Below are 288,358 nucleotides of genomic sequence, written 5' to 3'. Positions count from 1 at the left end.
GCCTAGATCAATACTTGGGGTTGTCTACTACACTACACTAAAGCTAAAACTACCCCAAAAAGCTCCCTACATGCTCCCTAATTAACCCCTTCACTGCTGGGCATAATACACCTGTGGTGCGCAGTGGCATTTAGCGGCCTTCTAATTACCAAAAAGCAACACCAAAGTCATATATGTCTGCTATTTCTGAACAAAGGGGATCCCAGAGAAGAATTTACAACCATTTATGCCATAATTGCACAAGCTGTTTGTAAATAATTTAAGTTAGAAACCAAAAGTTTGTGAAAAAATTTGTGAAAAGTGAACGATTTTTTGTATTTGATTGCATTTGGCGGTGAAATGGTGGCATGAAATATACCAAAATGGTCCTAGATCAATACTTTGGGTTGTCTACTAAAAAAAAATATATTCATGTCAATGGATATTCAGAGATTCCTGAAAGATATCAGTGCTCTAATGTAACTATCGCTAATTTTGAAAAGAAATGGTTTGGAAATAGCAAAGTGCTACTTGTATTTATGGCCCTATAACTTACAAAAAAAGCAAAGAACATGTAAACATTGGGTATTTCTAAACTCAGGACAAAATTTAGAAACTATTTAGCATGGGTGTTTTTTGGTGGTTGTAGATGTGTAACAGATTTTGGGGGTCAAAGTTAGAAAAAGTGTGTTTTTTTCCATTTTTTCCTCATATTTTATAAAAATTTTTATAGTAAATTATAAGATATGATGAAAATAATGGTATCTTTAGAAAGTCCATTTAATGGCGAGAAAAACGATATATAATATGTGTGGGTACAGTAAATGAGTAAGAGGAAAATTACAGCTAAACACGAACACCTCAAAAATGTAAAAATAGCCTTGGTCCCAAACGGACAGAAAATGGAAAAGTGCTGTGGTCATTAAGGGGTTAAAGTCAGTAGTTAAGAGTTTTACACTACAACGCCATAGCATAAAACTCTTAACTAAAGTGCTAAAAAGTACACTAACACCCATCAACTACCTATTAACCCCTAAACCGAGGCCCTTCCACATCGCAAACACTAAAAGAAAATTTTTAACCCCTAATCTGCCGAACCGGACATTGCCGCCACAATAATAAATATATTAAGCCCTAAACTCCCGCCTCGTAAACACTAGTTAAATATTATTTATTTTAACATTAACCCCTAATCTGCCATCCCTAACATCGCCGCCACCTACCTACATTTATTAACTCCTAATCTGCCGCCCCCAACGTCGCCACCACTATATTAAAGTTATAAACCCCTAAATCTAAGTCTAACTCTAACCCTAACACCCCCTAACTTAAATATAATTAAAAGAAATCTAACTAAATTTCCTATCATTAACCAAATTATTCCTATTTAAAACTAAATACTTACCTGTAAAATAAACCCTAAGATAGCTACAATATAACGAATAGTTACATTGTAGCTAGCTTATGATTTTTTTTTTATTTTACAGGCAAGTTTGTATTTATTTTAACTAGGTAGAATAGTTACTAAATAGTTATTAACTATTTAATAACTACCTAGCTAAAATAAATACAAAAGTACCTGTAAAAAAATAATAACCTAAGTTACAATTACACCTAACACTACATTTTAATGAAATAAATTAACTAAATCAAATACAATTAAATAAATTACATACAATTATCTAAAGTACAAAAGAACAAACACTAAATTACAGAAAATAACAAACAAATTACAGAAATTTAAACTAATTACACATAATCTAATAGTCTTATTAAAATAAAAAAGCCCTCCCAAAATAAACCCCCCTAGCCTAAACTAAACTACTAATAGCCCATAAAAGGGCCTTTTGCGGGGCATTGCCCCAAAGTAATCAGCTCCTTTACCTGTAAACAAAATACAAACAAACCCCCCAACAGTAAGACCCAACACCCACACAACCAACCCCCAAATAAAATACTATCTAAAAAAGCCTAAGCTCCCCATTGCCCTGAAAAGGGCATTTGGATGGGCATTGCCCTTAAAAGGGCAGTTAGCTCTTTTGCAAGCCCAAACCCCTAATCTAAAAAATAAACCCACCCAATACACCCTTAAAAAACCTAACACAACCCCCGGAAGATCAACTTACCGGGAGACATCTTCATCCAAGCCGGGTAAAGTGGTACTCCAGACAGGCAGAAGTCTTCATAAAAGCCGGGCAGAAGTTGTCCTCCAGATGGGCAGAAGTCTTCATCCAGATGGCATCTTCTATCTTCATCCATCCGGCGTGGAGCGGCTCCATCTTCAAGATATCCGACAAGGAGCATCCTCTTCTTCCGACGACTAAAACAGAATGAAGGTACCTTTAAGTGATGTCATCCAAGATGGCGTCCCTTAGTTTCTAATTGGCTGATAGAATTCTATCAGACAATCGGAATTAAGGTTGAAAAAATATTGGCTGATGCAATCCTATTGGCCAATAGGATTGAGCTCGCATTCTATTGGCTGATTGGAACAGCCAATAGGATTTAACTTCAATCCTATTGGCTGATTGCACCAGCCAAGAGGATTTTTTCAACCTTAATTCCGATTGGCTGATAGAATTCTATAAGCCAATCGGAATCTAAGGGACGCCATCTTGGATGACGTCACTTAAAGGTCCCTTCATTCTGTCTTAGTCATCGGAAGAAGAGGATGCTCCGCGTCGGATGTCTTTAAGATGGAGCTGCTCCGCGTCGGATGGATGACGATAGAAGATGCAGTCTGGATGAAGACTTCTGCCTGTCTGGAGGACCACTTCTGCCCAGCTTGGATGAAGACTTCTGCCTGTCTGGAGGACTACTTCGCCCGGCTTGGATGAAGACGTCTCCCGGTAAGTCGATCTTCAGGGGGTTAGTGTTAGGTTTTTTTAAGGGTGTATTGGGTGGGTTTATTTTTTAGATTAGGGGTTTGGGCTTGCAAAAGAGCTAACTGCCTTTTTAAGGGCAATGCCCATCCAAATGCCATTTTCAGGGCAATGGGGAGCTTAGGTTTTTTTAGCTAGTATTTTATTTGGGGGGTTGGTTGTGTGGGTGGTGGGTTTTACTGTTGGGGGGTTTGTATTTTTTTTACAGGTAAAAAAGCTGATTACTTTGGGGCAATGCCCTGCAAAAGGCCCTTTTAAGGGCTATTAGTAGTTTAGTTTAAGCTAGGGTTTTTTTTATTTTGCGGGGGCTTTTTTTATTTTAATAGGGCTATTAGATTAGGTGTAATTAGTTTAAATTTCTGTAATTTGCTTATTATTTTCTGTAATTTAGTGTTTTTTTTGTACTTTAGATAATTTAATTTAGGTAATTGTATTTAATTTAGTTAATTTATTTAATTATAGTGTAGTGTTAGATGTTAGTGTAACTTAGGTTAGGTTTTATTGTACAGGTAAATTTGTCTTTATTTTAACTAGGTAGTTATTAAATAGTTAATAACTATTTAATAACTATTCTACCTAGTTAAAATAAATACAAACTTGCCTGTAAAATAAAAAAAAAATTATAAGCTAGCTACAATGTAACTATTAGTTATATTGTAGCTATCTTAGGGTTTATTTTACAGGTAAGTATTTAGTTTTAAATAGGAATAATTTAGTTAATGATAGGAATATTTATTTTGATTTATTTAAATTATATTTAAGTTAGGGGGTGTTAGGTTTAGGGTTAGACTTAGGTTTAGGGATTAATAACTTTAATATAGTGGCGGCGATGTTCGGGCAGCAGATTATGGGTTAATAAATGTAGGTAGTTGGTGGCGATATTAGGGACGGCAGATTAGGGGTTAATAATATTTAACTAATGTTTGCGAGGCGGGAGTGCGGCGGTTTAGGGGTTAATATGCTTATTAAAGTGTCGGCGACGTTGCGGGTGGCAAATTAGGGATTAATAAGTGTAGGTAGGTGGCGGCAACATTGGGGGCGGCAGAGTAGGGGTTAATAAATATAATGTAGGGTTCGGCGATGTTGGGTGCAGCAGATTAGGGGTTAATAATTATCATTTAGGTGTCAGCGATGTCGGGGGCGGCAGATTAGGGGTTAATAAGTGTAAGATTAGGGGTGTTTAGACTCGGGGTTCATGTTAGGGTGTTAGGTGTAGACATAAATTTTATTTCCCCATAGGAATCAATGGGGCAGCGTTAAGGAGTTTTACGCTGCTTTTTTGCAGGTGTTAGACTTTTTTTCAGCCGGCTCTCCCCGTTGATTCCTATGGTGAAATCGTGCACAAGCACGTTACACCAGCTCATCGCTGACTTAAGCAGCGCTGGTATTGGAGTGCGGTAATTATCAAAATTTTGCTCAACGCTCACTTCTTGTCTTTTAACGATGGGTTTGTAAAAACTCGTAATACCAGCGTTGCATGTAAGTGAGCATTGAGTGAAATCTGCTTGTTAGCACCGCACAGCTTCTAATGCAAAACTCGTAATCTGGGCCATGGTTTACTGTCTTGATTAGTGTCATGTCTTGTAGTTTGCTTTTAAAGTGATTGTAAAGTTTAAGGAATTAATAAAAAAAAATTTATTTTTTATTTTTTTATTGAGGTTCAGTGCAAAACATACAGACAAATGCCTTTCCATACAATCAATATACAAAAAGTTATACAGTAACAAGTCATGAAACCATAGTACACGGAACATAGCTATATGGCATTGTTTAAAATAAAACAATAAGCATCATGTTTGCTCTATTTAATGGTGCGTCTTCTAAATGATATCAGAGGCCACTTTTGGACCTCACAGAAGGGCATGAAGCTACAGAAGACAGCTATGAACAGTAAGGGACCACTTTTGGGACCCAATTGGTAAACCTCTATTTTTTTAAAATTTTATAGAATATATTTATACAGCAAGTTTTCATATGCAAGTTGTATGGGCTCTGACTATGAAAAACACTATAATCTTTTATAAAGAGTGTCTAGAGACCCTTATAAACAATGATACATGACAAATTAAACATCACTTGAAACGTTTGTAAGGATTATATAAAATTGAAGTAGCAAAAAATTTAAGGAACTGTGGGCATTAGGGATAGAAAGCATAAACTGAAATTAACTAAAGTCTGGTGGCGCAACAAATACAGATTCCCAGGCAATGGATCTGCGTGGTGTTTGTTTTGTTTTTTTCCTTTTTTTTTTCTTCCTCTTTTGTCATTCCCACTTAACCGGTATATATTAAACACCTCAATATTGTTTGTGGTCCACTTTTGGACATCTAGACATGGGATTTCACTAGCAAGGCAGGATTGGAAATCTAAATGTTCCTTTGTCTTTAGGGGCAAAGTAAAGCAAATGCCTAAAATAAGTATGTAAATTAACCCTCTAACTCATATGAGTGTATTACATATGGAAGATAAAGTTGGCATCTGTTTAACCTAACTGTTTAGAGTTAAGTATAAGGGGCCCCTATGCCTCGGCCGCAGGCACTAGAACCATCAATAACAGAGCTTAACATGAATAATAATAGATGCAGCAATACAACTGAGGGCAACCATATCATAAATAACATTTAAGGGGATAGGCACTATCTTCAGGAATTGATAGATAAGATATTGAGGAAACATTAAGAAAACAGGAAGTCTCCTTATAACTCACGGTGTTAGTAAGTTCTTCAGGAAAGATCTTAGAAAAGCAAAACACTTAAACTAGTTGGAGGGGGTTAAAATAAGGGTATATGCTTACTATAAATATAGTTACTGATGCAGGCATATCATAACAGAGGGCTAGACATAGGTTAACACAGTATGAAAGATTTAACGCTCAACATTCCCAAAAAACTTAAACCCACATCCATTCTCAGATTTTTTAGGGAAGCTATGAGCAAGGCTAGAGGTAAAATAAAATATGCAGCTTCCATTATAGCCAAAAAAGAGCAGAAAAATAAAATAAAAAATTCTCAATGTCCCCACAGGCACTAGCCCACTCCCACCTTCAGGCCTTTGGAGAGAAGATGGCTGCCACTAGAGGTGAAATATAGGGGGTGTAGATAGGTGCAATAGGACAACTGGCTCCCTGCAATTAAGTCAAGAGTCCGGGACAAAACTACCTGCATGCATCTCATTTCTATCTTCACTGTTTGTGTGTCGGGAGCAGTAAAGGCCATGTAAAAGGAGTTGTCAGCGTAAACTCCCTGCAGGGGCCTATCTCCAGGAGACGGTATCAGCAAGGTCGAGTCTGCCGCTGATTGGAACTGGGAGCTGTATCTTTTAATGGCTTCCACAGCTGGGTTGGTGAGTACCTTAGCCGTTAGATTCTCTGGGATGTTAGTGCTGATCTGGAGAGACCGTTTCTCACCATCTAAAATACTGATGGTGCCTTCTCCCACAGCGGCCGGTTGGTCAGCTGAGTTGCGCCCAATCTCAAGCTCCTTATTCAGAGTGTGCTTGTCAATGCCAGGGACGATTACATCCATTATGTGCTGGTGAGGGTCAGCAATGACGGTCTGATCCGAGAGTTTTTCCATCACAAGCCCTCGTTCAGGAGACAGGTCATAGTTAGTTGGTGTTATAACTGGTGATTGAGACCTCCGGGTAAGGAAGCCACATTCCACTCTCAGAGCGTTCCATTCTTCTTGGAATATTGCACTAAGACTCTCAAAGTGTGCAACAAGCAGCCTTTCCACTTCCTGTAGCTGCAGCCCAGCAGACTCCATTGTAGTAAATTCAGTGTGTAATTGCTATATGAAGTTTTTCTCCGTTCTGTGCCTCCAGCAACTAGTGAGTCCATGTAGCGATCTCAGCTTATCCAGATAGTAATCTCAGTTTTCTGTCCCCACAGTTCCAATTGTTGCAGTTTCCAGAACTGCTCTACCCGGATCTACCCGGATAACCGGGGGGGGGGGTGTAAGAGAGAGTATAGTATGGCCGTCCAGACTTGGGCTTCTGATGAGGCAAATCCGTCTAAAGTGGCATCAATCAATAGAGCAATAAACCATAGATCTTAATTTGCAGACTAATTATGCAGATGGATCAATTAGCCTCCGATAATCGGCGGATTATACTGGTGGTATGCAGAGCTCCAAGTATTGCAGCCGTTCATGGCTGCCGCCCAGACACACCCCCAGGAATGAATAATTTAATTAATTTTTTAAACTACTCTTTAGACTACACAATTCTATGTATGTGCATGCTCATTTAACCACTCCTTGGACTACACAATTCTATGTGTGCATGCTCTTTTAACCACTCCTTAGTCTACACAATTCTGTGTGTTTGCATACTCATTTAACCACTCCTTTGACTACACAATTTTGTGTGTGCATGCTCATTTAACCACTCCTTAGACTACACAATTCTGTGTGTGCATGCTCATTTAACCACTCTTTAGACTACACAATTCGGTGTGTGCATGCTCATTTAACCACTCCTTAGTCTACACAATTCTGTGTGTGTGCTTGCTCATTTAACCACCCATTAGACTACACAAATCTGTGTGTGCATGCTAATTTAACCACTCCTTAGTCTACACAATTCTGTATGTGCATGCTCACTTAACCACTCCCTAGACTACACAATTCTGTGTGTGCATGCTAATTTAACCACTCCTTAGTCTACACAATTCTGTGTGTGCATGCTCATTTAACCACTCCTTAGACTACACAATTCTGTGTGTGTGCATGCCCATTTAACCACTCCTTAGACTACACAATTCTGTGTGTGTGCATGCCCATTTAACCACTCCTTAGACTACAAAATTCTGTGTGTGTGCATGCTCATTTAACTACTCATTAGACTACACAATTCTGTGTGTGAATGCTCATTTAACAACTCCTTAAACTACACAATTCTGTGTGTGCATGTTAATTTAACCACTCCTTAGACTACAGAATTCTGTATGTGCATGCTCATTTAACCACTCCTTCGACTACACAATTCTGTGTGTGCATGCTCATTCAACCACTCCTTAGACTACATAATTATGTGTGCATGCTCATTTAACCACTCAGACTACACAATTCTGTGTGTGTGCATGCTCACTTAACCACTCCCTAGACTACACAATTCTGTGTGTGTGCATGATCATTTAACCACCCCTTAGACTACACAATTTTGTGTATGCATGCTCATTTACCAACTCCTTAGTCTACACAATTCTGTGTGTGCATGCTCATTTAACTACTCATTAGACTACACAATTCTGTGTGCATGCTCATTTAACTACTCTTTAGACTACACAATTCTGTGTGCATGCTCATTTAACTACTCTTTAGACTACAAAATTCTGTGAATGAATGCTCATTCCACCACTCAGACTACACAATTTTGTGTGTGCATGCTCATTTAACCACTCCTTAGACTACACAATTCTGTGTGTGCATGCTCATTTAACCACTCCTTAGACTATACAATTCTGTGTGTGCATGCTCATTTAACTACTCATTAGACTACACAATTCTGTGTGTGTGCATACTCATTTAATCACTCCTTAGACTACACAATTCTGTGTGTGCATGCTCATTTAAACACTCTTTAGACTACACAAATCTGTGTGTGCATGTTCATTTAAAAACTCCTTCGACTACACAATTCTGTATGTGCATGCTCATTCAACCACTCCTTAGACTACATAATTATGTGTGCATGCTCATTTAACCACTCAGACTACACAATTCTGTGTGTGTGCATGCTCATTTAACCACTCCCTAGACTACACAATTCTGTGTGTGTGCATGATCATTTAACCACCCCTTAGACTACACAATTTTGTGTGTGCATGCTCATTTACCAACTCCTTAGTCTACACAATTCTGTGTGTGCATGCTCATTTAACTACTCATTAGACTACACAATTCTGTGTGCATGCTCATTTAACTACTCTTTAGACTACACAATTCTGTGTGCATGCTCATTTAACTACTCTTTAGACTACAAAATTCTGTGAATGAATGCTCATTCCACCACTCAGACTACACAATTTTGTGTGTGCATGCTCATTTAACCACTCCTTAGACTACACAATTCTGTGTGTGCATGCTCATTTAACCACTCCTTAGACTATACAATTCTATGTGTGCATGCTCATTTAACTACTCATTAGACTACACAATTCTGTGTGTGTGCATACTCATTTAATCACTCCTTAGACTACACAATTCTGTGTGTGCATGCTCATTTAAACACTCTTTAGACTACACAATTCTGTGTGTGCATGTTCATTTAAACACTCATTAGACTACAAAATTCTGTGTGTGCATGCTCATTCAACCAGTCCTTAGACTACACAATTCTGTGTGTGCATGCTCATTTAACTACTCATTAGACTACACAATTCTGTGTGTGCATGCTCATTTAACCACTCCTTAGACTGAACAATTCTGTGTGTGCATGCTTATTTAAACACTCCTTAGACTACACAATTCTGTGTGTGTGCACGCTCATTTAATCACTCCTTAGACTACACAAATCTGTGGGTGCATGTTCATTTAACCACTCCTTAGACTACACAATTCTTTGTGTGCATGCTCATTCAAACACTCCTTAGACTACATAATTCTGGTTGTGCATGTTCATTTAACCACTCAGACTACACAATTCTGTGTGTGTGCATGCTCATTTAACTACTCCTTAGACTACACAAATCTGTGTGTGCATGCTCATTCAAACACTCCTTAGACTACAGAATTCTGTGTGTGCATGCTCATTTAACCACTCCTTAGACTACACAATTCTGTGTGTGCATTCTCATTTAACCACTCCTTAGTCTACATAATTCTTTGTGTGCATGCTAATTTAATTGCTCATTAGACTAAACAATTCTGTGTGCATTGTCATTTAAGTACTCTTTAGACTACACAATTCTGTGTGCATGCTCATTTAACTACTCTTTTGACTACACAATTCTGTGTGTGCATGCTCATTTAACTACTCGTTAGACTACACAATTCTGTGTGCATGCTCATTTAACCACTCCTTAGACTACACAATTCTGTGTGTGCATGCTCATTTAACCACTCCTTAGTCTACACAATTCTGTGTCTGCATGCTCATTTAACTACTCATTAGACTACACAATTGGGTGTGTGCATGCTCATTTAACCACTCCTTAATCTACACAATTCTGTGTGTGCATGCTCATTTAACTACTCATTAGACTACACAATTCTGTGTGTGCATGCCAATTTAACTTTTCTTTAGACTACACAATCCTGTGTGCATGCTCATTTAACTACTCCTTAGACTACACAATTCTGTGTGTGCATGCTCATTTAACCACTCCTTAAACTACACAATTCTGCGTGTGTGCATGCTCATTTAATCACTCCTTAGACTACACAATTCTGTGTATGCATGGTCATTTAACCACTCCTTAGTCTACATAATTATTTGTGTGCATGCTCATTTAACTACTCATTAGACTACACAATACTGTGTGTGCATGCTCTATAACCACTCCTTAGGCTACACAATTCTGTGTGTGCATGCTCATTTAACCACTCCTCAGTCTACATAATTCTTTGTGTGCATGCTCATTTAACTACTCATTACACTACACAATTCTCTGTGTGCATGCTCATTTAACTACTCATTAGACTACACAATTCTGTGTGCATGCTCATTTAACTACTCTTTTGACTACACAATTCTGTGTGTGCATGCTCATTTAACCACTCCTTAGACTACACAATTCTTTGTGTGCATGCTCATTTAACTACTCATTAGACTACACAATTCTGTGTGTGTGCAAACTCATTTAACCACTCCTTAGACTACACAATTCTGTGTATGCATGCTCATTTAACCACTCTTTAGACTACACAATTCTGTGTGTGCATGCTCATTTAACAGCTCCTTAGTCTACACAATTATATGTGTGCATGCTCATTTAACTAATCCTTAGACTACACAATTCTGTGTGCATGCTCATTCAATCACCCTTAGACTACACAATTGTGTGTGTGCATGCTCATTTAACTACTCATTAGACTACACAATTCTGTGTGTGCATGCTCATTTAACTACTCCTTAGACTACACAATTCTGTGTGTGTGCATGCTCATTTAAACACTCCTTAAACTACACAATTCTGTGTGTGTGCATGCTCATTTAATCACTCCTTATACTACAAAAATCTGTGTTTGCATGCTCATTTAATCACTCCTTATACTACACAATTCTGTGTGTGCATTCTCATTTAACCACTCCTTAGTCTACATAATTCTTTGTGTGCATGCTAATTTAACTACTCATTAGACTACACAATTCTGTGTGCATTGTCATTTAAGTACTCTTTAGACTACACAATTCTGTGTGCATGCTCATTTAACTACTCTTTTGACTACACAATTCTGTGTGTGCATGCTCATTTAACCACTCCTTAGACTATACAATTCTGTGTGTGCATGCTCATTTAACTACTCATTAGACTACACAATTCTGTGTGTGCATGCTCATTTAACCACTCCTTAGACTGAACAATTCTGTGTGTGCATGCTTATTTAAACACTCCTTAGACTACACAATTCTGTGTGTGTGCACGCTCATTTAATCACTCCTTAGACTACACAAATCTGTGAGTGCATGCTCATTTAACCACTCCTTAGACTACACAATTCTGTGTGTGCATGCTCATTCAAACACTCCTTAGACTACATAATTCTGGTTGTGCATGCTCATTTAACCACTCAGACTAAACAATTCTGTGTGTGTGCATGCTCATTTAACCACTCCTTAGTCTACACAATTCTGTGTGTGCATGCTCATTTAACCACTCTTTAGACTACACAATTCGGTGTGTGCATGCTCATTTAACCACTCCTTAGTCTACACAATTCTGTGTGTGTGCTTGCTCATTTAACCACCCATTAGACTACACAAATCTGTGTGTGCATGCTAATTTAACCACTCCTTAGTCTACACAATTCTGTATGTGCATGCTCACTTAACCACTCCCTAGACTACACAATTCTGTGTGTGCATGCTAATTTAACCACTCCTTAGTCTACACAATTCTGTGTGTGCATGCTCATTTAACCACTCCTTAGACTACACAATTCTGTGTGTGTGCATGCCCATTTAACCACTCCTTAGACTACACAATTCTGTGTGTGTGCATGCCCATTTAACCACTCCTTAGACTACAAAATTCTGTGTGTGTGCATGCTCATTTAACTACTCATTAGACTACACAATTCTGTGTGTGAATGCTCATTTAACAACTCCTTAAACTACACAATTCTGTGTGTGCATGTTAATTTAACCACTCCTTAGACTACAGAATTCTGTATGTGCATGCTCATTTAACCACTCCTTCGACTACACAATTCTGTGTGTGCATGCTCATTCAACCACTCCTTAGACTACATAATTATGTGTGCATGCTCATTTAACCACTCAGACTACACAATTCTGTGTGTGTGCATGCTCACTTAACCACTCCCTAGACTACACAATTCTGTGTGTGTGCATGATCATTTAACCACCCCTTAGACTACACAATTTTGTGTATGCATGCTCATTTACCAACTCCTTAGTCTACACAATTCTGTGTGTGCATGCTCATTTAACTACTCATTAGACTACACAATTCTGTGTGCATGCTCATTTAACTACTCTTTAGACTACACAATTCTGTGTGCATGCTCATTTAACTACTCTTTAGACTACAAAATTCTGTGAATGAATGCTCATTCCACCACTCAGACTACACAATTTTGTGTGTGCATGCTCATTTAACCACTCCTTAGACTACACAATTCTGTGTGTGCATGCTCATTTAACCACTCCTTAGACCAGTGCTTTCCAAACTGTGTGTCGGGACACACTAGTGTGTCGGCAGCAGTGTGTAGGTGTGTCCCTGCTTCAGCACAAATTTAATTTTTTTTTTTTATTTGTTTTTTGTTTTTTTTAATTGTTTTTTGGTTTCTGACTTTCCACCTGCCTGCTACGCATATCACATGGTTGACATGTGATTGATACCTAGTGGGTCACAGATCATCTTAACCAATTGGCACAGCTCAGTGGGAACTGAAACTATTACCATTGGCGGATTTGGCAGCACATTGGCTCCTGACTGCACGTGTAGTCTCCTTAATTGGCTCGTGACTGCAAGTGTAGCCAGTGAGTGGGATAGTAGTGTGTTTGCAGCCGGGCAGTAGTCAGTCGGACTCACAGAGCTCTGAGGGTGTCAGCTTTAAACGCTGAGCTGAAGTCAAAAGTCAGTGGGATTTTGTTGCAACTAGCTCCCAGTAGTGCATTGCTGCTCCTGCTCTTGATATATGGATAGGAAGTGGAAGCTTAAAAATGCTTGATGATGAAATGTGAGTGTCTTTATCTAATATTACACCAAATATTCAGAAACTGTGTTCATCCAATCAACCTCATACAACCCATTAAAATAGTAAGTAGCTATTGGTGTTATTAAAAAAAAATGAATTCTTGCACATACTTACTGTTACTAACTTTAGATTTGTTATTATATCATTTATGTTTGTGTCCGTATCTCTTAAAACAAGTTAGTTTAACCTCCTTTTTGCTAGTACAACTGAATTATTGTGTCGCGAAATGATGTAGGTCTAAAAAGTGTGTCACCAACATGAAAAGTTTGGAAAGCTCTGCCTTAGACTATACAATTCTGTGTGTGCATGCTCATTTAACTACTCATTAGACTACACAATTCTGTGTGTGTGCATACTCATTTAATCACTCCTTAGACTACACAATTCTGTGTGTGCATGCTCATTTAAACACTCTTTAGACTACACAAATCTGTGTGTGCATGTTCATTTAAAAACTCCTTCGACTACACAATTCTGTATGTGCATGCTCATTCAACCACTCCTTAGACTACATAATTATGTGTGCATGCTCATTTAACCACTCAGACTACACAATTCTGTGTGTGTGCATGCTCACTTAACCACTCCCTAGACTACACAATTCTGTGTGTGTGCATGATCATTTAACCACCCCTTAGACTACACAATTTTGTGTGTGCATGCTCATTTACCAACTCCTTAGTCTACACAATTCTGTGTGTGCATGCTCATTTAACTACTCATTAGACTACACAATTCTGTGTGCATGCTCATTTAACTACTCTTTAGACTACACAATTCTGTGTGCATGCTCATTTAACTACTCTTTAGACTACAAAATTCTGTGAATGAATGCTCATTCCACCACTCAGACTACACAATTTTGTGTGTGCATGCTCATTTAACCACTCCTTAGACTACACAATTCTGTGTGTGCATGCTCATTTAACCACTCCTTAGACTATACAATTCTATGTGTGCATGCTCATTTAACTACTCATTAGACTACACAATTCTGTGTGTGTGCATACTCATTTAATCACTCCTTAGACTACACAATTCTGTGTGTGCATGCTCATTTAAACACTCTTTAGACTACACAATTCTGTGTGTGCATGTTCATTTAAACACTCATTAGACTACAAAATTCTGTGTGTGCATGCTCATTCAACCAGTCCTTAGACTACACAATTCTGTGTGTGCATGCTCATTTAACTACTCATTAGACTACACAATTCTGTGTGTGCATGCTCATTTAACCACTCCTTAGACTGAACAATTCTGTGTGTGCATGCTTATTTAAACACTCCTTAGACTACACAATTCTGTGTGTGTGCACGCTCATTTAATCACTCCTTAGACTACACAAATCTGTGGGTGCATGTTCATTTAACCACTCCTTAGACTACACAATTCTGTGTGTGCATGCTCATTCAAACACTCCTTAGACTACATAATTCTGGTTGTGCATGCTCATTTAACCACTCAGACTACACAATTCTGTGTGTGTGCATGCTCATTTAACTACTCCTTAGACTACACAAATCTGTGTGTGCATGCTCATTCAAACACTCCTTAGACTACAGAATTCTGTGTGTGCATGCTCATTTAACCACTCCTTAGAGTACACAATTCTGTGTGTGCATGCTCATTTAACCACCCCTTAGACTACACAATTCTGTGTGTGCATTCTCATTTAACCACTCCTTAGTCTACATAATTCTTTGTGTGCATGCTAATTTAACTACTCATTAGACTAAACAATTCTGTGTGCATTGTCATTTAAGTACTCTTTAGACTACACAATTCTGTGTGCATGCTCATTTAACTACTCTTTTGACTACACAATTCTGTGTGTGCATGCTCATTTAACTACTCGTTAGACTACACAATTCTGTGTGCATGCTCATTCAACCACTCCTTAGACTACACAATTCTGTGTGTGCATGCTCATTTAACCACTCCTTAGTCTACACAATTCTGTGTCTGCATGCTCATTTAACTACTCATTAGACTACACAATTGGGTGTGTGCATGCTCATTTAACCACTCCTTAATCTACACAATTCTGTGTGTGCATGCTCATTTAACTACTCATTAGACTACACAATTCTGTGTGTGCGTGCCAATTTAACTTTTCTTTAGACTACACAATCCTGTGTGCATGCTCATTTAACTACTCCTTAGACTACACAATTCTGTGTGTGCATGCTCATTTAACCACTCCTTAAACTACACAATTCTGCGTGTGTGCATGCTCATTTAATCACTCCTTAGACTACACAATTCTGTGTATGCATGGTCATTTAACCACTCCTTAGTCTACATAATTATTTGTGTGCATGCTCATTTAACTACTCATTAGACTACACAATACTGTGTGTGCATGCTCTATAACCACTCCTTAGGCTACACAATTCTGTGTGTGCATGCTCATTTAACCACTCCTCAGTCTACATAATTCTTTGTGTGCATGCTCATTTAACTACTCATTACACTACACAATTCTCTGTGTGCATGCTCATTTAACTACTCATTAGACTACACAATTCTGTGTGCATGCTCATTTAACTACTCTTTTGACTACACAATTCTGTGTGTGCATGCTCATTTAACCACTCCTTAGACTACACAATTCTTTGTGTGCATGCTCATTTAACTACTCATTAGACTACACAATTCTGTGTGTGTGCAAACTCATTTAACCACTCCTTAGACTACACAATTCTGTGTATGCATGCTCATTTAACCACTCTTTAGACTACACAATTCTGTGTGTGCATGCTCATTTAACAGCTCCTTAGTCTACACAATTATATGTGTGCATGCTCATTTAACTAATCCTTAGACTACACAATTCTGTGTGCATGCTCATTCAATCACCCTTAGACTACACAATTGTGTGTGTGCATGCTCATTTAACTACTCATTAGACTACACAATTCTGTGTGTGCATGCTCATTTAACTACTCCTTAGACTACACAATTCTGTGTGTGTGCATGCTCATTTAAACACTCCTTAAACTACACAATTCTGTGTGTGTGCATGCTCATTTAATCACTCCTTATACTACAAAAATCTGTGTTTGCATGCTCATTTAATCACTCCTTATACTACACAATTCTGTGTGTGCATTCTCATTTAACCACTCCTTAGTCTACATAATTCTTTGTGTGCATGCTAATTTAACTACTCATTAGACTACACAATTCTGTGTGCATTGTCATTTAAGTACTCTTTAGACTACACAATTCTGTGTGCATGCTCATTTAACTACTCTTTTGACTACACAATTCTGTGTGTGCATGCTCATTTAACCACTCCTTAGACTATACAATTCTGTGTGTGCATGCTCATTTAACTACTCATTAGACTACACAATTCTGTGTGTGCATGCTCATTTAACCACTCCTTAGACTGAACAATTCTGTGTGTGCATGCTTATTTAAACACTCCTTAGACTACACAATTCTGTGTGTGTGCACGCTCATTTAATCACTCCTTAGACTACACAAATCTGTGAGTGCATGCTCATTTAACCACTCCTTAGACTACACAATTCTGTGTGTGCATGCTCATTCAAACACTCCTTAGACTACATAATTCTGGTTGTGCATGCTCATTTAACCACTCAGACTAAACAATTCTGTGTGTGTGCATGCTCATTTAACTACTCCTTAGACTACACAAATCTGTGTGTGCATGCTCATTCAAACACTCCTTAGACTACAGAATTCTGTGTGTGCATGCTCATTTAACCACTCCTTAGAGTACACAATTCTGTGTGTGCATGCTCATTTAACCACCCCTTAGACTACACAATTCTGTGTGTGCATTCTCATTTAACCACTCCTTAGTCTACATAATTCTTTGTGTGCATGCTAATTTAACTACTCATTAGACTACACAATTCTGTGTGCATTGTCATTTAAGTACTCTTTAGACTACACAATTCTGTGTGCATGCTCATTTAACTACTCTTTTGACTACACAATTCTGTGTGTGCATGCTCATTTAACTACTCTTTAGACTACACAATTCTGTGTGCATGCTCATTCAACCACTCCTTAGACTACACAATTCTGTGTGTGCATGCTCATTTAACCACTCCTTAGTCTACACAATTCTGTGTGTGCATGCTCATTTAACTACTCATTAGACTACACAATTCTGTGTGTGCTTGCTCATTTAACCACTCCTTAATCTACACAATTCTGTATGTGCATGCTCATTTAACTACTCATTAGACTACACAATTCTGTGTGTGCATGCCAATTTAACTACTCTTTAGACTACACAATCCTGTGTGCATGCTCATTTAACTACTCCTTAGACTACACAATTCTGTGTGTGCATGCTCATTTAACCACTCCTTAAACTACACAATTCTGCGTGTGTGCATGCTCATTTAATCACTCCTTAGACTACACAATTCTGTGTATGCATGGTCATTTAACCACTCATTAGTCTACATAATTATTTGTGTGCATGCTCATTTAACTACTCATTAGACTACACAATTCTGTGTGTGCATGCTCTATAACCACTCCTTAGGCTACACAATTGTGTGTGTGCATGCTCATTTAACCACTCCTCAGTCTACATAATTCTTTGTGTGCATGCTCATTTAACTACTCATTAGACTACACAATTCTCTGTGTGCATGCTCATTTAACTACTCATTAGACTACACAATTCTGTGTGCATGCTCATTTAACTACTCTTTTGACTACACAATTCTGTGTGTGCATGCTCATTTAACCACTCCTTAGACTACACAATTCTTTGTGTGCATGCTCATTTAACTACTCATTAGACTACACAATTCTGTGTGTGTGCAAACTCATTTAACCACTCCTTAGACTACACAATTCTGTGTATGCATGCTCATTTAACCACTCTTTAGACTACACAATTCTGTGTGTGCATGCTCATTTAACCGCTCCTCAGTCTACACAATTATATGTGTGCATGCTCATTTAACTAATCCTTAGACTACACAATTCTGTGTGCATGCTCATTCAACCACCCTTAGACTACACAATTTTGTGTGTGCATGCTCATTTAACTACTCAGACTACACAATTCTGTGTGTGCATGCTCATTTAACTACTCCTTAGACTACACAATTCTGTGTGTGTGCATGCTCATTTAAACACTCCTTAAACTACACAATTCTGTGTGTGTGCATGCTCATTTAATCACTCCTTATACTACACAAATCTGTGTGTGCATTCTCATTTAACCACTCCTTAGTCTACATAATTCTTTGTGTGCATGCTAATTTAACTACTCATTAGACTACACTATTCTGTGTGCATTGTCATTTAAGTACTCTTTAGACTACACAATTCTGTGTGCATGCTCATTTAACTACTCTTTTGACTACACAATTCTGTGTGTGCATGCTCATTTAACCACTCCTTAGACTATACAATTCTGTGTGTGCATGCTCATTTAACTACTCATTAGACTACACAATTCTGTGTGTGTGCATACTCATTTAATCACTCAGACTACACAATTCTGTGTGTGCATGCTCATTTAAACACTCTTTAGACTACACAAATCTGTGTGTGCATGTTCATTTAAAAACTCATTAGACTACAAAATTATGTGTGTGCATGTTCATTTAACCACTCCTTAGACTACACAATTCTGTGTATGCATGCTCATTTAACTACTCATTAGACTACATAATTCTGTGTGTGCATGCTCATTTAACCACTCCTTAGACTGAACAATTCTGTGTGTGCATGCTTATTTAAACACTCCTTAGACTACACAATTCTGTGTGTGTGCACGCTCATTTAATCACTCCTTAGACTACACAAATCTGTGGGTGCATGCTCATTTAACCACTCCTTAGACTACACAATTCTGTGTGTGCATGCTCATTCAAATACTCCTTAGACTACATAATTCTGGTTGTGCATGCTCATTTAACCACTCAGACTACACAATTCTGTGTGTGTGCATGCTCAGTTAAAGGGACCTATAACACCTTCAAAAAATCCTTTAAACTAACTTATACTGATAAATAATAACACACTACGCATGAATCTCTATTCTTGAGGGTCCGTTTACCTCAAACAGTTCAATTAGAGTTTCTTCAATCAAACTGCTGATCCAGCACTTGGTAAAACTATGCATGCCGCCATATTGCCACACAGGCACAGAAGTCATGTGATGAACATGGCATATACTTTTATTAATCAAGTCAGAGGATTATCAGAACACTCACTCACTGTGGAGCTGTGCGAGTGCTACATTAGCTGTATATATTATTATATTTATCTTATGTGCCTCATAAAAAAAACATTCAGTTTGTGAAGGCATTATAATAAAAGCACTGCCACTTTTTTTTGCATTATAAATACATCTGCACTATTGTCTGCAGCACAGCTCCAGGAATGCACAGTCACACCTCCGTGAACGGTTGTAAATTATCTTACAGTACTACAGAGGGGAAGAAGGTGAGGGGGCATGTTCGTTGGAAGATAGCTCTGAAGTGAATAACTAATGTATGCACTGTTAGTTTTTCAGCTGCTAGTTACAACAGAACATGCCTCCTCCCCCTCCAGGAATGCATATCTCCGTGAACAGTTTGATTTCTCATAGCAAACTACGAGAGGGAGAGAGGGAGGGGGAGGAGGCATGTTCCGTTGTAACTAGCAGCTGAAAAACTAACAGTGCATACATTAGTTATTCACTTCAGAGCTATCTTCCAACGAACATGCCCCCTCACCTTCTTCCCTTCTGTAGTATGCTAAGATAATTTACAACCGTTCACGGAGGTGTGACTGTGCATTCCTGGAGCTCGGCTGCAGACAATAGTGCAGATGTATTTATAATGCAAAAAAATGGCAGTACTTTTATTTTAATGCCTTCACAAACTGAATGTTTTTTTATGAGGCACATAAGATAAATATAATAATATATACAGCTAAGGTAGCACTCGCACAGCTCCACAGTGAACGAGTGTTCTGATAATTCCCCTCTAAACTGGATAAATAAGAATATGTGCATCACATGACTGCTGTGCCTGTGAGTAAAACGTGCGTTACACCATGGCTGCAAACATAGTAGCATTGAGAGAAGTACCAGCATTCTATTTGACAACATTATTTTGAACAATACTGGGTGTAAACTGTCCAGAGTGCAAACACATCCTTGATTACTAGATATGAATTATATTTATGTTTGACAGCAAAAGTTAGTTTGGAGAATTTGCAGCAGGTGTTTAGTGTCCCTTTAACTACTCCTTAGACTACACAAATCTGTGTGCGCATGCTCATTCAAACACTCCTTAGACTACAGAATTCTGTGTGTGCATGCTCATTTAACCACTCCTTAGAGTACACAATTCTGTGTGTGCATGCTCATTTAACCACCCCTTAGACTACACAATTCTGTGTGTGCATGCTCATTTAACCACTCCTTAGTCTACATAATTCTTTGTGTGCATGCTAATTTAACTACTCATTAGACTACACAATTCTCTGTGTGCATGCTCATTTAACTACTCATTAGACTACACAATTCTGTGTGCATTGTCATTTAACTACTCTTTAGACTACACAATTCTGTGTGCATGATCATTTAACTACTCTTTTGACTACACAATTCTGTGTGTGCATGCTCATTTAACTACTCTTTAGACTACACAATTCTGTGTGCATGCTCATTCAACCACTCCTTAGACTACACAATTGTGTGTGTGCATGCTCATTTAACCACTCCTTGGTCTACACAATTCTGTGTGTGCATGCTCATTTAACTACTCATTAGACTACACAATTCTGTGTGTGCATGCTCATTTAACCACTCCTTAATCTACACAATTCTGTGTGTGCATGCTCATTTAACTACTCCTTAGACTACACAATTCTGTGTGTGCATGCTCATTTAACCACTCCTTAAACTACACAATTCTGTGTGTGTGCATGCTCATTTAATCACTCCTTAGACTACACAATTCTGTGTATGCATGCTCTTTTAACCACTCCTTAGTCTACATAATTCTTTGTGTGCATGCTCATTTAACTACTCATTAGACTACACAATTCTGTGTGTGCATGCTCTATAACCACTCCTTAGACTACACAATTCTGTGTGTGCATGCTCATTTAACCACTCCTCAGTCTACATAATTCTTTGTGTGCATGCTCATTTAACTACTCATTAGACTACACAATTCTGTGTGCATGCTCATTTAACTACTCTTTTGACTACAAAATTCTGTGTGTGCATGCTCATTTAACCACTCCTTAGACTACACAATTCTTTGTGTGCATGCTCATTTAACTACTCATTAGACTACACAATTCTGTGTGTGTGCAAACTCATTTAACCACTCCTTAGACTACACAATTCTGTGTATGCATGCTCATTTAACCACTCTTTAGACTACACAATTCTGTGTGTGCATGCTCATTTAACCGCTCCTTAGTCTACACAATTATATGTGTGCACGCTCATTTAACTAATCCTTAGACTACACAATTCTGTGTGCATTCTCATTCAACCACTCTTAGACTACACAATTGTGTGTGTGCATGCTAATTTAACTACTCATTAGACTACACAATTCTGTGTGTGCATGCTCATTTAACTACTCCTTAGACTACACAATTCTGTGTGTGCATGCTCATTTAAACACTTCTTAAACTACACAATTCTGCGTGTGTGCATGCTCATTGAACCACTCCTTAGACTACACAATTCTGTTTGTGCATGCTCATTTAACCACTCCTTAGTCTACACAATTCTGTGTGTGCATGCTCATTTAACTACTCATTAGACTACACAATTCTGTGTGTGCATGCTCATTTAACCACTCCTTAATCTACACAATTCTGTGTGTGCATGCTCATTTAACTACTCATTAGACTACACAATTCCGTGTGCATGCTCATTTAACTACACTTTAAACTACACAATTCTGTGTGCATGCTCATTTAACTACTCCTTAGACTACACAATTCTGTGTGTGCATGCCAATTTAACTACTCATTAGACTACACAATGCCGTGTGCATGCTCATTTAACTACACTTTAGACTACACAATTCTGTGTGCATGCTCATTTAACTACTCCTTAGACTACACAATTCTATGTGTGCATGCTCATTTAATCACTCCTTAGACTACACAATTCTGTGTATGCATGCTCATTTAACCACTCCTTAGTCTACATTATTCTGTCTGTTTGCATGCTCATTTAACTACTCATTAGACTACACAATTCTGTGTGTGTGCAAACTCATTTAACCACTCCTTAGACTACACAATTCTGTGTATGCATGCTCATTTAACAACTCTTTAGACTACACAATTGTGTGTGTGCATGCTCATTTAATCGCTCCTTAGTCTACACAATTATGTGTGTGCATGCTCATTTAACTAATCCTTAGACTACACAATTCTGTGTGCATGCTCATTCAACCACTCTTAGACTACACAATTGTGTGTGTGCATGCTCATTTAACTACTCATTAGACTACACAATTCTGTGTGTGTGCAAACTCATTTAACCACTCCTTAGACTACACAATTCTGTGTATGCATGCTCATTTAACCTCTCTTCAGACTACACAATTCTGTGTGTGCATGCTCATTTATCCGCTCCTTAGTCTACAAAATTATGTGTGTGCATGCTCATTTAACTAATCCTTAGACTACACAATTCTGTGTGCATGCTCATTCAACCACTCTTAGACTACACAATTGTGTGTGTGCATTCTCATTTAACTACTCATTAGACTACACAATTCTGTGTGTGCATGCTCATTTAACCACTCCTTAGACTACACAATTCTGTGTGTGCATGCTTATTTAAACACTCCTTAAACTACACAATTCTGTGTGTGTGCATGCTCATTTAATCACTCCTTAGTCTACACAATTCTTTGTGTGTATGCTCATTTAACCACTCTTTAGATTACCCAATTATGTGTGTGCATTTTAATTTAACCACTCCTTAGACTTCACAATTATGTGTGTGTATGCTCATTTAACCACTCCTTAGACTACACAAATCTGTGTGTGCATGCTCATTTAACCACTCCTTAGACTACACAATTCTGTGTGTGCATGCTCATTTAACTACTCCTTAGACTACACAATTCTGTGTGTGCATGCTTATTTAAACACTCCTTAAACTACACAATTCTGCGTGTGTGCATGCTCATTTAATCACTCCTTAGTCTACACAATTCTTTGTGTGTATGCTCATTTAACCACTCTTTAGATTACCCAATTATGTGTGTGCATTTTAATTTAACCACTCCTTAGACTTCACAATTATGTGTGTGTATGCTCCTTTAACCACTCCTTAGACTACACAAATCTGTGTGTGCATGCTCATTAACCACTCCTTAGACTACACAATTCTGTGTGTGCATGCTCTATAAGCACACCTTAGACTACACAATTCTGTGTGTGCATGGTCATTCAACCACTCCCTAGACTACATAATTCTGTGTGTGCATTCTCATTTAACCACTCCTTAGACTACACAATTCTGCATGTGTGCATGCTCATTTAACTACTCCTTAGACTACATAATTATGTGTGTGCATGCTCCTTTAACCACTCCTCAGACTACAAAATTCTTTGTGTGCATGCTCATTTAACCACTCCTTAATCTACACAATTCTGTTTGTGCATGCACATTTAACTACTCCTTAGACTACACAATTCTGTGTGTGCATGCCAATTTAACTACTCATTAGACAACACAATCCTGTGTGCATGCTCATTTAACTACTCTTTAGACTACACAATTCTGTGTGCATGTTCATTTAACTACTCCTTAGACTACACAATTCTGTGTGTGCATGCTCATTTAACTACTCCTTAGACTACACAATTCTGTGTGTGCATGCCAATTTAACTACTCATTAGACAACACAATACTGTGTGCATGCTCATTTAACTACTCTTTAGACTACACAATTATGTGTGCATGTTTATTTAACTACTCCTTAAACTACGCAATTCTGTGTGTGTGCATGCTCATTTAATCACTCCTTAGACTACACAATTCTGTGTATGCATGCTCATTTAACCACTCCTTAATCTACACAATTCTGTTTGTGCATGCTCATTTAACTACTCTTTAGACTACACAATTATGTGTGCATGTTCATTTAACTACTCCTTAAACTACACAATTCTGTGTGTGTGCATGCTCATTTAATCACTCCTCAGACTACACAATTCTGTGTGCATGTTCATTTAACTACTCCTTAGACTACACAATTCTGTGTGTGCATGCTCATTTAACTACTCCTTAGACTACACTATTCTGTGTGTGCATGCCAATTTAACTACTCATTAGACAACACAATACTGTGTGCATGCTCATTTAACTACTCTTTAGACTACACAATTATGTGTGCATGTTCATTTAACTACTCCTTAAACTACACAATTCTGTATGTGTGCATGCTCATTTAATCACTCCTTAGACTACACAATTCTGTGTATGCATGCTCATTTAACCACTCCTTAGTCTACATAATTCTTTGTGTGCATGCTCATTTAACTCCTCATTAGACTACACAATTCTGTGTGTGCATTCTCTATAACTACTCCTTAGACTACACAATTCTGTGTGTGCATGCTCATTTAACCACTCCTTAGTCTACATAATTCTTTGTGTGCATGCTCATTTAACTACTCATTAGACTACACAATTCTCTTTGTGCATGCTCATTTAACTACTCATTAGGCAACACAATTCTGTGTGCATGCTCATTTAACTACTCTTTAGACTACACAATTCTGTGTGCATGCTCATTTAACTACTCTTTTGACTACACAATTCTGTGTGTGCATGCTCATTTAACCACTCCTTAGACTACACAATTCTGTGTGTGCATTCTCATTTAACTACTCATTAGACTACACAATTCTGTGTGTGTGCAAACTCATTTAACTACTCCTTAGACCAGTGATTTTTAACCTTTTTTTTTTTGCCGTGGCACACTTTTTTACATTAAAAAATCCTGTGGCACACCACCATCCCAAAATTTAAAATAAATCACACATTGTAGCCAAATACAGCATATATGTATATATATACACATACACACAAACACACACATACTGTATGTATTGTGCTGTTATGCCATGCCTCCTACAAACTAGCCCTGCACTGGGAGTAAAAAAACAAGCAAAGTTTAAAAAATATGTCACACTGTTGTCAGTCTGCCGTGGCACACCTGAGGATCTCTCACGGCACACTGGTTGAAAAACACTGCCTTAGACTACACAATTCTGTGTATGCATGCTCATTTAACCACTCTTTAGACCAGTGTTTTTTAACCTTTTTTTTGCCGTGGCACACTTTTGTCTGTGAATGAATGTCAATATGTCATGGTTGTAACGGTACACTGGTTGAAAAACACTGCTTTAGACTACACAATTCTGTGTGTGCATGCTCATTTAACCGCTCCTTAGTCTACACATTTATGTGTGTGCATGCTCATTTAACTACTCCTTAGACTACACAATTCTGTGTGCATGCTCATTCAACCACTCTTAGACTACACAATTCTGTGTGTGCATGCTCATTTAACTACTCCTTAGACTACACAATTCTGTGTGTGCATGCTCATTTAACTACTCCTTAGACTACACAATTCTGTGTGTGCATGATCTTTTAACCACTCTTTATACTACACAATTATGTGTGTGTGCACGCTCATTTTAGCACTCCATAGACTACACAATTCTGTGTGTGCATGCTCATTTAACTACTCCTTATACTACACAATTCTGTGTGTGCATGCTCATTTAACCACTCATTAGACTACACAATTATGTGTGTGCATACACTATAACCACTCCTTAGACTACACAATTCTGTGTGTGCATGCTCATTTAACCACTCCTTAGACTACACAATTCTGTGTGTGCATTGTAATTTAACCACTCCTTAGACTACACAATTCTGTGTGTGAATGCTCATTTAACCACTCCTTAGTCTACACATTTCTGTGTGTGCATGCTCATTTAACCACTCCTTAGACTACACAATTCTGTGTGTGCATTGTAATTTAACCACTCCTTAGACTACACAATTCTGTGTGTGCATGCTCATTTAACTACTCATTAGACTACATAATTCTGTGTGCATGCTCATTCAACCATTCATTAGACTACACAATTGTGTGTGTGCATGCTCATTTAACTATGCATTAGACTGTACAATTCTGTGTGCATGCTCATTTAACCACTCTTAAAAAATGCACCCCAATTGCCCCCATAATAAAGTATACAGTTCCTTTATTAGAAAAAAAAATATGAGCATCTTTTTTAAAAAATAAATAAAACATAACTGCACAAACCAGTTACAAGGGGTTAAAGTGAGGGGATGGGGGGTGTCAGAAAACAAAATGGCACTGAAAAGTTCCCTAACATTGAAGTCTGTAGGGACTGAGTTTTTACTTAAAATATATATGTATATGCTTCTATACATATATATGTATGTGTTAATATGTGTAAATACACATCTAAACACACACATATATATATGATATACATTTTAAATTTGCTATCCAACGCTGAGCGATTTACTTCCTTCTCTAGGTTCTTTGCCGTGTCTGACGGCATCAGAACGAGGCTCACATTGGAACCTATGGAAGTACCCTCTCTATTTGCGTGCACCAGTATTACTGAGTGGAGCGCAGATATCGGGTTTGCAAAAGCACAATTTTGTGCTCCACTTGTAATCTAGCCCATAATTATACGCAAATAACAGTGCAATAATAAAATGATCTCAAATGTGAGCATTATTTTTATACTTTTATGTCCATTTCACGTTTATTTTTTACAGATCTTAAAGGAATTTAACGGTCTGACAAACTAGTGCTGCTAGATGTCACTCATGGAATTTTATAACTTTGCATGTTGTCAAAACCTAGCTGCAGCTCTGTTGTAATAAGGGGGCTGCCATCTACACATGATTGCATTTTAACATATGTTGTATTGCTCTTTAATGTTAATAACCTTATAATGATGTATGTTAATGTACCGTTAACGTAATTATATTACTCTGGTACTTTACTTAATATTCATACAAGAGTTAAATACCAATTTTAAATGTGTACGTCTATTTAATGCAAATGTAAGTAAACTTTGTGCCGTTCTCTGTACATTATATTAAATAATGAAAAAAAAATACTTGCTCTTAAAGAAATAGGAAAGTCAAAATTAAACCTGCATAATTCAGATAGAGCACTGGTTTTCAAACCTGACCTCAGGCCTCCCCAACAGGCCAGGTTTTCTGGTTTATCTTGGGTGAGAGCAGTTAAGATAACCATGTTAAGCAAATCAGCTGATTATTTCACCTGTGCTCTCGTTCAGATATCCTCAAAATCTGACCTGTTGGGGATGCCTGAAGACAGGTTTGAAAACCAGTGAGATAACATGTAGAGCATGTAATTATAAGTGACTTTTAAATTCACTTCTATTTTCAAAAGTGCTTTGTTCTCTTAGTATCCCGTGTTGAAAAAGAATACGCACATATCCTACTCTAGTGGGAGCTAGTTACTGATTGATGCGTGCACCCACTTGTCTCTTGTGATTGGCTAACTAGATGTGTTCAGCTAGCTGTCAGTAGTGCAATGCTGTTTATTCAGCAAAGAATTACAAGAGAATGAAGCAAATTTGATAACAGAAGTAAATTGGAAAGTTGTTTAAAATTGTATGTTCTATCCGAATCGTGAAATAAAGCTTTAGGGTTTCCTGTCAATTTAAGTGCATTAGGCATTTGTCATTTTTGTAGAGATGCATTTTAGAAAATCTAATAGTAGGGAAGTTTAACTATTTTAGAAAATCACGATATGGGGAAGGTTTCCGGTGGGAGGAGCTGTGCAGTGGAGCACGCTGAGTCTGGCGTGGTGTCCCAAGTATAGACAGCTCTATTCTTTCTCTCCCGTGGCTGTTTTCTCCCGCTGTTGGTGCGGATAGTACCCTAGGGAGCAGGGCAAATTCAATCCAGCCCAGGCAGGAAACGTTCAAAGTGACTGTAAACGGCTTCTAGTCAGAGCCGCAACTCCACTATACTGTCAAGAACCTGCAAGCTGAGTGTATTGATCCAGGCATCCTCACCTGTTCTGTTTGATGAGGGGAGTGCAGTGTTGGAGGGTTGGTGTGACAGGGGTTTGCTGTGTTGTCCCCTGCAAGCTGCGAGGTGCGAGCCGTTGCCCTGGGCTTGTTTGAAAATCAAGGAGAGGATATGTGTCCGTTGAGGGGTGGCTACACCTCCTAGGGCACCTCTTGTGCAGCGAGTCTTTCTGGGTCATGTTGGTCCATGATATTAAGGGCCCCGGCATATTACAAAATTGGAGTGAAGCAGCTGGAGATTGCTGACCAATCCTGGAGTAGCAACAAGGTTGAGCCTCCCCATCCACCCAATAAGGATCAGAGGTGTGTCAAGGTACTGACGTCACCCTCTACAAACCGCCGGAGTGCGTTCAGTCTGTCTGAGCAGCATAGGGCTTGTTCAAGTGTGAGGAGGAAATCGGTCGGTAGATTGAAAGTGCCAGACCCCAGCTGAAGTACTCTCCTAAGGACCGAGCGAGCTAATTCGGGAGACTTATGTAAGTCATATTACTCTATTGCAGTTATTGCCGGCTTGCCTGTGTGTATCTGTATTTGTGTGGTAGAGGTGAGGCTAATCCACTACTTTTGGAAAAAAGGAACTGGTATCCCTATATCCAGATAAAGCTGGACATAAGATTTGTTTGGGAAAGAAAAGAAGGAAAAAAAAAAAGGGGGGTGTTGTGATATCCCCTTGAAATGTCCTGTGCAAATTTTCAAATTTCTTTCTTTTTGAAGAGCAAGCTACAGAACTCTTAAAGAACAGAAGTGTGGGGAGAAAAAACCTCACCTGAAAATCTTTATGAACGTTATGTATACAGGGGAGAAATAAAATAAAAGAAAACCTGCACTAACCTGGGAATTAGGGGAATACTGGTCAAGTAATTCATACAGCTTATTTAAAGTAGTATCATTCTATTAATTAGATCATACTAATTGTTGGTATTTATGCATGAAGTATTGAGAATATTTAGTATGTTGACTTGTTGTTTTTCATTTTTTTTTTTCTTTTGGTAATTGAAAAACTTTACTCTTGTTTTTTGTTTTTTCTCCAACTCAGCAAGAGTGGCTATATGTATTCTTAGGCCATATGAATGTCAATGTGCTGTTTTTCTTTATCCTGCTTGGTCTTTAGATTTAAAGAATTCAGTTTAGTTGTTTTACCTTGCTTACACCAATGCATGATATTTTGTACTCCATAAGTTGACATCTTAAGGGAAGTAGAGGGCCCCTCTGGTGTGGATATATTATTATTGGTAGCATAAGCTTAATTATGTCTTAAGACCTTATATCTGACTGGTAAATATATTGGGTCTAGGATAGGCTCTATTCACTAGAAACACTATTAAAGTGTGATTCACTACTGTTTTTTATAGTATAATATATGAAAAAAAAAAAAAAGGGACATTGAGATAGTCCTACACAAGTTTTTTTTCCTTTCTGCTCACGTTTGTTGTCTTTGCAGTTTGCTACCTGATAATGTGCACTAGGTTTGTTGTTTTCTATTATTATTTTTAATGGACAGATTTATCACTCAGGTGAAATCTAATTCACCCATAATGCCTGTAAAAGCAAAAGATAAGAGAAATAAAACAATTGATACCAGTATAGATAGCTCAATGGATTCCAACAAAATGTCTATTGATTCCCAAATTTTGATTTCACAACTAACAGAGGTGTTCTCTCCACAATTTGAAGCCATTAGGAAAGAGTTAGGATCTATCTCTTTTGAATTAAGCACGTTATCTTCAGAAGTAAGACAATTTTCTGTTAGATTAACTGAGGCAGAGACTAGAATTTCTGATGTTGAGGATATAGCCCATACGCATGAAGATTTAATACAGAATCAAGAAACTAAAATTAAAAATATGCAGATACGCCTGGAGGATCTAGAGGATCGCTCCAGGCATAATAATATCAGAATAGTTGGCCTTCCAGGAACTACCAGAATATGATGATCTAATAAAATTCACTTCAACCACACTACCTCAAGCACTGGGGATGTCTCCCCAGTTGCTTCCTCTTGAGATTGAGCGAGCCCACAGGTTGGGCCCCAAGAAATCTCTTACGGATGGAGTCTCAAAGAATAGAATTTGCTTATTCAAACTTTTAAAATTTCAAGACAAAATTGAAATACTGAAATTGTTTAAAAAAAATGATCCTCCTATGTTTGGAAAAAGCAGGATTCTATTGTTTCAAGACTTTTCATTCAAGACTTCCTCTAAGAGAAAATGAATGGCCCCCTACTGCACGCAATTGATAAACAAAGGGGTAAAAGCTTGCCTGGTCTACCCGGCACGTATAATTGTAGAAGATAAAGGAGTTAGATATGTTTTTGACAAGGTGTCAGAAATTAAAAAATATATAGAGGCTGGTTAAGTGCTTAAAATATGCATAAGGTAATGAGATATATATTGAGCCCGTTGGAATAAACAGAAGCTCTATGCTAGACAGTATTAGTGAAGTTGTTATGTTATATTTTTTGTATGCTTTGTGGTGTGTTGTGTGTTTGTGTCTTTTTTTTTTTTTCTCTCTCTCCCTCTCACGCCTCTCTTTCCCTGTCCACGTGCTGCAGGTGTCCTTTCCCGGCCTCCCTCTGGGCGGCGATATACTGGTTTTTAATATTAGATGGGTGGAGGAATTAAAGTTTTATCTTGGAATGTAGGGGAGATAACTTCCCCCGTTAAGCGAAAATTAGTTATCAAAACATTAGCATGCCATAAACCAGATGTGGTTCTCCTGCAGGAGACTCATCTTAATGAGCAAGAAGCAGTGAAGCTAAAAATAAAATGGGTGGGGGAAGCTGTCTCTACCTCCGGGTTATCTAGAAAATGTGGGGTTGTTATTCTTTTTCATAAAGAATTAGAATATAAGATAATTAAAGTAGAAATAGACCCGGCAGCCAGATTCATTCTTATCCAGATACAATTGAAAAATATGAAGCTGGTCGTATGTAATGTGTATGCTCCAAATGAGTTTTCAGTTGGTTTCTGGGAAGGAATGAAACTGAAGCTATTTCCCTTTTTGTCTGAGAACTTTATACTAGGAGGGGATTTAGGAGTATAGGAAAGAAAAAGAGTAGAGCGCGAGAAATTCAAATTATAAACCAAGTTAGGAACTCCTATAGAAAATATTGCTTAAACCCTATAGCGGCTAACTGGGGAAAATATAGAGATAATAGAAAGGAAAGAGACCTTTTCCTAAAACAAAAATTAATGGAAGAAGAAACAAAAATTAATCTTTACTTTAGAGGGGTGCATGGTTGCTCCGCGAAATATTTGGCTAGATTGACTAAAGCGAGAAAAAAGAAAAATCTCATCCTGTCTATCCAGACGGATAAAGGGAGATGTACTAAGACTAAGGGAATTGTAGAAATTTTTCACACCTACTATCAACAGCTTTATACCAAAATTGAAATAGATAATGCTAAGCAAGATATGTTCTGGAACATGATAAAGGTACCTAAAATATCTTGTGATGATTTAACTGTAATCAATGCCCCGATCTCTACGGAAGAAATTAGTAAAGCAATAGATAATCTAAAGTTGAACAAAGCAGCGGGTCCGGATGGATTCCCTGCTGAGTTCTATAGATGCCTCAATAAAGATATACTTTTGATTTTAGAGAAACTTTTCAATTCTTATTTTTGTACACAGAATTCTATTTCAAGTTATTTCTCTGCAGCAAATATTTCACTTATCTTAAAGAAGGATAAGAACTCAGAAGATCCGGCCTCATATAGGTCAATCTCAGTTCTGAATATAGATTACAAAATATGCTTCGAGATTGTACACCTGTCTGCATAAAATTATCCACCCAGATCAAACTGGATTTATGGTAGGTAGAAACCCATCAAAAAACATCCGTAAATTAATTAATTTTCTGGATTATGTCTGGAATGTAGATAAGGGCAAAAAGAAGCCTTTATGGCAGGATGTTGCTATCCTCTCCCTCGATGCTGTTAAAGCATTTGATTCGATTGTGTGGGATTACCTATTTCGGGCATTAGAGCAGTTTGGGTTTAAAGGAGAATTTGTACAATTTATTCTTAGATTATATCATAACCCTATATCCTTTATATTGATCAACGGGACTCTATCCCCTAAAATAACATTACAAAGAGGTACCAGACAGGGGTGTCCCCTGTCCCCGTTACTCTTTAATATTGCATTGGAACCCCTAGCAATACGTTTTAGAGAAGTTCTATCAGGAGTCTCGGTTGGCACTCAGTCTCTTAAAACGTTGTTATATGCAGACAATGTTTTAGTATTCTTGGTTAACATACAACACTCTATACCGTCTGTTCTTCAAACTCTAAAAATCTTTAGTTCTTTTTCTGGGTACAGGATAAATCTAGAAAAGAGCGAATTAATGTGCTTAAACAATATTCAGACAGTAGTACATAATATTCCATTTAAACAAGTTGACGCCATTAAATACTTAGGTCTAGTTCTACATAAAAATCCCAGCTTCTGGTATAAAGCTAATTATGAGCCGCTATTCCAAAAAATTAGTTCAGATTTACATCTTTGGGCAGTATTTCCACTTTCTTTGATAGCGCGTGTTAACTTAATTAAATCCATTATTTTTCCTTGTTTACTGTATCCACTGCAGAATCTTCCTTTATTTATTTTAAATAAGGATTTGAAATTAATTAATGCTTTATTTTCCAAATTTATTTGGAATAATAAAAAGCCTCGAATTGCCCTGGGAAAATTAATGCAAAATGTGGGCGTAGCGGGATTAGCATTGCCCAATCTTAAACTTTATAATTTAGCCTCTATGGTTAAAATAGCGATAGATTGGCTCACGGGATCCAGCATAGTATCATCTGAAGAGATGGAAACTTTTCTAATTGCCCCATTCTCTTTGAAAGCCATCTTACATTCCCAAATACAGAAACTGCCTCAGAATATTAGTTGTCTAATCTCTATCAAAAATATTGTACATGCTTGGCATAAATTTTGTATAATTCTAGATTTGGATTTTTCCTTCTCAGAATTTTTACCTATCTTAGGCATTCCAAGTTTTCTACCTGGGTTATATCAAAAAACATTTAAAGACTGGGCTGAAAAAGGGTTACAATACGTAAAACAAGTACTTAATGAAAATCATCAAATGGTATCAGCAGAAGATATTTTCAGTAAATATGGAATTTCCAGGTCTGGTTTATTTGCTTATTTCCAAATTCGTCATTTTATCTCAGCTCAGAAGTGGCGTGTCCCTGCCACAACGGCTTGGGCGGACATTAAGTTATGCATACAAAAATTTACTGCAGGGGATTCGTCTATCTCTCTAATGTATGATATTATGCTGAATAAACATAGTCAACTTATCAGGGATAATTTATGTAAATCTTGGGCTTCTATAATCCCTTCTGTAGATCATGAAACAATTAACCAGAGCTTTGATTCTATGTGCAAGTGTAAAGTACCAGTGTCCTGGAAAGAGTCTCATATGAAATTGATTAATAATTTCTACCTTTCACCTTGGAAAATATCCAAGTTTTATCCTTCCTCTGTGAATTTATGTCCGCGATGTGCGCATGACAGGGCAGATCTACTTCATATGTTTTGGACATGCCCTAAAGTTAGACAACTTTGGTTGAAAATTATTTTTTGGTTTAATAAATTATATAAAGTAACAATAGGTTTATCTGTGGTAGATATCTTCTTTATTTTCCCGCCAAATGATGCTTTTAATTGTAATACTATAAATAGTTTAAATACAATTATATTAGCAGTTAGACACTGTATATTGAAAAATTGGAAAGCTAGGAAGGTTCCTGGTCTAACCATGGTCTTTAAAATATTGCAAGATCAAATGGTGTTTGAATCATACCATCTTTATGATATTGTTGAGAAAAAAATTAAGAAATTTTTGTGGAAGTGGTCTCCTGTTATACTATCTTACCCCATTACATTGCAAAAACTGATTCTCTCCCCCTTCTTATCATCAGTGAGCTTTGCGGAATTGACGCTATTGAATGTCTTCCCGCACAGCTGGATTGCGGGACCTGGTGGAGAGTGTCAGGTGGGAGTATCGTAGTAGTGGCGGGGGGAGAGGTGGAGAGGAATATATATATATATATATTTTTTTTTCTTTCTTCTCTAGTCAGTTGACATGGTCTGACTGTAATGTGTGTTGAATTTTTTGCTTTATATTATAAAACTATTATGAGAGCTGTGACTTCTGTCTTATTTTAATGGAAACTGTGTCTTCATGAATATCTATTGCAAGATTGTACTCTGTATTTTTTTTTTTTTTTTTTGTTATAAGTGTAGAGTAGGAGTTGTGTCTCCTCTAAACTTCTGATATTATGGGAGCTGCGTCTCCATCAAAATATAGTTTTTTTCTGTATTTTATATGCTTGATTTGTTTACTTTTATTTTTTCTGAGTTTTTTGTATGTTTGAAAAAAATCTGATAAATAAAAGATTTAAAAAAAAAAAAAAGAAAATCACATATTTCTATAACCTAGTTTTTCCAAAATGTGCAATATTGCAGTATCAAAGGGTCATTAAAGGAACATTAAAAACCTTACTATACTATATAATGTTTAATTATTATTATTATTATTATTATTATTATAGTAGTAGTATTTATTTTGCCACTTTCCAGTAATTTCAATGTGTGATTTAATTGTAGGTTTTCCAATTCCAAGTGAAAGTGCAAACTCTAGAATTAACATTGCTATATTCCATACAGTCATTGGTTGCACACTCTAGTGACTCATTAGAGGAATAGTCTGAACACCCTTAATTAGTGAGTCCTAGACGTGACTGCATAACAGTGAGGGGCATTGAATATTTGTACTTTGAATGTGCTTTGTAAGGGTGACAAACTAGCGCAAAACCAGAGAACCCTACTGCAGAAATGTGACTAATTATAAGGCCTGTCTGATTGTGGCATATCATATTGACTGTAAAGCCTACCAGAATGCAGTCAGAGTGCACACACATTGCCTAAATTCTGCCTTGAAGTTTTAGACAACACGGGGTACCTAATAGAGTCAGCCTTCCCTACAGCTATACTTCACTATTTCTAACATCTCTTCCTTCAGGGCTGCTGGTTGGTCATATTGGCCATTTAACTGGTCTGTGCAAGAAGTCATTTTCTTTGCTGGTGGGTTTCGGCTCTCTGAGGAAAACTTTGTATTGGATTATTTAAGTTTGACCTTGGGCTGGTGCTTTAGCTTTAGTTTATACTCTGTCTGGACTTTGCACATCTTCTTAGGCTTGACTCGGCATTCCACTGATTACTCAAATGCCCTGCCACTGGATATCCTGTTAGTAAACCAGTTTAAATAGCTGTATATATTTGAGGTGGGGGCGGGGGGAGGGAACAGGGATAGGCACAGACAAAGGCTGTGGCGGACATTTTCCAAAGTACAGACCTTAGTGAAGGACACCAATTTGAAATTAAAAACATTATTTTATAGAGCTTGGTGTTATTATAATGATGCAGATACCACTGATCCTATAACCAGCCCTCCTCTAACTATACCCATGAGCCAGTGTCACTACTGTGTCTTTGTATAGTGCTTGGTGTTATTATACTGATGCAGATACCACTGATCCTATAACCAGCCCTCCTCTGGCTATACCCATGAGCCAGTGTCACTACTGTGTCATTATATAGCACTGGGTGTTATTATACTGATGCAGATACTACTGATCCTATAACCAGCCCTCCTCTAACTATACCCATGTGCCAGTGTCACTACTGTGTCTTTGTATAGTGCTTGGTGTTATTATACTGATGCAGATACCACTGATCCTATAACCAGCCCTCCTCTGGCTATACCCATGAGCCAGTGTCACTACTGTGTCATTATATAGCACTGGGTGTTATTATACTGATGCAGATACTACTGATCCTATAACCAGCCCTCCTTTGGCTATACACATGTGCCAGTGTCACTACTGTGTCATTATATAGTGCTGGGAGTTATTATAGTGTTGCATATACCACTGATCCTATATCCAGCCCTCCTCTGGCTATACACATGTGCCAGTGTCACTACTGTGTCATTACATAGTGCTGGGTGTTATTATACTGATGCAGATACCACTGATTCTATAACCAGCCCTCCTCTGGCTATACCCATGTGCCCGTGTCACTACTGTGTCATTATATAGCGCTGGGTGTTATTATACTGATGCAGATACCACTGACCCTATAACCAGCCCTTGTCTGGCTATACACATGTGCCAGTGTCACTACTGTGTCATTATATAGAGCTGGGTGTTATTATACTGATGCAGATACCACTGACCCTATAACCAGCCCTTCTCTGGCTATACCCATGAGCCAGTGTCACTACTGTGTCATTATATAACACTGGGTGTTATTATACTGATGCAGATACCACTGATCCTATAACCTGCCCTCCTCTGGCTATACCCATGTGCCAGTGTCACTACTGTGTCTTTGTATAGTGCTGGGTGTTATTAAACTGATGCAGATACTACTGATCCTATAACCAACCCTCCTTTAGCTATACCCATGAACCAGTGTCACTACTGTGTCATTATATAGTGCTGGGAGTTATTATAGTGATGCAGATACCACTGACCCTATAATCAGCCCTTGTCTGGCTATACGCATGTGCCAGTGTCACTACTGTGTCATTATATAGTGATGGGTGTTTTTATACTGATGCAGATACCACTGATTCTATAACCAGCCCTCCTCTGGCTATACGCATGTGCCAGTGTTACTACTGTGTCATTATAAAGTGCTGGGTTTTATTATACTGATGTAGATACCACTGACCCTATAACCAGCCCTTGTCTGGCTATACACATGTGCCAGTGTCACTTCTGTATCTTTGTATAGAGCTGGGTGTTATTATACAGATGCAGATACACATCCAGTATTTCTCTCAGGCTTTATTTATTCCATAACTTATCACCCAATATCACTAGCAGTCTCTTGACAAGCCACTAACTTTATTCACAGTACATATTTTTTTTTTTATTCCTATTATTTTGTCAGAAAGAAAATATATACTAAGGTTGTAGTGGACACTGCAAGGGCTAGTCACGGACACCAATGTCCGTGTGCGGACACCTTGTCTATCCCTGGGAGGGAATACAAAAAATGAGAGGGCGCTAATAGCCAGGAAAATCAACACACTTAATCTGTGGATACTAAGGTGTAAAAATTACAACAAGAGATAAGGTATATAAAGGTTTTACTTCAATAAATCACAGTAAAAAACAACAAGGGACGTCTCCCTAAATGAAATATATATAGCTTACATATATCATAAACAGTGCAAATTTATTAAAATACAAAAAAATAATAGTCAAAGAAAAAAAGTAATATAAATGAATGAATCTTGCTAGAATACCACCCTAAGCAAAAGAGGTAAAGAAAAAGGTATATGACCTATAATGAAAATACATAAAATTCATAAAAACTGTAGCTCCAAATGTCCGTATTATGGTAAAAATTATATTGTCCGTAAAAATCCAATCTAAGATAAAGTTGATGTTCAAGGATATAGTTGATATAATAACAAAAATGCTAGTTGATATTTTTCGTTATTTTCTATGATAGCTGGATAAATTGCAACTATGTTGCTGAAAAAAAGGTAATGCGGTGCTTAGGACAAAATGTATGATCCACCTTATGTCAGGAGTGAATAAAAACACTTACGTGTGTACAAGTAGAATAGTCTGTTCCAAGTAAGCCAAAACAATGTCTGAATTAGCACTCCGAGGCACCTTGCCAGACCACCTAGAGTGTAGTATAATCTGTATGATTGAGTTACACAACTAGGAGTGATAGGTGCGCTGCAAACAGCTGAAGGTATATCTGTAAGTGTGTTTCAAAGAATTTTCTAAGCGTGTGAAATATTATCGTAGTGTCAAGAATTATGTTCATCTATGTGTTAGTATCTGTTATAATATTAGAATGTGTAATACAATACAGTGTGAAGATCTCTAAAACGAGAAAGTAGGGGTGTGAATTTTTCACAGGTGTCAAGGGATGTGTCCACCTACATATTTATATAGTGTTATATAATACGGTGTTGAAAACTTATAGAAATTAATAAATAGCCACTATGGGTAGGAATATATACTTTATAAAAATGTGAAACAAATATAAAAACAATCTTGAGATCTGGTTTTTAAAACATCATATTAAAGGGACGTCTCCCAGTTAATAGGCAAAAAAGATCACATAAAATTATATTCAAGGAGTAAAATCATATATATATGAACCAACGATTGCATCTGATAACAATCTAGATAGCGTTTAAACAAGCTGCCCCATACATAAATTTATGCACAAGTGTCCGTTTTGTTAAAAAACGTATAAGTATAGTTCAATATGGTATCCGTGTACCCAGCTTATTGACAAATTGGCAGTTCAAAAGCTTGTGAGCGTATGAACAAAATATACACATGTAGGAATAATTTTTGCTTTTTCCTTAGATCGATGTTACCTTCAGATAACACAGGTTACCTTACATTTATATTCCAAGTAAAACCGGTTACCTGATTTTCTTTAGAGCCGTTCACAGCATCCGTCTCCCCTTCTTACCTAGTGATTGAACAGCGCCGCATGTGTCTTGGCGTCTGACGTCATGACTTGGTTTCTCGGGTGGGATTGGCTGGAGGTTTTGAATGGTAGGTAACATCTTTTAGATAACAGAAGATGACAGAAAATCTTTCATAGGAATATGAAAGATGTTGGTGATGTTAGCAGATCCTGCACTTAGTGCTAAGTGCACGCAGGAGAGAAGAAAGTTCTGATTTATGTATAATAGACAACCCGGGTTGTTGCAGTATTGAAACTGTTTCCACTTAGTAACAAAGGTCTTATTGTGTATTATCTCACACAAAATAGGGTCAGCAGTCACAAGGTCAACGCGTTTCGCTCAAGAGAGCTTTATCAAGATCCTGGTGACTATTGTAATGTTATATTTAACTGTATTAGTCGTTTCTGATTGGTTCTTCATTGATTGCAGTCATTTAAGGTGGAATTAAAGGTATTATAAAAAAAACACTGGCACTTAATAAGGGAAGATAATATTCTAGGCAAAAGCATTATGGAACAACCAAAATTTTTCTTTAGAAGAGCAACAAATCTAAAAACTATACTAGCTCCCAGTGAACTAAAAAAAACAAAACAAAACTATAAGAATCAAAAAGATCTGACAGGTAAAAATATCAGCGGCTTCTTTCCATGCTATACCTGTAAAGCCTGTACACATAGCAAAAAGTTAAAAAATATACAAATAAATAATTCAGACAAACTATTTAATATTAAGGATATAATAAGGTACACTCATAAAAATATAATTTATATTCTCAAATGTTCTTGTGATCTCTTCTATTTTGGAGAGACCAAGAGAATGGTCAGAGACAGAATAAGAGAACACCTTTGCCAGATAGAATGAGGCTCTGAGGATACACATTTATACAAACATTTTAAATCTGTTCATAAAGGAAACACCAAAGACCTTTCTTACTGGGGAATACAAAAAGTGAAAAATAATTGGAGGGGTGGAGATATAGAGAAAAGATTGTTAATTAAAGCGGCAGAACTAATCTACAAATATAAGACACTATACCCAAATGGGTTCAATTCAGAGATGGATCTGTCACCTTTTCTTTTTGAATAAAGCCACATTAATAAGCTATATTAATCCTCTTGCTCTACAGTCCTGAACATATAGAATATATGATTAGTATTATACCAAAACTTTAACATGATAAGTTCCAAACATGGATAATTCTCTCTAATTGTACATTAAATTTTAATGAGTGTTAATTGTATTATAAAGGTTTAGAAACTATGAAAACATACTATCTAGAGCTGCCCTATGTAAATTTCCACCTTAAATTTTGAACACACCTTGGACAAAGATGAATAATACAATAATTCCACCTTAAATGACTGCAATCAATGAGGAACCAATCAGAAACGACTAATACCTTTAAATATAACATTACAACAGTCACCAGGATCTTGATAAAGCTCTCTTGAGCAAAACGCGTCAACCTTGTGACTGCTGACCCTATTTTGTGTGAGATAATACACAATAAGACCTTTGTTACTAAGTGGAACCAGTTTCAACCCGGGTTGTCTATTATACATAAATCAGAACTTTCTTCTCTCCTGCGTGCACTTAGCAATAAGTGCAGGATCTGCTAACATCACCAACATCTTTTATATTCCTATGAAGGATTTTCTGTCATCTTCTGTTATCTAAAAGAAGTTACCTACAATTCAAAACCTCCAGCCAATCCCACCCGAGAAACCAAGTTGTGACGTCAGACGCCAAGACACATGCAGCGCTGTTCAGTCACTAGGTAAGAAGGGGAGACGGGTGTTGTGAACGGCTCTAAAGAAAATCAGGTAACCGGTTTTACTTGGAATACAAATGTAAGGTAACCTGTGTTATCTGAAGGTAACATCGATCTAAGGAAAAAGCAAAAATTATTCCTACCTGTGTATATTTTGTTTATACGCTCACAAGCTTTTGAACTGCCAATTTGTCAATAAGCTGGGTACACGGATACCATATTGAACTATACTTATATGTTTTTTAACAAAACTGACACTTGTGCATACATTTATGTATGGGGCAGCTTGTTTAAACGCTATCTAGATTGTTATCAGATGCAATCGTTGGTTCATATATATATGATTTTACTCCTTGAATATAATTTTATGTGATCTTTTTTGCCTATTAACTGGGAGACGTCCTTTAATATGATGCTTTAAAAACCAGATCTCAAGATTGTTTTTATATTTGTTTCACATTTTTATAAAGTATATAATCCTACCCATAGTGGTTATTTCTTAGGAGCCCGGCAATGATAGAAATAACTTAATCTGCGGAAACCCGCACTTAGCATATGACACGCGCGGGTAAAGGACTAGGTACCTAGTATGAATTGTTCTTGCAGGACAAACAACTTCTTTCCTTCTATGCGTTTCACCCAATGTAGGGCTTTATCAAGGGCTTTACCTAGTCCTTTACCCGCGCGTGTCATACGCTAAGTGCGGGTTTAAGTTATTTCTATCATTGCCGGGCTCCTAATCATTCTAAGAGACCTAAAGAGTGGCGGTCCTCCAGCGGGACGCTGACATCGGAGATCATACAAGCGGCAAGTGTGGAAGTTCAGTTACGAACTGAGGCTGTCCTATTACACTGTGAGGCGACCGCTAATATCTTCTTTCTAAAGGTGAGCAGTGTAATACAGATTATACCACACTCTAGGTGGTTTGGCAAGGTGCCTCGGAGTGCTAATTCAGACATTGTTTTGACTTACTTGGAACAGACTGTTCTACATGTACACGCGTAAGTGTTTTTATTCACTCCTGACATAAGGTGGATCATCCATTTTGTCCTAAGCAACGCATTAACTTTTTTTCAGCAACATAGTTGCAATTTATCCAGCTATCATAGAAAATAACGAAAAGTATCAACTAACATTTTTGTTATTATATCAACTATATCCTTGAACATCAACTTTATCTTAGATTGGATTTTTACGGACAATATAATTTTTACCATAATACAGGCATTTGGAGCTACAGTTTTTATGAATTTTATGTATTTTCATTATAGGTCATATACCTTTTTCTTTAACTCTTTTGCTTAGGGTGGTATTCTAGCAAGATTCATTCATTTATATTACTTTTTTTCTTTGACTATTATTTTTTGTATTTTAATAAATTTGCACTGTTTATGATATATGTAAGCTATATATATTTCATTTAGGGAGACGTCCCTTGTTGTTTTTTACTGTGATTTATTGAAGTAAAACTTTTATATACCTTATCTCTTGTTGTAATTTTTACACCTTAGTATCCACAGATTAAATGTGTTGATTTTCCTGGCTATTAGCGCCCTCTTATTTTTGTATTCTCTGTTTTTATTGTGGCCATTTTGGAGAGGTGGTCGGGGAGAGGCTTGGAAATATCTTTAGACTTTTAGCGCTGTATATATCGCTTTCAATCTCTATCCCTGGGAGGGAATTAGCTGTGATTAGGGATTAATCATAGTGGGGAAGTCTCAGTTAGGATTCCTTTATACACTTTACCTATGTAATATAGGTGCCAGTGATACAGCGTCTAAAATTAGAAACTCTCTGGTTATCAGAAGCTGCTGTTTTTATTTGAGCAATACAGTCAAAATTAATTAAAGTCACACTTTCTAAGACACCAGCTCTTATTGAGCAACTCTCTTGTATTTAATGGCCTTTTAAGTGAGCCACATAGCAGCTCCGTTAATTAATCTTAGCATAGGATCTAGGCCTAAATCTTTTAAAGGGACATGCAATTTTAAACAACTTTCCACTAGCTGTCACATGATACAGGAGACTGGGTTATAGAAGATATTTTTAAATTTGTCAGAATTTTTTTAACAGTTTAAAAATTACATAACAAACATAAAAAAGCCCTTAGGAATAATATAGAGCAGTGTAGCTACTGCAAAAATATACAGCTCCTGCTCTGTAACTGATGTTTATGATAAGGCTTGCCAAGAAAGCATCAATATCAATAATCTGTGCATGTGCACCACTACTGTCACAGGGTACATGCAATATTCAATTCCAAGAGGGCAGTGCCTAATGTGTAGACACAGAACTTCACTACTCACTACTAGTCCCTATTAGACGTGTGCAATCGAATGCTTAGTTAGCATCCAAATGAGGAAGAAGACGGCCACTCATGCCGTTCGGCTCTTTTTAGTGCGCAAATATTTTTGTGAAAGTGCAACACACTGTGATCTGGATTTGCATGCATTTATTGTAGTCTGTTGTAATTTCACAAGAATAAATGCAGCTCCAAAAAGAGCCGAACATCACCAGCGACAACCTTCTTCCACGTTCGGGAATACGCATCTGATTACACATGTCTAGTCCCATCAATTGTTGGCCAAAAAAAAGGCACCATGGAATCTTTAAGACTTCTACTGATAGTCTTCAAAATACATGCCACGGCCAGCTCTGCCAAATTATTACTAGTTATTTCAATATACAAAAACAAGAAGTTAAAAAAGACCCAAACTGTAACAGGGTTTTATTACTAATACAGTAATACATTTACATTAGTTGTATACTTATGTGTATTTTAGCAAATACCCTGTGACAGTTTGGGCATTTTTAACTTGCAAAGTTTGTTTGCATACTTAGGTCATCCGAGCCAGTGGTCAGAAGCCCATTGTGAGAATTCAGAATTCCACACAGAGAAGCACGTGGGAAATACTGGGGAGCTACTAATACACCCAGACTGCATTATTTGCACTTTGTTAAGTGCCCTTTCCTTGTGAGTATATTTTCTCAGTGTGCATGCCGTGTGACCGGACATTTTATGTGAATCGAGATATTGTGCCATTGGAGCACCTTTTTGTTTTTATAATCTACAGAACTTCACGAACCAGGAGTTTTGAAAGGCTGAAATAGGGAATTAGCTTTGAAGAGAGATGCAGGCACTAGAGCAAAACAATAGCATGGTGGTTAGTAATGCTTCTGTATTTGTACTCAGCAATTTAATGGGACATTGCACTACTTCAATGTACACCAATGGTCAATTGTACATGATGGAGTCTATTTAAAGGACCAGTCAACACAGTTGATTTGTATACATTTTAGCCTCCATCGCAGTGTATTAAATTCTTGCGTGTTTTGTTTGCTTAGTCACCAATACCACTTTTCTTTCAGGCACATGGGAATTCCACCAGATTTATGTGTTAAGACCGTTCTACCCGGCTTAGTGTGGGGCCGGGGATGGTAGAACAGGGAACTAGGCCACAGCATGTTGTCTCAATCGTGAATGTTCTTCTGGTTTGAAAAAGACGATGGAAATATCATCAGTTTATTACAAACCTTTTCTGAAGTAGATGTGCAGAAAAAAATAATATAATTGTAGCTTAGTATTTGAGAATATCTATGAAATTTCTCAGGTTAATAGCAGAGCAGTTTAAAAATACAGCAGAGCATGGCTGCTACATGGACACGCCCCTTGTGCACTTTTTTTATGGAAGTAAATTGGAAAGTTGTTTAAAATTGCATGCTCTATCTGAATAATGAAAGTTTAATATTGACTTCAGTGTCCCTTTAATTGTTTGCAAACAGCTCCTTTACATGTATTTTGATATTTAAAATAGCTGATTTTGCCAGTAGAAACTTCCACATATACTGAAAATATTAGTAGAAAATGTATTTATCTATAGAAAAGCTATACAAACAAAAATTAATTATCACTTATTAGCACTTAAAAATAAACACAAACTAACAATTTCCATGCATTTAATACTCTGCAGTATGTATAAAAATTAATTTGGAACACATTTAAAGGAAACATATTTTATGGTTCAGTGTCCCTTTAATGTCCCTTTAAATATGTGTTAGAGAAAACTGAGAATGAGACATTTTCTTTGGGTTAATGTTTTGCTTCAAATTTCTGTTTTTCAAATACATAACAACCATGCAAAAGCACAGTCCAATATATGTATATAATTTCCTCAATTATTGTATAGACCTTGTCCATATTTAATTTTATGAAGACATTTAAGCCTCTCATATTTTTGTTTTATGATTTAATTACTCTGCAGTTCTCTTATTTATCCCACTCTGTACTGACTTTTTCTTTAGCGTAAGTCTTTACATAATCAATATCTCTATCTTGTAACGTCTGTTAAACCAAACAGGATTCTAAGCAATGAACCAGGATAGGCAGGTAGTTTTTAAGTGTGATTTGTCAATGGTGAAATGCGTCAGGTATTCACACTGCTACTCCCTTTAATTAATAGTAAATCTTCATGTATCTATGAGTGATGGCTTGTACACACTCTAGATTTTTTTATAGGAGGTGCAGCACGCGGATACCTCGCAGATTTAAGTAATGTTCAGGTAGTACAGCGTAAGATTAAACAGGCCTTTTTGGCATCAATATAGTTATTATGAGGAATCTTTTGTACTCTCTGAACACCTGGCAATGGCGATAAAAACCCATTTTGTGCTGATCTCGATGATTGTAATGTTTAGTGGAGGGCTTTATCCTTTGGTCTAATTGATAATTGCATTCTGTTTGGATCCTTTCTAGAGAGTAGAGTGCATTTTTTTACACCGTTTTAGTATTAATCTTGGTTTTACATTATTGTAATAAGGTTATCTTTTTTTTAGGCTTCCTTGACTACCTACTGGGATAGGTTTCCACTTCTATCTGTGATATACACCCATAGCATAAAAGCTTAAGTGTGCCAATCCAATGCCCATTTTTTCTCTCTTATATTGATTTCATTTTTAACTTCTGTCTGTATTTATCTTCCATCTTTTCCATTTATTTTGTCCAAATGATAAAAGCACAAGTGTTAATGGCAACACAGAATCATTTTTTACATTTCAAAGTGATCCATAATCATAGACTGAAACTGCTGTGTTCAGGCAGAGCAGTTATGCTGTTAGCACTTGTGCTTTTTTCTTATGGATGTTTATCACGTTTGTGATTATATTTTTTTTAAATAAAGAGATGTGTTACGGGTTTGAGCCAGTCTGGGTTTTCTTTTTAAAGGGCCAATAAATATAGTAGAATTGCACAATTAGCAAAGGAATAATACAAAAGAAAATGATAGCATTTAGACCCCAATGATCTAAAGGATTCTGAGCTGGCGAGATTATTTAAGAACGCTCGCCAGTACTTCTATTTTCCTGAAAACAGGGTGTCTTGCTAAGGGGCCTATACTGCATTTTCGTACATAAGTGCACAATAAAATTGGTATTTTAAAAATATTACAAAACGAATAATTGAACCACACAAAATACACAGAAAAATATATATTGTTAAGGTGCATAACAATTCATAACAAAATTCTTCACCAAAAATCGTATTTTATCAATAATAATAATCAGCATAAGTTGTAAATTAAGTACAGTGGATGTGCAAAAATCACTTCGAAATTTCTACTTCAAAGTACAAATACAAAGCGTATAATTGTTGTTTTTTTTTCACAAAATGGGCTAAACATGGGAGCATATGAAATTGGCTCTCATTCCAGCATAATTCTGTAAAGATTTTTGCAATACAGATCTATATTTTTTTTTTTGTAAACTAAAATGTGGCAAACTTTTCTCAAAACACTCAAAATACTTATACTCCCAAGAAAAGCACATGCATACGAAAATATGGGCGATTGTAAGAAGCTATACGCAGAAAGCAGAGTAATCTGATTTTTGTTGGATACTTTGCTCCACAGAGTGAATAGTCCCTTTCCAGCGTGCTCCATTACTTTCAATAGGAGACATTGCGACACTTGCAGGGACTGCCGCCTTTTATGATTATTCCACCAGGGCAGTCCCTTTGAGGGTTCCAACGAATATTCAGTACCAAATATTGCAGCCCACAAATATTCTGAAAAACATTTTTTTCTGAATACTCATTCCGAATGATTTGTACGAAACAAATTCTGTGCTGCACAAGTCTATTAAACAGACACTGCACTTAAATTGCTTTCCATGATTCATATAAAGGAGCTATGTACATTAAAACACGGTGAATGCTTTTGCCTGAAAATTGAACTTGAAACTGGTACCACTATATCAGTTGTGTATAACTAAAGTTTATAATCTGCTATGTACAAATATGAATGGCCAGACAATTTGCATTAGCAGGTGGTAGGTAATTATCTCTAGTTTTTTGGTCATAATATAAACGTTACTTGCGAGTCACATACATGGCTTTCACTCCTTACCTGTGTTAGGTCATTGTGGCCTCTCTAGATAAAGCATAGAAAACATAAAAATATACAGTGTGGACTTAGTAGGATTACCAGTATAAACTGTGGGCATCTCCCATACCTGGGCAACACTCAGAATATACTGTCAGAACACAGGCAGCTAGAGCACACTGGGTGCATTATTAGTGATAGTGAATAACAACAAATATAACTATATACTCTCCCAAAAGTGTATTTGAAATGGCAACAAGCCAGAAGTCACAGAAATAAAATAATGCTAACCTTTGTAGTAAGCAAAGAGAACAAAGATGGCCAAACAATTAGCAGCATCAAAGTAATAACAGATGTCTATTTTGGTTTCCAATACATTCCTTATAATTCTTCCAAAGCAATAACTATCCTTAGCCAATCTATTAGCTAAAATACTTATATTTATACAGAATATAATCTGCGTTTAACACATGTGTTTACTCTTATGTGAATACCCTGCTGTAGCACCAAGGATGATGTACATTTTTTTTTTTTTTACCAAGAATATATTTTACAAAACTATGACATAACATTGAGTAACAGAAAAAAAACTGATTTTAATGAACAAAATAGAAATAGCAAGATTTTAAATGGGTAAATTTCAATTCATAGTGTAAATTATCCCTGGGCTATTGTTAAGAATGCAGAAGTTTCAGGGTTCAGTTTTTTATTATTTATTTCACCATGTCATAAAAAACAGACAAGGCACCAAACTACGTTCATTACAGTGAAAACCACTAAATCTTTATTGGTTTTTCCAAGATTCCAGCTTATTATAGAATTTCATATGGACAGCACATTGCTAACAATTGGCAGAAAGTCATGATGAAATAACATCTATTCTATTTGCCTAAGTTTATAAGCATTACACCCATTGTTGTGTTAAAAGCAAAAGAAAAAATTACAACAAGATGTATTTTCTTTAGAAATAAAATATCAGTATATATTGTATGTATGTTGATGAATACACTTAAAAGGTAAATTCTATTTAAATAAAATGTATATTTAATTAAAGAGTAAGCTTAGATAAATGAAATACTTATATAGAAGCTTATGATCCTCCCTTTTATTAGTAAAAGTCCGCTACAGGTGTCAGGTGACGTTTTCAAAAAGCACAAAATGAAATCATGTGAAATGACGCAGAAACAGACATTAAGCTTAATTGAGTTGCCCATAAACTGTTAAATTATGCACAGTAAAAATACATTGCATGTACTTTCATTATGTATTTTGGCCTGTTTTTCTGTAATTTAACTCTGGAAACTGCTTTTTCTAATTCCCAAAAGAAGTTTTACTGCATACTTTAGAAGTCTAACTGTGCTGCCTTTTTACACATTGATTGTTTGATCAGTGCAGTATCCTATTTAAAGGTGTCCCTAATTGGCCAGAGCAGAGGAGATACAATAAAGAGTTCACAACAAGCTTCTAATAAGGAATGTCCCTAGACTGCTAAACAATTCAATTTTATTAACAGAATCACAGTAAAAATAATTTGAAAACATTTAGAGCTAGATTACAAGTGGTTCGATAACAGTAACGAGCAAGCGAAAAGGGGTTTATCGTAGGTGTTTGTGCACATCACGTTTTTCGCTGGTATTACAAGTTGAAAGCAAAAGTGATTACTTGAGCGCAATTGAAGTTAACACTCGTCGGTATAGTACAACTTCAGAGTTCTTGTTAATTGTTTCATGAAACAAAAAAGTGTAACAAAACACATCAAAAATACATTGCAAACTACAGTTACTGTGACTTTTTACACATTCACAAAAAGGCTAAGTGAATGTGTAAAAAGTCACAGTTTTAATGTACACAGTATAAAACACAAATAAAGCTAAAATTCATGGATCCATGAGTCACAAACATAAAAACAATATAAACAGTATATATTAAAGCAGCTACAATCTATAAAAAAGAGACAACAACAATCTTTACATCGGAATGGAAAGAAATGGCTAGTGCATATGTTGTTGAAAAAAAGTCCAATTAAAGTGTTTGATGTAAGTTCCAATAGAATTGTTCCAATAAAGTGTGTGTGTGTTGAATAAAAGTGTCCAAAATGTTCAAAAAATACTCCAAAGTAAGGTGGTGAAAAAAATTATGAAAATGATGAAAAAAAATGAAAAATGAAAAAAAATGGTGAAAAAATATAAAAATGGTGAAAAAAAGGTGAAAAAATATTATGTTCTTATTTGGAAAAAAAGTAATATAAAGTTTCCAAAAATACAAAATGCAACAATAAAAGTGCTAAAAGTGTTTATGTGAAGGTGAAGTGGAAATGGTGAACTTCTTATGTTTTCTAATTAGTGGCATCCATCAGTAAGTGTGATAAGTCTCCTAAATAATTATGTGAAAAGAAAAAAACAATACTACAGAAAATATAAAACACCTTGTTTAAGATATAGGAAATTTGCTTACGTTCAGTTAGATGTTGACGCGTTTCGGCCTGATAACAGGCCTTTTCAAGACTATATAACTCAGTAAGCAAATGTAGCTTATATAGGGTAGATAATCCAATAATTACTGAATGTTTGGGCGCCAAAATTATGGTTCCTTAAGTGCCGCCCACTTCCTGTAAAGTGCATTGTAGGTATTGGCAAGTTGTAAAAACATTCTCTAAAATATTTTTTATATATAAATTATATTTTATATAGCAACATTGGTTGATGTCACATATGTATCTGTGAATATAAATAGGTCTGTGAGTATGAATTAATTTTATTATATTAGGTGTTTCGTTGGTTCTAATATGCCCACCGTTTTGATGTATATGGTGGTGAATTTGTGACATCATATCTGGATATACAACGTCATTTCTGGAATGTCATTTCCGGTTTCGGTTTGACCGGATGTTTTGGTATGATTGAAAAAAATCAGTTCAAGTGTTTGTTGTACCTAGTTTCAGGAACATACAGTATATATGCATTATTGTGCTGACAGAGAGGTCTTGTACACTTATTAGCCGACATTTAGATAATCGTGTCAATATGAATATGTCAATATAGGATGTGAATAGAACTATAAAATGATAAATAATATATATTAGATAGATTATTAAAAAAACAGAATTTCATAAAAGATAAGACTTCAATAGAATGGAGAATTGAATTATTTTTTTAAAGACATATACATGGTTAAAGATGTAGATATGAACAATAAACATTGAAAACACATATATTTTTGAAGTTTTTCATATATGGGCAACAATACATAAATTAGGAAATATGATGATAATACAGTTCTATAACCTAAGATAGATATTTAAAAGATATATACATAACATTAGAATATGAGTGTCTATAGTTAGTGTGTAGGCTTCTCGACTTGGGACACATATAATCCCATATCATTTAAATGGGATACGGAAGAATAGAATTAATGGCCGTAGGTGGGAGTTGCATTGACACCAGTGGGGAAATATAACAAGGTGCCTAAACAGATATACATAAAGGGAGTGTATGGAGATTTAGAGAAATGTATATCTGTATTTCGAAAATTAATAGTCCACCTCAAACTACTCCTAAGGTATAGGATCACAGATGCTGTATATCTACTAGCTTCAAAATAAAATGTCTGGTATGGTAGCCTCTAGTAGTATGTTTTCTTAGTGAATGATTGATAGTATATTCTAACTCCATATTGGTACATTTAAAGGTGGCTTGAATTAGTGATGAATGATTTGAGTCTCTGCTTTCTTAATTATTAACAGATAGAGTAGCCTACCCTATAGTGATGTCATATGGTTATCCTACCCATGATCAATATTGGGAGGATACATGTACTCATCTAATTCTGGTTTTGGTATGGATAGTTTTAGTGCCCCTTTAATTTAAAAATATGTGATAGATCTTCTTTATTATTTAATCCTTTCAGATACAGGCAGTCTAATGTAAAAATCCATTTGGATTCGTTCAAGAGTAGTTTATGTTCATGATTGCCTTCTCTCCAATTTCTGTTGACTTTTTGTATCCCAAAGAATTTAAAGTCTTTGATGTTCCCACCATGTTTTATTGTGAAATGCTTGTATAGTAAAGTGTCTGTGCTCTTTTTTTCGATGCATACTATATGCTCACTGATTCTGTCTCTTAAAATTTGAGAGTTCTGTCCCACATGTTGTAAACCACACATCATTAGATTATATAAATGACACCTCTGTCATGGCATCTTATCGGATTGTGGATGTTATGTTTTTCTTTGTTATGCTGTGAAAAGAAGTGGTTAGTTTTCCAGTCATTTATACATGCTTTACAGCTTGGACAGGGGTAAAATCCTTTAATTTCTTTGCCATTAAAATATACCATATTCTGTCTTTTCTGTTTAGGGATACTTGGGGCTAACATATTTCTTAGGTTATTGGATTTCCTTTATATAAACTACGGGTGGGGAGTCAATTTCTCTCCAGTTGTGTTGTCTTCTTTTAGTAATTGCCAATGTCGCTTGAATATTTTTTCTATAATGTGTTTATTCGCACAATATTCAGTGATCATTGGGACATTAATAGTGTCATATTCAGACTGTCTGACCAGTTTGTTCTTATATTTTATAAGAACTTTACGGTCAACCTTCCTGACTTCTTAAATCTTCCCATCCAGGATCTCCTCTTTGTATCCTTTATTTATGAATCTCTGTTTTTAGATGCTGGCTTGTTCCTCTCATTTTACATGGTTGGAGCAATTTTTCTTCACCCTCAGTAATTGGCCTTTTGGAATATTAGCTTTCCAGGTGGCATGATGACAGCTTAAGCTGTGAATATAGTTATTACAATCAACCTCCTTAAAGAAGGTCGATGTTTCTATATGTCCATCTACGATCTCTATTTTCAGATCTAGAAAGTTGATTTTATTTCTGCTATATTCATAAGTGAATTGTAAATTCATCCTGTTCATGTTCATCACATCAATAGTATATTGTAGATCTTCAAGTGTGCCTCTCCAGATTAGAACAATGTAGTCAATGTACCTCACATATAGGACCAGGTCCACGCTAGCTAGAAAGGGAGTTTAACTACATAGTAGTAACACACCCAATTACCCTAGTATTTTACCAACTTCCAAAAATACACAAATCTCTGGTTAACCCACCTGGAAGACCCATAATATTGGGCATAGAATCCATATCTAGTAATCTCTCTGAGTATGTGGATAAAAACCTCCAAAAATATGTCACTTACCTCCCGTCATATCTAAGAGACTCTATGCAAGGTCTATCCATTTTAGATAACATTGTATTATATACCGTGTTTCTCACCATTAAATGGACTTTCAAAAGATACCATTATTTTCATCATATCTTATAATTTGCTATAAAAAAATACAAAATATGAGGAAAAAATGGAAAAAAATACACTTTTTCTAACTTTGACCCCCAAAATCTGTTACACATCTAAAACCACCAAAAAACACCCATGCTAAATAGTTTCTAAATTTTGTCCTGAGTTTAGAAATATCCAATGATTACATGTTCTTTGCTTTTTTGAAAGTTATTGGGCAATAAATACAAGTAGCACTTTGCCATTTCCAAACCACTTTTTTTTCAAAATTAGTGCTAGTTACATTGGAACACTGATATCTTTCAGGAATCCCTGAATATCCCTTGACATGTATATATATTTTTTTAGAAGACATCCCAAAGTATTGATCTAGGCCCATTTTGGTATATTTCATGCCACCATTTCACTGCTAAATGCAATCAAATAAAAAAAATTGTTCACTTTTTCACAAATAATTTCACAAACCTTAGGTTTCTCACTGAAATTATTTACAAACAGCTTATGCAATTATGGCATAAATGGTTGTAAATGCTTCTCTGGGATCCCCTTTGTTCATAAATAGCAGACATATATGGCTTTGGCTTTGCTTTTTGGTAATTAGAAGGCTGCTAAATGCCACTGCGCATTACACGTGTATTATGGCTAGCAGTGAAGGGGTTAATTAGGGAGCATGTAGGGAGCTTCTAGGGTTAATTGTAGCTTTAGTGTAGTGTAGAAGACAACCCCAAGTATTGATCTAGGCCCATTTTGGTATATTTCATGCCACCATTTCACCGCCAAATGCGATCAAATAAAAAAAAAACGTTACATTTTTCACAATTTTAGGATTCTCACTGAAATTATTTACAAACAGCTTGTGCAATTATGGCACAAATGGTTGTAAATGCTTCTCTGGGATCCCCTTTGTTCAGAAATAGCAGACATATATGACTTTGGCATTGATTTTTGGTAATTAGAAGGCCGCTAAATGCTGCTGCGCATCACACGTGTATTATGGCTAGCAGTGAAGGGGTTAATTAGGTAGTTTGTAGGGAGCTTGCAGGGTTAATTTTAGCTTTAGTGTAGAGATCAGCCTCCCACCTGACACATCAAACCCCTTGATCCCTCCCAAACAGCTCCCTTCCCTCCCCCACCCCACAATTGTCCCTGCCATCTTAAGTACTGGCAGAAAGTCTGCCAGTACTAAAATAAATAGTATCTTTGAATTTTTTTATTTTTTTAGCATATTTACATATGCTGCTGTGTAGGATCCTCCCTTAGCCCCCAACCTCCCTGATCCCCCCCAAAACAGCTCTCTAACCCTCCCCCTCTGCCTTATTGGGGGCCATCTTGGGTACTGGCAGCTGTCTGCCAGTACCCAGTTCGCAAAAAAAAAAAAGTGTTTTATTTTTTTTCTCCATTTTTTTCTGTAGTGTAGCTTCCCCCCACACACACAGACCAACCCCCACCCCCTGACTGATATTTTTTCCCAATACATTGCCCCCCTTTTTCCCACTTTTAATTCTAATTTTTCTGTAGTGTAGCGGTTCCCACCCTATCCCACCCCTTGCACGAGCCCTCTCTCTGCATTGGATGGCTAAAAAGTGTTATTGCAGGATGCCTCGATATCGAGGAATCACTGCAATAACTGGAAAGCAGCTGGAAGTGTACAGGATCACTTCCAGCTGCTTTCCAGACCGAGGACGTGCAGGGTACGTCCTTGGTCGTTAACTGTATTTAACTGTACCCTGCACGTCCTCGGTCCTTAAGGGGTTAAGGAGGTCAATTGTAATAACTATATTCACAGCTTAATCTGTCATCATGCCACCTGGAAAGCTAATATTCCAAAATGCCAATTACTGAGGGTGAAGAAAAATTGCTCCAACCCTGTAAGATGGGAGGAACAAGCCAGCATCTTAAAACAGAGATTGCTAGATAGAGGATACAAAGAGGAAATCCTGGATGGGAAGATTGAAGAAGTCAGGAAGGTTGACCGTAAATATCTTACAAAATATAAGAACAAACTGGTCAGACAGTCTGAAGATGACACTATTAATGTCCCAATGATCACTGAATATTGTGCGAATAAACACATTATAGAAAAAATATTCAAGCAACATTGGCCATTACTAAAAGAAGACAACACAATTGGAGAGAAATTGACTGCCCACCTGCAGTTTATATACAGGAAATCCAATAACCTAAGAAATATGTTAGCCCCAAGTATCCCTAAACAGAAAATACAGAATATGGTAAATTTTCATGGCAAAGAAATTAAAGGATTTTACCCCTGTCCACTTCTTTTCACAGCATAACAAAGAAAAACATAACAGCCACAATCTGATAAAATGCCATGATAGAGGTGTCATTTATATAATCCAATGTTCGTGTGGTTTACAATATGTGGGACAGACCTCTAGAATTTTAAGAGACAGAATCAGAGAGCATATATTATACATAAAAAAAGAACAAAGACACTTCACTATACAAGCATTTCACAATAAAACATGGTGCGAACATCAAAGACTTTAAATTCTTTGGGATACAAAAAGTCAACAGAAATTGGAGAGGAGGCAATCATAAACATAAACTACTCTTGAACAAATCCAAATGGATATTTACATTAGACTGCCTGTATACCAAAGGATTAAATAATAAAGAAGATCTATCACATATTTTTCAATTAAAGAGGCACTAAAACTATCCATACCAAAAACAGAATTAGATGAGTACATGTATCCTCCCACTAGTGATCATGGGTAGGATAACCATATGACATCACTATAGGGTAGGCTACTCTATTTGTTAATAATAAAAAAAGTGGAGACTCATATCATTCACCACTAATTTTAGCCACCTTTAAATGTACCAATATGGAGTTAGAATACACTATCAATCACTCACTAAGAAAACATACTACTAGAGTCTACCATACCAGACATTTTATTTTGAAGCTAATAGATATACATCATCTGTGACCCTATACCTTAGGAGTAGTTTGAGATGGACTATTAATTTACCAAATACAGATATACATTTCTCTAAATTTCCATACACTCCCTTTATGTATATCTGTTTAGGCACCTTGTTATATTTTCTCACTGGTGTTAATGCGACTCCCACCTACGGCCATTAATTCTATTCTTCTGTATCCCATTTAAATGATATGGGATGATATGTGTCCCAAGTTGAGAAGCCTGCACACTAACTATAGACACTCATATTCTAATGTTATGTATAAATCTTTTAAATATCTATCTTAGGTTATAGAACTGTATTTTCATCATATTTCCTAATTTATGTATTGTTGTCCATATATGAAAAACTTAATTTTCTTTGTTTTTATAATTCCTTATGATGTAGAGCACAACATAAGTAACATAGTAACATAGTAGATAAGGTTGAAAAAAGACTGAAGTCCATCGAGTTCAACCTATACAAATCTAAAATACTTACAAAAAGCTCCAGTTAAGCTTAAATAACCCCATTAAAATGTGACCCATTTAATACTAGCAATCATATCCATGAATTTTGTTTATATACAGAAATTTATCCAGACTATTTTTAAATGTTTCTATGGTATTGGCATTCACTACCTCCTTTGGTAATGAGTTCCACAATTTTATTGCTCTTACAGTGAAAAAACGTTTCCGTTGCAGGAGATTAAATCTCCTTTCCTCCAACCTTAAATTATGACCTCTTGTCAGAAACAATTTTCTTGGAATAAACAGAGCTTCTGCCATCTCTGTATATGGGCCTTGAATATATTTATATAAAGTAATCATGTCACCTCTCAAGTGCCTTTTTTCTAAAGAAAACAGACCCAGTTTGGCTAGCCTCTCCTCATAGGTTAATTTCTCCAATGCCCTTATTAGCTTTGTGACCCTTCTCTGAACTTTTTTTAGTTCTGCAATATCTTTTTTAGCAATTGGTCCCCAGAACTGCACTCCAAACTCAAGGTGAGGTCTTACCAGGGCTTTATATAATGACAGAATTATGCTTTCCTCCCTTGAATCAATGCCTCTTTTAATACATGCTAGTATCTTATTAGCCTTTGAAGCCACTGCCCTGCATTGTGCACCCATCTTTAGCTTGTTATCTATTACTACTCCCAAATCCCTTTCCTCCTGTGTTTGGCTAAGTCTTGTCCCATTTAAAAAATACGTAGCCTGCTTATTTTTACTTCCAAAATGTAGAACCTTGCATTTTTCCGTATTAAATCTCATTTTCCATTCACTTGCCCATAGTTCTAATTTTAGCAAATCCCTTTGTAAAGAGAGTTCGTCCTGCTCTGACCTTATGACCTTACTTAACTTAGTATCATCTGCAAAAATAGAGATGTCGCTATTTAATCCTTGCTCCAAGTCATTTATAAAAATATTAAAAAGAACAGGGGCCAGTACTGATCCCTGGGGGATGCCACTGATTACCTTTGTCCAATCTGAGTATGATCCATTTACTACTACTCGTTGCTCCCTATCTTTTATCCAGTTATTTATCCATGAGCTAACATTTTCAGATATTCCCAGTCCCTTAATTTTGTGCATTAATCTCTCATGTGGCACTGTATCAAATGCCTTAGCAAAATCTAAGTATATCACATCAACTGATTCCCCTTTATCTATATTTTTACTTACTTCCTCATAGAATCTAATTAGATTAGTTTGACATGATCTATTTCTCCTAAAGCCATGCTGATTAGAACTCATAATCTTGTTTACACGAATATTCTCATCAATATAATCCCTTATAATCCCTTCAAATATCTTCCCCACTATTGATGTCATACTAACTGGTCTATAGCTTTCTGGATCATCCCTGCTTCGCTTTTTGAAGAGTGGCACCACATCAGCTTTACGCCAATCCTGGGGTACCATGCCTGAGGATAATGAGTCTTGAAAAATTAAGAGTAAAGGTTTGTCTATAACAGTGCTAAGCTCCCTTAACACCCTTGGGTGTATTCCATCTGGGCCTGGAGTTTTATTTACCTTAATATTTTCCAGTTTTTTTCCTGATATCCTCTAAACAAAACCCAGTTAGTGGTATGGACTGGCATGTTCTATTCTGTTCCAAAGTATCATTCAATGGTTCCTCTCTTGTGTATACTGAAGAAAAAAACTGGTTTAGTACCTCAGCCTTCTCCCTGTCATTATTTATCATGCTACCCTCCACGCATTTTAATGTACCTATATTATCCTTCTTAGATTTTTTGCTATTTATGTACTTAAAGAACCTTTTAGGGTTAGACTTAGAATCCTTGGCAATTAATTTTTCATTTTCAATTTTGGCTAATTTGATTGCTTTTTTGCATGCTTTGTTACATTCCTTATAAATATTGTATGCTGAGTCTGTACTATTTTCTTTTAATAATTTAAATGCCCTATGTTTTTTCCTAATTTCTCTTAACACATTTTTATTTAGCCATAACGGCTTTGTTTTATTATTTTTATTTTTATAACCATATGGTATGTGTTGATATGTATATTTATTTAACACATTTTTAAATATTATCCATTTATTCTCTGCATTTTTATTAGAAAATACATTGTCCCAATTTATATTATTTAATGATTTCCTTAAATCGTTGAATTTTGCTTTCTTGAAATTAAAAGTCTTAGTTAAGCCTTTAAAACACTGCATTTGAAAATAGATTTCAAATGTGACCATGTTATGATCACTGTTACCCAAATGTTCTTTAACTTCTATGTTTGATATTATATCTGTATTGTTTGATAGCACTAAATCCAATATAGCTTTACTCCTAGTTGGCTCCTCTATTAATTGTGACAAGAAGTTATCCCTGAGAACATTTAAAAATCTATCCCCCTTAGCTGAATTACTAGTTTCATTGGCCCAGTTTATATCAGGGTAGTTAAAATCTCCCATAATTACAGCACTGTTATTAGCAGCCTTACCTATTTGGATAAGTAGTTGAGTTTCCTCCGGGTCACTAATGTTGGGAGGCTTGTAGCATGTTCCTAGTAATATTTTTTTAGGATTTTTCCCCCCACTCTTTATTTCAACCCACAGGGTCTCTACATTGTCACTTGTATCATAAATATCTTCCCTTATTGTAGGTTTAAGGTTAGGTTTAATATACATGCAGATTCCTCCACCCCTTTTATTATTCCTGTCCCTCCTAAATAATGTATACCCCTCTAAGTTAACTGCCCAGTCATGTGAATCATCCCACCAAGTTTCAGTTATACTGATAACATTATAGTCCTCTTCTGCAACTAAGAGCGTCAGCTCCCCCATTTTACCTGTCATGCTTCTTGCATTTGTTGTCATACATTTAATTTTCATGTGCTTTCTGCTGCTACTTGGTGTGCTTTCCTCTATATTTTCTAATGTGACATTTCTTAAGTCATCCCTTCCTTGAGATATTAAGGGATTGTCATATTCACAGACTGATCTCTCTGTTCTATTTTGTTCTAACTGACCCTCCCCCCCTTTGCCTAGTTTAAAAGGTTCTCTAAACATACTACCATCCTTTCCCCCAACACACCTGCACCCATGTCATTCAGGTGCAATCCATCCTTACTGTACAAATTGTACCCTAGTGAAAAATCAGCCCAGTGTTCTAAAAAGTCAAACCCCTCATTTTTACACCATGTTTTTAGCCATGAATTAACAGACCTTAACTCCTTCTGCCTTACTGAATTAGCACACGGCACTGGTAATATCTCAGAAAATATTACTTTGGAGGTCCTTGCTTTAAGCTTGCTACCTAACTCCCTGAAGTCATTTTTTAGGACTCTCCATCTCCCACCGATTCCTTCATTAGTACCAATATGCACCATGACTGCAGGATCAGACCCACATCCCTCTAACAATCTATCAATACGCTCCACAATATGCCTAACACGAGCCCCTGGAAGACAGCAAACTGTTCTATGTAAAGGGTCTGGATGACAAATTACCCTATCAACCTTCCTAATAATAGAGTCTCCTACCACCAACATCTGCCTCTGGCCCTGACTTGTATGCCCCTCTTCCATGACTGAAGGACTGCCCACCATAGTATGCTCCTCTTCCACAGCTAAAGGACTGTTCACTATACTAGGCAACACAGCCCTCTCTGACACTGCCACCCCTGAACTGATATCCCCAACATCTTCACTTAATCTGGCAAATCTATTGGGGTGTACCAGCCCAGAACTGGCCTGTCTCTTCCGCTTACCTTTACTTCGCCCTCTGACTGTGACCCAGCTACATCCTGGAGTATCTTCATCTGAATCCTCCCCATTCCCACTGCTGGAACCATTAACAACCAGCTCAGTCCTATCCATTTCCCTTTCAAGTGTCTGAATTTCATGTAGTGTTGCAATTCGTTCCTCCAGATCCCCAATACGAGTTTCTAAAGAGACAATATGCTCACACTTGCCACAAACATATAATCCCAGAAGCGGCTGCTCCAGTGATGCAAACATGTGGCAAGCTGTACACTGAATGAGATTCTCACACATTCTTAATAAAAGGTTTAACTTAAAAGTATAAAATATATTTCCCCTTGGTTACCCCAAAACCTTGTTTGCCTAACTACCTTTGTTAGCTAACTATAATACTTAAACAGACAATCTTACTTTAACAGAGAATCAATACAGCAAACCTGAAAGAGCAAGCTCCCAGAGTAAATGTGCTAAATTTATAATCTAGCTAGGCCCAAACAGCTGAAAAAAATCACACCCCTAATTACCCACACAGGAAACAAGAAAAAAAAAAGTGTATTATTTTCCAAAATTATATGTGTGTTCAATGTTTATTGTTCATATCTACATCTTTTCCCATGTATATGTCCTTAAAAATGTTTAGTTTTTCAATTCTCCATTGTATTGAAGTCTTATCTTTTATGAAATTCTGTTTTTTTTAATAATCTATGTAATATATATGATTTATAATTTTATGGTTCTATTCACATCCTATATTGACATATTCATATTGACATGGTTATCTAAATGTCAGCTACTAAGTGTACCTCTCTGTCAGCACAATAATGCATATATATGTTCCTGAAACTAGGTAAGACAAACACTAGAACTGATTTTTTTCAATCATACCAAAACATCCGGTCAAACCGAAACCGGAAATGACATTCCGGAAATTACGTTGTATATCTGGATATGATGTCACAAGTTCACCAACATATACATCAAAAACGGCGAGCATATTAGAACCAACTATACACCTAATATAATAAAATTAATTCATACTCACAGACCTATTTATATTCACAGATACATATGTGACATCAACCAATGTTGCTATATAAAAATATAATTTATATATAAAAAATATTTTAGAGAATATTTTAACCACTTGCCCATAACCACAATGCACTTTACAGGAAGTGCCCTTAAGGAACCATAATTTTGGCGCTCCCAAACATTCAGTAATTATTAAAGTATCTACCCTATATAAGCTACATTTGCTTACTGAGTCATATAGTCTTGAAAAAGGCCTGTTATCAGGCCGAAACACGTCGACATCTAACTGAAAGTAAGCTAATTTCTTATACCTTAACAAGGTGTTATTATTTTCTATAGTATTGTTTTTTCTTTTCACAGGATTATTTAGGAGACTTATCACACTTAATGATGGATACCACTAATTAGAAGACATAAGTTCACCATCTCCACTTCACCTTCACATAAACACTTTTAGCACTTTTATTGTTGCATTTTGTATTTTCAGAAACTTTATATTACCTTTTTTCCAAATAAGAACATTATATTTTTTCACCATTTTTATATTTTTTTCACTATTTTTTCCATTTTTCATTTTTTTCATCATTTTCATCATTTTTTTCACCACCTTACTTTGGAGTATTTTTTGAACATTTTGGACACTTTTATTCAACACACTTTATTGTAACAATTCTATTGGAACTTTTTACACATTCAACTAGCCTTTTTGGTGCTCGCTTCATCCACTTATACAACTAACTATAACAAGGTTTTCTAGGAGACCTTCTGAAGGGAGCAATAGGTGTATATACTTGTGCAGGTCCACTGACTAATATTACCTATACAGTTACACTCATAATAGCTTTGTCTAATAAAAATTATTTTAAAGGGGCGTGACCAACCCGCAGCCATGATAAGATGCATAACTACATAGCTCTGATTTCAACTTGAAGAATCAGTGTTTTTTCTCTATATATTTACAGCTTTCAGCATAATTCTACCTAGCTTACAAAGAGTCAATCCTGATTCCGGAGATACCACTTTCATAGTGACTCATTCAAGCGGAAGATCTAATTCAGACCATCTAAAACAGATCGCTGCGTCCAACCTCACAGTACCATCTACCCCCCTCTCCCGGTCTGAGGGCTAACTGGGCAGAGCGGTACCTATTTCTTAAATCTACTACAGGGTGAAGCAATTCTCAAATGGATATTATCCTATCTACACATGGAGGAAGACTTTTACCTACAGAAACGAGTGCTTCTAGAAAATTTAGAACATTGTATGTGCCGTGGCTATGAAGATCTTTCTAACATTGTAAGAGCTGTAAGAGGAAAGGGAAATAATGGCGCAATCAAGATGGCGGGTAGCAAGAGGAAATATCTAACACATGAAACTGCAAATACTAGTGAAAGCTATATTCCTCCCAAGACGGATCTTAAACTATTGATAAGGGAGCTGTCGAAGCAGCAGGATATCTTCTCCCCCTCTAGAGAACCCGTGATCCCCTGTATTCAGCTCAGATCTCGCACCTCCATTTAGACTACTGACATACATACAGAGTTGTTTTCAGCCGAAACCTGTGATGGAGCGGCCGGTCACCAGGTATGGGATGAGACTCAGCTGTAGAATGGAGGAGCATGGAACAGGCTCCTGATACAAGAAGAGTGGACGTTTGGATACCCACAAAACACAGATTATATACCCACTTACAACTCTCACTGTTTTATAGCCAATGGACCCTGCCTGACATATGGTTTCCTTACAATGTGTCTGGCTCCCTCTTCTGCCATGTTTCCATCTTGGCTCAGTTACTAAAGAGAAGTGTTGGTTGACTGTCTCACCACTATTAACAGTTTATTAAGAGGTACCAGGTTACCCACCTGTTGAGGACATGTTATGCTAGCATTAATATTACCCTGCTTTAACCTCATATTGAAATGGAACCATGGACTCTCTACCTGTTTCTCCTTTGTAATGTTTTATTGGTTATACATATGCCCTTTCTTATGTTTTTGTCCATCTTGTTAAGTATGTTCCAAAGCTCATATGACTGCCCAGATAGTTATTTATAGACACCCAACAAGGATCTACCCAGGTTTACATATACTAGACATACTTAATACATTTATTGCTTCTGCTAATAGATTCTTACCTACTCTGTTTGACTAACCAAGTAATATTGGTTCAAGACATTAATAGGGAGTTATAAAGGTTTCTGGTACTAGCTGAACTATGAACTATGTGTAGTATGAACATTTGATTCATTTTAAGAAGGCTCTATATCCTATACTGCAATCCCTATGTACTCTTGTATGCTTGCTGTCAGACAACCATATGTACTAACATCACTTGCCATTTTGTCAGTACAAGGTGTCCCTTTCAATTTTATCAAGGCATATATATTAACCTTCTATTCCCTATCTCATGATAGCAAACATTCACTCACTGCTAACTATATTGCATTACTACTATTAACAGTTTATTCCGAGGTACCTAACTACCCACCTGTTGAGGATTTGTTATGTTAGAAGGATCTACCCAGGTTTACATATACTAGACATGCTCAATTTATTTATCTCTTCTGCTAATAGAATTCTTCCTACTCTGTCTGAATCACTAAGAGACATTAGTTCAAGACTTTGATAGGGAGTCATACAGGTTGCTGATGCTAGCTGATAGTAGAACTATATGTAGTGTGACAATCCGACTCTTTTTAAGAAGGCCCTATATCCTATACCACAATCCCTATGTTCTCTTGCAATGCTCACTCTGAGACAACTATATATACCAACATCACTTGCCATTTTGCCAGTAAAAGGTGTCCTTTTCAATCCTATCAAGCCATACATATCAACCCTCTACTCCTAATTATATGCTATCAAACGTTAAACAGTCACTCATTGCTCACTAAAAATAAGACGAGTATACCCTCTAATAAAACTATATATTATACCATCTCTAATGATTATCCCTTTATCTGACAGATCGATATGATCGTCCTCTATCATTCGATTAGGAGGATATTCCCCTATTACCATTTGTGAGCTTCTATAGATCCTCCTCCAATCATTGAAGTCTACACCCAGATTTTATGAACCCACCCTTTAGATTCATCTCCAGGCTTTAACTATCAACGTACCAGCCCTTAATCTATTTAACGTTAAACATCAGTTGCTAACCCACTCCTTTCTCTAAATATCCAGGTCCAAAAGGGACCACCCCAAATGCTATTTTTCCTCTAGTGTACATAAGCTTTATCAGGTCCAAGAGTGACTGACCATATGTGTCAAGTGAGGAAACAATTGAAGAAAATAATACAAAAACAAAGGTTCTAGATACCTAATAGGTAGATTAGATACCTAATATAACACTTTATGTTATATGTCACTTCAACGTGTATAATTAACTATTGTTAAAATGAAACTACTGTTCTTGTTTTATGGTAGTCCATATTTGTTTTATTTTTCTGCACAACCTCAATAAAAAACTATTAAAAATTGCATAAAAAAGTTACAAGGGCGCAAAGGTGTGAGGTATCAGGTGTTAAAAAAAAGGCATGCAAAGGGCTTTAACATAGAGATACACACACACATACATATATATATATATATATATATATATATATATATATATACATGTCTAAATATGTACAGTATATGTATGTATATATATATATATATATATATATATATATATATATATATACTGTATGTTTATATGTTTGTACCTATGTATGTATTTATATGTGTGTATATATTTATTTACAGACATATATACACATATAAACATAAATACATATGTACATAAATAAATACACACACACATATATATATATATATATATATATATATATATAAATAAGTACATTGGAGCCCTTTTCAGTTAAGTAGATGAAAACATGTAAAAATATGTTTATGCGATATTCATTTTTAATAAAGTGTTTAAGTGAGTATTTACTGTAAATATTATATATTTCAATGTTCTGCACATAGCAGAATATGTTCAATGTATTTATTAATAGATATTCCAATATATATCTGTATATATCCATACCTATATATAATCCTCCATATATATAGATATAAAATATAATTTATGCTTACCGGATAAATTATTTTCTTTCCTGGCATGGAGAGTCCACAAAACCATTCAATTACTAGTGGGAATTTAACTCCTGGCCACCAGGTGGAGGCAAAGAACACACCAGCAAAGCTTCAAGTATCCTCCCACTTCCCACAATCCCCAGTCATTCAGGCGAGGAATAATGGAAAGAGAAGAAGACACAAAGAGTATAGAGGTGCCTGAGGTTTAGAAAATGACAAAAAGCCATCTTAAAATAAGGGCAGGTCGTGGACTCTTCATGCCAAGAATATAATTTATAAGGTAAGCATAATCTATATTTTCTTTCCAATGACATGGAGAGTCCACAAATCCATTCAATTACTAGTGGGAACCAATACCAAAGCTAGAGCCCATACCAGACTAAGCGTTCAAGCTCCAAGAAGTCAGCTTCAGAGAGACTAAGTTCGGATGAAGGAAGAAACCCTGAAGTAGAGGATTCTTCCTCACAGGCAATTTCCAAGAGGGAAATAATGACATCCTCACTAGGTCCACAAACCAAGTTCTGAGAGGCCATGCTGGAGCTTTTAGAATCACCGATGCCTGCTCCTGTTTGATACGAGCTACCACCTGAGGAAAGAGGACAACCAGAGGAAACAGATAAATTTGACCGAAATCCCATAGCACTGCCAGAGCATATTAGAGATGCGTCTAAGAGCTGCTTGAGCTCAGTATTTTGGAAGCTTGGCATTTAGATGAGATGCCTTCAGATTCAGCCATTTTGGAACTCCCTATTTAAGGGTTAACATCAAGAAAACTTCCAGATGGAGAGCACATTCCCCATAATCCATTTCCCAATTGTCCACCCCTGGGATGTGGATGGCAGAAAGATGACATATGTGAGAATCCGCTCACTGAAGGATGCAAGTCACCTCCTTCATAGCTAACAAGCTCTGAGTTCCTCCTTGGTGGTTGATATACGCCACCAAAGTGATGTTGTCCGATTAAAATCTGATAAACCAAACTAAACTAAGTTGAGGCCAAGCTGTTTGTGCTATGAGAATTGCTCTCAATTCTAGGATATTTATAGGGAGGACAGACTCCTGAGTCCAAAGCCCGTGAGTTCTTAGGGACCCCTAACAGGCTGGGATCTGTGGTCACAGTCTCCCAAGAAAGTCTCAGGAAACAGGTGCACTGAGACAAATGGTCTTGGGAGATCCACCAAGAAAGAAAAATCATTGTCTGAGAGTCTAAAACTATCCTCTGAGAGAGATTTGAGTGGTCTGCATTCTATTGATTGAGAGTACATAACTGTAAAGGTCTCAGATGGAAGGGAGCAAAAGGAATAATTTCCATGGATGCCACCATGAGTGCATTTACTTCCATGCACACTGCCACTGATGGATGAACAGAGGACTGAAGGGAATGACAGGCCTCCAGAAGCTTGAATTTTCTAACCTCCGTCAAAAAAATCTTTATAGGTACTGAGTCTATTATTGTCCACCCGTGAGAGCGGAGAATGGCTAACATAGAATCTGTATGGGATCTTGCTAACTGAAAATATGGCGCCTGAACCAAGATATCATCACGGTACAGAGCCACCACAATCCCTAGAGATCTGGCCACAGCGTAAAGATCCCCTAGAACCTTCATAAAGATTCAAGGAGCAGTGTCGAGGCCAAAAGGAAGGGCTACAAATTGGAAATGTTGATCCAAAAAAGCAAACCTCAGGAACTTGAAATGTTCCTTGAAAATAGACACATGAAGATATGCGCCCTTCAGGTCTATGGTGGTCATAAATTGACCTTCCTGAGCTACAGGGGGAATAGAACGAATAGCCTCCATTTTGACGGACAGAACCATGAGAAATTTTTTGAGAGACTTAAGGTCTAGAATAATTCGAAAAGTTCCCTCTTTTTTTGGAACCACAAAAAGATTCGAATAAAATCCCTGACCCTGTTCTGCTAGAGGAACTGGGATAATTAATCCCAGATAAGACAGATCCCTTATGCAGTTTAAGAAGTCCTCTCTCTTTACCTGGTTTACAGATAATCTTGATTATAGAAATCTGTCCCTGGGGGGACAAGATTTGATTTCTTACCTGTATCCTTGGGAGACTACATCCACTGCCCAAGGATCTAGAATATCGCAAATCCAAGCCTGCTGAAAGAAGGAAAGCCTGCCCCCTACCTGATAAAGAACTGGATCAAGGGGGCCCCTTCATGCTGACAGCGTCAGCAGAAGGCGGATTGCTTACCCTTATTCCCGTGCTGACTAGCTCTCCAAGAAGTCTTGGCTTGCTCAGATTTAAAATTCAGATTTAGAAGACAAGGAACATTTCTGTCCCTTGAAGTTACGAAAGGAACGAAATTTTGAAGTCTGACGACCCTTGGATCTATTCTTCTTATCTGGTGGTAAAAAAACTCAGTTTCCACCAGTAACTGTGGAAATGATCTCTGCCAGACCAGGATCAAATAAAGTCTTACCATTAAAAAGTAGAGACAGAAGCTTGGGTTTCGAAGTCACATCTGCAGACCAAGACTTTAACCAAAGGGCTCTGCGGGCTAGTATTGCAAAACTAGAAATCTTGGCTCCCAACCTGACAAAACAGCCAATAGGTTTTCAGTAGCTCTTATCCTATTGGCTGTTTTGAACAGCCAATAGGATTTCAGAAGCTCTCATCCTATTGGCTGATTTGAATTTGAAAAATCAAATCAGCAAATAGGAATGCAAGGTACACCATTTTGAATCAGCTACCTTGCATTCAACTTCAGTGAACGGCGGTGACCATATGAAGAGGACGCTCCGCGCAGGATGTCTTCGGCTTCCAGGATGGCTATGCTCCACGCCGCTGAGGATGAAGATAGAAGACACCCCCAGGATGGATGAAGACTTCTCGCTGCCTGGATGGAGATGGATGTCCAGACTTCAGGAACCATGAGTAGATATTCTGGGGTGTGTTAGGGCTTTCATTTTTTGGGTGTTTTTTTTAGACTAGGGCTTTGGGCTTTTTAAAAAAAGCTGAATGCCCTTTTAAGGGCAAAGCCCATACAAATGTCCCTTTTAGGGGCAAGGGATGGCTTAGAATTTTTTTAGAGTTAGTTTTTCTTATTTTGGGCGGGTTGTTTGGGTGGTGGGTTTTACCTTTGTGGGGACTATGTATTTTTTACAGGTAAAAGAGCTGTTTAACTTAGGGCAATGCCCTACAAAGGGGCCCTTTTAAGGGCTATTGGTAGTTTATTGTAGTCTAGGGGGGGTTATTTTGGGGGGCTTTTTTATTTTATAGGGCTATTAGATTAGGTGTAATTGTTTTTATTTTTGATAATATCTTTATTATTTTTTGTAAGCTTAGTGTTTTTTATTTTTTGTAATTTAGTGTTTATTATTTTTTGTAGTGTTAGTTTTTTTTTAAATTTGTAATTTAGATTTTTTTAATTGGTAGTATTTTTTATTTTATTAGAATAGTAATGTTAGGTTAATTTATAGTTTAATGCTAGGTTTATTTTTATTTCACAGGTAAGTTTTTATTTATTTTAAGATATTTATATTGTAATTTAAAGTTAGGGGGTGTTAGGTTTAGGGGTTAATACTTTAATTTAGTATTTTGTGATGTGGGGGGCTGGCGATTTAGGGGTTATTAGGTTTAATTAGTGGCGGAGATGTGGGGGGCCGGAGGCTTAGGGGTTAATAACTTTATTATAGTGGTGGTGATGTGGGAGGCCGGAGGTTTAGGGGTTAATAACTTTATTATTGTGACGGCGATGTAGTGGAGTGGCAGATTGGGGGTTAATAGCTTTATTATAGTGTCGATGATGTCGGGGGCTGGCAGATTAGGGGTTATTAGGTTTATTTAATATTTGCGATGTGGGTGGGTGGCAGATTATGGGTTCATACGTTTAATATAGTGTTTGCGATGCAGGAGGGCTGCGGTTTAGGTTAATAGGTAGTTTATAGGTGTTAGTGTACTTTGTAACAGTTTAGTTATGAGTTTTATGAAACATTTTTGTTGCGCAAAACTCATAACTACTGCTCTCAGGTGGCGGTATGGATTGTGTTGGTATAGGCTGTAACACAAGCATTTTAGCCTCAACTCACAACCTGTAATACCGGTGCTATGAAAATACCACGCAAAAACATCATTTTTTTGAGCGCGGAATGGACATTGCGTTACAGGCTAAAATGCTTTCGGTATAGCAATACCAACACAACTCGTAATATGCGTTACTGGCCATTACGCTGGAATTGCCATTTTTTTTAGCGTTAAAAGCCGTAACGCAAAACTCATAATCTACCTGATTGTTTTTTGAGATTTTAGATATAAATGTGTGCTGTTCTGTGTTCGGGCTGTATAACGTGGCTAGTGTTATTGGGTGTTCGTAGAGAAGTCCTGTGATGATCAGGTATCTACCCTCTGGGTCTTTTTCAACATGTGAGATCTTTAAAGGTACCGAGTGATGTATTAGGATGCCCACTCCACCTTTTTTGGATTGCCCTGAGGCAAAATGAGCTGTGGGGTATTGGGAATTGAACCATTTAGGTTCCCTCCCTTTGCGGAAGTGGGTTTCCTGGAAGAACAGCACATGGCTGTGAAGGTTTTTTAGCGCCCGGAAGGCAATAGACCTTTTACCTGCATTATTCAGGCCCTTGGCGTTGATGGTAGTCATCGTTAAGTCATGTGAGCGAGACCTGCACGGTTGGCAATTCATTCTGAATGGGGAAGAAAGAGGGAGGGGAGAAAAAAAAAATTTAGGGGGGAGGAAGGGATGAAGAAGGGGTGGAGAGAAGGAGATGTGAAGGTATGAAGGGAGAGAACAGATGGATGAGGAAAGGATGAGTGTTGTCAAGCGTGGAAATCAAGGGAGAAGAGGGGTTTAGCGAGAGTTGAAAAGGAAGGGAAGTAGTAGAGGGAAAGAGAGTAATATCCGGTTTACTATCTTATACAATATTAATTCACTGAGTAGTGGAAGAGTTATTCTTCACTAAACAACTGAGTTGCAATTGAAGTAATACAAAGATAAATATGAGTGGTAATGTTTTGGTCGGGGTCGTAACCCTCAAGCTTGTACGAGGAAGAGAAATATGTGTATCTTAATCTTCTGACATCAAGGTTAGAATTGAGAGGTGGAGATTATACAGTTGGCCAGGAAAGGTTATGTATTTGGGAAATGGGAATATGTGGGAAGGAATGTTGGTGGGAAGAATGTGACAAGAAGGGAGGGTTCGGCTTGGGTAATGTAGAAAGGAGAAGGTATGGCATGAAGGAGGAAGAGGGAAAGGCGAGGGGATTAGGAAAGGAGGAAGCTACGGGCAACTGAGAGAAAGTGAGGGGAGTATGGGGGTAGAAATGGGATTGTGATGTTAAGGGGTGTGCTTCTGGCTGGGTGCAACTAAAGGAAGGAGAGTGTGAAAGGGTTAGGAAGGGAGATGGGCCTAATGTGAAAAGTAGGGGAAGGTAAAGGTGTTAGGGATTAAGAAGGGAAAGGAGTGCATTGAGATAGATAATAAAAATGAGGAGGAGGTAAGGGGAGATGGGGGGGGTTATTGAGAAGGGTGGAAGTGTGTAGGAAAGGGAAGAGGAGAGGGTCGTGGTATAATGGAGGAGGTGGAAGTTTGTGTAAAATTTCGAGTGAGTGTCGTATGTATGCCCAATATTTGGTCTTTAGGAGAGAGGGAAGTGGCCTGTAATTGTTGCTACTTTATGATGTGTCATTATTGGATTCTTATTTCAGGCAATTAAAGGAAAAAGATATGCTATTCAAATTCACATGAATGCAAATAGACATACAGAACTTACAATGTCTTTACAGTAATGTAACATGTTCAACCGTTTGTAAAAACTCAAGAAACTTTTCTGAACAACAGATTAAACACTTTAAGCTAAAAGTTATAAGGAAGGTCCATCTGATTGGAAACCTCTCAGGGGTGGTCCCCAACATTATGACACCTGGTATAGGTTATCAGGCGTCACAGAAAGATGCATCAAAAAACAAAAGGATACAGTGGAGGCCCTCCCAAGTGGAGGTCTTGATCTCCTCCATGAGGAGATAGTCTCTAAAGTCATGTATTTGAATGTGAGTTTGAATGTTCTTGGGAAGATGCAGTGGGTCGTGGAAGTTGATCACCATCAATAGATAATCCTGAGTAGAAGATTCTTTCATCCATTCCTGGGTGAAAGACAGCAGATTTGTTCTGGTGGGTGGCTACTATTGATACTGGGAAGCCCCAGCGATACTGTATTTTGTGTGCCCACAGTTTGGCCGTGATATGGCCTAGTTCCCTTCTTTTCTGGAGGGTAGTTGGTGACAAATCTGAAAAAATTTGTATCTCCTCTACCGCGTGGCGCACTGGATGTTTAAGGCGTGCCTGTTTAAGGATTTCTTCCTTGTCCTTATAATTTAAGAACCTAACAATGATGTCCCTTCGCTCTGAGCGCTCTATGAGCGCGTTCTAGGGGAATGTCGGATGATGAGAGGGACTCCTTCAGAGTGCGGAACAAGCTTTGTAGATAACCATCTATAGCTGGCGGATGAACGGATTCTGGTACCCCTCTGAAGCGTAAATTGTTCCTTCGTCCCCTGTTATCAAGGTCCTCAATTTTGTCATTTAATTGTTGGATTGCTTCATATTGATTTTGGATCTCTGTGGTAATAGCTTTTTCAGAAGCTGAGAATTCCTGTTGTTTTGCTTCTACCTGCAATACCCTCGTGTCTAAAGCTGAGATGTCTCTCCTAAGTTCATTGAAGAGATTTCGCATTTCCTGTACTGCATCCCTGATGTCTTCCTTGGAGGAAAGATGCTTTAAATCTTCTTTTGTGATCAGCTGTTGAGCCTGAGTGTCTGGACCTTTTTGTAGTGCGTTATCCATTTGTGGGTTGTTTTCCATTTTATCCGTTGTTTCAAGGGTCAATGAATCTATTTGTTTCAGATATTTGTTTAAGGTGCCTGTGGGAGTATTTTTTACTTTTCTTTGCTGTCTTTTGCAAGGCATCCCTTTTCTCTACCAGCAGATTGTGGAAAGTAAAATTCATGAAAGTGACCCTCCAGGGGGTTCATTACTTATTAGGGATATCTGTTCCCTTTTTTTTTTCCTATCCCTTCTTTTTCTTTCTGGGGGCAGGGGAAGCAACAGGGGGATAGATTAGAACAGCTTCACCAATACAGTCCCTTATACGTGGTGTAGAACAGTACCGGAGGCTCAGTACTGTCGTGTACTTTAAGTAATAACCTGCGAGTATATAGTTATTTCAACTTCAGAGAGAATATGTCTAGAGCAAGCCTGTTGATTGGGCACCTGACCCTGTAATTCCCTGTGCTGCGAGTCTTTGTACGTTATGTACCTCTGTGGTTGATATGCGTGAACAGCAGGGAAATAAAAATTGAAATGGTCGTTTATATGAAAGGTTCTAGTGCGCAATCCTTTATGTCCCCAGAAGTTAGGCTTAGTTGGAGTCTCTGCAGGTATATCCCCCTTCACCCCTCCCTGCCGATGTTGCGGGTCTGAGTATGTCTTCCCTACTGGGCAAGATTAATAGCAAAGGATGGCGTTTTTAAATTATTATTATTATTTTTTTCCCCAAGAGTACACCTTTTGAAGGGAGTAAAACCCTTGTCACTAATAGAGAAAGGATCGCGCTGGGTAACAGCGATCTGAGGAGCCTGAGTGTATTTCCCTCTAACGGGTTGATGTGTGGCGCACTTATGCCCATTCAATGGCGGTATGGTGTGTTGCGAGAGCCCATGAGGGCGATCAGCTCACCTCTCAAGTTGTCAGCGTGTCACCAAGTGCTCGGGTAGATCCGGTGAATGCTGCCTCACGGCTCTGTGTCTCTGTGTGTTGGCAGGTATGGAAGAGCGGAGGCCAGTTGCCGCTGATAACAAAAAACTTTCCCCTCAGACACGAGAGTATCAAAGATGGCGCTGCGGCTTCCTCTGGCTTCTTATTCTTATTAGAGCTCCTGTATATATTATCCTGACCTATTAGGAATAGAAGAGTTGTACCGATGCTCCACCAAATTGATTATGTTAAAAAATGAAGAATAGGGGAATTTTTATCATTATTATATTTATCGTACTGCTTGAGGGTTGATGAGCTCTATTGAAACACAGCCATCAGCCTGCGTGGCTTAGCTCCGCCCCCTACCTGATTGTTTTTTATGAATAAATAAAACATATGCTGCTATGTGAGGAACATTGGAATGTGAAATATTCATATTTTTATGTTGGGTTAGCGCACTTGAATATGCGATCGGGTTTGGTGCGAGTAGGGAGTTAGGATGTGATACCTCAAAAGATTCTAAAAATACAGGCTTTGTTATACATCTTTAAAGGGCATTCCCTGCATTTTTGGATGTGAAGGAGAGACCAGCCCAGTGCAATGTAGCACTGCATGACATGAAATTTATGTTACATTAACACTTACTGCTAGATTATGAGTCTTGCGTTAGCCTTAAAAAGCAGCATTGAGAGGTCCCAACGCTTCTTTTAACTCCCGCTGGTATTACGAGTCTGACAGGTACAGGTGTACCGCTCACTTTTATTCCGCGACTCAAGCTTACCGCAAATCCCCTTACGCCAATTACGTATCCTATCTTTTTAATGGGATTTTCCTAACGCCGGTATTATGAGTCTTGGAGAAAGTGAGCGGTAGACCCTCTCCTGTCAAGACTCCTAACGCATTTAAAAGTCAGTAGTTAAGAGTTTTACGGGCTAACGCCGTAACATAAAACTCTTAACTAAAGTGCTAAAAAGTACACTAACACCCATAAACTACCTATTAACCCCAAAACCGAGGCCCCCCCACATCGCAAACACTTAAATAAAGTTTTTAACCCCTAATCTGCCGAACGGACATCGCCGCCACTTTAATAAATATTTTAACCCCTAAACCGCCGCACTCCCACCTCGCAAACACTAGTTAAATTTTATTAACCTACCTACATTTATTAACCCCTAATCTGCCGCCCCCAATGTCGCCACTACTATATTAAATTTATTAACCCCTAAACCTAAGTCTAACCCTAACCACCCCCTAACTTAAATATAATTTAAATAAAACGAAATAAATAATTCCTATTTAAAACTAAATACTTACCTATAAAATAAACCCTAAGCTAGCTACAATATAACTAATAGTTACATTGTAGCTAGCTTAGGGTTTATTTTTATTTTACAGGCAACTTTGTATTTATTTTAACTAGGTACAATAGTTACTAAATAGATATTAACTATTTAATAACTTCCTAGTTAAAATAAATACAAAAGTTCCTGTAAAATAAAACCTAACCTAAGTTACAATTACACCTAACACTACACTATAATTAAATTAATTTACTAAATTACCTACAATTAAATAAAATAAACTAAAGTACAAAAAAAAAACTAAATTACAGAAAAAAATAAAATAATTACAAGAATTTTAAACTAATTACACCTAATCTAATCCCCCTAACAAAATAAAAAAGCCCCCCAAAATAATAAAAATCCCTACCCTATAATAAATTACAAATAGCCCTTAAAAGGGCCTTTTGCGGGGCATTGCCCCAAAGTAATCAGCTCTTTTACCTGGAAAAAAAATTATAATACCCCCCAACATTAAAACCCACCACCCACACACCCAACCCTACTCTAAAACCCACCCAATCCCCCCTTAATAAAACCTAACACTAACCCCTTGAAGATCACCCTACTTTGAGATGTCTTCATCCAGCTAGGAACAAGTGGTCCTCCCGAGGGGCAGAAGTCTTCATCCGATCCGGGCAGAAGAGGTCCTCCAGACGTGCAGAAGTCTTCATCCAGACGGCATCTTCTATCTTCATCCATCCAGAGCAGAGCGGGTCCATCTTTAAGCCAGCCGACGCGGAGCATCCATCCAGACTGACGACTACACGATGAATGACGGTTCCTTTAAATGACGTCATCCAAGATGGCGTCCCTTGAATTCCGATTGGCTGATAGGATTCTGTCAGCCAATCGGAATGAAGGTAGGAAAAATCCTATTGGCTGATCCAATCAGCCAATAGGATTGAGCTCACATTCTATTGGCTGATTGGAACAGCCAATAGAATGCGAGCTCAATCCTATTGGCTCATTGGATCAGCCAATAGGATTGAACTTCAATCCTATTGGCTGATTGCATCAGCCAATAGGATTTCTCCTACCTTAATTCCGATTGGCTGATAGAATCCTATCAGCCAATCGAAATTCAAGAGACGCCATCTTGGATGGCGTCATTTAAAGGAACCATCATTCGTTGTGTAGTCGTCGGTCTGGATGGATGCTCCGCATTGGCTGGCTTCAAGATGGACCCGCTCTGCTCCGGATGGATGAAGATAGAAGATGCCGCCTGGATGAAGACTTCTGCACATCTGGAGGACCTCTTCTGCCCGGATCGGATGAAGACTTCTGCCCCTCTGGAGGACCACTTGTGCCCGGCTGGGTGAAGACGTCTCAAGGTAGGGTGATTTTCAAGGTGTTAGTGTTAGATTTTATTAAGGGGGGATTGGGTGGGTTTTAGCGTAGGGTTGGGTGTGTGGGTGGTGGGTTTTAATGTTGGGGGGGTATTGTATTTTTTTTTCCAGGTAAAAGAGCTGATTACTTTGGGGCAATGCCCCGCAAAAAGCCCTTTTAAGGGCTATTTTGTAATTTAGTATAGGGTAGGAATTTTTATTATTTTGGGGGGCTTTTTTATTTTATTAGGGGGATTATATTAGGTGTAATTAGTTTCAAATTCTTGTAATTATTATTTTTTTTCTGTAATTTTTATTTTTATTATTTTTTCGTACTTTATTTTATTTTATTTAATTGTAGTTAATTGTAGGTAAATTAGTAAATTAATTTAACTATAGTGTAGTGTTAGGTGTTAGTGTAACTTAGGTTAGGTTTTATTTTACAGGTAAATTTGTATTTATTTTTGCTAGGTAGACTATTTAGTAACTATTCTAACTAGTTAAAATAAATACAAACTTGCCTGTAAAATAAAAATAAATCCTAAGCTAGCTACAATGTAACTATTAGTTATATTGTAGCTATCTTAGGCTTTATTTTATAGGTAAGTATTTAGTTTTAAATAGGAATAATTTAGTTAATAATAGTAATTTTATTTAGATGTATTTAAATTATATTTAAGTTAGAGGGTGTTAGGGTTAGGGATAGACTTAAGTTTAGGGGTTAATAACTTTATTATAGTGGTGGCGACATTGGGACGGCAGATTAGGGGTTAATAAATATAATGTAGGGTTCGGCGATGTTGGGGGCAGCAGATTAGGGGTTCATAAGTATAATGTAGGTGGCGGCGGTGTCCTGAGCGGCAGATCAGGGGTTAATAATATAATGCAGGTGGCGACGATGTTGGGGTCGGCAGATTAGGGGTTTATAAGTGTAATATTAGGGGGTGTTTAGACTTTGGGTTCATGTTAGGTGTAAACGTAATTTTTTTTTCACCATAGGAATCAATGGGGCTGTGTTAGGAGCTGAACGCTGCTTTTTTGCAGGTGTTAGGTTTTTTTCAGCCATTGATTCCTATGGGGAAATTGTGCATGAGCACGTTTAGCCAGCTCACCGCTACCGTAAGCAGCGCTGGTATTGAGGTGAGATGTAGAGCTAAATTTTGCTCTCCGCTCACTTTTTAGAGGCTAATGCCGGATTGAAAAAAACCTGTAATACCAGCGTTGTCTTAAGTGAGCGGTGAGCTGAAACTAAGCGTTAGCACCGCACCCCGTAATCTCGGTGCAAGTGTTTTATATTTTATATTGCTTTAGACTTGAGATTATGTTCTATATGTTTTATTACATTTAAGATTAGCACTTATTTTTCTTTTGGGCCAAATAGATTAAATCAGATTGTAGAAAGCAAACCAAACATCATACAATAAGTAAAAGGCTGCTCAATTCTCTGATTCTTTCTCAACTAAATGGCTACATGTTTTAAGTTCCAAAATGTAAAGTGATGGCAAAGAATGCATAGTTTAAATGTTGTTATGATTGTGAGATTGTGGTGTTCTTTACGCTCAAATCCATATTACCAGTGTCTCGCTGTTTAAATTACTGCAAATTAATTTGCGCAAACTCGCAGTAATTTACGTTCCCCATATTTTGGCGTTGAGCGGCAATGACCGCTCGTATTATAAGTTGAAAGTAAATGCGATCGCTGAAATGCAATCGCATTTAGCACTTAAACGTTTTACAGGTCATGTAAAGAGTTTGGCAGGAGGAAACAGTTGCACTAAACAACTATATTAACCCCTAGCATTGGTCTTCTTGTCTTTATCCATCTTCTTTTCTTCTGTCCCCATGTCCTCTTCATGCGGTCACCAGCCGCCCACTGAATTTTGAATGTGAGGTACCCCCTTTATATAGGGGTACCCTTGCATTCCTATTGGCTGATTTTCAATTGCAAATCAGCCAATAGAAAAATGCTTTCAATCTATTGTATGATTTGAATTTTAATTTGAAAATCAGCTAATAGGAATGCAAGGGTACCCCTATGTAAAGGGGGGTACCTCACATTCAAACTTCAGTGTGCAGCTGGTAACCGCATGAATAAGATGTTTCGGGACAGAAAATAACACGATAGATAAAGACAAGAAGACCAACGCTGGAATGAAGATAGAAGACTGCCACCGGGATGAAGATGGACCACCGCCGGGATGAAGATGGTGTACCATATTAGGAGTTTTAACCCCTTAACGACCAACGTCGTACCCTCTCAAAATAGCATGATTGCGCTATTTATGCATTCCCTATGAGTGGGGCACTGAAGAAATAGAGTTGCAAAGTTGTGGATGCAGAGAGGGCCACTTTATCACTGCAGGGACTGCAGGGACTTCCTATTCCTGTCCCTGCAGTGTGCACAATACATCAGGAGCATGCAGGGGGCAAGGTGCACGCGCACGTTACATTAATGTGATAGCGGGAGGGAGAGGGAGGAAAATTAATTTTTGTAAAGGGATCAGGAAGGGGTAGGGGGGTAGGGTGTTGAGGGGGAACTACACTACAGAAAATGATTTAAGAAAAAAAAAAAAAAACACATGTATTATCGCAAAATGGGTACTGGCCGACAGCTGCCAGTACCCAAGATGGTGGAAGATAGATAGAGTGGTGGGGGTTAGAGAGCTGCATGGGGTGGATCAGGAAGGTTGGGGGCTGAGGGGGGATCCATCACTGCAAAATAAATATATGAAAAAAAAAATAAAAAAAAATAAAAAAAATATTGCCTTTTATTTTAGTACTGGCAGACTTTCTGCCAGTACTTAAGATGGCGGTGACAATTGTGAGGTAGGGGAGGGTAAAGAGCTGTTTGAGGGGGGTCATGGAGGGATCAGGGGGTGGGATGTGTCAGGTGGGAGGCTGATCTCTACACTAAAGCTAAAATTAACCCTATCAGCTCACTACTAGCTACCTAATTAACCCCTTCACTGCTGGGCATAATATAAGTGTTGTACACAGCGGCATTTAGCAGCCTTCTAATTACCAAAAAGCAATGCCAAAGCCATATATGTCTGCTATTTCTGAACAAAGGGGATCCCAGAGAAGCATTTACAAACCATTTGTGCCATGATTGCACTAACTGTTTGTAAATAATTTCAGTGAGAAACCTAAAATTGTGGAAAAGTAAGCATTTTTTTTTATTTGATCGCATTTGGCGGTGAAATAGTGGCATGAAATATAAAAAAATTGGCCTAGTTCAATACTTTGGGTTGTCTACTAAAAAAAATATTTACATGTAAAGGGTTATTCAGGGGTTCCTGACAGATATCAGTGTTCTAATGTAACTATCGCTAATTTTGAAAAAAATGGTTTGGAAATAGCAAAGTGCTACTTGTACATTTTGCCATATAACTTGCAAAAAAAGCAAAGAACATGTAAACATTGGGTATTTCAAAACTCAGGACAAAATTTAGAAACTATTTAGCATGGGTGTTTTTTGGTGGCTGTAGATGTGTAACAGATTTTGGGGGGTCAAAGTTAGAAAAAGCGTGTTTTGTTACATTTTTTCATCATATTTTATAATTTTTTTTATAGTAAATTATAAGATATGATGAAAATAATGGTATCTTTAGAAAGTCCATTGAATGGTGAGAAAAACAGTATATAAAATGTGTGGGTACAGTAAATGAGTAAGAGGAAAATTACAGCTAAACAAAAACACTGCAGAAATGTAAAAATAGCCCTGGTCCTTAAGATAAGGAAATTGAAAAATGGCCTTGTCCTTAAGGGGTTAATATCTGTCTGATTAGTTGATTTCTTTGCTTGGATCATAGATATAGTACTGCAGCAATAAATTAACTTTATAGAAATTGTATTATATTACTTACCAACGTGTTAGGCTAGTGTGCCAGCAGATTATTTCTGATGACAGAAGACTTAAAATCTATATGCAAGGTAGAGGTGAGCGCCAAAAGAAGGCTGAGGGTAGGGTAGGGAACGCCAAAATAGGCTAAGATAAGCTGGTAGAATGTAAAATTAAAAATTACAAATTATTTATTCCATACAATAATTATAATAATAAAAAAGAACAATATACACTGATAGTTGTTCATGGATCCATGTTACAAATGATAGCAAATTACAGTGTTGGGTAAAATACAATACAATATAATAATAAAAACAATTATAAATACTGATAGAATCAGTGGCTGATGATATAGCCTTTTATGCTGAGTATCTGTTAAGTGATTAACACCTTGGTTGAGTCCAGTAAGTGTAAGATGCTCCTGGTAGGTAGTATAGGGTTAATTGTAATCCAATACTGTGCAGGAGATAAAAATAGCGAGATTTAGGTGTGATCAGTGTCCAATACAACAATTTAGAAAAAAGTGGTGAAAAAATGTGTGTTCACTCTATGTGGTGAAAAAATGATGATAAAAAGATGATGAGATCCCTCCAAAAAATGTGTTATAAAAAAGATGAAAAAAGATAAAAAAGGATAAAAAAATGGTGTCAATTTTGAAATCCAAAGTGATGTTGGTGATGTCAGTGCAAATCAATCAATCAATGGTTCAGTGTTGATACGATGTTTTGACATTAAAAATAATAAAAATAAGATTATGCAAAAAGAAAAAATCCTGAAAAAAAGAAAACAAACAATACTCTAATATATGCAATCTGTACAATGGATATATCAGTATTATGCTTACTCAGATCTGTCGACGCGTTTCGGCCATATACCTCTGGCCTTTATCAAGACTAATAAAATGAGTAAGCTCACAGAATTAATAAGAGTTATGGCTGATGTTTTGGCGCCAAACACTAATAAGCCACGCCCCCTTCCTGTTTGGTAGCATTGTGGGTATGGGCGAAAGCATTTCTTTTGCTTGTGTTATTGAGGTCATTATTATGTTTTTAAAGACATGTGTAGTTATAAATTATCTTTCCAATATATATGGCTAGTTCGTGTGTGTCCTAATATGGATTTGGATATCAGCCAATCGGAATTCGAGGGACGCCATCTTGGATGACGTCCCTTAAAGGAACCTTCATTCTTCAGTTGGACGTCGGAAGAAGAGGACCGGTCCGCGCTGGAGGTCTTCAAGATGGAGCCGTTCCTCATCGGATGAAGATAGAAGATGCCGCTTGCATCAAGATGGTTGCCGGTCCGGATCTCCTCTTCTTCCCGGATAGGATGAAGACTTTGGAGCCTCTTCTGGACCTCTTCAGCCGCTGCTTAATAGAAGACTTCAGCCGGATTATGGATCGCCAGCCCCAGCTTGGGCTTGGATGAAGACTTCGGAGGACGGATCGGTGAACCTGGTATGGTGAAGATAAGGTAGGAAGATCTTCAGGGGGGTAGAGTTAGGTTTATTTAAGGGGGTTTGGGTTAGATTAGGGGTATGTGGGTGGTGGGTTGTAATGTTGGGGGGGGGGGTATTGTATGTTTTTTTTACAGGCAAAAGAGCTGAATTATTTGGGGCATGCCCCACAAATGGCCCTTTTCAGGGCTGGTAAGGTAAAAGAGCTTTGAACTTTTTAATTTAGAATAGGGTAGGGCATTTTTTTATTTTGGGGGTCTTTGTTATTTTATTAGGGAGCTTAGAGTAGGTGTAATTAGTTTAAAATTGTTGTAATATTTTTCTAATGTTTGTAAAAAAAAATATTTTTTGTAACTTAGTTAGTTTATTTCATTGTATTTATTTGTAGGTATTGTATTTAATTAATTTATTGATAGTGTAGTGTTAGGTTTAATTGTAGATAATTGTAGGTAGTTTAATTAATTTATTGAAAGTGTAGTGTTAGGTTTAATTGTAACTTAGGTTAGGATTTATTTTACAGGTAATTTTGTAATTATTTTAACTATTTTAGCTATTAAATAGTTATTAACTATTTAATAGCTATTGTACCTGTTTAAAATTATTACAAAGTTGCCTGTAAAATAAATATTAATCCTAAAATAGCTACAATATAATTATTATTTATATTGTAGCTATATTAGGGTTTATTTTACAGGTAAGTATTTAGCTTTAAATAGGAATAATTTATTTAATAAGAGTTAATTTATTTCATTAGATAAAAATTATATTTAACTTAGGGGGGTGTTAGTGTTAGGGTTAGACTTAGCTTTAGGGGTTAATCCATTTATTAGAGTAGCGGTGAGCTCCGGTCAGCAGATTAGGGGTTAATACTTGAAGTTAGGTGTCGGCTATGTTAGGGAGGGCAGATTATGGGTTAATACTATTTATTATAGGGTTATTGAGGCGGGATTAGGGGTTAATAACTTTATTATAGTAGCGGTGCGGTCCGGTCGGCAGATTAGGGGTTAATAATTGTAGGTAGGTGGAGGCAACGTTGGGGGCGGCAGATTAGGGGTTAATAAATATAATATGGGGTCGGCGGTGTTAGGGGCAGCAGATTAGGGGTACATAGGTATAATGTAGGTGGCGGCGGTGTACGGAGCGGCAGATTAGGGTTTAATAATAATATGCAGGGGTCAGCGATAGTGGGGGCGGCAGATTAAGGGTTAATAAGTGTAAGGTTAGGGGTGTTTAGACTCGGGGTACATGTTAGAGTGTTAGGGTGCAGACGTAGGAAGTGTTTCCCCATAGAAAACAATGGGGCTGCGTTAGGAGCTTAACGCTGCTTTTTTGCAGGTGTTAGGTTTTTTTTCAGCTCAAACAGCCCCATTGTTTTCTATGGGAGAATCGTGCACGAGCACGTTTTTGAAGCTGGCCGCGTCCGTAAGCACCGCTGGAATTTAGAGTTGCAGTGGCGGTAAATTATGCTCTACGCTCCCTTTTTGGAGCCTAACGCACTGAAAACCCAGCCATTCTGTGAACTCTAAATACCAGCGGTATTTAAAAGGTGCGGGGAACAAAAACGCACCCCTTTGGCCGCAGAACTCTAAATCTAGCCGTAAGTTATTTAAAGGGTCAGACATTTAAGAGATCAACTGCTCTGTATTGCTAGGAAATGTTCTCCCCCCTCCTAATAAACACAGAGAAACTAGTTACATTCATATACATTCAGTTGACTAAGACACATTTTCTACAAAAATAAATATTTTAACAAAAAATACTCAGTACTATCCAACTTTTCAGTAAATATAACTTTAAAAAAAGAGAACCCCCCCCCCCCCAGAAATTCATATAATTAAAGCAATATTTTGTCATACTCTATAGAAAATAATGAATTAATTTTAAAATGGCAAAACATTGGTAGATTATAGTATGCATTTCCACAATAGTTCAATATAGCAATTTTGAAAAAATCTCAACATAATGCCTTGCACTGTTTGGAGATGGTCTAAGTGTAATAATTTAGGAACTAAATGAAAACATTGATATCTTTTATGACGCTCTCCAAAAAATTAATTGAATTCAACCTATTAAAAAGAAATAATACAATAATATATACACCATGCTCCAGCTGTTTGAGTCTGTATTCAACATCTGGTTATGTGGTTATTTGATTATGCAGATGTTTTCCAGATGATAACCCCATGGATTAAAACCAATGGCTTCATCAATTTGCTGTAAGGATGGCAAGATTTCAGATAGTAATATTGTTTGAGTTTCTGGTACCCTTTGATGTAAATAAAAGAACCATGTGATACTTGTGAATATGAATCCTCTTCATCTGTTAAATATTTAGGGTGCTTCTGGAAATATAGTAGTTATTTTCATAAATGACCACAAAAATATAAAACTATTTGAAGGTAATTGATTAATTTATTTGTAGCTGTAAATTATTATTAAACGAGCTGATGCATTAAACTCATATTTTGAGGTTGATCACAATCTATTATTTGATTACATCTGCAAATTTCTCTATACTTAACATGTGGCAAACCTGTTTATTCTGATCACAAACCAATAATTGGATGACACTAGGGGGTCATTTTATCAAAGCGTCAATCTCAGTGCATTCACCGGCGTCAATACGCTCGCCAGACATCGCTGATGCGGATCTGAATACGATACCGTTATTTATAAAAAAAGCTGCCAAAAATACGCGCGTCAATTACGGTGTGAAGAGCATCGGAGTGTTGTTATGTAGCAGTCATCGATGTTGTGGTTATTCAGGTTTTTCCCAACTTTATTTATACCATTTCATTATGGTCCATGAACAAGCACATTTGTCTAAAGCTAATCTTTTATTTTTCAACTTTTAATGTCCAATAAATAGCTACATTTATGCATCAACAAACATTATCTCATAGAAAGTTAGTTTTATATTTATTTGTTATACAAAAAAATCTGCTATATGATACTTTCACATAAATTAATGTGTATTTGTATTTCATGATATGCTTTTATCTCATATTTTTTATTTTCTACATAATAATTAATGCTAGAATGTGTACATATATCTTTGCACATATTCGTATATATATATATATATATATATATATATATATATATATATATATATATATATACACAGTATATGTGTGTGTGTGTTTGTTATGTCAGAAATCTTTTGCAAACACATTTACATGTCCCTACATTCCTTTTTGTGTTCTAAACAATGTTGTCTTTCATATCTCTGTGTTTATTTATACCACTATATATATATAGTGTAAATGTATTATTATTCTGAGCAGGAATAATTGTGAATATAACATGTAATTAGGGTATCATATGTATTTATTTGCAATCAATGGATATTTTAAGAGCTGGGCCAGTTTTCTCCCTGTACCTGTGTAACCCCTCCTGATTGCAATCTAGTTTTAAAAACCACCCCTTCACAGGTGTTATAAAATGGGCTGGCATATAAGATGACATTTCTTACTGAAAAAGAAATTCAAGAGAAGGAAGAAATACACTGAAAATAGCATGACAGTAAAGAGGTGATTTTAATTTCTGCTGTATCTGAATCATGGCAGTTTAATGTTAGGTGGGATATCCATTTGAGCTATCAGCTTAAGATTATATTGCATCAAACATCAATTCGAATTTTAAAATCCTTGTCTAAAATATTACACTGTGTGTCCTAATGTCAGCATCAATGTTTATCTTTAAATCTAAATTCATATATACATACATTCAAAGTATAACACACAATGTAACAAATGGCACTTACAAGTTCTGATGAGTGATCAATGACACAAGTATCAAGCATTTTGATTAGTTAGTGATAGTTTAAAATGTATATTTGAATCAGATTGGCTGATGTCATAAATTATGTGATTATGCATATTCCAATCAAAAGTGGTTGAAAAATTCACTAATGTGTGGGTTGTTTAGGAGTTTGCATCATAATAGATGCGAAAAGTGTTAAGTCAAAATTGGTGCGAAGTGGAGAGTGGGACTTGTATTACATGGCTTAAACATGGTGCACATAGATTTTTCACAAAAAATAAAAAGGGAGTTAGCTATATTATGTTGTGTATTTAATTTTTATCTCTATATATATTAGTGCAACAAGTTTGGGGCAAAACTTTTCAACAAAATTGTAGAAATAACATTGTCCCCTTGCTTTGTAATGAGAGACAAATTTGTAGCATAATCCATAAATGGTAATGTATTTTTCATTATTATCCCTATATCTACTAGTGCACCAAATGTGGAGCAATAATATTGTTTGATTTAGAAAGGGTATACAATTTTCTAATTTACTTTTATTATGTAATATATACTTCAATCTCTTGCAGAATCGAACATAAGCTTTCTGTGTTTTCAGACTCCCATTGAGTTCTATGGCATCCGTGACCTCAAGGGTGGCGGATTGAAAACTAGGTACGCTGCGTCGGAATAGACGCAAGCGTACCTGTTAAATGTTTGATAAATTAGGAAAAGTGTCAAATAGAGTCAAAAGTGAATTTGAAACATCTGTAATGACGCAAGCATTGATCTGCATTGGATTGAAATCACGGGATCGTATTTTACATCACAAATTTCAACATTTGCCAATCTTGACGCTTTGATAACTATGGCGGATCAATCTTGCGACAAATACATTGCGGAATTCAAGCGTATTTTCAGTTGACGCTTTGATAAATAGACCCCTAGAAAGCAAAGCCATCAAATGGATAACTGCTCAATAAACTGAAGTTAAAAAAAGAGTGATAAAAACTTTTACACTAATAAAAACTAGTGATACCATAACCCAACAACAAAAGAAAGTTTGGATATCCGGAGACAAATAAAAACAAAATCTTTATTTGGAGCTCTTTAAAACATAGTGCAACAAAGACATTCCAGTGTGTCTGCCAGATCAGCGAACGCATTTCGGCTTTGTGCCGTAGTATTAGCTTGGTCTAGGCAGAGCACGCTGGTTCATTTAATACCCAGTGTTTCAATTGGTTGAAATAAAAAAAATGACTGGCATGCTGTGTTTATTAAAGCGATATGGAAACTACGTATTTCAATGTATGGTTAAGTCTGTGTAACTGAAACTTCAGTCAATCTATATAACATATATTCACCCATGTAATATTAAAAAATCAGAGTATTTTATATCAGCTTAATTAACCTCACCATATTGATTATTTTTCATTTATCACTAATAATTTTGTGTGATGGATTGCTCAAATTAATTACTAAAATGTGTTTCACCAGACCTATTGCTTGAAAGTTTAGGGATATGCAAACAACATTTGTAAGACTCATTTAATTATCCAGTCTTGCATACTTTGCAACAATTACGAGAAACCGAATACTAAATGTATCTATCTTTGCCTCTTTTCCTATATTTTACCTTTGAAAACATGACCTTTTGAAATTGTTCTCTCCTTTTTGAATATAATACCTGTTGAAATGTTTGTTGCAAATTTCCTCCAATAATCACATTTCCTCTGTGTAACTGCTAAACTTTTGACATCATCTTCGTGCATATGATTTTATCATTTGTGTTGTGTTGAGTTGTGTATATATCTGTGTGATTTTTTTTGTGTGTTTGACATTTTTGAGACTAATATTTGCTAATAATCTCACTTAGCTTCACTAAATAACACTGGTAGAAACAATATTTCACAAGTATCACAAAGTGTACATATAGAGCTAATAGCCATATGGAAGCATAAAATGATACCATAGTGACCAGGTTTTCAAATATCAATACAAACATTTTTTCAAATCATATTCGCAATTGAGACCCTGTGGCTTAATCTGAAGCTCCAATAGGCCTCTTGTTTGGCTAACAATAGGTCTCTATCTCCACCCCTATCATTTATTGGTATATGGTCCACAATGGTCCATTTCAATGTGTTTGTCCTTTTATCACGATGATTTTTGAAATGTAATATCAAAGGTGTAGTGAGTGTCCCAGACTTAATGTTAGACACATGTTCCCTAATGCGTGTCCTTATCTCACGGAGAGGTCATACCTATGTACTGTAGGTTACATTCAGTACAAGTCAACAAATAAATTACATAGGTAGCTCGACAGTTGTAGCACATTTTATATTTGAACATTTCACCTGTTACCATGCTTGAGAAGCCCTCACCAGCTCTAACAAATTCACACGCTTTACACATTTGACGATGAAAGGAGTATACAGATATCATAATCTAGCAAGCGTTAAAATCCTTATCTTTATCTTTCCTCTTTAATGTAGTAGGGGTTACCCTGTTGCTTTTAGTCATGCCTCTTTTATATGCACAATGGCAACCTTCTCTTATTGTCTGCACAAGATCATTGTCAGCTAATAAAATTGGGAAGTGTTTCCTCACTATTTCAAAACTTGATGATATTGGTCACTGTAGGTAGTAATAAACGTGACTGTGACTCTATTGTCTTGATTTTTAAACTAATTTTTGGAGATTTTCCTGGTTTTACATGTTTTAACTTGAAGGTCATACCTATTTAGGGACTCAACTGACGTTCTTACTCCTTTCACCATTGATTTAGAGTAACCTCTTCTACCAATCTTTTTGTTAGTTTGGCAGCTTGTATTTCATAGTTTGCCTTAACTGAGCAATTCCTTAGGGTTCTAATAAATTGTCCCTTTGTGATGGCCGCCACTCCCAACATCGCAGACACTAATAAAAGCTATTAACCCCTAATATGCCGCTCCTCAACATCGCTGCCACTAAATAAAAATATTAACCCCTAAACCACCGTTCCACGACATCGCCGCCACTAAATAAACCTATAGACCCCTTAACCTCCGGCCCCCCCACATTCCCGCCACTAAATAAATCTATTAACCCCTAAACTGCAGCCCCACCCACATCGCAAAACACTAAATTAAACTATTAACACCTTAACCTAACACACCCTTAACTTTAAATTAAAATTACAATATAACTATCTTAAAATAAATAAAAACTTACCTGTGAAATAAAAAAAATCCTAAATTTGAACTATAAATTAACTTAACATAACTATTCTAATAAAATTAAAAAAAAACTACCATAAAATCTACTCACGGTTCCTGAAGTCCGGACATCCATCCTAATCCAGGTAGCGAGAAGTCTTCATCCAGGTGGAAACACCTTCATCCATTTCGGGGAAGTCTTCTATCTTCATCCCAGTGGTGTGGAGCAGAGCTATCCTGGAAGATATCCTGCGCGGAGCGTCCTCTTCATACGGTCACTGCCGTACACTGAAGTTGAATGCAAGGTAGCCATTTTAAAATGGCGTACCTTGCATTCCTATTGGCTGATTTGATTCTTCATGAATAAAATCCTATTGGCTGTTCAAAACAGCAAATAGGATGAAAGCTACTGAAATCCTATTGGCTATTCAAATTAGTTACATTATTTTGAAACGGCTACCTTGCATTCAATTTCAGTATACGGCGGTGACCGTATAAAGAGGATGCTCTGCACAGGATGTTTTCCAAGATAGTTCCACACCGCCGGGATGACGATAGAAGACGCCCCCGAGATGGATGAAGGTGTCGCTGCCTGGATGAAGCCTTCTTGCCGCAGGGTTAGTGTTAGTTTTTTTTTTTTTGGGGGGTGTTTTTTTTTAAGAAGAAAAAGAGATGGGCACTTGTAAAAGAGCTGAATGCCCCTTTAAGGGCAGTGAAAAATAGCTTGATGCCCTTTTAAGGGCAATGACCATACAAATGCCCCTTTAGGGGCAATGGGTAGTTTAGGATTTTTTAGAGTTAGGTTTTTTTATTTTAGGGGGTTGTTTGGGTGGTGGGTTTTACTGTTTGGGGACTTTTTTACAGGTAAAAGAGCTGTTTAACTTAGGGCAATGCCCTACAAAAGGCCCTTTAAAGGGCTATTGGTAGTTTTTTGTAGGTTAGGGGGTATTTTTATTTTGGGGGGCTTTTTTATTTTTATAGGGCTATTAGAATAGGTGTAATTGTTTTTATTTTTGAAAATCTCGTTAATTATTTTTTGTAAGCTTACTGTTTTTTATTTTTCATAATTTAGTGTTTATTCATTTTTGTAATCTTACGCCTAGATTTAGAGTTCTGCGTTAGCCGTCAAAACCAGCGTTAGGGGGTCCTAACGCTGGTTTTTACCGCCCGCTGGTATTTAGAGTCAGTCAGGAAAGGGTCTAACGCTCACTTTCCAGCCGCGACTTTTCCATACCGCAGATCCCCCTACGCCAATTGCGTATCCTATCTTTTCAATGGGATCTTTCTAACGCCGGTACTTAGAGTCTTGGCTGAAGTGAGCGTTAGAAATCTAACAACAAGACTCCAGCCGCAGAGAAAGCCAGGAGTTAAGAGCTTTATGGGCTAACGGCCGGTCATAAAGCTCCTAACTACTGTGCTCTAAAGTACACTAACACCCATAAACTACCTATGTACCCCTAAACCGAGGTCCCCCCACATCGCCGCCACTCTATTAATTTTTTTAACCCCTAATCTGCCGACCCGACCTCACCGCTACTATAATAAATGTATTAACCCTAAAGCTAAGTCTAACCCTAACACCCCCCTAAGTTAAATATAATTTTTATCTAACGAAATAAAATAAATCTTATTAAATAAATTAATCCTATTTAAAGCTAAATACTTACCTGTAAAATAAACCCTAATATAGCTACAATATAAATAATAATTATATTGTAGCTATTTTAGGATTAATATTTATTTTACAGGCAACTTTGTATTTATTTTAACTAGGTACAATAGCTATTAAATAGTTATTAACTATTTAATAACTACCTAGCTAAAAGAAATACAAATTACCAGTAAAATAAATCCTAACCTAAGTTACAATTAAACCTAACACTACACTATCATTAAATAAATTAAATACAAATACCTACAAATAAATGCAAATAAATACACTAACTGAAGTACAAAAAATAAAAAAAGAACTGTTACAAAAAATAAAAAAATAATTTACAAACATTATAAAAATATTACAACAATTTTAAGCTAATTACCTACTCTAAGCCCCCTAATAAAATAACAAAGCCCCCCAAAATAAAAAAATTCCCTACTCTATTCTACATTTAAAAGATACCAGCTCTATTACCTTACCCGCCCTTAAAAGGGCCTTTGCGGGGCATGCCCCAAAGAAAACAGCTCTTTTGCCTGTAAAATAAAAATACAACCCCCCCAACATTAAAACCCACCACCCACACACCCCTACTCTAACCCAAACCCCCCTTAAATAAACCTAACACTACCCCCCTGAAGATCTTCCTACCTTGAGTCGTCTTCACTCAGCCGATCCAAATTCTTCATCCAATCCGGGCGATGTCTTCATCCAAGCGGGGGCTGAAGAGGTCCATCATCCGGCTGAAGTCTTCATCCCGCCGACGCAGAACATCCTTCCTCCACGACTAACTCCCGACGTAGGGTAGGGCATAATTTTATTTTGGGGGCTTTGTTATTTTTTTAGGGGGCTTAGAGTAGGTGTAATTAGTTTAAAATTCTTGTAATCTTTTTTTATTTTTTGTAATTTAGTGTTTGTTTGTTTTTGTAATTTAGTGTTTGTTTGTTTTTGCAATTTAGTTTAGTTGATATAATTGTCGATAATTGTAGGTAGTTTATTTAATTAATTTATTGATAGTGTAGTGTTAGGTTTAATTGTAACAGGTAACAGGTAATTTGGTAATTATTTTAACTATGTAGCTATTAAATAGTAATTAACTATTTAATAGCTATTGTACCTGGTTAAAATTAATACAAAGTTGCCTGTAAAATAAATATTAATCTTAAAATAGCTACAATATAATTATTATTTATATTGTAGCTATATTAGGGTTTATTTTACAGGTAAGTATTTAGCTTTAAATAGGAATAATTTATTTAATAAGATTTATTTTATTTCGTTAGATAAAAATTATATTTAACTTAGGGGGGTGTTAGGGTTAGACTTAGCTTTAGGGGTTAATACATTTATTAGAGTAGCGGTGAGGTCCGGTCGGCAGATTAGGGGTTAATAATTGTAGGTAGGTAGCGGCAACGTTGGGGGGGGCAAATTAGGGGGTAATAAATATAATATAGGGGTCGGCGGGGGTTAGGGGCAGCAGATTAGGGGTTCATAGGGATAACGTAGGTGGCGGCGGTGTACGGAGCGGCAGATTAGGGGTTAAAAATAATATGCAGGGGTCAGCGATAGCGGGGGCGGCAGATTAGGGGTCAATAAGTGTAAGGTTAGGGGTGTTTAGACTCGGGGTACATGTTAGGGTGTTAGGTGCAGACATAGGAAGTGTTTCCCCATAGGAAACAATGGGGCTGCATTAGGAGCTGAACGCTGCTTTTTTGCAGGTGTTAGGTTTTTTTTTCAGCTCAAACTGCCCCATTGTTTCCTATGGGGGAATCGTGCACGACCACGTTTTTGAAGCTGGCCGTGTCCGTAAGCACCGCTGGTATTGAGAGTTGCAGTGGCGGTAAATTATGCTCTACGCTCCCTTTTTGGAGCCTAATGCAGCCCTTCTGTGAACTCTAAATTCCAGCGGTATTTAAAAGGTGCGGGGGAAAAAATACACCCTGCACCCCTTTGGCCGCAGAACTCTAAATCTAGCCGTTAGATTTTTTTATTTTTTTCCATAGTGTTAGATTTTTTTAAATTTGTAATTTAGGTTTTTAATTGGTAGTATTTTTTTTAAATTTATTAGAATAGTAATGTTTGGTTAATTTATAGTTTAATGTTAGGTTTATTTTTATTTCACAGGTAAATTTGTATTTATTTAAATATAGTTATATTGTAATTTTAATTTAAAGTTAGGGGGGTATTAGGTTTAGGGTTTAATTGTTTAATTTAGTGTTTTGTGATGTGGGGGGCCAGTGGCCAAGGAGTTAATAGGTTTAGTTTAGTAGTTACGATGTGGGGGGAAGGAGGTTTAGGGGTTAATACTTTATTATAGTGTTGGCAATTTGGGGGGCCAGCGGTTTAGGGGTTAATAGGTTTATTTAGGTGTCACAATGTCGGGGAGCGGTGGATTAGGGGTTAATAACTTTTATTAGTGTTGGCGATGTCGGGGAGCGGCGGTTTAGGGTTTAATATATTTATATAATGTTGGCGATGTGGGTGGGCGGCAGATTAGGGGTTAATAACTTATTTAATAGTCATGATGTGGGTGGGTGGCAGATTAGGGGTTAATAGGTGTAAAATAATATTTTCAATGCGGGATGGTGGCGGTTTAGGGGTTAATGGGTGTTAGTGTACTTTGTAACAGTTTAGTTATGAATTTTGTGAAATATTTTTGTTTCACAAAACCCATAACTACTGCTCTCAGATGGCGGTATGGATCATGTCGGTATAGGCTCTAATGCAAGCATTTTAACTTGATCGCACAACCTGTAATACTGGCGCTATGAAAATTGCACACAAAAACGTAATTTTTTTGAGTGCGGAATAGACGTTACATTACAGGCTAAAATTCTTGCGGCATAGCTATACCGACACGACTCGTAATATGCATTCCTGGTCATTCAAGCGTAATGGCCAATTTTTCAGCGTTAAAAGCTGTACCACACAGTAACGCAAAACTCATAATCTAGCCGAATATACTTTATTTTGGTGGTAATTGGGAGATATTATGAAAATTAACCAGAGGGCTGATCTCTGATTCATTTTCGGAGCACTAATTACTACCACGCGCTCGAGGTAGCAATAACCGGCCACTTGTTATGGCTGGCTATCTATCGCACACCCGTAAAAGGGTGAATTTGCCAATTACGGGCTCACAATAAATTAGTGTTCCACTTATAATCTAGCCCTTTATATTATGTGGAAAAAAACGCTATGTATTTATGTGATATTAAAGATATTTTTTACCTCATTGTATTATGTAAAAATAGCTAATATAATTAAGAAAATATGGTTCAACTAAACAAAATATGGAGGAGTCATCAGCTTGGTATAAGCTATACCCAAGCAGTTTGATCGTGCCAGCAAATTGTTTCAGTCTTTGTTCCTCAAATTGTTTCAACATGTATGGCAAATTGTGTCCATAAAGTCAATAATGTTGAAATATAAGTGGTAAGAAGATTAATTTATTATATCTGATTTTCAGTTAGCATTATCAAAGGTTACCTGGTCTGCAGGGGATGTCTTGATGGTTATTCATGCAGGCAGTTTTTCTCATTGCAAAAAAATTTGAACATATGTATTTTGAGGACCCTTTTTTTCCTCTAATCGGTGGATGCATCTCACATTGCCCACCACATGATCTTTTTTTTCAAGAGTAAAACATATGTATAACATTACACATATTCTGATCTTATCTTATGATACTAGTCTGATTTCATACTTTATGTGTTGTTCATCCTTTTAAATACTTCAAAGTCTATACTACAACATGTGTGATTTAATTACATGCTATTGTATATACCAGTTACTGGCAGGAGCACATTTTGTATATTTACAACATGCACGCACCATGCTGATTGTTCCTTTATTTTCTGTTTATTTGATTCATTTTCAAAAATATATTATTATTATTATTTTATTATTAATAATAATATTATTATTATAACAATATTTATTTGTAGAGCAGCCAAATTCTTTAGCTCTAGGTGCATGAGTAGTGGTTCACAATGACACTGACAAATAAATAAAGCAGATTAAACAAAACCAATGCATACAAGAAGAGGAAGGCTAGACTACTAAGAACTTAGAAACTACAAGATATGATTTTTAACCATAGCCACCGTGTATCTGCCTGGGATAAACCCAAATTCATTCAAATAGAAGGAATTTTAATACATTTACCAGAATTTTGTTGGGAACCTTAAAATCAACGCAAGTCCAGTTGCGCTCGTATTACGAGTTGAAAGTAAACTGTTTTCGCTCTAGCGGTAAACTGACTATTCCCTCATAGAAGTCAATGGAGAAAAAAAATGTGGAAAAATATACCCCACTCTCGCGCAAACACGATCACATTCCATATTATCAGTTGTGCTAAACCGACATGAAAATATGAATATTTCATATTCCAATGTTCTTTTACATAACTGAATATGTACAATTTATTCATAAATATTTCTACATATATCTTGATGGTATTTTGCACAAATATATATTTATAACTATATATATATATATATAGATGATTATATATAGGTAAAGATATATGCAGATATATATAGGAATACCTATTTAAAGGTACATAGAACATATTCCACTATGTGCAGAACATTGGAATGTGAAATATTTACAGTAAATACATAGTTAAAACCTTTTTTAAAATATGATTATTGCATATGTCATGTTTTCATTTACTCACTGCAAAGGACAAATGCAGTGTAAAGAGGGTGAATTGGCCCAATTCGGCCAATAATAAATTGACTCCTGAGAGAATCATGCCTCCAATGACACCTCTTACACAGCCGAGTATATAACTGGACTGTGCAACTTTACCTATAGCTCAATCCACAGAACACATACAACTCCACCTGTGCCCACAACATACAGCTCCACCTCTTCCCACCCTGACACCATCCACTGAATGCCTGCTAGTCTGCTCAAAGACCTCTCAGGCCTACTGACTCCTGAGGAGTAATTGCTTTCCGCACCCCCCCCCAAGTGTTTATGTTTTAATATAGCCTCTTAATATGATCCAACTTACTACTGGTTTTTACCCAGTTTATGGAAAACAGTTAAATGTGCCAACTTATTATATTACAGTAACTTTTTACTAGCAAATATTTCATTAGACAGGCTAAAAATGGTATTCTATTGAAATGTTTAGTGAGGCATAAAATTATTACCATTTGAAATGTTGTTATCTTGAAGTGACTACTGTGGCATTGAAGAAGTTAACTTAAAAAATTGTAACGAAGTAGAGAGGATGAAGCAGCAACAGTTGGCAGCTACAGAGGAAAGTTTGCAGGTGCCACGGCGCTCTTAAATCAGAATATGGACAGCAATCTGCTTTTCCTAAAATAGCTATGGCAGTTTGGAAGAACTCAGAGCACGGCCACTACATTCTAAAACAAAAAACTCTCATTAATACGTACAAATCTTCTGCAACGCGTTTCTTGATCATGCTAAATATACTGTACTCTTGTAGAAGCACAATTTGGAACACTCAGTTTTGATGCACAACATTTACATGTTTTTTATCAGCTTACACATTTCCAAACTCCTATTTAAAATTGAAAATAACTAGATCCACTCTTGCACCCTCTTTAGAACACTGTACTCAGATTGCTGGTGGGGACATATATTCATCAGCAATGATGCAAAATGAGTTATCAACAACTCAATATATGCCCTTTAAACATCTGTGCACAGTAAAAGCTATCACTGACACAGTAGTATTTTTGCTAATACATATTATATGCTTATATTCAAACTCATATGCATTTCAATTTTGAACTTTATGACTCTTTAAAGGGATGTGAAGCACAGCATTTTTCTTATATGATTCAAATAGAGTGTACAATTTAAAAAGTTCCAATTTTACTTCAACATTGTTTAGAACACAGCTGCCCTAGTTGCTAAATCTACAGCATCTACAGGGGTTTTCCCCAGGAGTCTAGTTATTTATGATATCCTTTTGATGGCCTACTTGCCTTTCGAGCCTTTGGAGCCAGAAGCTGAAATTGGTTTTCACCAACCTTTGATCCAAACAAGCTTAAAATGATTCAGTCTCTTTTAAGCCCCAATGTTAAAAACAGTGATAATGACAATGTTTTATAAAGTGATCGAGATTACCAGTGACCAGGGGCTGAAATCAGTGTTTGAAGGCAGTGTCGCTGAGAGCCGTTTTACTATACTTTTCTTGTGTAATGTAAATGATCCCCTTAGACAGTATTGTATAGCAATACAATTTACATGTGTAGACCGAAGCTCAACCCTTTTTGTTTCAATACAATATTAAGACTAGGGCATGAATAATGCACTTTATACCTGTATATACATTGTTTTATTCATATATATTTTATTCTATAATGTTATAATATGTATTTTAAGTCTTGTGATTTTAAAAATTGTGTTTTTTGCTTTTGTCATGTTTTTTGCTTTTGAGGAAGAAGATTTTGTGTTTGCGGTATTCATATTTCATAGCAGACAGTTGCCGCAGCTTTGTAACTTTACAAAAGTGCGCGGTTTTAAACTTTACGCTGTGTAAAATGTGCTCCCTAGAATAGAATTCTATCAGCCAATCGGAATTAAAGGGTAAAAAATCCTATTGGCTGATGCAATCAGCCAATAGGATTGAGCTTGCATTCTATTGGCTGATTGGAACAGTCAATAGAATGCGAGCTCAATCCTATTAGCTGATTGGATCACCAAAAAGGATTGAAGCTCAATACTATTGGCTGATTGCATCAGCCAATATGATTTTTTACCCTTTAATTCTGATTGGCTGATAGAATTCTAGCAGTAAATCAGAATTCAAGGGACGCCATCTTGGATGACGTCCCTTAAAGGAACCTTCATTCTGGAAGAGCCGTCGATTGAAGAGGATGCTCCGCGCCGGATGTCTTGAAGATGGAGCCGCTCCATGCCGGATGGATGAAGATAGAAGATGCCGTTTGGATGAAGACTTCTGCCGACTTGGATGAAGACTTCGGCCCGCTTGGATGAAGACTTCTTCCAGCTTCAATGAGGACTTCTGCCTATTGGCAGTTTAGTTTAGGCTAGGGTTTTTTTTTGGAGGGGGCTTTTTTATTTTGATAGGGCTATTAGATTAGGTGTAATTAGTTTAAATATTTGATAATTTCTTTTTTATTTTGTGTAATTTTGTGTTTTTTTTTTTATTTATAATTTAGTTTATTGTATTTCATTAATGTAATGTATTTAATTGTAGTGTAAGGTTAGGTGTTAGTGTAACTCAGGTTAGGTTTTATTTTACAGGTAAATTTGTATTTATTTTAACTAGTTAGTTAGTAAATAGTTAATAACTATTTAGTAACTATTCTACCTAGTTAAAATAAATACAAACTTAGCTGTGAAATAAAAATAAAACCTAAGATAAATACAATGTAACTATTAGTTATATTGTAGCTAGCTTAGGGTTTATTTTATAGGTAAGTATTTAGTTTTAAATAGGAATTATTTAGTTAATGATAGTAATTTTTATTTAGATTTATTTTAATTATATTAAAGTTAGGGGTGTTAGGGTTAGACTTGGGGTTAGGTTTAGGGGTTAATAACTTTAGTATAGTGGCGGCGATGTTAGGGACAGCAGATTAGGGGTTAATAACAGTAATGTAGATTGTGGCAATGTTAGAGACAGCAAATTAGGGGTTAATAATATTTAACTAGTGTTTACGATGCAGGAGTGGGGCGGTTTAGGGGTTAATATGTTTATTATAGTGGCGGCGATGTCCGGAGCAGCAGATTAGGGGTTAATAATTTTATTTTAGTGTTTGCGATGCAGGAGGGCCTCGGTTTAGGGGTTAATAGGTAGTTTATGGGGTTTAGTGTACTTTTTAGCAGTTTAGCTATGAGTTTTATGTACGGCGTTGTAGCATAAAACCCATAACTACTGACTTTCAGTTTACGGTATGGATCTTGATGGTATTTGCTGTACTGCTCACTTTTTGGCCTCCCAGGCAAACTCGTAATACCGGTGCTGTGGAAGTCCCATTGAAAAAGGACTTTTGGAAAGCTGCTGTAGTTACGTTGCGTTACGGCCAAAAAAGTGTGCGGTGCAGCTAAACCTGCAAGACTCGTAATTCCAGTGGTAGTGAAAAAGAGCCATAACGCTGCTATTTTTTTTATCTATGCCATGTATGTAGCTTTGGATTTGTGAGGAAGGTAAGAAAAAGAGAGAGGAAGAGAAAGATGTGTGAGAAAAGAAAAAAGAGAATGAGAAAAGGCTGCATGGTAAATTGTTCAAGAATTAGTAATGCGGTTAGGTCAAAGGACTTTGCATTACTACCGTGATTTAATCCCTGATTGACAACTCGTATGCGTTTGGTGTTAGTGTTAATATTTATAGGTTAATTGCACAATAATTGATACGATTTACTTTTAGAGATATTGTGTTAGGACATCCTTATTATGGGTTTTGTGTTTGAGGTAATGTTCCCATGTGGCTAGCATTTCAGCGTATATGTCCATTTTGTAATTTTTCATATAATAGTATTCCTCTAATTCTATGAATTCTGATACCCGATGTGACCACATTTCGAAGGTTGGAGCTACTGTGTTTTTCCAGTTTTTTGCTATTAAGTACTTTACACTGTTCGTCATAACACAGAATCGTTTTTTAGTTGAAATAATTTTTATTGATTGCAATACAACATAAGAAAATTTCTGTATCACCATAGATCCCCCGACACTGGGAGTTACAAAACAGTAGTCCCTATTACATCCTAGAAGGACCCATACATCGAGTAAACCTACAGCAACCCATCTTTATGCAACTTTTTTGAACAGATTTTAAGTCCATTATAGTATACAAACAAAAGCTTATACAAGTATATGAGAAAAAACAAAAACAAAAACAGTAAAGAGCTAAAATAAACAAAACTAAAAAAAAATAAAAAAATAAAAAGATCCTAAATAACAGTAATAAACAATATAGGTCACTGTGAACTCTGCTTCTCCCATCTTTTCAGAATCGTTTTTTATAGGGTTTGTGTTTAATTTTAGGAGGCTTACATAGCAACCACACTAAGGGGTCTAAGCGGAACTGAGTCTCTAGTATTGTTTCTATTTCTGCTATAATTATTTTTCAGAAGTTTTGGATTATGTTGCACCACCACCACATGTGAGCCGTGTTGCTGCCTTTATGACCACATCTCCAACAATGATCTGACATGTTGTGGAATAAGCGGTGGATTTTCCTGGGAGTAAGGTACCATCTGTGTAGGAGTTTTACATTGATTTCTACTAAGGATAATGATATAGACATTTTTGTTATGTTTTGGAAAATGGAGATACTCGTTTGTGGTAGAATAATTATGTACTATAAAAGGTACATTGATGACCTGCTGATAGTATGGAGGGGGACAGAACAAGAATTAGAAATTATGTTTAAAGAAATGAATAACAATACTTGGGGTCTAAACTTCACATACAACTACAGTAAAGACTCAATAGTATTTTTAGATCTAGAAATTATGAGGGTGGAAAACAATTTGGAAACAAAAACTCATTTTAAAAAGGTCGACTGCAGCAATTACATACACGCAAATAGCTGCCACCTAGACGTATGGAAAAAGAGTATCCCAATAGGGCAATATTTACGTATTAGGAAGAACTGCTCTAGGTTAGCAGACTTTGAACAGCAGTCTGAGATCCTATTGGAAAGATTTAAAATTAGGGGTTATCAAAAAGATATCACAGAGAAAGCCAAAGATAGAGCAAAAAATACGGATAGGGAGTCCCTACTAATGTACAAAGAAAGACCAATGGAAAATAATACCGATAAAATAAAAATTCCGTTTATAACAGATTACAGTATTGATCAAAATATCATAAAAAAAGCAATAAAAAAACACTGGCATCTCCTTAAAGAAGATGATGTATTAGGTGAAAAAATCTCTGATAACCCCGTATTTATATTCAAAAAAGTTGCCAATTTAAAGACACTCCTAGCCCCTAGTGAATTGAAAAAAACAAAGAAAATCATTCATAAACAAAAAGATCTAACAGGTAAAGATATCATGAGATTCTTTCCCTGCTATACATGCAAAGCCTGCAGTCATAGTAGTAAAGTGGAAAAAAATCAAAATTAATAAGGATACAAAACCCCTAATTATTCAGGATATCATAAGATGTACCAATAAAAATATAATCTACATCTTAAAGTGCTCCTGCAACCTTTTTTACTTTGGAGAAACTACAAGAATGGTAAGGGATCGCATAAGAGAACACATTGGTAATATTAAAAATGGTAAGGACGACACCCACTTATACAAACACTTTAAAACAGTTCATAAAGGAAATACTAAACACTTAAAATACTGGGCCATAAAGAAAGTACATAAACATTGGAGAGGTGGCAATTTAGAGAAGAAATTGTTGATAAAGGAAGCCGAAATGATCTATAAATACGATACCTTACACCCCAAAGGCCTGAACTCTGAACTAGATCTCTCACCTTTTCTTTTTGAATTATAATAGTATTAACATAAAATATGTCAAAAGAACTCCAATCCAGTACACAAACCTAAACTTATAACAATAGCAATCTGAGAACATGTAACTATACCTTTGCAAAGCAGATGTAAATATTACAAGCAAAACATGCTTATAAACAGATGTTACGTCCTTATAGGAGGGACAATATTAATTACAACGGATTAAAATCTGTTTTTTGTAATGTATAATGTAAGCAAATATATGATATAGAACATGTAGTAAGAATAATAACCAGTATTTGCTGGCTTGCAAAACATCATTTGATATTTAAAATAATAGGAAACTAAATAAGAAAAATGACTCAAACATCAGAAAAAGAACTCAGAGTTAAAAAAGTTAAAAGGTCTTCTTTGGAGTTTAAATACTTCCACCTTAAGCCTTTGAACATGCACAAGGAATACGATACCCGTATGAAGAAAAAACCTGCAATTCCACCTTTACAAAAAAGTATCTGAAAGGGACCAATCAGAATTATCCACAGCCTACTTAAGAACACCTTTTGCCAGTCACCTGCATCTTGATAAAGCTCCCTGGTGAGTGAAACGCGTCGATCTAAGTGACTGTGCCTACTACAGACAAGGACATCTGAATCTCAAATGAACTTCTAACAAATTTCTGAGGTAACCCGGGTTATTCTGTTACGTCTTGAATCATCAATACCGGAGTCTAAATAATCCCTGCGTGCATTGGCACTAGGTGCAGGGTGTAATTTCAACTGACTCACAAAGAATTTATTTCCCAAATCCTATCTGGATAAAATACACACTCCAGCTGAGAATTTCTTCTTCTTTTTTGACAACCGGAAGACTTACCGGTGACGTCAGACGCCAAGATCCATGCGGCGCACTGACTCGGCTGAGAGATAGCCGGCGGACACAGGCTCCAGCAGCTCTTCCAGGACTTAAAAAGTAAGCTTTAAATTTGTCTTACCCACATCTGAAGGGAGAGTACAATCACCCCTAGAAAATATACCTCTGTGTGCTATCACAATCTATTACGGAACTTGCATAGAGACTTTTAGCATTATCCACATATAATTTGAAGGCGATACTAAAATAACTCAGTCTGGATAAACAAATCTATCATACCAAAAGTTATTACGAGAGTTAACCACACAAGATTCTACTGTGCTTATATGATATAGAGTTTCTGACTATTTGCTGTTCATCATATAGATTGTTTTATAGATTGTTTTATAGTAGTTTTTTTAGATTTTTATGGTTTTAGAGAAACTTTAGGCTGTGCAATTGGGGAGACGTCCCCTATCTAATTGTTATATTGTAATATTTTTAACTGAAAATAAATCTGTAAAATTATTTACATCTGTGTGCATTTACTATTAAGGGCTATCTGTTAGGTCCCTTGGATCCTGCTAATTTCTAGCCTGGACCAATAAATACTTATTCTCAAATATTGCTATTGGTACTACACCTCTACTACCTAGTCTTCAAGTACTGTATTATCCTATATATAGGATATTTCCAAACATAACAAATTCCAAACACTGTTAATGACACATTTTTTCACATCGTCTTATTAGCAACAATTTTAGTTACTTTTCACATCACCTCGTTAGCAACAATTTTAGTTACTTTTCTATATCACTTACACAACGTTTAAATTCACTTCTAAAGAACACCTTTATTAACATTTATTTTTATTTCATTAAAAAATGAAGTTCCATTTACTATTTTAATATATATTTCGGAGATCACATATATAAAAAATTAAGGTAATACTAATGACCCTTAAAGTAAAATATACTTTGTTCTGATACCTTTAGCTTCTTTAGCGCACTTACCCCACTCCCCCCTTTTTTCACGTAGAATAATTATTCCCAAGTCATCTTCCCATTTCTCAAGGTATGGTGGAATGTAGCCAGGGAGGTTAATGGTTAGTATTCTATATATCATTGAGAGGGTATGAGAGAGTGGTGGAACGCGGATACATAAGGTTTCAAAATTTGTTAATGGTCTAACCATGTTTCTGCTTTGTTCATGTTAAGAGATGTAATGGTGTACTCAATGGTAGTTGAATTAGCTGTGAAAATAGGTATAGTCCTTGTCTAAGAGATCTGACAGAGAGATTTTTTTCTCTGGACGTTATCATGTGTATAGTGATATTACGAATACTTTTGTCTGGTACGTTGAGTATAGCATTGTGTCCTATCATAAATTGTCCGTTTTCTATAAGTGAGGTTAGAGGGGATGGTTTTGATGAGATGTTAGAGTTTTTGGACAGGATATGTTCCCATATATCGTAAGTTTCTGCTATCAATGGGGAGTTATGTATCAGTATATTTTTTGGTTTCTCAGTGCTCCAACATAGTCTCCCAAAGTGTGGGGCATTGGTGATTGAGTGTTCTAACTGTACCCATCTTTTGTGGTTGTTATGTACATGCCAATGGACTATTCTCTGCAAAAAGATGGCTTGTCTGTAAAGTGTTATGTTGGGTATTCCTAGCATTATGCTATTGTTGATTCTAGGTGGTTTTCTTTTCCAGACAAAATCGCTAAATGCTTTTTGTATACTCGGAATATAGTTTTTGGGTAGGGAAATTGGTTGTGATTGAAGAATGTACAGTAATCTAGGAAATATGTTCATTTTGAGGACATTTATTACTCCCAGGCATGATAATCTTTTTGATAACCACGAAGAGAGGTCTCTGATAATGGTTTTTTTTATCAGTTCATAGTTTTTTGTAAAAATTTCTTCCATTGTTTTTGCCAAATTAATACCTAGATAGTGAAGTGTATGTTGGCACCAGGTGAAAGGGGTATTTTTTTAACTTTATGTAGGGTATGTTCAAGTTAATATTTAGCACCTCGGATTTTGCTGAGTTTATCTTAAAGTTTGGACAGTGAGTGAAATAATTGGAATTCCTGCAATAATAGGGGGATAGATATTTCCGGGTCGGTAAGTGAGAATAGTATATCTTCCGTGAAAAGGGACATGACATATGATTGTGATCCAGCTTGTTTCCCTTTTATATGAGGATTTTGTCTTATGTTGGTCGCAATGGTATTGATAAAACAAGCAAATGAAAGAGGGGAGAGGGGGCAACCCTGTTGGGTAACATTAGATATTGAAAAGGGATTTAATAGGGTTCCACTTTATTAATAATTTAGCGTCAGGTTGAGAATATAGGGAGAATATTCTGTCCAGTATTCTAGGGCCTAAGCCCATGTGTGCTAGTGTGGAACGTAGGAATTCCCAGTCAACACGGTCAAATGCCTTTTCTGCATCTATAGACAGTAGGATTCCTGGGATTTCTCTGTCTTGTGCAAAGTGAATAAGATTTAAGGCTCTGACCATGTTGTCTTTAGCTTCACGTTTTTGGATAAATCCAACCTAGTCCTGATGGATTATATCTGGTGGCATGCAATTCATGTGATTTGCTAGCACCTTTGCGTAGATTTTAACATTGGAGTTTAGGAGAGAAATTGAGTTATAATGTGATGGGTGATCTAAAGGTTTTTTAGGTTTTGGCAATAGTATAATGTGAGCCTCTAATGTTCTAGGGGATAGTAATTTGGATTCATCAATATAATTAAAAAAATGTGTAAGGTGGGGTATTAGTTCTTCCTGGAATTGTTTATAGTATCTATTGCTAAATCCATCAGGGCCCAGTGCCTTGCCATTTGGGAGATCTTTAATAACTGATTTAATTTCTTCTATTGTTATGGGTTCCTCTAGTTGTTCTTTTTGAAGGGAGGAAATTTTGGGGAAGGTGAAGGTAGGATAGATATGTGTTTAGTGCGTTAGTTTTTGTTTCTTGTTTTAGGGGCGTTAAGCTGGATAGTCTATTCAAATTATATAGTTTTTGATAGTATTCTCTGAAGGTTTTTGATATGGATTTGGAGGAGAAATGTTCTTTATTCTGGTCATATTTTATGCATAAGATATATAAATTATGTGCTTTTTGCTTTAAGTATCTTGCTAGGGATCTGCCTGATTTATTATGTCCTTCGTAATGTGTTTGTTGTAGTCCTAATGTTTGTTTTTTGTGTTCTTTGTTATAAGATGCTAGTTTTTCTCGCTCCAATTGTAGAGCAGTTAGTAGGGAGTGGTTAGAAGGGGATTGTTTATGACGTTGTTCTAGTGATTCTATGTTAGCTAGTAGGGATGATAAGTATGTGCATTTTTTTTTTATTATGGATGCTGTTATGCCTATGAGTTCCCTTATCACGCATTTGTGGGCTTTCCAGACATCTGCTTGGGATATATCTGGAGTGGTGTTGTGGACAAAGTATTCTGTAATAGATTGTGAGATCTGTTGCATCACTGAGGGGTCTGATAATAGGTGATCGTCTAGTCTCCATATAAAATCTTGAATTGGTTAGGTTGGCCAAGTTAATGTACCAATGACTGAGGCATGATCTCACCAAGTCAAAGGGAATATTTGTGAAGAATTAGTGGATATTATGGGTAATACCAACGTGTATGTGATAACGGGTATATGGATGTATATTTTTGATTGTTCAGGTGTGCTAAATGGAGGCGTAGGTTCACTTGATAAATCACTGTGTACTTCTTTTTTCTAAACATAAGAGTAAAAAATAGATAGGAGCGCTAAAAGCTAAAGGTGATAAGGTGTATTAATGTGAGACTTATTAGAGAGATAGAAAATAAACAAAGTAGATGAATGTCTAAAGAGACAAAGATTTATTCACATTAGGTGATATATAAAAATGTTAAAACGGACGTCTCCGTAGATAAAAACAATTTATACAATTAAGTTGCCATCACTTGATATATGACTAGACTTGCAATGTAAAGTTCATAATACAGGATCTTGAAAAAGCTCTGCAGAGGGAGAAACGTGTTGATGTACTGCAACTAAACCTAAGCTACTATTTGTCATTTTAAAGTGTGCAATACTGCTAACACTTAGCCATTTCCAATTTTGCCACTAGACCTGTAACGGGTCATTTCTGGACATTACTTTATACTACATTCTTGGATTTGGTATCCTGCGTGCTATCTGGCACTAAGTGCAGGAATATTTTCTTCGATGATCGCTGCATTGTAGCAAAGAAAGCCAAGAAACAGTGCAACTTACTGACCTCGCATTTACACCAATCAGAAAGTGTATTCAGGACAGCGCCCCCAATAGTGACATCATTACGGCCGTACAACTAGTCACGGAGAAGACTGAATGTGCACTCGTCTGGGTAAGCCCTTGTTTTGCTAGCAAACCAACTCCCGATTGAAAGTTCAGTGTGGATTTGGACTATCTTTGCTGTATTATGAACTTTACATTGCAAGTCTAGTCATATATCAAGTGATGGCAACTTAATTCTATAAATTGTTTTTATCTACGGAGACATCCGTTTTAACATTTTTATATATCACCTAATGTGAATAAATCTTTGTCTCTTTAGACATTCATCTACTTTGTTTATTTTCTATCTCTCTGATAAGTCTCACATTAATACACCTTATCACCTTTAGCTTTTAGCGCTCCTATCTATTTTTTACTCTTATGTTTATTTCTGCTACCTAGTTGGGGACCCATAGGTATTTTTAGGAGTTTGGTGTATCTTCCTGCGCTCTCTAGTACTATTCTCATACTACTTCTTTTTTCTCTCTTTTCCTCATCAATTCAAATCTGTTCCTGTACAAGGAAATGTGCTGAGACATCTGACAATAGCACCTAAATAAGGTGTGTATATACTCACAGTGTATACTGCAAATAACCGGATCTCTCCCAATGCAAAAAAACGATTTCACAGGTTCTTTAATAAAAACTGTATTTTATTTTAGCCCAACATGTTTCAACGGTCCCAGCCGTCTTTGTCAAGAGCAATAAAAATATATAAAAGTGCTTTACAAACCAAAGCATACCTTACCGCTACGCAGGCGGGCTTTAAATACATTATTGGTGACGCTACCTGTTTCCCTATTGGAGGAGAACAGGTTACACACGTTTCAAAAAAGTTAAATTTCTTAATACCTATACCGGTTATTTGCAGTATACACTGTGAGTATATACACATCTTATTTAGGTGCTACTGTCAGATGTCTCAGCACTTGTCCTTGTACAGGAACAGATTTGAATTGAGGAGGAAATTCAATTTAGCACACCTGAACAATCAAAAATATACATCCATATACCCGTTATCACCTGATCAACCTACACAGATTTCTGCAGAGACTGTGGGACGGCTGCAGTTCAGACTCCTAGAGGAAAGTATCTAATCCATATTGTACACTTTTTTTTATATATTTTTAATTGTGTTGTGATGATTCTGAACAAGTAAAGCAGCGCAAAAGAGAGAAAAGCAGTTGTATAACATTTTATACAAAACAATAACATTAGTTTTGTCCAGAGTGAATACAGCGAGGAAGCGTTTTCCACTCTGTGGCCCTTGTTAAAATATTCAATGGTTAACGGTTAACAGATTCACTAAGATAATATGAACATAGAATCTACTATTAGTTGCTTATAGTAATTAAGTTCCTGTATTTATATGCAAAAGAAAATGTAACAATCTCTAACAAACATCCCCCCAGTCTAGGTGTTTAGCAGTTTGCTTAATGGTTTTACACTGATAGTGTTGGTTCCCCGCGAAAGCAGCCAAGCCTGTGAAGAGACAAACAGAATCAATAACAGTATTTAACTTGCTGTACTTCATATAAAATGAGCTATATATATATATATATATATATATATATATATATATATATATATATATATATATATATATATATATATATATATATATACAGGGAGTGCAGAATTATTAGGCAAATTAGTATTTTGACCACATCATCCTCTTTATGCATGTTGTCTTACTCCAAGCTGTATAGGCTCGAAAGCCTACTACCAATTATACAACTTGCCTAATAATTCTGCACTCCCTGTATATATATATATATATATACAGGGAGTGCAGAATTATTAGGCAAGTTGTATTTTTGAGGATTAATTTTATTATTGAACAACAACCATGTTCTCAATGAACCCAAAAAACTCATTAATATCAAAGCTGAATAGTTTTGGAAGTAGTTTTTAGTTTGTTTTTGGTTATAGCTATTTTAGGGGGATATCTGTGTGTGCAGGTGACTATTACTGTGCATAATTATTAGGCAACTTAACAAAAAACAAATATATACCCATTTCAATTATTTATTTTTACCAGTGAAACCAATATAACATCTCAACATTCACAAATATACATTTCTGACATTCAAAAACAAAACAAAAACAAATCAGTGACCAATATAGCCACCTTTCTTTGCAAGGACACTCAAAAGCCTGCCATCCATGGATTATGTCAGTGTTTTGATCTGTTCACCATCAACATTGCATGCAGCAGCAACCACAGTACTGTTTTCCCTCCTTGTAAATCTCACATTTGATGATGGACCACAGGTTCTCAATGGGGTTCAGATCAGGTGAACAAGGAGGCCATGTCATTAGATTTTCTTCTTTTATACCCTTTCTTGCCAGCCACGCTGTGGAGTACTTGGACGCGTGTGATGGAGCATTGTCCTGCATGAAAATCATGTTTTTCTTGAAGGATGCAGACTTCTTCCTGTACCACTGCTTGAAGAAGGTGTCTTCCAGAAACTGGCAGTAGGACTGGGAGTTGAGCTTGACTCCATCCTCAACCCGAAAAGGCCCCACAAGCTCATCTTTGATGATACCAGCCCAAACCAGTACTCCACCTCCACCTTGCTGGCGTCTGAGTCGGACTGGAGCTCTCTGCCCTTCCAATCCAGCCACGGGCCCATCCATCTGGCCCATCAAGACTCACTCTCATTTCATCAGTCCATAAAACCTTAGAAAAATCAGTCTTGAGATATTTCTTGGCACAGTCTTGACGTTTCAGCTTGTGTGTCTTGTTCAGTGGTGGTCGTCTTTCAGCCTTTCTTACCTTGGCCATGTCTCTGAGTATTGCACACCTTGTGCTTTTGGGCACTCCAGTGATGTTGCAGCTCTGAAATATGGCCAAACTGGTGGCAAGTGGCATCTTGGCAGCTGCACGCTTGACTTTTCTCAGTTCATGGGCAGTTATTTTGCGCCTTGGTTTTTCCACACACTTCTTGCGACCCTGTTGACTATTTTGAATGAAACGCTTGATTGTTCGATGATCACGCTTCAGAAGCTTTGCAATTTTAAGAGTGCTGCATCCCTCTGCAAGATATCTCACTATTTTTGACTTTTCTGAGCCTGTCAAGTCCTTCTTTTGACCCATTTTGCCAAAGGAAAGGAAGTTGCCTAATAATTATGCACACCTGATATAGGGTGTTGATGTCATTAGACCACACCCCTTCTCATTACAGAGATGCACATCCCCTAATATGCTTAATTGGTAGTAGGTTTTCGAGCCTATACAGCTTGGAGTAAGACAACATGCATAAAGAGGATGATGTGGTCAAAATACTAATTTGCCTAATAATTCTGCACTCCCTGTATACTGTATATATATATATATATATATATAAAAAACAGTAAACATATGTAACCTTGGGTCCCGAGGCCTCCCATTTCTTATCCATTTTAAAAGAAGTAATAAAACAATCAATACATTTTTGTAGCTTTTAGCAAGAATGGTTTGTGCATCTTATTTCTATGCTATTGTTGCCAATTGTTGCCAACATTTAGGTATTAATTGATGTTAGTGTAGTTATTGCCACGGTGAGGCCGCTCATTTTTTTCTAAGTATATTTTTATTCCATCGTGTGGAATTATGTGAAGTGGAGCGAGCCACACTGCGACAGCAGGCTCAATAATGCCCACACTCAACTGCAGATTAAGTTAACTTGGAAAACATTTCAAACCATGTAAGTTAGGTAAAATGTTACTAGAGTTGCAGGATTCTAGAAACCCATAGCTCTAAATCATCACATTTGGCCATTAACTGTGCCACTAACATATAGTTATAAAAAACATGCTTATTATTGACTTATGCTATAACTCTATATAAACATTTGCAGCTTTCTGCATAATTATTGAATATACGACCTTCTTATACTTGGCTAACTGCCTTCTTAGGCAAGGATTCATCTCAGATTAAACTAATTGTGTCTTCATTTAATTGGTGAGTCTTTAGCTCTTCTTTTTGAGACCAGAGTCCATTGTGAGCTGTGTTGTTTTGAGAGGGTTCCCGAGGCTGTATTGCGGGTGTCTTGCCTCTGGTGTTGTGGTTGTGGGAAAGTCAAGTTGAGACCTTTAGACAAAGTCTCAAGATCTTCCGTGTTTTGTATACAAAACTTTTGCCATCTTTATTAATTAGAAGACTAAATGGGAATCCCCATCAGTATCTTATTTTGTTCTCTTGTAGAACAGTGGTTATGAATTTGAGAGAGTGTCTCTTTTCAATTGTTGTTGGACATAGTTCCTGAAAGATTTGGAGATTTTGTCCTTGGAGGGATACGGATCCTTTGTTTCTTGCTTGTTTCCAAATAGCTTCTTTGTGTTGAAAGAAAGCAAATTTCATGATTATGTCCCGTGGGGGGTTTACTGGATTAGGTCTCAGACATAAGGCTCTGTGAGCTCTTTCTTATGAAGATTCTGACAGTTCTAGCGAGGGGTCTAGATGCTTAAAGAGTTGGAGGAGGTATGTGGTTAGGTTTTCATGAGTGATTTCCTCGGGAACTCCTCTTATCCTTAAATTGCTGCGCCTATTCCTCTTATCGAGGTCTTCCACTTTCAGTTGTAGCTCTTGGATCATGGAATCCTGGCAATTGAGGTGTTGGGCATTGTTACTAACTATTGATTCCAAGTTTTCTTGACCTTCTTCCAGACATTCAGTTCTGTATCTTAACTTGTTAATATCTTTCCGTATAGAAGATATTTCAGACTTTATGAAGGATTTTAGGTCAGCAATGTCATATTTTGATGGGAGAGCAGCTATTGTGCTCTGAATTTGGGTTAACTGGTCTAGAGAGGATTGGGGTAGTAGTGCAGAAGCTTAAGTGGCCATGATGTCAGATTGCTTTTCACCTTCTAGTGTTAGGTGTGGTTCCTGCTCTTGTAGAGAGAAGAAAGAGCTTACATATGGCGTCTTTAGTGTTATCGGTTTTCTGCCCGTTCTGTTAGATTTCATAGAAACATAGAAACATAGATATTGACGGCAGATAAGAGCCATAGGCCCAGCAAGTCTGCCCCACCTTACCTAACAGTATAAACTTATCTAGTTCGTAGGATAGCCCTATGCTTGTCCCATGCATTTTTAAAGTCCCCCACAGTGTTTGTTGCTACTACCTCTTGAGGAAGTTTATTCCATAAATCAATCACTCTTTCTGTAAAGAAGTGCTTCCTCAAATTACTCCTGAATCTACTACCCTTTAGCTTGAGCTCATGACCCCTTGTTCTTGAATTTTCCATTTTATGTAAAATACCCACAGCCTCAGTTTTACTAAACCCTTTAATGTACTTGAAAGTTGCTATCATATCACCTCTTTCCCTTCTCTCCTCTAAGCTATACATATTTAGGTCATTGAGCCTATCCTGGTAAGTTTTATTTTTTAGACCATGTACCATTTTGGTAGCCCTCCTTTGCACAGATTCAAGTTTGTTAATATCCTTCTGAAGATATGGCCTCCAGAACTGCACACAATACTCAAGATGAGGCCTAACTAATGATCTATAAAGTGGCATAAGAACCTTACTATTTCTGCTGCAAATACCTCTACCAATACATCCAAGCATTCTGCTAGCCTTACTCGCTGCCTTACTACATTGTTTACTAAGTTTTAAATCATCTGAAATAATAATTCCCAAGTCCTGTTCCTCGTCTGTAACAGTCAGTAAAGTGTCATTGAGTCTGTAATTAACATTTGGATTTTTCTTCCCTAAATGCATTATTTTACACTTTGCTGTGTTAAACTTTAGATCCCAGTCGTTTGTCCAATCCTCCAATTGTTGTATATCACTTCTCATTTTGTCTACCCCCCCTGGAACATCCACTCTGTTGCAAATTTTTGTATCATCTGCAAAGAGACATACTTTCCCCTGTAGCCCTTTGCTGATATCGCAGATAAATATGTTAAACAAAACAGGCCCCAGAACTGACCCCTGAGGAACACCACTAGTAACAGCCCCCTCTGCTGAATGAACTCCATTTACTAAGACACTTTGTTTTCTGTCCTTAAGCCAGCATTCCACCCAGTTCACAATTTTTGAATCTAGACCAAGGAGATATAGTTTGTGAATAAGTTTATTGTGTGGGACGGTGTCAAATGCTTTGCTGAAATCTAGATATGCTACATCAACTGCTCCTCCCTTGTCTAATACTTTTGTTACATAATCAAAGAAGTCAATTAGATTAGTCTGACATGATCTCCCTGAAGTAAAACCATGCTGATTTTGGTCCTCTAAATTGTTTGTCTTTATGTAAGTCATAATTCTTTCCTTTAAGAGGCTTTCCATTAATTTCCCTACTACTGAAGTTAAACTAACTGGCCTGTAGTTGCCAGATTCTTCTCTACTGCCCTTTTTATGAAGAGGTATTACATTTGCTATTCTCCAATCATCTGGGACAGCTCCTGTTAATAGTGACTGATTAAACAGATCAGTTAATGGGACAGTTAGCACTGAACAAAGTTCTTTTAAAACCCTTGGATGAATATTATCAGGACCCACTGCCTTTGTAACATTTATTTTTGATAATGCTAACAAAACCTCATCCTCTGTAAAAAGATTACTGTTAAGCTTGTTTCTATTTTGCATAGCATCCCTTAATGTAGACACTGTATCTACAATGTCTACATTAAGCATCCCTTAATGTAGACATTGTATCTTCACAATCTTTAGTGAAAACAGAACAGAAGTAATCATTGAGACAGTCTGCAATCTGCTATTTCCTAGCTGTCATAAGCAGAGAAAAAGCAGAAGTATTTTCTTGGTTAGTTTAGCGTGTTGCTTTTGTGGTTTTATGAGGTATTCCCTCTGTATACGCTTTATACAGGGCTCCTTGGTATCCACAAAAGAGCTTTTCTTGTTTTTCTTGTGTCTGGTACTTCCACAAGTGGGTTATTGTGACTAAGACTGTCTCACCCTGGGAGGTTTATAATGTCTGAGTTAATTATCCCTTGCCTGCATGATAGATCTTTTAGCCTTACAAGTTGTAACGTGCAAGTTACACACGCTCATGTGTTTATTAGTGTGCTCCACTGCATTAATAATGGTTAATATTCCTCTGGGGGGAACAAAATCTCATAATGGTTAAGGAGCGCATGAAGCAGTTCTCACCCTTATAGATGTTTTCCCGTTGTGTGTGACGGTGTTCCTCCCAACCGGGATCAGGAACAGATGTAAGGGCAAGTTGAGCTGCCAAATTTACAGGATCCTGAGAGCCATTTGGTTATAGGCCGAAATCAAAGATGGCGGCCAGACTTTTTCCCAGAGCCAATTTTCGTGCTGTAGTTTGCGCCGATCAGCGATGTGCCATATCAGTTCTCTTGTCGACTTGCTCCAGGGATGAGTGGTCAGTTTAGTAAAGTTATTCACCAATTTTTGGAACATTAAGGGGCCGATTGATTAGAAAAGGCTACGGAGCTTCACTGCAGTACAGCCATTTCCCTGCACAGCTACGCCCCGCCTCTATATTGCTTTTTTTTAATTGGCAAGTTTTTTCATATTCTCAGCTCTCTGCAGGTCATTCACTAGGTCCTCCCATGTGGTTCTGGGATGTTTGTTCACCGTTCTTGTGATCATTTTGACCCCACGGGGTGAGATCTTGCGTGGAGCCCAAGATCGAGGGAGATTATCAGTGGTCTTGTATGTCTTCCATTTTCTAATTATTGCTCCCACAGTTGATTTCTTCACACCAAGCTGTTTGCTATTGCAGATTCAGTCTTCCCAGCCTGGTGCAGGTCTACAATTTTGTTTCTGGTGTCCTTCGACAGCTCTTTGGTCTTTACCATAGTGGAGTTTGGAGTGTGACTGTTTGAGGTTGTGGACAGGTGTCTTTTATACTGATAACAAGTTCAAACAGGTACCATTAATACAGGTAATAAGTGGAGGACAGAGGAGCCTCTTAAAGAAGAAGATACAGGTCTGTGAGAGCCAGAAATCTTGCTTGTTTGTAGGTGATCAAATACTTATTTTCCACCATAATTTGCAAATAAATTCTTTCCAAATCAGATAATGTGATTGTCTGGATTTGTTTCCACATTTTGTCTCTCATAGTTGAGGCATACCTATGATGAAAATTACTGGCCTCTCTCATCTTCTTAAGTGGTAGAACTTGCACAATTGATGGCTGACTAAATACTTTTTTGCCCCACTGTACATGTATAATTTATATGCACATTCCCACAGCTCCTATAAGTTGTATTGGGCATGCAGGGTTCCCTACCATTGGTGTTAGGGGTGAATACACTGTTGAAATATGTTTATGTTTCTTTATGATCTTGTCCCAAGTCTTGTAGGTTTCTCTTGTAATGGTCGATGTCGTGGGAAACAGTGTTCTATGAGTAGGTGGGAGCCAACACTGTCCACCTAAGGTGGTGTCATTAGATAAATGGTGTTCCAATTTGACCCATTCTTTACTGGTGGCATGTTTGCACCAATCCACTATCCTAGTTAGAAAAGTTGCAGATCTATAGTGTAGTATGTTTGGGGCACCAAGTCCTCCTAGCTCTTTAGGGCGATACAGTGTGGCCGTGGCAATACGAGGGCGTTTATGCGACCATATAAAGGAATTTAACATTTTTTGTAGATTAAATATTATTCTATCTGGAAGGGGTATTGGCAAGGTCTGTAGAAGCTATAATATTTTAGGCAAGATTATCATTTTGATTGCATTAAGTCTGCCAAGCCAGGATAAAAATGTATCTCCCCAGTTTCTGAGTAGCGAGGTAATATGTGTTGTAAGGGCTTTATAGTTCAAAGTTTGTGTATCTTGTGTGCTTGGGGATAGGTAGACCCCTAGATATTTGATCGCTTTTTCCTGTATTCTGAAATTAAATCTCTGTTGTATAGATTTTATAGTTGTTGGTTCTAAATGTACACCCAGCAATTCAGATTTTGTAATGTTAATTCGGAGATTTGAGTAATGCCCGTATGTGTGTAGTAGTTGCATAAAAGCAGGGATGGATGAATCAGGGTTTGTAAGGGTTACGAATATATCATCCGCATAGAGTGTTATTTTATATTCAGTTTGCCCTATGTTGTGTCCTGTAATATTGACATCATTTCTTACATAGGAGGCCAGGATCTCCATTGAAAGTACAAAAAGCAGTGGCGAGAGTGGGCAGCCTTGCCTAGTCCCATTTGAGATTTGAAATGTTTCTGAAACAGTGTCATTTAATTTAATTCTAGCTTGTGGCTTATTATATAGTGCAAAGATCTTCCCTATTAGGTCATTATCGAAGCCAAACCTGAATAAGGTCTGTTTTAGGAAAGGCCAATCCACCCTGTCAAAGGCCTTCTCCGCATCCATCGATATGAATGCGGAGGGTACCTGTTGTCTATATGCATATTCCATTAAGGTTAGCATTTTAGTGGTGTTATCCCTGGTTTCACGTGTGGGTATAAAACAGCTTGGTTTACATGTACTATAGAGGGGAGAAGTGTGTTGATTCGGGTCGCTATAACTTTGGCGTACAATTTGATATCTGTATTGAGCAGAGAGATTGGCCTAAAGTTTGCCGGTGTATTTGGTGGCTTGCCTGGCTTGGGAATTATGGAAATCTGCACTTCTAACATTGAGGGGGGGAATGGATTATTTCCAGAGACTTCATTAAAGAGAGAAGTAAGAATCGGGGTTAGGATTGGGGAGAAAGTTTTATAATATTTGGCTGAAAAGCCATCTGGGCCTGGACTTTTCCCGTTGGGCATTGAGGTAATTGCAGTCTTTAATTCTTGTGTGGAGATTGGTAATTTGAGATCTTTTAATTGGTCTTGCGTGATTTTGGGGATTTGGCAAGTCGCAGTATATGTGGCGAGATTCGTGAGGTGGTCCTCAGATGGTTGAGTGTTAGTAATGTTATATAGATTAGAGTAGTAGTCCTGAAAAGTATGGAGAATGTCTTTGGTCGTGACTGCTGTTTTTTGGTGATGAGGGCGTTGGATCTCATAAATGTATGATTTAAATCGTTTCTTTTTTAATGCACGGGCCAGAAGTTTACCTGTTCTATTGCTTTCATAATGAAATAAACTATTTGTTTTTTTGCGCAGCGTGTCATATTCTATATCTAAAAACGTATCTAGAGCCTTGCGTGCTGAATTATACGCTTGCGTTATTGTGGGATCAGTCGGATTTAGTTTAAGTGCATGATCTAATCTTGAGAAGGTCTCAGACAATTCTTTATATTGTGATCTGGTGTATTGTTGCGCTCGCGCTTTCATTTTTATTAATTCTCCTCGGATAACACATTTATGTGCTTCCCATAGTTTATAATGATCTGTTATGGAGTTAGTGTTGAATGTGAAATATTCTGTTATAAGTGTGGAGAGGGTATCTACACGTTTTGGATCGTTCTGAAATTAAATCTCTGTTGTATAGTTTTTATAGTTGTTGGTTCTAAATGTACACCCAGCAATTCAGATTTTGTAATGTTAATTCGGAGATTTGAGTAATGCCCGTATGTGTGTAGTAGTTGCATAAAAGCAGGGATGGATGAATCAGGGTTTGTAAGGGTTACGAATATATCATCCGCATAGAGTGTTATTTTATATTCAGTTTGCCCTATGTTGTGTCCTGTAATATTGACATAATTTCTTACATAGGAGGCCAGGATCTCCATTGAAAGTACAAAAAGCAGTGGTGAGAGTGGGCAGCCTTGCCTAGTCCCATTTGAGATTTGAAATGTTTCTGAAACAGTGTCATTTAATTTAATTCTAGCTTGTGGCTTATTATATAGTGCAAAGATCTTCCCTATTAGGTCATTATCGAAGCCAAACCTGAATAAGGTCTGTTTTAGGAAAGGCCAATCCAACCTGTCAAAGGCCTTCTCCGCATCCATCGATATGAATGCGGAGGGTACCTGTTGTCTATATGCATATTCCATTAAGGTTAGCATTTTAGTGGTGTTATCCCTGGTTTCACGTGTGGGTATAAAACAGCTTGGTTTACATGTACTATAGAGGGGAGAAGTGTGTTGATTCGGGTCGCTATAACTTTGGCGTACAATTTGATATCTGTATTGAGCAGAGAGATTGGCCTAAAGTTTGCCGGTGTATTTGGTGGCTTGCCTGGCTTGGGAATTATGGAAATCTGCACTTCTAACATTGAGGGGGGGAATGGATTATTTCCAGAGACTTCATTAAAGAGAGAAGTAAGAATCGGGGTTAGGATTGGGGAGAAAGTTTTATAATATTTGGCTGAAAAGCCATCTGGGCCTGGACTTTTCACGTTGGGCATTGAGGTAATTGCAGTCTTTAATTCTTGTGTGGAGATTGGTAATTTGAGATCTTTTAATTGGTCTTGCGTGATTTTGGGGATTTGGCAAGTCGCAGTATATGTGGCGAGATTCGTGAGGTGGTCCTCAGATGGTTGAGTGTTAGTAATGTTATATAGATTAGAGTAGTAGTCCTGAAAAGTATGGAGAATGTCTTTGGTCGTGACTGCTGTTTTTTGGTGATGAGGGCGTTGGATCTCATAAATGTATGATTTAAATCGTTTCTTTTTTAATGCACGGGCCAGAAGTTTACCTGTTCTATTGCTTTCATAATGAAATAAACTATTTGTTTTTTTGCGCAGCGTGTCATATTCTATATCTAAAAACGTATCTAGAGCCTTGCGTGCTGAATTATACGCTTGCGTTATTGTGGGATCAGTCGGATTTAGTTTAAGTGCATGATCTAATCTTGAGAAGGTCTCAGACAATTCTTTATATTGTGATCTGGTGTATTGTTGCGCTTGCGCTTTCATTTTTATTAATTCTCCTCGGATAACACATTTATGTGCTTCCCATAGTTTATAATGATCAGTTATGGAGTTAGTGTTGAATGTGAAATATTCTGTTATAAGTGTGGAGAGGGTATCTACACGTTTTGGATCGTTCTGAAATTAAATCTCTGTTGTATAGTTTTTATAGTTGTTGGTTCTAAATGTACACCCAGCAATTCAGATTTTGTAATGTTAATTCGGAGATTTGAGTAATGCCCGTATGTGTGTAGTAGTTGCATAAAAGCAGGGATGGATGAATCAGGGTTTGTAAGGGTTACGAATATATCATCCGCATAGAGTGTTATTTTATATTCAGTTTGCCCTATGTTGTGTCCTGTAATATTGACATAATTTCTTACATAGGAGGCCAGGATCTCCATTGAAAGTACAAAAAGCAGTGGCGAGAGTGGGCAGCCTTGCCTAGTCCCATTTGAGATTTGAAATGTTTCTGAAACAGTGTCATTTAATTTAATTCTAGCTTGTGGCTTATTATATAGTGCAAAGATCTTCCCTATTAGGTCATTATCGAAGCCAAACCTGAATAAGGTCTGTTTTAGGAAAGGCCAATCCAACCTGTCAAAGGCCTTCTCCGCATCCATCGATATGAATGCGGAGGGTACCTGTTGTCTATATGCATATTCCATTAAGGTTAGCATTTTAGTGGTGTTATCACTGGTTTCACGTGTGGGTATAAAACAGCTTGGTTTACATGTACTATAGAGGGGAGAAGTGTGTTGATTCGGGTCGCTATAACTTTGGCGTACAATTTGATATCTGTATTGAGCAGAGAGATTGGCCTAAAGTTTGCCGGTGTATTTGGTGGCTTGCCTGGCTTGGGAATTATGGAAATCTGCACTTCTAACATTGAGGGGGGGAATGGATTATTTCCAGAGACTTCATTAAAGAGAGAAGTAAGAATCGGGGTTAGGATTGGGGAGAAAGTTTTATAATATTTGGCTGAAAAGCCATCTGGGCCTGGACTTTTCCCGTTGGGCATTGAGGTAATTGCAGTCTTTAATTCTTGTGTGGAGATTGGTAATTTGAGATCTTTTAATTGGTCTTGCGTGATTTTGGGGATTTGGCAAGTCGCAGTATATGTGGCGAGATTCGTGAGGTGGTCCTCAGATGGTTGAGTGTTAGTAATGTTATATAGATTAGAGTAGTAGTCCTGAAAAGTTTGGAGAATGTCTTTGGTCGTGACTGCTGTTTTTTGGTGATGAGGGCGTTGGATCTCATAAATGTATGATTTAAATCGTTTCTTTTTTAATGCACGGGCCAGAAGTTTACCTGTTCTATTGCTTTCATAATGAAATAAACTATTTGTTTTTTTGCGCAGCGTGTCATATTCTATATCTAAAAACGTATCTAGAGCCTTGCGTGCTGAATTATACGCTTGCGTTATTGTGGGATCAGTCGGATTTAGTTTAAGTGCATGATCTAATCTTGAGAAGGTCTCAGACAATTCTTTATATTGTGATCTGGTGTATTGTTGCGCTCGCGCTTTCATTTTTATTAATTCTCCTCGGATAACACATTTATGTGCTTCCCATAGTTTATAATGATCTGTTATGGAGTTAGTGTTGAATGTGAAATATTCTGTTATAAGTGTGGAGAGGGTATCTACACGTTTTGGATCGTTCAGGAGAGTTTAATCTAATTTCCAAATATATTGTCCATTCGGCACCTCAGGCCATGAGAATTTTAATTTGACTGCTGAATGATCAGTCCATGAGGTGGGTGAGATTTCACACTTGTGGATGTTTGGGAGACCTTTCTGGTTAGTGAATATGTAATCAAGTCTACTGTATGTCTTGCTAGGGTGGGAGAAAAAAGTATAGTCTCTCTTGTCATGGTGTAGCAAGCGCCAAATGTCGTATAAGTTGAGATCTCTTAAGTTTTTCCATAAGTATGTGGCAGTCTTTTTTGACACTGTAATTTTGGGGTTTGAGCTGTCCTTCGCGGGTTGTAGTGGGAAATTGAAGTCTCCAGCTAAATAAATAGGTCCTACTGCTAAGTCTAGTATTCTCTTGAATGCATTGCGGAAAATGGGGATCTGATCGCTATTTGGAGCATATATGTTCACAAGGGTTATTGGGCGGCCATATAATAGCCCTGTTAATCCCAGAAATCTACCGTCTCTATCCCGGTCTGCGCGTGTTAACGTAAAGGGAAGGTCTTTTTTAATTAGCATACTAACTCCTGCTTTCTTGTTAGGACCTGAGCTATGGTAGTGTTGAGTATATGTTTTCCCATAATATTTAGGTTCTTTTTTATATTGAAAGTGTGTCTCCTGTAGGAGTACAATATCTGCCTGTCGCTTCACTAGGTCAAGCATCGCTTTAGAGCATTTGGCTGGGGAATTTAGGCCTTTGGCGTTTTGTGTCACTAGGGTCAAGTGATGCATACGGTTATGTTTGTGTTGCGTCATTCCTACCTACTTGTGTTCTAAGACAGTTGGGAATGCGGCTGGGCACCTGGTACATTTTCTTAAGGGTATCATGCTGCTGAAACCTTGTCCTGTAATAGAAAATTTCAACAAAGTAAACAGTATAAACAGTAAACATTAACATATTATAACTGATAAAATAGGATACATTTTCTGTTCTTAAAGTATAATACAAGCCTCTCGTCCTAATATAGGGAATATTGAGAGTAAACAATTGGGGATGTTAGTTGCTAGCCCTAGAAGTCTTTCTTTTAGAAAATCATCGTTTCCGGTAAGCTAAGGTGCTAGGTAGAGTATACTATTGGTATTATCAGCACCATTTATCATTGGTAAATTCAAGGTAAAGGTAAAGGGTTTGGCACATGAATCTCAGACTTATATATATATATAGTTACAAAGCCTGCCAGTAGGGTACAAATTCAAACCTGCAGATGTAATTTCCTATAACGTAAAATATTCTAAGGGTTTTAATCTAGCTATTATAGTAAAAATTAAATCTCTAGCTACTAATAACATTTGTCAGCAGTCAACCTGCTGTACAATCATAAGTTCAAGTTAGGGATAGAGTCACATAACCTAGGATCGTTCCACAGAGATGGCTTGGTTGGGTGCATTTGACCTTTCAGGTGAGGTGGCAACAGCTTTCCCTTTTTTTGAGGTAACAGTATGCCAAGGTGGTGCTCCTCCACCCGGCCTTTTTGTGGAAGATGGCTTGGAGCTAGGAGCTAGTGTTGGTTCCACAGGATCAAGTCCTAAAGTTGAACAGAAATCAGGTATGTCCTCTGGGGTTCTGCATATCAGTCTGGTGTTGTTCCTGATGATCCAGATTTGTGCAGGGAAGCCCCATCTATAGGGGATTTTTTTGTTCCTCAAAGTGGTCGTCAGTGGTGAAAATTCTTTTCGCTTTTGGAGGGTTTCGTAGGATAAGTCCTGGTAGAATTGGATAACAGTCCCTCTGAATCTTATTGGTTGGTTCTTTCGGGATTGGTTGAGGATCATTTCTTTTTCTAAAAAGTTTTTGAACCTAATAATGATATCCCTAGGTGGGGCATTTTCTGGAGGGTTCGGGCGGAGAGCTCTGTGTGCCCTCACCCACTGTATATCTGTGGTATGTGATGTTTCTTTTACGTGTTGGAACAGGGCCGGCAGATAGACTGGGAAATCACGCGGCAATACATCTTCGGGCACACCTCTGATTCTTAAGTTTTTACTTCTACTACGGTTCTCCAGATCCTCCAGCTTCTCCTGGAGACCGTTGATAACTTCTTGTTGTGTTGAGACTTGTTCTGTCAGGGTAGAGACTTCTTCTTTAAGCTGTTCATGATTGTTCTCTAATGATTCCATCTGGAACCCCAAAGCATGGATATCTTGTGACATTACCGCTAGTCCCTCCCTTATACATGTGCGTACTATGTCCGCTATATCTTGCTTAGACGGTAAATTATTAAGTATGGAAGCAGGGAGTTGTGATTCTGAAGTTGGTGACATCCTGTTGAGTTGTGTATTTAAGTTTGGAGATCGTGCCCCCTGACTAGCTTCTGTTTGTGAATGCTCTGCTGGATCAGCAGTGTGTAGAAAGGAGGTCATAGTTAGTGTTTTAATAGGAGTTGGCTTGGTTGTCTTCTCTGCTCTGACAGTTCGCCTGGCTGCCATCTTGTGTGCGCAAATTTTAAAAGCTATACCACTGGTATGAGATCTAACTTTGTCGGTATTATGGATCTCTGCAGGTTTATAGGGGATCATACAGTTCAATAACTCATAGCAGTGTGAGCAATTAGCTTACTTCTCTGTTAAGTATATTGCTGTATAGCTTATATCATTTAGTTGGTTATTAGAAATAAACAGGTCAACAGAATATTATCTCTCCTTTTTTTGCTTTTTCCTGCAGTCTAGCTGTCCCCCAAATGTGCCTGACTGTTCCGGTATCTATTTTTCACCATGCAATGTCCCTTCAGTTTAACTAGACAGTCAGGAGAATATCCCAAATGTGATAGTATTGCGATTCACTTGCCTGTGAGCGTGGTCTCATCTTGTTCCGCTATCTCCACCATTTATCCAATGTGCACTGAAGTTCAGTTAGAGTCGGTTGCTGTATGAGTGTTACTGCTCTAAGTTCAGCAATATTGTGCCCTGTGTCATATCTCCACCACTGCTTCTGCCTGATAAATGGTAACGGCTTCTTTGCTTCCCTTCCGGTGGTTGTTGTGGCGCAGTTGTTTTAGTCACGCAGTGTAAATGCATATGAATGCCTGTAAAAGTGGCTCCACTGATCTCTCTGCAAAGTGTGTGGTCTCCTTCGAATCAGCGGAGCTTCAGCTTTCCATGTCTACCATTCTGTAGTTCTGTTAGAGGGTGATCCCCCGGATTTATTGCAGGATAGTGGGCATAGTTAACGGAGCTCCGGTTTTACACTGCTCTCATGGCAGCTTCCGGCTCCGCCCCCCGGAGTAACCTGTATTTTAATGGAAAAACATTGCCGTGTCTTATTTTAAAAATCCTATCCTCCATCTTAGAAACTCCTTTTCAACCATATCAGTCTTGCCAGCTTTTTAGTGGGGAGATTTTTCCATTGTAGCGAAAATTAATTTACATACTGTATGTATTATTTGAACTGTTAATACACAGACACCATTTTTTGTTTTGGCAAATGCACAGTCATCTTGTGTAAACATACTTTGAACACACGACCCTCCTCCCACATTAATATCCAAGATAACTAACGTTGTTGGGGCACTATTGCCAAAACTATGACCTCTGTTATTTCCTATGGAAGGCACATTGCCACTCGTCAGAAGAAAGAGGGTCAGCCCACTTTCTTTTTAAACATCATGAACCCACAGAATGTAAGACTGGCAAGGCCAAAAAGGAAATTTCTCATGGGTCTGATGATCCTTTTATCATCAGGTCTCTAGTGAATTCTGCTCATGAAGATTTCTTGGTCTCCCCAATGCATCTGATATTACATTTTAAAAACTGTAAATATTTTGAGACATTTTCTTTTAACCTGTTACCCTTCCTGAATGATCATTCCATTTTATAACATTTGTACACAGGGGAATTTGCTCCACATGTCTAAGCAAAGTTTGATAAAAAATAAACTACCATTATTAAAGGAACATGAAACCCATTTTTTTTCTTTCATCATTCAGACAGAGCTTTTAATTATAAACAACTCTCCAATTTACTTCTGTTATCAAATTTGCTTCTTTATCTTGTTATCCTTTGTTGGATAACAAAGGATAGTGACATTGGGTTGAATTGCGGCGATGTCTGTCCGTCTGCTAAGAGCAGGAGGACAGGTTATGGAGCAGCAGTCTTTAGACTCGCCAGAAACACGCGCCATCAAGCTCCTTTCGGAGCTTGATAGATAGGCCCCATTGGGTGAACAAATGACAAGATGCAATACGTGCAGACACCGATCAACAGCTAGCTCTCAGTAGTGCATTGCTGCCCCTGAGCTTACCTAGGTATGCTTGTCAACAAAGGATACCAAGAGAACAAAGCAAATTAGATAGTAGAAGTAAACTGGAAAGTTGTATATAATCACATGCTCTATCTAAATCACAAAATTTTAGCTTTGAATTTACTGTTTCTTTAAATGATGTATAGTTCATGTGTACATCAAGCAATTCTCCCCTCTGCACATTTTATCTCCCCCCCACCTACAAAAAATCTGCAGATGCCCATAAAGATATTATATTTTTGGTTGTATTCACTGTGGCGCTTAGTGTTTTATATATAGTTTTTTTTTTAAAATTTACATTTTTTAAATACATTTTATAACAATATTTATATTCTTTGGTTATTCACTCACTCACATTTATCTATTTATATATGTATTTTCATAAGGGCACTTCTATTTATCTATTATCTGTCTCTCTCTCTCTCTCTCTCTCTCTCTCTATATATATATATATATATATATATATATATATATATATATATATATATATATATATATAGTGCCAAGAATGATGTGAAAACTGAGACTTTGGCCCATAGGTACATACAGTAGCCCCTTACCAAAATCTAAAAACAGAAGAATGGATTTAAATCGTAGTTGATGTCACTATGCTTAATTCTGTTAATTGAACACAATCTTGGGATCCAAGATAACAAGTTAGTCATCTCTCTGGTATAGTTCAGACTATGTAATTAGAGCCCAATATTTTGTTTAAGCATAATTATTTTATGCTTAGAAAGCTTTACTGTCTTCATGAATGTGAAACAGTAAAAGCAAAGTTTGCTTATTCCTTTGCCAACTTGTTTATGCGTTGCTAAGAATTGTCCCACATCTTTGGATTTGCCAGTTCTATCAGAGATGGTATTATTCAGCATATAATGACGGAGGGGTAGTCAGTGTTTTATATTTTCACCAAATTGGCGATAAAATAATTAATATGAAATACAGAAGACAAACAGCAGTTAAAGAGACAGTTAACACCTAATAATACAGTAATACGTTTCTGTCGTGTTGCTATAGAACAACATATAAGACATAGGGCCGGACTGGGACCAAAAATAGGCCCGGGCATTTTAAGGCAAAACAGCCCACTCCTCCCCCATGTTTAATTTAAACGCCCACATACACTCATATGCATGCACACCGCACATATAAACACGTACATGCATGCACATTACACATATACACACACACCACACATACATATACTCATAGACAAGCACACCACACATACTTACACTCATATGCGCATACACCACACATACACACACTCATATGCACCCACACCACACATACACACTCATATGCGCATACACCACACATACACACACTCATATGCATGCACACCACACATACACACACTCATATGCACCCACACTACACATACACACTCATATGCACCCACACCACACATACACACTCATATGCATGCACACCACACATACACACTCATATGCATGCACACCGCACATACACACTCCTATGCATGCACACCACACATACACACACTCAAATGCACGCACACATACAACACACACACACTCATATGCATGCAAACCACCCATACATCCAGATACGCACACAACACACACACACACTCATATATGTCTTCCATGTTGAATGTGAATATTTTAAAAATTTTAATAGATTCCCTAGTACAGTGATTTATGATTTATGCAAATTACACAACTACATATGTTTTATCTTTTCATTTTGTTTTGTGCCAAGCAGTATGAAAATAAAATGACAAGGGAACATAATATTGAAAATTCTAATAAAGATCTCATAATAACAGTATAATGATGTGCATTTAACAAATATACCATATGTATGAATACAATGTGCAGATTATCTATTATTACAGGGGTCATCCAAGACATGCAAGATTTGTTTGTACTTTATTTGTATAAAAGCTTTTAGAATACATTTTGTCATGAGATGCAGGACACAGCAATGATGGTACAACTCTATTTTATTGCAGAGCATAGCAATACACATCTAGTCAGGTTGATTGTACTAAACTAACTGCGACACAGACACCGGACCTAAGCCCCGCCCCCAAACTAGTGACATCACATCCTGCTCTCATCACATCTTCCCCTTTTTCAAAGGCGAAGCATACATTTGCATATAACAAATAACAAGGTATACGAACAGAGTATACAACATTTTTTTTTTTTTTAGAACATTATATGAACAAATAGGTTAGAAAACATAAACAAATAAATTACATCCTGACTTGGACATCGGGGTAGGTCCACAGTGACCATGGGATTATTCTGCCCATACTTCCGGTCACTGTTCTAGCTAAAGTCGGTCCCGATATCGGGCCGGAAGTTTCACCACTCTTCCGCTTGATGTAACTTTGCATGAACTGTCCTCTGATACAGAAGGTGGTGAATTAGAGTCTGCTGGAGGCAAACACATATCCCCGCTGTGATCTTGCTGAGGGGAAGGCACCTCTCTTAGAACAGGGGATCCCACCGGCGTTGGTACTGAGGCATCCAGTTCCAGACTCTCAGGTACAGGCTGAAGATGTCTTCGGTTACAGCGTGTAACCGTCCCTCCCTCAATAAGGACTGTATAAGACCTTGGTTCTGGAGAGTGGCCAACTACCGTAGCAGGCGTCTTCCATTTCTTCTCATCGTCCAGTTTAATTCTGACACTTTGGCCCGCTTTCAGTTCCTGTAAGGGACTGACAGAATGTCTCCTGTCGTAGAAGAAACGATAACCCTTTTTGGCCTCTTCATCCCTCCTAAGGACTTCGTCCCGAGGAACAGGGCCAGGCGGCTTGAAGACACCCATTGAGGGTAAAGTGGTGCGAATCTGGCGTCCTAGCATCAGCAATGCCGGGCTAAACCCGGTGGCTTGAATGGGCGTCGCCCTGTATGACAAGAGGGCTAGGTAAGGCTCAGATTGCTTTAGAATGAATTTTGTTGATTGAACTGCCCTTTCAGCCATTCCGTTGGCCTGCGGATAATGTGGACTTGACGTGGAATGTACAAAATCATACTCCCTGCTGAAAGCACTGAACTCTGTAGAAGCGAACTGCATACCATTATCACTCACTAGCTCCATTGGAATGCCCCAGCGGGCGAACAAGCTCTTCAGTTGAATGATAACGGCCTGACTTGTGATATCATTCAGGGGTGCAATCTCCAAATACCTGGAATAGTAGTCGATCACAACAAGGAACTTTTTCCCGTGCAGTTCGCACAAATCAGCAGCTATTTTCTGCCACGGCCCCGCAGGCAGCGGAGTAGACATCAAGGGCTCCCTTCTCTGAGTAGGCCGGCCTTCCCAGCAAAAGGCACATTTAGACACGTGATTTGCAATGTCGGAGCTGATCCCAGGCCACCACACAGCTGTAGCTGCCCTTTCTCTGCACTTTGTAATGCCTAAGTGGCCATCGTGAATCCTGTTTAACACCTCCTTCCTCATGCTGACAGGAATTACAATGCGGTCTTGGAACAGCACCAACCCCTCCAGCTCCGTGAGCTGCGACCTCTCTGGCTGGTAAGCATTTAAAGAAATCCAGGCTGCCCGGCTCTCGGGCCAGCCTTCTTTTATGTACCTTATAACTTCTTGCAGATCTGTGTCCAAATATGTCTCTTTCTTTATCTCTTCCAGTTTCCTTGAAGAAATGGACTTAGAGGCCAGAACTGAATCAACATACACTTTCACATCTGATTCTGTGGAGGATTCTTCAGCAGCAGCCAGCGGGAGCCTGGATAGTGTATCCGCCACAACCAGTTGTTTCCCCGGCACATGCACTGCCTGAACATTGAACCTGAGCAGTCTCATTAAAAGTCTCTGGCATCTCAAGGATGTTTTGTCAATGTCATAAGAGTTGATTAGAGGGACTAGCGGTTTGTGGTCAGTTTCCAGACTAAATTTCTCCATACCCACTAGATAGCGCTGGAAGCGCTCACAGGCCCAAACTGCAGCCAGGCACTCTTTCTCAATTTGAGCGTATTTTGACTCCACAGCCGTCAGTGTGCGGGAACAGTAGGTGATGGGCTGTAGTTTATTTCCGTTCAGCTGCATGAGTGCAGCCCCCAACCCATAACTGCTTGCATCGGCACTAACCAGTCTTTTTTGAAGGGTCATAGAACCCCAGCACTGGGGCAGACCCCAGCAGGGACTTGGCATGCAGGAAAGCTTTTTCTTGTGAAGGTCCCCAGACCCAGGCAACGTCTTTCTTAAGCAACTCTGTGATAGGGTGTAAAACTGTCGATAAATCTGGAAGAAACTTGCCCACATTATTTACAAGGCCCAATATCTGTCTCAGCTCATGTACATCAGAGGGGCTTTTCATCTGTTCAATAGCACACATTTTCTCGTGGTCTGGCTTGATGCCATCCCCGTTGATGATATGCCCAAAGTAGCATAATTCAGTTTTCCTAAAATGACATTTTTCTTTATTCAGATTCAGCCCAGACTCTTTGATAGCCTGTAGCACACAACTCAAACGCTGATCATGCTCCTCCACTGTAGACCCATACACTAGAATGTCGTCCATGACGACCGCTGTGCCCACGTGGTCACTCAGGAGAGAACTAATTTCCCTTTGAAAGATTTCAGGAGCGGAGGATATCCCAAAGGGGAGTCTGCAGAAGCAGAACCGACCTACCGGTGTGATAAAGGTAGTCAGTTTGCGGCACTTTGGATCCAGGGGGATCTGCCAAAAGCCGCTAGAAGCGTCTAATGTGGAAAAGAACTTCGCCCCAGCCAACTTCGGAGCTATATCTTCTAATGTCGGCAGCACAAATCTCTCTCTCTTAACCGCCTCATTCAACCTTTTCAGGTCCACACAGATGCGCACCTTTCTGTTTTTCTTTGCAACTGGAACAATGGGGGCACACCAATCAGTCACTTCAACAACCTCTTCAATAACCCCCATAGACTTCATGCTCATAAGCTCTTTCTCCACTTGAGGCATGAGCGGGAACGGAATTCTACGAAGTAGAAATACTGTATGGGACTGCGTCACTTTTAAGTGCTATACGGACTGGTTTGCAATTCAGTAGGCCCAATTCGTCAAACATATCTTCGGAAATCTCATTCACTCTGGCCACGAGGCCCAAGTCGCAGGCTGCTTTTCTGCTCAATAAATTGTTAACACACTGACCTCGAATCACATGCACCCACATGGTGAACTTTCATTGCTTGTACTCACAGCTGTCAAGAAACTTCCCCACACAATCAATGCGGCCACCAGGACTATGGACATTTGTAGCAACCTTTGCCAGCTGGGGCTGTCGAGGCAATTTAATAAATTCAGCAAAAGACATTACAGTGATATCTGCTCCTGTGTAAATCTTAAAATCAACTTTGTCTCCCATTACAGTAAAAGTAACTTTCCAATCTTCCTCTGAGCTTGGCCGTTCCACAACGGACCCCACAAAAAACACTTCCTGACCCTCCTGGTCACCGTCCACCTGCATCTCCTTAATGTATTCAGTTTTACACACCACTTCAAATTGGCCCATTCTGTTATATTTTCTGCATCTTTTATCTCTGGCCGGGCATATAACACTCTGATCATGGGCCCGGTAGCACCGTGTGCATCAGGCATGTTGCGCCCATCCACTTCTAGGCCTTTCCAGTACTTTAGATTTACCGCTCACACTGTGCCTTTCACTAGCAGTTTTCCTAGACTGTTGCACTTCATCCACAAATAGCCTCAGACCTCATATCAGCACTTTGCTTTTTCACCAGTTCACGCTGGCTGGCCATCCTAATAGCCCCATCTAACGTTAAATCAGGCTCTAACTGCAGCTTCAGTGAGACTTCAGCATCTGTAATTCCAATAACTATTCTGTCTCTGATTTGCTCTTCTTTAGCAACACCAAACTCACAGAATTCAGCTAGTTCATACAGGCTGCGCACAAATGACTCCACAGATTCCCCCACACGCTGATTACGTTTGTGAAAACAAGCTCTCTCATGAATCACATTTCTTTTGGGCACAAAGTGGGCACTGAGTTTATCCATAACTATATCAAAGTTAAATTCTTCCCCTTCTTGGAAAGTAAACGCATTGAATACTGGCTCCACATCTTTCCCCATAGAGTATAAAAGAGAATTAACTTGTACTTCACCACTCTCCTTGTTCAGTTTGGATGCAATCCTGAAGCGCTGAAACCGCTGACGCCATGTGGGCCAAGCTGCAGGCTGAGAGAAGTCAAAAGGCTCAGGTGGGGTAAACTTTGACATTGCAATCGATCAGGAACAGAAGCGCAGTCCAGAACTTCTGACACCATGTCATGAGATGCAGGACATATGCAGGACACAGCAATGATGGTACAACTCTATTTTATTGCAGAGCATAGCAATACACATCTAGTCAGGTTGATTGTACTAAACTAACTGCGACACACACACTGGACCTAAGCCCCGCCCCCAAACTAGTGACATCACATCCTGCTCTCATCACACTTTTTAAAAATGTTTTTTTGGTTTGTCTTTTTGCTTTTCAGCCATCGCTTTTCACTTTGTTTATCGTAATTTGCAGATGTTTATTCTCTTAAAAAAAATAATCAAGATTTGTAAATTGCTCATGAGAACCCTCAAATAAAAGTTAAAAATTAAATGGACATTAAACACTAAATGCATTCAATAAGAATTGTATTTAGGTTATTCTCCAACTCCTTCTAATCATGTATGCTGCCATGTTGAAATCTAGCTTTCACTTTATTCTAGTTCTGACCTGTTTGCACATGTGCAGTAACTCTCCTTCAGATACCTGCAGTGTAACCTAGTTAGGTTCCATAATGGCAGCACCCATGATTAGAGGGAGGTGCATGAAATGTATTTAGTGTCCCTTTAAAAAAGCGGCTGAATACTATTTTATAGGTGAATTAGTACTGCACTTCAATGGTGCTATTATCTATTGGATACAATATTAATATTTGTGAAAACAAAACACAATCCAAGTAGCAGTATAACATATATTTACTGCTTTTATAAATGGTTATATTGTAGATAATTTATATGAGGGCTTGAAAAGCTCCCTTTACCAGGGCGTCTCTGGTGCATTAAAAAAATAGTTATGGTGACTTAGTTTCAAATTCCTGGGTTCAGGTTTTAATTGGCCATGATCCCGGATTGTAGACTAAAGCTTCTCCTGCAGGCTGCATCTGGAAACTACAATTCACACCATGGTGCACAAATAGAAATGAATTGCATTTTAATATCGGTGCCTGTTTGAATGCAAGATCCTCACTCTGCGACCTCTTCCTAAAGGCAGAACGGCATCACATACAAATGACAGTGTCAGTCTGAAGTGGATTCTGAAACAAGGGAGAGATAGCTAGGACACAAATACTAGGAGGTGGGAAAGCTTTATAGCAATATCTGCCAGGGACCACACTCACAAGTAGCCACAGATGTGACATAGTGCTGCTTATTAGGGACCCCTTTACTTCTCATGGCTAATCCTGCTGCATATCTTTCCCTAATTGGCTTTAACTGATAGCGAATGCAAAACAATGCATTCTATAGAAACATTGGGCGCCATGTACTAAGAGGCGGCGGACAGCTTCTTAACTCGCGAAGCTGTCCGCCCGCCTCTGCTACACACGGGCAGCGGATCTATTGATCCGCTTGCCCGTATGTATCATTACACACTCATCGGAGTGTGTAATGCCCGCCCCTTCAATCGCGCGACCAATCACGCGACTAAAGGGGCTGTCAATTCCCGAGAGCGAGCGTGCTCTCGGTGATTTTGCTTCGCCACCTAAGAGGTGGCGTAGGGTGTAGGAAGCAGCGGTCTAATGACCGCTGCTTCTTACATTGTGGGAAGCAGGCTCGCTGCTTCGTACATGGAGCCCATTATGTTCCAGGCTATTTTTTTTGTCTGTGGACTAATACACAGATTGGCTTCTGCCAATTAGGCAAATGGGGAGGTGGAGTTTGAAAATTAACAATCAACTGCGGTAAAAAAATATGTTAATTTGTTTACATGAAACCTAGAACATGACATTTTAAACAAATTTATAATTTACTTATATTATCACATTTTCTTTGTTCTCCTGGTGTCTTGGTATCATTTGTTGAAAAGCAGGGATGTGTTCTCAGAAGCAAGTATGCACATGTCTGAAGTACTATATGGAAGCAGTTTTGTAAGAATCTGTAAGACCCCTATATAGCAGTACTATTTCTTGCCATGTTTTGTTCCAGACAACTATCTAGGTATCTGTTCAACAAAGAATAACATGGGAATGAAGCACATTTGATAATAGAAGAAAAATGGAAACTTTTTAAAAATTGTATACTCTGTCTGACTCACAAAAGAACATTTTTGGGATTCATATCCCTTTAAGACTTGGATGATATATTTTATAGTAGCACAACAAACATTTCTTGTAATTACAAGGGGCATGGGCGTAATAGCCAATATCGCTGGACCGCGCTACCATGGTTAAGTGCGTTAATCTGAGAAGGTTTAGTGAGCCTGACTTGGCTCAAGTGTAGGCTATACCTTTAATGGATATCACAACCATGCTAATTTGGCTGGTATTACAAGTTGAAAGTTATAGTTTAATTTAATGAGCAAGCCAAAACTGCACTAGAATATTTAGAGTTGAAATAAATTGCACAAAACAGGTTTATCCAAAAAATAAAAAACTCTTTATCAAATATTTGTGTGGCTCAATTATTGGAACCCCTATGAATTCATATGAGAACAATACATTTTAAGTATATTTCCATTGATATTTTTATGTTTTTTTATTACACTTGGGTGACTAGGAACAGGAAATTGTTCAGCTATGACTTCCTGTTTTATAGGGGTATAATATGAGGTAACACATAGGCCTAATTCCCTTAGTGATTCATCACAATAGGTAACACCAAGGAATAAAGCTGTGATGTGCGGAAAAAGGTTGTTGAGCTTCACAAAATGGGAAGTGGCAATAATAAAATAACAAAAGCATTAGAAATGCCCATTTCCACACTCAGGGAAATAATTAAGAAGTTCCAGTCAACTGGAAATGTTATGAATCAACCTGGAAGAGGACATGTGTCTATATTGTCTCTAAGTTCTGTGAAGAGGATGGTGAGAGTGGCCAAAATATCTCCAAGGGTTACAGCGGGAAAATTACAGAAGTTAGTTGCATCTTGGGGTCAGAAAGTTTTCAAAACTTCAATCCAACATCACCTACATAACCACAAGTTGTTTGGAAGGGTTTCAAGAAAAAGGCACTACTCTCATCCAAAAAACAACTCAAACGTCTTTAGTTTGCCAGACACTACTGTAACTTCAAATGGGATCGGGTTCTATGGTCAGATGAAACAAAAATAGAGCTTTTTGGCAATGAACATCAGAGGTGGGTTTGAGAGGTAGAGAGGTAGTCAAATAGAAAAGTATTGCATGCTCACTGTTAAATATGGTGGTGGTTCTTTAATGTTTTGAGGCTGTTTTTCTACCAGTGGACCTGGACATTTTGTTAGGGTGCATGGCATCAAATATCAACAGATATCAATAGATCAACCTGACTGCCAGAAATCTTAAAATGGACCGTAGTTGGATCTTCCAGCAGGATAATGATCCAAAACATACATTACATGCATTAATATAAATATAGCAACACGGTTTAATGGACATGTTCATGTATATGCATAAGCATTTCATGTAAGCATTGAATGCACATGTCCTGGGCTGGGCTGGGCAAAAGGGTAGAGGATAAAGTTAATGTGCTAAATAAGTAGCGGGCATCAGTGCAGACTGCCTTCGTGTAGGAAAGAATTCCCATAAAAAATTGCCATACCGCCTAAGTAAAAATGATGGCAGAGTGAATGGGAAGACTGATAGCAAAAAGATCCCCCTTGGAGTAGGGACAGTCAGTCACCAGTTACAATATAAGGGCTGAGGGAGAGCTGTGTGTTCACACCTCACTCCCTCTCTCTCCCTCAGGATTAGAAAGGCCAGCAGTGCCATGGTATTTACCCCTTGCATGTATTCCGGTATGGGAGTGAAGGATGGGGAGATGGTCTGGAGAGTGGTGCAGAGAGGGACACGTCCCTAAGAGCCAGAGTCCCTTACCTGCTAGAAGGGGCTAGAAGTTGCAGGCTCAATCAGCTATTAGCTCCTGCAATGCCCCCTTGCAGGTCTGCCACCCAGAGTTCCCTCTTCTAAGTAGTTCAAAACTAACATTGGCTCAAGTAACACCCCCCCCCCATTGAGGCAGATATGGTAGCTGCCTCATCTGGGGCTTTTTCATTATTGACCCAATTATGTCATGTGACACCTGACATCTCTGACAGTGGGTCCAAGCTCCATCCAGCACCATCTAACTGATTGTGCAATCAAAGGGAGGCTGAGCTTGTTGCTGCCTCTCTCCCTGTATTTGCTGCAAAGCTCAGAAAATAAAGTGATTTTTTTTTATTTTAGTTTCACATTTTTTGACATGTAAGGCTCTGCCTCTCCTGCCTCCCCTGATTGCACATCACAAATATATATTATATATATATATATATATATATATATATATATATATATATATATTACTTAGCCCTTCCCAGTCAAACACCTGAAAAATTCATGATGGCTATCTCTCAACTACTAACCCGAAGGTGAGCTAAGCCAAAGGTGCACTACATTTCTGCTCTGGTAGTGGAGTTATTTACATTACTTTTATTCTACCTTTTTCTATTGAAATTTAACTTACAGATACTGCAAACACACATATACTGTATATCTATGTGTATTTGCATGTGTGTTTGTGTGTGTGTGTGTGTGTATGTGTGTGTGTGTGTGTATGTAGTTTATGAATATATATATATACACACAAATAAACACAAATTCTTCCCTAACTTTCAAACTATGATTTTATATTGAAATATGTGCATATGCCAACACCTATATATATATACACAAACAAATATATAAATATACACAAATATACACAAAACACATATTTATATATATATATATAAACACAGGAATGGACTGCACTCTAAGCACTGGACCAGGTACACATCTTAAGCCGTGTACTGAGGGGTGTGATCAACCTGCACTGGGAAAGTTACCAATAGACCACTGGGTAAATGGAGTATCCTCAAACTCCACAGAGAAAAATACAATCATACAATCATACAATAGTAATAAGGATATTACTACAATAACCCTTGGCGCTAACGTGTAGCTAAAATTGGTAATGCAAAGGTTCTAATTATTGTATACTATAAACAATAAATTACCTTGGTACAATGGAAATGATAATTCCTTGCAGATATGTGAAAACTGGGTAGTTGATTAAGGGATGTGCTTAAGGATAAACCAGAGTAATGGTGCAAGTAAAAAATAAACAAATTTTATTACAATCTTAATCGTGCACAGAAATATTTTTTTAAAACAAAATTTAAAAACACTCTGATCAGGCGTTTGACAATGTAGTATCAATAAAATCCCTAAAAACCTCAAAATAAAATTGCATAAATGAAATAACAATAAAACAACAATGAGACAATCACTATCACAAATGGTTAATTCGAGATAGAGAACAAAGATCCCATTGGAAACCAAGGAAGATCCACGTCAGCTGGAAGTAAGTGGTATTTTAACCGGAGCTGTAACGAGATGAGATCCAAATGAACAGACAGGAAGAGAGCCAAAATTTAAGGTGTTCACTTATTACTTACACCGAAAATGCTCTATGAAGTCCCTGCTGTCTCTCTATAGCGGTCCTGGATTAGATCACTGCTGGATGGATCCCCGAAATGAAGGAAACCTCTTGTCTTTTACAATCCGTATCAGCACTCACGCCAGATAGACCAAAATGTGCTCTGGGTCTCTGTGCGGTCTGTGCGGTCTCGGCGCTGGTAATTAGTTCCAGTCACCTGTGTGTTAGAAAAGTGGGCGTAGCAACGCGTTTCAGCCCGGTCTGGGCCTTTGTCAAGCTCACACATCTTAAGCCACTGTAAACTCCACAGCCCTGAACACTGACAGACAGCTTTACAGTTCCTAGCAACCCAGGCAGTTAACCCATGAGCTGCCTGGGTGACAAGCCCATAATGAAACATTAGAAAAAACATAATTTATGTAAGAATTTACCTGATAAATTCATTTCTTTCATATTGGCAAGAGCTAGTGACGTATGGGATATACAATCCTACCAGGAGGGGCAAAGTTTCCCAAACCTCAAAATCCCTATAAATACACCCCTCACCACACCCACAATTCAGTTTAACGAATAGCCAAGAAGTGAGGTGATAAAAAAAGGATTAAAAAGCATCAAAAAATGAATTTGGAAATAATTGTGCTTTATACAAAAAAATCATAACCACCATAAAATGGGTGGGCCTCATGGTCTCTTGCCAATATGAAAGAAATGAATTTTTCAGGTAAATTCTTACATAAATTATATTTTCTTTCATGTAATTGTCAAGAGTCCATGAGCTAGTGACGTATGGGATATCAATACCCAAGATGTGGAACTCAAGAGTCACTAGAGAGGGAGGGATAAAAATAAACAACAGCCATTTCTCACAACAGCCATTTCTCGCTGAAAAAATAATCCACAACCCAAAATATAAGTTATTCTCATAATGAAAAGAAAAACTTAAAACATCAGCAGAAGAATCAAACTGAAACAGTTGCCTAAAGAACTTTTCTACCAAAAACTTCTTCTGGAAAAGCAAATACATCAAAATGGTAGAATTTAGTAAAAGTATGCAAAGAAGACCAAGTTGCTGCTTTGCAAATCTGATCAACTCAAGCTTCATTCTTAAAAGCCCATGAAGTGGAGACTGACCTAGTAGAATGAGCTGTAATTCTTTGAGGCGGGGCCTTACCCAACTCCAAATAAGCTTGATGAATCAAAAGCTTTAACCAAGAAACCAAGGAAATAGCAGAGGCCTTCTGACTTCCTAGGACCAGAAAATATAACAAATAGACTAGAAGTCTTTCTGAAATTTTTAGTAGCTTCAACATAATATTTCAAAGCTCTTACCACATCCAAAGAATGTAAGGATCTTTCCAAATAATTCTTAGGATTAGGACACAAAGAAGGGACAACAATTTCTCTACTAATGTTGTTAGAATTCACAACCTTAGGCAAAAATTTAAATGAAGTCCGCAAAACCGCCTTATCCTGATGAAAAATCAGAAAAGGAGATTCACAAGAAAGAGCAGATAGCTCAGAAACTCTTCTAGCAGAAGAGATGGCCAAAATGAACAACACTTTCCAAGAAAGTAGTTTAATGTCCAAAAAATGCATAGGCTCAAACGAAGGGGCCTGTAACGTCTTCAAAACCAAATTAAGACTACAAGGAGGAGAAATTGATTTAATGACAGGCTTACTACGAACTAAAGCCTGTACAAAACAGTGAATATCAGGAAGTTTAGCAATCTTTCTGTGAAATAAAACAGAAAGGGCAGAGATTAGTCCCTTCAAGGAACTTGCAGACAAACCATTATCCAAACCATCCTGAAGAAACTGTAGACTTCTAGGAATTCTAAAAGAATGCCAAGAGAATTTATGAGAAGAACACCAGGAAATGTAGGCCTTCCAAACTCTATAATAAATCTTTCTAGAGACAGATTTACGAGCTTGTAACATAGTATTAATCACTGAGTCAGAGAAACCTCTATGACTTAGTACTAAGCGTTCAATTTCCATACCTTCAAATTTAATGATTTGAGATCCTGATGGAAAAACGGACCTTGAGACAGAAGGTCCGGCCTTAACGGAAGTGGCCAAAGTTGGAAACTGGACATCCGAACAAGATCTGCATACCAAAACCTGTGTGGCCATGCTGGAGCCACCAGCAACACAAACGATTGTTCCATGATGATTTTGGATATCACTCTTGGAAGAAGAACTAGAGGAGGGAAAATGTAAGCAGGATGATAACACCAAGGAAGTGTCAGCCCATCCACTGCTTCCGCCTGAACATCCCTGGACCTGGACAGATATCTGGGAAGTTTCTTGTTAAGATGAGAGGCCATGAGATCTATCTCTGGAAGACCCCACATCTGAACAATCTGAGAAAACACATCTGAATGGAGAGACCACTCCCCTGGACGTAAAGTCTGACGGCTGAGATAATCCGCCTCCCAATTGTCTACACCTGGGATATGCACCGCAGAGATTAGACAAGAGCTGAATTCCGCCCAAGCAAGAATCCAAGATACTTCTTTCATTGCTTGGGGACTGTGAGTCCCACCCTGATGATTGACATATGCCACAGTTGTGATATTGTCTGTCTGAAAGCAAATGAACAGTTCTCTCTTCAACAGAGGCCAAAACTGAAGAGCTCTGAGAATTGCACAGAGTTCTAAAATATTGATTGGTAATCTCGCCTCTTGAGATTTCCAAACCCCTTGTGTTGTCAGAGATCCCCAAACAGCTCCCCAACCTGAAAGACTTGCGTCTGTAGTGATCACAGTCCAGGTTAGCTGAACAAAGGAAGCCCCTTGATCTAAATGCTGGTGATTTAACCACCACGTCAGAGAGTGTTGAACATTGGGATTTAAGGATATTAACTGTGATATCTTTGTATAATCCCTGCACCATTGATTCAGCATACAAAGCTGGAGAGGTCTCATGTGAAAACGAGCAAAAGGAATCGCGTCCAATGCTGCAGTCATGAGGCTTAAAACTTCCATGCACAAAGCCACTGAAGGGAATGACTGAGACTGAAGGTGCTGACAGGCTGCAACCAATTTCAAATGTCTCATGTCTGTTAGAGACAGAGTCATGGACACTGAATCTATCTGGAAACCTAAAAAGGTGACCCTTCTCTGAGGAATCAAGAAACTTTTTGGTAAATTGATCCTCCAACCATGTTTTTGAAGAAACAACACTAGTTGATTCGTGTGAGATTCTGCAGAACATAAAGACTGAGCTAGTACCAAGATATCATCCAACTAAGGAAACACCGCAATACCCTGCTCTCTGATTACAGAGAGTAGGGCACCTAGAACCTTTGAAAAGATTCTTGGATCCGTTGCTAGGCCAAATGGAAGAGCAACAAATTGGTAATGCTTGTCTAGAAAAGAGAATTTCAGGAACTGATAATGTTCTGGATGAATCGGAATATGAAGGTATGCATCCTGCAAGTCTATTATAGACATATAATGTCCTTGCTGAACAAAAGGCAGAATAGTCCTTATATTCACCATCTTGAAAGTTGGTACTCAAAATTTTCAGATCCAGAACTGGTCTGAATGAATTTTCCTTCTTCGGGACAATGAATAGCTTTGAATAAAACCCCAGACCTTGTTCCTGAAAAGGAACCGGCATGATTACCCCTGTAAGCCTGAGCTCTTACTGGATTTGCTGGGATACGTGAGAGAAAAAATCTTCTCACAGGAGGTATTACTCTGAATCCTATTCAATACCCTTGAGAGACAATGCTCTGAATCCATTGATTTTGGACTGTATTTATCCAAAAATCCTTGAAAAACCTTAATCTGCCCCTACCAGCTGAGCTGGAATGAGGGCCGCACCTGCATGCGGACTTAGGGGCTGACTTTGGTTTTTTAAAAGGCTTGGATTTATTCCAATTTGAGGAAGGCTTCCAATTGGAAACAGATTTCTTGGGGGAAGGATTTGATTTTTGTTCCTTATATTAACAAAAGGAACGAAAACGGTTAGAAGCCTTAGATTTACCCTTAGGTTTTTTATCCTGAGGCAGAAAAAAACCCTTTCCTCCAGTAACAGTTGAAATAATAGAATCCAACTGAGAACCAAATAAATTATTACTTTGGAAAGAAAGAGATAAAAATCTAGACTTAGATGTCATATCAGCATTCCAAGATTTAAGCCACAAAGCTCTTCTAGCTAAAATAGCTAAAGACATGGATCTAACCTCAATTTTGATTATATCAAAAATGGCATCACAAATAAAATGATTAGCATGTTGCAGTAAATGAACAATGCTAGATATGTCAGAATCCAATTCTCCAACCAAAAAGTTGATGCAGCCTCAACATCAGCCAAAGAAATTGCAGGCCTGAGAAGATGACCTGAATATAAATAGGCTTTCCTTAGATAGGATTCAAGCTTCCTATCTAATGGATCTTTAAAAGAAGTACTGTCTTCCATAGGAATAGTGGTACGTTTAGCAAGAGTAGAAATAGCCCCATCAACTTTGGAGATCTTTTCCCAAAACTCTATAGAAATTGCTGGTAAAGGATACAATTTTTTAAACTTTGAAGAAGGAATAAAAGGAGTGCCTGGCTTACTCCATTCCTTAGAAATCATATCAGAAATAGCATCAGGAATAGGAAAAACCTCTGGAGTAACCACAGGAGGTTTAAAAACAGCATTTAAACGCTTACTAGTCTTAATGTCAAGAGGACTAGCTTCCTCAATATCCAAAGTAATTAACACTTCTTTTAACAAAGAATGAATATACTCTATTTTAAGCAAATAAGTAGATTTGTCAGTGTCAATATCTGAGGAGGTATCTTCTGAATCAGATAGATCCTCATCAGAGGAGGATAAATCATTATATTGTCAGTCATTTGAAATTTCATCAACTTTATGAGAAGTTTTAAAAGACCTTTTACATTTATTAGAAGGCGGAAATGCAGACAAAGCCTTCTGAATAGAATCAGTAAGAAATTCTTTCAAATTCATAGGTATATCATGTACATTAGAAGTTGAAGGAACTGCAACTGGCAATGTACTATTACTGATGGATACATTCTCTGCATGTAAAGGTTTATCATGACAACTATTACAAATGACATTCGGAGATATAATTTCCACAATCTTACAACAAATGCACTTAGCTTTGGTAGAACCGATGTCAGGCAGCAACGTTCCAACAGATACTTCTGAGGCAGGATCAGATTGAGACATCTTGCAAAATGTAAAAGAAAAAAAAAACATATAAAGCAAAATTATCAATTTCCTTATATGACAGTTTCAGGAATGGGAAAAATGCAAACAGCATAGCCCTCTGACATAGAGAAAGGCAAGAGGCAAACAGAAATGGGGTATAAAACTAATGAAAAATTTGGTGCCAAGTATGATGCACAACGTAAGAGAAAAATATTTGGCGCCAACAATATCCGGAAATGACACACTTGCATCACTAACGAAGCAACCGTGTGTAAGACTTCTGCATCAACTACGAAGTCGGAAGTGACGAACTTGCGTCAACGGATGTACTTTTCGCACCAAAAAAATTCTCGTGCCAAGAATGACGCAATAAAGTCTAGCATTTGGCGCACCCGCGGGCCTAATGCTGCCCGCAATTTGAAAGAATTAAAAGTAGTCAATTTGAAAAAAGACTAAACCCCAGGTAAGAAAAAAATATTTCTTAAAATGTTTTATTTCCCAAATAAGGAGTAATTTGAGGAAGCACTACTTTACAGAAAGAGTGATTGATTTATGGAGTAAACTTCCTCAAGAGGTAGTAGCAACAAACACTGTGGGGGACTTTAAAAATGCATGGGACAAGCATAAGGCTATCCTAGGAACTAGATAAGTTTATACTGTTAGGTAAGGTCGGGAAGACTTGCTGGGCCTATGGCTCTTATCTGCCATCAATATCAATATCTATGAAACTGACAGTCTGCACAAGGAAATACATGAACCTGACTCATGGCAAATATAAGTACAATACATATATTTATAACTTTATATAAATGCATAAAGTGCCAGACAATAGCTGGGGTGTCTTAAGTAATAAAAAACATACTTACCGGGGGGGCGGAGCCAGCTGGGTAGGTGAGCGGTCGCACATCTTGGGAGCTCCGACCAAATTTTCATTTAATACTGCTCACCTCCCATAAAAGACAGCTTGTAACTCCTGAATCTATCTGCTGATCTTGCCCTGTGCATTTAGCTCTCAAGACAGGGAGATGCTACAAGCCTTTCAGGAGTTTGAGACATGAAGAGACGGAGCAGCGTAAGAGAAGTGCCGGTGGCCATCTTGCTCATTTGACGCAGTTAAAACAACTTTGAACTCTTTATTGCTGTACAGGGCTAAAAAGACACCACAATCCTCTTGCAGCAGCTTAATAACCTAATCTATCTGAGGTGCACCTGTTGGACTGTGGATCCTCTCTAGCTAGGTGACATCTACACTGAGTGGCGCTAACATGGAAGGGACTATTGATTTCTTTAATGAGCTTCGGAGGCTACTTCAGGATCATCATGGCGCTATAGAAGATGAGCTGCACGCAGCGTTTAGTTCTACTGTTACGCTAGCTGCCACACAGACAACCTTTACTACGGCTTCCCCTGCAGAATGTGTTGGTGGAGGTGCTTGGGGGTTATGGTCTGCTGAGCCTAGTCCTGGTTTCATACCTGCAGCCCAGACAACTCGAGAAACAGATACTCCTATAACAGCGGAAAACTATTTGCCCGCCACTACTAATTTCCACCAAGTAGCAGTAGCAGCTTTACCCCAAACCGTACAGACAGCCATGTGGTTTCCGACTCAGAGATTGGCGCTGTATGCTACGCTTCCAGCAGAAGAGCTGGCTGACAGTCCTGCACACCATAAAGCGATGAGCATGTCTCCCCTTACCAGCGTGAGTAGACTGTATTTGAAAAGCACCTTGGAAATAGCCCATGAACTGTGCGATAGACTTTCCCTAATCTGGTCATCCGGTGTGGGATAGAGACACTGAGATGTGAGGTTGCTGGAGGCTTGCCTGACTAGTGAATACAACTATGAGGGTGAACAGCCATCAAGCTACCGCGGATCTACACACTTTTAATCATTTATTGAGCAGAACGCCTGTTTTAACAATTATAGAACTGCCTATGTTTACACGCTCCTAGTTTAGTGGCAAACCTATAGCCTCCTGTTGCACAGTTTTACATGTCCCGGTTGTTCACATAATGTTATATTACTACTTCTTGAGGTTGCATGTTCTGCACATTATTTGTCATCGTTACATTATATCTAGGCTCTCACTATTGAATGTTTGCTGAACATCCTTTTATACCACCTATATTGTTAGTTTTAACTAGACCAAGCTATACACAGCTTTACTATATTAATGCTACCTTTTGCCTAATGCATTATTAAGGTTTTATGTGAGAGCTTTGGAGTGCTAATTGCATGCAGCATTTCTTGCCTTGGATATTAAGTTAGCTATATTACAGAGAATATAGATCTATATTATGTTCTCCTATATTTTATTTACTTATGCATACCTAGGACTCTTAACTATTTACCTAACGTTATAAACACAACTATAGGAGTTATGGTTTAACTAGAGGATTGCTATTCGGCTAAGTGTTCTAAGTGTTGCCCCTCATAATAACACTCCCTCACTGTTTAGAACAGGCACCTGTTGTGGGGTATAGGGCCCGTACCCTGACAGCAGGTCCAATAAATTCATAATGAGACAATACTACCCTGTTTTGAAGGAGCTTTAGTCCTATATTACATCTCAAAATTACACATACTTTGATTTTATTAATCTGCACGCAGATATGGCACAACAAACCCACCCTCTTATTTTAAAATAGAAAATAAAAATTGGCTGTCGTAGGGATGACTACCAAAGTTTTTTCATATTGAGGCAACACAACCTTGTTCTAAGGAAACTCTAGCCCTATATTAATTCCTGATATTATACATATTATGATTTTATTAATCTGAATTCAGATATAATACAACAAATCCACCAGTACATTGATAAGTTCAATCTCAAGTAAGTCTTATCCTATCCTAGCTGCAAAATTAGCCCATGCTTCCTTTTATCCCTACAAATTACCACAACTAATATAAAGCCCCTCCTCCCCCCAAAGTAATGAGTCCCCTAGCAATAGGAGAACTGCGGTTTCTCTTGCCCATACCGCAACTTTCACTACTCCCTTAGTACTTAATCTTTTTTTACATAACGCCACAGTCTGGGATCCATCCTTCTTACTCGGATTAGCTGGTCTGATCAACAGTACTTACCATCTAAGCTCCCATTACTACATCATTTTTCAGGGGCCTCCTTTAAGATCACAGAGAAGAGAGCAAAGCCTGTATGTGCCTCTATTTGTTAGTTTGAAGGCTATACTATGGATCCCACCTTTCACTAGAGGAGTTCATATCTTATCCTACTATATTACACAGAATTCATTACATCCTACACTGTATATTATATCTGGTATTCTTATTTCCTTAGCTTTATGGATGGTTAAATTTATTTGTTATAATTAAGAAAAATTGAGGCTGTTTAGCAATATTTTGTTATATGTGCACTACTATAAGTTGAACATCTTACAATGCTACAATCCTAATGACCATTTGTATTTTTATTATTTGTTTTATATTGGCTGTTTAAGCAGCAACATTGTAGTGCTTTCATTTTCTTCTTCCTCAATAAAAATATTATTTAAAAAAAAAAAAAAAAACATACTTACCAAAAAACACCCATCCACATATAGCAAATATCCAAACCAGTACTGAAACAGTTATCAGTAGAGGTAATGGTATATGAGAGTGTATCGTTGATCTGAAAAGGGAGGTAGGAGATGAATCTCTACGACCGATAACAGAGAACCTATGAAATAGACCCCCGTTAGGGAAAGCATTGCATTCAATAGGTGATACTCCCTTCACATCCCTCTGACATTCGCTGTACTCTGAGAGGAATCGGGCTTCAAAATGCTGAGAAGCGCATGTCAACGTAGAAATCTTAGCACAAACTTACTTCACCACCTCCATAGGAGGCAAAATTTGTAAAACTGAATTGTGGGTGTGGTGAGGGGTGTATTTATAGGCATTTTGAGGTTTGGGAAACTTTGCCCCTCCTGGTAGGATTGTATATCCCATACGTCACTAGCTCATGGACTCTTGCCAAATGCATGAAAGAAATTATCAACACAACATACAGAAAACCTGACGCTCACCAGCAGGCACACAGTAATGTTTAAAAGCTAAAATGGAAGAGTCAGTTGCATTTGGTGCCAACGGATCAAGCCTAGGGCCACATCAAGTTCTCTCCCTTCCTGGGACCCTAACCAGCACCCATACAATTAATACTTTCAAACAAACCAAGTGGGAACCTCCCAGGGTGACAAAGGCCTATGTATTTACCCAAAGTACATACAAAACACAGGAATGGGCCACTCTCTCATATATAAATGTGTATATATATATATATATATATTTTATATATATAAATACATACATACAGTATATAAATATACACACATATACATACACACATAAAAATGCACACACATAAATTTCTACCATTGAGCGATTCCCAATCCAGCGCCTCCTGTCAAATACCATATTCCTTTAAATCCCTTATAAAACATTTATATCTGGTAAACCTTTTTTACTATCCATTTGCAATACTAGATTATGATCTATTATTTGTGCAAGGTCATGCAAAAGATAATGCACCCTGTGCTATCGATAGTGCTCTTGTAAGCTAGCCCTTATTTTGTTACTGTCGGCAAATATTTCTAATGCTAATAATAATTAAAAATCTATATTTTATTGCACTTTCTCAATAATTGATTTATAAATGAAAAAAATAAATTCCAATTTTATGGGCTAAACCAAAGACATTGCCTCTGATAAGTAGCAGGGAAACTGGTCAGTAGCTTAAATATCATTTGTTTTTGGTCAGTAGCTTGCCTCTTCTTAAATATCATTTGTTTTTTTATGTAATTCTTAAATCTATTCTATTGCTTAAGTCTACTTTTGTTTTACTGCACACAAAAAGATAATTCAGTAAGTCTGGTTGTCGAAAGTATTCTGTTCCTGGAAAAAAAAAGGATTTAACATCTGGAACAAATTCTCTTAATTTGCTAACACTCATATATATCAATAACTTGGGCTTTCAAATAAACATGTCATTATTGCTCATATACAAGGAAATTAGTATTGAAACATTTCAGTAAGAAGGAAGGAACATAGTGGTATTGTCTAATCAAACAAAAAAATATTATTCCAGATGTTGAATGGGATAACAATTTATTGACCATCCTTAATATGCACTGGTTTTATGCAATTTGATGAATAGTTTATTATTCAGTCCTTATCATGAATATACAACATATATCACAATAACTTAGTCAAATATTCTCCTGATATTACAAATGTTCTACTTAACCAACCTTGCTTAGCAGCTCTGAATACTATATAATTTCAGTCTAATATATAGCCACCAAACTTAACATTAATTATTTTTATATATAGAATTGTTGGTTGATTTGTAGTATAACGTAGTATAAACAAATTATATATATATACAGGTGGCCCTCATTTTACAACAGTTCAATTTACACCGTTTGAGAATAACAACTTTTTTTTTAGTCATGTGACTGCTATTGAAAAGCATTGAGAAGCAGTGCATTTATTAAAATAGCCAGTAGGTGGAGCTGTCCGCTTGTGTTGCAGCAAAGCCAAGCAAGCTGAAATTAATCAGTTTAACCAGACCTGAGCTATCGAGCAGATTTCAAAGGAACAATATCTTCCTGTCTATAAATCAGTCCAGATTGGAATGCATAGAAAGAACTGTTTGCAGACAAATGCAAGTGAAGTCTGTGTTGTGCGATTATTTTATTAGGTTTATAATGCTGTTTAGCAAATGTTTTTGTTCACTTAACTTAGCTTAATTATATATTCTGTGTTGTGTGATTATTTTATTTGGTTTATAATGCTGTTTAGCAAATGTTTTTGTTCATTTAACTTAGTTTAATTATATATTGTGTTGTGTGATTATTTTATTAGGTTTATAATGCTGTTTAGCATTTAAAGTCTTAATTTCAAAGCTTTAAAAATAATGTATTAGGTATTACTTATGACAATTTTGAAAGGGGCCTGGAACCTATCTCCCTCACTTCCCATTAACTTACATTATAAACGGGCTTTTAATTTACAACGGTTTTGATTTACAACCATTCCTTCTGGAACCTAACCCCGGCATAAACTGAGGGCTACCTGTATATATATATATATATATAAAATTCAATAATACGGTTATCCTAAGAATTAACACTTTAAAAGGTAATATTAGGAAACTTAATTAGCATTCATGTTCTTTCTACTGTAAAAATAAAACGAGTTTTGAGCGATATAGGGAAATTAACAAATGCAACAAAAGTGGTGTTATTTAATCCCCTATAGTGCAGCAATTACACGTTTTAAAAAACCCGGCTTGTGCGGGCGATATGTTTTGACTTGCTCGTGCATGCTTTCCCCATAGCGTTTTGACTTGCTCATGCACGCTTTCCCCATAGACATCAATGGGGAGAGCGGGTCAGAAAAAAGTCTAACACCTGCGATCGGGAATAAAAAGCTCCGTAACGCATTGATGTATATTGGAAAAAAACTACCATTTAAACCTAACACCGTGACATAAACCCCACGTCTAAAAACCCCTAATCTGCTGCCCCCGTCATCGCCGACGCCTGCCTACAGTTATTAACCCCTAATCTGCCGCTACCGATATCGCCGCCACTATACTAACGTTATTAATCCCTATTCCGCCGCACCCCAACATCTCCCACACTATAATAAATCTATTAACCCCTATTCTGCCGCTCCCCCCGACATCGCCGTCACTAAATAAAGTTATTAACCCCTAAACCTCTGGCCTCCCACATCACTATCACTAAATAAATCTATTAACCCCTAAACCACCAGCCCCCCACATCACAACCTAAATTAAACTATTAACCCCTACACCTACCCCCAACCATAACCCTACCCCTAATACCTATTTAAAACTAAATACATACTTACCTGTGAAATAAAACCTAAGCTAGCTACAATATAACTAATAGTTATATTGTAGCTAGCTTAGGTTTTATTTTTATTTCACAGGAAAGTTTGTAATTATTTTAACTAGGTAGACTAGTTAGTAAATAGTTATTAACTATTTAATAACTACCTAGTTAAAATAAATACAAAATTACCTGTGAAATAAAATCTAAGCTGCCTTACACTAAAACCTAAAATATAAAAAATAAAAAAACCTACCATTACAAAAAATAAAAAAAAAACTACCATCACAAAAATAACAAACCGTTTACGAGTTTTGCGTTATGGCTGCTCGCTAATATTGTGTACGTTATTTCCATTGCGTATCTTTTATAACGTAGTATTATGAGTCTGAAAACAACCTCGTAACGCGTTGTGGTAACACGAGTACCGTGTTTATTTACCAAGCGAAATCACAGGCGCATTATAGATTCCCCATAGAGATCAATGCTAAATGAATAAAACACGGATTTTTCTTCTAAAACTCGATCTTGCGAGAAATACACACTGCTCTGTCATATTTCGTATACCACATAATGGACAACAAAAACACTCAGCTCAAATGTACAAACAATCGCACACGCAACATAGCACATACGCACTCCACATTCATAATCGTTATCAAAAAAATTAGACGTCATTTACACTAAACGAGGGATAGGAAAATACGTTGAGATCTTGCCACATGGAAGAAAACTACATGCAAAAAGAATGGCACACTGATACACAAACAAAACATTCGCATTGCAGATTACGAAACATTAGTACAAATAAACAAACCAGTACATCATTAAACATTTACATAGGGTATATAAGCATGCTCTAAGCATGACTTCTTTGACTGTATTGCTTTTTCAAGTTAGGTGCAGGTCTAGGCATTGGAGGGTTTTGAGAGATTTGAGAGTAGAGAGATTTAGTGTGATTTAGGGAGAGTTTGTTAGTGTGAGAGTTAGTTAGTTTGAGAGAGTGAGTTAGTGTGAGAGAGTGAGTTAGTGTGAGAGAGTGAATTAGTGTGAGTTAGTGAGCGAGAGTTTGTTTCGGTGAGTGTGCAAGTGTTTTGTTCCTACATTCATTTAACACATTTACACGCAAACACATTCAATACATACATACACTTATCACTAACACTACATCTCTCCATACCCCATTCCCTCTCATCCTACACTCCATACCCCATTCCCTTTCATCCCATACCCCATTCCCTTTCATCCCATATGTTTTTGTTTTGTTAAAAAAACATATTGTTTACATATCCTCATTTTGTCTTTTTCAACATATACATTTGTCTGTTTAATACCGTTTACCCTCTTTTATTTATATCCCATTCACACTTTGAGTACTTTTTTCTTTTGGTTCATTATTTTGACACCCTTTCATTTGTGCACCTTCACATTTTGTTTGAGTATGTCAGGAGTGGGGATAGGGGGCAGATTAGCCCGGAGCTATTAGAGCTCATTAGGCAGGTTAGGCAGGAGTTTAGGCAGGAGAGAGGAAGGGGGAGAGGAACTGGAGAGGAAGGGGTGAGTGGACCCAGCCACTTTGTGGAAGATTCACAAGTGGCTGAGCCCAGTGGTCTTCAGCGTAAACAGTGAGCTTCACAGTCAGGGGAACAGAGGCTCACATCACATGGGAAGCCCAGGCAGAGGGAGAAGCGATATACTATGGAAGAGAAGGAGGCCCTTATAGAGGCTTATATGGAGAGGACTAGGAGGCTGCAGGCACCGAGGGCCACCCCTTCAGATAAGAGGAAGTTGTGGAATGGGATCAGGAATGCCGTAAATGCAGTGGGGGTCTATAACAGGGATGTCAAGTCGATTCAGCGCCGTTACCGGGACTGCAGAGCTGAACTGAAGCAAAAGCTCTCTCAAGGGAGAGAGAATACCTAGCATGGACCAGTAGCGGTCCAGAAATAACTTTTGAGTATTCCTGGCGGGAGGAAATGCTGCGTCCCAACATCTCCGAGGTGTCCATAGTCGGTATCGAAGGAGTTGATACCGGGAACCTGCCCCTCTTATCTGCCGGTAAGCTCATTTATTAATCTCTTTACATCAACCGCATAACCCACTCACACGCAAAAATTATTTAAGGATATGACTAACGCAATTACGCTTTTTTAGACATTATTATTATTTAAACGCATTCAGAATTACCTTGCGAAAGTTGCATTTAATGAAAAGCCATCACATTAGTATCTAGTCTACAGATTAGGTGTGCATTTAAACAGATTTAAGACAAATGCAAAAAGACATTCAGATTGACCATATAAATATCCAAAAGATGGGTTTGCAAATATGGAAATCGTTTTGATTGTTTTTGCTTACAATTGAAATACAAAGGCAGCCTCATTAATATACTTTCAAATAGAATATTTACATCTTTATTTGGAAATGTGCTAATATCTCTATTTCTTTCTTTTTCAAACATACAGAGTCTGAGGCCAGGGAGGAGGAAGCACAGCACCCACAGGTCCCTCCTTCACCCAGGCATGAGAGGGGTGCAGATGACTCGCCACCTCAGGGAGACCTTGAAGATATCCCTGCACCATCATCCCCTGAAGAAGCCCCTGCTGCAGAAGAGACCCCTGCAGCAGCCCCCCATGCAGCAGCAGCCCCTCGTGCAGCAGCCCGCCATGCACGAGCAGCCCGCCATGCTCCTCCACAGGAGAACATCCCCCCAGAGATACCAGAGGTGGAGATCTTGAATGATTTCCTCAAAGAGATGCGTGCCTCCCGGAGGGAACAGGTGGAATACAGAGTGTACCTGACAGGAGTACTGAATGAAATTCGAGAAGGAAAAAGAGATATTTTGAATACTCTTAAGTATATGTTGCAGGTCCTCCGGGAGATGCCAAACGCACCATCTGCTCCTGCCCCATCTGCTCCTGGGCCTCCTCCATCTTCTCCTCTGCCTCAATCTCCTCCTCAGCCTGGTGATCCCTTAACCACTCACAGTACTACTCCTCCCCCTCTTCCCCAAACATCTCCTATGAGAACTCGTTGGAGGGGGCAGTTGCCTCCCCCCCCCCCCAGAGCCTCCGTCTCGTGGGAAGAGGGGAAGGAAGAGGAAGTAATTTTGTATATATTTATTTTAAATGTATTTAATGTGTAAAGGATAGGTATGTGATGATGTGGTCTTCTTACACTTGTGGAGCACACCCTGTATTTAATAGGCTTCTATGGGACCGGATCCATGGAGGCAGATTGTTTGCAGAGTGTGTTTTACAAGTGTGTGGAGACAACATCATCACATGCTGTCCTTGTTGATTACATTGATTGGTTTTTGTGTAGTGATGTCCAAACTGTTCTCCCAATCTCAAACAAAATGACCATTACAATTATATATGATGGCATATCAAGGGACAGTCATAACATGAATTATTGTTGGTTACAAAGAAAACACTTTATTAGGCATTATCAAGTTTGGAGTAACACGACTGTTACAGAAATACACAGTTTACTTCTGTGATTAACCTTGTATCTATGCCTCTGCAAAATGACCCCTTATTTCAGTTCTTTTGACAGACCTGCATTTCAGCCAATCAGTGATCACTCCAGGGTAACTATACTGCATGAGATCAATGTTTTCTATATGAAACACATTAACTAATGCATTCAGATTAGAGGCACTCTTTAAGGTCTAAGATATGAGCAGATGAACCTCCTCTGTTTAGCTTTCAACTAAGAACACCAAGAGAACAAAGATAAATTGGTGATAAAAGTAAAATTGAAAGTTGAAGAAAATTGCATTTCAGATTTAAATCATTAATATTTTGTTTGACTTGACTGTCCCTTTAAACAACAACATATGCTAACATATACAAATCCTTAGGGCTTGTTGGTATATCTACACGTACTTGTTAAAACAAGCAAATATTTGAATTTGATACTAAGCCTGTATACCATATTTCTCTCAAAGTGTTAAATAAAGTCTATTTTTTTAAAGCTACATTAGAGTGTTTGAATATTTCAAGAAAGACATTTCATTTAGGAGTATGAAAGAAGAACATTCACTTACATGATTTTAACATAGACAAACATTTTAAACAACATTCACACTTACATTCTTTGACTCAGGAGCAATCAAGAAAATAGCTTAGATCTGCTGATTGGTGGCTGCATATATTTAACAATTGTCAGTGCCTCACCCATGTTCACTTAAAAACTAGGAGTGTATTGATGCTCATTCAGCACAATATACCAAGAGACTGAAGCACTTTTGAGAATAGAAGATAATTGCAAACCGGGATAAAAATGTATGTTAAAAAATAAATAAATTCGGGTTTCATGTCTTTTTAAGAGTTACATTAGAAATATATATGCACAGTACTATATTTGGAGATCAACAATGTGGAAGCCATACATGACATGATACTGAGCATTTACATTAAGAAAAATTACCAAGACATAACATCTAGAATAAGTAGACATCTCATATATATTTATCATAAGATTAAGATAAATGCATATTGATTATTTTATTCAAATACAAAAGCGCATCTTTAGGAATTATATATGCAGAAAATTCAACACAACACATTACTTATTTTGTAAATTTAAAATATTGTTGACAAACATATTAAACAAAATTTATTCTGGATGAAAAACATATTACCTTCATTTGTTTCTTCAACGAGACAGCCATCACAAGATATTTTTGTGTTCTTTATCAGCATTGGTTCAACAATGTACATGATTGACACAATCCATAATCCAAGAAATTCATGGTTTTAAACTTGTGTTCTCATTCACAAACTTCGGTTACATGGCAAATCAAATATTGCGGGACAACGTAATCCAATCAGACGGATTTGACACCTTTGCATGTGACGTCTTAAGCAACATGGCGCATCCGAGATCGCGTAAAAACGTAATCCAATCCAAGGACAGATTTTACACCTTTGCATGTGACGTCTTAAGCAACATGGCGCATCCAAAAACGCATAAAAATGTAATACAATCCAAGGACGGATTTTACACCTTTGCATGTGACGTCTTAAGTAAAATGTGGCATCCGAGATTGCGTAAAAACGTAATCCAATCCAAGGACAGATTTTACACCTTTGCATGTCATTAAGATACTTTTTTATATTTGAAAAACTAGTATGTGCTATATTGTTATCTATGAATGGTGTTTGTTTCATGTAATGCACAGCTTCACATAATGTAACGCTAGATAACAGAATACTGTGATATATAAAATATAATCCATTGCTGGTAATAAGTATATATTTCATTAGAATAGGAAGATTCAGAACTATTTAGGAAGCAGCAGGGTTTAAAGGGACATGAAATGTTTTATTTCACGATTATGTAAGAGATTGCAATTTTAACTACCTTTCAAATTTACTGATATTATTTAAATTTGCTTCTTTCTCTTGTTATTGTTTGCTGAAATGTGTTTATAGGTAATCTCAAGGGCAGCAAATAGCCTATGTTCTAGCTGCTGATTGGTGGCTGCATATATATACTGATTGTCATTGGCTCACCTATGTGTTCAGTTGAAAACCAGTAGTGCACTGCTGCTCCTTCAACAAATGATACCAATAGACTGAAGCAAATTTGAGAATTGAAGTAAATTGGAAAGTTTTTTTAAAATAGTATGTTCTACCCAAATAAAAAATAAAAAAATATTTGGGTTTCATGTTCCTTTAAAAAGGGACACACATGAGAAATACATATGTGAGGAATGTTTTCATAGCTGTTTAAATATTTTTTTTAAATAAGAACAATGACATATGTATTTCTCATATGTGTCACTTATTAAAGCGGAAATATGGTCAGCCTACCTATAGCAATATATTGTTGGATAATGAAATATTATCAATAATAGAGAGATATTAATCATCTAAAATTATGCATTACACACAGTGATTTCTTTGGTTATATTACTACAATAAGATGTAAGTAAAATTGGAATAGATGTGCTGTCAACATTCAGATAATAGTCTGTTTTAAACATATTATATGTGTATGTTGATGTCAAAAGAAAATAAATACATTAGAAATGCATGTCCATAAATTAAGAATTGTAGTCAGCATCACTTAAAGGGACATGAAAGCCAAAAAAAGTTCAGGCTTCAGATAGAGGATACTATTTTCATCAAGTTTATAATTTACATTGATTGTCTCATTTGTTTAATTATCTTGGTTTCATTTGTTAAAGGTGCATCAATGCACTAATGGTTTCTAAATGAACACATGGATGAGCCAATAGCAACCAATATATATATGCAACCAACAATCAACATCTAGAACCTAGGTTCTCTGCTACTCATGATCTTTCAAAGATAAACCTTTCAGCAAAGGATAACAAGAAAATGAAGCAAATTAAATAATAGATGTAAATATGAAAGTTTTGAAAAATTGTATTCTATATCTGATTCATAAATGAACATTTTTTGGTTTCATGTCCCTTTAAGGATTATCAACATAAAAGATATTTTGTAAGAAATGACATGAATAAATATAGAAGAAATATAACATATTAATGACATTCTTTTTATTATGATAAATATGATATAGGAATGTCATAAAACATAAAGAAATAGGATAACTTTAAGAAAAGTCAGAATGTGAAATCAGCCCCATTGGAGCCATTTGACAAGGTGACATAGTACATCACAGTCCTTGGAGAGAGTTGACAAGGCAAAACAAAGGCCACCACTGCCCCTTTGGAGACATCTGACAAGGTGACATAGTGCATCACAGTCCTTGGAGAGAGTTGACAAGGCAAAACAAAGGCCAACACAGCCCCATTTGAGCCATTTGACAAGGTGACATAGTGCATCACAGTCTTGGAGGGAGTTGGCAAGGCAAAACAAAGGCCAACACAGCCCCTTTAGAGACATCTGACAAGGTGACATAGTGCATCACAGTCCTTGAAAAGATTTGGCAAGGCAAAACAAAGGCCAACAAAGCCCCATTTGAGCCATTTGACAAGGTGACATAGTGCATCACAGTCCTTGGAGAGAGTTGACAAGGCAAAACAAAGGCCAACACAGCCCCATTTGAGCCATTTGACAAGGTGACATAGTGCATTACAGTCCTTGGAGAGAGTTGACAAGGCAAAACAAAGGCCAACACAGCCCCATCTGAGCCATTTGACAAGGTGACATAGTGCATTACAGTCCTTGGAGAGAGTTGACAAGGCAAAACAAAGGGCAACACAGCCCCATTTGAGCCATTTGACAAGGTGACATAGTGCATTACAGTCCTTGGAGGAAGTTGACAAGGCAAAACGAAGGCCAACATAGCCCTTAGTATAAATCTGACAAGGTGAAATAGTGCAACAGGCACAATAACTTATAACTAGGCCAAATGGCAACAACTAACAAACAAATGCCAAATGGCAAAACATATAGAAAACATAACAGAACATGTGGATGGAGGAGTTATTTGTCCTCACTCACGGGCCATCTCCGGATCCTCCACTTACTAAAGGCATCAGCATCACCCTCATCATCCTGTGCATCTCCAGCTGCAGATCCCAGCATTGACTCTATCCATTTAAATCTGGATAGAGTCATGCGAGAAAGCTGCAGCTGGGTTTGCATGGTGTCGTTCATCCTTCCCAGCAACCAGGGGTGTATTAAGGCCTAGGCAAACAAGGCCCGTGCCTAGGGTGGCAGATTTTGGGGGGGGGGGCGGCACTTTTGCAGTGTGACTGTGTTGTGACTTCTGACAGCTGTTCAGGGTTTAGCTGGTTAAGGCTAACAAACGGCTTACGGTACCAATCACTATTTCACTCACAAAGAGCCCAATGAGTCCCAGAGCTGATTGTGCATTTTTGTGGTGACAATCATTTTGCGCATGCGCAAATCACGGTAGGAAACAGGGTAGGATGACAATCTCAACGGATGAATGGAGCGTGAAATCTGGAGAAGTTGGAGAATGGCGCTGCGTGAGCAGAAATTATATTTCCAGTGCGGCTGCACAGTGCACACAGGCAGCTTTAGGTTTCATATCTGTGCCACTGCCACACAATGCACTTCAGATGGTAGGACAACGGGGCTCTGGCGCAGGCAGAGGCCATAAGAACCGGTATGCCCAGGGTAAGGGTTGCACACGGGACAACGGCAGCACTGAGACAATGGCAATTACCCACCCAGTACAGGCTGCTGAAGTGTTGAGAGGAGGTGGGTGCACACTGCACACCACAGGCATTGGTAAACATATGGTGTATAGTGGTTACATGCTGTTCCACTGCCTAGCAATGTCATGTTGATCGCTTTATCAAACTTGTTGTCTAGTTGTAATATCACACTAGGTCGTGCTGCATATTTATATTTTATGATTTGTGACTGTGTAATATATGTAGAGGACGAGGTGGTCTACTGTGCAGCACTGAAGCTGTTTTTCTCAATGTAATGCTGCCAAACTATGTCATGCTATACAGCTGTGTAAGGTGTGTAGTTGTGACATGATGTGTAGTTGTGTAACTCACTTTGCTAGCAGTGCCATATTGTACAGTACAGCTATGTTATAATTTAAGTATATATACTGAATATATAAATATATATATATATACATATATATATATATATATATATATATATATATATATATATATATTTGTACACACATATATATTGTATGCAGGTTTATTATCACATTATACCCTGACCAAAAAATATTATGGCCAAAAAACAGCTGAAAACCTAGGCGGGGGGGGGGGGGGGGGGGGCAGAAGAATTTTGAGTGCCTAGGGCAGCACAAAACCTAAATATGCCCCTGCCAGCAACGCAAGTGTACTCAGCATGGTTTGCTCTATCCTTGCTAGAGCCTCTAGTGTTAACCATGTTGAGTCACAACAATATGCTATGGATAAAAAGAATTACAAATTAAATATGATCTTCATAGATAAACCATTAAGATCTTAAAAAAAAATCAAAACCCTATCAATCTTCCAAACAATACATTGGTTTATAACACAATGTGAAAATTGTGTTATAAACCAATGTATATATAATTGCATATATACATAAAATATATATATATATATATATATAGATATATATATATATATATATATATATATATACAACATCTAGGCAATATAATTTTGATAATAGAAAATGAAGATATTGATTTCATACAATTTATAATTTGAAGATTTACATTACTAAAATATAATGTGAAATCCAATTTAATCTTACAAAAATAATTTTGACTAATTAGATCAGTATAATGTCCCTTTAAGAATGTATGTTCTAATGTTTATTTGTAATGATACTTACATCGGTGGCTGGGAAGGACAATCCGACTCCCAGGACAATGTAGGTGGGGATTGGGATTAGGGCCAATGTGTTGATGGGGAGGGATGGGGTGAGGAAGGGATTGGCTTGCCGCTCCGGTAGAGCCTGCACAGCTGAAGAGTCAGGGGCCACAGGATTTGCTGGCTGTGCTGATGGGGGAGGAGAGGGATGGGCAAAACAGGGAGAGCAGCGAGGGGGCCAAAAAATATTTTCTTTGGAGGGACAGGACAGGAGTACAAATGGGAAGGGCCGGGAGGGGCTTCTGGCTGTGGAGGGGCTTCTGGCTGGGGAGGGGCATGAGGGGCTTCTGGCTGGGGAGGGGCTTTTTGCTGGGGAGGGGCAGGAGGGGTTTCTGGATGGGAAGGGCGGGAGGCTGATGCCCAGAAGTGGAAGTTCCATCTGAAATATATATAAAAATGATATAAATACATATATGATATGAAAATATATTATTATCTTGAAACAAATCAAGATTCAACATGATTTAAAATCTTGATTCTTGTTCTCATAAAATATTTAGACAAAGTCACAATAATAACAGGAGAAAATGACAGCGCTACACTGAATCAGGTGGGGCACCCGTAGAACTTCCCCTTTAAAAAAAATAATCAAAAAGTAAAAACAGGGTGTATCTAATATCTGTTTCTCAGAAGACACACAACCAATCCCCTATAGTATAAACATATGGGACATAAATACAATCACCGACGTACACAACAGATATGTGAAAATACAACAGTCCCAAAATAAAACAGTCCCAAAACCGTAGCTGGTTTAAGTCACACAAAAAGCATATAGACTGATTGTAGCAGGATTGGTGTGTTAACTTAGCTGAACCAGATGGAGGCAAAGTTTGTTCAGTAAATGTGCATACACTGCAAATCCGACGTGGTAATGTCCAGTTGGTCTGATGGAATATATGCTGAAGGATCCTTACAGGAGCAGCTGATGAATCACGGAACTCCAGCTATGTGTATCCCGTTGCAGCAAGCTGTATAAGAAATGACAAGAAGAAAACAGCGCATCCACGAATCACAGCAGCGTTTATTCAGGTAAATGACACACACAGAAAATTGCACACTTACAAGATGACAGTAATGTATGAGCGGTAATGCCCTCTGGCTAGTTGTCTTTCGCCTGTAGCAAATCTCAGCGGGAACACCTCAGACGCCGACCAGCAGCACCAAGAGACCCACTTCCTGTCACATACGGCAGGTGCCAAAGAGAAACTCAAAAGAGCAGCAGTCCTAAACACTTAAACCAGCTACGGTTGTGGTGCTGCTGGTCGGCGTCTGAGGTGTTCCCGCTGAGATTTGCTACAGGCGAAAGACAACTAGCGAGAGGGCATTACCGCTCATACATTACTGTCATCTTGTAAGTGTGCAATTTTCTGTGTGTGTCATTTACCTGAATAAACGCTGCTGTGATTCGTGGATGCGCTGTTTTCTTCTTGTCATTTCTTATAAAGTCACAATAATCACTATGTTTTAAGTTATTGAATTATTTGAATAAAATATAATTAATAATCAGATTTAAGTAATCCTTGAAAATCTGAATGTTCACTGGTATTTATCATGTAACATTTGATCAATACAGTACAAGTCAACATTATGTGCTAATCTTTATGATTTTATAATATGATATTTATCTTTTTGATGTATATCAGTACGCATGTATGCATTTGAGATTGAAATGCAATAGAGTTCTTTTAGACACATTCCCGTGGATTGAGTTTTTAAAATCCAACAATTGAATAATATGGGAATAATATGGGAGTGTGTAATATGATCAAATCTAAATGTCCATTCCACCTCACCTTTGAAACCAGGTCAACAGTGATTTACATAGAGATTTAGGTGATTGCTATAATAATCTTAAATTGAATAATTTGAAGCTTGATGGTTCAATCAATTAATATTCAGAATCTATACACTGTAGATACTACCGTTCATATTAAATATTAAGAATATAATTTGATCTATCTGACATTACATTTTCAGAGTATGTTTTGTGAATATATCTTTTACATTAGGATTAAATGTATGTCATCCCAATATTAATAGACACATTCAGAAATCCATGCTTTAGATGCTTTAGGTTTGAGGAATATGTTTGTTTGATTGAAATGGACAGTCTACACATAAATCTTTATTAAATCCCTTTACACATCATGAAATTAAATCAAGGAATTTCAACACAATTATGTTTTCTGTATACTTAGAAGTGGCTGAGACATTCAAAACAATTATAACTTAATGAGATGGTCTGCATCTAGGCACTCCGATGAATAGCAATGACTGTCTGTACAATCATAAGATGATTATTGGGGGTTTGGATGTAATAAAATAAACTAAAAACATATGTTCATGCTGCATGATATAGAAAGGGGGGCAGTAGTGTATTTAAAAAAATTAATAATATATTTGAAAGGTACAAAGCTGTAGACTTTATTTTTCTTCAATAGTATGATTTAGAAACTAGGGTTGCACCGATACCGATACTAGTATCGGTATTGGTACCGATCCCAAGTATTTGCATGAGTACTTGTACTCGTGCAAATGCACCGATACTTATACCGATACCTCCACTTCCTACCCATATGCTATCTTGTGGCGTTTTTTCAAACTGCATGTTCCCATTTCATTTTAAGCTGAAGTGGAGACTAAACTAAAAATTGTTTACTACTGTTCTGCCAATACATATTGCTGTTATTTGTATTATTGTAGGAGAGATCACTGTACCTCATTCAGACAAACCCCTGAAGTAATGGTCAGTTAATAAACTGAGATTTCCAGCTCTGGATAAAATGGTCCAAAAATATCTTTCTGCTGAACATGCAGAGGTGCTTCTGTTCTGTTCCTTAAAAAGAACTTGCCACTAACTTTTGAAAAATTATTCTAATTGCTAAATTGCCTTTTTTTACTGCTAGTTCTCATCTTGCACAATGATGTTCAAAACATACTGTACTCTGAGGAACATCCATAGGTTAGCTTATATAATTGCAGGAAGAGTACTCATGGCAAAAATTAAGTTAATTCCAATGAACACTCATCCTGCAATTATAGGACTAGATTTAGATTACATTTGATTGGTAAGCTTTATCAATACTTTGTTCACATTTCCAACTCCATAGACTTTAGCATAGCATTGGTAAAACTTACCAGTCAAATGTAATTTAGCCCATAGTGTTTTTCCCCATGATTAAACACTGCACTGTTCTATTTTTACTATTTTTCTATTTTTTACTGTATTGCACTTTTGGTTGGTTGTGATTTTATATTTGTTATTTGTTGTTATTATTAATATATTTTATTGTAATATTTTTATTTATAAACATGTTCTGTGAACTTTATGACAAATAAAACTGTTTTATTATTTCATAATGTCTTTTAAGTTACAGTCACATGACATTAAAAAAAAAATGTATCGGCGAGTATTTGAAAACAAGTATTGGTTGTATATCATGCAAAATCTACCATTATTTATAAAGACCCAAGATATAAAAAGTTTCAATAGCGAGTCAACTAACTTTATATGGAATAACAAAAGACACATGCTATCTATAACTAAACTATCTCTTGGATCTGAGGAAGGTGGCTTATCTTTCCCAGATATTAAAAAATATAATATTGCTATATTGGCTCGATCAGCATTTGACTGGCTAACAGAAGCTAATTATCTTACACATTTTCAAATTGAAAAATACTTATGTAAACCATATGCATTAAAAGCCCTGCTACATTGCCCAGTGTCTCAGCTACCAAAGGATATTAAAATTATGACTACAATACGCAATACCATTGATGCCTGGCAAAAATTAAACAAATTATTTAATATTAATTTTGAGATTACCCCATTACTTCCGATACAAGGTAATCCAAAATTTACTCCAGGGTTATCTAACGAAGTTTATAATGTCTGGGCACAGAAAGGCTTATTGAACGTATATCAATGTTTAAATAACCACCTTCAAATAAGAACGTTTGAGGAACTTGCTAGTGTTTTTTCTTTATCAAATAAAAATTTCTATGCCTATCTTCAGATTAGACATTTTATCACTGATATTAAAATATCAAACGTCGATACTGAAGGATGGGGCAAAATTGAACAATACTTCACTTATTATAAGTCTGGCCACCACAGCATTTCTTTATTATACAAGATTAATGGCTAGATTTAGAGTTCTGCGGCCAAAGGGGTGCATTAGCTACGCATGCTTTCCCCCCCCCTCCGCACCTTTTAAATACCGCTGGTATTTAGAGTTCACAGAATGGCTGTGTTAGACTCCAAAAAAGGGAGCGTAGAGCATATTTACCGCCACTGCAACTCTAAATACCAGCGGTGCTTACGGACGCGGCCAGCTTCAAAAACGTGCTCGTGCATGATTCCCCCATAGGAAACAATGGGGCTGAAAAAGATGTTTGCCGGTCCGGATGTCCTCTTCTGCCCACTTGGATCAAGACTTCAGCCGGAGGATGGATGTCTTCAGCCCCCCGCTTGGGCTTGGATCAAGACATAGGAGCCTGGACGGATCGCTGATACCCGGCGAGGTGAAGATAAGGTAGGAAGATCTTCAGGGGCTTAGTGTTAGGTTTATTTAAGGGGGGTTTGGGTTAGATTGGGGGTATGTGGGTGGTGGGTTGTAATGTTGGGGGGGGTATTGTATGTTTTTTTTTACAGGCAAAAGAGCTGAATTCTTAGGGGCATGCCCCGCAAAGGGCCCTTTTCAGGGCTGGTAAGGTAAAAAGAGCTTTTCTATTTTAATTTTAGAATAGGGTAGGGCATTTTTTTTATTTTGGGGGTCTTTGTTATTTTATTAGGGGGCTTCGAGTAGGTGTAATTAGTTCAAAATTGTTGTAATATTTTTCTAATATTTGTAAATATTTTTTTATTTTTTGTAACTTAGTTCTTTTTTATTTTTTGTACTTTAGTTAGTTTATTTCATTGTATTTATTTGTAGGTATTGTATTTAATTATTTATTGATAGTGTAGTGTTAGGTTCAATTGTAGATAATTGTAGGTAGTTTATTTAATTTATTTATTGATAGTGTAGTGTTTAATTGTAACTTAGGTTAGGATTTATTTTACAGGTAATTTTGTAATTATTTTAACTAGGTAACTATTAAATAGTTATTAACTATTTAATAGCTATTGTACCTGGTTAAAATAATTACAAAGTTGCCTGTAAAATAAATATAAATCCTAAAATAGCTACAATATAATTATAATTTATATTGTAGCTATATTAGGGTTTATTTTACAGGTAAGTATTTAGCTTTAAATAGGAATAATTTATTTAATAAGAGTTAATTTATTTTGTTAGATTTAAATTATATTTAACTTAGGGGGGTGTTAGTGTTAGGGTTAGACTTAGATTTAGGGGTTAATACATTTATTAGCATAGCGGTGAGATCCGGTCGGCAGATTAGGGGTTAATTATTGTAGGTAGGTGGAGGCAACGTTGAGGGGGGCAGATTAGGGGTTAATAAATATAATATAGGGGTCGGTGGTGTTAGGGGCAGCAGATTAGGGGTACATAAGTATAACGTAGCTGGCGGCGGTGTGTGGTCGGCAGATTAGGGGTTAAAAAAATTTAATCGAGTGGCAGAGATGTGGGGGGGCCTCGATTTAGGGGTGCATAGGTAGTTTATGGGTGTTAGTGTACTTTAGAGCACAGTAGTTAAGAGGTTTATTAACCGGTGTTAGCCCAAAAAGCTCTTATCTCCTGGTTTTTTTCTGCGGCTGGAGTTTTGTCGTTAGATTTCTAACGCTCACTTCAGCCAAGACTCTAAATACCGGCGTTAGAAAGATCCCATTGAAAAGATAGGATACGCAATTGGCGTAGGGGGATCTGCGGTATGGAAAAGTCACGGCTGCAAAGTGAGCGTTAGACCCTTTAATGACTGACTCCAAATACCAGCGGTAGCCCAAAACCAGCGTTAGGAGCCTCTAACGCTGGTTTTGACGGCTAACGCCAAACTCTAAATCTAGCCGTATGCTTGCTAAACAGGGCCAATTGAGTATCAATAGCCTTTCTGAAAAATGGAATTTCAATTTTTCTGACATATCTGTAGACACGCTATATACAGGCTTTAAATGGGTTAAAAAAGCCACTATCTCTACAACCTGGAAAGAATCACATCTAAAGCTAATGAATAATGCATATCTTACACCTAGGAAAATGTCTAAATGGCATACAAAACATGTCCTTAATAGGGGTAATAATTGCTCCAGATGTAATAATGTAAATGCAGACATAGTCCACTGTTTTTGGGACTGCCCTAAATTTAAGCAGTTTTGGCGTAAAGTCGACTTTTGGATTAATAAGATGATAGAGAACAGAATAAAATTTACCTCTAGATATATCTTTTTCCTTGCCCCTAAAGAAAACAATAGAAACAACAGCAACCTTATCAATACCGCGATTATGGTAGGGCGTAATCTTATCCTTAAAAATTGGAAGAGCAATAAGGCTCCGTCAATCTCGTGCTTTCTAAACTCAATACTCTCTCAGATAATTTTTGAACAAATGACCATATCACCTTTACATAAGAAAAAGATTACAGCCTTCTTCTTAACATGGCTAAGAGTCATATTATCTTATCCTCGAGATACACAATTCTCCCTTATCACTAGCCTGCGCAGAACAGAGTACTTTGAAACCTTAATCTTCTTAGGGGTATTCCCACCTGAATGGTATTGAGTTTCGGAGTAGCTTGGTCATGAGATGAGATTATAGGAGATGGACAGACCACCTTGAGTAGGGTGACGGGGATTGGGGGGGGGGGGGGCTTTATGCAGAGGGACGGGTGCTTCCTTTTTCTTTCTTTCCCTTTTTTTTTTTTTCTCTCTTCTTGTTCTTTTTTTTTATTTTGTATGAATGAAATTGCCTTCCCTCTCAATAGGGATCAGGCAAATGACTCTCAAAATCCAAAGGATAATGAGCACGAGAGCAATCTTTCTAGACATAATTAGAAATGTATAAAGCATACGAGAATTTATCTGTTTTCTTATTTTTTCTTTTGTTATTGCAAAGTGTACTTGTTTCCTTTCAATAAAAATGTGATTTAAAAAAAAAAAAAGAAAACAAGTATGGGTACTTGTACTCGGTCTTAAAAAAATGGTATCAGTGCAACCCTATTAGAAACAATACACATTATATACATGTTATAAATATTTGACGTACCATCAGACTCAGAGTGAGCCACTCCCTCCTCCATCGCACGTTACATCAATAGCTGTAAAACATAATATGTTGTGTACATGTTAAAATCAAATATTATAACATGTTACTGGTGCTCAAGGACACACATCAATGTTGCATTAAAGAAATACTGAATCAAAGTTATGATTTTCATAATTTTGATGGAGCATGCAAATGAAATAAAATCTATAATTATCGATGATTAATAATTAAATGTTATTGTCTGTATTTAGAAAATCTTCACAAAAGCAGAGTACATGGAACAGTTAATAGTTCTCATGTGTGTATTGCTTGATGATTGTTGTATAAATTTATACTAAATATAAACATGTGCTAGACATGTTCTGAAGCACAAAGGTGTAGACTAAGAAGCTTTGAGATCTTAATATTAAACTAATAATATATATATATATATATATATATATATATATATATATATATATATATATACTGTATATATATCATTCAAGGAGTACATTATAATTTTTATTTAAATGGAATGCTTCATCATAATCATGATCAGAATATTTCATAAAAAGACACCTTCAATGACATATGAATGAGTCAATGGACTTACCAGAACCCTGCAAAGGCAGGTCTGTGTCAGTGCTGGATCCCTCCGAGTCTGCCACAATACCTAGATCTATTAATTATATAAATAAATTTTCGTGAACACAATTTACAAATATACATATTTGTGATTGTAAAATAACATAAGTCTAAAATATTCAAAATAATATCTTTAGAAATGTGAAGACTAGAGCACTAATATGAAAAATATATTCATTAGTTCATCAAGATGATTGTAAAGAAAATTATGTCTTTCACATATGTCCGATTTCTTAAAATATTAGACAACCAATTCTTATCATATTAATCTATGACATATTTAAATATAACTATTGGTCCCTGTTTTAAAAATAATACAGACAGACAACACTTTGAATAACAACTGGTGACAACTAGAGCATAATCCATGTGGCACATAGATATATTTTTGCAATGTACAGTAATCTGTTTTCTGACACAACACATATTGATCACAATGCAAGATATAAGATATATTTAAAACTATGTCATCATGGTGCAGTTAGAATATGCTTATATATATATAAAGCTAGTCCAAGAGAGAAAGATTTGATTTATATCTCAATATTGTTTCAGCAAAACAGTGTAAGGATTAATAAAGCTATGTTGTATTTATATAAAAAATCAATGTCTTTATTTGAAAATTTCACTGTAAAGGAATTGTCTATTCCATATATTGATGTAATGAATCAGATAGAGCATGCAATTCCAATCAAATATATAATTTCATCCTATCATCAAGAATATTAAATTATCCTCTCTTAATGATAAGAAGAAAATATCAAAGCATATGAGATGTATATTTATCTAATCTGCACATGTGTAAAAATGTGTTAGTGTTGTCTAAATGTAGCCAACAACTGTCAATCACTACACAGGTACAGAATAAAAAATGATCAAGACCCTAATATTACATTAAAATAAAGATAGCAATAATCAAAAGAATATCTCATAAATTGAGATTTGGATTACAATGGAATCCGACTCTGATTCGTGATTCTTCTTTTTAAAAACAATAGAAATCGAATTAGAGGATTCATGTTAATATAGATCAATGTGAATGGATTAGGTAATGTTATTTCCAAGTTTGTAAGACAAAGGTAAAGTATAATGAGACATACTAGACTGGGACGAACCCGGGCTAGAGGTTCAAGCACCAACATCCATATCTGTAAAATATTCAACCAAGATTGGATATCATTAATACAAATCAGGCCATGGACATGAACAATCATACTTTTTTTAGAAATTGAGAAATTTAAACATTTTTGTATTCTTGTGAGTTCATTGTTTGAAAAAAAAAGTATTTCTAAATAAAGAGATCATGTATTTTTAATTCCAATCTTGTATGTTATTGACTGTCCCTTTAAGTCATTTTATGTCTTCTTGTATTGTCATCAATTGTTAGACATTGATTGGTCAATTTTACTTTGATATTGCTAGTATAGCTTTTGTAATGTAGAAGATTGAAAATCAGGAAACTGTATTCTTCACATATATACTAATTGATGTATACATTTTAGAAACATGTCTAAAGTAATGACACTGTTACAGCAAACACATGTTCACGTCTCTGCGCAATTATATCTTCCCTGATGATTGTGCAATAATTAAAAGCGTAATAGCGCATCTGTGATGAGTATAATTTGAAAAGCTTTCAAATATACTGTATGTGCAATTGTGTGTTTCACGATATTCAAATAGGTTATTTGTAAAGATTGAATGATACCTATTAATATTCCTAACTTTTGTATGATTCGATATTCAATGTATGAAATGGCGGATGATAGGGATTTCACGGATGTGCAATTCCATTTTAGCTCTGTGATGCATATTTGGGAGAGCGCAAGAAAAATCATTATTCCTATTTAATGTGTGACGTATCTAAATTCAGATGTCTACCATCATATGCAACGTCTGTTGTGAGATCTATATAGGTTGAATATATGACTATATACACATTGCTTAAATATATACTCAAATATTAATATATTATAGGAAGTCTGATATTTACCTGGTTCAGATTCTCTACTTCCTTCTTCCAGGTCACCGATTGGAGTTGCTGCTGCACTGGGCTCCAGGTCTTGAGTGTCAGAGCCAGCAGCTAGGGACTGAGAAGGGGTCGAGTAGCGTGCAGAGGCAAATCTGTGGGGGAAACTGAGATTTAGGAGGGTGCATGAACTCTCCTCATGAGCTTGCAGGAAAAGTCTCCATGGGGGTGGATTCTGCTTTCCATACCTCCTACGGGATTTTACCCACTCCTTCTTGCGAATCCGCAACCTCATATCCCTGAATCTCCGCATGATTTGCCCCGTGGTCCTCTGGATGTTACCCACCGATTTAACATCAAGGGTGATAGACACCCAGAGGGCTCTCCTAATATTCGTCTTCGTCGACCTCTTCTTAGTCCAAAACAGCTGCGGATAAAACTCCTCGACCGCGTTGACCAGTGCAGTACTTTCCGCCCGTGTGAACCTGGGAGACGTCATGCCTGCTGAGTTATCTATTAAATATATTAAAATATAGAAGAGACTAATAAGCGCAGAGTGTAGTCACTAAACTCCTGAGTCACCTAGGGGTCCCTCTCAAAGGTGTAGAAAATTAGCATAAATAGTTAAAATTGACCAGGAGCGCTAAAAAAGCTAAAAGTGATAGGGTAATGATAGCCTAATAATAATAAAGTGCCAAGTGTAAGTGCAAAAGATAATGTGCAAAATTATTTCATAAAGTGCAAAAAATCAAAAATATAAAAAAATGTTCAACCAGGTATATATCTCTTAATATATGCCTAAGTGGTATTTAAATAATCCTGATATGTCTAAAAAAGACTTTCATAAAGTGCACAAGTGTAGAAGATAATCTAAACAGGTATATATATCTTTTAATATATGCCTATGTAGAATACTGATGCGTCTAGAAATACTTTCATAAAGTGCATGAGTGTAGAAATGGTCCTCTGACCAAAGTGTGTGTAGAAACCAGAGCGGTAATCACAAAGATAATTATCTAAAATAATGCAAATGTGGAATATACATGAAAATGTATTAGTACATGGCCAAATATGCAAACATTATATGCAATAAAAAATAAAATATAAAAAACGGACGTCTCCGTATAAAAGTTAGGTTGCCACCACACAAGTTATCTAAATGCGTATAGTCAGTTGAAAAAGCTTTTAGTTTTAGTGCAAGAGTCACTTCTCTTAATAAATAGTTTGCTTTTTTGAAGGGAAAACCTTTTAGCTTACCCCCAGCAGTTCAGTCAGACCAGTTCGTCGGTTTGGAATTACCGCCGTGGCGGAGTGACGTCACTCTTATAGGCGTTGTCCTCAATCTATGATCCGATTGGTCCTTAGATTCCGGCTCAAGTTTCTAAGCTGCCGTGTTCCGTCAGTTGTCGTATCCGCTCTTTAGTGCTGAATAGCACGCAGGATACTAATTGCAGTATGCAGACAGTTAGAATAAATGCTGGAACTCCTGATTTCACCTTAGAGTTCAGTAGGCACTATATCAGTGCATAGGAGCAAGTTCCAATGGGTTTGTGAATATTCGCCTGTCAGGGTATTAGTATGACAGGATTAGGTCCACAGCTTCAAAAGCGAATTCAGCAACAACAGTACATAACATCAACGCGTTTCTCCCTATACAGGGCTTTATCAAGATGAAAATGTTGCCACAGTTGCACCTTTTTAAAGGTGTTCCCAATTTCTCATTGGTTCAATGGAATTAATTAAGGTGGTTTAAAACAATTTCATAAGGGGGTATTGGCAAACCTCTATTTTGGCAACCATACTCGTGATTTGTATCCAAATTATATAATCAATTAATGCATATACAAAAGTTTAGAATGTAAAAATTCAATACTTAGAAGTGTATTAATTAAAACTATACATTAAAAAGGAATTTAAAATAAAATCCATAAATGTCTAAAAGAATATATATTTATCAAATATAGGATATTTCCTATACTATACATATAAGAAATTAGATATAAAATACATAGATATAAAATATATAGGTATAAAATCATATAGTTGTTACTCGGGACATTAGCTCATACATATAAATAAGTTGGTTCAATAAAAAGTGGGAGGATAGTGGGGTATTTCTACAGAGGCTAATAAAAAATCTAAAATGGGGTTAATCCAATAAAAACGGTGAAATATCAAGCTCTGAGTTGAGGCCAGCAGGGAATAATGTCTCATATTTATAGATGAACTCTGCTTCTTTCAATTTAAGGAATTTTTCTATATTTCCACCTCTCCAGTTCTGTTTAACATGTAATAATATTCCCCAATATTTAAGATCTGAGGTTCTGCCTTTATGGTTTAGTTTAAAATGTCTATACAAATTAGTATCATCAATTCCTTTTTCGATACATAAAAGATGCTCTCTTATTCTGTCCTTGATCATTCGTTTTGTTTCCCCAAAGTAAATCAGATCACATGTGCACTTAAGGGCATATATAACTCCCTTGGTGGTACATCTAATGCATTCTTTAATTTTAATTTCTTCTCCTGATTTTTGGGACCTTTAGTGTGCTTCTTTTATCACTGTGTTTACAGGCTTTACAAGAGTAGCATGGAAAAAAACCTGAGATTTTTTCTCCCTGTAGGTCTTTTTGAATGAAACCCCGTGTTTTTGTGTTTGGTATGCTAGGTGCCAGAAAAAACTTGAAATTTTTTGTTTTTCTGAAAATCATTTTAGGTTTGGGTGGAAGTGAATTTCCTATTATAGGATCTGCTCTGAGTATTGGCCAATTTTTATTAAGGATTTTTCTCATCAGGCCATGATCTACGCTAAAATCTGTAATAAACGGAACATTAATTGTTTCCTTATTTTCTTTAATATCTTTTTGTTTATAAATAAGTAAGGAGTCTCTTTCTGTTTGTTTAGCTCTTTGTACAGCTTTATTTACAATATCTTCGTTATAGCCTCTGTCTTTAAATTTTTCTATTAGTACCTCAATTTGATTCTCAAAGTCACACATTCTAGAACAGTTTTTCCTTATCCTTAAACTTTGTCCAACAGGGATATTATCTTTCCACTGTTGCAAATGGCAGCTATTAGCGTGAACGAAGCTGTTGGAATCTACTTCCTTAAAATGTGTTTTTGTTTGTATAGAATTATTAATAACCATGATCTCTAAATCTAAAAAGACAACTTTGTCCCTACTATAATTAAAAGTAAAATTCAGGCCACTGTCATTAGTATTCATGTCTTTAAAAAGGCTAAGTAGTTTGTCCTCTGTCCCTCTCCATAGCAGTATGACATCATCGATGTACCGCCTATAGAGCATGAGGTCTGCACCACAGTCATGCATCTGGAAAAAGGATTCTTCCCAATTTCCAACAAAAAGATTAGCATAACTGGGTGCAAACCACGTGCCCATAGCTGTACCTTCGATTTGTAAATAAAATTCCTTATCATGCATAAAATAATTGTTTTTTAGTATAAACTCTATACTTGTAAGTAGGAATTCTTTTTGTTCACTCTTCATATCAGGGTCGGTATCTAGATATTTACTAATTGCTTTAATTCCCTTTGCATGATCTATCACTGTGTAAAGCGATGTTATATCCCCAGTGACTAGAATTAGATTTTCTTCCCAAACTGTATTCTGTAAAATATTCAGAACCTCCGTCGAATCCCTTAAATAGGAATCTAATTTCTTAACAAATTTCTGTAGATAAATATCTACATAATGTGAAAGGTTGGATGACAAGCATCCTATCCCAGAAATAATTGGTCTCCCTGGAGGTCGTTCTAAATTTTTGTGAATTTTAGGAAGGAAGTAGAATACCGGGACCCTCGGGAAGATAGGGTCCAGGAACTCTACCTCCTTCTCATTAAGTATACCCAATCTTTTACCGTTTCCTATCAATTTTTTGAGACATGCTGCAAATTTGTTGGTGGGATTCAGTCTTAGTTTCTTATATGTTTTGGTCTTGCCTAACAATCTATTGGCCTCTAATTTATAGTAACTTGTATCCATTACTACAATCCCACCGCCCTTGTCGGCGGGCTTGATGGTTACATCTTTATTCTTTTTTAGATTTTCTAAAGTTAATGTCTCCGTTTTAGTCATATTTATTTTTGTGAATTTTGAGAATTTACTTTGCTTTAAGTCTTTAAGAACCAATTGTTCAAAAGTGTCTAAATGAGTCCCTTTAGATGAGACAGGGTTAAAAGTGGACTTGGTTTTCATATAAAATCTTTTAAGTGTGAGGTTTCTAACGAATTTCCTAATATGTATGTGTGTGTTAAATTTATTTAACCTGGGGGGCGGAGCTAGCCACTACAGAGAACAGTCGCACATTTCATGAGCTCCAGAGGAACATAATTTTACTTGGGATAAAAGCAATAAAATTCAGCTTAATACTAAATTTAAGACCTCCACTGAGCAGAACACTCTATACGGAACCCATTTGAGGAGTTTCCGAACTTTGGACAGCATATGTTGGCCGAGATTGTGGATCCTACAGTTACAGCCCGCTCTGAGTAGGCCCCGACATTAAATATTCAGCCATGGAGGACTTTTACCGCCAGGTTTTGACCCTGATTGAAAGCTTCGCAGAGAAGACACAAACTGACCTAAACAACCTGCACTATGTGAGCATGGGTCAGAACATAAAAAAAATTGATGCACTGCATACAATGGCGACTATCATGTGTCCTGTGGCGGCCGCTGTTGTTACTAGCGCAATTAAGCCTGTGGGGGGATCGGTTGAGGAAGATGAAAGCCAGCTGGAGATAAAATGGATCGAGGAACCTTACTTGAAACGCCTATGCTCAGAGGGAGCGCTGCCTAAGCCCTGGTTGGCTTGCTCAAAGAAGTCAGATGATACTACGCCTAATTATACAAGCCCGGTTATCTATCGCCCCGGAGGTCTTCACAGTGGCAATCGCGAACACACCGCGCTACCTGGCAAGTTAGCAATAAGACATGATCCTTGGATCTTAGACATCTTTCCCTTCCGGACTCTACCTGCCCTCCGCATTGGATCAGGTCAGATGAGAGCTTTTGAATTTTGGTCTTGTGGGCAGAGAAGTGCTTCCATACCATGGCGGGACTATCGGCCACACCGAAGCTGGAGTTCACTGTATACGGGCCATTACTGGTTGGTACTGGGGCGCACGCTATTGACAACGCGATGGGACCCTGGAGGCCTCTCTTTGTTGCTTTTATTTCTGCAGCGCGATGGGCTCCGACTTAGTCAACGGAACTCCTCAGAATAAGCATGGGTTATTATTTTTGCATACTGTTCTTTGTGGAGTACAGCTAATACCACCACAAGTAAAATGTTATATTAGTCTCCAACGAACTGATTTAACCCTATTAAGCGCACTTAATATATCCTTTTTTCTGTGCCCTATATGTGACTTTTTTCTCTAACTCAGAGCTGTGAGTCATGTTGCAATGTTTTTTTTTCTCTTATTTTATTTTTACTCTGCTTCTTATGTTGCTAAAGTACTTACTGTTTATTGAGCCCCATGGCTGTCACGTGTTTGTTATTCCTGTTTATATGAATAATGCATAGTCTTATTTACTACTGTACTCAGTTATAGTTACATTATTTTTGTGCAAGCTCTCTCCACTGAATGTTTGTCAAATATACCTTCACAAAACGTATAGTGTAAGTTTCATTTAGACCAACCCCTGAGGTCAGTTGTGTTACAGAGCATATAGAGCCATATCATGTTCTCCTATATCCTACTTTATTTAGGTATACTTAGGATTATTAACTCCTACTTTATTGCTGAAAACTCTGCTATGGGAATTATGGCTTGTTCAGAGAGCGGCTATCCTGCTAGGTGTTCTAAGTACTGCCTCTCACGCTAACACTATTGCATTGTTTAAACATGCTCCTGTTGTGAGGTATAGGGCCCATACCCTGACAGCAGGTCTCCTAACTTCACACTGAAACTACGCTATCATGTTGAGAGGGAAATATAGTCCTAGATTACATCTTGAAGCTACACATAGCTTGATTCTATCAATCTGTACGCAGACATGACATAACTACACCAACATATATGGTTTTAGAATAGATAATGACAATTTAGCAGTCATAGAGATAAAAGCCAAATCCTTTCTTTTTATTCTGAAGCAACATTAACCCATTTTAAGGAAACTTCAGTCTCCTACTATTTCCCGAATGTACATATGTCATAATTTCATCCAAATATACACGGATATAGCACAACAGACCCAACAGCATCCTTTGTTTGTGAGGGACTTGCAAGAGTTTGTTTTTTTTCTTTAGCCCTATATAACTAGTTTTGTGCTTCTTTCTCTTCAAGCGTATGTCACATAGTTAAGCTCACTCCCATGTAAGTCCTATTATACCCTAATTATAAGTTAGCTCTTGCTTTCTTATTACCCCTACTAGTTGCCACGTCTATTTTACAACCTCCCCCCCAAAGTAAAGAGTCTCCCGACAATAGGAGAACTAACAGTGCGGTTTCTCTTGCCTACACCGCAACTCTTTCTGCTCCCCTAGCTCTTACTCTCTTTTTCATTACGTTATATATTAGGATCTATCTTCTCTACTCAGATCAGCAGGTCTGATCATTAGCCCTTCTCATCTAAGCCCTCACTCTTAAATAATTTTTTTAGGGACCTCATTAAAAACCACACAGAGCATAGAGAATTGAACAAAGCCTAAACATACCTTTACTTGTCAGTTCGAAAGCTATTATATTGATCCCAACAATTACTAGGGGAGTTTGCATCACATCCTACTATTCTACATAGAATTCATTACATCCTACACTGCATAATATATCTCGCAAGTTTTTCTTTAGTTCCATGGATGGTTAATATTACTTGTCAAAGTTAAAAAAAAAAGCTGAGGTTGATTTAGAAATGTTTTATTATATGTGCACTACTATAATTTGAATGTCTTACACTGCTGTAACCCTAATGATTATTTGTATTTTTATCATATGTTCTTGCTGGCTGTCTGTGCAGCAGCGATGTAGTGCTTTCATTTTTCTTCCCTGTTTTTCTTCCTCAATAAAAAAAAAAAATAAAATGTAACGGGGTTTGGCCTAGGCTCACAATTACCCCTGTGGGTCTTTACCCCAGCTACCTCCATGTGCTCTGCAGGCTGATCCTGAGTCTCCGCTACCTGGGAGTTGGGGTACATGACTGTGGCAGTGCCTCCACCTGACTGGGCATCCAGGGCAAGAATGGGTTTCCCAGACAGGAACATAATAAATAACTACAACACACACAGTAATAACAGTAAAACAGTATGAACATGTATTAAAGGATTATGGTAAATAAAAATAAGGCAAGAAATACAGTGGCTAACTAACACACCGACTCTCTCTAACCAGGCCCAGCACCCTCCCAAACCACCTGCGAACCCACCCTCAGGCTTCACCCTAATGGCTGATGGGTACCAGTTGGTGCACATAAATGTTGGGGCCCTTTAAGGTAATCCACATGCATTTAAACAGTTGCAGCTCATAGGAAACTGCAATCCACAGGAAGAGCTGTTTATAAGTTTATGTGATGGACAGAATGCCCTGTCAGTATGACAAGGAGAGAGGATACTTCTTACCACTGACAGGATTCTGCACAGGCTGAAAGAAAACTCCAAGGTCTGCCAGTCATTTACTTTGTCTGCATTCTTCTCCACAGCTCTCTAACAGGGACAGACTGCAGCTGGCAGCATACACTAAATCAGCAGAGGAATGCTGTTACTTTACAAGATGAAGTCTGCAGCTCTCACACAGCCAGGCCTCACACACACCTTCACACCTTCACTCTGACATGTCTGCTTCCTCCTGTGTCTTACACTCTTCTTTCAGTTTCACTTGATCACATGACCAACCAGTCTAATAGTTGCCTAGGCAACTTCTCCTGCAGAATGTATACAGGTGTAAATGTTCAACAGGAAGGGCTACATTCTCCCCCTTGTAAAATCCTTGCCTTCCACTGGCAAGGTTCCACCAAGAGGTAAATTGAAAAAACAAAACATATAAATAATAATAAATGCACTAACAGTCCTATAAACAAATGTTAACTATCTTACAGTTTATTCTAGTACAGAGAGGTTCCAACATTCATAATGTCCGCAACCGCATACAGTAAATCAACCATTTTAGATTGTACCTGGGGCATATGTACATAACTGGGTTCTCCGACTTGATCGTAAGTAAGAACCCTGGGAGGCTGTCGTATTCTAGTACCCAGTCTCTGTTCTCTCTGAGGAAGTCCAGAATGTTCCTGGGAATCTTCAGCTCTGGCCACTTGGGTGGGGAGGTCACCAGATGCTTGAGACCCTGGCTTTCCCATGATACAAGAGTCTCCTTTTGGGGTCCCAGGCACAAAGTTGGGGCTGTTGGGATTCAATGTAGAGGAGGCTAAGGGAGGAGAGGAAGGAAAGTGCTGTGTTTCCTCAGCAGGAGGAGACCACCATTGATCATCAGCACTAAGAGCTTCTGGGGTCTCTACTGCCTCATTTTCAGGACTCTCCGTTGTGCTTTTCTCCCATTCACTACTACTCCCTTCCTCTTCATCGATATAGGCTATTGGTAGTAGATGGTTCCTATGCCAAGCTTTGATCCGGCCTTCTGGGCCTTTTATATTATACACTGGCAGCCCCTTTAGCTTAGACACAACTTCAAATAGGGTATCCTTCCATCTGTCTGCTAATTTGTGTTTCCCAGGTACCCCTAGATTCCGGAGGAGAACCTTATCTCCCGCTTGGACTTCCTGATGCTTCACTTTGGTATCGTATCTTCTTTTGTTGCGTTCCTCCATTTTTGCCGCAGCTTCAGTGGCCAACTCGTAGGCACTGTGAAGGTTTTGTCTGAGGGTCCTCACATACTGGAAGTGAGAGTCTGACTTTGTCCCATCTGGGGACACCCCCAACCGGACATCTATCGGTAGTCTGGCTTCCCTTCCAAACATTAGGAAATAGGGTGAGAATCCTGTAGACTCATGCCTTGTGCAATTATATGCGTGGACCATGGCTTCTACATGCTTACTCCAGGACCGCTTCTCTACTTGTTTCAGAGTCCCGAGCATGTCTAGGAGTGTCCTATTAAAACGCTCAGGCTGGGCATCACCCTCAGGGTGGTAGGGTGTTGTTCTGGACTTGTGAACCTGCAACATATCCAGCAGTTCTTTGATCAGCTTACTCTCAAAGTCTCTACCTTGATCAGAATGTATTCGATTGGGCAGACCGTAGTGCATAAAATATTTCTGCCAGAGGACCTTGGCTACGGTCACAGCCTTCTGGTCTTTAGTGGGAAAAGCCTGAGCGTATCTGGTGAAATGGTCTGTTACTACCAGAACATTCCCAATTCCGGTAGTATCATTCTCAATACATAGATAGTCCATGCACACAAGATCCAGGGGTCCTGTACTTCTCAGGTGGCCCATAGGGGCAGCTCTCACAGGCAGAGTCTTTCTCTGAATACATCTTCTGCAGGTCTTCACATAATGTTCAACATGTTCTCTCATGCGAGGCCAATAGAACCGGTCTTGTACCAGGCCATAGGTCTTGTCTACCCCAAGATGCCCATGTTGATCATGGAGAGCTCTCAGGACCATTCCCCGATATCTATGAGGTAACACTAGCTGCTTTCGACCAGGGTGGTCATGGTATTTTATAACTCTATAAAGGATTCCATCTTCTAGATGTAGTTTACTCCATTCTCTCCGGTACAAATCTCTTTGTCCAATGGGAAGGGAGCTCAGTAATTTAGGGTTCTTGGCTCTCATTGCCTTGAGGACTGTACCTATATACCAGTCCTGTGACTGGGCTTTCTTCTTGTCTTCATTGGTTATGTGAGACCACTGTTGGAGCATTGCTGGAGCACAGAATACCTCTGGTACGGCTTCTGGGGAGTGACATATGGAGTCTATTCCTCTGAGTTCAGAGAACTCATCCTGCCTCTCAGCCACTACATATGTTTGGCACAGGGCTCCTACCCCAGGCACAGGGATTTCTTCCCATTCCTCCTTTTCTTCATGAGGAGGAAGTCCAGGTCTGCGGGACAGAGCATCCGCACTGACATTCTTAGGGCCTGGCTTGTATTTAAGGCTGAAACTATAGTTTGACAATGCTGCCAGCCACCTATGCCCTGTGGCATCCAGCTTTGCTGTTGTTTGAATATAAGTAAGCGGATTGTTATCCGTCCTTACCTCGAATGTTGCTCCATATAAATAGTCATGTAACTTGTCCACAATTGCCCACTTGAGCGCCAAGAATTCTAGCTTATGGACCGGATAGTTTTTCTCTGCACCAGTTAGACTTCTACTTATGTAGGCCACTGGTCTTAACCCTTCTGGGTAGCTCTGATGCAATACGGCCCCTAGGCCTTCCATACTGGCATCAACATGGAGCACATATGGTTTCTCGGGATCTGAATATGCCAATACAGGAGCTTCTGTGAGTCTTTTCTTCAAGATTAAGAAGGCTTCTTCGCATCCTGAGGTCCATTTCTTTCCGAAGGAGTCTTTAGGACTTGGCGCCTTAACACCCTCTATAGCTGAGGTAGTCTTTAACAGGTTGTGTAGCTCTCGAGCAATCTTTGAATAGTCTTTCACAAACCTCCGGTAGTAACCGCAGAATCCAAGAAATGAGCGCAGCTCACTGATGTTATCTGGCCTGGGCCAGTTCATCACCGCTTCAATTTTGGTCGGGTCAGTTGTCACACCTTGTGCGGAAACAATGTGACCTACATATGTAACAGAGTTCTGGGCAAATCGACATTTGTCTATTGATAATTTCAGACCCTCTGCTTGGAGTCGATCCAACACCTTCAGCAATCGCTGTTCGTGCTCTTCTGGTGTCCTTCCAAACACTATGAGGTCATCAAGATAGACTAGGCACTCTTTGGGATTCATATCCCCCACAGTCTTCTCCATCAGCCTTTGAAAGGTGGCGGGAGCTCCAGTGACCCCTTGGGGCATCCTGGTAAACTCGTAGAATCCCAAGGGACAGATGAAAGCTGTCTTTTCCTGATCCTCCTTCTTCATGGGTACCTGATAATACCCAGACCTCAAGTCCAGGACGCTGAACCACTGGCTTCCAGAAAGGGCATCTAGCAGATCTTCTATCCGTGGCAGAGTATATTGATCTGGCACAGTCCTTTTGTTTAAAGTCCGATAGTCTATGCAAAGCCGGACTGTGCCATTCTTTTTCCTAACTACCACTATGGGTGAGGCATATGGACTTCTGGACTCTTTAATAATGCCAGATTCTTCCATCTGTTTGAGTATATCCCGGACATCTTCCACATCTCGAGGGGGTATTCTCCTTGATCTTTCTCTGAAAGGAGCTGGGTCAGAAAGTCTGATAGCATGTGTGGCACTCTTTGCACATCCCACATCCATTTCTTTCCTGGAGAAAACTTTCTCTCGAGTAGCTAATTTGGATCGGAGGCTATCTCTCCACTTTGGTGGTAGAGGAGAATCTTCCAGTTCAAAAACTATAGGTCCTTCATGATCACCTCCCTGTTCTGCCTTTACAGACATTACTGAAGAGACTTGGTCCAACAAGTGAATCACACCAATCTTCTGGTGACGATCAATTCTGATCTCTGTGGGTGTTAAGTTTCTTATCATTATGGGAAAATCTTTACACCAGTGATTCCGCCAGTCTTTCACCTCAGGTATGAGAGTCCACCCTTTTTTTGCATCCTCCTCAGGCAAGGACTCAATGAGGTATTGCCTGGTTCCTCCTGATATTTCATGGTGCATAGATGCTATGGCTCGTAGAGTCTTAGTCTCTCCAGGCCTTACAAATAAAGGTTCTTTCCCCGAGTAGTGGCATGATCCTGGTCTAGCTTGTAGGGCTAGTCGATGGCATTCTTTCCCTAGAACAGGGCTGACTTCCATCAGTCTGGTTAGAGATACATCTCCCACTTCAGTTAGGTAGGCCCTGAACATGTCCTGCACCATTCTTGCGTTGGTACCCAAAATTATTGGGGCGCACATTGTTTTCTTCATGGAGCATACAAGAGCTTCCAATTCCATAGGGCAGATCATTCCTGTGTTTAACTGTGGGATTGTTATTGTCACTCTTATACATCCCTCTACAGGCTGGGCCTGAGATCCCACTCCCCACAACTGCAACTCTCCTGCTGGCTCCAGGGGAATATGTTTTAGATGATGGTCATAGAAGTCTCTATTAATGATGGTGACCTGGGATCCAGTATCTAACAAGGCCGAGGCATGAATATCTTCTATTTGTAACTGTATCAGAGATTTGGGCCCGATCTTGGCCCCCACAGATAATATGGGTGTGGTTCTTTTTCCTCTTTTCCTGAAAGGACTGGTAGCTTGAGCCTCCTCCAGCTCAATAGCTAGCACATCCACTTCTGTATCTGATGAATTAGTGGGACACTCCCGCTTGAAATGCCCTGATTTTCCACACTTAAAACAGTTCCCTCGGGGGGACTGTTCCTCTGGGAATAACCTTCCTGTGGTCTCCCTGCGGTGCTGCCTCCTGGTAGGAGAATAATCTGTTCTTCTTGGCGATGACTTAGACAATAATTCTAATTCAGCTACCTTTTTTTTAAGGACGAACAGTTCCATATCCTCTTTATCTGCAGCTTTAGAAGAATTTCCTTTTTGTGGAGGAGATGGGGACATTTGGTTCTCCAGTATTTTTGCTTTTCGGATCAGTGTGGAATAGGACAAGACTTGATCATCCAACTTAACTCTTAACATGATCATGACTGGATCATTGCTAAGGCCTCCCTTCTGAATTTGTTTGGATAGTCGAGCATCCAACTCAGATGCAGTGACTGCTCCATTATGAAACAGTTTTCCCAGTGACAATTGTAATCGATTGATATAGTCTGAAGCTTTCTCATGTTCCTTCTGTTTAGTGGCTAGGAACTTGATTAATAGATCATCAGAGTCCTCAGATTTTCCATACGCATCCTGCAAAACTTTCAGGTAATCTTGTGCGGTAGCTTGTTCATTCACTCCCCTAAACAGCCTTATCATATTTGTAGCTGGGAAACGAAGACTCTCCATTATCCGTTGTTTTTTTATGTTATCCGTACAAGACCATTCTTCCAATAATTGTACAGCATTATCCTTCCAGGCCTTAAAGGGCTCCTCCCCGGCAGGAACAGGTTGATTCCCAGAAAACACTTTCAGCTTACGGTAACTGTGGGTATGGGTAGCTGTTACTATGGCTTCTGAGAGTTTTTGCAGTATTTCAGATATGTTACTCTCTCCTGAACTTGTGGTTCTCAATAGGGAATCGCCTGGTTTTGGGGATGTTGGAGATGAGGGAACCACTAGATCTGGGGTCTTAGGGGCAGTTGTCCCTTGCACACTGGAAAAGTAGACATTTTGTTTGGGGATGGCCCCAGTCTCTACAGGGGTAACCGGTAATCTCCTGGGGGGTTTCTCTGACAAAGGGGACAGAATCTGGGAATAACTTGATACATTAAAGTCTCTTTGGCCTATAGTGGAGGGTTGCTGCAGTGTAACCCCTTCCTCCTTATCAGGGAGAGCGTACACTAAGCGACATCCTTCAGGAGCTGTTTCAAGAAGGTATAGACATGTAGGCCTATGACGGCCTCTCAAATCTGCATGGGAATATACTAACATGTAAGTTTGACCGTATGAATCATGCAGGATGTCTCTGATGGTAGCCATCTCTATTCCCAGTATAATCTCTACGCACTTGGTGACATGTTTTATCTCACTATAGGGAGGTACCTGGCATATCATCACTGCATGATGCAATGGTACCTTCTGTTGCTGGGCCCAATCTGTTACAAATGGGAGTGTGGGCCGGGGAATTAACAGATCCTTACTGGGTGTACCCCAATTTATCTCAGCAGTGCCTCCAAATGTAACGGGGTTTGGCCTAGGCTCACAATTACCCCTGTGGGTCTTTACCCCAGCTACCTCCATGTGCTCTGCAGGCTGATCCTGAGTCTCCGCTACCTGGGAGTTGGGGTACATGACTGTGGCAGTGCCTCCACCTGACTGGGCATCCAGGGCAAGAATGGGTTTCCCAGACAGGAACATAATAAATAACTACAACACACACAGTAATAACAGTAAAACAGTATGAACATGTATTAAAGGATTATGGTAAATAAAAATAAGGCAAGAAATACAGTGGCTAACTAACACACCGACTCTCTCTAACCAGGCCCAGCACCCTCCCAAACCACCTGCGAACCCACCCTCAGGCTTCACCCTAATGGCTGATGGGTACCAGTTGGTGCACATAAATGTTGGGGCCCTTTAAGGTAATCCACATGCATTTAAACAGTTGCAGCTCATAGGAAACTGCAATCCACAGGAAGAGCTGTTTATAAGTTTATGTGATGGACAGAATGCCCTGTCAGTATGACAAGGAGAGAGGATACTTCTTACCACTGACAGGATTCTGCACAGGCTGAAAGAAAACTCCAAGGTCTGCCAGTCATTTACTTTGTCTGCATTCTTCTCCACAGCTCTCTAACAGGGACAGACTGCAGCTGGCAGCATACACTAAATCAGCAGAGGAATGCTGTTACTTTACAAGATGAAGTCTGCAGCTCTCACACAGCCAGGCCTCACACACACCTTCACACCTTCACTCTGACATGTCTGCTTCCTCCTGTGTCTTACACTCTTCTTTCAGTTTCACTTGATCACATGACCAACCAGTCTAATAGTTGCCTAGGCAACTTCTCCTGCAGAATGTATACAGGTGTAAATGTTCAACAGGAAGGGCTACAAAAAAAAAAATTATTTAACCTCACACTAGGTGCAAAGGATAGGCCGTAACTTAGAATCTTTATTTCATAATCCCACTCCCTCTTGTTCCTCTAGGGGTCTTTTTTGTTGTTTCTGTTTGTCCATGCATTTGTTTTGCTCATTTCTATCAGATCTTTGGAGGTGCCCTCATTTTCTTTTTGTCTAGGTCTTTCTTCTTCATGATTTAGTGCAGTGTATCTGTTTCTCATTGGTATTTCCCAATGGTTTCTATTGTCCCAAACTGGTCTATTTGATCTGTAATAGTCTGACCTCTCTATATAATGGTCATTATGATAATAGCTATTTCTAGCCTCTGGATAATGGTTATTTCTTCTATCATATCCATTATAATTCCTATAGTTATAATAATTTCGTGTTCTATTACTATTCTGTTGGTCTGATCTCCATATTCTATTGGAGTCTCTGTTCATACTGCTATGGAGAGGGACAGAGGACAAACTACTTAGCCTTTTTAAAGACATGAATACTAATGACAGTGGCCTGAATTTTACTTTTAATTATAGTAGGGACAAAGTTGTCTTTTTAGATTTAGAGATCATGGATCATATACAAACAAAAACACATTTTAAGGAAGTAGATTCCAACAGCTTCGTTCACACTAATAGCTGCCATTTGCAACAGTGGAAAGATAATATCCCTGTTGGACAAAGTTTAAGGATAAGGAAAAACTGTTCTAGAATGTGTGACTTTGAGAATCAAATTGAGGTACTAATAGAAAAATTTAAAGACAGAGGCTATAACGAAGATATTGTAAATAAAGCTGTACAAAGAGCTAAACAAACAGAAAGAGACCCCTTACTTATTTATAAACAAAAAGATATTAAAGAAAATAAGGAAACAATTAATGTTCCGTTTATTACAGATTTTAGCGTAGATCATGGCCTGATGAGAAAAATCCTTAATAAAAATTGGCCAATACTCAGAGCAGATCCTATAATAGGAAATTCACTTCCTCCCAAACCTAAAATGATTTTCAGAAAAACAAAAAATTTCAAGTCTATTCTGGCACCTAGCATACCAAACACAAAAACACGGGATTTCATTAAAAAAAACCTACAGGGAGAAAAAATCTCAGGTTTTTTTCCATGCTACTCTTGTAAAGCCTGTAAACACAGTGATAAAAGAAGCACAAATGTACCACCAAGGGAGTTATATATGCCTTTAAGTGCACATGTGATCTGATTTACTTTGGGGAAACAAAACAAATGATCAAGGACAGACTAAGAGAGCATCTTTTATATATCGAAAAAGGAATTGATGATACTAATTTGTATAGACATTTTAAACTAAAACATAAAGGCAGAACCTCAGATCTTAAATATTGGGGAATATTAAATGTTAAACAGAACTGGAGAGGTGGAAATATAGAAAAATTCCTTAAATTGAAAGAAGCAGAGTTCATCTATAAATATGAGACATTATTCCCTGCTGGCCTCAACTCAGAGCTTGATATTTCACCGTTTTTATTGGATTAACCCCATTTTAGATTTTTTATTAGCCTCTGTAGAAATACCCCACTCTCCTCCCGCTTTTTATTGAACCAACTTATTTATATGTATGAGCTAATGTCCCGAGTAACAACTATATGATTTTATACCTATATATTTTATATCTATGTATTTTATTTCTAATTTCTTATATGTATAGTATAGGAAATATCCTATATTTGATAAATATATATTCTTTTAGACATTTATGGATTTTATTTTAAATTCCTTTTTAAAGTATAGTTTTAATTAATACACTTCTAAGTATTGAATTTTTACATTCTAAACTTTTGTATATGCATTAATTGATTATATAATTTGGATACAAATCACGAGTATGGTTGCCAAAATAGAGGTTTGCCAATACCACCTTATGAAATTGTTTTAAACCACCTTAATTAATTCCATTGAACCAATGAGAAATTGGGAACACCTTTAAAAAGGTGCAACTGTGGCAACATTTTCATCTTGAAAAAGCCCTGTATAGGGAGAAACGCGTTGATGTTATGTACTGTTGTTGCTGAATTCGTTTTTGAAGCTGTGGACCTATTCCTGTCATACTAATACCCTGACAGGCGAATATTCACAAAGCAAAGTGTGGAAAACAGCACCAACAGATATGTGGCTTTTGGGGCACGGAACCCAGGATCTGCCTTATCCTGCAAATACTCCAAGTAACAAAAAGGATTTGTTCCAGCCACCAATGGTTAAAAAACCTTTATTTCTTCATATGGGGTCTTTAGACAAACATACAACGTTTCAGACCTGCTATAGGTCCTTAGTCATGTATACTGAACATACACTGATTCATCATTTAAATACTTTACACCTGGTCAATTGTTCACCTGTTGTCATGTGACTACTCATTATTGTATCACTGCCATCTTGTGGCCATCTAACATACCCCCTTATGAAATTGTTTTAAACCACCTTAATTAATTCCATTGAACCAATGAGAAATTGGGAACACCTTTAAAAAGGTGCAACTGTGGCAACATTTTCATCTTGATAAAGCCCTGTATAGGGAGAAACGCGTTGATGTTATGTACTGTTGTTGCTGAATTCGCTTTTGAAGCTGTGGACCTAATCCTGTCATACTAATACCCTGACAGGCGAATATTCACAAACCCATTGGAACTTGCTCCTATGCACTGATATAGTGCCTACTGAACTCTAAGGTGAAATCAGGAGTTCCAGCATTTATTCTAACTGTCTGCATACTACAATTAGTATCCTGCGTGCTATTCAGCACTAAAGAGCGGATACAACAATTGACGGAACGCGGCAGCTTAGAAACTTGAGCTGGAATCTAAGGATCAATCGGATCATAGATTGAGGACAACGCCTATAAGAGTGACGTCACTCCGCCACGGCGGTAATTCCAAACCGACGAACTGGTCTGACTGAACTGCTGGGGGTAAGCTAAAAGGTTTTCCCTTCAAAAAAGCAAACTATTTATTAAGAGAAGTGACTCTTGCACTAAAACTAAAAGCTTTTTCAAATGACTATACGCATTTCGATAACTTGTGTGGTGGTAACCTAACTTTTATACGGAGACGTCCGTTTTTTATATTTCATTTTTTATTGCATATAATGTTTGCATATTTGGCCATGTACTAATACATTTTCATGTATATTCCACATTTGCATTATTTTAGATAATTATCTTTGTGATTACCGTTCTGGTTTCTACACACACTTTGGTCAGAGGACCATTTCTACACTCATGCACTTTATGAAAGTATTTCTAGACGCATCAGTATTCTACATAGGCATATATTAAAAGATATATATACCTGTTTAGATTATCTTCTACATTTGTGCACTTTATGAAAGTCTTTTTTAGACATATCAGGATTATTTAAATACCACTTAGGCATATATTAAGATATATATACCTGGTTGAACATTTTTTTATATTTTTGATTTTTTGCACTTTATGAAATAATTTTGCACATTATCTTTTGCACTTACACTTGGCATTTTATTATTATTAGGCTATCATTACCCTATCACTTTTAGCTTTTTTAGCGCTGCTGGTCAATTTTAACTATTTATCCTATTAAATATATTATATATATACTGTACACCAGCAGGCATTAGAGAACTGACAAAAATGACAATGTGTAATGGACTTTTATATGGGGAATTAAACATGAGCTATACCATGGAACATGGTATCCGTACATCTGATTGGATAAAATACTGTACTTTTGTAAGCATGACTGTGAGGCCATACTGAGTGAAGTTATGTTTGTGTGATGAACTCTGATTGGCCGTTACTTAATGTTTCATGGATTTATATCTTTGTAACTTCCATACACATACCTCCTGGGGGTGCTGTTACTACATTTGGCATGTAGACTTTTTTTTGAGAATGGTATGCGTAAATGTGTGACGCATATTTAATATTCATATTCCCTTAAATATTAATATATTTAGTTTACATTTGAACTTGATTTTATTTTTACTCACGAAAGTAAATATTATCCAGTCACATTAGTAAATGTTTTACACATTTCGATGTTTAATATTGATTATGTTATTTCATAAATATATATTTGATTCTTAAAAGTAAACATTGTATGTATTCATTGTTTATAAAAGAAATATTGTGACTCAATATAAACTATTGACATTGCTCTATTAAATGTATTTACAATCCCAACAATGCACATCGATTGTGTGCTAGTGCGTGAAATTAGAATAGAAATCTCTAAAGATGCGAATCTCGTGTTGCAAGATACGTTTACCATGCTATATTTAAAAAAAATGATGAAATGCATAATTTGTATTTATAATGGACGTAACTTTGATTAAAATGTTTTAATTTGTAAATCAATGTTTCTGTTCATTATTATTAAAATAAAATCGAGCTCGTATTTGTTTCAACTGCTCACATATATTTATTTTTTTAACGGTGTCTTTATTGTTAAAGATACATTACACCCAAATATTTTCTTTCAGTATCCAGATAGAGAATACATTTTTGCTTCATTCTTTAGATATCCTTTACTGAATAGCAATGCACATGGGTGAGCCAATCACACAAGGCATCTATGTGCAGCCAAAGAGGACAGAGTTTTTCAAAAACTTTCCTGCGCTGCCTAGTGGTTAGCCTTGACTCCTGGAATATCAACCCCAAATGATATTAAATACGTTTGTGAGAGAGAGAGAGTTTAGGAGTGTGGGGCGCAAATAAATGCTATAACCTTTAAAAACGTATTTTAATATGTTACTATATGGTTAGAGAAAAAAAAATAATAAAAATCAAAAGAAACTTGTTCTTATAGTATAACATTATCTTTATTGGTGCAAAAAGCAATTTAACAAATATGTGTGTTCTTTTCAATTGATGTGCGATTATACAATCCTGTATTATCTGTGGGTCTGTCTACGAAAAAAACTTTCTTTAAAAAATTATTTGGGTAAATTCTTTGTATAAAAAATTCTTTATATTAAAAAATTAAAACAATACATAAAGATCATATGGGAGAGTATTAAATTGCATGTAGACTTTAAAAGAAATAGGAGAAATATTCTGGATATTCTGGATATATCTTGTCTAGGTGAGGGAGGACTCTGACTACGCAAAGTGAATATGTTTTTGAAAAAAAAAAATTCCTTTGTGATCTTAAAAGTGTGTGATTCGATATATATGCAATACACCTAGTACATAAAAACCTAGTGTAGTGTAGATAAACAATTCCACTTTTAATTTTATAATAGGTCAATTGAAATTATTTTCCTTGATGGTTCTTTTTTTAAAAAAACAATATAATAAAGGCGTCTATTTTCACCTTTAGTTTAGACAATATATATGCTTGTGGGATGTAAATTGATAAAATTGTTAAAATAGATAAGATATTGAAAAACCGTAAATCTATTAGATTTGGAGCAATGTCAATCGCAATTAATGCAAGTAGAATGCGATTCACATTCACTGAATATGTGGTGAATAAATTGTTTATTTTGCTGTGAAACACAGTCGGCCGACTGATAGGTAAAGGATTATGGTTTTTCTTCAAGTGGTCATCTCTGTAATAGTTTTGAGTCTATTCCTTTTTGCTAGTTATAATTAATAGCTGTATGCTGGGAATGTTTTTCACGTTGCCCGGGTTAATTTTAACGTTGCCAAGGCTCTACGGTCTAGGAGCAAATACTGTATAGTAAGGAGGTTTACTTACTTGCTTCCTAGCCAATTCTGGAGCCTGGATGTGGGTACAGGTGTTCCTTCTTTAGTCGTCCGCTCAGTTGATGTTGCCGGAGATCGGATTTTTCTTTGATGTCCTTGGTATGGTTATTCCTTGCACACAGGTTTTGCGTGCGGCAGCACGGTTGTAATAGTATCCAAAGAGTCCTCTCATACGCTAACAGATAGCGGCTACTTTGTAGCATAGATGTGAGGGCTTGGTTATCAGATTGTTTATCCGATCGCGGTTCCTTTTGTGAAAACAAGTTCAATCAATTTATAAACACCAGTTATAGAAGTGGTGGTGTAGTAGTCCTTGGAGACACAATAGTGGTGTTCTTTTTTGACAGTAGTTTGCTACGCGTTTCGGCCGTGGAACTTGGCCTTTTTCAAGCTTTACTACTGCAGTGTTTCTTGGCGGGCTTTTTATACCCTATTTTGTTTTTTCAAATGTTCATGTAATTGATTAATAGTCTCATTTGTGTTTCTAAACATCCTGAAGTTAGATAATTGTTTAATAGGTATTAAATTAGTTGCATTTGTTTTTAGTGGTAATTGGAAAGTATTATACAGGAAATTTTATATCCACTGTTTTCGTATCCTTTAGAGTAACAATTTTGAAGTAGTATTGAAGGTGTTTATTTAGTGTTTCTTAAATGTTAAAACAAATGATCTTTTTGTATCATTTTAGGTTTTTTTGCATTTTTATTTTTCATTTCCTCTCGTTTGTTGAAGGACATTACAAATTTACTATTTGATAAAAATATATATCAAAAATGTTTTGTAAAGGACTTGTTGGAATTGGGGGGCACCAGTAAAAATTGGGGAGCACCAATAAAGGTTGGAGCTTGGGAGAATCAATAAAAAGCAATGAAAATGGGTACAAAGTTGGATAAAAATTGAATAGACACTTGGAAATAATTTAATGATGTTTTGGTTTTAATCTAAATATTTTAACTCTTTTTTATTATAGAAAGATATGGCTCATAGGTATTATTTTTGGTTGGATAGTTTTGTGACACATTTAGCTTGTCTTAGTTGTGGGAGTAATATTAACGCCTTTCTTCTATTCTTTTAGGAAGCTGTTCAGATTAAAGTCTATATTTAGACCTTTTGGTTGTAATGTCTGCAGTTGGAAGATCCATTTAGCTTCTGCTTGCATTAGTTTATTAGAGTGATTCCCTCCCCTACAGTTATGGCTTATTTTTTCTATCACTGTGAAAGTAAAATATTTTAGATTACTGTTATTACATAGTCTAAAATGTTTCGGGACTGGAAGCTCTAAATTTCTTTTTTCTTCTGAATTTTCTATAGATAATATGTGCTCTCTTAGTCTTTCACGTACTGTTCGCTCAGTTTCTCCAGTGTATTGGATATTACATTTTTTACATTCTATCAGGTAGATGACATTTTTATCCATACACCTAATGGTGCTTCTGATTTTATATTCTTTTTTAGTAATATTAGATGTAAATGTGTGGGTTTTCTTAGAGTGTCTGCATGCTTTACATATGTGACAGGGGTAGAACCCTTTTAAATCAGATCTTAAAACCCCTTTTTCAATTGCTTTTCTTTTACTGTTCTTCATTGAAGGAGCTAGTCTATTTTTTAATGTATTTGCTTTTCTGTATACAAATTTTGGTTTTGGGGGTAGGTGTGGACCTATATCAGGATCATAGCTTAAAATGTACCAATGTTTTCGAATGATTTTTTCTATTATGTGTTTATCTTCAGCATACTGGGTGATAAATGGGATGTTTATTTTATCACTATTACTGTTAAATTTATTTCCCTTGTTAGTATTATTTAAAATATCTGTTCTTTCGATATTTCGGACCTCTTCTATATCTCTTTCTATTTTTTGTGTATCATATCCCCGTCTGTAAATTTCTGTTTGAACACTATGCTTTGTTGTTCAAATGTCTCAGGGTCATTACAATTTCTTTTTAATCTTAAAAACTGTCCCTTGGGAATATTTTGTTTCCATTTTTTCAAATGACAACTTTCCCAATGAATATAGTTGTTTGCATCAACTTCCTTAAATTATGTCTTTGTGTTTAATTTGTCTCCATTTGATGAGATTTCTAAATCTAAATAGTTTATTTTTATTTTGCTGTAATTAAAGGTGAATGTTAGGTTCTTATCATTATTGTTCATATTTTGGATACACTGTATCAGGTCTTTTTCGTCCCCTGTCCATATAAAAAAGAGATCGTCTATGTATCTCTTATACATTAAAAAATATTTCTTAAAATTACTATTATTGATAAAATTATTTTCCCATAGACCCATGAACAGGTTTGCGTAGCTGGGGGCAAATTTGGTGCCCATCGCAGTTCCGCAAACCTGTTCATAGAAACTACCATCATATAAAAAATAGTTATGTGTTAGAATAAAATTTATGCCCTCTAAAATAAATTCAATTTGATCTTGTGGCATAATGCCCTCCTTAGTGAGAAAATATTTTACTGCACATATTCCGTCTAAGTGTTGTATGCTTGTGTATAGTGATGAGACATCACAAGTAACTAGTAGATAATTTTGTTTCCAATGTATGGTCTCCAGGATTCTTAATAGGCTAGATGAATCTTTCAGATAGGAATCTAAATTTTTTACATGTTGTTGGAGAAACCTGTCTATATAGGCTGAGAGATTTGATGTGAGGGAGTTAATACCCGATATGATTGGGCGGCCTGGTGGGTTTTGGCTATTTTTATGTATTTTTGGAAGTGCATATATAATAGGAATTCTGGGGTAATTAGGGTATAGAAAATCGTACTCTTTCTCTGTGATTATTCCCATTGTTTTTGCCTTTTCTAGATGATTTTTTAAGAATATTTGATAGACTCTTGTTGGATTTGTTATCATCTTTTTGTATGTATCAGTGTCGTTTAGTAGTTTAAATATCATCTCATCATATTGGGATTTGTCTAATAACACAATGCCCCCCCTTTATCAGCTGGCTTTATAATGATTTCATTATTCTTTTCTAATTCTGTGATGAGTAATTTTTGTTTCCTTGTAAGATTTTGTTTAATATTTTTCTTGTTTACTAAATTTGTTATATCTGTTGTGATCAATTTTTCGAACGTGTCAATGTATTTACCCTTCTCGTTCTTTGGGTAAAAATTGGATTTCTTTTTTAAGTCAGTGTGAATGAAACCCTTTTCATCTTTTAGAAAAAATTTTGTTTCTATTGTAGTGGAATTTGAGCTACATGTAGATTCATTTTTAATTACTTTTTCAACTGGATTTTTGATGAAATATTTTTTTAAAGTAAGGTTTCGAACAAACTTATGTGCATCTATGAATGTGTTGAATTTATCAATAGTTTTTGTTGGGGCGAACAATAGTCCCTTACTCAGTATTTGGCTTTGTGATTCATTTAATTTTAATTTGCTTAGATTATATATTCCTTGTGTTTGTATACTTATTTCTTTCTTTTCAATTCTTGGAACTGGGTTTTTTGTGGATGCTGTTGTTCTCTTAGTTCTTTTTGATCTACCTCCTCTAGTTCCCCTCTTTCTGAATGTCTTCTTTTTCTTCTTCCTGAGCTTTGTTGTGGGCCTAGTTCTAAAAAATCTTGTGATTTTTTGGAGCTGTTTTTAGTTGTATTTCTTATTTGGTCTTCATCTCTTTTTGTTTGGTCTTTGCTTTCAAATCTATTTTCTGTTTCATATTTATCTAAGGCAGAGAACCTGTTGTGATTATTGTAGCTATTATAGCTATTATATGGTCTGTTGTAAGTGTTTTTATGTTCGTAATAGTTGTTGGTTTGGTGTTCATATGATCTTAAATGTTCACTATTTCTGGGTCTGTTATATGAATTATGGTGTTCGTAATAGTTATAATTTTGGTGTTCATATGTTCTTGGATGTTCAAAGGTTCTTCTATTGGATATACCCCAATTGTTCCGCCAATTGTTTGAATTGTATGTATTGTAACTTTGTTTGTCGGAGTTGTATGTATAGTAGTTTTGATAATGTTGTCTCTTTTCATATTTATTTTGATTGTTATTTCCCTTTTTATATTCCACCTTTTGCCAAGAGGGTCTTAGGTTAGGATTATATTGGTTTGTTTGCTCTCTATCTGTTACAGGAGGCCTATGGTGTTCATTTTTTTCTTCTTGTATGTCATTATTTGTATTTGCTGATTTCTCTATTTTATTGCCCCTCCATTTGTGGCTTATATACTCATCACCATTTGGTTCTTTTTCATAGGCTTGATAGTCTATTTTATCTCTTTCAAATTTTTTGAATGTATTATCTACTAATTCTTGTTTTGATTTTATCAGTAATTGTTTTATTTCTTCTTCTCTTTTTTTATATTCAGTTATTTCTTTAAAGTCCATTATTTGAGTTTCAATTTCATTTATCTCATTTCCTAATTGTAATAGTTGATCTTCTCTATACTCTTTGATAAGGTTCATTAATTTAAATGATGTTTCCTCTAGTATGTCCCTCCATTTTTTCTTAAAGTTAGAATCTATATTTTTAAAAGAGCATTCTTTTTTAATTCTTAGTCCCCTGGGGACTCTTTTATTGCTCAAGTATTCATTTAGGAAAATACACTCTGTTTTATGTCTCATCTCTAAAATGAGTTTTGTTTCAAGGGTATTTAAGTATTCTCTCATTTTATCCATATTTTTATTCTTTGGTTCTATTTCTTGCCTTCCCTCTTCAAATATATTGTGTATATTATCATAAATGTGGGATCTCAAATCAAAGATATTTTCTTTCTTATGTGTATTACTTTTATTTTTACTTTTACTTTTATAATGTTCAGTAGTTTGTATTTCATCAGTCTCAATAGTTATATCATGGTTAATATCTCGATTTTCTATGGCTGCTGCAGTATTCATTTTTAAGGGGTTTAGAACTAGATACAAAGAGGACAGAGTTTTTCAAAAACTTTCCTGCGCTGCCTAGTGGTTAGCCTTGACTCCTGGAATATCAACCCCAAATGATATTAAATACGTTTGTGAGAGAGAGAGAGTTTAGGAGTGTGGGGCGCAAATAAATGCTATAACCTTTAAAAACGTATTTTAATATGTTACTATATGGTTAGAGAAAAAAAAATAATAAAAATCAAAAGAAACTTGTTCTTATAGTATAAAATTATCTTTATTGGTGCAAAAAGCAATTTAACAAATATGTGTGTTCTTTTCAATTGATGTGCGATTATACAATCCTGTATTATCTGTGGGTCTGTCTACGAAAAAAACTTTCTTTAAAAAATTCTTTGGGTAAATTCTTTGTATAAAAAATTCTTTATATTAAAAAATTAAAACAATACATAAAGATCATATGGGAGAGTATTAAATTGCATGTAGACTTTAAAAGAAATAGGAGAAATATTCTGGATATTCTGGATATATCTTGTCTAGGTGAGGGAGGACTCTGACTACGCAAAGTGAATATGTTTTTGAAAGAAAAAAATTCCTTTGTGATCTTAAAAGTGTGTGATTCGATATATATGCAATACACCTAGTACATAAAAACCTAGTGTAGTGTAGATAAACAATTCCACTTTTAATTTTATAATAGGTCAATTGAAATTATTTTCCTTGATGGTTCTTTTTAAAAAAAAACAATATAATAAAGGCGTCTATTTTCACCTTTAGTTTAGACAATATATATGCTTGTGGGATGTAAATTGATAAAATTGTTAAAATAGATAAGATATTGAAAAACCGTAAATCTATTAGATTTGGAGCAATGTCAATCGCAATTAATGCAAGTAGAATGCGATTCACATTCACTGAATATGTGGTGAATAAATTGTTTATTTTGCTGTGAAACACAGTCGGCCGACTGATAGGTAAAGGATTATGGTTTTTCTTCAAGTGGTCATCTCTATAATAGTTTTGAGTCTATTCCTTTTTGCTAGTTATAATTAATAGCTGTATGCTGGGAATGTTTTTCACGTTGCCCGGGTTAATTTTAATGTTGCCAAGGCTCTACGGTCTAGGAGCAAATACTGTATAGTAAGGAGGTTTACTTACTTGCTTCCTAGCCAATTCTGGAGCCTGGATGTGGGTACAGGTGTTCCTTCTTTAGTCGTCCGCTCAGTTGATGTTGCCGGAGATCGGATTTTTCTTTGATGTCCTTGGTATGGTTATTCCTTGCACACAGGTTTTGCGTGCGGCAGCACGGTTGTAATAGTATCCAAAGAGTCCTCTCATACGCTAACAGATAGCGGTACATTTTAAGCTATGATCCTGATATAGGTCCACACCTACCCCCAAAACCAAAATTTGTATACAGAAAAGCAAATACATTAAAAAATAGACTAGCTCCTTCAATGAAGAACAGTAAAAGAAAAGCAATTGAAAAAGGGGTTTTAAGATCTGATTTAAAAGGGTTCTACCCCTGTCACATATGTAAAGCATGCAGACACTCTAAGAAAACCCACACATTTACATCTAATATTACTAAAAAAGAATATAAAATCAGAAGCACCATTAGGTGTATGGATAAAAATGTCATCTACCTGATAGAATGTAAAAAATGTAATATCCAATACACTGGAGAAACTGAGCGAACAGTACGTGAAAGACTAAGAGAGCACATATTATCTATAGAAAATTCAGAAGAAAAAAGAAATTTAGAGCTTCCAGTCCCGAAACATTTTAGACTATGTAATAACAGTAATCTAAAATATTTTACTTTCACAGTGATAGAAAAAATAAGCCATAACTGTAGGGGAGGGAATCACTCTAATAAACTAATGCAAGCAGAAGCTAAATGGATCTTCCAACTGCAGACATTACAACCAAAAGGTCTAAATATAGACTTTAATCTGAACAGCTTCCTAAAAGAATAGAAGAAAGGCGTTAATATTACTCCCACAACTAAGACAAGCTAAATGTGTCACAAAACTATCCAACCAAAAATAATACCTATGAGCCATATCTTTCTATAATAAAAAAGAGTTAAAATATTTAGATTAAAACCAAAACATCATTAAATTATTTCCAAGTGTCTATTCAATTTTTATCCAACTTTGTACCCATTTTCATTGCTTTTTATTGATTCTCCCAAGCTCCAACCTTTATTGGTGCTCCCCAATTTTTACTGGTGCCCCCCAATTCCAACAAGTCCTTTACAAAACATTTTTGATATATATTTTTATCAAATAGTAAATTTGTAATGTCCTTCAACAAACGAGAGGAAATGAAAAATAAAAATGCAAAAAAACCTAAAATGATACAAAAAGATCATTTGTTTTAACATTTAAGAAACACTAAATAAACACCTTCAATACTACTTCAAAATTGTTACTCTAAAGGATACGAAAACAGTGGATATAAAATTTCCTGTATAATACTTTCCAATTACCACTAAAAACAAATGCAACTAATTTAATACCTATTAAACAATTATCTAACTTCAGGATGTTTAGAAACACAAATGAGACTATTAATCAATTACATGAACATTTGAAAAAACAAAATAGGGTATAAAAAGCCCGCCAAGAAACACTGCAGTAGTAAAGCTTGAAAAAGGCCAAGTTCCACGGCCGAAACGCGTAGCAAACTACTGTCAAAAAAGAACACCACTATTGTGTCTCCAAGGACTACTACACCACCACTTCTATAACTGGTGTTTATAAATTGATTGAACTTGTTTTCACAAAAGGAACCGCGATCGGATAAACAATCTGATAACCAAGCCCTCACATCTATGCTACAAAGTAGCCGCTATCTGTTAGCGTATGAGAGGACTCTTTGGATACTATTACAACCGTGCTGCCGCACGCAAAACCTGTGTGCAAGGAATAACCATACCAAGGACATCAAAGAAAAATCCGATCTCCGGCAACATCAACTGAGCGGACGACTAAAGAAGGAACACCTGTACCCACATCCAGGCTCCAGAATTGGCTAGGAAGCAAGTAAGTAAACCTCCTTACTATACAGTATTTGCTCCTAGACTGTAGAGCCTTGGCAACGTTAAAATTAACCCGGGCAACGTGAAAAACATTCCCAGCATACAGCTATTAATTATAACTAGCAAAAAGGAATAGACTCAAAACTATTATAGAGATGACCACTTGAAGAAAAACCATAATCCTTTACCTATCAGTCGGCCGACTGTGTTTCACAGCAAAATAAACAATTTATTCACCACATATTCAGTGAATGTGAATCGCATTCTACTTGCATTAATTGCGATTGACATTGCTCCAAATCTAATAGATTTACGGTTTTTCAATATCTTATCTATTTTAACAATTTTATCAATTTACATCCCACAAGCATATATATTGTCTAAACTAAAGGTGAAAATAGACACCTTTATTATATTGTTTTTTTAAAAAAAGAACCATCAAGGAAAATAATTTCAATTGACCTATTATAAAATTAAAAGTGGAATTGTTTATCTACACTACACTAGGTTTTTATGTACTAGGTGTATTGCATATATATCGAATCACACACTTTTAAGATCACAAAGGAATTTTTTTCTTTCAAAAACATATTCACTTTGCGTAGTCAGAGTCCTCCCTCACCTAGACAAGATATATCCAGAATATCCAGAATATTTCTCCTATTTCTTTTAAAGTCTACATGCAATTTAATACTCTCCCATATGATCTTTATGTATTGTTTTAATTTTTTAATATAAAGAATTTTTTATACAAAGAATTTACCCAAAGAATTTTTTAAAGAAAGTTTTTTTCGTAGACAGACCCACAGATAATACAGGATTGTATAATCGCACATCAATTGAAAAGAACACACATATTTGTTAAATTGCTTTTTGCACCAATAAAGATAATTTTATACTATAAGAACAAGTTTCTTTTGATTTTTATTATTTTTTTTTCTCTAACCATATAGTAACATATTAAAATACGTTTTTAAAGGTTATAGCATTTATTTGCGCCCCACACTCCTAAACTCTCTCTCTCTCACAAACGTATTTAATATCATTTGGGGTTGATATTCCAGGAGTCAAGGCTAACCACTAGGCAGCGCAGGAAAGTTTTTGAAAAACTCTGTCCTCTTTGTATCTAGTTCTAAACCCCTTAAAAATGAATACTGCAGCAGCCATAGAAAATCGAGATATTAACCATGATATAACTATTGAGACTGATGAAATACAAACTACTGAACATTATAAAAGTAAAAGTAAAAATAAAAGTAATACACATAAGAAAGAAAATATCTTTGATTTGAGATCCCACATTTATGATAATATACACAATATATTTGAAGAGGGAAGGCAAGAAATAGAACCAAAGAATAAAAATATGGATAAAATGAGAGAATACTTAAATACCCTTGAAACAAAACTCATTTTAGAGATGAGACATAAAACAGAGTGTATTTTCCTAAATGAATACTTGAGCAATAAAAGAGTCCCCAGGGGACTAAGAATTAAAAAAGAATGCTCTTTTAAAAATATAGATTCTAACTTTAAGAAAAAATGGAGGGACATACTAGAGGAAACATCATTTAAATTAATGAACCTTATCAAAGAGTATAGAGAAGATCAACTATTACAATTAGGAAATGAGATAAATGAAATTGAAACTCAAATAATGGACTTTAAAGAAATAACTGAATATAAAAAAAGAGAAGAAGAAATAAAACAATTACTGATAAAATCAAAACAAGAATTAGTAGATAATACATTCAAAAAATTTGAAAGAGATAAAATAGACTATCAAGCCTATGAAAAAGAACCAAATGGTGATGAGTATATAAGCCACAAATGGAGGGGCAATAAAATAGAGAAATCAGCAAATACAAATAATGACATACAAGAAGAAAAAAATGAACACCATAGGCCTCCTGTAACAGATAGAGAGCAAACAAACCAATATAATCCTAACCTAAGACCCTCTTGGCAAAAGGTGGAATATAAAAAGGGAAATAACAATCAAAATAAATATGAAAAGAGACAACATTATCAAAACTACTATACATACAACTCCGACAAACAAAGTTACAATACATACAATTCAAACAATTGGCGGAACAATTGGGGTATATCCAATAGAAGAACCTTTGAACATCCAAGAACATATGAACACCAAAATTATAACTATTACGAACACCATAATTCATATAACAGACCCAGAAATAGTGAACATTTAAGATCATATGAACACCAAACCAACAACTATTACGAACATAAAAACACTTACAACAGACCATATAATAGCTATAATAGCTACAATAATCACAACAGGTTCTCTGCCTTAGATAAATATGAAACAGAAAATAGATTTGAAAGCAAAGACCAAACAAAAAGAGATGAAGACCAAATAAGAAATACAACTAAAAACAGCTCCAAAAAATCACAAGATTTTTTAGAACTAGGCCCACAACAAAGCTCAGGAAGAAGAAAAAGAAGACATTCAGAAAGAGGGGAACTAGAGGAGGTAGATCAAAAAGAACTAAGAGAACAACAGCATCCACAAAAAACCCAGTTCCAAGAATTGAAAAGAAAGAAATAAGTATACAAACACAAGGAATATATAATCTAAGCAAATTAAAATTAAATGAATCACAAAGCCAAATACTGAGTAAGGGACTATCGTTCGCCCCAACAAAAACTATTGATAAATTCAACACATTCATAGATGCACATAAGTTTGTTCGAAACCTTACTTTAAAAAAATATTTCATCAAAAATCCAGTTGAAAAAGTAATTAAAAATGAATCTACATGTAGCTCAAATTCCACTACAATAGAAACGAAATTTTTTCTAAAAGATGAAAAGGGTTTCATTCACACTGACTTAAAAAAGAAATCCAATTTTTACCCAAAGAACGAGAAGGGTAAATACATTGACACGTTCGAAAAATTGATCACAACAGATATAACAAATTTAGTAAACAAGAAAAATATTAAACAAAATCTTACAAGGAAACAAAAATTACTCATCACAGAATTAGAAAAGAATAATGAAATCATTATAAAGCCAGCTGATAAAGGGGGGGGCATTGTGTTATTAGACAAATCCCAATATGATGAGATGATATTTAAACTACTAAACGACACTGATACATACAAAAAGATGATAACAAATCCAACAAGAGTCTATCAAATATTCTTAAAAAATCATCTAGAAAAGGCAAAAACAATGGGAATAATCACAGAGAAAGAGTACGATTTTCTATACCCTAATTACCCCAGAATTCCTATTATATATGCACTTCCAAAAATACATAAAATAGCCAAAACCCACCAGGCCGCCCAATCATATCGGGTATTAACTCCCTCACATCAAATCTCTCAGCCTATATAGACAGGTTTCTCCAACAACATGTAAAAAATTTAGATTCCTATCTGAAAGATTCATCTAGCCTATTAAGAATCCTGGAGACCATACATTGGAAACCAAATTATCTACTAGTTACTTGTGATGTCTCATCACTATACACAAGCATACAACACTTAGACGGAATATGTGCAGTAAAATATTTTCTCACTAAGGAGGGCATTATGCCACAAGATCAAATTGAATTTATTTTAGAGGGCATAAATTTTATTCTAACACATAACTATTTTTTATATGATGGTAGTTTCTATGAACAGGTTTGCGGAACTGCGATGGGCACCAAATTTGCCCCCAGCTACGCAAACCTGTTCATGGGTCTATGGGAAAATAATTTTATCAATAATAGTAATTTTAAGAAATATTTTTTAATGTATAAGAGATACATAGACGATCTCTTTTTTATATGGACAGGGGACGAAAAAGACCTGATACAGTGTATCCAAAATATGAACAATAATGATAAGAACCTAACATTCACCTTTAATTACAGCAAAATAAAAATAAACTATTTAGATTTAGAAATCTCATCAAATGGAGACAAATTAAACACAAAGACATACTTTAAGGAAGTTGATGCAAACAACTATATTCATTGGGAAAGTTGTCATTTGAAAAAATGGAAACAAAATATTCCCAAGGGACAGTTTTTAAGATTAAAAAGAAATTGTAATGACCCTGAGACATTTGAACAACAAAGCATAGTGTTCAAACAGAAATTTACAGACAGGGGATATGATACACAAAAAATAGAAAGAGATATAGAAGAGGTCCGAAATATCGAAAGAACAGATATTTTAAATAATACTAACAAGGGAAATAAATTTAACAGTAATAGTGATAAAATAAACATCCCATTTATCACCCAGTATGCTGAAGATAAACACTTAATAGAAAAAATCATTCGAAAACATTGGTACATTTTAAGCTATGATCCTGATATAGGTCCACACCTACCCCCAAAACCAAAATTTGTATACAGAAAAGCAAATACATTAAAAAATAGACTAGCTCCTTCAATGAAGAACAGTAAAAGAAAAGCAATTGAAAAAGGGGTTTTAAGATCTGATTTAAAAGGGTTCTACCCCTGTCACATATGTAAAGCATGCAGACACTCTAAGAAAACCCACACATTTACATCTAATATTACTAAAAAAGAATATAAAATCAGAAGCACCATTAGGTGTATGGATAAAAATGTCATCTACCTGATAGAATGTAAAAAATGTAATATCCAATACACTGGAGAAACTGAGCGAACAGTACGTGAAAGACTAAGAGAGCACATATTATCTATAGAAAATTCAGAAGAAAAAAGAAATTTAGAGCTTCCAGTCCCGAAACATTTTAGACTATGTAATAACAGTAATCTAAAATATTTTACTTTCACAGTGATAGAAAAAATAAGCCATAACTGTAGGGGAGGGAATCACTCTAATAAACTAATGCAAGCAGAAGCTAAATGGATCTTCCAACTGCAGACATTACAACCAAAAGGTCTAAATATAGACTTTAATCTGAACAGCTTCCTAAAAGAATAGAAGAAAGGCGTTAATATTACTCCCACAACTAAGACAAGCTAAATGTGTCACAAAACTATCCAACCAAAAATAATACCTATGAGCCATATCTTTCTATAATAAAAAAGAGTTAAAATATTTAGATTAAAACCAAAACATCATTAAATTATTTCCAAGTGTCTATTCAATTTTTATCCAACTTTGTACCCATTTTCATTGCTTTTTATTGATTCTCCCAAGCTCCAACCTTTATTGGTGCTCCCCAATTTTTACTGGTGCCCCCCAATTCCAACAAGTCCTTTACAAAACATTTTTGATATATATTTTTATCAAATAGTAAATTTGTAATGTCCTTCAACAAACGAGAGGAAATGAAAAATAAAAATGCAAAAAAACCTAAAATGATACAAAAAGATCATTTGTTTTAACATTTAAGAAACACTAAATAAACACCTTCAATACTACTTCAAAATTGTTACTCTAAAGGATACGAAAACAGTGGATATAAAATTTCCTGTATAATACTTTCCAATTACCACTAAAAACAAATGCAACTAATTTAATACCTATTAAACAATTATCTAACTTCAGGATGTTTAGAAACACAAATGAGACTATTAATCAATTACATGAACATTTGAAAAAACAAAATAGGGTATAAAAAGCCCGCCAAGAAACACTGCAGTAGTAAAGCTTGAAAAAGGCCAAGTTCCACAGCCGAAACGCGTAGCAAACTACTGTCAAAAAAGAACACCACTATTGTGTCTCCAAGGACTACTACACCACCACTTCTATAACTGGTGTTTATAAATTGATTGAACTTGTTTTCACAAAAGGAACCGCGATCGGATAAACAATCTGATAACCAAGCCCTCACATCTATGCTACAAAGTAGCCGCTATCTGTTAGCGTATGAGAGGACTCTTTGGATACTATTACAACCGTGCTGCCGCACGCAAAACCTGTGTGCAAGGAATAACCATACCAAGGACATCAAAGAAAAATCCGATCTCCGGCAACATCAACTGAGCGGACGACTAAAGAAGGAACACCTGTACCCACATCCAGGCTCCAGAATTGGCTAGGAAGCAAGTAAGTAAACCTCCTTACTATACAGTATTTGCTCCTAGACCGTAGAGCCTTGGCAACGTTAAAATTAACCCGGGCAACGTGAAAAACATTCCCAGCATACAGCTATTAATTATAACTAGCAAAAAGGAATAGACTCAAAACTATTATAGAGATGACCCCTTGAAGAAAAACCATAATCCTTTACCTATCAGTCGGCCGACTGTGTTTCACAGCAAAATAAACAATTTATTCACCACATATTCAGTGAATGTGAATCGCATTCTACTTGCATTAATTGCGATTGACATTGCTCCAAATCTAATAGATTTACGGTTTTTCAATATCTTATCTATTTTAACAATTTTATCAATTTACATCCCACAAGCATATATATTGTCTAAACTAAAGGTGAAAATAGACGCCTTTATTATATTGTTTTTTTAAAAAAAGAACCATCAAGGAAAATAATTTCAATTGACCTATTATAAAATTAAAAGTGGAATTGTTTATCTACACTACACTAGGTTTTTATGTACTAGGTGTATTGCATATATATCGAATCACACACTTTTAAGATCACAAAGGAATTTTTTTCTTTCAAAAACATATTCACTTTGCGTAGTCAGAGTCCTCCCTCACCTAGACAAGATATATCCAGAATATCCAGAATATTTCTCCTATTTCTTTTAAAGTCTACATGCAATTTAATACTCTCCCATATGATCTTTATGTATTGTTTTAATTTTTTAATATAAAGAATTTTTTATACAAAGAATTTACCCAAAGAATTTTTTAAAGAAAGTTTTTTTCGTAGACAGACCCACAGATAATACAGGATTGTATAATCGCACATCAATTGAAAAGAACACACATATTTGTTAAATTGCTTTTTGCACCAATAAAGATAATTTTATACTATAAGAACAAGTTTCTTTTGATTTTTATTATTTTTTTTTCTCTAACCATATAGTAACATATTAAAATACGTTTTTAAAGGTTATAGCATTTATTTGCGCCCCACACTCCTAAACTCTCTCTCATCTATGTGCAGCCACCAATCAGCAGCTACTGAGCATATATAGATATGTTTTTAAAGGAAAGTATATAAAAAGAATGAAGATAATTAGATAATAGAAGTAAATTGGAATGTGGTTTAAAATTATATTTTAAATATAAATGATTAAAGAAACTTTTTTGGCTTAATCTCCCTTTAATGAGCAAATATGCAATATTGAAAATTATATTAAGACATCTGGCTAAACATTAAAACTATGCATTACTTCCCACCCACAAATAAGTAGATATTTCACAGTAATGCTTTGCTGCTTATAGGCCTATGCATATCATTTGTGCAAACTTAGGATAACATGAGAATGAACCATATGTGATTATTAGAGTCCATTTTTATTTTAGATTTAAATCTGCTGTGTCTGAATCTTGGAAGATTCAATTATTTTTGCATTTCCCTTTCAATAAACATTAAATAGCCATCACAAGCTCTAAAATAAAACTAAGTTATTTTTTTAAATATGCACTGTGCAGTCATTTGTAAATATGAGAACATATTTAAATATATGAGTGTCTTTTATATACATATTAAAGGGACAGTATGAATATACATTTGACCCGTGGGAGAACCTTGTTTGTAAAATGTCCACTTATCTCCATCCTTTCATGGAGCTTTTAAATGATTCAGTGCAGACTCTATAATATTTCTAAAAATTAACGTGTTTACAATTCCTTATTATTTTATTATCAGCAGAGTATATAATGTATGAAATTAAATTGTTCAGGTTAGTCTATGAATTATTCTTTTGAAGCCAAAAGCCAAAATATTTGTATTAGCTTGGATAGATAGTCTGATATCCAAAGTTTATCACATTTTTTTAACATATACATACTTCTTATATCTGTAAAACAATCAACCGAAAAGATTTGTAATTTGTATTACCTTATGTATTGTATGCCCCACTGGGAGTGAAATATCTTATAATTGCTGTATTTAGACAGCTTTGCCTTAAGGACAAACCCATTAGGAATAGGTGGAGATACCATAGGAGAAAGGAAATAAATTAAAATCAAGGGTAACAGAAATACTTCTAAAGATTTTATACACTCCAACAGGTAAAAAGTATATTGTGAGAAATTATATTTAGAAATATCTATAGTTAACTGTCCCTTAAAATGACTCCACTAGAGTGAAAAGTCATCAATGTGGCATACAATAAATAGCATGTTATAATGTGAAAAGAAAAAGATAACTATCACATTTTCTTTGAAGATAATGTAATCTACCTGGGTTAACTTTCAAATAATGAAACCCTAATAAATAAGCTATATTTTGTTTAATAATATTTTTTGGCACCCAAGAAAGATTAGTGATATTATAATGTAACTATAACATTAAACTACACTGTCACTTGAATGTGACAAGTTGAACATTTTCATTTCTTAAAAGTGAAATGACCAAAGTTGGTATGTAGACTTTATACTGCATATCCTCATCATAAACATTTTATGATTTGGACATCTCTAAATTACACAAACAAATCTTAGATGCTGGATCTAACTCCACCTTAACTTTTGTAAGATACAGGACTTTAACACTCATTATCTGGTTAAGCTGTGTTGATATTTTTTTCATTTAATAAATTAAAACAAAATAGTGTATTTGATATCAGGCATGTGCTTGTAAAATAGATACTTTAACAGTCAAGGCGAATAATATTTTGTTTACATGTCATAATATTAGAAGGATGTATTTCTTATTATCTTACTGGGAAAAAGATATATAAAATAATATGTATTTCAATAAATAAAATATAAAAATATAGTATGTAAAGAAATTTATTGAAAAAAATAAATAAATCAATATTAGTTTTTGAATTCATTATCTGGTTAAGCTGTGTTGATATTTTTTTCATTTAATAAATTAAAACAAAATAGTGTATTTGATATCAGGCATGTGCTTGTAAAATAGATACTTTAACAGTCAAGGCGAATAATATTTTGTTTACATGTCATAATATTAGAAGGATGTATTTCTTATTATCTTACTGGGATAAAGATATATAAAATAATGTGTATTTCAATAAATAAAATATAAAAATATAGTATGTAAAGAAATTTATTGAAAAAAATAAATAAATCAATATTAGTTTTTGAATTCAGCAAAAATGAAAATCTGTAAGAAAGAAAGAAAAAAGATATATTAAAATCTGAAATCAATTAGGTTATTTAATGAACACATGACTAACCAAATTTTCTGTAAATACAATAATTGTAAATTCATCTTCTGTCTATGCTCTAACATGTATTGTTTGTCTTGATATTAAAGCCAGGTTCAGACTGGAGATCTAGATCTATCCATCTATCTACACATTAATTTGAAATTAATCACATTAAATTGTCTAATCAAGAGTTGACTTACATATTAGCATTTAAGATTAGACAAAATAATGCATAATATCAAATTTTGAACAAAGATTCCTAATTATTCTATTGTATGAGGGATATAATTTAATGTAATATTTCATGTCCCTTCAAATAATAATATAACTAAATGTCAACTATAAAATGTATCCCCTTTATATGTCTTATTTGATCACAATCCGAGTCCTCTCTAGCACAAAGTAGTGGTATATAAAATAAAATTATTCTAAAATAGGACATGTATATATTATGAATTATTTGTACATTATTCCTCCTATGACTCTTAAATGGCATGCATTGTGCAAACTAACCTTGATGTATGGTCTTTGAAAGGCAATTCTATTCAAAATATCAGTTTATTTTCATTATGTGTACTATTCATCATTTTCCATATAGAGGATTGTGAAATACCATCTTAATAAAAAAAGGAGGAACCATAAGTTTCCCATAGGATGTATCCTGCATCCCTGAGGCTTGTTTCTGAGAATTGTGTCCACTTACCATGTGAACGTGTCTTTGTATGTTTTTCAAAGTCAGCACAGTTGATTGAAAATGCCACAGACATGATCACATTGGTATTCTTCACTTTCAGTCTGGTATTCTTCACTTTCAGTCTGGTATTCTTCACTTTCAGTCTGTAGATGAAGTCATCTTCAATTTCAGTCTGGTATTCTTCACTTTTAGTCTGTAGATGAAGTCATCTCCCTAATGGAAAATAAAGTAAATAAAATCAGTAAGAAAATGTGTCACATGGTTCTGCACCCCCCTCTATTTCCTAATCTATTTGAATCAATAGCTTGCTAAGCGTATGTAGCGTCTTTCATGTTATGTTCTATCAATGAAGTGTGAAGCTTAGTCAGATACATTGTGCAGTCTTAACCTCTGATGTATGACTTTGGCAATACTATGTGCTTCAGAGTATTCCTTTATGACTATCTAAAAATCTAATAATGTCTAATTTAAATAATACATTGAAACTAATTGTATGCCATATGATGGATCATTGTACAAAATCCCCCCCCCCAGTCCATACATTGTGTATACTTACCATCTGATGTTGTCTTTGAAAACCAAGTGGCGAAGTCATTACAGGAGCCAATGCCAGAATCATATGCTGTAAAAAATCATAACGTTTGCACAATTCGATATTTTAATTTTCATAAAAGTCTCACATATTCGCAATGCTCCTATATAACATAGTATTTACCGTCTGAAGTTGCGGTTGAGGATGTTGTCTCTGACACTGAGTCCCTCATCCCGGAATAGCCCCTCTAGAACTGGGTCGTCCTCCTCATCTTGGAGGAGGTCTCCGGGCGCCTGCAGCAACCCAGCCCGCTGATCTATGTTATGAATGACGCTGCAGGCTATAACGATCTTCACCACCTTCCTAGTTGCTGTATTGGAGGGCTCCTCCAGACCTGCCCAGGCATCTTAAGAGCATTTTGAGGAGCCCAAACATCCGCTCCACTACAGCCCTAGTCCACTTGTGCGCCCGATTGTAGCGCTCCTGGGCCTCGTCTGTTGGGTTACACAATGGCGTATTGAGCCAAGGCTGGTTCATGTAAACCGAATCACCTATAAATAATGAATATGACAAAAAATCAATATTACAAATATCGTAAAATTGATTATATTTAAATACATTTCAATAAGATACAATGCATTTGTGTACAAGAAAATCGCCTAAACTAGACATTTGCTGAAAGAGAAATGAATTGTTAAATCGCATTCTATATCTGCACATTTAAGCTAGGTCCTGCTACATATCTGTTTGTAGCTAAAACTAGACATTTGCAGAAAGAGACAAATAAATGGTTAAATCGCATCCTATAGCTGCACATTTAAGCTAGGACATGCTACATATGCATTTTTCGCAAAAACTCGACATTTGCTGAAAGAGAAATAAATGGTTAAATCGCATCCTATATCTACACATTTAAGCTAGGACCTGCTACATATCGGTTGTAGCTAAAACTAGACATTTGCAGACAAATGGTTAAATCGCATCCTATAGCTGTACATTTTGCACATTACACAAATACAACTCTTTTTGAACATTACAGTGGCAATTGTCTAATTTCTGAACCATGCTGGGCACAAGTACTCACCAACGAGCCACCCATCGGGAACCTGTCTGCCCTCAAACTGCTGCCAGAGTGAGGACTGCCTGAGGAGATGGGCATCATGACACGCCCCGCCCAAATTTGCGCACACATTCATAATCAGCATCCGTGCATCACAAACGAACTGCACATTGAGACTATGAAAGTGTTTGTGATTTCGGAAGGGCTGGTCATCTGCTGAAGCACGCAGGGCAATGTGGGTGCAATCTATTGCTCCCAACATATTGGGCATTCGAGCTATTGCAAAGAATTCCCTCTTCAGGCTCCTCCAATCGCCATCGTTTTGAGGAAATCCTATGTAAAGCCTGCAAATTCATACCATGGCATCCAGAAAATTGTCAAAAACCACAGAAAAGGTACCCTGAGACAACCCATGCATGTACCCCTCTCAGGATTGAGGCCAGGACGTGTATGCAACTTAGCATCTTGGTCATGCCAGGGATTGCTGTCCGCATATGTTTACGTGGCTCAAGATGAGGTTTAAGTACTTTGTAAAGGCCCATGAGTTGCTCTCGATTGAGCCTATACTTGTCATAAACCTTGCGATTTGATACAATGTCGATCACAAGGGACGCTTTAGCCATGTAGCTTGGGGGATTTATAGTGCAATATGTCCAATGGTAGCGTGTTCGTAATGATTGCTGCTTGTATCCACTTGATTGTTTCTGAGTGGCGTGAATGCTTTCAAAAGTGGGTGGAATTTCGAGTGTTTAATTTTCCCCCAATTAATCGTAATGTGAAAGTGTAAAATATAACATATACAGTGCAACTTTGTGATGTTTGTTCATATGAGTAACAAATACTTAGTAAACGCGATCTTTTGAAACGCGATGATTGAAAGTGCATACTTGTGTATAATGTGCATAGACATGGCATAGAATGTGATCAATCACTGTTGCTGCAATATTGTTGCCAAATGATAAAGTAACAGGTGACATCTATAATATTGTATATATAAGTGATTGTCGAGATGTCATTATTTTATGTATACCATTGAAATTGCAATAATAATAAAGATCTTCCAAACCTCTCGTATATGTAGTATTGAGTGAGAAACTGCTGAAAAGGGCGGTACAGTCCTAGTGCTGTAATCTGTATGGTTGAAGCTTAGAATGATGTCATCATATTAGCAACCTGCCTGTCTAGTTAGTCTGTCTAGTTTTCAAATCTTCGTTCTGTTGTTGTAGTTTGCAACATTCTTATTGTGTGATGATTAAAAAGATAAATGTGTGTTTTGTTGTTGTGTGATGTGTGTTATGTACATACAGTATATGTATGTATTGGGATTCTCTCCCACATATTCTGATTTATATAAAGCAGTATAGCATTGTTGTTCCTTCCAAAAAAGTGACAACTCTAATATTTTCTAATGATATGTTATTATTGTACGTAATTCCTAATGGTAAATTATGAGTAAATTGTTATGTTAAAGGGACACTAAATCCATAATTTCTGTTTCATGAGTCCGATAGAAAATCCAATGTTAAACAACCTTCCAATGTAGTTGTATGATGTAAATGTGTTCATTGTTTATATCTTTATTTTTATTAATGAATATCAATGCACATGTATGAGTCAATGACAAAAGGCATGTATGTGCATCCATCAATCATCATCTGGTGAGCCTATCTAGATATGCTGTTCATCCAAGCATATGAGTTGAATAAATGAAATGCTATAATAGACGTAAATGAGAAGTGTTTACAATTACCTACTGTTTGCGAAATAACAAACAAATTTTAGAAAATAATAAAAACTATTCCTATTCTAATACCCATTTTAAAGAAAACACCCCAAAATAAAAAACCTTAGCTAGAATAAACTACCAATGGCCCCTAAAAGGGCCTTTTGTAGGGCATTGCCCTAAAGAAATCAGCTCGGTTTCTGAAAATAAAATTACAAACACCCAATAACATTATAAACCCCCACCCCCCAACCCACAAAATTAAAAAAAAAGCTATCTAAAAAACCTAAGCTACCCATTGCCCTAAAAAGGGCATTTGGATGGACATTGCCCTTAAAAGGGCATTTAACTTGTTTAGGAATAACCCAAACCCTAATCTAAAAAAAAAAACACACTAACCCCCGAAGATCCACTTACAGTTTTTGAAGCCCAGCTTGAATGATCTTCATCCAGGCGGTGAGAAGTCTTCATCCAGACGGCCCCAGGATGAAGATAGAAGATACCGCCTGTATGAAGATAGAAGACGCCGCCAGGATGAAGATAGAAGATGCTGCCTGGATGAAGATAGAAGGCGCCCTCTGGATGGATGAAGACCTCACTGCCTGGATGAAGACCTCTCGCTGCATGGATGTCCAGACTTCAGGAATTGTAAGTAGATCTTCGGGGGTTAGTGATAGGATTTTTTAAACTTTTTGGGGTGTTTTTTTTTTTAGTTTAGGGTTTGGGCTATTCTTAAAAGAGATGAATGCCCTTTTCAGGGCAAACAAAAGAGCTGAATGCCCTTTAAGGGCAATGCCCATAGAAATGCCCTTTTCAGGGCAATGGGTAGCTTAGGTTTTTGTTAGAGTTAGGTTTTTTATTTTGGGGGGTTGGTTGGGTGGTGGGTTTTACTATTGTGGGTCTTTTGTGTTTTTTTTTACAGGTAAAAGAGCTGATTTCTTTGGGGCAATGTTTGTTATTTTTCATAATTTAGTATTTTTATTTTTGTAATTAGATACTTTGTAATTTTTATAGTAGTGTTAGGATTTTTTTTAATGTGTATTTTAGTTTTGTTTAATTTGTAGTTAGTTTAATTTTAGTTTAATAGTTATATTAGTTTAATTGTTAGTTTATACTTTTGACAAATTTGACAGGTAAGTTTTAATTTAATTTAAGATAGGGTAATTTTAATTTTAATATAAAGTTAGGGGGGCATTAGGTTTAGGGGTTACTGGTTTAAATTAGTTTTATGCGATGCGGGGGGCTTTCTGTTTAGGGGTTAATGGTTTAATTTAGTATATTTTGTGGTGGGGGCTTGCGGTTTTGGGGTTAATAGGTTTATGATAGTGGTGGCGGTGTTGGGGAGTGGCGGAATAGTGGTTAATAACTTTAATTTAGTGGGGGCAATGTGGGTGGATGGCATATTAGGGGTTAATAATATTTAAATAGTGTTTGCAATGTGGGAGGGCGGCGGTTTAGGGGTTAATAACTTTATTATAGTGGTGATGATGTCGGGGAGCGGCGCAATAGGGGTTAATAAATGTTATTAGTGGCGGCGATGTTGGGAATGGCAGATTAGGAGTTAATAACTTTAATATAGTATGTGCGATGCGGGAGGGCCTCAGTTTAGGGGTTAATAGGTAGTTTATGGGTGTTAGTGTACTTTGTAATACTTTAGTTATGAGTTTTGTGTAACAGTTTTGTTGCGTAAAACTCATAACTATAATTTCATTCATTTACAAGCATAAAAAGAAAAATTGTTCTAGTAAGCAAAGGGACATCAATTCAAAATTAAATAAATGTAATGTCCTCTTTAAGGCTCAACAAATGAAAAAGAATTTACGATAATATACTTTCATGGAATATATTTCCATTGAGATTGTGTATATGAGAAAACCAAACCTATGTGGCTAATAGTGATGTTGCGAATAGTTTGCCGGCGAATAGTTCCCGGCGAACATAGCATGTTCGCGTTTGCCGCGGCTCGCAAACATATGCAATGTTCGGTCCGCCCCTATTCGTCATCATTGAGTAAACTTTGAACCTGTACCTCACATTCAGCAGACACATTCCAGCCAATCAGCAGCAGACCCTCCCACCTCCTGGACAGCATCCATTTTAGATTAATTCGGAAGCTGCATTCTTAGTGAGAGGAGGGACAGTGTAGCTGCTGCTGATTTAATAGGGAAATCGATAGCTAGACTAGTGTATTCAGTGTCCACTACAGTCCTGAAGGACTCATCTGATCTCTGCTGTAAGGACAGCACCCCAAAAAGCCCTTTTTAGGGCTAGAACATCAGTCTGCTTTTTTTTTTTTTTCCTGTGTAATCTAATTGCAGTTGCCTGCCTGCCTGCCAGCGTGTGTGTCAGGCTCACAGCGTATACTGTACCCACTTGCCCAGTGCCACCACTTATATCTCTTGTAACAGTAGTGTACATTTAAAAAAAAAAACTTTTTTGACTGTGAAATAATAGCAGTCAGTTTCCTTCACACGTGTGCATTTCAGTGCCTGCCAGGGCACAGTGTCACACCAGTGCAACTCATATCTGGTGTAACAGTAGTGTACATTAACCCCTTAACATTTCTGCGGTGTTTGTGTTTAGCTGTAATTTTCCTCTTACTCGTTTACTGTACCCACACATATTATATACTGTTTTTCTCGCCATTAAATGGACTTTCTAAAGATACCATTATTTTTATCATATCCTATAATTTACTATAAAAAAAATATAAAATATGAGTAAAAAATGGAAAAAAACACACATTTCCTAACTTTGACCCCCAAAATCTGTTACTCATCTACAACCACCAAAAAACACCCATGCTAAATAGTTTCTAAATTTTGTCCTGAGTTTAGAAATACCAAATGTTTACATGTTCTTTGCTTTTTTGCAAGATATAGGGCCATAAATACAAGTAGCACTTTTGCTATTTCCAAACCATTTTTTTTTTTTCAAAATTAGCGCTAGTTACATTGGAACACTGATATCTGTCAGGAATCCCTGAATAGCCATTAACATGTATATATTTTTTTTTTGTTTTAGAAGACATCCCAAAGTATTGATCTAGGCCCATTTTGGTATATTTCATGCCACCATTTCTCCACCAAATGCGATCAAATAAAAAAAATTGTTCACTTTTTCACAATTTTTTTCACAAACTTTAGGTTTCTCACTGAAATTATTTACAAATAGCTTGTGCAATTATGGCATAAATGGTTGTACATTTTTCTCTGGGATCCCCTTTGTTCAGAAATAGCAGACATATATGGCTTTGACATTGCTTTTTGATAATTAGAAGGCCGCTAAATGCCACTGCGCACCACACGTGTATTATGTCCAGCAGTGAAGGGGTTAATTAGGGGGCATGTAGGAGGCTTTTTGGGGTAATTTTAGCTTTAGTGTAGTGTAGTAGACAACCCAAAGTATTGATCTAGGCCCATATTGGTATATTTCATGCCACCATTTCACCACCAAATGCGATCAAATAAAAAAAAAACATTACATTTTTCCAAATTTTAGGTTTCTCACTGAAATCATTTACAAACATTTTGTGCAATTATGGCACAAATGGTTGTAAATGCTTCTCTGGGATCCCCTTTTTTCAGAAATAGCAGACATATATGGCTTTGGCATTGCTTTTTGGTAATTAGAAGGCCGCTAAATGAAGCTGCGCACCACGCGTGTATTATGCTCAGCAGTTCAGGGGTTAATTAGGGAGCTTGTAGAGAGTTTGTAGGGTTAATTTTAGCTTTAGTGTAATGTAGTAGACAACCCCAAGTATTGATCTAGGCCCATTTTGGTCAATTTAATGCCACCATTTCACCGCCAAATGCGATCAAATTAAAAAAATAGTCAACTTTTTCACAAACTTTAGGTTTCTCACTGAAATTATTTACAAACAGCTTGTGCAATTATGGCACAAATGGTTGTAAATGCTTCTCTTGGATCCCCTTTGTTCAGAAATAGCAGACATATATGGCTTTGGCGTTGCTTTTTGGTAGTTAGAAGGCCACTAAATGCAACTGCGCACAACACATGAATTATGCCCAGCAGTGAAGGGGTTTAGGTAGCTTGTAGGGAGCTTGCAGGGTTAATTTTAGATTTAGTGTAGAGATCAGCTTCCCACCTGACACATCAGACCCCCTGATCCCTCCCAAAGAGCTCTCTTCCCTCCCCCAACACACAATTGTCCCCGCCATCTTAAGTACTGGCAGAAAGTCTGCCAGTACTAAAATAAAAGGTATCTTTTTTTATATATATATATAGTTTTAGCATATTTACATATGCTGTTGTGTAGGATCCCCCCCTTAGCCCCAAACCTCCCTGATCCCCCCCAAAACAGCTTCCTAACCCTCCCGCTCTGCCTTATTTGGGGCCATATTGGGTACTGGCAGCTGTCTGCCAGTACCCAGTTTGCAAATAAAATGTTTTTTTTTTTTAAATTTTATTTCATTTTTCTGTAGTGTAGCTTCCCCCCCAAGACCAATCCCCCACCCGCTCCCAGATCACTTAGATTTCCAAGTACTAAATATTTTGCACCCCTTTCTCCCACTTATAAAAACATTTTTTTCTGTAGTGTAGCGGTTCCCACCCGCTCCCTCCCCGTGCACGCGCCTGCCCGCCTCCTCCCGTGCACGCGCACGCGTCTGTCACTGTGAAGCGGGCGTAACCCTTACACTACCTGATCAATACAACATCATACCTGATGTTTCCAAACAATTTAGGAATGTTAGGTGATTTATGCCCTTTATGGATTAAAAGCAGACTCTGCCATGGATCCCCCTCCGGCATTCCACAGTCCAGGTGTTAGTCTCCTTGAAACAACTTTTCCATCACTATTGTGGCCAGAAAGAGTCCCTGTGGGTTTTAAAATTTGCCTGCCTATTGAAGTCTATGGCGGTTCGCCCGGTTCGCCCATTCGCGAACATTTGTGGAAGTTCGCGAACCCAAATTTTTATGTTCGCGACATCACTAGTGGCTAACTTAGTCTAAAAAAAAGTGATAAGTAAATATTTTAGCATAGACATTAAAATAGTTGTTGTAAATACTCTGGGGCCTATTTATTAATGTGCGAGCAGACATGATCCGATATTGTGGATCAGGTCCGCTGCACATCGAGAAATGCAGACAGCGTATGCTGTCGGCATTTATCATTGCACCGGCCGCTAGCAGGGGGTGTCTCTCAACCCGATCGTATTGGATCGGCTTGATTTTTGGCGATGTCTGTCCGCCGCCTCAGAGCAGGGGGACAGGTTATGGAGCAGCGGTCTTTAGACACGAGGAGCTTGATAATTATGCCCCTCTATATTAACTGAGTGTTCTGAAAAGTTATTGGAGATTCTTGTGTCTTATAAAGGAATTCAGATATTTTACTTAAAAAATTGAGGATATACAAAAAGGTTTGAGCAACACCAAGATTATAAGAGACTGGAAAAAACTGATGACTTAAAATGGCACGAATTAGACAATCAGACAATCAATCAGAACTACATTAATAATATTGTATTTTTGGGCTTATTTTAGTGAAAATCAAATTCAACTTCTATAAAAAAAACTTTTTGTGAGGCTCTGTTACCTGCTTCAATGCAGCCTCTGTCTCACATTTTCTTCATCTAGGATTTGACAGGCAGCTCTTTCAGCCAATAGAAGCCGCACCATCCACCCTATGTAAGTTACTGACAACACGCTCCTGTGCTGGTAACTAGAAGCCGACACAGGCTTGAAGCGCATCTCGCTATGCTATTTGCACAGCTGAGCGGCGCTTGCACTGTAGCGCTTCACACATGACTCTGCTTCTAGTTACCAGCACAAGAGTATGCTGTCAGTAACTTACATAGGATTTATGCCGCGGATCCTATTGGCTAAAAGAGCTGCCTGTCAAATCCCAGATTAAGAAAATGTTAGACAGAGGCTATATTGAAGCAAGTAACAGAGCCTCACAAAAAGTTTTTTTTATAGAAGTTGAATTTGATTTTCGCTAAAATAAGCACATTGATATGCTTAAAATTACAAGAGCTTTCAAAATATTGAAAGTTTGTTAGATGAATGTACTATCACTTTAATTAGAGATGTGGTTGGCTTATATTCAGCTGTTCCCCATGGCAAATTGTTTTAATTTATAATCCTTTCTTCCTTCATAAACATAGTAACTATAGTAACATAATTATGGTAAACCAGTGCTGTGGAATCTGTTGGCGCTCTACAAATACCTGATAATAATAAATAATAATAAATTAACTTAAAGGGATACTAAACCCAAATGTTTTCATGATTCAGATAGAACAGGCAATTTTAAGCAACTTTCAAATTTACTCCTATTATCAATTTCTCTTGCTATCATTATTTGAAAAACAGGAATCTAAGCTTAGGAGCCGACACATTTTTGGTTCAGCACCTGGGTAGCGCTTGCTGATTGGTGGCTAAATGTAACCACCAATCAGCAAGCGCTACCCTGGTGTTAAACCATAAATGGTGTGGCTCCTAAGCTTAGATTCAACAATGACAAGAGGCATATCTAATAAATTGATAATAGGAGTAAATTAGAAAGTTGCTTAAAATTGCGTGCTCTATCTCACTGGTTTTTAAACCTGCCCTCAGGCCTCCCCAACAGGCCAAGTTTTCTGGATAACCTTGGATGAGAACTGGTAAAATAGCCAGGTTTACTAATCAGCTGATTGTTTCACCTGTGCTCTAGTTCAAATATCCTCAAAATGTGACCTGTTAGAGAGGCCTGAGGCCATGTTTGAAAACCAGTGCTCTAAATGAATCATAAAAGAAAAAAATTGGGTTTAATATCCCTTTAAAGAATTTTTTTTTATCTCCAAAACCATAGAACATATATGGGGCAAACGTTTATTGTGTGCACCCCACTTGGAACTTCTGCTAACTGCTATAAAAATGTCATACAATTTGACAGTAGAGGGACTCCTCTGCGTATATTCTTGAAAGCAATTTGAGATTGGTCTGTTTCCTTCTTAGGGAATTGTTTTTGAGGAATAAAGTCAAAGTCCAAAAGAATTAGGAAAAATATTCAGGGTTAGCCTTTGTAATTACATATAGTTATAAATAGGAGGAGGTTAATGTCATTTATGTTTAAGTTGTTTTTATTGACAAAAGAAGCATATGCAAACATATAACAGCACAACCAAACATCAGGTGCATAGATATAATGACAAGACATATCATAGGCTGTGCAATCTAAACAATAATAAAACTAACAAAGTAAATGTTTAACACGTTCGTATTTCACCTCTCTCCCCATTGCCATGCTTATTATGAACTCAAACAGAGTATAGGCCTTCCTTTTCTTTTGTGAAGTATGAAGAAAGAAGAATAGGGAAAAAGAGAGGAAAAAGAGGGTCAGAAGTACGAGGTAGTGACAGTATCTGATGTTATCCTTAAACCATATACACAGTAAAAACATTTGAGTGGGGATATCTGCCTAGTGATTAGGTATCCGAGAGTGGGCTGCTGGCTGCATTGGTGAGTAATTGAAGCCCAATCTGTAATTCCAGTAGAACCAAATTTCATCATTAGTGTCTTTGGTGCCCATTTACCAAGCTGCTTGGTCGTACATGTTGTAGATATGTTGAATTCTGCATTTTATTTCCTGCCATGTTGGTGTGCCTATTTTCCAGTATTTTGCTATGCACGTTCTCACTATCATACATAAAATTCTGATGAAAGTGTTTATTGGCTTATTGTATTTAGGTATTTGTTTGTGGATTAGTGCTTGTCCTATGCTAATCTGTATCTGCTCATCTAGTAGATAACTAACTAAGGTTGACAGTGATTGCCATATTACCTGAGTCTTAGCACAGTCCCAGATCATGTGTCGGTATGTGCCCAACTCCCCACATCCTCTGTAGCATAACCCTGAGTTAGTTTGCGTCATATGTGATGTTCTAAGGGGCGTTAGATATCATTTGAACATTGTCTTCAGAGTATTTTCTCTTAGGTCTGCACTTAGCAAGCCTCTAGTGGCCGACGCAAAAGTCATATACCATTCGTCTGGTTCTCGTCTTATTTCAAGGTCTGCTTCCCACTTGTGCATAAGTGTTGTTTTGATCCCATGTTTTGGTTTTTGTATTTCTAGATATATTCTAGAGATGGAATGTTTTGGTCTAGATGGTGAGTTACATATATGATCTAGAATGGACTTACTTCTGGATAGTGTTGATTGCAGAAACGTGTGGAGTGACGATGATAGTTGGAGGTACATATACCAGTGTATTGTGTCGGGGGATATTTTTTCATTTAGTTGGGCTTGGGATATTGCTTTGTTCTGCACTAGGAGGTCTGCCACCCAATATAGTCCTTTATTCTCCCACTTTTTAACCTCTCCCCGTGTCTCCCCATGCAGGAGGTATCTAATAGGCTGCAGTGTGGAGTCCCTGGGGCACAGCCCTTTTTTGTGTGCTAAGTCTGCCCATATATGTTGTGTGGTCTTGCTTGTAATTGATTGGTGTTTTTTTAACTCTCTTGTGTTGCTTTTATGTTCCCATAATATAGCATCTACTCCGTTCCCATCCCTCATATCCGATTCTAATTGTACCCAAAGGGCTTCATCCTTGGCTCTGAGTATTAATGTGTCTTGGGCAAGTCTAGCGGCCTTATAATATTCGATCAGATTGGGTATTCCCAGGCCCCCCAAGTGTCTGTGTTTAGTCATGGTTTTCCCTGCTATTCTAGCCATTTTTTTTACTGCGGATAAACGCCAATATCTCGGCCTGGATTTTCTCTAAGTCGGGGTATACAATGGGCAAGGCTCTAAAGAGATAGAGCAAATGGGGTAGGATAGTCATCTTTACTGCCAACATCCTCCCCATCCATGAGAAATTATGTTTTCTCCAGGTTTGGAGTTCTTTTCTGATAGATTTGTATAGTGGTAAGTAGTTAGTTTTGTATAAATGCTGCGTCTGAGCTGTCACACCCACCCCCAAGTATTTCATGGAGTGCTTAGATTCTCTTAGTTCAAAGTTTATTTCTATTAATTTCTTTGTGTGGGGACGGATCTCTATCAGCAACATCTCACACTTATCAGTGTTAATGCGGTAACCCTAGAATAGTGAGAATTCACCAAGAGTCTCATATAAGTTAGGCAGTGACAGCATGGGCCTGGTTATGGTGAGCAGTATGTCATCTGCAAAGAGGTTTATTTTGTATTCTATGTTCCCCACCTTGACTCCCGCTATACCAGGGTTGGCTCTTATCTTAGCTGCCAGAGGTTCGATGCATAGCGCGAATAATAGGGGGGACAATGGGCACCCCTGTCTGGTCCCATTCAATATTGGGAACGGTTTTGATCTATATCTGTTGGAGGACACATGGGCTGACGGGCCAGTATATATGGCTTTAATTGCGTCTACAAAGGGGCCCTCAAAGTTCATCTGCGCAAGGGTTTTAGTCGTGTATCCCCAGTCCACTCTATCAAACGCCTTCTCCGTGTCCAACGAGAGGAGCAGAGAAGGCGTCCGTGTGTTGCGAAGGTGATGTATAGTAGCAATAACGTGTCTAACACTATCTGGGGCTTCCCTATCCTTAATGAATCCCACCTGATCTTTATGTATCAATTTGGGTAAAACTTGTGTCAACCTATTGGCAAGGATCTTAGTAAAAAAATTTAAATCTTGGTTGATCAGGGAGATGGGGCGATAACTGGAACATTTTGGTTTTTTTTTGCCTGGTTTAGGAATTACTATGATTTTTGCTTGTAACAACTCAGGGGGGATTGGGTGACCCTGCATGATATGGTTACTGAATTTGGTCAGATGTGGGATAAATTCCTTTCTGAAGAGTTTATAATATTCCCCCGGGAAACCGCCTGGGCCCGCGGCTTTTCCTGGTTTTAAAGTTTTAATTGCTAAGATTACTTCTAAAGTAGAGACGGGCTCATTTAGCGTTCTCTTATCTTCTTCTGTTATTTTGATTAGTGAGGGGGTTTCTAAAAAGCTGCGCGTGAGGGTCTCTATATGTGGGCTATGTGTAACTTTATGTCCATCATATAATTCTGTGTAGAAGTCCCTAAAGGTTTCTACTATTTCTTGGGGATGAGTGGTGGCTGTGCCATCTATTTTTTCAATAAGTGGGATATTAGCTGTTTTGAAAGTTTCTCTGAGCCTGTGGGCCAAAAATTTATCGGGTTTGTTAGCGTATATAAAGTATTGTGATTTTAATTTCATTATAGCTCTATTAGCTTGGGAATTCATTATCTTAGCTACCGAATCTCTTTTTTGTTGTAGTTTGGTTAATGTGGAAGGGTTCCCCGTTAGTCTATATTGCCTTTCTAGTTGTGCTATGTCTACATGCATTTGTATCAGTTCTTGTCTCATTTTTCTGGTATGAATTGCTTTTTCTTTAATGAGCGTACCCCTGATCACCGATTTATGAGCTGCCCATACATGTGTAGGGTTATCCATGGTGTCTGTGTTAATGTCCCAAAAGTCAGATAAATGTTGCAGGGTGGAGGAGTGTATATGGGGGGTTTTATGCAGTGTAGAATCATATGTCCACTATCTGGTCCTATTAGGGTCGATCAGGCTGTTTATGTTAAGTGCCACCACAGAGTAGTCTGACCAGACACACAGGCATATATTGGACGAGAGAAGTGTCGGTTGCAGAATTTGGCTGGTGAATATATAGTCGAGTCGGGAATATGTGTTGTGGGCTGCCGAGTAGAATGTAGTGTCAGTAGTACTACAGTTCAGAGTGTGCCATGAATCAGTCAGTGAGTGTGAGCTGAGTGAAGCCTGAATGTTCCTTATTATCCTATTGCGTCTCATTTGTTTGTTTGATACAACTTTCATCTCATGACCGTCTAGTGGTGTTATAGGGATGTTAAAGTCGCCCGCCAGGATTATTCTGACTTGCGACCATTGTGTAATTATCTGCGATATATTCGCAAAGAATATATGTTGTTGTTCGTTGGGCGCGTAGACATTACACAGGATAATATCTATGTTATCAAGCTGTCCCTTTAAAATTAAGTATCTACCGTCTACATCCGCAACAGTGGATTCATGTACATAGTTAACTGAAGGGTGGATGAAAATTGAAACTCCCCTCTTTTTCGTCTTGGCGGTTGCATGGAAATGTGTGGGGAATTTTTTAGTCCAATAATAAGGGAGTTGAGGAGTGACAAAGTGCGTTTCTTGTAAAAACAGTATATTAGCTTTGAGTGTGGAGTATTGTTTAAAAGCTAATCTCCTTTTAAGATCTGTATTCAGGCCCCTTACGTTATGTGTAATAATAGTTAACTCACCAGCCATTTTTTATAATGATTATGAATTGTTCGCTTACCTCATCTCGGAGAGACCCCAACAAGCACTCCACCCTTTTGTATTCCTTCCCACCTTGTGTGACCCTTTCAATTGCCGTCTCGATGAGCCCCAGCTGCATCGGTATCTCCCATATAGTAACTTTAAACAAATAAAAAAACAGGTAACAATTGTACAATACATCACCATGCAGAGTCCAAGAATGCAGACCTCTAACTTACTCTTTTATAAAAGGGGATAAGGAAAGAAAAAAGAAAGAGAGAACAAAGAAGAACATGGTAGAAAATATCATTAAATACAGTAACTATAAGTCTTATTAGGTTAGGGGTTGTCATTTCAACAACATTGAGCTAAATGTAGATCAAATGATAGTCCTATATCAAAAACTTAAACATTATGATCAAGTCCAGGAACTAGGTCATCATCTGTCTCTGCCACCGCAGAGATGTAGCGTCAGGAGGAGTTGAGCAAAACATCCTGTTCGCCCTAGGCCTCTCAGACCATGGTAGTAGTTTAGAGTCTCAACTCAGGTTTTATAGATATCTGTTCTAAGAACTGTTACGAGACTCCAGTATGTCCCTTACTGAGTGCTAGAGAAGGAGCTTCAGGTTTTCTGCTTTTTCCTAGTCGACTTAGACCATTGTGGTTTTGAAATCTGGTCGGCTGGTTTCATTGGTTGCTGCAAGGAGGTAGAGAGTGGCAGTTTTGGCACTTCCAGGCCTAGAATTTGACATATTTCAGGGATGTCCGAGGGGTCTTTGAGAGTAATTGTTCTAGAGTCCTTATTAATGTAGAGAGCAAAAGGAAACCCCCGGTCTCAGGGCTCCTCTGCGTTGAAGGGTTCTGACACTGAGGTCTTGATAGAACTGTATCACGTTTCCTTGGAATTTCAAAGTGGGGTTTTTACGTGCTGCCTGTAGAATTCTGTCTTTATCCTGGAATAGTGCCATCTTAATAATTATGTTTCTGGGAGGCATACCTTCCTTTGGTTTGGGTTTGAGAGCTCTGTGTGCTCTTTCGATCCCCATATTGAAGTCCCCGGTCCCTGCCGTCACCAGATGAAAAAGTTGCGCTATATAGGAGAGGAGATCTTTGTTGAGGATACTCTCTGGTACTCCTTTCAGTCTAATGTTATTTCTCCTGCTCCTATTTTCCAAGTCTTCTAGTTTCTCTTGGATCTCGGTTAATTCTTGGTGGTGGGAGGCTATTGATTGGGTTACATTAGTAATGTCTTCAACAAGTGTGTCGGTATGTTCTTCCAGCTTGTCCATCCTTCCTCCAAGCTCAGCAATGTCTGTTTTAATTTCAGATAGGCTATTAGTCATTGCCGTGTGCATGTTGTCTATTTTATTCCCCAGCTTCTCGAAATTTGCTGTTATGTCTTGTTTAGAGACCAAGTCCTTCAAGTCTGCTTTGGTCACAGGGGTTGATTCTTCAATTATGACAGCTTGTTCAGTATCTGACGTTTCTTGCTCCCCCTCTTCTAGGTTATCTGTAGTGGTCATTTTGGGGGTTGGAGCTGTTTTAAAGAAGGCATTAACAGAAGATGACTTAGGTATCTTATCACCCTTCATGAGTCGCCTGGCAGACATTATGAAAGTGGTTACTTAGAAGAAAGGATGGCAGGAACTGCAGACCGAGATCAGATGCAAACAGAATCCCAAGTTTATTAGAATAAACAACGCGGAAAATACCAATCCAAAAGTATGGGTAGAGACAAATATAGCTCACAGTCAAGCTTTGGAGAGATTACATGCAACTGTCTGACGTGGTTCGCACTCCCAACAGGTATCTATTCAAAGGTACAAGTGGTTGCTGTAGCACCTTACACTGCAAAAATAGTGATGTCTCCTGAAGCCAGTGAAACAATATCTCCAACGGTCTTGGAAGTAAGTGTCTATTGTTAGGGTATTAGTTGGGCTCCTGCAGGTGGGTTTCTGTGTTAGATTGTTGTTGTGGGGTTATTTCCCAACCACTCCTTCAGCCCTGGCTATGTTGCTGGTTTATAACTATATTCAGGGATGATATTCTCAAAGGTTGCTTGCTGCAGTCAAAATTGTGTTTCCTTTTCACTAACTCCTTTCGAGTAAGGTATAATGCTATGAGAAGGGTCCCTGTTCCTTTTATTTGTGGCTTTGGCAATTATTTACACCTGGGGTATACTTGATTTGGGCACCACTACGGCTTAGTGCTAGAATATGATAGCCGTGCGGTGTTGTATCTGGCTTGAGGGTATCACTATATGCCGGTCACTTTTCCCACCTCACTCTACCTTTTTAGATCTGCTACGCAGGACGTCCCGCTCCCTGACTGTGCTGGCCTACGGCGCCATCTTGGATGCGCTCCAACTTACACATGAGTATGGCGCAGCAAGGTTCCCTCTGACTTCAGTCCCCTCTGTAGCACTCCGATGGTCCTCTCACCTCAGTTGCAGCTGCGAGGTCTCTGTGTCACACTCCGATAGCGGTGCAGAGTAAGTGTACAGTTGCCCGGGCTCAGATGTTATTTTCGCCACCTCCGTGTTGCTTTGCTGCTGATTGCTTGATATTTGGTTTTGCCTCCTTTTCTTTTTTACCACTCTCGGGTTAGCTCGATGTGGTTAGGGAAAGGCATAGGACACTTCTCCTCCAGTCTGGACTAGAATTAACTGCTAATTTAGGACATTAAAAGTTATGTTTGCTCAATGTGCTAAGCGGAGCTCTGAGACTACACGTCCATTACACAGCTAGGTCAGGCCACGCCCCGGTTAATGTGATTTAAAGGGACACTGAACCCAAATTTTTTCTTTCGTGATTCAGATAGAGCATGCAATTTTAAGTAACTTTCTAATTTACTCCTATTATCAAATTTTCTTTGTTCTCTTGCTTTCTTTATTTGAAAAAGAAGGCATCTAAGCTTTTATTTTGGTTCAGACTCTGGACAACACTTTTTTATAGGTGGATGAATTTATCCACCAATCAGCAAGAACAACCCAGGTTGTTCACCAAAAATTGGCCAGCATCTCAACTTACATTCTTGCATTTCAAATACAGATACCAAGAGAACAAAGAAAAATTGCTAATAGGAGTAAATCAGAAAGTTGCTTAAAATTGCATGCTCTATCTGAATCACAAAAGAAAAAAATTGGGTTCAGTGTCCCTTTAAGAATGCCTATTCTTTTGATAGATGACCCCTATCTAGTTCTTAAAGGGACACTGTACACTAAATGTTTCATTGCATAAATGTCTTGTAGATGATTCATTTATATAGCCTATATGTGAGCGTTTTTGCTTATGTTTAAATTCAAGCTTACTCCTGTTTTTTTACACAGGGAAAGGGGAAGTGTCTGCTCATCCTGATTTCCCATTCCCTTTCACTGGGTGTCTCAGCCTTACCTCATCACTAGTGCTAAACTGGTAGCTTCTAAGGACGTTTTTAAAAGGTTTTATACTGGATTTTTATATCAGTATCTGTGCATAGTCTTCTTTATAATAGTGCTAATTACATGAAAATAAGTGTATACTGTCTCTTTAAGGAAGGTTGTATGTTACTACACAATATAACATTGGGGAACTTTTTTATTCCCAGTGCAGTGACAAATACAAATCCCCAAATACCCGGTTATTATAACTAAATTGTTTTGTTCTCTTGGTTATACTTTGTTGAAATAGATACATAGGTAGACTCAGGAGCTGCTGATTGGTGGCTGCATATATATGCCTCTTGTAATTGGCTTTCAGTTAGCTCCCAGTATTGCATTGCTGCTTCTTCCACAAAGGATACCAAGAGTATGAAGAAAATTAGATGATAGAAGTAAATTGTAAAGTTGTTTATAATAACATTCTCTATCTGAATCAAGAAAGAAAAATGTTGGGTTTCATGTCCCCTTAAAGGGACACTCAACTCAAAAATGTTTATTGTTTAAAAGGATAGATAATCCCTTTATTATCTGTTCCACAGTTTTGCGTAGAAAACATGGTTATATTAATACACTTTTTACCTCTGTGATTACCTTGTACCTTGTATCTAATATGACAGCCCCTGATCACATGACTTTTTATTTATTAACTATTGACTTGCATTTAAGCCAATTAGTGCTGTGTTGTGCACAACCCACGGGCGGGAGCACAATGTTATCTATATGGCTCACATGAACTAGTACTCCCCTGTTGTAAAAAGCTAATAAAAAAGCATATGATAAGAGGCTGTGTTTAGTGGCTTAGAAAGAGGCAGAAATTTAGAGGTTTAAAGGATATAAAGTATATTAATATAACAATGTTGGTTGTGCAAAGCTTGGAAATGAGTAGTAAAGGCGCTATCTATCTTTTTAAACAATACCAATTTTTGTGTTGACTGGCCCTTTAAGTCACAAAGGAAATAGCTGGTTAAAGGGACATAATACTCATATGCTAAATCACTTGAAACTGATTCAGTATAACAGTAAAAAGCTGACAGGAAAATATCACCTGAGCATCTCTATGTAAAAAAGGAAGATATTTTACCTCACAATTTCCTCAGCTCAGCAGAGTAAGTTCTTAGTAAAAAGTTATACTCAGCTGTTGCCCAGCTGCAGGTAAAAAAATGAAGAAATGAACAGCAGCCAATCAGCATCAGCAGTGCTGAGGTCATGAACTCTTTTACTGTGATCTCATGAGATTTCACTTAACTCTCATGAGATTTCATAGCAAACTTCCTTACACTGAATAGGGAAATAATAATAATAGGGAGTGCACGTAAGCTCACCCCTTCCGCTGTCCCAGGACAGACATACTGATTTGTTGCTTAGAAATCCTTTACAATAGGACGTGGCTACTGAGAAACTTTTGAGGTAAAATATCTTACTTTTTTACATAGAGATGTTCAGATGATATTTTCTAGTCAGCTTTTTACAGCCAAGCTGCATCACTTTCAAGTGTTTAAACATTTGGGTATTATGGCCCTTTAAATAGTAATATGTAGGACACACCTCCAGTGTTTCAGAATTTGAGAGCATTTAAATGATCTGTCAAGCCTTATTTTACGCTGATGCTTGTTTTATTGAATTACATAAAAGCAATGCAAGTAAATTTCATTGCTTTGTATTGAACCTATTAGAACACCAGGAGGGGGGGGTGGATACAATATTAAATAATCCAAAACCTTTTGGATTTTCTTTGAATACCAGGAGACCACTAGACTTCAATACATATACCTACATTAAAGCATTAAAGAAGTTATTTTTTTTTCCTGTATTGATCAATCCAAGAGATAAGTTTTGACTAGAATTAGACAAGTAATGTCATTATAGATGACTAAACCAAAATGTGTTAGACCTTACTGGTTTGTATTTAATCATTTCTGTTTGCTACATTATGTTTATTTCCCTCAATGGAATATGGAAACCTCCCTGATCTCATATGTAAAGAGCCATCTCATAATTATAGATACTAATATAATGGGGAACATTGTTATGCGGAGGTTTATTGGAGGCAAAGATTCCTATACTTTCATAGATTACTTATTCTCCTGTTTTTCAGTAAAGCATTGTTATTTCTTAGCTTCTGCATATGCTCAGTAGGAGCTGGAGCCTCAAAAAGTGTGCCTATAAAAAGAATGTGCATGTTTGGATAATGGAAGCATATTGCAACTTTTTCAGTAAAGCATTGTTATTTCTTAGCTTCTGACAACACTGTATTCTTAACCCCTTAATGACAACTGACGTACCAGGTACGTCATGCATTAACTTACAGTTAATGACAATAGACGTACCTGGTACGTCAGTTGTCTAAGAGAGTGCTGGAAGCGATCGCAATCGCTTCCAGCAGCTCTCAGGGTATTGCAGTGATGCCTCCATATGGAGGCATCCTGCAATACCATTTAGAAGACTCCGATGCAGAGAGAGCCACTCTGTGGCCCTCTCTGCACCGGTAGCGATGGTGCCGGTTCGTTGGTGGGTGGGAGCACATCAGGGAGGCGGGTGGGCGGCCCATCGCTACCCGGCATCCGGTTCCTGTAAGTGCTATGTGCACGCCGGGTGCCGGGAGCGTGCGGGGGCGCGCGTGTGCGCGCGCGGGGGCGCGTGTGCGCGCCCGATTACATGGCCACTGCCACCAATGAGAAAGCAAGGGGGGACAAAAATATAATATAAATAAATAAATATATAAGGATCTGGGAGGGGGAGGGGGTTGGGGTATTGTGGGGGGCTGCTACACTACAGAAAAATGTAAACTAGCAAAAAAAAAGGCAAAAAAAAAAAACTGGTTTTGGGGGCAAATTGGGTACTGATAGACAACTGCCCGTACCCAAGATGGCGGCAATTAGGTAGGGGAGAGGGTTAGAGAGCTGGGGGGGGGGGATCATGGAGGTTGGGGCTAAGGCAGGAGTCCATCACAGCTAAAACATTTTAATTTTTTTTATTAAAAAAAAGAAAAACTCCTTTTATTTAGTACTGGCAGACTTTCTGCCAGTACTTAAGATGGCGGGGACAATTGTGGGGTGGGGGAGGGAAGAGAACTGTTTGGGAGGGATCAGGGGGTGGGATGTGTCAGGTGGGAGGCTGATCTCTACCCTAAAGCTAAAATTAACCCTGCAAGCTCCCTACAACCTACCTAATTAACCCCTTCACTGCTGGGCATAATTTACGTGTGGTGCGCAGCAGCATTTAGTGGCCTTCTAATTACCAAAAAGCAATGCCAAAGCCATATAAGTCTGCTATTTCTGAACAAAGGGGATCCCAAAGAAGCATTTACAACCATTTGTGCCTTAATTGCACAAGCTGTTTGTAAATAATTTCAGTGGGAAACCTAAAGTTTGTGACAAAATTTGTGAAAAAGTGAACTTATTTTTTTATTTGATGACATTTGGCGGTGAAATGGTGGCATGAAATATACCAAAATGGGCCTAGATCAATACTTTGGGTTGTCTTCTAAAAAAAAATATATACATGTCAAGGGATATTCAGGTATTCCTGACAGATATCAGGGTTCCAATGTAACTAGCGCTAATTTTGAAAAAAAGTTGTTTGGAAATAGCAAAGTGCTACTTGTATTTATGGCCCTATAACTTGCAAAAAAAGTAAAGAACATGTAAACATTGGGTATTTCTAAACTCAGGACAAAATTTAGAAACTATTTAGCATAGGTGTTTTTTGGTGATTGTAGATGTGTAACAGATTTTGGGGGTCAAAGTTAGAAAAAGTGTGTTTTTTTCAATTTTTTCCTCATATTTTATATTTTTTTTATAGGAAATTATAAGATATGATGAAAATAATGGTATCTTTAGAAAGTCCATTTAATGGCGAGAAAAACGGTATATAATATGTGTGGGTACAGTAAACGAGTAAGAGGAAAATTACAGCTAAACACAAACACCGCAGAAATGTAAAAATAGCCATTGTCATTAAGGGTAAGAAAATTGAAAAATGGTCCGGTCATTAAGGGGTTAAAGGACCCCTAAATACAGTAGTATTTATTGACAAATACACAAACAAGGACACATTAAATACCATTAACTTGAATTTAAAATGACCAGTAGAATAGTTTTCTGTCAATTTTCATATGCAATCAAATTTTCCCTTCCCCTGTATCATGTGACATCCATTAGCTGCAACTGCAAAATGCATATACATTTGTACTATGCACTTCTGCATATGCTCAGTAGGAGCTGGAGCCTCAAAAAGTGTGCATATAAAAAGAATGTGCATGTTTGGATAATGGAAGCATATTGTAAACTTGTATTTAAATTGCATGCGTTATCTGAATCACTTATTGTCCCTTTAATTATGAGTAAAGCAGGCAAATACTTTTTTGGTTGGAATATTGAAGCTCTACCCACATGCTCTTTATGTGGGGGACTATGGGCTATCTATTGTGGGCCACTTGTGCAAGGCAGTGTGCATTGTTATTCTTCTCCTTGTATTCCTTTTGTACATTCCCCACATGCAAGTGAGGCTCCAGTGTGGCTGATAGTGGGGCTGCAGTGTCAGGGGTCTAATGTTAGGTCCAGGGCAGAATTGGGACCAGAATAACACATTATACCAAATATCTTTGATCCCTTTTAATTTTTTTTTATACTTTTTTTTTAACAATTTTCATCAGATAATTTTTATATGAGTGTACTATTAAATGTATTTATTTTGTGTTTTATGCAACTTTTTTTGAACGCATTATCCTTTACATGAGTTCTTCAGTCACGCTAAACTGACGGGCGCAAATCACAATTGCGCTCAAGCAAACACATTTACTTTCAACTTGTAATATTAGCACTATTTGTGAGAAAAAAACAATATCACTTGCGTGCAAAAGTTAGGGCGCCATTTGTAATCTAGCCCTTAGACTTTGCAACACCCGTTAGTCACTGTGTTTTGTAAATTGGTTGTCATTAAATAATAAAAAAAAAAAGTTAAATAAAATTTTTACAAAAACAGAAGCTATTGAAATAAATAACTGCTTAAACCAAATTATCATGTGCAATTACAGTCACTCAAAATATAAGGCATCTGAGCAATTGTCACCATGTCTAGACTGCATTATCAGAAAAAACTAACACAGAGAGACATCCTAACCTGGCTGAAAGATACAGCATGATAGTGAGAGGGAAGGTAAGGCACGGCTGGCCCTTCATCATGCGCAAATAATAATGCTGGTGACTGGTCTAAACAACTGGCCCCAGACAACAACTAGCTCTGGCCCACCGGGCAAATGCCCTGTATGCCCTATGCTCAGTCCAGGCCGGGTTTTCAGTGCCAGGTTGTCTGATGTGGCATTTGACTGTCAGTAGGGTTCAGGGTCAGGTGGTCTGATGTGGCATGTGACTGTCAGTATGGTTCAGGGCCAGGTAGTCTGATGTGACATGTGACTGTCAGTAGGGTTCAGGGCCAGGTGGTCTGATGTGACATATGACTGTCAGTAGGGTTCAGGGCCAGGTGGTCTGATGTGGCATGTGACTGTCAGTAGGGTTCAGGGCCAGGTGGTCTGATGTGGCATGTGACTGTCAGTAGGGTTCAGGGCCAGGTAGTTTGATGTGACATGTGACTGTCAGTAGGGTTCAGGGCCAGGTGGTCTGATATGACATATGACTGTCAGTAGGGTTCAGAGCCAGGTGGTCTGATGTGACATATGTCTGTCAGTAGGGTTCAGGGCCAGGTGGTCTGATGTGGCATGTGACTGTCAGTAGGGTTCAGGGCCAGGTGGTCTGATGTGGCATGTGACTGTCTGTAGGGTTCAGGGTCAGGTGGTCTGATATGACATGTGACTGTCAGTAGGGTTCATGGGCAGGTGGTCTGATGTGACATATGTCTGTCAGTAGGGTTCAGGGCCAGGTGGTCTGATGTGGCATGTGACTGTCAGTAGGGTTCAGGGCCAGGAGTCTGGTTTGCTGTGGGTATAGCTATGTTTACTACATGGTTTAATGATGGGCTCATCATGGAATATTGTTAGTTGATTGATAATGCAAAGCTTACAGGGGCAGCAAACTCCATTGAACATGTCATCTAAAATGTTTCATTATGCATAATAAAATCACTTTGCAATATAATTCAACTATTTATTTTGGCCATTTTAATTTAAGACAGAGAAGTGTTTTAGTTTTTCCAATAATAACAATAAATGGAACTACTCACTGCACACTGTAGACTTTAAAAGGCTAAGCTAATTCTGCCACATATATGACCTAAAAGTAGATGATATGATAAGGTCCTAACAAAATGACAATGATCATGTTTGCGCAATTCAGTAAAAAGTGCAGATTGGTTCCATCAAAAAGAACAAATGGTGTATGAAATTAATGGCAGTAAACAAGGTATTAATACATTTTAAAAAATCACACTTACCTAGTAAGTGAAGACTGTAGAAAAATCTTGTAATTACTAGATGTTTACTGTCCCTTTAAAATGCATCTAACTAGCTGCTATACAGACATAATTGCTGAACAAAATTAGCTCAATTACTTGAGGAACACAGTGATGTTAACATGTATATAGTGTGCTGTACAACTATAAAGAAAAGGAAGACCTCAATTTCAAAACAACTATTAAATGTTTAGTAAAATAAATTTCAACTTAGATACACAATGTACTACAATCACACAGGTTTTTCAGGCGGATTTTGAGTTTAAATTTCTTGTTTTGATTATCTTCATTTTGTGCTTTATTTTTTTTAGAATGAATTTGCTTGTGAAATAATTTTGAGTTTTAAAAAGAAGTGTCTAGAAATTAACTAACATTTTAACTTTAGAAAAAAGCTATTGTATTTCTAGAATTACCTTTGATTTCTGTGCTGTATAATTTGGTGGGAGCTAATTATTTCAATAAGGGCTGTCAAAATGTATATTAAAACAACTAATGTATCGGTAGCAACAGTTCTAGTAAAATGGTGACAACACCTCTGGTTATCTGGTTAAAGAGATAAGGTAGGTAAAGGGTGCCACCAATACAATAATACAGTACCGTAGCCTTTGGAGAGAACGCTGTCTCCGGTGCCAACGGAGAGAGCACCCTTTTAGATGACCTCTAGCGAAATTCACAGGTGAACTGTCCTCAGTAAGTAAAGAAAGAGAGTTCTCCAAACCAGTAAGGTAATGATAAAAAGTCCATACAATGTAGTAGACACCTAGGCTCTCAAACTATCTTTGAGAAAGTGCCAGTTGGGCATGAAACGCGTCAGATGACGTACTAGCTGCACCTTTGCTTCAATGTGAGTTTGCCTTCAATCACACTGTTTTAATGCATATTGAATACATTTCTATTTTTATACAAGGCTTGTGCATAGTGTCTACTACATTGTATTGACTTTTCATCATTACCTTACAGGTTTGGAGAACTGTCTTTCTTTACGTATGTGTATAAAGAGACAGTAAAGTCAAAATTAAGCCATTATGACTCATGCTTACTACTCTTTGTATTCTTTGTTGAAGGGTATACCTCAATAGCAGCAGCCCACTACTGGAAGCTAGCTGGTGATTGGTGGCTGCACATTGGCTTATCCCGATGCATATAGCTTGCCACAAGTAGGGCACTGCTGCTCCTGAGCATACTCCTTAACAAAGAATACAAAGAGAATGAAGCAAATGTGATAATAGAAACGAAATGGAAAGATGCGTAAAATTGCCCGAAAGTTTAATTTTGACTATGTCTATATCTTTTATAATTGCTTTATAAACGTGCAATCTTTTGTTTTATTTGGTACAAGAAAAGGAAGAATAAAAAGTTTTAATAATTTAAATGACCAATTTAATGAATCTATTATGTATTACAGTATGATGACGAAATCTGTTAATAACATAAACATGCAATTGATTCTTATGTAAATATTATGCATGGATTTGTTATATTTCATTTTAATATCTTTTTGTACCAGTAAGTAATGGCAAAGAATATATTTTGTATTGCTGAACACTTATACCTGAATTACAATCTGAAAATAATAAGGATCTCTTTTTTTATTGCACCTAAACACATTATTGAATCAAGAAGATTAGGTCAAAATTAGTGCATTATGTTTTTGAATATTAATATTCATATTAATCATGATTCAGATAGAGCATATATTAAACAACTTTCCAATTTACTTCTGTTATCAATTTTGCTTCATTCTCTTAGTATCCTTTATTAAAAGAGCAGCAATGCTCTACTGAGAGCTAGCTGAACACATCAGTAAACCAATGACAAGAGGCATATATGTGCAGCCATCAATCAGCATCTAACAACCAACTCCTGAGTCTACCTATGTATTCTTTTCAACAAAGAATACCAATGGAACAAAGCTAATTAGAAAATAGAAATAAATAGGAAAGTTGTTTAAAATTGTATGCTCTGTCTGAATCATGAAAGAAAATGTTAATGACCCTTTAATGAAGATATCTGCATCTATTTATTATGGTTTCATTATCCTTTAGTAGGGTGTAAAATATCTGTGTTTGCTGAGTTTAGAAAGGATTGTCACTAATGTAGTGTATGCTAAATTCTCTGTGTTAGCAATACTAATGTGTGATATTTTCTTGTCATTAACAAAAAACTAAACAATAACAGATAAGTTTTTTTGAAGTGATGTAGAAAAATGTCTGCTCTGATGGATATACAGTAACTTTGTCCATTCTTTCAAATGATATAATACTGTGTTATCAGCAAAATGTGCTTGCTGTTTATACATGTGATACAGTACAACATATATAGTATATAGAAACTAGAATTAGTGGATAAGAGTTATCCACTGGAAAGTATGCAATTGGCACTCTATTGCCCATACTCAGAGGATGGGGGTATCCCCTACGCTTAAAACATAACATTTAATTAATCAACTTAAAATAGTAAACACTCCAACACAACATTCATACTATTAAAATATCTAAACTATGTGGTCAAAATACCTTGGTAAGAGAAGGTGAAATCAATACTCAATACTTGGCCTTATACACTGTTAGTACCACCTTCTGTAATTACTGTATGTGATAATACACTATTAAAATAGGCTTGTAGAGAGTACACTTAAATAAATGCTTAATTATTATACAAATAATAGTGTTTTATTCCACACCACTGTTGTTGGGAATTGTTAATTGTGTGTATAAAATCTCAAGTCCCAAGTTTCAAGCGAAATCACTTTATTTAAACGTTAGTGTTTGTTTCCATACCACTGTTATTGGGGATTATTAGTTATGTATATAGAATCTCAAATCCCAGGACTCAAGAAAAATAACTTATTCCTAAAGTAGTCAAATTATATCTTAAGTGTGGAAAATTAGGAGAAAAAGGGGTGAGAGCTTAATAAATAGTTTTTATTGACTGTGTAGTTGTTATGTTGTGCTTAAACACGTGATACAATCCACTATTGTGTGCATAAGCACTATGTTGAGCAAATGTAATGTCCGTTTACTTAAATATTGGATTGTTTTTTATTCCCACATTCTCGCTATCCAGCATGTCACTGATTGGATGTTATATATTAGCGATCTATAGGCTGAGATAAATGACTTTTTATGGTAATTATGAAGTCCTGGGTTACGCCAACGAGATAGTTTACTACTTATATATTCACTATGGCTTTCCCTATGTCTCAGAAAGAGCGTAGTTTTAATGCTGTCCCATATATCCTTTGTGGTATCTATCAACATTTTCTAGTCCTCATTTTCTTAGATACATGACATGATTCCCTAGTCATTTGTTACTTATTAATATTGTAATTTTTACTTTAGGCAATTATGTATCCAAGTGTTACATTATTTAGAACACTACTCTGAAATAAATTGCAACGGCTGTCAGATTGCAACCGCATTATGTTCACTAGATTATAATTGGAACATAATTAAGTGAGCATCCACTGCCGCACTGGTATTATTTCAATTGATAGATACCACAAAGGATATATGGGACAGCATTAAAACTACGCTCTTTCTGAGACATAGGGAAAGCCATAGTGAATATATAAGTAGTAAACTATATAGTTGGCGCAACCCCAGACTTGATAATTACCATAAAAAGTCATTTAACTCAGCCTATAGATCGCTAATATATAACATCCAATCAGTGACATGCTGGATAGCGAGAATGTGGGATTAAAAAACAATCCAATATTTAAGTAAACGGACATTACATTTGCTCAATATAGTGCTTATGCACACAATAGTGGATTGTATCACGTGTTTAAGCACAACATAACAACTACACCATCAATAAAAACAATTTATTAAGCTCTCACCCCTTTTTCTCCTAATTTTCCACACTTAAGATATAATTTGACTACTTTAGGAATAAATTATTTTTCTTGAGACCTGGGATTTGAGATTCTATATACATAACTAATAATCCCCAATAACAGTGGTATGGAAACAAACACTAACGTTTAAATAAAGTGATTTAGCTTGAAACTTGGGACTTGAGATTTTATACACACAATTAACAATTCCCAACAACAGTGGTGTGGAATAAAACACTATCATTTGTATAATAATTAAACATTTATTTAAGTGTACTCTCTACAAGCCTATTATAATAGTGTATTATCACATACAGTAATTACAGAAGGTGGTACTAACAGTGTATAAGGCCAAGTATTGAGTATTGATTTCACCTTCTCTTACCAAGGTATTTTGACCACATAGTTTAGATATTTTAATAGTATGAACGTTGTGTTGGAGTGTTTACTATTTTAAGTTGATTAATTAAAAGTTATGTTTTAACCTAGGGGATACCACCATCCTCTGAGTCTGGGCAATAGAGTGCCAATTGCATACTTTGCAGTGGATAACTCTTATCCACTAATTCTAGTTTCTATATTACTTATGCAGAGCACCAACCCACATAATAATCAATAGTGGATGATAGCACAGTCATACAGTTTCGAAATCAAGTGTGACCACATAATCTCTAAATAAGTGGGGACTGCCTTTAACAGTGCCATTGTTACTTTTCCTTCTTGTTGCATATATAATATATAGTTACACAGTAACTTGTTAAGCACTTGTTTGTTAGCGAACAGTATAACATGGTCAACTAAGAAGAGGTTGTTAAAGGACCGATAAATACAGAAATATTGAATAACCGACAACTATACATTAAGAATACAATCCATGTAAGAAAAAGAAAAAGAAGCGCACCCAGGGTACGATTCAAGTGAAGGTTTATTAACATAAAACACACGCAATTGACAATGTTGCACTTACTAGATTAAAAATGATAATAGGCGTTTTCATATATTGTGACAGTCTTTGTGTGCGCTGGTAAGGTGGTGACGTGAAGTTCCCAAACGCCGGCTCAGGTAGCTGCAAGGCGTCCGGACTGCCTTCTACTGATACCACAATAGCCGTCCACAAAGATGTGCAGGAATAATGTCCTTTTCCTCGACGCGTTTCCCCCGAACCACGGTCGGGCTTTATCAAGAGGTAGAAGTGAACTTGAGTTCACGTCACCACCTGTACCAGTGCACACAAAGACTGTCACAATATATGAAAACACCTATTAACATTTTTAATCTAGTAAGTGCAACATTGTAAGTTGTGTGTGTTTTATGTTAATAAACCTTCACTTGATTTGTACCCTGAGTGCGCTTCTTTTTCTTTTTCTTACATGTGTTTATGCAACAAGTCAGACAAGGATCCTTTTGACTGAATAGAAGCAGCACCGGGAGAAGCCAGCCCTACACACGGGGAAAAGTGGTTTTATTCTATACTATCAAATATACCATTCAAGCGGCCAATATATCTTTGGATACTCTTATAAGGTACTATCTATAACCGAAAGGGTAATCAGGATTTTTTCACTCCAACGGATCACTACAGTGGCACTTTAACTATCATTGTTTTTAACCCAAAGGGTAAACAGAACGCTTCAATTTCAGTGTTTGAACTCCAACGGATCATTGTATTAGCACTTTAACCATTGCAGTCTTTTATTCAATTGTGGAGTTGAAAACAAATGGCTCTATATTAATATATTGTTATTATAGCTTTCTAATAAGATAAATTTATTATAGTTCTATAATCTGAAATATTTATTTTATTTTATTCATTCTGTTGTTGGAAGTAATAATTATTTGAAACATTTGGAGGTACATTCTGATTTAAAATTAATCTATATAGACTGAAAATATACGTATAATAGTGTAAACAATAGAACACAGGTACAGCAAGTTAAGCGCAATATCATTTTGTATTGTAGTATTAAGAATACAATCCAATAGCACTTACTTTGAATTTGAAATAAGCACTAGAATATTTTCTGACAAATTTCAAAGTTAATCCAATTTCCCCTCCCCTGTATCATGTGACAGCCATCGGCCAATCACAATATGGAAATACATATATACTGTGCACTTTTTGTACATGCTCAGTAGAGGCTGGAGCCTCAGAAAGTGATCATTTAAAAAGAATGTTTATGTTTTGTTAATGGAGGTATATAGGAAAGTTTTTTTAAATTTCATGCGTTTGTTGAATCACAAAACTTTAATTTTGGCATTAAACACTTAGAGCCAGATTACGAGTGGCGCTCTAGCAGTTATGCATGAGCGAAAAGGGGTTTAACGCGCGTCTGAAAAGCGTGTCCACAGAGCTCTGGTTAACTGTTTCGCTAAACAAAAAAGTGTCACAAAACACATCAAAAATAAATGTAAAAGTGCAGTTACACTCACAATAACACTATATGAGGCCTCAGGTGTAAGAAAAAAGGACTTTAACACTGAGATACATACATACATATGTCTAAATATGTTATATATATGTTAGGGGTAAAGTCAGAAATTGGGTAATCCTAGGATTGCCCAGTGGCTCTGGGTAAAGCCCAATGTAAAATCATATTTTGGGCTTACCTGGGTAATCCTAGGATTGCCCAGTGGCTCTGTATAAAGCCCAATGTAAAATCATATTTTGGGCTTACCTGGGTAATCCTAGGATTGCCCAGTGGCTCTGTATAAAGCCCAATGTAAAATCATATTTTGGGCTTACCTGGGTAATCCTAGGATTACCCAAAGGCTTCAGGATAAAGCTAATAAAATCATACATTGGGCTTTAACTGGATAATGCTAGGAGTATAATGCTAGGAGAACACACCAACAGTAAATTAAACATTTTTATTTTGGATTACACAAACAATTATGTTTTGTACAATGTTTTTGTTACAACAGGAAATTAAACATTTTTATATTTCATATGTGGATTTTTCATATGTTTTATACCATGCTTTGTTATTTCATATGTGGATTTTTCATACGTTTTGTACCATGTTTTGTTACAACAACAGGAAATTAAACATTTTTACAAAAACAACATGATAAACATTTTTATTTTTCAAAAGTAAACATTTTTTATTTTTAATATGTGGATTTTTCATATCTTTTTACTATGTTTTATTACAGCAACAGGAAATTCAACATTTTTGTGTTATTGTGTTCATGGACAGACTGTGACACACGCATTCTGTCTGAGAAACTTTTAAAGCACCTCATGGGGGGTGGGACCCATGGTTAGGTTCCCAGAGGTGGTTGCAGCACCCGAGGCTCTGAATATAACAGAACTCTCTGGGGCTTATCTCCCCATGGCCGTTAATGAATTACCTGGGTAAAGTCCAATGTATGATTTTATTAGCTTTATCCAGAAACCTTAGGGTAATCCTAGGATTACCCAGGTAAAGCCCAAACTATGATTTTACATTGGGCTTTACACATAGCCACTGGGTAATCCTAGGATTACCTGAGTAATCCTAAAATTACCCGGATTTCTGGCTTTACCCCTTACATATACTATATATATATATATATATACAGTTTCTCACAAAAGTGAGTACACCCCTCACATTTTTGTAAATATTTTATTATAACTTTTCATGTGACAATACTGAGGAAATGATACCGTGTACAGCCTATATAACAGTGTAAATTTGCTGTCCCCTCGAAATAACTCAACACACAGCTATTAATATCTTGGGCATGGAGTTCACCAGAGCTTCAAAGTTTGCCACTGGAGTCCTCTTCTACTCCTCCATGATGACATCACAGAGCTGGTGGATGTTAGAGACCTTGCGCTCCCCCACCTTCCATTTGATGATTCCCCACAGATGCTCAATAGGGTTTAGATCTGGAGACATTCTTGGCCAGTCCATCACCTTTACCCTAAGCTTCTTTAGCAAGGCAGTGATCATCTTAGAGGTGTGTTTGGGGTCGTTATCATGTTGGAATACTGCCCTGCACAGTACATTTTGGCATTCATTATTACCTCAATGAACTGTAGCTCCTCAGTGCCGGCAGCACTCATGCAGGCCCAGACCATGACACTCTCACCACCATGCTTGACTGTAGGCAAGACACACTTGTCTTTGTACTCCTCACCTGGTTGCCGCCACACACGCTTGACACCATCTTAACCAAATAAGTTTATTTGGTCTCATCGGACTACAGGACATGGTTTCAGTAAGAAAAAAATCTTTTAACAAATGATAGGTAAATGATCAAGAAAAAAAAATCTTTTAACAAATGATAGGTAAATGATCAAGAAGAAAAAAACAACAACAGCCAATTGAAATGAATGTTAAAATATAATTAAATTAGACTTTACTAAATGTATTAAAAGAGTGGTAAGCGAAATAATTCATACAATGAGATAAATATAAAAAGGCAATACTAAATGTACATAAATAAATGCATAAAAACTTGTTTATATAAAATGAGTGATTCTCTGTAAGTGACCTATCTATGTAGAGAGAAGACCTCTAAAGACACTTCAAAATACTTAGCCTCTGCTGCAGACAGGGTTAAGGAAGCAAAAAAGCAGTACTAATGAGAGAAAACGAATCCTGGTTATTTAAGCAAAATAACAATGAGCTGCAACAATGATGTTCAATTCAATTTCAAAGTTTTAGGATTGGTATAAAACGGCAATCCTGCGCAGGTTATAGCCGTGGAGAAACAGTACCTTAATTTGTTCAGGAGCTCCAAGTGTTTTTGTAATCCAGTGTAGCGGTTATACCGCCAGCATGAAACAGCTCTGGGAACCCTCTGTGTGTGATGGGAAGAAAGCCGCCGAGCTCCTCTCCCCTACACACCCACAGTACTTGTTTTTTCACTTCAATATTCCTTTTGCTAGTTTGTAGGGAATTAGTATCCATCTGTGGTGCTGTTCCTTGCTGTTGGATTTATAGCGCAAGTTTAATCTCTTTTCCAACATGGTTTCAGTAATCCATGTCCTTAGTCTGGTTGTCTTCAGCCAACTGTTTGCAGGCTTTCTTGTGCATCATCTTTAGACAAGACTTCCTTGTGGGACGAAGGTCATGCAGACCAATTTGATGCAGTGTACGGATGTATGGGCTGACCCCCCACCCCATCAACTTCTGCAGCAATGCTTGCAGCACCTATACGTCTATTTCCCAAAGACAACCTCTGGATATGATGCTAAACACGTGCACTTAACTTCTTTGGTCGACCATGGCGAGGCCTGTTCTGAGTGGAACCTGTCCTGTGAAACTGCTTTGTGGTCTTGCCCACCATGCTACCTGCTCTCCTTTCACATCTGAAACCTTGTAACACTAATGAGTCACATATCACCGGTGAGAGAAAATGGCTAATTGGGCCCAATTTGGACATTTCCACTTAGGGGTGTACTCACTTTTGTTGCCAACGGTTTAGACATTAATGGCTGGGTGTTGAGTTATTTTGAAGGGACAGCAAATTTACACTGTTATACAGGATATACACTCACTACTTTACATTGTAGCAAAGTGTCATTTCTTCAGTGTTGTCACATGAAAAGATATAAAAAAATACTTGCAAAAATGTGAGGGGTGTACTCACTTTTGTGAGATACTGTAGATATATATATATATATACACATGTATATATGTGTGTATTTATGTATTTATATGCGTGTAGATATGTATTTAAAGACATAGGTATTACATTTTTTTCCATTCTTTTTTGCTCCATTGACTTCTATTGGGGAATTCGTTACTAAGGACGATATCCTAACTTCGGCTTTTTGTGCGCATCGGGTTAGCTTGCAAGCAAAAATGTTTTACTTTCAACTTGTAATACGAGGACTAAAAGTTTACTTATAGCGTAGTTAGCGAGCGAGCAGGAGAGTTAAATACTAGTTGCAATCTAGCCCTTAATCAGTAGTAATTAAACATATCTAAAAGGCCTTTAACGTTCATAGAGTAAACTTTTTAAATTATTCTCTGTAATGAATAGGAACACGAACTGTTATTTGTAGAGGCTATCTGACATAGTTGCATCTTACTGATGAAGACCACAGTAGAGTCTTTCTTTACAAGTGGCTGGATGTAGCTTGTTGTGTTGGTAGATAACAGAAAAAAGACCCTTCAAGTCTGCTAGTATTTCCTTATTTAAAGGGACAGTCTACACCTTGGTCATTTTAAAGTCTTACCTTAGATTAAGCTGCAAATAGCCTCCTGTACCTTTTGTATATCATTCAGCAGGAATGGTAAAAAAGTTATTTTAAATGGCCACTTTGAAATGGCCACTAAGCTCAGTCCACTGATGACATCATGATCTGGGCTGCATATGGCATCCAATCACAAAAGGCTCACTAGTTGGATTCAGAAAATAACTGAACTGAAACTGAAAAGTGCCTTTACATTACGGTCTATGGGTATATACACACATTAACACAAAAATATATACTGTATGTATATCAGCATATACATATATATTTATATTTGCTGGTATTGCTGCGCGACTTACCCCTTCACTGGCGCTGAAGTAGACGGCATCAGAGCGAGGCTCCTATAGGAGCCCATGAAAGAGCGCTCTCCTAAGCGCAATGCTTCCCAGCGATGCCAACGCAAGGTCGCGCTCGCATTGCTGTGAACTTGTAATACTAGTGCACATTAGCGTGCACTGGTATTACACAGTGGAGCGCAAGTATCGCTTTCACTTGTAATCTGGCCCTAAACGTGTAACAGTACATTGAGTATATACTGTCAGATTTAGAAGGTGACCATTTCTTTTCACAAGTTCATAGATAAAAAAAGTACTGAATGTTCTGTTCCTCCATAATTTTTCTTGGATATTACTTTTAACATGATGAAAGCAAAGATTAGCTTCCAAAATATTATATTACAGTTGTATTCGTGTATAAATTGAATCACAGAAAAATGTTTTTTTATTTATTTCATGTTTAAATATATTCTATGATATCATCTTCCAAAGAAAGCAAAACACAGTTTATATTGCACCTTAAACACAAAAACTTAAAAACACATAAACGTACTAAAAGAAAATGCTACAACGTGTTAGTTCCTTGTGTTATTGCACTGTTGCTTGCATGCAACTATGTGTTTAACCCGTCCTAAGAGTTAAATACATAGGTAAAGCCAAATTAAACAGTAAATAAATGCTAGACATAATGATGTATTTAAATTAAAAAGTAGGGACATCCAGAGTTGTCACTTTTAGTCATTTTTTAAAAATAAATAAATTGTGCTCACGATTTAACAAATTGTGCCCATGATTTAGCAAATTGTGAGCATAATTAAATAAATTTGTGAGCACGATTAAATAAATAGAGCACCTTATTTATGAAATCATGGGCACCTTTTGCTAAATCGTGAGCATAATTTATACCTTGATATAGATTGATCTACACTGATTGTTTATTAAAAAACTTTTAATAAACATCCTAGCAGTAATTAGTAAGATGACCACATAACCCGTTATTATTTAAAGAAACACAACATTATAATAATATTTGATGGCAAAATGTTGTATTTGTGTGAGAAAAAAACATCAGAAATCTGCATCACAGTTAATATTAAACAATTAACTTGTTTGCAAAGTTTCTTTTATTGCCTGTTATATATCTGCATCTAATTGTCCTCAGCAAGAGAGAGGGAGATAACTAGAGATAAGTTAAAATATGGCAGCGCCCATTATGAAAAATGGCACACAAAAAAATAATGAAAGTATAATCAAAGCTTTTTGTCTACTACCCATAATTAAACACTTTATATTACGATCTCAAACAGTTTAATGCCCTTTCTGCTCCAGAGCAGTAATGCAATGCTGGCTTACCATATCTGGTATATATAAGAAGTTCATGTGTGTAGCCACCAATCAGTATCTTGCTCACAGTAGTGCATTGCTGATCCTGAGCCTACTACAACTAAGGGGTAAGCAATGGCACTACAAAGGGGCAATCTCCCAATTGTATCATTATAAATAATACTTAGGTTAAGTGCATGTATTATTGAAACATCAGGAGTGGTGCTTTGCAAAATGAAACTTAGAACAAATTGTGGGAAAGAAAAGAAAGAATTTCCCACTACAGGATGCACTTCAGCACTCTCTGCCCTAACTACTAGGCAGAATAGGAGGAAGAAAAGATTATACAATCTAAAAATGAACTTTTATTGATGTTTACATACAATTGGGTAGAATTCCTAATTAAAATCTAGAAAGACTAGTGTTACAGTATAACCTTGGTTAATTCTGGAAAATGAGCCTTTGTGGTTCTGTGACCTCTTATGATCAGTCCAAGGTTAGTATATAAGGAGCAACAGTATGAATAGAGGAGTGAATATACAAATTATTATCAATGTCATATCTCCTCTGAGAATACTATTGGCACATCATACATGCCATCATATGAACATTAATAAGTAAGTTTTAGCAATATCAACATAATGTGATATGTAGCTAGGATGTATTAATGTGTCGCAAGTTCCAAAGATTTAAAATAATATTGTTTGCTTGATTTGATCTTACACGTTATTACAGTTCCACTAACTGGCGTTATTGGTAGCTTAACCTGTATTAAAGTTGGTGCATGAGTGTTATGTTATTCAACAAATTGTTATTATAAATATGGTATTATGCTTATATACATGTATATATGGAACTATGATATTAGTAACCATCCTAATACTTGATGGAGGAACCAACACTATATGATACAATGTTACCACTACTCATAAGGTAATTGTATAGAGGTGAACCTTTCGATTTTAATAAGCGCTGTACGCTGTGTGTTGTAGCGTGTCTGCAGAGTCTACATATATGTTGAAATAATCCATACTCATTTAATGTATCCAAGTGAAACAAGTGAGCATTTGCAGTGTTTGTATGTTTAAGTGACGTATATGTTTGAGTTTCACTTTATGTAAAATTAGCACATTTATTGCGATCTTAAGTGCAGCAGTTCCAAGTATTTGTCGGTGAACCAGTTAAACAAATGTCAGCCCTAGTAGCAGCTTGTTTCGTATTTAACAATTAATCAAGTATAGCTGCTCGAGTGCTGTGTTAGGCGGTTATTATATCCGATCCGTATGTAAAAAGTTATGAACTGCTTGTAAGGTCTGAAGTCAGCACAACAATTTTATTATATAAGGAATTGTGCCCCTGTTTCTTAACAGAATGTTATTATGCACTTATTGGTAAGCGTACTTGACAATGGAACATAACTGGCTATATTAACTTAAGTGAATCTCACGCACCACAATTCCAGTGCCTGTAAATGCACTGAATTCATTAGATGTTGCTGTTAGTAGTGATCTGTTTATTATTCAGCAACTTATCACATCTAGCCAGTTACGTGCCGCACTATGCGGTTATTTAAATGTGTTCAATATATATGAGTTTTACTTTGCTCCATTAATTTAAATAAATAACACTGCTTTCTTTACATAAAAAGAGCCCTTCTGGGCTTTATCAAAGGCTGAGCCTACCTATGCATGCTTTCCAACAAAATACAGAGAAACCAAAGTCAATTTGATAGAAGTAAATTAAAAACTCTCTCATGAGCGCATGCTTTGTCTTAGCTATTAAAGTGTAATTTTGACTTTCATGACCCTTTAGGGCTAGATTACTAGTGGAGCACTATTTATCACTTCTGCTTCTGCATTAACTTCGCTAGAAGGAAACTTTTTGCGTGAGTCAGGAAGCGTGTGTATTATAAGCTGAAAGTACAAAGTTTTCACATGAGCGCCCAAATCATGGGCACCTTTTGCTAAATAGTGAGCACTTGATGCGCCCAAAAAGTCCAACTTAGAATATCGAGACCACGTTAATGTATTCTCCCAGACTTCAATGGAGCGTGAAAAGTGGGAAAAAACTAACACCCTACTTGCACGCAAAAACCCAATCACGTTTTCAAGTGCACTTACCCGACATGAAATATTAATATTTTAAGTTCCAAAATTCTTCACATAAAAGAATATGTTCTATTTATTCATAAATACATATTTATATATATATATATATATATATATATATACATATATATACATATATATATATATATATATATATATATATATATATATATATATATATATATATGTGTGTGTGTGTGTATATATATAGATATATATATATATATATATACAGGGAGTGCAGAATTATTAGGCAAATGAGTATTTTGACCACATCATCCTCTTTATGCATGTTGTCTTACTCCAAGCTGTATAGGCTCGAAAGCCTACTACCAATTAAGCATATTAGGTGATGTGCATCTCTGTAATGAGAAGGGGTGTGGTCTAATGACATCAACACCCTATATCAGGTGTGCATAATTATTAGGCAACTTCCTTTCATTTGGCAAAATGGGTCAAAAGAAGGACTTGACAGGCTTAGAAAAGTAAAAAATAGTGAGATATCTTGCAGAGGGATGCAGCATTCTTAAAATTGCAAAGCTTCTGAAGCGTGATCATCAAACAATCAAGCGTTTCATTCAAAATAGTCAACAGGGTCGCAAGAAGCGTGTGGAAAAACCAAGGCGCAAAATAACTGCCCATGAACTGAGAAAAATCAAGCGTGCAGCTGCCAAGATGCCACTTGCCACCAGTTTGGCCATATTTCAGAGCTGCAACATCACTGGAGTGCCCAAAAGCACAAGGTGTGCAATACTCAGAGACATGGCCAAGGTAAGAAAGGCTGAAAGACGACCACTACTGAACAAGACACACAAGCTGAAACGTCAAGACTGGGCCAAGAAATATCTCAAGACTGATTTTTCTAAGGTTTTATGGACTGATGAAATGAGAGTGAGTCTTGATGGGCCAGATGGATGGGCCCGTGGCTGGATTGGTAAAGGGCAGAGAGCTCCAGTCCGACTCAGACGCCAGCAAGGTGGAGGTGGAGTACTGGTTTGGGCTGGTATCATCAAAGATGAGCTTGTGGGGCCTTTTCGGGTTGAGGATGGAGTCAAGCTCAACTCCCAGTCCTACTGCCAGTATCTGGAAGACACCTTCTTCAAGCAGTGGTACAGGAAGAAGTCTGCATCCTTCAAGAAAAACATGATTTTCATGCAGGACAATGCTCCATCACACGCGTCCAAGTACTCCACAGCGTGGCTGGCAAGAAAGGGTATAAAAGAAGAAAATCTAATGACATGGCCTCCTTGTTCAACTGAACTGAACCCCATTGAGAACCTGTGGTCCATCATCAAATGTGAGCTTTACAAGGAGGGAAAACAGTACACCTCTCTGAACAGTGTCTGGGAGGCTGTGGTTGCTGCTGCACGCAATGTTGATGGTGAACAGATCAAAACACTGACAGAATCCATGAATGGCAGGCTTTTGAGTGTCCTTGCAAAGAAAGGTGGCTATATTGGTCACTGATTTGTTTTTGTTTTGTTTTTGAATGTCAGAAATGTATATTTGTGAATGTTGAGATGTTATAATGGTTTCACTGGTAAAAAATAAATAATTGAAATGGGTATATATTTGTTTTTTGTTAAGTTGCCTAATAATTATGCACAGTAATAGTCACCTGCACACACAGATATCCCCCTAAAATAGCTAAAACTAAAAACAAACTAAAAACTACTTCCAAAACTATTCAGCTTTGATGTTAATGAGTTTTTTGGGTTCATTGAGAACATGGTTGTTGTTCAATAATAAAATTAATCCTCAAAAATACAACTTGCCTAATAATTCTGCACTCCCTGTATATATATATATTTATCTCAGGTCCGCAATACCTCGCTGAATGCGGAGAGCAATACGTTCTCCGTATTCAGCATTGCACCAGCAGCTCAATCGGCCGCCAGCAGGGAGGTGTCAATCAACCTGATCGTACTCGATCGGGTTGAATTGTGGCGATTCCTGTCCTCCTGCTCAGAGCAGGCAGACAGGGTTATGGAGCAGAGGATTTCGTAACTGCTGTTTCTGGTGAGTCTGAAGCATGCTAACATGCTAAAAACATGTTAAATGAGTCATAATCTTTTTGATGATGTTGTGTATATTGGTTTATTCATGTATATTTGTGTTTATATATGTGTATATGTTGGAAAAATGCTGCCAATAGACTTGCTCTTTAAAGGATTGCCACAAACCTTCAATTTGTAAAAAGTGCAATATCTGCGGAACACAATAAAATGAGGTATGCCTGTTTATAGGAATATCTATTTATAAATACTTAGAACATATTCCCCTATGGAAAGTGAAATATTCATAGTAGATATATAGTTAAACACTTTATTAAATATGAATATTGCATAAATATGATTTTACATGTTTTCAGCTACTTGACTGCAAAGGGCTCTAATGCACTTTTTTATATATATATATGTATACATATGTATTTATGTGTATAAATGTATGTAAATATATATACATATAAATATATACAAATATAAATACACAGATACATATGTGCACAAATATAACCACATATATATATATATATATATATATATATATATATATATATATATATATATTATTTTGTATTGTAAGACGAAGGGTGTAACATCCCGAAATGTTACATTAAATGGTAACTTTGAAAATGCTGGTGAGTGCATTCCTTTTCTTCACTACTATATATATATATATATATATATATATATATATATATATATATATATATATATATATATAAACATACATATACATATTTTGACATGTATCTCTATGTTAAAGCCCTTTGCAGCCTTTTTTGTTTCTAACACCTAGAACGTCATTTCTTTGAGCCTTTCTAACTTTTAAATGCAATTTAAAAAAAATAAATTATTAGACAGTGTTATTATGAGTGTAACTTTACTTTTAAATGTATTTTTGATGTGTTTTGTTCAACTTTTTAGTCGAGTGTAACAGTTAACCAGAGCTTTGCAGTTGTTCTATTCTGATATTAAATTCAATTATGCTCAAGCGAACGCATTTAATTTCGACATGCTCAAAGATAAACCGCTTTTTACTTGTGCGCAACAGTTAGAATGACACTCGTAATCTAGCCCTTAATCAGCAGTTTTGTACTTTTATGTAAGTCAATATAAATGTGATGACTTTCTAGATGCAATATTTTGTTTCAGCATTATGAATAATTCCAAACACCTTATTTATATAGTGTATCTACTGCTTGAACCATAAATTGAGTGATACTTTGGAACAGTATTTAACCTATGGTTAAGTGATAGTGAAGAGTTTGAGAAACTACTAATCTAATCTAAACTATTTAAATGGAAATATAAATTAGTGCATTTTTTTAAGTAAGCTGCATGCTGTCTACAGAACTGAGTTGATTAAAAGGATGTTTGTACTTTTCAAACAATACTCTATTTATGCAGCTGGTATTTTTTATTGTCTTGGATCAAAAGTTTGCTTAGTTTCATTTATATTAATGTGTAATAAATGAAAATGGTTTAAATTACTTAGGTTCCTCATTAATTTGCCTCTTATTACTTTTTATGTTTTTTTAATTGTTATGAAACTGTTGAGAGTTAATGAGTACAATTATTTGGATGATATCTCAAATTAACTTTTCTGCATGATTTAATCCGCTTAAAATGTAATGTTTATATTTAGCTAAACTTCGTTTTATCCTGGGTGGCAAAATTAATAGGTAATTAGTACATATCCAATTAAAAAAAATAAAACTTTAGCCATACACCACTGCAAACTGACATTTAAAATTGTATGACATTGTTATATTAGATCTGACTGCAATATTTTTCTTTAAGGAATCCAACTTTTAGTAATACTAATTCTAAGATTGGGTTACAGTATGCCATAAAAATACACATAATTATAATGTTAATTATACATATTTTTTAAAGGGACAGTCTACTTCAGAAGTTTTATTGTTTAAAAAGATAAATAATCCTTTTATTACCCATTTCCTAGTTTTGCATAACCAACACTGTTATAGTAATACACTTTTTATCTCTGTAATTTTCTTGTATCTAAGCCTCTGCAGACTGCCCCCTTATCTCAGTTCTTTTGTCAGACATGAATTGTAACCAATCAGTCCTGAGTCTTAAATAACTCCATGGGAGTGAGCACAATGTTATCTATATGACACACGTGAAGCAATGTCTAACTTTCAAAAACTGTCAATATGCACTGAGATAAGAGGCAGTTCAACGGCTTAGAATGAGCTTACCTAGATTCGATTCTCCACAAAGAATACCAAGAGATTAAAGCAAATTTGATAAAGTAAATTGGAAAGTTTTTTTTTTTTTTTTTTTAAATTGCATGCCCTATTAGAATCATGAAAGTTATTTTTTTTATTTACAGGTATATATATTATTATTTTTTTAATTGAGGTTTTAGTATGGTACAACAAAAGGAAAATATAAAGTTTGTCATACACATAATAAATAGATATATGCATTATCTTTTCAGGTAAGAATATTAACATTCACAAGTGAATGCGTGTTATGCTCACAATATTATAATGGTCAGGAGAATATGAAGCCTGAAAATCCCGAATGAGAAACAATAAACAGATACTTAATTGAATGTGTATAGTTTACAATCTCCATAAGTCTCTAAGAAGCTAAAGAGCAAAAACTTACACTAGAAGTGACAAAGTAAAAACATCAACCTGTATATGTAAAGCATGAAATAAGACATTCTTTATAACAGTAAGGGCTCCATTTATTAATCATTTGGGGAATTCTCCTTAGGAGAGGAGCACATGTGCGCCCATATTTATCATAAAAAAGTTGTTTTTTCTCCATGGGAGAGCTGAGGAGAGCTGGGGAGAACTAATGATAAATTTCTCTGTTTTTTCTCCATGGGAGAGCTGAGGAGAGCTGGGGAGAACTAATGATAAATTTCTCCAGTCGGTTTAGTATCTTCTCCTTATTTATCACTAAAAACAACTATTCTCCATGTCAAGCATATATAAACCAATAGAAATCTTTATACAGTCTTCCTAGTAGCTTTGTTAACACCCCTCTTCAGCAAGCTTTCATATAAGAAAATAGATCTACATTTTCATTGTTTTAGTGCTTCAATTTTAGCGCTTTTATATATCTTATTTTTATGCCCCAATAGATATCATTTTTGTGCTCTGTTATATATTATTTTGGTGCTCCGTTATATTTTTTTTTTTTACTCCATCATAAATTATTTTTGCGCTCCAATAACCATTATTATTGTGCTTTGTTATAGATAATTTTTGCACCTTGTAGAGCCCTTTTTTTTGTGTATAACTGCTTCTACAACTGGTAGAGAATAAATTTCTAATGCTGTTCTCCACTTTAACTATGGAGAACTTTAAGGTAGGAACTTGCAGGAGAACTTTCAGTCCTCCACAGGAGAATATAAATGATACATTTGTAACTAGGAGAATTATGAGGAGAACTATATGAAATACGACTAAAAAGATCTAATTTAACCCTTTTTTCGGAGAACATGTTCTCCAAGGAGAGTTAGAACAGAGTAGGAGAATTTTACAGTCGAACTTACCCAATTTTAGGAGTATTTTTGAATGATAAATAGGAGAATTATTTCTCCTGAGAACTTTTAGGAGAAAATATAGGAGAATTGGAATGATAAATAGAGCCCTAAATGTCTGAAACATGAATAAAAAGATTAGACAAACATGAATAAAACCTCACCTCAAGCTGTGAAGTAACTACTGTAATGGTCACTCTTGGACCCATTGTATCGTAAATGTTATGTCAAATGGTAGTTACTTAGAACCACATAATAAATGTAAAATTCCTTGCTGTTTGAAGCTGTTAAGCTTTAACCGCTCTACTCTGCGAACCTTATCTCAACTTGTCCGGATCATTTTATAAGTGTGTCTGGCACATTCTGTTCTCGCTTGCATTTTCTTTCCAGGATTGTTTCCAGTTTGTTCTCCCGGCTTGGTCTGACGTCATCAGCTGCAGCCGCGGTGTGTACTGGCAATTTTACAAGCTCTCTGGATCTTCCTCCCATATCACCTCAGCGTCTCAAGAAGTTACTAAGTCGGTTGATATCCAGTATCCACTTCTCATCAGAATCACCACAGGCTGCAAGCTAGTCCTATCGCTACTCAGGTCAGCTAACACTTTATTATTACAAGACTGTATTCTCTGTCTATATTCTCTGTTATTTATGACCCATACCTTGTAGTGATATTCACTTCAGACTATCTTCCTGCTCCATTATGATACTTTTGATACAACTATGAGCACTCAATTATTATGCCTAACTTATATGTAACGTACCTGAATATTGGGCTGTGACTCTAAACTCGGCTATATTAAGACAATTTGGTGAACCTTGCTCAAGCTTTACAGGTGAACCATTTTGTCACAATACCTAAAATTATTTAACAGGTATTAAACTGAATGGTAAACTCCATGCTATTAACAGCATAAAACATTTACACATATATTTCTACACTGGAAAACCATTGAATTAGTATAATTCATCCAGGCTATTACAGTGGTGAAGTAACTATGTTCACAATGAGGCAATAGATTGGCCTCCATTTATCTATATATCATATATAATTGGATACCGTGATGGAAGTTCCACTTGCCTTTTCCGGACTTCCACGAGAGAAAAAGTAGGGGGTCTTTGCGATGTAGAGCGTTCTTAGGCTGACTGGCTGATACTAACTTGACACTGTATCTTTGTTTTTTAATGTGAGACAGATCAAGTGCGGTGTAAGCCATTTTGTGATCTGTGGCAAAGTCTTTTCAACTTGTAGTCACTAGCCGGCAAAGGGGGAGTTCTATAAACCCAATGCTGCAGCTTGTACTGTGGAGACCGAGAGAGCCTTTGGGTATGCTCCAAAATTGTAAGTAGGCTCCGTTTGAAATCCATAAAGTCTTCATCTAAGTTTTGTAAGATAAGATCTTCCCGAGCGTCTAGTGACTCCATAACTTTGCGAAATAAAGATGAAAATTTACAGCAAAAGTTTTAGGCAGAGAAGAGGAAATTATGGGGCCCTACACTATGGGACAAAATCAGCTGGAGGGGAAGGGGGACCCTACAATACAAAAAGGTGATCTTGGAGGGGGGCCCTACACTAAAAAAAAAAAAAAAAAACATACAAAATAAATTGAAAAAAAAAAAAGAATTTGTTACTGGCAGACTGTCTGTTCCTGCCTTCTATGGACTGCCTAGCAAATGATTTCCCATTTTCCTGAAGAGGCATCAGTATATATTTTCAGCTCTATAGAAAAAAAATTGTAAATGTATTTTTCTCAGGTGTTACTGTTTACTATACTACTACAATCACCTCAGTTGATGTTTATATCACAAATTATGTCACTGAATATTTTCGATTCTTGCTGTGCAAGTCTTGTAAATTCTCATTTACTTATGTTCGGCAGATAGAATCTTAAAAAAAAGTAGACCTCAGCTTTATAAGCCTGGGTAACCTTGGCTTGGGAGATAGAGCTAATAACTTTGACAATGTCCAGTTTCTAGCTCCTTTGAAGAAAGCAATTTTTTAAAATATTTTTGTGTAGCAGTGCTTACTAAAATATTACTGGGTCACTGTTTTCAAAATTCTTCTTTTTGTATTTTTTATTTAAAACACATAAGGTAATGAAATTGATTGCCACCATTTTGACTGCATAGTGTTCCGAGCCAGGCATTAAATTGCATGAACACTACCTTACAGCTAGATTATGAGTTTTGAGCACTATAGAGAAATTAAAGAACGCAACAAAAGTTACGTTATTTAATTTTCTATAGCGCTGCCATTACAAGTTTTCAAACATACGCCTTTTGCGTGTGATATGGTTGCGTTGAACTCCATACCGCACACAATCAGAGCGCTGTGATTGACGTGCTCGTGCACAATTTCCCCATAGACATCAATGGGGAGAGCCGGCAAAAAAAAAAACTAACACCTGCGATCGCGAAAGCAAAAGTTCTGTAACGCAGCCTAATTGATGTCTATGGGGAAATAAAAATACAGTTTAAACCTAACACCCTAACATAAAACCTATTTCTAAACACCCCTAACCTGCTACCTCCAACATCGCTGACGCCTGCCTACAGTTATTAACCCTTAATCTGCCGCTCCCGATATCGCTGCTACCTAAATAAATCTGCCGGTTCCGATATCGCCGCCACTATACTACATTTATTAACCCCTAAACCAACAGCCCCCACATCGCAACAAGCTAAATTAAACTATATTAACCCCTAAAGTTAACCCTAATGTAACCCTAACTCTAACGTAACCCTAAACCTAACCCTAACACCTCCTAACTTTAAAATAATAAAATGATAGCTAAATTAAATTTACAATTATAAACTAAATAAACCTATTAACCCCTAAATCGCCACACCCCCACATCGCAACAAGTTAAATGAAACTATATTAACCACTAACCCTAAACCTAACCCTAACCCTAAACCTAACCCCCCCTAACTTTAACATAATTTAATTAGATCTATATTAAATTTACAATTATTAACTAAATAAACCTATTAACCCCTAAACCGCCAGCACCCCACATCGCAACAAACTAAATTAAACTATATTAACCCCTAACCCTAACCCTAAACATAACCCCCTAACTTTAACATAATTAAATTAGATCTAAATTAAGTTTACAATTATTAACTAAATAATTCCTATTTAAAACGAAATACATACTTACCTGTGAAATAAAACCTAAGCTAGCTACAATATAACTAATAGTTATATTGTATCTAGCTTAGGTTGTATTTTTATTTCACAGGTAAGTTTGTATTTATTTTAACTAGGTAGACTAGTTAGTAAATAGTTATTAACTATTTACTAACTACCTAGTTAAAATAAATACAAACTTAACTGTGAAATTAAACCTAACCTGCCTTACACTAAAACCTAACATTACAAAAAAAAAAAAAAAAAACTACCATTACAAAAAATAAAAAAACTACCATTACAAAAAAAAACAACGAAATTATCCAAAAAAATAAAGATTAATCCTATTCTAATACCCTTAAAAAAAACACTCCAAAATAAAAACCTTACTCTAGAATAAAACTACCAAGGGCCCTTAAAAGGGCCTTTTTGGGGGCTCTTAAAAGGGCATTTTTTAGGGCATTGCCCTGAGATAAACAGCTCTTTTAATCAAAAAGAAATACAAACACCCCCTAAACACTATACAAACCCCCACTCCCAAACTTCCAAGGGCCCTTAAAAGGGCCTTTTGGGGGGCCCTTAAAAGGGCCTTTTGTAGGGCATTTCCCTGAGATAAACAGCTCTTTAACTCCAAAAGAAATACAAACACCCCCTAAACACTATACAAACTGCCACCCCCAAATTATCCAAGGGCCCTTAAAAGGGCATTTGGGGGCCTCTTAAAAGGGTCTTTTGTAGGGCACTGCCCTGAGATAAACAGCTCTTTTACTCCAAAAAATACAAACACCCCCTAACACTATACAAACCCCCACCCCCAAACTTCCAAGGGCCCTTAAAAGGGCCTTTTGGGGGGCTCTTAAAAGGGCCTTTTGTAAAGCATTGCCCTGAGATAAACAGCTCTATTGCTAAAAAAAACACCCCCTAAATATATACATTACACAAAATAACAAACAAATTATCAAAAATAAAAAATAAATATTTCTATTCTAATAGCCATAAAAAAACCACCCCAAAATAAAAAAAAACTAATCTAGAATAAACTACCAATGGCCCTTAAAAGGGCCTTTTGTAGGGCATTTCCCTAAAGATATCAGCTCTTTTATTGAAAATAATTTACAAAGACCCACTAACATTACAAACCCCAACCACCCCAAACCCACAAAATAAAAAATCTAAAAAACCTAATCTACCCATTGCCCTAAAAAATGGTTATTGTATCAGCATTGCCTTTTAAAGAGCATTTAGCTCTTTTACTGCCCAGACCCTAAACTAAAAAATAAAACCCACCCAATAAACCCTTAAAAAAGCCTAACACTAACCACCTGAAAATCCGCTTACAGTTTTTGAAGTCCCACTTGAACGATCTTCATCCAGGCGGCAAGAAGTCTTCATCCAGGCGACCTTTTTGATCTTCATCCAGCCACCAAAGTCCTCATCCAGGCGGCCTCTTCGATCTTCATCCAGCCGGAACGGAGCGGGTCCATCCTGAAGATGTCGCGGAGCATCCTCTTTATATGGTCGCCGCCGTACATTGAATCTTCAATGCAAGGGACGAGATTCAAGATAGGGTCCCTTGCATTCCTATATTAGGGCTAGCGTCCATTGCATTCCTATATTAGGGCTGCTAAAATCCTATTGGCTGTTCAAATCAGCCAATAGGATTTAAGCAGTCCTCATTCTATTAGCTAATTTGAATTAGGCAATAGAATGAGAGCTGCTTAAATCCTATTGGCTGATTTGAACAGCCAATAGGATTTTAGCAGCCCTAATTCCTATTGGCTGATTAAATTTTTTCAGCCAATAGGAATGCAAGGGACGCCATCTTGAATCGCGTCCCTTGCATTGAAGATTCATTGTGCAGCGGCGACCGTATGAAGAGGATGCTCCACGCCGGATGTCTTCAGGATAGACCCGCTCCGTGCCGGCTGGAAGATCGAAGAGGCCGACCGGATGAGGACTTTGCCGGCTGGATGAAGATAGAAGAGGCCGTCTGGATTAAGTCTTCTTGCCGCATGGATGATGTCTTCGCTGGCTGGATGGATCCTTCAAGCGGGACTTCAACAACTGTGAGTGGATCATCGGGGGTTAGTGTTTTTTTAAGGGTTTTTTGTGTTGTTTTTTTTTAGATTAGGGTTTGGGCAATGTAAAAGAGATAAATGCCCCTTTAAGGGCAATGCCCATACAAATGACCTTTTCAGGGCAATGGTTAGCTTAGGTTATTTTAGATATTTTTTTTTATTTGGGGGGTTGGTTGGATGGTGGGTTTTACTGTTGGGGGGGTGTTTGTATTTTCTTTACAGGTAAAAGAGCTGATATCTTTGGGGCAATGCCCCACAAAAGGCACTTTAAGGGCCATTAGTAGTTTATTGTAGACGATGGTTTTTTTTTTATTTTGTGGGGGCTTTTTTATTTTGATAGGGCTATTAGATTAGGTGTAATTATTTTATTTTTGATAATTTGTTTGTTATTTTTTTGTAATTTAGTTAGTTTTTATTTTTTGTAATGAGATACTTTTTGTAATTTTTAGACTAGTGTTAGGATTTTTTATTGGTAGTTTAGTTTTATTTAATTGGTAGTTAGTTTAATTTTAGTTTAATAATTATAATAGTTTAATTGTTAGTTTAAAATGATTTTTTTTAATTTGACAGGTAAGTTTTAATTTAATTTAAGATAGGGAAATTGTAATTTTAATATAAAGTTAGGGGGTCATTAGGTTTAGGGGTTACTAGTTTAAATTAATTTATTTCTTTGTGGTGGCTTTCGGTTTAGGGGTTAATAGTTTATTTTAGTATATTTCGTTGTGGGGGGCTTGCGGTTTAGGGGTTAATAGGTTTATTATAGCGGCAGGTGGGCGGACGGCAGATTAGGGGATAATAATATTTAAATAGTGTTTGCAATGCGGGAGGGCGGCGGTTTAAAGGTTAATTTGTTTATTATAGTGGCGACAATGTCGGGGAGCGGCGGAATAGGGGTTAATACATTTTTTTAGTGGCGGCGATGTCGGGAGCGGCAGATTAGGGTTAATACATTTAATATAGTGTTTGCGATGCGGGAGGGCCTCGGTTTAGGGGTTAATAGGTAGTTAAATGGTGTTAGTGTACTTTGTAGCAGTTTAGTTATGAGTTTTATGCTACAGCTTTGTAGTGTAAAAAACTCATAACTACTGACTTTAGATGCCGGTACGGATCTTGTTGTTTTAGACTGTAACGCCTACTTTTAAGCCGTACCACAAAACTCGTAATCCCATGAAAAACGTAATTTTTACTTGTGCGGGATTGACGTTGCGTTACAGGCTAAAAGGTGTGCGATACAGCTGTACCGACAAGACTTGTAATAGCTGCGGTGCTGTTTTAACTCTGAAAATGCCATATTTTTTTGTTAAAAGCCGCAATGCAAAACTTGCAATCTAGCTGTTAATTCCTAGTATTGAGACACATGTGTTATTCAGGTTCACCAGTAGGTGGTGAAGTTCTGTTTATTTCACATTCAGTATTGCCACAAAATATTTTCAGCTCCATTTTTATTTTTCATATTGCAAAACTTCATCATAACACAAGTGCCTTTTACCACAGCAGCATGTATTACCCCTGCATCACCTCACCACTGACATATCCTGTCTTCTGCCATCCACATTTACCCACTACACACACCTCACTCCAGTCTCTCCCTCAGCTGCTTCCTGTTATGCTGCACACCAAACTCCACCCCTCCCTCAGCACATGTAAAACAGTGGACTTCAATTAGTTATTAGTACTGCTCCATTCTGTGGCTCTCCTCACACTGATTATAGATATTCCTCTTTACTCTTGCGTGTGCCATTGCTTTCTGGCAATCAAGTAAGTACACTTTACAGATACCAGTCACACAAAGCATTTCCTTAAGTAACACTATAACTGCAAAACAGCTCAAATTATTGATCTCATTTTACATCTTTATACTTTTCAGTGGGGATATTCTCTAACTATATGATTTCTGCACTTTCTAATAAACCTCATACAGGGAGTGCAGAATTATTAGGCAAGTTGTATTTTTGAGGATTAATTTTATTATTGAACAACAACCATGTTCTCAATGAACCCAAAAAAACTCATTAATATCAAAGCTGAATAGTTTTGGAAGTAGTTTTTAGTTTGTTTTTAGTTATAGCTATTTTAGGGGGATATCTGTGTGTGCAGGTGACTATTACTGTGCATAATTATTAGGCAACTTAACAAAAAACAAATATATACCCATTTCAATTATTTATTTTTACCAGTGAAACCAATATAACATCTCAACATTCACAAATATACATTTCTGATATTCAAAAACAAAACAAAAACAAATCAGTGACCAATATAGCCACCTTTCTTTGCAAGGACACTCAAAAGCCTGCCATCCATGGATTCTGTCAGTGTTTTGATCTGTTCACCATCAACATTGCGTGCAGCAGCAACCACAGCCTCCCAGACACTGTTCAGAGAGGTGTACTGTTTTCCCTCCTTGTAAATCTCACATTTGATGATGGACCACAGGTTCTCAATGGGGTTCAGATCAGGTGAACAAGGAGGCCATGTCATTAGATTTTCTTCTTTTATACCCTTTCTTGCCAGCCACGCTGTGGAGTACTTGGACGCGTGTGATGGAGCATTGTGCTGCATGAAAATCATGTTTTTCTTGAAGGATGCAGACTTATTCCTGTACCACTGCTTGAAGAAGGTGTCTTCCAGAAACTGGCAGTAGGACTGGGAGTTGAGCTTGACTCCATCCTCAACCCGAAAAGGCCCCACAAGCTCATCTTTGATGATACCAGCCCAAACCAGTACTCCACCTCCACCTTGCTGGCGTCTGAGTCGGACTGGAGCTCTCTGCCCTTTACCAATCCAGCCACAGGCCCATCCATCTGGCCCATCAAGACTCACTCTCATTTCATCAGTCCATAAAACCTTAGAAAAATCAGTCTTGAGATATTTCTTGGCTCAGTCTTGACGTTTCAGCTTGTGTGTCTTGTTCAGTGGTGGTCATCTTTCAGCCTTTCTTACCTTGGCCATGTCTCTGAGTATTGCACACCTTGTGCTTTTGGGCACTCCAGTGATGTTGCAGCTCTGAAATATGGCCAAACTGGTGGCAAGTGGCATCTTGGCAGCTGCACGCTTGACTTTTCTCAGTTCATGGGCAGTTATTTTGCGCCTTGGTTTTTCCACACGCTTCTTGCGACCCTGTTGACTATTTTTAATGAAACGCTTGATTGTTCGATGATCACGCTTCAGAAGCTTTGCAATGTTAAGAGTGCTGCATCCCTCTGCAAGATATCTCACTATTTTTTACTTTTCTGAGCCTGTCAAGTCCTTCTTTTGACCCATTTTGCCAAAGGAAAGGAAGTTGCCTAATAATTATGCACACCTGATATAGGGTGTTGATGTCATTAGACCACACCCCTTCTCATTACAGAGATGCACATCACCTAATATGCTTAATTGGTAGTAGGCTTTCAAGCCTATACAGCTTGGAGTAAGACAACATGCATAAAGAGGATGATGTGGTCAAAATACTCATTTGCCTAATAATTCTGCACTCCCTGTATCACACTCAAATTACCATGCAGTTTTTTTTTGTCAGCCCTATAGCACCAAAAATCATGATATTCCCATGCCCTTGTTTTATCTTAAATATCACACACCCTGGAGCCTCTCTGAGCATCATATCTTCTCATAAAGACACCCTATACTTATCGCCCCACTGACATCCACAAACCACATGAGACTATTGCTTAGATTCCTGACCCTGTATTTTCTGTTAATCATATGCACACAAGAGACATCAGATCAGACCCTATAAGCCCTGCAGATCCACTGTCACATACCTACATTATGCATCAGATCAGAAAATCTGGCTTTGCACCCCGTCCGAAAACCACATAATCCTGCACCCCTAAAGTTTTAAATATAAAATAAGTAAAAAAGTGAGTCATTTTGAACCTCATTTACATGTCGTATCCAAAATCCTTTGCTGCATTAGAAACAAGATATCCAGAAGTATATATATTCAAAACTGGTAACGTGTATGCACTTTCACCATCAAACAATATCAGCCAGGGTGCTATAATGGTAATTGAATAAAGATTTGTGGAATTAAGCACTCACTGGTCTTCAGGAATCTGTGACAAAAAGGCTTTATTTAGTATGATGTTTCGTGACTAGATGCTGTCACTTCTTCTGACAAACAACATGTGAACAAGCAAAACTTTTAAAAGGCCTGTGGTGCCCTCCCCCAAATCACAGCCAATCAAGGCTGTCCGTGTGCAATAAATGCTCCAATAAAGTGAAAGTAACAATTGACAATCAAATAAATGTAATGCCACGATTGGTGGTTAAACATAAAATGTGAGATAAAAGTGTGGTAATGTTCATCCACCACCCTGTGTTCAGATCAGCCAGAAATCAAGCTATGTATCATCTAACAAAAATACAAAGGTCATATAGATCGCCAGATCGTACTTCATCAAGAAATGCGAGCAGCGATCTAGCAAAAAATGCCCATTCAGAAACACAGCCAATTGCAAAAGCCTGGGCATGAACAAACAACAGCTTACCCACTCACAAATGGACAGCCAAAACCAGCATGATGCTCATAACAGTTAACCAAATTGGTTAGTATAAGGGATAACAGACCAACCAGGTCGCAATAAAGCTGACCAGCCTCTGGTGGCGTGACGACCTGGGAGTGACGTCATTGTAGGGGGTGTGTCCTGAAGCCCAATGTAAATAATAAATAAATTCTATGTGTGTAACAAGCGTAATCGCTAGAGCACATCATAGTAAGAAAAGCAATACAAAGGGAAGCAACAAGAAGACGATTCACCTACATCAGAACCCAAGTGATATTATCTCACTATAATCAAGGGGGCTCAAAATCAAAAGATAAGACACACATCAGGCACTTTTGCGCCGAATATAGTAAAAGCTGTGTTCAACCAGGGAACATATGTAGGGCTGCAACTCACCACAAAACCAACAGACCATGCACATGAATTAATGCAGCTTATCTCATACATGTAAACTCTAAATGTGAAAAGGCTATATATAAAAAAACTAAAAAACTAAAAAAACGAAAGAAACTAAATAAAAACTAAAAACCTATAAGACATCAATGGAGATTACAGTCTCAATACCACCAACCTCATACACAAAAAAATAATAATGAAAAAAATATAATAAAAAAAATGAACCAAATAAAATGCTGTAGAAATTGTAATACAAAAATTCAAACCACAAGTGTGGATGGCACAAAACCAACCCTCTAGAGTGAAAGAGAAAGAAACACATAAATGGGTTTAAAAACAATAAGAAGTACAAATTAAAAACATGACATTGCAGACATAATACCATTGTGGCAAAAAAATAATAATAATAAAGGGGCAACTTAATCCAAGTAAGGCCATATAACCATCATATTACTGTTGGATGGCCAAGAAGAAAAATATAGGGATCAAGTTATGGAAATGGAATCATGGACTCTCAACCAAAATAGCTTATATCAAGCTGTATAACTGGGATACTCAAATAGATCACAAGCTACACAGATGGTAGTGGACTCTCATATCAAATTTACATGCACAATCGGTTGTAGAAGTGTTATTTATAAATAACACTGCAAACCAGTGTGTACATTCAGAAGCTCGTAAATTCATCTGGATTCTTTCTGTAGGAGGATCTTGGCTCTGTTTCCACCTCTTCTAAGAATTGGTACATGGTTGATGATTCGGAACCTCAGATCTTTTACAGTGTGACCTGTCTCTAAGAATTGACGAGTCACTGGTTGATCAGACTTTCCTTTCGAGATTGCTGTATGGATACTAGAACTATGATTGGCCATCCTTGTTCTGGCATCATCAGTTGTTTTCCCGCATAGGCAGTTCAATATATAGATAATATACTGGGTAGTACACGTGAGGGAGAATTTAATCTCGTACTTCTTTTTCCGGTCTGGATGTTGGAATTATGTACCCGCCAGCATGCCATTGCAGATCACACAACTGGTGCACCTGAAGCACCCGTTCTTCTTTCTTAGTCAGATTTGCTGATACATATCAGGGATAATGTCAGTCTTCATTAATGAGTCTCTTAGACTTCGACCTCTCCTGTAAGCTATCCTTGGAGCATCCCACCGACTGAACTGTAATGAAAGATCAGCCTTGAGTCATTTCCATTCATCTTTGAGAGCTTTTGTAATCAAATAGCTGTCAGGTGTGTAAGTCATCATGAAGGTCAGTTGCTGGATGGTTTTACCATTCTTCTCCTTGTTAGGCACTGTTGGATTTACAGCCAGTCTCTGCATCTCAGATAGTTGCTTCTTCCTATACCCATTCTCAATAAATCTCTGTGTCATCTCACCTAGCTGTTCTTTAAAGGTATTGTCATTGGTGTTGTTTCTGATGACCCGTTGATATTGTGCTTTGTGTGTTTCTTTCTCTTTCACTCTAGAGGGTTGGTTTTGTGCCATCCACACTTTGTGTCCGATCAGCTTAGAATCATGCAGATATATTATCCTCAGGTGGGTAGAGGTGTGATGTTCACTCTTATGGTTTGAATTTTTGTATTACAATTTTGACAGCATTTTATTTGGTTACATTTTTATATTTAATTAATATTTTTTTGTTTAAGAGGTTGGTAATATTGAGACTGTAATCTCCATTGATGCCTTATAGGTCTTTAGTTTTAGTTTTGTTTTTTCTTTAGTTTTTCTAGTTTTTTAGTTTTTTTTATTTATATATATGCAGGGAGTGCAGAATTATTAGGCAAATGAGTATTTTGACCACATCATCCTCTTTATGCATGTTGTCTTACTCCAAGCTGTATAGGCTTGAAAGCCTACTACCAATTAAGCATATTAGGTGATGTGCATCTCTGTAATGAGAAGGGGTGTGGTCTAATGACATCAACACCCTATATCAGGTGTGCATAATTATTAGGCAACTTCCTTTCCTTTGGCAAAATGGGTCAAAAGAAGGACTTGACAGGCTCAGAAAAGTCAAAAATAGTGAGATATCTTGCAGAGGGATGCAGCACTCTTAAAATTGCAAAGCTTCTGAAGCGTGATCATCGAACAATCAAGCGTTTCATTCAAAATAGTCAACAGGATCGCAAGAAGCGTGTGGAAAAACCAAGGCGCAAAATAACTGCCCATGAACTGAGAAAAGTCAAGCGTGCAGCTGCCAAGATGCCACTTGCCACCAGTTTGGCCATATTTCAGAGCTGCAACATCACTGGAGTGCCCAAAAGCACAAGGTGTGCAATACTCAGAGACATGGCCAAGGTAAGAAAGGTTGAAAGACGACCACCACTGAACAAGACACACAAGCTGAAACGTCAAGACTGGGCCAAGAAATATCGCAAGACTGATTTTTCTAAGGTTTTATGGACTGATGAAATGAGAGTGAGTCTTGATGGGCCACATGGATGGGCCCGTGGCAGGATTGGTAAAGGGCAGAGAGCTCCAGTCCGACTCAGACGCCAGCAAGGTGGAGGTGGAGTACTGGTTTGGGCTGGCATCATCAAAGATGAGCTTGTGGGGCCTTTTCGGGTTGAGGATGGAGTCAAGCTCAACTCCCAGTCCTACTGCCAGTTTCTGGAAGACACCTTCTTCAAGCAGTGGTACAGGAAGAAGTCTGCATCCTTCAAGAAAAACATGATTTTCATGCAGGACAATGCTCCATCACACACGTCCAAGTACTCCACAGCGTGGCTGGCAAGAAAGGGTATAAAAGAAGAAAATCTAATTACATGGCCTCCTTGTTCACCTGATCTGAACCCCATTGAGAACCTGTGGTCCATCATCAAATGTGAGATTTACAAGGAGGGAAAACAGTACACCTCTCTGAACAGTGTCTGGGAGGCTGTGGTTGCTGCTGCTGCACGCAATGTTGATGGTGAACAGATCAAAACACTGACATAATCCATGGATGGCAGGCTTTTGAGTGTCCTTGCAAAGAAAGGTGGCTATATTGGTCACTGATTTGTTTTTGTTTTGTTTTTGAATGTCAGAAATGTATATTTGTGAATGTTGAGATGTTATATTGGTTTCACTGGTAAAAATAAATAATTGAAATGGGTATATATTTGTTTTTTGTTAAGTTGCCTAATAATTATGCACAGTAATAGTAACCTGCACACACAGATATCCCCCTAAAATAGCTAAAACTAAAAACAAACTAAAAACTACTTCCAAAAATATTCAGCTTTGATATTAATGAGTTTTTTGGGTTCATTGAGAACATGGTTGTTGTTCAATAATAAAATTAATCCTCAAAAATACAACTTGCCTAATAATTCTGCACTCCCTGTATATATATATATATATATATATATATATATATATATATATATATATATATATATATATATATATATATATATATATAGTCTTTTCACATTTATAGTTTACAAGTATGAGATAAGCTGCATTAATTCATGTGCATGGTCTGTTGGTTTTGGGGTGAGTTGCAGCCCTATATATGTTCCCTGGTTGAGCACAGCTTTTACTATATTTGGTGCATAAGTGCCCGATGTGAGTCTTATCTTTTGATTTTGAGCCCCCTTGAGTATAGTGAGATATCACTTGGGGTCTGCTGTAGGTGAATCGTCTTCTTGTTGCGTCCCTTTGTATTGCTTTTCTTCCTTTGATGTGCTGTAGTGATTACGCTTGTTACACACATAGTATTTATTTATTATTTACGTTGGGCATCAGGACACGCCACCTACAATGATGTCACTCCCGGATCATCACGCCACCAGAGGCTGGTCAGCTTTATTGCAACCTTGTCAGTCTGTTATCTCTCGTACTAACCAATTGGGTTAACTGTTATGTGCACCATGCTGGTTTCGACTGTCCATTTGTGAGTGGGTAAGCGGTTGTTTGTTCACGCCCAGGCAATCGCAATTTGCTGTGTTTCTGAATGGGCATTTTTACTACTTTGCTGCTAGCATTTCTTGAAGTACTGTCTGGCGATCTATATGACCTTTGTATTTTTGTTAGATGATATATATCTTGATTTCTGGCTGATCTGGTCACAGGGAGGTGGGTGGACATTACCACACTTTTATCTCACATTTTATGTTTAACCACCGATCATGGCATTTATTTGATTGTTACTTTCACTTTATTTGAGCATTTTTTACACATGGATAGCCTTGATTGGCTGTGATTTGGGGGAGGGCACCACAGGCCTTTTAAAAGTTCTGCTTGTTCACATGTTGTTTTTCAGAGGAAGGGACAGCTTCTAGTCCCAAAACGTCACACTAAAAAAAGCCTTTTTGTCACAGATACCTGAAGACCAATGAGTGCTTAATTCCACAAATCTATATATATATATATATATTATATATATATATATATATATATATGTATATATATATATATATATATATATATATATATATATATATATATATATATATATAACAATTTAGTTCTCTCAAAGAAATAAAAACACTAGTTAGAAACCTAATGAAATATTATAAACCTGATGGTTAGCACAGCCCACAGTGGATATAACAATAGAGGGAAAAGACAATAATAATGTAAGGTAGATGGAAAGGTTTTAGCATTAGCTGCCCTTTTATTACATGTACTAAGGTTATATGTACTGCTTACAGTTTGAATATGACAAATAGACCTTATAAAGTAGATGCCCCCAAGACATCCTTTTTACATATAACGACTCAAGATACCTTCATGGAAAATAATTTTAAACGACAAATACAGCTTTAAATCAATGTATAAAACTGAATTACAAAATACATTTTTTGATGATGGAATCCCTTTTCATGATTCTGCGTGTATTTTAAAAAGATTTTTTTAATTTTAATTATTTTAACAAATGTACATTGTTCTTTTGATATAATTTGTTGGAAAGCATACCTAGATTGGCTCAGAAGCAGCAATGCACTACTGGGAGCTAACTAGTAATTTGTGACTACACACATATGCCTCTTGTAGTAATTAATAGTGCATTGGTGCTCTGGAGCTGACTTTAAGTATGTGTTTAAGTGCGTTGAAATGTTTAAACACATAGTTATATGCAAGCAAAATTTGCAATAATAAACTGCTCTAACACATGAGAGAATTTTCTTTTTGCACTTTTATGTCCCTTTAATGTCCCATTAAAATCCTTTTATACTCTACGCACCCCTTTAAACCTTTATGGCCAGATTACAAGGGCATGCTAACAGATTTTTTTGCTTGCACACTAGCTGTTCTTAAAGTAGACTGTGGGCAGGTTAGCGCATGTATTAAAGTTGAAAGTAAATAGAGCGAGAGCGAAACCCGATGCGCGCTAACTTCAGAACTTCATGACCACGTTAGATAGGTCAGAAGATATTGTGACCACGTTAACTTCTCCTCATAGACTTTAATGGAGCTCGCTGAAGGAAAAGAAAACTAAAGCTTATCGCTTGCACGCTAACCCGACACGCATTAGACCAACTGCCCTAAACTTGAAGGAAGCTATGCATATTTTATATTCCAATGTTCTTCAGTTTAGAAACCAAGCTGCACTCGCAGACTGATTAATGGATCTCAAAATATAAAAAAAAGAGATATGTTTTATATGATATTCAAGTTTTTCCTTACATTTGAAGATAGCTAAAATAAATTCCTCTAGCATGTGACATTTTATAAATGTGTTTTTATCTTCCTAGATAGGAATTGCCAAATTTGTTAATCACTAGAAATCTCTACATTTGATACAGAGAGTTATAAACAGGAAATTCTGCATCCTTGTTTTTTTGCAGGAATGTAACCTAAAAAACAAGTATGTTTCCTCTATGTGTTGGAATTCATGATCTCTAACACCTCACCCCTAGCTTACCTCTCTGTCATTTCCTCCTTTACCCTCAGCAAATGATCAGTTTTCAAGATTTGTGTTTTTATAATTGTTTAAAAAGCAATTCATAGCTCTAACTCATAAACATCACTTCATACGTCCCTTACATTTATTTTTATAGCTGATATTTGAGCTGCAAAGCTTGTTTTTATTAACACTGAAACGTCAAAATAAATGACTGCCCTCTAAACCATTTTCAGGTCAACAACACAAGCCACATCCATAAACATTTAATTAGCTGAGATATGAAATCGATTCGTAATCCACAATTTCTAAAATTTTTCTACAAGTCCTTTAGGGATAAATCTGATTTATTTGCTGCCAGAGCAATAGTTTATTGAATTTATATCTGCTTAGATAAACAGGTGGAATGTATCATGTCCAGTATAGCTAGCTAGATCCAAAGGTAGTTGTGCATATTTTACATTCCAATGTTCTTCACATAGAAGAAAAAGTTATTTTTTATTTTAAAATGTAAATATATATATATATATATATATATATTCATATATATATATAGATATATACAGATATGTATAGGAATATATATTTAAAAATGCCAAGAAAATTTTCTCCTATGTAATGTAAAATATTTACATTATATACAATCTAAAACACATTATAGAATATTAAAATTGATTAAAAATGATTATTCATGGGGGCGGAGCCTGGCTGTGCAGGACAATGGCCGCAATTGTGTAGAGCTCCTGAGCCAAAGGCTAGTCTACTATATCTAAATGCCCACAACTGAGCTACAAATCTCATAAATACCCTTACTGAACCGAGGGGGACACATCTATGTGAAGAAATTTACTTTTCAAGGGCACACTGAAGTCCGGCGAGCATACCGCATCGCTGCATCTGTGGGCCGTGGGCCTGTATAATACCCAGCGACACCCGACTCTCTGACGAGAACTACACCCTACACATCACTCAAGCCGGGATTGTTGTCTAAATTCTGCACCCCTATGAACTGGGCACACTCACATATGCAGCGCGGACTGTCTCTTAAGGCCTGCAGGTGAAGTGCCTTTACTTGGCGGTGACACGGCTGACTTACCCGCCTTCTACATAACGCCCAGATCCGACCGCTGGAGCGGTCGCCCACATGGAGTGCCTGAAAAGTCTGGAATAAAGGAGGACACGGAGCCTCTTCCCCCTGCCCGGAGCGCTGATAGCTGAGAAATTTGTGTTCCGGTGAGTACGCATCCCTACACCGCTAGCTCCCTGGCCAGACCGGGTTGGGAGACATACAGAGAACTGGGCGTAATCCACTTATTGTCCTAAGCACACAACCCTGTGGGATTAGGATCACTGCTATTTAGTACATAGTCTCTGCAAACCGGACACCTGTATAAAGAATTAGGGGGCTTAATAAAAACAAAAAGCACCATTCTTTTTTTTTGTTTACTGCATCTCCTTTTTCTGAACTTATCTACCAACTGGATTTGCATCATAAGCTGCTTATACCCACTATATAAGTATAAATTAAGACCACAATGGCACATAGGAAAGCTGGCTTGGGGGAAAAGAACACTAAAACTAGGAACATGAATCATTACTTGAAAGGGATAGAGCCCCAGGCCTTTGAGGATAACACGCTTCAGCCAGGGCCTAGTGTAGCAGACCCAGACCAAGCTCTCCCAGACCCTACACCTCCAACACCATATGTCACAAAGGAGGACTTGAAAAATCTGTCATCCAAACAAGATATTAAGGAAATAGCGAGTGAGATCAAAAATCTGTTTGGGGAACTACGTAAAGATGTATCTGTTTTAACTCAAAGGGTCACAGATATTGAACACTCTCAGACAACTATGCAGGCCCAAATAAAAGAAACAATTCCCCAAGTACAGCAGAACACTAATGCTATACAGAACTTACTAGAAAGAATTGAGGACCTGGATAACCGCGGGAGGCGGAATAACTTGCGCATCAGGGGTATCCCTGAGAGTGTTAACTCCACTGCTCTGCAGGGTTATTTACAGGACTTATTTAGGGTAATCAAGGGCACCCCCATGTCACCGGAGGTCACCATAGAAAGAGCTCATAGAGCCCTACGCCCAAAACCCTCTGCCAAAGCTCCCCCAAGGGATGTCATCCTCAAGCTTTTAAACTTCAAGGATAAAGATGAGATTTTACGCCACTGCAGGAATAAACAACCAATCCAACATGTTGGTATCACTCTTCAACTGTTCTCGGATCTCTGCCCTGCGACTCTCCAAAAACGCAGGGAGCTGAGGTTTCTTACCACCTCAATACAAAGCAACAAAATACAATACAGGTGGGGATTCCCAACATGCATAGTGGCTACCAACAATGGATCGTCGGCCATCTACAGATCTGTAGAGGACTTAGACGCCTTTTGCTCTACCCTGGGTATTCCAGTTCCAGACTCTGATGGCCAACAACTAACGAACAGACCTCAGGAGGACTTGCTGTAGCAAGTGTGAGAACACACTATCATTTAATTGCCTTAATCTTACTTTTATTTCACAGAGTTCACTGAAATTGACTGCTTCCTGGCCCTCACGGGCGCGAAAGATATGTTCAAGACTATGGTAATGGGCACTAGCCATAAATGTTTTCTATATATTGTCTGCATTGTTTGTAAATGTTTAAGTTACTCTCATGTTTGGTACCCTTAATTTTCTACCCATATCTCCACTCTACTGCGCCCAGTAGCAAACTAAATGTTTATGGATGAGGCCTTTTTAACCTCTGTGAACGTACGCATAAGTGAAATATATCTGTCACAATTAACATGTATCAGCCCTAGTTAGACTTATGTCTATAGGAACCCTTATGGTTCTCCTCCTCCCCTTATATTCCCCCCCCCCCCTCGGTTCACCTGATATCTCTCAGTACCCTAAGTTATAGCTGGGTATTGTTTCCAAATGTTATTACTATATGCACTTTTCCATAGTAGCTCATCTCCTTTTTATTTTAAATAATATGACTAGCCAAAGGCACATACCCTTTAGAATTTTCTTTTTTATTTCATTGTCAGTGTCACTTGTGGTTGTGTGTTTTAGTCACACACGAAGTATACACTGTATTGTTTAATTGTTGTGTCTCCTGACTTACTTCTATTCTAGACTCCTCTCTCTTTTGTTCCCTCACTTTCTGTTTTTCTGTTCTCTCTCCCATTACCATCCCTTCTCCCTAACCACCTTTTTCTCTCCCATCTCTTCTCCTCCCCCCCCCCCCCTTTTTTTTTTTTTCTTCCCTCTCTCTCACCCCCTCCCCCTCCACCACATGGCGCCCGCCGAGGGGGACCCGAGGGTTCATCCAACTAAATTTATTACTGTTAATGTAAAAGGACTTAACAGTCCTGGTAAGCGCTCTATAGTCTCACGTGAACTCCATAGAATGCGGGGAGACCTGTTTTTTTTTACAGGAAACCCACTTTACCAAGCATAAAGAACCGAGATGGCTTAACTGCAGATACCCGGTTGCAATCTTTGCTTCAGGCCCACACAAACACAATGGAGTAGGAATACTCATACATCATAATGTTCCCTTTCAGGCACAAACAGTAGAACGAGACAAAGAGGGTAGGTACCTTATCGTGATAGGTCTCTTGTACGGTAGGCCAGTTACCCTAGTAAATGTTTATGCACCGAATACTGCACAACACGTTTTTTTCAGAACACTTTCCTCGAGACTATTAGAGCTCTCTAAGGGGGTGGTGATTATGGGAGGCGACTTCAATGCACCACTAATCCCTAAGCTGGACACATCAAATGGGGTGTCTAGCGTTCCGCACCATATCCTAAAACATATAAATAACACGATGAAGACACATCTATTACACGATGTGTGGCGTACATTGCACCCGACGGAATCTGACTTTACTTACTACTCTAGCCCACATCTGAAATACTCACGAATTGACTACTTTTTTACTGACTCCCAGGGCATCGCATATACCACAAATAGCGACATCACCCCTATCACATGGTCAGACCATGCCCCGCTTAATGCACTGGCCAAACACTCCAGCAACGCCATTCTTGTGGCGCCTAGACGACTCCTTACTGGACTGCCCGCTTATCAAAGAGGACATATCTACCAAAATGACTGAGTTTTTTGCTTTAAATGTGACGGAGGATCTCCCACTGACAACAATTTGGGAAGCGCACAAATGTGTTATGAGAGGTCTCCTGATAGACCATAAAAGTAGGAGGATAAAACAGGCTAGGGAAAAATATAATCATACGCTCTTGCAGATAGGAAGACTGGAGGAATGTCATAAAAAGGCCCCGACAGATGCCGCTTTGTTGGCTGAATTATCACAAGCTAGGACAGACTTTAAACAATTATTACAGGAAGAAAATCAGAGGAAAGCGCTGCTGCTTAAACAAACATACTACGAAGGGGGAGACAAGGCGGGTAAATTACTGGCCAGGGCCCTCAAACGTTCTCAACTTAAAACATACGTTCACACAATTAAAGACAAAACTGGGAAAACACACAAAGACAGCCCAAACATTGCGGAGACATTCCGTAATTACTATAGCCAATTATATAACTTGGGAGCCACTGCGTTAGCCAGTACACCTAACACACAACAGTAACAGCTAGCGATAGCAGAGTATCTGGAGGGCATACATATGAACACTATGCCGAACGAAATTGCTTGCTCCCTTGACACTCCCCTTACGCAAGAAGAGATACAGGCCGCTTTGTTAGACCTACCATCTGGGAAGAGCCCAGGCCCTGATGGCTTTGGAGCCCGATATTATAAAGCTTTTTTACCAATCTTACTCCCATATATACAAAATTTATTTAACAGTACATCTGACCTAGAGACACTACCTTCATCAATGTTGACTGCATATATAACTGTGTTGCCTAAACCGGGCAAACCCACAGACGTCCCTCAAAGCTACAGACCTATCTCATTACTCAATACAGACGTCAAACTTTTAGCTAAAACCCTGGCAAACAGAGTAAACACTATCCTACCCACTTTGATTTCACAAGATCAGGTGGGGTTTGTCCCGGGAAGGGAGGCGAGGGACAATACCCTAAAAGTTCTACAATTAATTGAATATTCAAAAAATTGCGCCCAACCTATAGCCTTACTGTCAACCGATGCCGAAAAGGCGTTTGACAGGGTGAATTGGCAATTCCTCAGAAGTGTAATGGAAAAGTTGGGATTCGGGAAGAAATTCCTGAGTATGACGTTTGCATTGTACTCAACACCTAATGCCAGAGTTAAGGTGAATAATATCCTTTCCTCCCCCTTTAAGATCACCAATGGCACCAGGCAGGGGTGTCCATTGTCCCCCCTACTGTTTGCCATCTCAGTAGAGGCGCTTGCGTGCAGCATCAGAGCCAACAAGTTAGTGCAGGGGGTCCACGTAAATAATAGGGAATACAAGATTGCTATGTATGCTGATGATCTCTTGTTTACTATATCCGATATTGAATCCTCGATCCCGGCACTGATGGACGAGTTCCATAAATATGGGGTTGTTTCAAATTTCCTGCTTAATAACACCAAGTCGGAATTACTAAGCATTAACCTGACCCCTGCCACCCTGACTTGGCTCAAGACCTATAGCCCTTTTGTCCTGAACATTGTCTCGCTGAAGTACCTCGGAGTTGAGCTCTCTGCAGAGACCTCGGTTATGTACGAGACCAATTATGCAACTCTTAGGAAAAATATCTCGAATGATCTCTCGGTGTGGAAACACAAAATGATCTCTTGGCTGGGGAGGATAAGCGTCGTTAAGATGAATGTCCTCCCCAGGGTGCTATATATCCTCCAGACTATTCCAATCCCTCTTCCACGCTCCTTTCTCCCCTCTCTGCAAAAACTGATAGAAGACTATATATGGAAGGATGTTAAGCCCAGGATAAATAGAAAAACTATGTATCTCCCTAGGGATGAGGGTGGACTGGGACTCCCTAATGTATCTTTTTATAGAAGGGCTGTTCTTCTCCAGAGGCTGGTTGAGTGGTGCCACAACGACCCTCAAAAAGATTGGATTGCGTTGGAAGCTGGTGTCCTCCAGCTGTGGGGTCTCGCCTCCCTTCCCTGGTTAGATAAAAAAGTTAGGCCCGCAGAGGTGGAAAGATACCCCTTGACCAAAGTGGTCTTGGAGGAATGGGACAGGTCTGTACGCACAGAAACACACATATCCACAGTTTTTTCCCCACTGACACCGGTTTATGGAAACCCTGACATACCATTACAGACTCAGGTAACAACTGCTCAGTCACAATTTGCCAACAATCGCGTGGGAGAATTTGTGGCGAATGGAAGCATGAAACCGAGGGAATCGCTAAGGTCGGGCGAACCCGCCATTGAGATCCCCTGGTTTGTGTATCTGCAGATAGGGCATTACATCACAACACATAAACATAAGCGACTGTTCTTAAGAGACCTTACACTCTTTGAGGGATTATGTACACAGAAAACAGTGCCCAGGCATTTAATTTCAAAAATCTACGGGATCTTATGTAAAGGAGCTGACAGCTTACCGGTGTACACTAGACAGTGGCACCGGGAGCTGGGGGTCGAACTGGAGCCGCAGGAGTGGCAAAGGATTTTCCGAGCCACCAGAACGGTGTCTGTGTCCGCGCGTATACAGGAATCACAATATAAGGTTCTGAGCAGATGGTACCTCACGCCATCTCGTCTCAAAAAAATCTACCCTCAGACAAGTGCTGGAGGGGGTGCGGTGAGGTGGGTTCCTTGACACACATCTGGTGGGATTGTCCTATGCTGGATGAGTTCTGGAGGGAGGTCTGGGAGCACATCCATTCAACACTGAACCTAGAGATACCAAAAACCATGGAGACATTATTGTTTCACTTTCCCACAAAGATTCCGGATATAACCAAGAGAACACTGCTGTTGCTGATGTTGACAAGCGCTAAAAACTTAATACCTGCCAAATGGAAAACGACCCAAATCCCCCTGACCTTGGAGTGGAAACAGGGGGTGACCAACCTCTTATGCTTGGAACGATATCACTATGCCCGTATAGGCAAACTGGACACCCATGAACTGTTGCTCCAACTTTGGAGCAACAGTGAAATCCGAATGGCTTGAGCCATGATGGAACTGATCCCCACTCGCTGGCGCCTTGTCCCCTTCCCCTCCCCCCTTGCCCTCTTCCTCCCCCCCTCCCCCTATTGCTGGAACCTTACCTCTCTCCCTCTCCCCCCTTCTTCCCTCTCCCCCTCCCTTTTTTTTTTTTTTTTTTCTCCTCCTCTCTCCTCTCCCTCTTTCTTCTTCTTTTCTTCTCTTTTTTTTCTTCTTATAGATTGTATCAGCCGCCTGTGTTAGGCCTTGTTTATCTGACATTTCTGTGTGGTTCTATACAGATATTTTTTTTAAGTTGTACCTGCTCTACGGAGCACCATATTGTTAATGTTATTTCAAAAGTTTGGATTGTTTTAATAGTCCACATGCTGCAAGAAAATCTAAGAAAATGTGGAAAACAGGAGCTTTGGGCCTCGGACAATTTCTCGAACAATGTTTATTTGAATTAGATCACTTTGGACGTTTATAGTCTGTCGAGAACTATAGTTTCTGTTATTGAGATTGTATATTGTAACCTAATGAGACATTGTTGAGATGTCTGTATGTTTATATCTTTATTTTTCAATAAAGCTCCTTTTAAAAAAAAAAAATAAAAAAAAAAAAAAAAAGATTATTCATGTTTTAAGGTATTTGAGTGGAAAGGGCTTCAATATATATGCAGGTACATGTGTATATATATATATATATATATATATATATATATATATATATATGCAAAAGGGATAAAGGTGTGTATGGAAGTCGTTAGCTAAATATGTAGAAAAAAACATATTTAGCTAACGACTTCCATACACACCTTTATCCCTTTTGCAGATTAAGCGCCTAATCTCCATAACTTTTTCACTTTATACACCTTTCTATCTGGGAAGTAGATAGTAGGAGAATAGGGCAAGGGATATTAACTCTTAAGCGCTAGTTTATTTAACCCCCTTTTTTTGCTATATATATATATATATATATATATATATATATATATATAATATAGCCTTTTCCATTGAAATATCCAACATGATAGTGATAGTCCCGGCGTAAAGCTCTCTCCAGCTCCACAAACATGGAAGTGCCCAAAAATCAAAACAAGGCTCCCCTGTGCTATTACAGCTGTAGATCAAACCGCTCACTCCAACATCATGCACAAAAAGTAACAGACACTACAAGGTATGCACTATGTTAAAAACAAGGCTTTTATTAATCTTTTTTAAATTATAAATACAAAACATGGCACGGCATCTTAGCCAGCGATGGGCTGATGCATTTCATGCCCTCTAGTGGTGCTTATTCATAGACCCTTCAAATACTTTGTCATATACCATATACTTTTTAATCTTTATAAAAATAGTTAGCAAGGTTTTCAATCACACTAACCTGACAAGTGCAAATTTAGATTGTGCTCCACAGTGCGCATTTACTTTCAACTTGTCATACATGTGCAAGTTAGTGTGGTTGCGCTATTGCGATATTGCTATATTGCGCTCACGCTAATGATAGTGCGCCATTTGCAATCTATTTCTGAATTGGTAGCTGAGTTTGTCAATACTATATTGTAAAGCTATAACTAATACTGACTATTGTAAACAAAAAGAGAGCTAACTGAGAGGATGGATGACAGGGGTTATCCCACTAAACTAATTGAACATATTGCAAGGAAGTAGATACACTTGATAGAGTAGATCTGCTGAAAGCAAAAGAGAGAATAAAGAGTTATAATAGACCTATCTTTGTGACAAGATACTCAAATCAATTCTATGATATATGCAGGATCCTTTAAAAATACCTCCCGATAGTTTAAGCACTAAAGGAAACCATTGACAAAGGTTGCAAATTTGTATACTCGAGGGGGAAAAGACTAGGGAACACATTATCCTCAAGTATGTTAAGAAGCAATAAATCTGATTCAGGGAGCTCTTGGCTCTCCACTTTTGGTACCTATAGGTGTGGCAGTAGACGCTGTTGGGTCTGTGGTTACATCAATGTAACAAAAACATTTAAGTCCCATATTACAAATGAGGAATTCAATGTAAAAGGGTGTATCAATTGTTCATCTGAATATGTCATCTATCTGACACAGAGGGCACAGAACACAGAGGGCAATATATAGGAATGACAACAAGAGATGTAAGAATCCGTATTAGGGAACATATGTCATATATAGAAAACAGCAATGCATGCTCAGCTATGGCTAAACATTTTATCGATGAACATAATCAGAACTTGAAAACTTTCAGAAGGAATGCTATAGAGTTGATTAATAAACCCTTAACAGGAGGCAATAAGCTCAATATCTGGAGGAGACAAGAAGTCTATTGGATTTTTTTATTTTTATTTTTAAATATTTTTTTATTGAGGAAAAATGGCATACATAATAAGCATTACAGCATTATACTGTACAATTGCATTCCAAGAATGCTTATAGCAAGGTATATCCTATAGTTATAAAAAAAATACTAAACCTAAGTTGCATATTATAACTATAAGTACTTATACAATGAGCAATATCTTCTGACTATATGGTATGAGGTTAGTGAATTATGGGTTTGCTGTAGAAGATGAAACAATTTAAAAAGGTCATGCCAATAAAAAGAACAAAGCCCTCTACTCCATTAAGGAGGCCTCTCCAGGACCCCACATCTCATAGTACCATTACATTTACAGAGGGCTATCTAATTTAGAGGAGACCACTTATGGATCTCAATGATGAAACCTCAGAATTTTTGTTATTTTGCCTCGCAGTTAGAATTGGAAAGGGGGAAATAAAGTCACTGTAATATTATGCTGCAAGGTATACTCAAAAAGAAGGTAGTTAGGGTGCGGTATAAGAAAGAGAAACCGCGTAGTTAACTCTCCCAAGTTAGGAGGTGTATTATGTGTGTGGGGGGGGGGGAGGAGGAGGTGGTAAATTGAGCATAATAAGCTAAATATATCAAAACGCTGTGCCTTCCAAAAAAAGCAAGGGTTGCTGCAATATTATAATTCAAAGTAAACATGCTTCACAGTAAAACAAGGCACCACATCTATGTGAGAATAAGTATATATGGGTTGCTAATAAGTGCATAACAAAAGACTAATGCGTATTGGGACAATGCCATACCCAACATACCAGAACCCCAAAATCTAAATGTATAGGTCTGACACAAATTATGTAGCCCAGCTCTGGTACTATGAGGAGGGAGACGATACAAACTGCAGGACCAGCCTGCGTTAATAATATGTTGAATACTTAGGTGAAAGGTTGCAGATAGTGGTATGTAGGCTTTGATAATAAACAAAAATCCGGAGCTATCTATAAGGGCATATGTACAAATCTAATGAGGAGTGTTGATATTTCCCAACTAGCCATGTGGTCTTCTATCTGCATATATGTTGCCTATCATGTCCATAAATCTAGGAGTAAGAGGCTCAGATATCCCGGCCGCAGACACCCAAGTCCCTAAGAATATTCAGAATAGTAGGGGACAACATATCAAATTTCAATCCGACCATCATCATCGCTTAACTATATAGGTTGAGTAAGGAAATAGATATATATATATATATATATATATATATATATATATATAAACAAGAAATCGATAAGCGATTAGCTAGATCCTCTTTGACACCATACTATGCGTTCTATACTAGGCTAAAGAGATGACCTCCAGAGGGGCCATTTATAACTAACAGCTTTCATATAAAACCTATACATTTGTAGGCAGGATTTGGTAAATACTATTGTCTAACACATAGCACTAATACCACACTGCTGAGTTGTAGTGTACTAAAGATAGCATCAACTGCCATATGGCAAATCAGCATTTCTCATCTCACATTAAATAAACATGCAATAATATTGTTAAGTATATTATCAACTTTCATGTAGGATACTGTAACCCAATATACCATAAAATTGAGTAGATATATGTGTGCCTTATACTGATCTAAGTATCCCTCAAGTACCTCTAATACATAGTGCAGCATGTAACTAGTATAAAATAAATAAATACCAATGCAGGCCGCTGATTTAACCCAAAATATAACTGTGTAAAATAAAAGTGAATGAGCAGCAATAATAGGAACAATATTGGAAGCACAAGGCAGCTGGTGGGAAAACAAACCAACTGAAAGCATGTAAGCAAGATAGAGTTAGAAATTTCTTCTGTGAAATATAAACACTGACCAATAACTTTTATAGCCTATACAAATAGCAGGGACCAGAATTTATAGATAAATGACTCAGTTATAAGAATATAGATATGTTCCGTGCAAGTGACACCCTTACATATCAGAGATATGGCATATGCTAACAGATATAAACCAAGCCTCCAAAAAGATCTGATTAACTAACATAACGCACATTGGAGGGTATGGTATGTATAAAGGCCTATGAACTAAACTTTAAAGTAAAACATTCAGCTAAGGCATAACGATAAAACGTAGTGTCCAATACTTAACATGAGCCAGCTGTAGAGACCAGTGAACTATAAATATAAAGTCTTCTAAGAAAAACTGCAATAAGAGAGTTCAATGAAGCAGCGGCACTAGATTTCTCTGGTTATTCGGCATCAGCCAATGCCTAATTTAATGTCATTTTGTGCTGATATCAAGGAAAGTCCGTGATGCTGAGTGCCCCCAAGCAAGCCATCCTGCAGTGATAATATCAACTGTAAGAGGCCAAAGTAAAGTGAATCCCATGCTTGAAGTCCATCCATACCGACATATGAGCAAATCTCCTGCAAGCTTATGATGGCAGAACAGACCTTCAATAGTGCAGAACTTCGCCTGCTTAATAAAAGATTGCATTTCTTCTCCGGTCTCACTATTTCCCCTCCATGATCTTTTAGCCCATCAGATGCAATCTCGTCTGTTGCAGTCACCTTTTGCTGTTGAGCTGGGTTGTTGGCTAATACCTGCATTGTAGTTAGATCTTGCTCGAGTTCAAGCTGAGAAGTTCCATACATCACCCGGTCCGTCCATCCGACCTCAGGCTCCACGAAGCATCTGCAAAAAGGGCCTCACCTAAGAAGCGTCATCCTGCTAGCTGTAAGGGTATTCTAGAATCCAGGCTTCTCGTGTTGGTTCCTTGAAACTCTGGTTATCTTGTAATTTAAAAGTTAGGCTGATCTAATCAGTTAGTGTTAGGTTTAAAAGTAGAAATTTAGTAGAGCTGTATATGCATGCAACCTCTCTGTTTCAGTGCTGGCTCCGCCCCGTCTATTGGATTTTTAAGCTTAAGACACATGTACCTAGGGGTTACAACTCTGAATACGACACAATTAATTATAGGAAATAGAGATTATACATTCTTTAACATCTTGCTATTAGCAAATAATCTATATCTTTTTAGCTTAGACTACCCTATATATATCATTAATATACTGGACCACAAATGATCATGTGTATCCATCATCTAAATTTAGTATGTTAGAATAAAAGATATTTGCAGGATGTTGGTTCTTTCCTAAAAATGTATTTACTCTCAGTCTACGTCTAAGACTAGTATTTACTCTCAGTCTACGTCTAAGTTTTATAACATTTTATCAATGTGTATATCTCTGTCTGTGTGGAGCCCTATTTGAGTAAACATGATTACTGGATGGTTCTTTTTTAGTGCTTTTGAGGGCTCTCTCTCTATATATAGAGATCGTCAGGTTGAGATAAGTGTAGATATATTTTTAAGGGTTATGTGTAGAGAGTATTAATCTTTAGCTTTATATTGTCCCTGTTAAATATAGAGAAACAAAGGTGTCTTGGATACAATATAGTTTTTGTCAAGGAGTTGATCTAAGTGTTCATTTCAATGTTAAAGGGATATGCTGTGAACTGACTGTTCTGTCCACCATCTTCATAACAATATTAGTAATGTATTTTGTATTTTGGATCGAGTGTAGCCCTTACTAGACACAGAGTTCCTAATGTATTGTGAATCAGCTATAAAGTGAGTTTATCTGAGTGTCTTTTTCAATGTCAAATGAGATATATTGTGAAAATAATTCTTATCTGATACAGAGTACCAAAAGTATTTTGAATTAACTATTCAATGCGTTCATCTGGGTGTTTATTTGAATGTTAAAAGGTATATTTCGAAATGACTGTTTTGTTTACTATCTCCATGACAACGGTGGGGTATTTCAACTTTGAACCGGTAGTGACATGTTATGGTCTATGATTATGGCAAACTTGTGAAGCCGAAACACGTCAGACCTGTTTCTACCGTAATATTTTAATGCAACTTGAATAAAAAATTTTTTTGAATCTTACCGGTAGCACCCGCTTTCTTTTGATTACCTTAACAAGCATGGAGGAGCTTGACTACGCTACCGGAAGGATCCAGTGATGCTTGCAGCAGTGAGTGTGAGGCTACACACAGCTGTGTCTGGAGACCGTTTGATTCCTGAGAGGAGCTCGGTCGTGGTCGGCAGTTTTTCGGACGCCTCTAGAGAAAGAAGTTCTATCGGTGTATGAGAGAAGCATACCCAATGTGGGAGTTGGAGCATCAGAGATACACCCTGAAAATACTTTATAGGCAAAGGGAGGATTGAGGATACTTGCCAGAAAACAGAGTGAGTTTTACGGTCTGTGAAAAACGTTATCTCTGCTAGGCTTGTGACTGTGTCTGCTTCTCTTGCTCCCTTTTTTGCTTTTTTGTTTTCATGCCCTCTAAGTCTGCATTTAAACTTGCTGCTGCAGCCACTCTCAGCATTCTCTGCAAACTGCTGCTTTCATTATACTTTTAAATGTGTCACTGTATCAGAGGATACTTGTCTTGCTTTTCTAAACAATACTATATTGTATCATTTCTTTAAATCCCACCACCACAAATGAGTTTTCAACCAAAAAGCTACTAAAAAGGTATTTACATGTGTAAAGTACCTCTTTTCAAAGTAGAAACCGGGAAGTCTCCTGAATCTGACTAATACGTTAACCCATTTACACCTCTTAAGGTTATAGAAACACTCATTAATGTTGTCATTAGAATACATACTCAACAATATGTATCCATATGAATGCCATACGTATCTAGGCATGATGGGCATACTTTTATAGTCAGAAGATTCATTCAGAAAGGTTAGCAGTGGTACAGATGGAAACAGATTACAATAGTTAACTCTGAAAGTCATGATTAAGCAATCGGCTAGAAGATAATCGCAAAAGGGCAAGTGTGACTTACAATCAAATATTAAAAGCTAAAATTTAAAACACACTCACCTAGATTACTAGTTTTGCGTTGCGACTTTTAACTCTGAAAAAATGGCAATTTCAGAGTAAAAGCAATAACGCACTATTGGGAGTCGTGTCGGTATAGCTATACGGCAAGCATTTAGCCTGTAATGCAACGTCAATCCTGCATTCAAAAAAATGTTGTTTTTGCGTGGGATTTCCATAGTGCCGGTATTACAGGTTGTGCGGTGAGGCTAAAATGCTTGCGTTACATACCGATATCTGAGAGCAGTAGTTATGGATTTTGTGTAACAAAAATGTTTCACAAAACTCATATCTAAACTGTTACAAAGTACACTAACACCCATAAACTACCTATTAACCCCTAAACCGCCACCCTCCCGCATTGAAAACACTATGTTAAACCTATTAACCCCTAATCTGCCACCCACCCACATCGCGACAATTAAATAAACCTATTAACCCTAATCTGCTGCCCACACACATCACCAACACTATTTAAATATATTAACCCCTAAACCGACGATCCCTGACATCGCCGCCACTATAATAAATCAGCAGGTCTCATCCTATTGGCTGTTTTGAACAGCCAATAGGATTTCAGAAGCTCTCATCCTATTGGCTGATTTGAATTTGAAGAATCAATTCAGCCAATAGGAATGCAAGGTATGTCGTTTTGAAGAGGCTACCTTGCATTCAAGCTCAGTGTACGGCAGCGACCGTATGAAGAGAGAGCTCGGCGCAGGATGTCTTCGGCTTTCAGGATGGCTCCACTCCGTGCCGCCGGGATAGAGATAGAAGACGTCCCTGGAATGGATGAAGACCTCGCTGCCTGGATGAAGACCTCGCCGCCTGGATGGAGATGGATGTCCGGACTTCAGAAACCGTGAGTAGATTTTCTGTGGTTAGTGGGGTTTTTTTTTATATTTTTGGGTGTTTTTTTTTAGATTAAGGCTTTGGGCTTGGAAAAAGAGCTAAATTCCCTTTTAAGGGCAATTCAAAAGAGCGAAATGCCCTTTCGAGGGCAATGCCCATTCAAATGCCCCTTATGGGGCAATGGGTAGCTTAGTTTTTTTTTGAGTTAGGTTTTTTTATTTTGGGGGGTTGGTTGGGTGGTGGGTTTTACTGTTGCGGGGATTTGTATTTTTTTACAGGTAAAAGAGCTGATTTCTTTAGGGCAATGCCCTACAAAAGGCCCTTTTAAGGGCTATTGGTAGGTTATTGTAGGCTAGGGGTGTTTTTATTTTGGGGAGCTTTTTTATTTTTATAGGGCTATTAGATTAGGTGTAATTGTTTTTATTTTTGATAATTTCATTTGTTTTTCTATAATCTTAGTGTTTTTTATTTTTCTTGATTTTAGTGTTAATTATTTTTGGTAAACTTAGATTTTTTAATTTTTTTTTGTTGAAATCACTTTTATTAGCATATGTTAAATATTACAATTTAGCAATTAGCATATTACATATTAATACATTTTTACATATAATTCAATGACTCATACAGAATAAAACTATTCCAACTGACAATCTATAACTCTTAAAACAATCAACTGAGGAAACTGTAATAAGGATAAAGTCATCATATAAACTATCATCATCATTCCCATGTGATAATGGGATCTTCTATTTCTAGCACTGCCATATTTCAAAGGTATAGATTTTTTAAAATTTTTCATAGGATTTGTTTTGTTTTTAGTTGTAATTTCGATTTTTTTTTCTTTTTTTCTTAGTGTTAGGTTTTTTAAATTTGTAATTTAGATATTTTAATTGGTATTATTTTTTATTTTAATTTCACAGGTAAGTTTTTAGTTATTTAAATAGAGCAATATTGTAATTTTAATGTAAAGTTAGAGTGTGTGTAAGGTTATGAGGTTAATAGTTTAATTTAGTGTTTTGCGATGTGGGGGGGGGGGGGCTGGAGTTTAGGGGTTAAAGGGACAGTTAACTCAAAAATGCCCTTTAATTTGTTCCCAATGATCCACTTTACCTGCTGGAGTAAATTAAATTGTTTACAAGTATTTCCATTGCCCTTATATTAGCATTTAAAATAGTTTATTTAGCCTGTGGTACCCCCACCCATCCTGAAAGTTTTTGGCCTTGAGGCCAAGCTGTGTTAACACAGCCAGTAGAAGAAATTACACTCCCAGTGGGGTATAGAAGAGATAAGGTAATACAATGTTAATTTTCCATTGTTCTCTCCAAGTATTGGTGATTGGTTTATGGACAGATATAAGATAAAGAAGCAGGTATATGTACACAATGTGATAAAGTAATGCGATCTACCTATAAGCCCAACCCATTTTATTAGATTGTGGCTTCAAAACACAAAGTCAGCTAATTCAAATACATGAATAAATCTTAAAAAAGCAATTTTCATACATTTTATTCTCTGCAACTGGAAAAACAAGTAATTGGAAACAGATTAAGGGAAAAACTATTTCATAGTATACAGCCCCTTTTAAAACTTTATTATAGTGGCGGCGATGTCAAGGAGCAGCGGATTAGCAGGTAATAGCTTTTATTAGTGTTGGCGATGTCGGGGGCGGCAGATTAGGGGTTAATAACTTAATTATAGTGTCGGCAATGTCAGGACTGGCAGAATATGGGATAATAACTTTTATTAGTGTTGGCGATGTCGGGCAAGGCAGATTAGGGGTTAATACATTTATTTAGGTGGCTGCGATGTCGGAGGCGATAGATTAGGGGTGTTTAGACTTTGGGTTTATGTGAGGGTGTTAGGTTTAAATTTAACTTTCTTTTCCCCATAGACATCAGTGGGGTTGCATTACGGCGATCGCCATTCCGCACTTCAGATGTTAGTTTTTTTTCTAAAACTCTCTCCCCATTGATGTCTATAGGGGAAAGCATGCATGAGCACGTCAAAGCAGCCCTTGGATTTTGTGCGGTATGGAGCTTAACGCAACCATTTCGCACGCACAAAGAAGCTTTTCAGAAACTCTTAATGGCAGCGCTATGGAGGGTGAAATAACACAACTTTTGTTGCATTCGTTTTGCACCCTGTTTAGCACAAAACTCATAATCTAGGTGACTATTTGTAGATGTTGGGGTCCTGAAGTGACTTTTCGTACAGGTCCACTTAGCTGCACAGGATATCACATAGTTAACACTTATGTATATGTACCTATACTCAAATGAAAAAAGGTTTCTGGTTCTGCTTAGGTTAAAAAGTCCAACACTTTATTTGGTCAGTTTGGTGTTGGACTTTTTAACCTAAGCACAACCGGAACCTTTTTTCATTTGAGTTGCATCATTTCCCCATAGCCGGGATACCGGCTTTATTCATTGGAACAAGTACTACAGGCTTTACAGGCTCCGTTGGATCAGGTGGAGTTACAGAGTACTCAGGATTGGCGGAGCGGTATCATTCACGTCACCGACGTATTGGGCACTTGCAAAGTTTGAACGGAGGGTGCCTGGAGTGCCTTATCTCTCCAGTGGAAGGACACAGAAGGAACTAAAGTGATGCGGACCCACTCCATCCCTTTCCAAAGGTGCGGCAGTGGCGGTGCTGTTTTGGAGGTGATTGCAGCAGATGAAGGTCCTTTGTCCTCTTTCTGGTGGAATCCATGAGTGTTTGATTGATTGATTGACTGTTTGTTCCACAGTTATGGCCCATGTTAGATTGTCCATTGACACTCTCTACAACTACCGAGCTACCACACCCTGAGCACTATTATGGATTTATCCAGTTTGCTCTATCTCTGACACTTCCCAGTTTGTGACTTTTTTTTTATGTTACTTGAGTTTTTACTTACAAGTTTGGGGTATATGTACCTATACATATGTAAATAGGTGCACTCTTCCCTGTATAATTTCCTTGTATACAGCCTCTCCAATAGTGATGAATGGAATTTTAATGAATCAGTACCATGTGTGTTAATAAACCTCTAGAATTTATCCAGTGGCCATTACATTTGTGCAAGATAACAGACTGTTTGCAAATAGCCATGAAATAGTTGTAAAGATATCCATAAGGTAATTTCGAGAACTCGTCAAGGGCCTAGAGGTGTCACATTTGAAAAGAAACTGGGCTTGAAAAGCTGTTGAAAAGTGACTCAAAAATGTATTTGATCGGCAATAGCTTTTTGGCCTCATACAAGAAATTGTGCTTTTAACGAGGATCTGAAAACATGTTTGTGAGTGAGGGAATTAGCCAAAAACACACTAAAGGTAGCCTTTTCAGCCTGAAAAAGAGCCGAAAAAGCTGCTGCCAATAGATTGTGATTGAGGCATATGTGTTAAACCCCCTAAATGTATGCTCCAGAGCAGCAATGCATTTCTGAGAGCTAGCTGAACACATCTGATGAGCCAATGACAAGATGTATATGTGAGTAGCCATTATTTACTAACTAGCTCCTGAACCTGACCTAGCTATCCTCTTAAAAAAAGGCTACCAAGAGAAAAATCTATTTATTGATTAAAATTGCATGCTCTATCTGAACCATGAAAGTTTATTTTTTTTCCCTTTAGCACAATGGCTTTGTTAATTATACTTCATACAAACAGTTAAGATTACTCAAAATGAGAATGTTCAATATGTAAATCTTACAAACTAACGGCTAGATTACGAGTTTTGCGGTATGAGTGAAAAAGCAGCCTTAAGGCTCTTTTTCACTACCACTGGTATTACGAGTCTTGCAGGTTTAGCTGCACCGCACACTTTTTTGGCCGTAATTCAACGTAACTACCGCAGCTTTCAAAAAGTCCTTTTTCAATGGGACTTCCTTTGCGCCGGTATTACGAGTTTGCCTGGGAGGCCAAAAAGTGAGCGGTACACCCTATACCGTCAAGATTCATACCGTAAACTGAAAGTCAGTAGTTATGGGTTTTATGCTACAACATCGTAACATAAAACCCTTAACTAAAGTGCTAAAAAGTACACTAGCACCCATAAACTACCTATTAACCCCTAAACCGAGGCCCTCCCGCTTAGCAAACGCTATAATACAAATATTAACCCTTAATCTGCCGCTCCCGACATCGCCAACACTTTAATAAACATATTAACCCCTAAACCGCCGCCCTCCCGCATCGTAAACACTAGTTAAATATTATTAACCCCTAATCTGCTGTTCCTAACATCGCCGCAACCTACATTACTGTTATTAACCCCTAATCTGCTGCCCCAAATTGCCGCCACTATACTAAAGTTTTTAACCCTTAAACCTAACCCTAAGTCTAACCCTAACACCACTAACTTTAATATAATTAAAATAAACCTAAATAAAAATTACTATCATTAACTAAATAATTCCTATTTAAAACTAAATACTTACCTGTAAAATAAACCCTAAGCTAGCTACAATATAACTAATAGTTACATTGTACCTAGCTTAGGTTTTATTTTTATTTCACAGGCAATTTTGTATTTATTTTAACTAGGTAGACTAGTTAGTAAATATGTATTAACTATTTACTAACTACCTAGTTAAAATAAATACAAATTTACCTGCAAAATAAAACCTAACCTGTCTTACACTAAAACCTAACCTTACACTGCAATGAAATAAATTACATTAATTAAATACATTTAACTAAATTACAAAAACAAACAAACACTAAATTACACAAAATAAAAAAGAAATGATCAAATATTTAAACTAATTACACCTAATCTAATAGCCCATCAAAATAAAAAAGCCCCCAAAATAAAAATAAAACCTAGTCTACAATAAACTACCAATAGCCCTTAAAAGGACCTTTTGTAGGGCATTGCCCCAAAGAAATCAGCTCTTTTACCTGTAAAAAAAAAATACAAACACCCCCAACAGTAAAACCCACCACCCACACAACCAAACCCCCAATATTGCATTGCCCTTAAAAGGGCATTTAGCTCTTTTTCTGCCCAAAGTCCTTAAGCTAAAAATAAAACCCACCCAATAAACCCTTAAAAAAAACCTAACACTAACCCCCGAAGATCCACTTACAGTTTTTGAAGACCCGACATCCATCCTCAACGAAGCAACAAAAGTCCTCAGCGAAGCCGGCAGAAGTCTTCATCCAAGCGGGCCGAAGTCTTCATCCAGACGGCATCTTCTATCTTCATCCATCCGGCGCAGAGCGGCTCCATCTTCAAGACATCCGACGCGGAGCATCCTCTTCTTTCGACGGCTAATGAAGAATGAAGGTTCCTTTAAATGACGTCATCCAAGATGGCGTCCCTTGAATTCCGATTGGCTGATAGAATTCTATCAGCCAATCGGAATTAAAAGTGAAAAATTCCTAAGAGACATAAAACAAAACATTTTTCTTTCATGATTCATATAGAACATACAATTTTAGCAACTTTTCAATTTACTTCTATTATCAAATGTATCAAAAGTAAGTTCAGCAGTCTGCTTGTGTCTGCATTACTATATGGCAGCAGTTTTGCAACAATGTTATACATTAGCAAGAGCACTAGATGGCAGCACTATTTCCTGTCATGTAGCACTTCAGACATGTGCACACTACCTATATAGATATATCTTCAACAAAGAATAACAAGAGTTTGATGCAAATTTGATAATAGAAGTAAATTGGAAAAAAAAATTAAATTGTATTTTCTATCTAAAGATACATGACTATTTAAAATAATACAAAGTGCTTTGAGTGCGAATTACCCTGTTAACTTTAATATAGCAGTGAGATATGTCTTGAGCTATCTAGTCTCTTGATAAGTTCAGTTTTGAGTTTAGAAATTTCAGATTGAGCTTTGATATATTACAATTAAAATGTAATAAATGATTGGCTGCCTTGCATGGGCCTAGAACCTGTAAAGATAAGTAGAAAAGCAAAGTGTTCTGTCTCCTGTGATAGCTAGCAATTGTTCAATTTATTTTGCAGCTTACCCTTTTATAATAACAAAATATTGAGATTTAGGGGTCTATTTATCGAGCTCCGAATAGAGCTTGATGCCCCGTGTTTCTGGCAAGCCTTCAGGATTGCCAGAAAAACAAGTTATGAAGCAGCAGTCTAAAGATCACTGCTCCATAACCTGTCCGCCTGCTCGGAGGCAGCGGACAGACATCGCCAAAAATCCTCCCGAATCAATACGATCGGGAAGATTGACACCCTCTGCTGGTGGAATCTGCAGGGGGCGGCGATCTACAGGGGGTGGCATTGCTGTCTGCATTTATCGATGTGAAGTGGACATGGTCCGCTATAGCGTATCATGTCTGTCCGCACAATTATAAATGGACCCCTTAGACTCTTGGTCCATCAGAGACAGAGTATCAAAGTAAATTATTTTGACTGCACATTTTTAACTTTTGAATATTTCAGCCTGTGGTATGATGCATGACTATAAAAAAAAATAATAATAAGGGCTAGGCTACAAGTGGAGCGCTAACAGTTACTCTCAAGTGAAAAGGGGTTTGTCCCGGGTGTATGCGCGTCAGGTTTTTCACTCATATTACAAGTTGAAAGTAAACGTGATCACTTGAGTGCAATTGTTAACACTCGTTGGGATAGCGTGTCCTCAGAGCTTTGGTTAACTCTTTTGGGAAACAAAAAGTGTCATAAAACACATAAAAAATACATTACAAAGTGCAGTTACACTCATAACACTGTCTATAAAAAAAAATATTGCACAAAAAGTTATATGGGCTCAAAGATATGAGGTCTCAGGTGTTAGAAAAAAAAAGGCAGGCCAAAGGGCTTTAACATTAAGATACATACACATACATGTCTAAAGATGTATATGTATGTGTATGTATGTATGTATGTATATATATATATATATATATATATATATATATATATATATATATATTGTATATATTTATGTACATATTTAATTATGTATTTATATGTGTATATATCTATTTATAGACATATATACACATATAAACATGTATATACAGTATATATATGTGCATTGGAGCCATTTGTAGTTAAGTAGCATGTAAAAACATACGTATCCAATATTTATTTTTAATAAAGTGTTATACTGTGTATTTACTGTAAATATTTGATATTCCAATGTTCTGCACAACACAGAATATGCTCTATGTATTTTTAAATAGATATTCCTATATACTTCTGTGTATATCTTTACCTATATATAAATAAATAAATAATAAAATAAAAAAGTAAAGTAAAACAAAACAGAAAGAAAAAAGTCCAGCACACAAGCGAGTCCAGGAAAATCACATATAAACTAAGAAAAAAACAACAATGGTAAAAGCAATGAACTAACACTGCATTAACAAAAAATAAAAAAAAAATAAAACATAAACAGAACAATATAAATAACTAAACAAAGGGATAGTATTCTCCATGAGCTGAGTATTTAGTCAATTGGAGAATGCTTGAATACTCAAACATCATTATCGGAAGATCACAAACTATTTCTTTTAAATTCTATCCATTTTGTATTTGAGAAAAACTATTTCTATTTTAATAATCAATTCTAGTTCCAAACCAATGGCATAGTGATGGGTACTATAATGGCGCAAAGTTACACCAATTTATATATGGGGTACTAGGAGAAAAATTATATATACAAAAACAACTCTTTCAATCACAATATCATCTGGTGGGGCTGCTTTATTGACGATATAATATTAATTTGGGATGGAGGTGTAGAGTCGATTTCTGATTTTATAACATTCATCAATAAAAATATTGAGTTTCTAGATCTTAATTTATGTCATGAAGGGAATCTTATCCAGACTAAAATCTTTAGAAAGAAACAGATAGTAACAGTTATTTATTAGCTAAAAGTGGACATTATCCATCATGGATTAAACATATTCCATTTGGCCAATTTCAGCGGCTACGACGCAATTGTGCCATAATGGAAGATTTTGAAGAGGAGGCTATGCTCCTAAATGAGAAATTTCTCTCCAAACATTAGTCCAGGAGATTATTAGATAAATCCATAGAAAGAGCCAGACTCAGTTTGGAGTTCTCTACTCACAAAAGCGACACATATAAATAAACATTCTTCCCAAACAGGATATAAATTAGGTCTCATCACAACTTATAATGAAGTAGCTCCAGAAATTAAAATAATTCTACAGAAACATTGGGCCATCTTAAAACAAGATAAGTTTCTCTCTAACATTCTAGGAGACAAACCAAAAGTCACTTTCACAAAAAATAAAAACTTAAAAAATATATTGTCTCCAAGTAAATTAAGAACATCTAACAATGCCACTATTTGGTTAAAAAAATGTAACAGGACCAACTGCTCTAGTTGTAAACACACCTATGGGGGAAATAAATCAACTAAAATTATATCATCCACCTCCAATAATAAAACTTGTACCCTCAAACATCTTACAAACTGTAAGAGTACCTTTGTAGTCTACATTCTCAAAAGCAGCTGTAAGCTACAGTATATAGGGCATACTAAACGTCCCTACAATAAGATACTAGAAGAACACATTAAAAATATTGAGGTTTTGAGGATCACAGTTTTTCTGACCATTACAAAATAAAACACAATTGTAACCCCAAATGTCTTATCAGGCTCCGACAAAGGGAAACGTTTTGGATACATCATCTCAATACTTTTACTCCCTTCTGACTTAATAAAGATATTGATATTGTTGCATTCCTCTAATTTTGTAGAGGGATTTCCAGCAGGATTTTCTTTATGGACATATAGGATTTTACCCTGGTGCAGGGGCGTATTATGGCCTAGGCCAACAAGGCCGGTGCCTAGATCAGTAGATTTGGGAGAGGCAGCACATCTGCCCTATCCTATCTCTAAAAGCCAGCACACAGTACAGTGAACGACAAAGTGCAGGCTTTTACAGGGAAGACAAGGCATGTGCGCTGAATAAGGTCGCTCTTCACAGGCAGTGCTCCTTTAAACCATTGCTTCATTTAGATCCACTGACATTTTTGCAGTGGAAGCTTTCTTGGTGAGAAACTTGCCTGGGGATATGCTTACAAGGTCCGGCTGTAGGAGATTTTTGAGTGCCTAGGGCAGTACAAAACCTAAATACGCCACTGCCCTGGTGCTTTTTTGTCCTCTCATTATTTTTATCATTAGTTCACACTCCAGTGACATTAAATAAGACTACTTTTTGCATGTTCTTATATATTGGTATATGCTTGTACATGCAAGCGCACTACTCCCTGTAATTTTGGATAAGATTTTTAATTTTAGCCTATACATACTTATACTTTTTCTTTATGGAATTATACTATTTCTTCTAGAGGTGCTTTCTCATTAGGGAATATTGTTGCCTGCCGCCACAGATAATAATTATTATTTACTCATTTTCTTTATTTTTACCTAACTTTAGGATCATTCGATATAAATCCTTAATTTAGGGGAATATCACGCTGCTGTAGTTTTGTATTTTTGTTTACATTCAGACATAATACGCACGTACTCACCGGAATTTGGATATGACCCTGTGGAGGTGTGCCTATCCCGCAGAGACCATTGGCAGCCGTTGATCACGTGATGGCTATTGCAACCTATCAGAAGGCGAACTGTGTTGCTTGCACACCACGGTAAATGTACTTAAGCTTTAACGGGATGCCTTTTCACCATATACCTCTGATGACGAAGTTGTTTGAACTTTGAAATGCGTTAGGTTTGCGGTGGGCATCCCGGTTCATCTTGTGACCATTCTATGCTGATTATTGATCTTTTTTTGAGCCTCAATCTTACCTCATTTTGAATAGAGGTTTATAAATGTAAGGGCATACATTTTTTTGGTTTTAGTCTGTAATAAATTATTTTACACTATCAGCGCTCTGCCTTTGGACGGAGCACTGACTATGCTTAAGTGACGTCACATGCAGGACTCCTGGTAGGAATGTGAGGTGGACTCCAGAAATCCCTTCTGAATTTCCCTAAGCTCCCGGTGTGGTTCAAGCTTCCTCTCCTTGAAAACTCTCCTTACCTTATACTTTTGGGTGTCTTTCTTTGTAGTAGGATCTACTACCTTTGCCTTCGGGTGACGGGCATCCTTATTCCTCATCTTTTCTCTTGTGGATATATTAAATTCCTTCTTTGTAGGGAAGGATCTGTACTTTCCTAGGTCTTGGCCCCAGACTTTTATATATTTATTTATACATTTCTCTCCCTTTGTTAAGTTATTTATATTGCTCTGTTTATATGCTTTATTTATTTATATTTTTTGTTAATGCATTGCTAGTTCATTGCTTTTACCATTGTTGTTTTTTTCTTAGTTTGTAGGTGATTTTCCTGGACTTGCTTGTGTGCTGGACTTTTTTCTTTCTGCTTTGTTTTACTTTACTGTCATACCAAGGTTAGATTCTTTGTTTGTCCTGCATAGCCGCCGTTTTAATTTGAGGTTTTTTACCCAGTGGGTTTGAGCACTTTACCTTCTATTTTTTCAATATAGAAATATGTA

General features: G+C 37.1%; 2 protein-coding genes across 2 annotated transcripts; one reads left to right on the top strand and one right to left on the bottom strand.

The window, feature by feature from the left end:
* Positions 1 to 188,778: 188,778 nt before the first annotated feature.
* On the bottom strand, positions 188,779 to 190,209 carry LOC128658172 (probable serine/threonine-protein kinase clkA). The gene has a single exon (XM_053712686.1). The coding sequence runs from the start codon at positions 190,207 to 190,209 to the stop codon at positions 188,779 to 188,781; it is 1,431 nt and encodes a 476-aa protein (XP_053568661.1).
* A 4,178-nt stretch (positions 190,210 to 194,387) lies between these two features.
* Positions 194,388 to 195,818, top strand: LOC128658171 (probable serine/threonine-protein kinase clkA). The gene has a single exon (XM_053712685.1). The coding sequence runs from the start codon at positions 194,388 to 194,390 to the stop codon at positions 195,816 to 195,818; it is 1,431 nt and encodes a 476-aa protein (XP_053568660.1).
* Positions 195,819 to 288,358: the final 92,540 nt, after the last annotated feature.

This window comes from Bombina bombina, chromosome 4 (genome assembly GCF_027579735.1).
Source record: "Bombina bombina isolate aBomBom1 chromosome 4, aBomBom1.pri, whole genome shotgun sequence".
Classification (NCBI taxonomy): Eukaryota; Metazoa; Chordata; class Amphibia; order Anura; family Bombinatoridae; genus Bombina; species Bombina bombina.
This window is presented reverse-complemented; position numbering and strand designations above follow the sequence as displayed.

Excerpts from the sequence above, each read along its gene's own strand:
- LOC128658172 (XM_053712686.1), bottom strand. The coding sequence starts at position 190,209 with ATGAATACTGCAGCAGCCATAGAAAATCGAGATATTAACCATGATATA.
- LOC128658171 (XM_053712685.1), top strand. The coding sequence starts at position 194,388 with ATGAATACTGCAGCAGCCATAGAAAATCGAGATATTAACCATGATATA.